The sequence below is a fragment of the Prinia subflava genome, unplaced genomic scaffold (assembly GCF_021018805.1).
Source record: "Prinia subflava isolate CZ2003 ecotype Zambia unplaced genomic scaffold, Cam_Psub_1.2 scaffold_53_NEW, whole genome shotgun sequence".
NCBI classification, from domain to species: Eukaryota; Metazoa; Chordata; class Aves; order Passeriformes; family Cisticolidae; genus Prinia; species Prinia subflava.
In genome coordinates, this window is record NW_026961063.1 from 364,272 (window position 1) to 607,912 (window position 243,641).

A 243,641-nucleotide genomic window follows, 5' to 3' on the forward strand; every position below is an offset into this window, starting at 1 on the left:
AACCCAGCCTGCTCCGCCTGCAATCCCCCGCACGCCAGGCCCCGGGATGGATGTTGGGGAAGGGGGATGTGAGGGGGGGTCCCAGCCCGTCTCCTAGCAACCGGTCTCCTAGCAACCCCACCAGTTGCCTGGCAGCAGTGGGTGCAGGACATGTGGCCGTCCATACCCGAGGAGATGGGAGGGGGCTGGGGGGCACCAGTGGGACTGCAGCACCCAGTGCCCCTCACCCCACACCCCACATCACCCACTGGGGCTGAGCCACCCCTGCCCTGTGAGGCACCTCCTGCCCACAGCTCAGGGCAATAGGATGGGTGTGGACCCTCCTTAGCTTGGAGAGTGGTCCCCTGGTCAGGGGGCTGCTGTGAGCCCCCAAAACCCCTGGGGACACAATGGGGACACCCTGACAGGCTGCACACTGGCATTGAACACTTGGGACTGCAGGGGGACAAAGGCAGGAGGAATTTCCCAGGCAGGGATAGATGTACAGTGGGGTCAGGGCTGGGGGCTGAGCTGCTTTGGGGTCAGGGTGCCCCAAAACACCCATTTGCCATGGGGATCAGCCTGGTGGGAGACAAATCTGGTTTTTCTCTACTTAGCAAAGCCTGATCCTTTGTTCTGGTGGGCGATGCCCAAATCCCATCCCCTCTTTGTCTGCAGCTCTGCAGCCCCGGCAGCACCCCCAAAACAGGGGCACCAGCAGGGGCATGGCGCTGACAGTGGGGACACGGGACTGGCAGCAGGGACATGGGGATAGTGGTGGGGACATGGGTTTGGCAGCAGGGACACGGGAACCTTGCATCTGCCCAAAAATCTGCATAATGTGGGAAACACCGGGGGAAAAAAAGGGATTTCTCAGCAGGGGGATGTCCTGGCAGCTCCACCTGCAGCAGCTGGGGCCATGCATGTGGTGTGGGGTCACTCCTCTGCAGGGACTGAGCCCTCCCAGCACCTCCTGGCTTGGGGAAACCAACCCCCAAAATCCCAAACCCCCAAATCCTGTAGGCTTTGCAAGAACAAAGGGAAGGGGAACCCCCGAAGGAGTGGGAAACCCTAGGGCTGTGGGGCTGGTGGTTCGGGGGGGGGCTGTGCAGGGGCTGGCAGCAGATGGAGGGGTGGCCAGGGGACGCGTGTCCCAGTGTCCCAGCTGTGTCCCCACCACCAGCTGCCGCACAGCAGCTGCTGCTCGGCTGGAGCCCCCAGCCCAAAACTGCCCTGGGGGCTTTTGTCCCCTGTGTCCCCCCGCTGTCCCTCACCCCCCCGCCGCCCCCGGCCGTGTCGTCCTCGGCTGCCCGGGGAGATGAGTCTTTGTCCCCGCGCCTGGGCCCCGCAGCGCCGGTTCCCTCTGCCCGAGCAGACAAAGAGGCACTGGAAGGGCTGGGCACGGCAGGGAAAGGGCCGGGACAGGCACGGGGCCACGGCAGGGACGTGGCTGAGAACCAGGGCACTGTGACACGGCCAGAGACTGGGACAGTGTCCCTGGGGATGGGGACAGGGATGAGAACATTGTCCCTGAGGACAGGGACCAGGGCGTGGCTGGCTGGGAATGGGGACCAGAGTGTGACAAGGGATGGGAACAACGGGATGGGAACAAGGGGATGGCTGGGGACAGGGACCAGGGTGTGCCCGAGGATAACCGGGAGCTCGGGCAGTGGCCAGACAAGGGGGAGGGCTGCAGCCCCGGGGATGGGGACCGGGGCGTGGACCCACCCCGTGTAACGGGAGCCCCGGGACCAGGAGACTCATTCCGGGAGAACGGGATCGGGGAGAACGGCGGGACTTGGGGGCGTGGGGGGATGGGGACAGTGGGATGGGGACCCGAGCGTGACCGCTAGCTCAGCCAAGACCGGGGGACCGGGGCGTGGCAGGGACGGTGCCAAGGACACAGCCGGGGCCCCTCCGGCGGCGGGGCCGGGCCGTGGCCGCCGCAGCCCCCGGGCCCCCCCGTCCCGCACCGCCCGGCCTTTGTCTGCGGCTGCGGGGGGGCATTACCTCATCCCGGGCTACCAATGGCCGCCGCCGCCGCCGGCCCCGCCGCCCCCCCGGCCCCGCCGCCCGCCCCGCCCCGCCGCCGCTATAAAGCCTCGCACCGAGCCCCGCGCTCCGCCGCGCCTCTTACATCGACCGCCTCAGCGTCGGGCTGTGAGACCGCCCCGGACCGACCGCCGCCATGGTGAGGGGGTGCGGGGGGTCGGGACCTCCCTTGTCCCTATTCCCACGGTCCCTTGGTCCCTTTGTCCCCCATTCCCGCCGGGCCCATCCTCCCACCCCGGTTTTCCCCGGTCTCAGTCCCCACCCTCCCTCCCAGGGTATTCTCCGGTTTTCATCCCCCACCCCGGCCCCCTTCTCGCCGTTGTTTCTGGTCCCCAACCCCCCTGATCTCCATTCCCGAGGGTTTAGCGTCCCCCCCTTCCCGGGATGAGCCCTCGGCGCCGGGGCTCCTCCCGCACCGGGCGTGGCTCCCGTTACACCGAGGAAAATGCGTCGCCCGGGCCCCAGCCCCGAGTGTATCTCCTGGGAGGGTCTTTCTGCCACCCCCGAGCCCGCAGCGGGCGTGGCTCCCGTTAAACCGGGCAGGATGGGACCCCGAGGACTTAGCACTAAGCTTCCATAGGGCGTGGCTCCCGTTAAACCGGGCAGGATGAGACCCCCGGGACTCAGGACTGGGCTTCCATAGGGTGTGGCCGCCGTTAAACCGGGCAGGATGAGACCCCCGGGACTCAGGACTGGGCTTCCATAGGGTGTGGCTCCCGTTAAACCGGGCAGGATGAGACCCCCGGGACTCAGGACTGGGCTTCCATAGGGTGTGGCTCCCGTTAAACCGGGCAGGATGGATCCCTAGCGCTGATCCACGGTACCGCACCGGGCGTGGTTCCAATCAAACCGGGCAAGATGGGACCCCCGGGACCGAGCCCCGAGCCTGCCCCGGGCGTGGCTCCCGTTAAACCGGGCAGGATGGGACCCCGAAACGCAGTCCTGAGCTGCTGTCGGGGGTGGCCGTGGTTAAACCCGACCGGATGGCTCCCGGGGACCGAACCCCGAGCCTGAACCAGACATGGCTCCCGTTAAACCGGGCAGGACGGGTCCCTGGAGCTAAGCCCGTACTGGGCGTGGCACCGGTTGAAAGGGACAGGATCGGGCACCTCATCCTACGGTCCCGAGCCACCATCCGTCACTGGGCGTGGCTCCCGTTAAACCGGGCAGGATAGACCCCCTTTCCCCCCGCCCCCCCGCCTCGGTGCTGAGCCCTCCGCCTGCGCTGGGCGTGGCCCCGGTTTACCGAGGCAGAAATTGTCCCCGGGGTGGGGAGGGTGGAATGGGACCCCCCGTGCTGAGTACCCCATCCCACACCAGAGGTCAAACACGGCAGGATGGGACCCCCCAGTCCCGCACTGGGCGTAGCCTTGCTTGGACTGGGACTCAGGAGGAGTCCCCGGTGCTGAGCCCCCGGGGCTTTGTTGGGTCTCATCAGGGCAGGGTGGGGCAGGATGGAACCCCCGGGGCTCCCGAATCACCATGGGCGCCGTCCCGGTCGCTGAGGGAAGGATGAGCCACGAGTGCTGAGCTCCCCATCCTCCACAGGCAGGGTGCCAGTGCTGATGGGGACAGGATGGGACCCCCTGCACTGGGTGCACCTCCAGTGTGTGACCAGGCAGGATCTGACCCCAGCCAACCTTTGTGAGGGTCCCTTCCCAGCTCTGTGGGTGCTGGGGTGGGACAGAGAGGTGACAAAAGGGGTGAGCGTGTGCCGTGTGCCCCCGCAGCGCGAGTGCATCTCCATCCACGTGGGCCAAGCGGGCGTGCAGATCGGCAATGCGTGCTGGGAGCTGTACTGCCTGGAGCACGGCATCCAGCCCGACGGGCAGATGCCCAGTGACAAGACCATCGGCGGGGGGGACGACTCCTTCAACACCTTCTTCAGCGAGACGGGCGCCGGCAAGCACGTGCCCCGGGCCGTGTTCGTGGACCTGGAGCCCACCGTGATCGGTGAGCGGTGTGTGGGGGGCGGCCGGCGGGGCGGGGGCGCTAAGGGGGCACCGGGCGCTAGCGGGGGCAGCGGGCGCTAACGGGGCCCGGGGCTGTCCCCGCAGACGAGGTGCGCACCGGGACGTACCGGCAGCTCTTCCACCCCGAGCAGCTGATCACGGGCAAGGAGGATGCGGCCAACAACTACGCCCGCGGGCACTACACCATCGGCAAGGAGATCATCGACCTGGTCCTTGACCGCATCCGCAAGCTGGTAGGGGCACGGGGGGTGCAGGTGGCGAGCGAGGACAAAGCCTCCATTCTGTCTCGCTCTCCCCTCCAGACTGGCTGGGTTGGGTTTAGATTTAATTTATTAATTAATGGTAATCCTGTTGTGCAGTGGCTGCCATTGGCCGGCAGCGGGACGCGGCGCAGCTGGAGCTGGAGCCGCTCCACAGCGCCGCAGCCCCCGGGCGCCGCCGGTGCTGAGCTCGGCAATTCCCTCTTTGTTCCCTCTTGGCTCCTGACGTGGCTGAGTCCAGCTGCGTGCGCCAGGGACAGGCAGCCCCGAGCCGGTCCCACCCAGAGCTGTGTGGCTGTGACAGTCCCCGGCGGTCAAACTTGTCCCCTCCGTGCTGCTGAGCCGGTGGCGTTTCTGCACTTCGAGGCGCCCCTGACCACTGTCTCACCCCAGAGGCCAAGCGGCTTCCCTGGGTGATTCACCATGAGTCAGTGGGTAATAGATGGAGTCAGTGCCACCCTGTCCCCATCTGCTGACTCCAGTTCTGCTGCTGGAAAGCCCCCAAATGTCCTTGTGAGGCCACACAGAGGAAGGAGCAGTTTCTGTTGCCTGGAGTAAACATGGCTCCCCACCTTGTCTCTCCCTGCAGGCTGACCAGTGCACAGGGCTGCAGGGCTTCCTGGTGTTCCACAGCTTTGGCGGTGGCACCGGCTCTGGCTTCACCTCCCTGCTGATGGAGCGGCTCTCTGTGGACTACGGCAAGAAGTCCAAGCTGGAGTTCTCCATCTACCCAGCCCCCCAGGTGTCCACGGCCGTGGTGGAGCCCTACAACTCCATCCTGACCACGCACACCACCCTGGAGCACTCCGACTGTGCCTTCATGGTGGACAACGAGGCCATCTACGACATCTGCCGCCGCAACCTGGACATCGAGCGCCCCACCTACACCAACCTCAACAGGTTGATAGGCCAGATTGTGTCGTCCATCACGGCCTCTCTGCGCTTTGATGGAGCCCTGAACGTCGACCTGACAGAATTCCAGACCAACCTGGTGCCGTACCCGCGCATCCACTTCCCTCTGGCCACCTATGCCCCGGTGATCTCTGCGGAGAAGGCTTATCACGAGCAGCTCTCGGTGGCCGAGATCACCAACGCCTGCTTCGAGCCGGCCAACCAGATGGTGAAGTGTGACCCTCGCCACGGCAAGTACATGGCGTGCTGCCTGCTGTACCGCGGGGACGTGGTGCCCAAGGATGTCAACGCCGCCATCGCCACCATCAAGACCAAGCGCACCATCCAGTTTGTGGACTGGTGCCCCACTGGTTTCAAGGTGGGCATCAACTACCAGCCGCCCACGGTGGTGCCCGGGGGCGACCTGGCCAAGGTGCAGCGCGCCGTGTGCATGCTGAGCAACACCACGGCCATCGCCGAGGCCTGGGCCCGCCTGGACCACAAGTTTGACCTGATGTACGCCAAGAGGGCGTTTGTGCACTGGTACGTGGGGGAGGGCATGGAGGAGGGGGAGTTCTCAGAGGCCCGTGAGGATATGGCTGCCCTGGAGAAGGATTACGAGGAGGTGGGGGTGGATTCTGTGGAAGGGGAGGGAGAGGAGGAAGGGGAGGAATACTAAACTCCCAAGGGTGCTGCTGGAACAGGGAACATAAACTAGTTGAAGACCCCGCGGGGTCTGTAGCAGTGTGTGCGCCGCGCTCTGTCCTGTCAATGGTCTGTGCTTCAATGGAAAAGTCTGTGACGGACTCACCCGTCCTCTCCTGTGGGTCTGAATAAAAAGCATTCCCTGTCTTACCCTGGCTCTGCTGTCTTCACTCCCTGTGGCAATGTCCCTGCCTGGCTTTGACACTGTCCCCACCAGCACATGGCCCTGCAGTCCCTGCCTGTACCCAGGGTCTCCACATATCCCTGAGCGTGTGCTGGGGGTCGTGGTGGGCTCAGCACGGCTCAGGCCCCCCCAGACTGTTTCTCCCAAACCCGTGCTCGTTCCTCATCCTGCTGGGGTTGGTGTTGTGCCCCCACCCAAAGGCTGGAAAAGTGGAGAGGGTTGGATTTTCTTAGTACCATGAGTCAAGTGAGCCCCACATGAGCACACTGGGGGCCTTAACTCCTCTGGGTGGGCTGGAGATGGTTGAAGCCCCTCTGTTTAGCCCAAATCTTTGGTATTTCTGCTGCCTCCTCTTCCTGGGCAGGGGAGGGGCTGCATTGCCCTGGGGGTGGGGTGGGGATGCTCTGTTCCCATGGGTGGGAGTGCTGGGGGTGAGAGGGCTCCCTTCATCCAGCTCGGTGTCTGGGGATACACGAGCTTCCCCCAACACCAACCACAGCCTGTCCTGAAGTTCCTCTGGCTCTTTCAGGGGTCAGGAATTTGCCCTGCTGCTCCAGACACTGGAGGAGGAGGGGGAAATGCAGCTTAAGCCCCCCTTGAATGGGGGGAGCCTCTTTACCCTCCCTTTCCCCGTTCCCTCACGGCTCCACGCAGGGATAAATAATGAAGGGGAAGTTGAACACAGAGTGAAACTCGAGCAGCTGCTGCAGCTGGGGGGGCACCCCTGGGACCCCCATTTGTGTGGTGCACCCCTCCCTCCTTTGCACTGTGAGCTCAGGCCAGGCCTTGGTGAGCCAGGCCAAGCTCCTCCAGTTCATCAACAACACTGGCGGCTCCCACGGACTTGTGTTGTCAAACCAACTCCCTGATTATAAGGAACAGCCTTGGGAATTCGTTTTTTTTCTGAAGAACAACCCAAGGGTGATAAAGTGTTTGTTATCGAAGTTTCAAAGGAAAGTTCCAAACTGTAGCCAGCATAGAAAATTAGGATGACTAAAAAGCCAACATTTTATATAACCAGCAGGTCCTGAGTGAGACCCCCTGAGTTCAACTGGACCACAGAGAATCCCAAACTCACAAGTTCATTTATTTATTTATTTATTATTAGTCTATTTTATTACTTGTGAGTTTGGGATTCTCAGAGGATAAACAACAGAGTTTGGGCTGATCCCTCAGATCTTGGGGCTCAACCCTTGGCCTGTCGATCCCCAAAGGCACTGATGTCAATACTGAACTCAAGGTGGGTTTTTCACAGGTATTTACACCTGTACATGCTCTTCAGGTATGTGTGTGTGCAAGGGTGAATATTCTGTAGCAAACGTGCTAGGAATGTTGCTCTCAGATTCTTAAGCACTTTAGACTCATAAATAAAATAGGCCTGCAAGTTACTATTGTGCCTATTGTAATTTCTATATGATTCTGTGAGTAAATTATTTAAATTGAGATCTGGATTAAGTGCTCTTAAACATTTAGGCTTAAACTGTTGGTCAAGCCCAGGAAGTTTGACAATGGGGCAGGGAGCCCACTCTGCCCCTTCTGACTCAGAGGGAGGATCTCAATTATTGTTACATTTTATCCTTATCATTCTTTTCCCATCCCCAGCCTTCCCTTAAGGTCATTTTTTTGCCCGATTCTAGTTTTACATTGACCTATTTTAAATTCGAGCCCCATTTCCCTCTGTCAGGTTTCACAACCGAGTGAGTCACGAAGTGAATTTCGTCGCACTTTCACTGTAACATTAAACCTCCTTTTTCCCGGTGATTCTTTGAGCGACCCAAAACACAATCTAACCCTTCCAGGGGTGACGCGATGCTCCGGGAATCTGGAGGGAGGGGTTGTAACGACCCCCACCCCCGCCCTAGAACACCCATTCCATAAACAATTCTATTAAAAATTCCATGAACAGCAGCGCACCGCGCTGGCATCGCTCAGAGCCGAGCTGACCCCCGGGACCCCCGCACTGAGAGCGGGGTGGGAGCCCGCAGAGGGCGGGTTAAGGGGGGTGTGGGGAGCAGCCCGTTCCTCCCCGGTGGCAACGGGGAACGGAGCGGCCATGCGGCCGCCGAGGCAAATGGCGGGGGAGCCACGTCACCGCTGCAGTGCTGCAGCTGCAGCGGATGCAGCCGCGCCGGCCCCGCCAGCCCGGGCTGGGCTGCGCTGCCCGGTGACCCCGGAGCGGGGTGGCTCCGGTGGGGCGGGGGGCGGCGGGGGGGTCCTGGCAGGGTGCGCTGCCGAAGGGAGCGCTGGGTTTTCCGCAAAGCTCTTGGCAAAACAGGAAGGCGGATTATTGGGTGCAAATAGCTCCGGGGATTAGGTGGGGGCTGGGGATGGGCCCCCCCTCCGCTCCGCGCTTGGCTCCACCCGGTGCTCTCGCAGCTCCACGTTGGGGGGCACCGAGGGACCCCCAGCGCGTCCCCCGCTTTATGGAGCTCACGGTGGTGTCCCCACCTCGTGCTGCGGACGTGGCTGAGACAAACCCCACCCTGCAAAGCGGGGTGCGACCCCCGCAGGGGGAGCCCGGACCCCCCCACCCATCGCAGCGGGACCCAGGGGTGCAGATGGGCTGGGAGGGGCCGGGGGGTGCAGATGGACTTGGGGGGTGCTGGGTGGGGGCTGCGCAGGCTGCAGATGGTCTGGGAGGGACCCCCGGGGTGCAAATAAGCCGGGGGGGGGGGGGGAGCGGTGCAGATGGGGCGGGGGAGGGGGGTCCGTCCGGAGAAGCCGATTAACAACCTGGGGACGGCGGAGGACGACACCGGGCGCGGCAGCACGTGCCGCACCCCCCCCTCCATGTCGCAGTTTTCCTCCGCAGCGGAGCCGCACCGGGCGGGAGGGGCGGTGGAGGGCGGGAGGGAACGGCTGTGCCCCCCCATCCTACGCGACAAACGCATTCCCGGGGGGCAGAGAACCACAGCAAGGTCAGACCCCCCCTGTACCCCGCACTCCCCGTGCTGGGGTCCCTTCGCAAGCCGGGGGAGGGGGAGGGGGCTGCACCCCTCGTGGGGAGGGTCCCCGTCCCTTCCCCCCCTCCCCACCGAGCCCCGCAGCGCGGAGGGCGGAGGAGGCGGAGCACGCCACCCGCCTCAGCCAATCCGCGGTGCCAGCGCGTTGATGGACGGGCGCTGCGGCCAATAGGAGCGCGGGGCGGGGGCGCTGGGCCCGCCCCCCGGGCCGGTATATAGGGGGACGCCCGGGGGCGGCGGTAGTTGGTACTTGCGTCGATTCCTTGCTTGTCGGGACGAGTAACCAAGCCGCAGCCATGGTGAGGGGAGGGGGCTGCAGAAATGGGGGGGGACGGGCCCGGGGCATGGCCGGGTAAAGGAGGAGAAGGGTTGGATCTGGATCTGGATCTGGATCTGGATCCGGATCCGGAGGGTGCGGGGGTTTGGGGGGGAATGGGTGCGTAAGAGAGGAGGGGGAAGGAGCCGCGTGGGGGAGACTTCGGGGGGCGGGAAATGGGGCTGGGGGATATAAGGATGGGGGGGGACCGAGTCAGAAATTTGGGAGGGGATGGAGGAACGGTAGGAGCCGTGGGTGGGGAGAACCGGGGCTGGGAATGTTGAGCAGACATAGAGAGGTGAGGCCTTTAATGAAGGGAGCACCCCTGGAAGGGGTCGCAGCACTCCCGGGGTGGTCGCACGTGGTCTCCGGTAGCCCACCGGCGGGGGCGGGGCCAGCCCGACCGTTACCGTTCCCGCGCGCGGGAAGGCGCGCGCCGGGGGCGCGGCCCCGCCCCTCGCCAGGGGCACAGCCCCGCCCCTCCCGCATTCTCACCCTTCCCCCCCAAATCAAACCCAAGCCCCCCCAAATCCAGCCCTGGATCCCCCCAGCCTCACCCCTCCCCGGAACACGACATTCCCTGTGTTCTGCCCACCCCCGTGCCCATGAGGCTGCTCCCGGAGCCGCATGCGGGCCGCCCTCCGCTCCGGATGTCCCCCGAGCCCCGGGCTGCCCCCACCGCGGGTGACAGGAACGCGCGGAGCAGGTGGCACCGGGCAGGGAACGGCCGGGAATGTGCGCGACCCCCCGGCGGTGACGCCATCCGCCCATCCCCGCGGTTTCGGGTCAGCTGCTGCAGCCTCGGCCCTGCTGCTGCTGCTGCGCTTCCTCTTCCTCCTCCTCCTCCTCCTCCAAGCGACCTCGCCCTGCCCAGGCTGCCCGGCTGGAAAATGTCCTCCCCGGGCGCCATTTGGCAGCAGATGGTGGCAGCTGCGGGGTGGGGGGACCCTCGGAGCGCTGCCCACAGGTGGCTGCCGTCTGTTCCCAAGCACGGATGTCACCCCACGCCTCCCTCCTCGGATCCTGCGTGGCTCTAGTGAAGTTCAGCCCTAGCTGGGTGGCACTAGGGCACAACTGGGGTTTGGGGGTGCTGAGCTTGAACCACCGTGAGGTCTCTTCATCCCTCAAAGGGCAGAGTCGTAGCTCGCAGGAGGGGCAGGATGGGACCCTCGGAGCTGAGCACACTCTGCAATGGGGAAAAAGGATGTTCCCTGGAATATAGGGGTGACCCTAAACTGGGAAAGGAGGGGGTTGGGCTGCCATCTGCAGAGGGGGTTTAAGTGTTCCTGTCTACATGAGAGGCAGGAAAGGAAGGGGCTGGGAATAGTCAGGACCAGCAATAACACTGGGAAACCCGAATTCCTGGTTCTGTGGGGTGTGTAGGGTGAAGGACACCAATGGGTGCAGGGTCTCATCTCCTGGGGAGGGGGAGCAGCATGAGTGCACCAAAGCTGAGCACAGTGAATGAACCCCCAGAAACAGCACAAGGGGTGCATCTGGGCAGGATCTGACCCCATCCAGCCTTTGTGAGGGTCCCTTCCCAGCTCAGTGAGTGCTGGGGTGGGACAGAGAGGTGACAAAAGGGGTGAGCGTGTGGCGTGTGCCCCCGCAGCGCGAGTGCATCTCCATCCACGTGGGCCAAGCGGGCGTGCAGATCGGCAATGCGTGCTGGGAGCTGTACTGCCTGGAGCACGGCATCCAGCCCGACGGGCAGATGCCCAGCGACAAGACCATCGGCGGGGGGGACGACTCCTTCAACACCTTCTTCAGCGAGACGGGCGCCGGCAAGCACGTGCCCCGGGCCGTGTTCGTGGACCTGGAGCCCACCGTGATCGGTGAGCGGCGGGCAGGGGGTGGCCGGCGGGGCGGGGGCATAAGGGGGGCACCGGGCGCTAACGGGGCACCGGGTGCTAAGGGGGGCACCGGGCACTAACGGGCACCGGGCGCTGAGGGGGCACCGGGCACTAAGGGGGCACCAGGCGCTAACGGGGCCCGGGGCTGTCCCCGCAGACGAGGTGCGCACCGGGACGTACCGGCAGCTCTTCCACCCCGAGCAGCTGATCACGGGCAAGGAGGATGCGGCCAACAACTACGCCCGCGGGCACTACACCATCGGCAAGGAGATCATCGACCTGGTCCTTGACCGCATCCGCAAGCTGGTGGGTGTCCTGTGGGGGTCTCACGGGGTGGGTCCATCCCTGCGGGGGATGTGGGGACAAAGGGAAGCTCCAGGTGTCCCTGGGCAGGTCCTTCTCAGCCCATCAGCACTTTGGGGCTGTCCCAGGAGAGACCTCCTGCCTTCCTTGTGGCACCTGCATGACCCCTGTTGTGTCTCCAGGATGTGGATGGATTTCTTTTGAGTCATGTGTCAACTTGCAGAACATCCTGGCTCCCTATGGGATCTGGATCCTCTAAGTGATCAGGATCAGGCCCTTCCCCTCCCCTTGACCTGAATCCCTTTACTCGGGGCTCTGCAACCCCACCACGCCAGGATGTGCACCCTGAGCATGGCAGTTCCATGGGTGCAATGGAGTTGTAGGATTCTGTGTCATTTCTGGCCCTGGGAAAACCTTATTTCATCCCTTTTTTGAGGTCATGTGAGGTTTCTCCTTGATCTGGACTCTGATCCTGCATGACCAGCTGCTTATGAGCAGCTGTGCCAAGTATTTAACTCTTGCTGGGGCAAGCTCTGGTGGATTCCCCCTTCCCTCAAGCAGCTTGCCAGGGTTGTAGGAGGAAGCAGCTGAAGGGAGGGGGCAGGAAGGGGTCTCTTCCTAAAGGACAGGTCATGCTGAATGACAGGGTGCTATGTCTGGAAGTGGAGCTGGCAGAGGTGCCCCAAAAGTCTGAGATCGTTGGGGAAAGATGTCTCTTCCTGGGCAAGTCAGTAGCAGCTGAAGTTCAGATTCTCTGACAGTTTGGTTTTGTTTTCCTCTCGCCACCCTGCAGGCTGACCAGTGCACAGGGCTGCAGGGCTTCCTGGTGTTCCACAGCTTTGGCGGTGGCACCGGCTCTGGCTTCACCTCCCTGCTGATGGAGCGGCTCTCGGTGGACTACGGCAAGAAGTCCAAGCTGGAGTTCTCCATCTACCCAGCCCCCCAGGTGTCCACGGCCGTGGTGGAGCCCTACAACTCCATCCTGACCACGCACACCACCCTGGAGCACTCCGACTGTGCCTTCATGGTGGACAACGAGGCCATCTACGACATCTGCCGCCGCAACCTGGACATCGAGCGCCCCACCTACACCAACCTGAACCGCCTCATCAGCCAGATCGTGTCGTCCATCACGGCCTCTCTGCGCTTTGACGGAGCCCTGAATGTCGACCTGACAGAATTCCAGACCAACCTGGTGCCGTACCCGCGCATCCACTTCCCTCTGGCCACCTATGCCCCGGTGATCTCTGCGGAGAAGGCTTATCACGAGCAGCTCTCGGTGGCCGAGATCACCAACGCCTGCTTCGAGCCGGCCAACCAGATGGTGAAGTGTGACCCTCGCCACGGCAAGTACATGGCGTGCTGCCTGCTGTACCGCGGGGACGTGGTGCCCAAGGATGTCAACGCCGCCATCGCCACCATCAAGACCAAGCGTAGCATCCAGTTTGTGGACTGGTGCCCGACCGGTTTCAAGGTGGGCATCAACTACCAGCCACCCACGGTGGTGCCCGGGGGCGACCTGGCCAAGGTGCAGCGCGCCGTGTGCATGCTGAGCAACACCACGGCCATCGCCGAGGCCTGGGCCCGCCTGGACCACAAGTTTGACCTGATGTACGCCAAGAGGGCGTTTGTGCACTGGTACGTGGGGGAGGGCATGGAGGAGGGGGAGTTCTCGGAGGCCCGTGAGGATATGGCTGCCCTGGAGAAGGATTACGAGGAGGTGGGGGTGGATTCTGTGGAAGGAGAGGGAGAGGAGGAAGGGGAGGAATACTAAACGCTGGGTTCCTTCTGTCACTGTCGCATGTCCATGAAATGTCTGCTTCAAACACTTGAGCTTCCTTGTGCACTGCGTGGGGTTTGGCCCCGTGGAGCTGACCAGGGGTGTGCTGTGCCCTCTCGGATGTGATCATGCAGATTTTCCATGTGTCTGTACCGTGTCTGTGAATAAAAGGCTTTAAGAGAAGCTACGCTGTGTCGGATACAAACCCTCTGTGTCAGCGCCTGCTCTCGCCGGGGCCGCCTGGCCCCATCCCATGGGAACAGACTGTCCCTATTGTCTGTGCCCAGTGAGGCAGCTGGCATGGTGCTGCTGCTACCCGAGCTGCCCAGCCCTTCTTGCCCTGCCAGCCGGGGGTGGTGAAACCCCCACATCCCCGGGTTCCACAGGGTGGAGCCTCACCCTGGGTGCTGCTGGGCTCCTTCCTGAGCTGTGATCCCCACCAGGAGGGCCATGCCCTGCCCGCTGCCCCCGCGGCTCTCCGGGATTAACGCGCCCGGGATTAGCCGTGTCCCGGGATTTGTTCCATCCCCGCTCCTAATCCGGGGGGCTGCGCTGGGGCCCCGTGGGAGCCGCGGGCGGGCTCAGCCAATCAGCGCGCGGCGCGCCGCGCTCCGACCAATGAGCTTCGCCTCATTCACTCCCCGCAGCCAATGGGCGGTAGGGGGCGGGGCTTGCCGGGACCGGGCGCGGGGGCGGGGCCACGGGAGGGGGCGTGGCCATCGGCGGCGGCGCTGGGCTGGACCCGGCGGGCTCGGAGCGGCGAATCCCGGCGGTACCGGAGAGGCTGGACCGGGCTGGCGGTACCGGCCCTGCCGTCCTGCCCCTGCCCGCAGCAGCCCCGCCCGGCTCTGCCATGCTGACCGCGGGATGGCCCCTGTGGAGCAGGACGCGCTGGCCGTGCGGGAGCAGCTCTTCCACGAGAGGGTCCGCGAGTGCATTGTGAGCGCCCGGGGGCGGCGGGGAGGGACGGCGGGCGGGGGAAGGGGCCTGATGCGGCGGTGGGAGCGGGGCTGGGAGCTCGGGACCCTCCGTGGTACCGTCGGGATCGCCGGTGGCCGCTCTACGCCGCGGCTGTGGCGGTGCTCCACACCCCGCGCTTATCGGGGCCGGAGCAGCTGCGTGTGCCCAGCAGATAGCGGGGTCCCGGGGCTGGACCCCGCCGAGCCCCCGCTGCCGGCTCCAGCAGCCCCAGCTGTGGTCCCGTCGTGCTGGGAGGGCTAGGGGTGCTGGGCTGTTGCGGTGTCAGAACCGGGCCAGCCTCATGCCAGGCTCCTGGCTCTGCCCTTGTCTCCAGGCCAGCAGGAAGGGACCCTACAGAGCCCCCTAAAAATCGGGTAGTGAGGAGGGAGCCAGCTGGGTCCCGCTGTGACAGGGGCAGGGCTGGGGGTGACCTGGATGTCCTGGTCTTGGTGACCTGGATGTTTTGGTCCTGGCATCTCCTCAGGGATGCTGCGTGAGCGGGCTGTGACCGGCAGTGCCGAGGCTGCCTCGCTGCGGCCCCGGTGCCACATTCGGTGCCCACAGGGGGGACCTGGTGGCCACAGCCTGGCACCTCTGCCCTGGAGCCCCCCAGACCTCCTCCCTGGGGAGCTGCATCTCACCCAGGAGCCCCTGGCTTGGGATGAGCAGCAAAAAACCTGCTTGGCTCGACTTCACTGAGTACAGGTGGTATTGGGGGTCCCCCCACGAGGCAGAGCATTGGTCTGTGGGGTGCAGCCCATGGCAGGAGGGAACCTGTGGGCTGAGACCCCTCACTGGGTGGGAGCAGGAGCAGAAGGACCTGCTGGGCACTGCCTTTCTGGGAATTCAGCCCTGGGGGCTCCCTGCCACCCACTGGCAGATCCTGGGGACCCTCAGCCAGGGTCAGAGCACCCCCAGCCAGGCAGAAGGGAGGTGCCACGGCTGCTCCCCACTGCACCTGTGCCTAGGTGGAGGATTGGAGCGACCTTTCCTCATCCTGACGCGTATCCAGCGGGATGAAAGGTCGCCGTGTTCCCTGAACATCGCCTGCTCTGGCTTGACCTCGGTGTTCCAGCGGGGGCAGGAGGGACACCACAGATGTCCTTGGCGCCTGATTCAAGGCTGTTCCCGTGGCTCTGCTGGGTGCTGGTGCCAGCGAGGCCAGGGCTGTGGGATCGGGCAGCTCAGGGATGTCCCACGGGGTCACAGATTTGCCAGCACGGGCTTATCCAGACCTTCCTGGGTGGGCACTCAGGCCCCTGGCCTGGGTGCTGTGCCAGCTTGTGGGCACCCATGTGTGAACCCTGTGTGCAGCCCCCGTTGAGCAGATACCTCTGAGCAAACGAGTGGGGTGTAACCAAGGCCAGGAGTGGAAAAACAAATAAGGTGGAGCTGACAAGCCCCAGGGCTGGCAGCATCACCTGGGGTAGGAGCCGGGGTAGGACTGGTGCCCTCAGGGCATGCCCACACTGCCCACACTCCTCTGCCCGCAGATCTGTGCCCTGCTCTTCGCCAGCCTCTACATCCTCTGCCACTTCATCATAACCCACTTTAAGAAGCACACGGATTTCACAGCAGGTAAGAAGAGCAGGAGCTGCCAGAGCCAGGCACATTCAGCCTCCCAAGGGTTCCTCCTGTTCCCCTGTTGCTTTCGGCCTCCCCCGGGACCCCTGGTCCTGCCACAGCCTGGTTGCTGTGACCCCAATCTCTGCCTGGTACCCACCAGCTGCCCTAAGTGGGAGCAAAGCCCAAATTCCCCGGGAGGATTTCTGCAGCATTTGGAGTGGGGAGAACTTGGGCAGGGGGCAGGGAGCGATGCTCTGGGCAGCCCTGCCTCCCCCAGCCCTTCAGTTTGGGATTTTGTCCCCGCAGTTCACGATGACGAGGATGCTGCTGTCAACAAGATTGCGTAAGTTCCTGCTTGTCCCATGCCTCTTCCTCGGCCGGGACACCGTGTCCTGTGGGCGCTGGTGACGCTGGGGGGCAGAGCCGGGCTGTGGCACCCAGAGGAACCCTGACCCACAGGAGATGCTTGTCCCTCCGGCAGGCTGGAGCTTTGCACCTTCACCCTGGCTGTGGCACTGGGTGCCGTCCTCCTCCTGCCCTTCTCCATCATCAGCAACGAGGTGCTGCTCTCCTTCCCTCAGAACTACTACATCCAGTGGCTGAACGGGTCCCTCATCCATGGTAGGTGCACGGGGTGACCCTGGGGTGTCCCCAAAATCTGCGGGTCAGTGTTGCCCTGCCTGGGAGCTCACCCCATGCTGTTCCCCCTCTTCCAGGCCTCTGGAATTTGGTATTCCTCTTCTCCAACGTGTCCCTGGTCTTCCTCATGCCCTTTGCCTACTTCTTCACCGAGTCAGAGGGGTTTGCAGGATGCAAGAAGGTGGGTGGTCCTCCACAGACCCCCCTGTCCCCCATTCTGTGGCTCCCTGCTAACCCAGCTCCTGCAGGGCATCATGGCCAGGGTGTACGAGACGTCGGTGGTGCTGCTGCTGCTGACCCTGCTGGTGCTGGGCATGGTCTGGGTGGCCTCTGCCATCGTGGGCAACGACGCTGCCAGTCGCCAGTCGCTCTATGGTGGGTGCTTTGGGGTGTGCTGGGCTCTCCCTGCTCCAGGATCAGACCCTGGCACTGCATGGGACAAGGGATCTCTGGTGGCACTGGCATGATCCCGCTGTCTCTGCAGATCTCTGGGAATATTATCTGCCCTACCTCTACTCCTGCATCTCTCTTTTCGGCGTCCTGCTTCTGCTGTGTAAGTGGTGTCCCCGTGAAGCCCTGGTGGTGCTCTGTGCAAACGGGATCTGGAGGGGCCGTGGTTCATGGCTGGAGCCTCCAGGATCTTTCTGGGGGTGTGAGGAGGGGTAGGATGGCAGAGCACCTCCTATTCAGCCTCTCCTCCCACCACAGTGTGCACCCCCTTCGGCCTCTCCACCATGTTCACTGTCACTGGGAAGCTCCTGGTGAAACCCCGGGTAAGGTGTCCCCCCCTCAAGTCCCTCTGCCCCAGATTTGGGGGTGACTGCCCCCAGGGCTGCCTGGTTTCGCACCTTGGGCACGGGGAGCCATTCAAAACACCCCAGCAGCCACTCAGGCTCCCCACTCATCCCCAGCTCCTGGAAGACCTGGACGAGCAGCTGAGCTGCACAAGGTTTGAGGAAGCCGCTGTGTCCCACAGGATCCGCTCTGGTGGGTGCTGCTGCTTGGGAAAGGGGGGCGGGGGGGGATTGAGGGCCCCTCTACCCCACCACATCCCCCCTGAGCCCCTTGGGTCTCTCCCCTGGCAGGCAAAGCTTCCTGCTGGCTGAACCTGGACATGGAGGTGCTGCGGGAGCGATTCTTCGCCATCCGGAGCCAGAGGCGGAAGCTGGGTGAGGAGCCTGGCAGGGGGAGGTCCTGGCAGGGACACTGGGTTCCCTCCAGCTTGGCACTGGGAGCACTGGGTCCCTGACAGTCCGTGTTCTATGGAGGGGCTGTTCTGCCCCATCCTGGCACTTTGGGGCCCCCCCTCAGTCTCCTGTCCTGGGGTGGGGACTGTGCTCCCCTCTCACCTGGGCACGACCTCCCCACAGAGCTGCGGCACCGAGCATCGCCCTGGCAGAGGAACCTGGGCTACCCCCTGGCCATGCTGGGCCTCCTGGCACTGACGGTGAGTGGCCCTGGGCTCCTGGGGGAGCTGGGGGTTGTCCCTGCCCTCACCACTGCCCTCCCTGCTCCTCCCAGGGCATCTCCGTGCTCATCGTCTGCTTCCACGTCCTGGAGCTGCTGCTGGATGATGCTGCGATGCCACGGGGCATGCAGGTACCCGGGTGAGGGGATGGGACAGCTCAGGGTCATGTCCCTCCTTGGTCTGGGGACAATTCCTCCCCAACCTGCTCCCTCCTCTTCCTGCAGGACGCGTCCTTGGGCCAGGTTTCCTTCTCCATCTTTGGTTCCTTTGGGTCTGCGCTGCAGGTTGTCCTCATTTTGTATCCTTCAGGCGGGCACTTGTGTCCCCGGTGGCGTGTCCCCAACGCTGTTCCCAGCTCCATCCCATCCTATTTTCCTCCTTAACACTCCTTGCAGCTACCTAATGGTCTCCTCTGTTGTGGGCTTCTACAGCTCCCCCCTGTTCACTCGGCTGCTGCCGGAGCGGCAGGACACCCCCCTCACCAAGGTGGGAGCAGCAGGACGGGGCTGGGGGGGCTCCTGTGGGGGTGCAAGACCCTGTTCCCCACCGTGTGTCCCCTGTGCGCTGCTTGTGGTGTCCCCACAAGGGAGGAAAATTGAAATAAAACCCCCTGTAGCCCCTCCAATGTTCCTAGGCTGGCTCAGACCTTAGAGGGCTTTGGAGGAATATTTCAGGGACAGGACAAGGGACTCCAAAAGAGGCTCTGACCCCCAGTTGCAGTTCAAGATGTTTATTCCAGGTGGTGTCCACAGGGAAAAGAGAGCAAGTGCAGAGGAAGAGGGTCTTTTCTAGCTTCTGCCAGGGAGGGATAATTGGGACACAATAGGGTCAGAAAGAGGAGGAAGGATTAAACTACAAGGTTACAGGCTCCAGGGGTCCCTGAGGGGGGAGAAACCATCCCCCAAGGGAATGGAACAGACAGGGACCCCCAGTGGTTCCCTGGCTTTCCCTTCCCCAGCCTGGGGGTTCCCTGCAGCAGCACCATCCCCCCAAACCTCCTCCTTCTCCCCAGATCATCGGGAACTGCGTCTCCTTGCTGGTGCTCAGCTCAGCGCTGCCCGTCTTCTCCAGAACCCTGGGTGAGCCTCCCAGAGGGACCTGGGTGATGCCTGGCATGGGGGTGACCCCAGAATCGGGGTGCCCTGACCAGTGTACCCCAACCCTGTGCAGGGATCACCCGTTTTGACCTCCTGGGGGATTTCGGCCGCTTCAACTGGTTGGGGAACTTCTACATCGTCTTCCTCTACAACATGGGCTTTGCGGGGCTCACCACGCTGTGCCTGGTGAAAAAAGTCTCCTGGGCAGTCCAGGCCGAGCTCATCCGTGCCTTTGGTGAGGAGAGGGACACGGGGACATTGGGATGGGTGCTGGGGTGTCCCCCTGTCCCCCACCCTGGCTCTCACCCTCTCCCTGTCTCCAGGTCTGCACAAGCTGCCGCTGCCCGTGACGCGCTGCCGGATCCGCAGCAAGCCCCGCTAGGGCTGGGGGACAGGGATGTGTCCCCACCACTGTGGTGGCCCTCAGGGTGGCTGCCAGCCACAGAGCTGGCCCTGATAGCGCCTGGTACCTCAGGGACACCAGAGACCCTCAGGGAAAGCCGAGACACCTTTGGGGGTTGCCCCCCTTGCTCTGTCTCAGGACATTGTGCTACTGAGCCTTGGCTTCGAGCCACACTCCCGTCACATGTCCCCAAGGGGCACAGGGTGCCCCCGAGGCTGCGCTGGCTGCAGCCCCCCCCCCCCACCGTGTTTACAGACCTCGTGCAAGAACAGCCAGGCCCCCCCTGACCCCCCCTGGCTGCTCCCTGGGGTCTGGTTGAGTTTTAAATGTCACCCCCCCTGGGGACTGTCCTGACATTATGGGAGGGGGTCCTGAGCTCCCTCGCCCAGATCACTCCACACTCCATCCCCGTGTCACCCTGGGGGTGCAGGGGGACACTGGTGGTCTCCTGCCCACCCCGAGGCTTTTGGGGTCCCTAACAGGGGGGTCTGGGGTGCAGAGGACAAGCCCCATCCTCTCCAGCAGCTTGATGTGATGAGTATGTCGGGTCTCTGTTACCATGGAACTTGTTTGGAGTAATAAATAGTGAATGTTTTTTATATAAAAATACTCGAATCTAGGGGGTTTATTCCTCCCGAGGGCAGGGCCGAGTAGGAAAGGGGCAGGGGCGGGGTGTCCTCACCTTGGGGGGGTCACAGTCCTGCCCCTCCTTATGGTCCCTATGGGACCATAATTAACCCTTTTCCTGTTGGGGTTAATGAGCTTCTTCCACAGCGAGGGCAGCTCCCTGCCCGCTGCCCGGGCTGAGGGACCCCGGGGGTGTTGAGGGGCTCTGGGAGGCTTCGGGGTACGGGCTGAGCTACCCCAAGTGAGGGGCAGAGCAGAGGCTTCACCTGCTGGGATGGAGCGGAACCTGCCCCGGGCACCGGCCCCCCACCCATCCTGCCTGGGCTGGGGCCGGGCCAGGCCGCCCCCCGCCCCCCCATGGCGGGATGGGGGGCCCAGGCCCCCCCTCGCTCCCCCCCCGGGCTGGGGCCGAGCAGGAAGCGCAGGAAATCTGGTTTATATTGCAGGAAATGAGGCCATCGGTGCCCGCGATTTCCCCGCGACCTGCTCCCCTCCCAGTCACCCCGGGCTGGCACCGGGGCTGCGGGGGAGCTGTGGGGGGGCCGCGGCGGCCGGGACCCCCCCCGACCCGCTCCCAACCCCTCACTACCCCGCTGCTGCCTCCTGCCCTCGCCGGGGCCCGCAGCACCCCGGGGTGCTTCGCCGGGAGCTCTGGGGTGCTCCGTCGGGGGACACGGTCCCGGTACCGGGGGTGCCCCGCTCCTGGAGGCGCCCGTATCCCTGGGGGAGGCCCGTGCCAGTCCCGGAGCAGCCCGGCTCCATCCTCGGCGGTACCCGGGTCCCTGGCGGGGTCCGGTCCCGGTCCGGGGGTGCCCCGGTGCCGGGGCGCGGAGGGGCCGGCCGGGGCAGGGCGGCCCGGCGGGGGCGGCCCCGGGGGATGTGGCCGCCGCTGTCGCCGCTCCCGGGGGCCGGGTCCGAGGCGGGGCTGCCCAGCGCCGGAGCCGAGCGGCCGCGGTGGGGGCAGCCCGGCCCGGGCGGCTGAGGGGGGCGAGCGGTGCCGACCAGCACCCGAGGCAGCCGGTACCGGGGGCTGGGCCAGGAACGGGCACCGGGACCGTGGATCGGACCGAGCAGAGGGGACCGGGGTAGTGCCAGGGAGCGGGTCCCGGGAGCGGGGCTGTGCCGAGGGGACGGAGCAGGTGCGGGGACCGGCGGCACAGCCTTAGAATAACGAGGGTCCTCGGTGCAAGGGACAGCGAGAGAGAAACGAGACCGGGACTGCGAGAGAGGCGTCCCCGATCCCAGCAGGAGGTGACAGGAGAGATCCCGGGACCAGAATCACGGATGGGATAAGGGGGGGTTCCGGTACCGGAGCGCAGTGCGGGGACCGAGGAGAGGAGGCGGCATCAGAGTGCGGGATTCAGACAGGAAGGGGGAGCAAGACTGGGACGCGGGATAAGATCCCGGTGCCGGTCCCGGGGCAGCCTCAGCAGCCGGGTGCCCGGTGCCGGTGCCAGGGCAGTGCCCGGAGCCGGGTGCCGGTGACCCGTGCTGGGACGCAGCTCTGCGAGGGCTTTACCAAAGGCTCGGGCTGTGTCGGGGACTGCCCGGGACCGGGGTGCAGCGCCAGGCGAGGGGGTGCCGATACCGTGGGCGTGCAACCGGCGGCGCTCCGAGTGGGTGGCGGCACCGGCGGGGGGGGGTACGGGGGGGTGGTCAGTCCCGGGCGGCCGCGGATCCCGCAGCAGCGACGGGACCGTGGGTGTGAGAAGGAAACGGCGCCGACCCGCCCCTGGCACCGCGACCATCTAAAAGCCCCGGGGCCGCCACACCGGGACCATGCCCGCCCCAGCCGCCCGTGCCCCCGGCGACTGAGCGGGACCCGCGGAGGCAGCGGGGCCCGGCGGGCGGGATGCCCCGGTGGAGGCCGCTCGCCTTCGTCCTGCTCGGGCTCGCCGCCTGCCTGCTGGCCGCGCCGGTGCTGGGCTGCGGCCCGGGTCGGGGCCCGGTGGGGCGGCGGCGGCTGGGGCGGCGGCAGCTTTCGCCTCTGCTCTACAAGCAGTTCGTGCCCAACGTGCCCGAGCAGACGCTGGGGGCGAGCGGGAAGGCGGAGGGCAAAGTGCTGCGGGGCTCGGAGCGCTTCAGGGACTTGGTGCCCAACTACAACCCCGACATCATCTTCAAGGACGAGGAGAACACGGGGGCGGACCGGCTCATGACCGAGGTGGGGGCTGCGCCCGGCCCGGCGGGGGCGCGGGGGAACGGGCGGGATCAACAGCGACCCTCGACAGGGCTCATGGACCTTTCTCAGTCGGCACCGACCCTCTCAGGGGCTCACGGAGTTTTCCCAGCAGCCACCGATCCTCTCCAGAGCTCACCGGTCATCCCGGGGCTCAGGAATCCTCCCGAGTGGCACCGAGCCTCCCCGGGAGCACGGAGCCTCCCGGGGCGCAGTGTCCCTGCCCGGTCCGCACGGTACCTCGCTCCCGCCCCCCCCTCCCTCCCACGGCCCTTGGCAGCGGCGGGGCAGCACCGGAGCCCCGGCACGGGGAGGTCCCGTCGCGTTGTGCATCCGGGACCGTCGGGGATTAACGGGATGGCACCAGAGGCACGAGGTAGCGGTGGCTCCGCTCCCCCAGCGCCGCCGCGCCTCGGCCCCGAGATCAGCGCGGAGGGGGAGCCCCCGGTACCGCTCTGCTCGGGGGGATCCGGGGCGGCGGGAGCCCGGGACGAGCCGCGCGCCCGTCGGGATGCTCACTGTTGCCATGGCGAGGGGCGGCCCCGCGGTCTCCATGGCGACGGGGGATGCTGAGAGTGGTCCAGGCGGCGCCGGCAGTTCCCGCTAGCCGGGACGGCGGAGGCGGCCGGGCTGGGGCGGCGGAGCCCGGCGGGGCCGCGAGCGCGGAGCCGGCCCGGGGTGCGGGTGGCTGAAAGGGCCCTTTGTGGCAACCGCGGCATTCCCGGGGCCTGAGGTCAGCTCCGGGTTGGAAAGCGCCTATTGTGGCCGGGCCGGGCCGGGCCGAGCGCATTCCTGCCCCCCCGCCGCTGCCGCCCCCCCCGGCACGGCCGCCCCGGGCCCGCGCCCCGCGCTCCCGCCCCCCGCGGCCGCGCGCTCCCGGGAGCCGATTGTTGAACGGGGGAGGGGGCGGCACTGGGGCACCGAGGGACGCTGTGACCTCAGCGGCTGCGGGGGGGGACGGGGACAGCTCCGACCCCTGCACCCCATGGCAGTGCTGCCACTGCTGATGGGGAGAACGACCCTGGAACCGCCTGGGACGCTCTGCTCTCCCCAGACCCGGGGCTGGTTCAGGGTCAGCCCCCAGCTCTGCTTCACAGCCCCCTCACCGGGTTAATCAGTCATGGCCGTGGCCGCGGGGAAGGTGACACCGTCCCGGTGCCCGTCCCGGTCCCTTGCCTGTTCTGCCCGGCTGCCCCTGGAGCAGCTCCAGCACGGGACCCCGGGGCACGTTAACGTTCAACCCGCACCCAGGCAGGGCGGCAGCGTGGCCGTGACCCTCTCTGCACCCTGAGGGGCACCACATCTGCCCCTGCAGCAGCCTCTTTGCAGGCCTGGTGTCCGTCTGTCCCCGTGGGGTCCCTGTCTGTCATGGGGACAGTGACACCGGCGCTGGCGTGTCCCCACAGCGCTGCAAGGAGCGTGTGAACTCGCTGGCCATCGCGGTGATGAACATGTGGCCAGGGGTGAGGCTGCGGGTGACAGAGGGCTGGGACGAGGACGGGCACCACCTCCCCGGCTCCCTGCACTACGAGGGCCGGGCGCTGGACATCACCACGTCCGACCGCGACCGCCACAAGTACGGCATGCTGGCACGCCTGGCCGTGGAGGCCGGCTTCGACTGGGTCTACTACGAGTCCAGGGCGCACATTCACGTCTCCGTCAGAGCAGGTACCACACAGAAGGGGCTGCCAGCAGGGCAAGGGGGCTGCCAGCCCCACAAATATCCCAACTCTCAGCCCCTGCTGCTCCCCCTTGGTGTGCTGGATCCATGAGGGATTATTGCTCCGGTTGGTTTCTGGCCCCCCAATAGGCAAAAACATCACTTTCCCCCCCAAATTTTGGCCAGGTGGAGACAACTTGGTGGTTCAGCTCCTGGTGAGGGGAGCAGCAATGCAGCCCCACAGGCCCCAGCCCCACAGTTGCTCCAGCCAGCAGTTCCCATCCAGTCCAGTAGTGACAATTGACAGAAAGTGAAAATGGCCATAAATGTCACCGTTCCAGCCCGGAACAAAGGGCGTCAGTGCAGGGCGGACAAAAGGGCCCTGCAGCGTTCAGGAGCTGCACGAAGGAACTGGAGGAGCTTTGGAAAATACCCGCTTTGTTCCGGGGGTGCTTTGGGGGTCTGGGGGTTGCCGTTTCCCCTCTGGAGGTGGTGGCCCGGTGGAGGTGGCAGCTGGGGACCCCGCTAACTTTCTCCATCCTCCCAGATAACTCGCTGGCCGTCCGCACCGGTGGCTGCTTTCCCGGCCACGCCACCGTGACGCTGGAGAGCGGCGAGCGCCGGGGCCTGGCCGACCTCCGCCAGGGCGACTGGGTGCTGGGCGCCGAGCCGGGCGGGCGCCTGGTGCCCACCGAGGTGCTGCTCTTCCTCGACCGGGACCTGGGCCAGCGCGCCAGCTTCGTGGCCATCGAGACGGCCAGCCCAGCGCGCCGCCTGCTCCTCACCCCGTCCCACCTGGTGTTCGCCGCCCGTGGGGACGCCAACGGCTCTGCCACCTTCCTGCCCATCTTTGCCCGCCGCGTGCGCCCGGGCGACGCCGTGCTGGCCCACGGGGCGGGTGGGCAGGGCCTGCGCCCCACGCGGGTGTTGAGGGTCTCTCGGGAGGACGGCGTGGGGGTCTTTGCGCCCCTCACCTCGCACGGCACCTTGCTGGTCAATGGGGTGCTGGCGTCCTGCTACGCCGTCCTGGAGAGCCACCGCTGGGCCCACCGGGCTTTCGCCCCCCTGCGCCTCTTCCACGGGCTCCTCTCGCTGCTGCCGGCCCACCCCGAGGTGGGCAACGGGACGGTGCCCGAGGTGGGCATGCACTGGTACTCCCGCCTGCTCTACTGGCTGGCCGGGGGCGTGCTGGGCCATGAGACCCTGCAGGTGTAGGGGTCCCTGTCCCCCCAGTTACCGCTTGCAGGTGATGCTGCACACTGGAAGAAGGGGGCTGCACCCCTGGGCACCCTTGGGACCTGGGGGAGGAGGGACAGGGGGGCCCCTGGTGCTGTGGGAAGGTTGGGGGTCAGCACTGCTCTAGGGCATGGGGTGGTGGGCATGGGTGGAGTATCATGGGATGGCCTAAGGGCCTGGGACTTGTCACACAGCCCTGTCCTGTGTCCTAGAGCCCCCCACGGCTGGGTCTCCATGCCTGGACCCCCACATGTTCTCCTGGTATTTATTGCTTTATTAACCACGGCGCTGCCAGGGCACAGCCGGGCATCACCAGACCCTGCCCTGGGGCCAAATCCAGCTGGGGGGATGCCAAAAACACCCCACACTGAGCACTTGGCAGCAGTTCCTGCCCGTGTCCCTGCTCTGGGTCTGTCCCTGTCACCCACAGTGTCCCTGTCCCTGCACCACAGGGTGTCTGGCATGGGCAGCGGGTGTCTGCCAGGGAATGGGCACCCCGTGCCAGGTCCAACTCTAACCATGCTAACTGCTAACCTACCCTGCTTGAGAGTTTTATTTTTCTATTTATAAATGGTAATATAAATGTCCCCCATGCCTGCCTGCCCCAGCAGCGGGCCTCACCCCACGGGGCAAGGGGGAGCCTGCTTTTAACCACTTCAGTTTAAAAAAAAACCAAAAGAAATACTACTATTTAATTGTTTGGGAAAATAAAGGAAGTCTATGGCCCAGTTGGAGCTGTGGCTGGTGGTGGGGGAGATGTGAGGCTGGGTTGGGGAGTCTGGAGGGGCTGGAATTGAGCATCCCATGGGGGTGGGGGTCCCTGGGACTGGGCATCCTGAGGGGTTGGAGTATCCCAGGGTCTGGGGGTCGCTGGGGTGGGGGTCAGGCATCCTGAGCAGCTGGGGTATCTCAGAACCGGGTGGGGCATTGCAGGGGGCTGGGGTATCCCTGGGGGTTTCATATCCTGGGGCTCTGGGGGTCCCAGGTGCTGGAGTAGGGAGCCCAGTTCCCCCTGGCCTTTCTGACCCCCAGATGGGCAAAAAATTCACTTTCCCCTCCAAATTTTGGGCAAATGGAGACAACCTCGGGACTCAGCTTTTGGTGAGGGGAACAGCAGTGCAGCCCCCAGAGGCTGGGGTATCCCCAGGGGGCTGCGGGTCCCTGAGACTGAGCACTGCAGGAAATTGGGGTATTCCCCGACTGGGGGTACCTGAGTCGGGCATCGCGAGAGGCTGGGGATCCCTGGGCCAGGGGTCAATCCTGAATTATCCCTGGGGGCCTGAGGGTCCTAGTGTGGGGGGAGGCCGCGCTGGGGATCCCGGGGAGCGGCAGTGTTTGTGTTCCCGGGTGTCTCCGGACCGGGACATATTGGGGGGGATGGGGAGGGGGCAGGACCAGGCCCCTCCCCCCCCTCCCCCCCCAATTCCCGCTCAGATGCGCGCCCACCACGTGGCCACGGCCCTTCCCTCCGTTTTCATGAATGGAGCGCCCCTCCGGCCAGCGCGCCTGCGCGGCCGCTGAGCCCCGCCCCCTTCGCCCAGCGCAGCCAATGGGAGCGGGCGGGCGGTGTTGTGGTCACGTGCGGCCGCCGGTGTAGTGGCGGTGGCCACGCCCCCCGGCACGGCGGGCGGTTTATTGCGGCGTTTGCCGCGCCCGCCCGCCCGGTATCGCGGGGTTCCCATCCTCGGCTGCCCCGCCGCGGGTCAGAGCGGGGGGACTCGGCCTGGGGGTGTCCTGCCCTCCGCAGAGGGGTGCTGCCCTCTGGGGAGGGCGGCTCTGCCCTCCGGGGGTCCCTGCCCGGGGTGTGCGTGGGAACGGGGCTGCTCCTCTGGGGATTACCGGGGACGGCGGGTGCACCGGTGGGGTTTGGTGCGGTGGGTTCCCGCCCCATGTGGGGTTTGGGGTCGTGTTCAGCCTGGGCAGCCTCCCCGGGGCCCCCTCTGTCCCGGGTGATGCCAGGACCACCCAGCCTTGTTCTTACCCCCCACCCAGGTAAAACCTCCATGGCCACCAATTAGTGAAGGGAAAGTTCATGGAGTGCTATGAGAGAGCAGTAGGTCCCACGCGGGACGGTGGGTGGGGAGCTGCTACTCGGGGTCCCTCTTCCTGATGCCCCTGTGGAGCCCCGAATCATAAGGGCAGACGTGCCCCCACTTCTGTGGGGGGTGGGTTGTGCCCCCAAAACCTCGTGCAGGGGGCTGAGGTGCCCCTGGAATGAGGTGGAAGTGGGTTTGAGCCTTGAGGGGAGGATTCGGGGGTGCCCCTGACCTGGTGTCACCCGTGCAGCTACAACAGGGGGGGGGTGGTGGGCACGGATGGCTTCCAGCTGCAGCTGGGGGACACAGCCAGGCAGGTAATGCTGGGGCATTTTGGGGGGTCTGGGGGTGTTGTGGGGCTGCTGCACTCCCTGCCATCCCTCCCACCGGTTTTGTCCCCCCATTCCCCCCAGGATGAGGACACCATCCTGCCACACTCCTTCATCACTGGCATCCATGGCTACGTCCTGATCTGCTCAGTGACATCCCTGCAGAGGTGAGGATCCCCCAAAACTCAGGGATGAGACACCTGGGACACGGGGAACCCCTCAGGGGGAAGCAGTGCCTGGATGTCCCTTTGTCCCCACAGCTTCCAGGTGGTCAAGACCCTCCACAAAAAGCTGTATGAGCCGGGGGAGACACAGGAGGTGCTGTCCCCTGCAAGGAGGGGGCTCAGGGTGGTCTGGGCCCTGGTCCTGGAGCATGCCCATGGTGCTGGTGGGGAACAAGGCAGACCTGGCCCTGCAGAGGTAAGGGGGGTTCATGTGTGTGTGTGTGTGACCCGGTGGCACATCCTGCCTGTCCCCTGCTGTTCTGCTGTGTCCTTAGCTGGGAAGTGAGGACAGATGAAGGAAAGGAGTCATGGGAGTCCATTTTCCTCGAGTCCTCAGCCAAGGAGAGCCAGGTCTGGGGGACAGAGCCCACCCGGGGTTGGGAGGGGGTTCCCAATGTGCTGGCACTGACGTCCCCTCGTCCTCAGGTGACCACGGGGATCTCCATGAAGTCACTGAGGAGATCCACCAGGTGGACAATTCCTATGGCAGATCCACCAGCTGCTGCCTGATGTGACCCCTGGGATGGGACAGGACCCCCGGAGGCACCGGACCCTTCCCCAAAACCTTCACCCAAACCACAGCAGTGGCTTTTAGGAAGCCACGGGGTCCTGCTGCGGTTTGGAACCCCTCACTGTACACAGGGGGCTGGGAGCGGGCTGGGGGGTTCTGTCCCAGCCAGGAGCCCCCCAGCTCATCACCGCTGTCCCCCACATGCACAAGGACAGGTCTGGGCCGTTCGTGCTGTGGCAGCCAGGGCTGAATGCGGGTGTTGTTCCCAGCGTGGGGCCGGACCCGTGGGAGTCAGGGCTCAAACAATTAAACGTTGTTTTGTCCGTAAACCCCTGGACTGGGGGGGCTGTTCCTTGCTGGGGGGAGGCAGCACATGAGGCCCCCTCCAACACCCCAGCACGGGGGTCTGTCCAACCCTGGATGTGTTTTGGGGCTGAGCCCCCCTCCTCATGGAGCTGAGCACCCCAAGGGCCTCACTGGGACCTTTGGGGGGTTCTCCAGCCCTGTCCCCCCTGTTTCTCTCCCTAAGAACTTCAGCTTCTGCTTCGTGAGTGTGGGGAGGGTGTTCTGGCTGCAGTTCCCCTTGTGGCTTATCTCCACCCAGTCGGGCTAATTATTGCTAATTACCCAATTATGGTGGCAAAGAGGAACAGGAGCTGGGGGGGGGGGGGGGGGGGGTGAAGTGGGGGATTGGGGTGCTGGGGCCAGGGTAGTGCAGCCTGGGGGCTCAGGGGGGCTGCACCCCCTCAATAGCCCCCCAGATCTCTGGGTCTGGGGGTTTGGGCTCCTGGGGGCCCTGGGTCTGAGCCCCCTACCCATCCCCGGGGCTGGAGGGGGTTCAGGGTCCGAGGGGGCTGATGTGGCCCCACACGGGGGGGACCGGCCCCAGGTACTCCTTAGGGTCTGGGGTCCGTGGGGTCGAGGGGTGTGCGGGGCTGGCCGTGACCGTGCAGAGGGGAGCAGGACCGGCTGCTCCGGGGATACAGGAACCGCAGTGCAGGACCATGGCTCAGCAGCAGCACGCGGTGGCTGTGAGCGGGGACCCCAGGGCCGGGCTCGGCGGCTGCTACCGGGGAGTCCAGGACCGGGCTCGGCGGCTGCTACCGGGGACCCCAGGACCGGTACAGCGGCTACTCCAGGAACACCGGGACCGGGGACACCAGCACTGGACCCAGCAGCTATTCCGGATACACCGGCACCGGCGGCTGCTACGAGGAATCCTGGGACCGGACACAGCGGCTGATAACGGAGACACCGGCCCGGGGCACCGCGGGCGATCCCGCTCCCACCGGCTCCTCGGGGAACTCCATCCCGGAGCCCATCCCGGAGCCCACCCTCCCTTCCTCTAACCCCATGGCCACGGCGGTCCCGGAAGGCTCCCTCCGTCCACCCTCGGGGCCGCCCCGGTGCCGGTCCCGGGAAGGGGCGTGGCTTGGCGCCGCCGGCCACGCCCCCTCGGTGCCCACGTGCGCTCCCGCCCCGGCGCCGCCGGGGTTAAGCGCGGCGGCGGAGGGATCTCCCCCCGCCCCGCCCGGCAGCGTGCGCTGCGGCCGCGCGCGCGCCGTCACACCCCCCGCGCCCCCCCCCCCCGCGGCCGCAGCGCCCGCCCGCCGCGCACCGTCTCCCTCCGCCCGCAGCCCCCGCCGCCCAAAGTAGTGCGGGAGCGGCGGCGCCCCCCGGTCCGCGGCTCCCCCCTAGGACCCAGCGCGGCGGCGGCCCCGGCGGGGCGGGCGGGGCGGGGCGGGGGCGGGCGGCGGGACCTACTTTCCTCTGGAAATGGCCGCGCCGGGGAGCACCGAACGCCCCGCGCCCCGAGACCCGTCGGCGTAGGGCGGCCGCGGGGGTGAGCACCGGGCGGGGGGCGCGGGGGTGAAAACGGCCCCGCCGTGGGGCCCGCGCGGGCGGGACGGGCCCCGGCGGCCCCGGAAGGAGCGGCCCCGCGGTCGTGCGGGCTCGGGCCGCGCCGCCTCCGCCGCTCCCGGTAAGGCCTGACCGGGGCCGGGCGCAGAGCGCGGCTCCCACGCCTTTGTGTCCGGTACCGGGGGGGCCCGGGCGGCTGCAGCGCAGGTACGGCCGGGCCCGTCGCTCGGGGCCCGCTGCCGGTGCCAGCGTAGGCCGCGGTGGGCCGGGGATCGGGGCCTGGCCGGCGCGACCCCCCGGTTGTACCGGGGAGCGGGGGAAGCGCGGTCCGGGCGCCCCGGGGAGGGGGTGCGGGGAGGGTCCCCGCGTGGTCGTTCGGCCCAGCCGGGGCCGCGGGCCCCGGCCCCGGAGCCTTTCCCGGGAGGCCCCGAATCCCCCCGGCCCCGGAGCCTTTCCGGGAAGGGCCCGAATCCCCCCGGGCCCACCGGGGCTTGGGGCGGGGGGTGCTGGGTGGGACACGGGACCCCGCCGGGGGCTCTCTCCGCCCTCCCCGCGCCCTCTCGGGTTTTGGGGGGGTTGGCGCTGCCCCAGCGCGTTCCCCCCTCCGTGGTGCCCCGGACTCTGCGTTGAGCCCCCCCCGTGCCCGCGGGTCCCCTCCGGATCTCCCCCCTCACCCCGTGTGTGGTTCGTGGTCAGGTTTGGGGTCCCCTTCACCCCCTCCGTGGCTCCGGAGCCCTCTCGGGGTTTTGGGGTGCCCATGAGGCGGCGTTGGGAGGGGGCGGCTGCAGATCAGGCCATGCCCCCCCCAGGTTTGTGTGTTGTGTTTTGGGGTGAGTCTTTCCCCCGTGCCTGTCCCGGGACCCCCTGTGCTGCCAGGGCTGGTGCTGGGCCGGAGGAAACGGGCACAGGCAGGTGCTGGTGGTGGGGACGCCGTTTTCTGCTGCATCCCCAGCTCCTCCTGAAGATCCCCCACGTGGGAGGGAGGCATGGGGGGGTCCCAGCTTTGCTGTGAGCACTGCGTGTGCTCCTGGGGGGTTCCTGAGGGTTCCTCAGGGGTCTTGGTGTCTCCCTGGGGTGCTGGTGTGTGGAAGAGTCGGGGTCACTGATCCCTTTTCCCCCACTGTTAAATCGAGGTCACTTGGGGGTTTGGTTGCCCCAGATATGTTGGGGTGTCAGTGCCTGGACTCGGGCAGGACCTGGGGGGCAGAGGGTGATGGGTGAGGCCAGGGGGTCTCCTGGACCCCCGGGGAGCAGAGAGCCACCCCCTGCTCCTGGGGGACATTCCCAGTCCCACAGCCTGCAAATCGCCTTGGGGACAGTGATGGGAAGATGCTGCCCTGTCCCTTGGATAGAGGGTCATGGGGGGCTGCCAGGGTGCTGGGGAAGGTGTCACCACCCCTGGTGCTGACACATGTCCCCCCTACAGCTGTGGCCCCCCAGGAACGCCGGAGGCAGGATGGACGAACAGAAGGTGCCCAGTGAGGAGAAGGATGCAGCCGCGCCAGGTGAGCCAGGGCAGGATTTTGGGGACCTGTCCCTGTTTCCCCTGCGGTGGTGACACCCCCTCTCCCCACAGCCGATGGGGTCATGGCCTCGGAGGAGATGGGCAGCGCTGAGGGGGACCCCCTGAAACCCCCCGAAGGAGCCTCTGCGGGGCCAGAGCCGGACAGCGCGGGCATGGAGGGACCTCCCGAGGCTGCCAGGTGAGGGTGGGAGGATTTGGGAGTGGAGTGGAGCTATTAGGGGGGTCCTAAATATCCCTGACCCCCTCTGTCACCCTCTCCCAGCCCGCTGGGCCGCCGCTGTGCCCTCTGCAACTGTGGGGACTGGAGCCTACACGGGCAGCGGGAGCTGCAGCGCTTCGAGCCGGTGCCCGACTGGCCCGAGCGGCTGGTGGGCCACGAGCCCCCCGATGGGCCTGGCCAGCCTCCCCCAGGGCCCAGCCAGCTCCCCCCAGAGCCAGAGCTGGCGGGTGACCTGGCACAGATCGGCTTCTCCGAGGGGGTGACCCCAGCGCAGCTCTTCGAGCCGACAGGTGAGTGTGCTCACAGCACGGGGGTCCCCATCCTGCCACCTGGGTGTCCCCAGGCTGTCCCTGACGCCCCCTCCCCACAGGGCACTGCTGGGTGCACCACTGGTGCGCGGCCTGGGCAGCTGGAGCGGGGCCAGAGGCGGGCGGCGTGGCCAGAGCTGTTTTCTCAGGGATCTCACAGGTGAGCGCACCCCGAGGGGTCCGGGGGGATGGCAGGGGCTCGTTTGGCTGCCCCTCAGCAGCACTGACCCCCTGGACCCCTCTGTCCCTCAGAAATGTGAATGCTGCGGGCGGGCGGGGGCCACCATCCCGTGCCGGGCGGCCGCCGGCTGCTCCCGCCTCTACCACTTCCCCTGCGCCGCCGCCAGCGGCTGCTTCCAGTCCATGAAGACCCTGCGGCTGCTCTGCCCCGAGCACGTGGCTGAGGCCGTGGACACGGGTACGTGGGGCTGGGGGCACCACCCTTGGGTGCTGGGACCCTCCCGCCCTGGCGAGGCGTCCCTGGAGCGGGGAGCAGGCAGCCCTGACCCCCTTCTCTGGTGGCTGACAGAGGACGCGCGGTGCTCGGCGTGCGGTGGGCTGGGCGACCTGCGGGACCTGGTGTTGTGCACCAGCTGCGGGCAGCACTTCCACGGGGCCTGCTTGGACATCTCCCTGACGCCCCGCAAGCGCTCGGGCTGGCAGTGCCCCCAGTGCAAAGTGTGCCAAACCTGCAGGTGAGGCCCCGGCCCCGCGGTGGGGAGCGGGGTGTGTGCCCAAGGAGGGGTCCCAGCCCTCACTCGCCCCTGTGCCCCACAGGCAGCCCGGCCGGGACTCGGCCATGCTGGTGTGCGAGGCGTGTGACAAGGGCTACCACACCTCCTGCATGGAGCCAGCCACCCCGGGCCTCCCCGGCGGCTCCTGGAAATGCAAGGTACGTCCTGCTGTCACTCGGGGGTACGGGGTGCCAGCCCCTCACTGCAACCCCTGACACATTTCTGCTTCCCCCTCCAGAACTGCTGGGTCTGCTCAGACTGTGGCCAGCACCCCGTGGGGTTTGACTCCAGCTGCCAGTGGTCCCCGGGGTCTGCAGTGTGCGGGGACTGCCAGCGGCGCCGTGCCACGGCCGATGTCACCACGGCGCCACAGCACTCACCACAGCCCAGCCCGCCCGCCCAGACGTGAGTGGGGATGGGGGTGCTGGTTTAGAGTGGGGGGATCAGGCCCTTTGTGGGTGGGGGGATTTGTCCCACAGCGCTGGGGATGGCGTGGCCTGAGCGCTGTCCCCTCACCCAGGTTCCCCCACCCCAGGTCAGAGTCGCCTGTCCCCAGTGAGCCGATGGATGCGCCTGTGCCCCCGCCTGAGCTGGAGCCTGTGCGGGGCGATGAGGAGACACAACCACTCGTGGAACCCACCGAAGCACCCCCAGACCCCAAAGAGGCACCTCCAGACCCCAAAGAGGCACCTCCAGACCCCGAGGAGGCTCCCCCAGGCAATGCTGAGTCTCCTCCTGGCGAGCTGGCCTCTGTGGAGGTGCCCCCCAGTGAGGAAACCCCTGAAGAACTGCCCACTGATGAACTGCCCCTTGATCAGCCTCCCCCCGACACGCAGCCCTCTGACGTTCATCCTCCTGATGTGCAGCCCCCTGAGGAGCCCCTTCCTCTCATGCAGCCCCCCGAGGAGGAGCCCCCCTCCGAGGAGCTGCCCCTCGAGACACCCTCCCTTGCTGATGTCACCATCCCTGACAGACCCTGCCCTGAAGAGTTGCCCCCCAGTGAACCACCCCATAACGAGCTGCCCCTCGACATCGCTCCCCTCACCGAGCTGCCCCCTGAGAAACCAGCGTTTGAAAAGTCACCCCCCCACGAGCTGCCCCCTGAAGTACAGCCCATTGACAAATCACCCCCTCATGAGCTGCCCCACAACAGGTCACCCCCAAAACCTCCCCTGGAGGTGCCACCCCTGGAGGAGCCACCCCTGGAGGTGCCACCCCTTGAGGAACCCTCCCTGGAGGAGCCACCCCTGGAGGAGCCACCCCTCGGGGAAACACCCCTTGAGGAGCCACTCCTTGAGGAGCTGCCCCTCGAGGAGCTTCCCCTTGAGGAGCTGCCCCTCAACAAGCCACCCCTTGAGGAGCTGCCCCTTGAGGAGCTGCCCCTTGAGGAGCCACCCCTCAACGAGCCACCACCCGAGGAGCTGCCTCTTGAGGAACCACCCCTTGAGGAGTTGCCCCCCGAGGAGCTGCCCCCCAGTGAACAACCCCCCAATGAGCTGCTCCCCAAGGAACCTCCTCCCGAAGCTCTGTCCCCCGAGAAGCTGAGCCCTGAAGAGCCCCCCCTTGTTGAGTTGCCCCCTGAAGAGCCAGTCCCCAGCGAGCTGCTCCCCGAGGAGGACCTGAAGCCACCAGGTAATTTGGGGACTCTTAACTGTGCTCTTTTCCCTCCTGTTGTCTCCAGTGGGTGTGGGGGTCCTGCACCAGGGGTTCCTCCCAGCACTGGCTTTGCCTGATCCTGTATTCCTCCTCTTTTCATGTGCTGGTGCCCTGTTTTGGGGTGTATGGGGAGCTAGGAGAGGGTCCTGCCTCTCAGTTCCAGGCTGGGTGGCACAGGGGAGTGGAGGGGACCCCCATACCCCCTCACCTCATCCCCATCCCCCCAGGTCTCCTCCCCGAGGTGACAGTGGCAGAGGAAGCACCAGCCCTGGCTCCAGAGGTGCTCCCCGAGGAGGAGATGGAGCTGGAGCCAGAGCCCTCCCTGCCCCCTGAGATGACACCCCCACCCTCAGCTCCCCCAGGTGAGTCTGGGGAAACACCAGGATTGAGTCTGGGGGCGGTGGGTATCTCTGGGTGGGCTGTGATTTCACTCTTCCCTTCTCTCTACCCTCAGCTCTCCGTGCCATCTCACCCGCACGGACCCCAGCCCCCTCCCCTGATGCCAAGGAGGACGAGGTGCTCGAGCCCCCCACCCCAGCCCTGCCTGAGCCCCCTGGCAGCCCTGGCACCGCCATGGACACCGACCCCCCTGGCTCTCCACCGCCACCCCTGGGCTCCCCTGCTGTCACCCTGGCCCCCACTGAGCCACCTGAGGATGAGGAGATGGAGATGGCCGGTGGCGAGGGGGAGTCCCCAGCCAGCCCCCCTGGAGACGCCCCCCACGGCAGCCCAGCCCCTGAGCTGGGGCCCTTCCCAGGCCTGCCTGAGGAGGAGGAGGAGGAGGAAGAAGAGGCGCCGAGGCTGGAGAGGGAGGGCACCAGCGGAAGCTCCCCGCCCCTCAGCGAGGAGGATGCGCTGGAAGAAAGCCGGGCTGGGGGGGACCCCGAAGTCAAGGGGTCGCCTTCGGGGTCCCCCCTGCTCCTGGAGCAGGAGGAGCTGGGCCCTGAGACCCCCATGGAGGTTTGCACTACCGGCGAGAAGCTGCTGGGCCACGGGGACGAGGTGTGCCCCGAGCCCCCCGCACTGCGCCCGCGCCCCGACATCCTCAACGAGATCTCCAACCTGAGCCAGGGGGACACCAGCAGCAGCTTCCCGGGCTCGGAGCCGCTGCTGGGGTCCCCAGACCCTGAGGGTGGGGGATCGCTGTCCCCTGAGCTGGGCCCGGCCTCGGCTGACGCCAGCCTGCAGAAGGAGGACGCCGGGTCGCTGCCTCTGGGCGCCGAGACCGATGACTCGCTGCTCTTTGAGCCAGCAGCCAAGGGTGACGGGGACAAGAGCCGGCGCCGCAGCTCCCCGGGGCGCTCCCGTGTCAAGCAGGTACGGGAAACGCTGCTCAATCCGATTTTGGGGACACCCCTCACCCTGAGCACCCTGCTGGGGTCATATCCCCTTCCTGGGCTGTCCCTGCAGCAAGTAGGCGAAGGCTGAGCGCGTGGTGGGGTGGGATGGGGGCAGTGCCCCTCTGCTGCCCTGGCGTGGGGGTCCCACTGGGCCCCCTGGTGCTGTAACTCCCCTCTCCCCTTGGCCACAGGGTCGCAGCAGCAGCTTCCCCGGGCGGAGACGCCCCCGAGGTGGGTCCCATGGGGGCCGAGGCCGGGGCCGTGCGCGCCTGAAGTCGACAACGTCATCTGTTGACACCTCAGCAGTAAGGCTGGGCTGGGGCAGAGGTGGGGTGCAGGGAATCCTTGAGGTTTTAGGCTGAGAGTTTCCCCCGTTCCCCCTCATCTATCCCTTGGAAAGAGCCCTTAGTGTGGGGTGGATTGGGGTCTCAAGGGAGGTGGAACTGGGCCTTTGCCGAGTCTGGGGGCTTCACCACAAAAGCATAGGGCAGGTATGGAGCTTCCCCCCAGGGAGGGGTTCTGCTGCCCCTGGGTCTTCCTGGTGCCCCCCACACTGCACAGAGAGGTGTCCTCAGTGCTGAGCCTCCCCCTCTGTCCTCAGCTCGCTGACGTGGAGAGCTCGCCCAGCAAGGAGGAGGATGAGGATGATGACGACACAATGCAGAACACGGTTGTCCTCTTCTCCAACACTGACAAGTTTGTGCTCATGCAGGTAACCAGGGCATGGCAGGATGGACAGACAGGGTGGGACAGACTCTGTCTCTCCTGTACCAGCCGCTGTCCCCTCACTCACGACCTCTCCCCCCTCCAGGACATGTGCGTGGTGTGTGGCAGCTTCGGGCGTGGGGCCGAGGGGCACCTCCTTGCCTGCTCCCAGTGCTCCCAGTGCTACCACCCTTACTGCGTCAACAGCAAGGTGAGGAGGGGGCCCAGGACCCCAGGATTGTGCTGTGCCCCCCAGGGACACACAACAGGTCCTGCCTGGCGTGTCTGCGCGTTGAGCTGTGCTCTGCTGTGTCCGTGCCAAGCCCTGGCGTGTCACCCACAGCCACACCGAGCCTGGGGTCACCCAGGTCTCACGTGGCCGCCGTCCCGTGTCCCCAGATCACCAAGGTGATGCTGCTGAAGGGCTGGCGCTGCGTGGAGTGCATCGTGTGCGAGGTGTGCGGCAAAGCCTCCGACCCCTCGCGCCTGCTGCTCTGCGACGACTGCGACATCAGCTACCACACCTACTGCCTGGACCCGCCGCTGCAGACCGTGCCCAAGGGCGGCTGGAAGTGCAAATGGTGCGTGGAGGGGACACAAAGGGAGCCACGGGAGGAGCCGGGCGCTGGTGCTGACCCCTCAGGTGCCCTTCTGCAGGTGCGTGTGCTGTGTGCAGTGCGGGGCCGCGTCCCCTGGCTTCCACTGCGAGTGGCAGAACAACTACACTCACTGCGCGCCCTGCGCCAGCCTCGTGGTGTGCCCCTTCTGCCGCGAGAAGTACGTGGAGGACGATCTGCTCATCCAGTGCCGGCACTGCGATCGGTGAGCACCGCGCCCTGGGCTTGAGGGGCTCTCAGGGTTGTTGATTCCCTGAGATTCTTCTTGGGGTTGCTGTTCCCCATGGTACTAAGGGTTCCCCCAAGGTTGCTGTTCCCTGGGAGTTTCCTCTGGGTTGCTGTTCCCAGAGGTAATCAGGTTTTCAGTCTTCTCTTTGCTCTAAGTGTTACACACCAGAGGTAGAGACGACAAGCTGAGTCCGCCAGTGCACATTTCCAAGGTTGTTTATTCTTCATTATCTCAGTTCTTTCTCAGCTCTGCAGGGCGTCCCCAGCAGAGCAGGACTGGGTGGATCAGAGAGCCCCACACCTTATGTACCCCTGACCCAACCACCATCCAAAATGAACTTTTTATTTCCAAAATTGTACCAATACCTACTACCTATGCTAACATGTCATTTCTACTCTAAACCAATCTCTAAAATCCAACTCAGCAGAAAATGGGGGATGAGAACAAGAACAAGGAGCACAGGGGCCACTCCCCAATTCCTCCATCTTGCCTCTTCAACCCCATACACTGAGAATCCTAAATTCTACATTTACATTCTATGATAAACTAAATACTGCTTATTTTGAATTCTCTCAGCTTGTGATTCTTCACACACTGTGGGCATTCACTGCCATGGCAGGGATCAGAGGCAGTGCCCTCCTGGGCTCTGTGTGAGGCTGCCTGAGCCCCTTGGACAGACCCCAGACCCCCTGTCCGGTCTCCAAACCCTCCAGGGTGGCCAGAGGGATGTTCTAGACTCCAACAAGGGGCTCCAATTTGGGCTCCTCCAGGGGAGGCTGTGGGGTGTGATGGCTCTGCTGTCTGCAGGTGGCTGCACGCCGCGTGCGACAGCCTCTTCACTGAGGAGGAGGTGGAGCAGGCTGCGGATGAAGGCTTCGACTGCAGCGCCTGCCAGCCCTACGTGGTCAAACCTGGTGAGCTCACGGGGCTGGGGAAACTCTGGTGGCACCTGGGGGGGATTTGAGTGATCTGGGGATTCACCTGCCCCTCTGCTTTCCTGCCAGCGCCCGCGCCTTCCGCAGAGATGATCAAAGCCAAGGATCCAGGTATGTGTGGGGCCTCCGTGGGGTTCCCCAGGGCTGTGCCCTCTTCTGGCCACACACCCAGTGCTGACATTTGTCCCCATGGCTGTTGTTTGTCCCCTCAGAGCCCCAGTATTTCCGCTTCGAGGGCGTGTGGCTGACGGAGACGGGCATGGCCGTGCTGCGCAACCTGACCCTGTCGCCCCTGCACAAGCGGCGGCAGCGCAAGGGCCGCCCGGGCACCCTCAACGGGGATGGGGGGCTGGAGGGGGGCGACCCCCTGGGCCCTGAGGACAAGAAGGACGGTGACCTGGACACCGACGAGCTGCTCAAAGCCGAGGGTGGGTGTTCCTGGCGGCAGAGCTGGGGTGGTTGCAGTGTGGGGGTGTCAGGGGACCCCACTAAGGTGCTGTGCTCCCCCCGGCAGTGGGTGTGGAGCACATGGAGTGTGAGATCAAGCTCGAGGCTCCGGCCAGCCCTGACCGCGACGCTGGAGCCGACGGGGACTCAGGGAAGGGGCTGGAGGACCCTGAGGAGTGCAAGAAGAGGAAGCGCAAACCGTACCGGCCTGGTGAGTGTCCTGCAGGCCCTGAACCCTGCCGGGCTCTTCTGTGACCCCTCAGGCCCCGCTGAGATCCCCCCTCCCTCCCTGTCCCCCCAGGCATCGGCGGGTTCATGGTGCGGCAGCGCAAGTCCCACACGCGGCTCAAGAAGGTCTCAGCGGTGCTGCCGGACGTGGGGCGCGAGGGGCAGGGCACCGAGGGACACCCTGAGGATGGTAGGGCCCAGGGGCACCCTTTTCCTCCCTTTTCTTCCCTTCTTTTCCTCTTTTTTTTCCTCTTTCTTTTTCCTCCCCTCTTTTCCTCCCCTCCTTTCCTCCCCTCCTTTCCTCCCTCCTTTCCTCCCTCCTTTCCTCCCTCCTTTCCTCCCCTCCTTTCCTCCCCTCCTTTCCTCCCCTCCTTTCCTCCCTCCTTTGCTCCCTCCTTTCCTCCCTCCTTTCCTCCCTCCTTTCCTCCCTCTTTTCCTCCCTTCTTTTCCTCCCTTCTTTTCCTCCCTTCTTTTCCTCCCTTCTTTTCCTCCCTTCTTTTCCTCCCCTCTTTTCCTCCCCTCTTTTCCTCCCCTCTTTTCCTCCCCTCTTTTCCTCCCCTCTTTTCCTCCCCTCTTTTCCTCCCCTCTTTTCCCCCCTTCTCCTTTCCCCCCTTCTCCTTTCCCCCCTTCTCCTTTCCCCCCTTCTCCTTTCCCCCCTTCTCCTTTCCCCCCTTCTCCTTTCCCCCCTTCTCCTTTCCCCCCTTCTCCTTTCCCCCCTTCTCCTTTCCCCCCTTCTCCTTTCCCCCCTTCTCCTTTCCCCCCTTCTCCTTTCCCCCCTTCTCCTTTCCCCCCTTCTCCTTTCCCCCCTTCTCCTTTCCCCCCTTCTCCTTTCCCCCCTTCTCCTTTCCCCCCTTCTCCTTTCCCCCCTTCTCCTTTCCCCCCTTCTCCTTTGCCCCCTTCTTCTTTGCCCCTTCCTTCCTTCCTCCCTCCCTTTTTTCATTTTCCTTCTCAGCACCATTCTCTTTCTTCATTTCCCATTCCCTTCTCACCCCCGGGGTGAAAAGGGCCCCTCAGGCTGCCCCCCAGTGCTGCACCAGTGGCACAGGAGCAGCCCCAGCCCCTTTTTGGGGGGTGTCTGTTCATTCCTGGGGGGCTCTTGCAGGGACTCCCGGTGATGTCCCAGCCGAGGCTGGCCTGGATCCAGGCTCAGGAGAGGGGGACGAGAAGAAAAAGCGCCGGGGACGGAAGAAGAGCAAGTTGGAGGACATGTTCCCCCCGTACCTGCAGGTGGGATGGGTGAGGGGGCTGGAGGTGGATGGGGGGGATGGATGGGGGGCACCCCTCGATGCTGACCCCCCTCCATTCCAGGAGGCGTTTTTTGGGAAGGCACTGATGGACCTGAGCCGGAAGGCGCTGCTGGCAGCAGGAGGGGTGGGGGACGGGGCTGCCCGCCCCTCCTTGGGCCAGGGTGCCCCAAGGCCCAAGGGGGACCCCAACCTCACTGGGGCACTGCACGGGGGCACCGCGGACAGGAGGGAGACCCCCACCCACCCCCGAGGTGAGTGTGGCCAGGGGTGGGTCTGCAACCCAAAACCAAGGAGGGGGTTACAGGGGGTAGTGGGGGGTTGTTGTGGGTCCCTAGTGTGGTTGGAGGTCCCTGGACTTGGCTGGGGGATCCCGGGGCTTGTTGGGGGCTGTCTTGGGGTCTTTGCGGGTTTGTTGGAAGTTGTTGGGGTCCCCAGGATGGCTGGGGATGGCTCAGGGGTTGTTCAGGGTCCCTGGGGGTTTTGGGAGGGTATTGGAGGTCGCTGGGGTTGTTGGGACCCCCATTGTGAGCAGCTGCTGTGGACTCTGAGACTCCTTGGTAGAACCTCGAGGACTGTGGGGGGCTGCCATCACCACTGAGGGGTGTAGGGGGACGCTGGGGGGTCTCTGGGGGTCCTCACCGTGCTCACCAAATCCCGGGGTACCCTGCAGGCGACGACAGCACTGACGGCAGCGCCGCCGCTCCCGATGACGATGGCAAGGACGACGCCAAGGCCGAGGACCTTGGTGAGGCCCGGGGACCCCTGTGGGACCCCCAACAGCCGAGTCCTCCACGGGGCGCCCACAACCATCGAGACGGAACTCTATGGTTGAGGGGTCCGCTCTAGGCCGGGCTGAACTCTATGGTTCCCCCGTGATGTTGGCGACCATAGAGTGGCGCTGAGAGCGCCCCCGCGTGGCGCGGCGCCGCTGGAGGACCGAGGGACTCGTGTCCCTTGTTGGGTGATGGCGGCTGCCCCGTGGGGGTCCCCAGGGGGCTGAGGACCCTTCCTGATTCTTCCTCACAGGGGCAGACGAGCCAAAGGATTCCCCAGACCGCGGGGACAGTGAAAAACCAGCCACGCCGGGCGAGGGAGCGCTGAGCTCTGACCTCGACAAGATCCCCACGGAAGGTGAGACCATCCTGCTTCCATCCCCTCTTCTGCTGAAGCAATGGTGGTCCCAACACCATGACCCCGGGGTTTCTGCCCTTCCCATCAGTGTGGTGTTTGCAGCCAGCTCCTGCTTTTGCCCCTGCAGAGCTGCCCAAGATGGAGAGCAAAGACGTGCAGCAGCTCTTCAAGGACGTGCTGGGCTCGGCGGAGCGCGGGGAGCAGCCCCTGAACTGCGTGGCTGCGGGGATGGAGGCCGGGCAGGACCCCAGCCGAGCACAGCGGCCATTCCTGCAAGGAGACCTGCAGCTCTCCGGGCAGGGTGGGTGGAACTGGCAGAGCCTTTGTCATCTAGGAGGTCCCTGGAGAATGTGGTGAAGGGCAGGGCTTGTAACCAGCCCCAAGAAACCCAAACTCTTGGGAGTGACCTGCTTGGAGAGCAGTGCTGCCTGTGGTATCTGAGAGCCCAGGCTCCAGGGGTGAACATGAGCAGCATTTTGGGGGTTGTGCTGGTTGTTTGGCCCCCCCCAGCCTTGTGCCCCAGCTTTGCTTTCCCTGCAACCCACCTCCTTTCCTTCACAGGGAGCGCTTCCCTGGGCTCACTCTCTGGATCCGTCTCCTTGGACTCATACTCGGGGGTCTGCCAGTCCCCATTCCTTGATAACAGGTACTTAGAGGAGCTGGGGGTCCCATCCCTGGAGGAATTGAACTGCAGGGTGCCCTGGGACCCACTCTTCCCTCACAACCTGACAATCTGTGCCACTCCTCTCCACTCAGGGAGCGGAGCGGCTTCTTCAGCCCAGACCACTGCGAGCCTGAAAGCCCCTGGGCCAGCAGCTCAGCTGCCACCACCCCCTCGACCCCCACGACGCCCACGACGGAGGGCGAGGGCGATGGGCTGTCCTACAACCAGCGCAGTTTGCAGCGCTGGGAGAAGGACGAGGAGCTGGGTGAGCTCTCCACCATCTCCCCCGTCCTCTACGCCAACATGAACTTCCCCAACCTCAAGCAGGATTATCCAGGTAGGGCTCTGGGGGGGCTGCAGCCGCCCTGTTGGGGTGAGGGATGGGGTAATGGGTGGAGTGTGACTGCCCTGGTCCCTTTTTCAAAGGGATAAACTGGCTGTTCTAGCACTGAAGTGTTCTCTGCAGTGGGCAGGGGGTCTCAGCTCCATTTTCTGGCTGTCCCTTCACATGTTAGGGACACAGTGACCCACTGAGGATACGAGTGGGCTCTCAGGTCCGGGCTAATGTTGCTTTTCTCCCCGTTATCTGCTCGTACTGGACTCCCAGACTGGTCGAGCCGCTGCAAACAGATCATGAAGCTCTGGAGGAAAGTCCCTGCCACGGACAAAGCCCCGTATTTGGTGAGTGCTGGGAGGTCAGTGTGGTGGGGGGCCGGGGCGCCGGGGGGCTGCAAGTCAGCTGGCTTCGTGTCTTTGTTAGCAAAAGGCCAAAGATAACCGGGCGGCTCATCGCATCAACAAGGTGCAGAAGGTACGTGAGGCGCGGGGAGGTGCCCGGCGGCCCCGGCCCAGCCCTGGGGGGACATGGTGTGCCCACCCCCAAGCCACGGGGAGAACAGGAGGGCGCTGACGGCCTGGCTCTCTCTGCAGCAGGCCGAGAGCCAGATCAACAAGCAGACCAAAGGGGAGGGACTGCGCAAGCCTGAGAGGCCCTCGCTGCACCTGCGGATCCCCGTGCCGCCAGGGGCACAGCCCGTCTACATCAGCAGCCCCCCCGCCACCGGCGAGGGCTTCCTGAAGCCCCCCGCGGGTGCCGGAGGGGGCCCGGAGTCTCCCAGCGAGCTCTTCCTCAAGCTCCCACCCCAGTCCCCTGCCCAAGTGCCTTCGCACGATCCCTACGGCGCGGCCCCCGCCTACGCGCTGGAGCCGCGCTTCCCCTCGCCCCTGGGCCAGAGCCCCACGTCGGCTGCTGCCTTCCAGCCCTTCCCTGGCCAGCCCCAGCCCCTCACAGCCCCCCGTGCTCCCCCCGATTTCCACCCAACCCCACCTGGCACCCCCCGGCACCAACCTGGCACTCCTGACCCCTTCCTGAAGCCCCGGTGCCCTTCCTTGGACAACCTCTCAGTGCCAGGGAGTCCTGGGGCACGGCCTCCCGAGGCCCTGCTCTCTCCCCTGCCTTTCGGGGAGCAGAAGAAGGGTCTGGAAGTGAAGAAAGAGGATGGGGGAAGCCTGGGGGTCTGCTCGCCCGGCTACACTTCTGCCATGGGCTACGGGGACTCCCCAGGTGGCCCCCACCTCTCGGCTGCGGAGCTGAAGGCGGCCGACGTCTTCAAAGCCCCCATGACCCCACGGGTCTCTCAGGTAGAGCCGCAGAGCCCGGGGCTGGGGCACCGGCCCCCCGACCCCCATCCTCTGGCCCCCTCGCCCCCCGGCCACCCTGATCTCTACCGTCAGTCTCCCTACCTAGACCCCTACTCGCAGCCCCCGCTGACGCCCCGGCTGCAGCCCCCCGAGGCCTGCTGCGCCCTCCCACCCCGCTCTCTGCCCTCCGAACCCTTCTCCCGCATCCCCGCCAGCCCCCAGTCCCAATCCAGCTCCCAGTCCCCTCTGACCCCCCGCCCTCTCTCCAACGAAGCCTTCTGCCAGTCCCCCGTCACCCCTCGCTTCCAGTCCCCGGATCCCTACTCCCAACCGCCCTCCCGGCCGCAATCCCGGGACCCCTTCACCCCCCTGCACAAACCCCCCCGTCCGCAGATGCCGGAGCCGGGGTTCAAATCAGTGGGGGCTGCTGGCGGAGGTTTCGGGGGCACCCCAGCAGGTGACCCCCACCCCAAGGCGCCGGTGGGGCCGCAGCCGCCCTTCGCCCGCTCGCCCGGTGCCAGCGTGTTCGCAGGGAGCCAGCCCCCCATGCGCTTCACCTTCCCCCCGGCCGTCTCGGAGCCGCTCAAGGGCTCCCCGTCCCACCAGCCCCACGGGATCAACAGCCATTACAGCTCTGGCAAGCCCCAGAGCTCGGCCTACGCCTCGTCGCCCAGCTTCCACCAGGCCAGCAGCCCGCTGGGGCCTGGCACTGCCACCCCGGACTCGTACAGCCTCTCGCCCCTGCGGCCACCATCGGTGCTGCCGCCGCAGCCCCCGGCACCCCCGCAGCAGCAGGACCCTTCTGGAACCTTCCTGCCCCGCGCTGCGCTGGGGCTGACGGCTGACAAGAGGGAGGAGGTGGCTGCGGGGCTCTCTGCACCCCCAAACCGGGACCTGGCAGAGCTGCCGGGGGGCCAGGACGGGGCTCTGGGCACCATGAGCCAGTCGGAGCTGGAGAAGCAGCGGCAGGTGAGGTCTCTCCTGGGGTCTGGCTGTGTCCATTCGGGTTTGGGAGAGGATGAAAGGGGAAAACTGGGACTGTGGAGGCCTCAATGGCCACTTTATATGTGGATTTTTTTGCTGGTTTTGGTCCTGTTGCCACTCTGGGCCCTAACACTGAATTCTTCTCAGCGCCAGCGGCTCCGGGAGCTGCTCATCCGCCAGCAGATCCAGCGGAACAGCCTTCGGCAGGAGAAGGAGAGCGCGGCTGCTGCCGCCTCCTCCTCACCAGCTGGCTGGGCCCCTGAGGCTGGCGGGCAGAGCTTCGAGCTGAGCCGGGGCATGGCCCCGTATCAACCAGCACAGGTGGGAGAGCTGGGGCACGGTGTGGCTGATGAAGGGGCAAGGTGTGTCCAGGTTGGATGTGGCTGATGGAGGGGCACGGTGTGCCCGGGGTGGATGTGGCTGATGGAGGGGCACGGTGTGCCCAGGGTGGATGTGGCTGATGTAGGGGCACAGGGTGGATGTGGCTGATGGAGGTGCACAGTGTGGATGTGGCTGATGGAGGTGCACAGTGTGGATGTGGCTGATGGAGGGGCACGGTGTGGATGTGGCTGATGGAGGGGCACAGGGTGGATGTGGCTGATGGAGGAGCACAATGTGCATGGAGGAAGATGCTGCTGATGGAGGGCTGACTCTTTTTTCCTTCTTCCAGGACAAGGCTCTCCTCGGGACTCTGGCCACAGCAGCCGGCGCTGGGAAGCTGCCCGGCTCCGTCATGGTGCAGGCGGCGTTCGCGCAGGACGAGCGGCTCTCCCGGCCCCCGCCGGCGGCCACGCCAGCCATGCTGGACATCAGCGGGCGGTGGGTGCCCCCTGGCAGGGCGATGGGTGGGAGGCAGCAGATATCACCACCCTGGGAGCACCCGCAGCTTGTGGGGATCGCTCCAGAGGGAGGGGATGGCTGTGGGTTTTTGGGTGCTTGGCACGGCGTGAGGGGGATGGAGCACAGCGCGTCGGGGCTGTACCGAGCTGGTGCCAACACCACGGTGTCTTCCAGGGCGGCGGTGGGGCCCCCCCCAGGCCTTCTACCCCCGTGGGGTCTTCCCGTCGCCATCCGCGCAGCAGCAGCAGCAGCAGCAGCACCTCTGGCAGCAGCAGCAGCAGCAGCAGCAGCAACAAGCAGCCGTGGCGGCCCTGCGGCTCCCTGTCACCTCCCGCTTCGCCCCCCCGGCCGCTGCCACCCCCATGGGCAGCCTGGGCACCCGCCTGCCCACCCCTGCTGAGGCCGTGCCCCCGTCACCGGCTGCCCTGGGCGCTCCCTTCATCGAGCTGCGACACAACGTGCAGAAGGGACCCGGGGGTGTCGTGGGCTCTCCCTTTGCCCCCCAGCCACCCCGGCCTCGCTTCTTCATGCCCGGGGAGGAGGGCACCCCGCAGGCCCTGTGCACTCCTGTCATGCCCATGCAGGCGCTGCCATCTCAGAAGGTTCCAGCACCGCTGCCGCCTGCGTCCCCGCAGGGAGCTGAGATGGGCAACAGCCACCAGCAGCCCCACGCCAAGGCAGCGCCGCCGCTGCCGGCGCCCACCCTGGAGCTGCAGCAGCACATCCCCCCGCGCCCGCTGCCCTCCGGGGCCGCCCTCCGCCCCGAGGCTCCCAAGGACGGCCCCGCTGCAGACCCTGCACCGGCCCCAGGGAAAAGCCACCTGAGCCTGGAGGGCGGGCGGCTGCCCTGCGAGGTGCCCGTGGAGCCCGATTTGGATGATGATTTCGGCTCCCACAAGGACTTGGAAGATGATGATGATTTGGCCAACCTTAGCCTGGATCCAGATGTGGCCAAAGGGGATGATGACTTGGACAACTTGGACAACCTGGAGACAGCAGATCCCCACCTTGATGACCTGCTGAATGGTGATGAGTTCGACCTGCTGGCCTACACTGACCCCGAGCTGGACACGGGTGACAAGAAGGACATCTTCAACGAGCACCTGCGCCTGGTCGAGTCGGCCAACGAGAAGGCTGAGCGGGAGGCCCAGCTCAAAACAGAACCAGCAGCGCCCACACTGAAGCTCCCTGACCCTGGGGACAGCAAAGATGTGACCCCATCTGCGGAGGATCAGGAGGTGCCCAAGGAAGGACTGGTGTCTGGGATGGCCTTGGGACTCTCTGCCTGCCCCACAGGTGCTGTGCTGGGCCCCGACCAGGCTTTCAAGGCACAGGGTACGGAGGTGAAGTCCAGCTCGCTGCCCACTGATGTCAAGCCCAAGCTGGAGGACGGCTGCCTGAAGACCTCCCCCTGCCAGTTCACCACCCCTGGCCCCGAGCGCCTCCCGGTGCCGGTCAAGTCAGAAGCGCTGCAGGGCACGGATAAAATCTCTGCCTCCCTGGGGCTGAGCGTCAAACCTGGCCAGACCCTCCTGAGCTCCAGCGCCGGTCCCACTCGCCTTGGCCTGACTCAATTCTCCAACAGTGGCCACGCTGGTGTCCCCGTGCTGGAGAAGGACCCCTACACCGGCCCTGGCCGTGGCCTTGCAACCACCCAGCTGGGTGGCCAGAGCAACCCCTTGCTGGAGAAATTCGAGCTGGACAGCGGAGCCTTGGGGCTGGGCAGTGCCCGACACTCGCCAGCGGACGACTTGGACAAGATGGAGAGCTCCTTGGTGGCCAGCGAGCTGCCCCTGCTCATCGAGGACCTCCTGGAGCACGAGAAGAAGGAGCTGCAGAAGAAGCAGCAGATGTCAGCCCACCTGCCCCGTGGCACCCCCCACCTCCCAGCCCCGGGGCACCCCATGCTGCACACAGGAGCATCCGGGCAGCCTCCCGAGGGGCAGCCACCCCGTCTGGGCACCCCACAGACACCCCTCCAGCTGGGGATGGTGGCCCGGCCACCGCTGCTGCCACCACAGCCCCCCCGGCTCAACGCACCCCAGCAGGGCCCAGCTCTGGCCCCCCACATGGGCATGGGCTCTGGGCAGCCCCACGTGCTGTCGTCCCCCCACGGGGTGCAGGTGGCCCTGGGGCAGCCCCAGCAGAGCCAGCAGCAGGTGCTGGTGCAGAAACCGATGGCCGGGGTGCAGCCCCCCAGCCTGGGCCTGAAGCCCCCCCAGCTCGTCATGCAACAGCAGTTGGCCAACAGCTTCTTCCCAGACACAGGTAGGGGCTGCAGGTGATTGTTTTGGGGGAGCACGGGGTCCTTTGGGGTTGGGGACACAGAGCTGAACGTGCTGTGGTCTCTGTCACAGCAGATCTGGACAAGTTTGCGGCCGAGGACATCATGGACCCCATAGCCAAGGCCAAGATGGTGGCACTGAAGGGCATCAAGAAGGTGATGGCTCAGGGCAGCATTGGAGTGGCCCCAGGCATGAACAGGTAACAGACAGGGGGATCTGGGGGGCACAGGGTGGGGCAGGAGGGTTGCTTTGGCTCTGCCTCACACCCCATCTTTGTGTGTGTCTCCCAAAGGCAACAGGTTTCCCTGCTGGCCCAGCGGCTCTCGGGGGGCCCGGCTGTCTCTGACATGCAGAACCACTTGCTGGCAGGGGGTGGGCAGGTGAGTGGGGAATCCAAAGGGCCTACAGGGGTTTCTCGGGGCTGCCAGGCCAGAACTGGTGGTTTTATGTATCTCTGAGTGGGTGGAGACTGTGGGGAGAGGACAGAAATCCATCATGTGTCCCCAACACTCCCCTTTCTGCCAGGAGCGGAGCGGCACAGACCCAACCCAGGCTCGCCCCAACCCACCCACCTTTGCACAGGGCGTCATCAGTGAGTACTGACATGGCAGGGCTGGGGTGGTGCGGGACAGGCTTCACCCTGCCCTGGGAGCGGGGTCTCCCCTGACCCAGGGTCTCCCCTGACCCAGGGTCTCCCCTGACCCAGGGTCTCCACCGACCCAGGGTCTCCCCTGACCCAGGGTCTCCCCTGACCCAGGGTCTCCACCAGCCCACGGTCCCTGCTTTCCTGAGCTCCCCACTGATCTGAGCCCTCTCCCCGTCCCACAGACGAGGCTGACCAGCGGCAGTACGAGGAGTGGCTGTTCCACACGCAGCAGCTGCTGCAGATGCAGCTGAAGGTGCTGGAGGAGCAGATCGGGGCGCACCGCAAGTCCCGCAAGGCGCTGTGTGCCAAGCAGCGCACGGCCAAGAAAGCCGGCCGGGAGTTCCCCGAGGCTGACGCCGAGAAGCTGAAGCTGGTGACGGAGCAGCAGAGCAAGATCCAAAAGCAGCTGGACCAGGTAGGACCCTGCGTGTGGGTGGGCAACTCGTCCCCGGTGCAAACGTGATGTCCCCAGTGCTTCACTGGTCCCAGTGCCAGCCTTGCTATTGCCAACTTCAGCACTGTGCCATCCCCAGTGCAAATGTGGTGTCCTCAGAGTAAATGTGCCATTTCTGGCTCTACTGCCCTGCTGTCCCCAGCACCAGTGCTGTGCCAGTGCTGGTATTAATTCCCTGCTGTTCCTGGCACTAGCACTCTGCCATTCCTGGCACCAATGTCCCACTGTTCCTGGTGCTAGTGCCCTGCTATTCTGGCACTGATGCCCTGCTGTTCTGGCACTGATGCCCCGCTGTCCCCAGCATTTATCCTGTGCCATTCCTAGTGCTGATGCCGTACTGTCCCTGTCAGCAAAGCCGTGCTGTTTCCAGTGGTGGTGTTGTGCCATTTCTAGCACTGTTACTGTGCCATTCCTGGCTCTGGGCACTAAAGCTGTGCCATTCCCGGTGCTGGTGCCCCACCATCCCCAGTGCTAAGGCTGTGTTGTCCCCTACCCCTGGCATTAATGCCATGCCATTCCTGGCACCAAACCCATGCCATTCCTGGCACCAAACCCATGCCATTCCTGGCACCAAACCCCTGCCATTCCTGGCACCAAACCCCTGCCATTCCTGGCACTAAACCCCTGCCATTCCTGGCACCAAACCCCTGCCATTCCTGGCACCAAACCCCTGCCATTCCTGGCACTAAACCCCTGCCATTCCTGGCGCTGACACCCCGCTGTCCCCGCCAGGTGCGGAAGCAGCAGAAGGAGCACACCAACCTCATGGCCGAGTACCGCAACAAGCAGCAGCAGCACCAGCACCAGGCCTCGGCCGTGATGGCGCTGAGCCCCTCGCAGAGCCCCCGCCTCATGTCCAAGCTGCCGGGACAGCTCCTGTCGGCACACGGCGTGCAGCAGCCCGGTGGAGCCCTGGTGGGAGCCCAGGGCCTCGGGCAGCAGCCGGGGCAGCCCGGGGGGCTGCGCCTGCCCCAGGGTGGCGTGTCCATGCAGGGCCTGTCCTTCATGGGGCAGCAGCCCGTGGGGAACGCCCCGGGACCCGGCTCCTCTGGTGCTTTCTTCAGCGGGAACCCCGCGCTGCGCGGGCTGGCCGCTGACAGCCGCCTGATGCAGGAGAGGCAGCTCCAGAGGATGCAGCTGGCGCAGAAATTGCAGCAGCAGAACATGCTGGGACAGGTGGCACTGCAGCAGCAGCCAGGTGTGATGGGACAGGCGTCAATGCAACAGCCAGGTGTGATGGGACAGGTGTCGCTGCAGCAGCCGGGTGTGATGGGACAGGCACCCATGCAGCAGCAGGGCGTGATGGGACAGACATCAATGCAGCAGCCGGGTGTGATGGGACAGGCAGCCATGCAGCAATCAGGTGTGATGGGACAGGCACCCATGCAGCAATCAGGTGTGATGGGACAGACGTCGCTGCAGCAATCAGGTGTGATGGCACAAGCATCGATGCAGCAACAGGGCGTGATGGGTCAATCCTCCATGCAGCAGCCGGGTGTGATGGGGCAGGCGTCGCTGCAGCAGCCAGGTGTGATGGCACAAGCATCCATGCAGCAGCCAGGTGTGATGGGACAGACGTCGATGCAGCAACAGGGTGTGATGGGGCAGGCGTCCATGCAACAGCCGGGTGTGATGGGACAGAGCTCGATGCAGCCACAGAGCATCATGGCACAGACGTCCATGCAGCAGCCAGGTGTGATGGGACAAGCTCCAATGCAACAGGCAGGTGTGCTGGCCCAGACATCGCTGCAGCAGCCAGGCATGATGGGCCAGGCATCCATGCAGCAGCCAGGCGTGCTGGGCCAGGCCCCAGTGCAGCAAACAACCGTGCCAGGGCAGCCAGGCCTGCTGGGGCAGCAGCAGCAGCAGCAGCAGCCCCCAGCCCCACCGCCCGGCGCAGGGGCTCAGCCCATGGTGCCGAAGCAGCCGGGGCTGCTGGGCAGCCAGCAGAGCCTCCTGGTGCAGCAGCTCTCACCCCAGCAGCAGCCAGGCGTGCTGGGCCACGCACCAGGGCTGCAGCACCAGCCTGTGCTGGGCCACCCCCCACCCCAGCGCCAGGTTGTCCTGGCCCCCCACCAGCAGCGGGTGCTGGGCTCGCCCCAGCTGGCGCCGCAGACTCCGGGGATGCTGAGCCACCGGCTCGTGCTATCCCAGCAGCTGGGGCAGTCCCGGGCACTGCTGACCCCGCAGCAGCAGCAGCAGCAGCAGCAGAACTCAGCGGCTGCCCAGCCAGGTCTCCTGGGGCTGGGCCAGGGGCAGCCCTCGATCCAGCACTTTCCGCAGCACGGGGCGGGGGGCCAGGCCCCCTCTGTGCTGCACCTGAGTCAGGGAATGCAGCCGGCCCCGGCCGTCCTGGCTGCCAAGGACCAGCCCGCGGGGATGGACGGCAGCGCCCTGCACGCCGAGGGCGGCGACAGCGGGGCGCAGCTGCACGGGGAGCAGCAGGGAGCCCTCAACCCCCCGGGGCTGGGGGAGCCCCCGGCCCCCAAACACCAGGCTGAGCTGGGGCAGGGCCAGCAGCTCCTCTTGACCTCCCCACAGCCGGGTGTGATGCGGGCAGCCCCCGGGCAGGCAGGTGCCCTTCTTGCCCCATCGCTGCAGAGCACTGGGGCTGTGCACCCCGAGCTGTCCCAGCAGCATGGGGACACGGCCGGGGTGGCAGAGACAGCGCTGGGCTGTGGGACAGGCCCAGCACAGGCCATGGTGCCGGCACTGCGGCCCCCAGAGCAGCCAGGCAAGGGGGTGGCAGGGGCCCTGCCAGGGCAGCCACAGCCCCCACGGCTCCAGAGCCCCGTTCAGCACAAAGTGGGGCCGGCGTCAGGCACGGCCACTCTCCCCCCGGCTCTCCTGGGGCAGGTGCCAGGGCCGGTGATGGGCCAGATCCGGGCACAGCTCCAGGGTGTCCTGGCCAAGAACCCGCAGCTGCGGCATCTGACGCCGCAGCAGCAGCAGCAGCTCCAGGCGCTCCTGGTGCAGCGGCACCAGCAGAGCCTGCTGCAGCAGAACCAGGCACTACGGACCCCTGGCCCCTTCCCCGGGCAGGCCCCGGACTACAGCCTGCCTGCTACCCGCCAGCCCCCTCGTCCCATGGGGCCCCTTTTCCAGCCCCGGCCGGGTGCCCCAGCAGAGGCACAGAGCAGCTCTGCCACCGAGCCGGGCCGGGTTCTGCCAGGGCAGCCCCCCCAGCAGCCCCTGGCTGAGCTGGTTCAGGCAGCTCTGGCTGCCCGTGGCCCCCAGCCCGGCCTCATTCGCCTCCCCACGCCACCAGCCCCCTCGCCCCTGGGCTGTGCCCCCCAGCACCTGGCCAGCCCTGAGCAGAGCCCCCAAGAGCCAAAGAAGACGTCACCGGGGATCCCGGCCTTGGCCCCCAGCCCTGCGGCACCCACGGAGCCGGGGCTGGCACCCACGCCAGGCACTGCCCTCCCTGACCCAGCACACGGCCCCTGGGACCCCGAGGTGCCTGGGGTGGACCCAGCTGACCCTGGTGAGACCCACATCAACGGGGCTGTGCCAGAGGGGGCCCCTGCGGCGGGTGAAGCCCCCCAGGTGCTGGTGAAGCAGGAGCCGAAGGAGGAGGCAGCGGCAGTGGTGCAGTGTGAGGTGGATGGAGACGAGACAGCAAAACCAGAGGCCAACGGGGACCCTGGGGACAGCCAAGCCAACAACCTGCTGGCCCCAGGTGGGCGCTCCGAGGCTGGGCACCTGCTGCTGCAGAAGCTGCTGCGGGCCAAGAATGTGCAGCTCTCAGCGCAGAGCCCGGGCGAGCTCAATGGGCACCTGGAGAACCGGAGCACCGGGACGGAGCCACGGCCGCAGTCACTGCTGCTGGGCCGGGAGGTGAGCAGGATGGGCTGGGCTGGGGGTGTAATGGGTGAGGGGCTGCGCTGGCACTGCTCATGCCCCCTTCTCATGCCCCCTTCTCCCTCCTCAGGACCCCTCCATCGCCAGGAAGCCAGCGCCCACCAAGCCTAAGCGGGTACAGAAAGGCAACGAGCGCATGCCAGCGTCCCGCAAGAAGCTGCGGAAGGATGAGGGGCTGCGTCCTGGTGAGGCCCTCATGAAGCAGCTGAAGCAGGTAAGGCCACGGGCCAGGGCGTGGCAGGGGACTCCCTTTGTCCCTGTCCCCAGGAGCTGGGCCAGGGCGTGGCAGGGGACTCCCTTTGTCCTTGTCCCCCCCTCACTGCTCTGTCCCCAGGAGCTGTCGCTGCTGCCGCTGACGGAGCCGACCATCATGGCCAACTTCAGCCTCTTCGCACCGTTTGGCAGCAGCCCCATCAACGGCAAGAGCCAACTCCGGGGCGCCTTCGGCAGCGCCGTGCTCGACAGCGTCCCCGACTACTACTCCCAGCTGCTCACTAAGGTGAGAGGAGGGGTTGTTCCCTGGTGTCCCCCTTATCCGGGGGTCCTGGACCATCCTGCTGTTCTCACCCCACCGTCTGCCCCCCCAGAACAACCTCAGCAACCCACCCACGCCACCCTCCTCGCTGCCCCCCACACCCCCTCCCTCCGTGCAGCAGAAGATGGTGAACGGTGTCACGGCCCCTGAAGAACTGGGGGAGCAGCCCAAGGACGCCGACCCAGCCCGCGAGCCCCACGGCCAGAAAGGTGAGCCTGGCTGGCACAGGGGTGGCACAGAGTCCCCGCTGCCACCTGTGGCTCCCCACAATGACACCAATTGCTTCTCTGGAGATGCACCAGCTGTAGAGGTGAAGAGCCTGGACCTGCTGGCAGCGCTGCCCACCCCTCCACACAACCAGACTGAGGACGTCAGGTGAGACCCCCCTTTGTGGTGACCCCCCACCAGTGACATCTCCTCTGTGGGTGACACCAGGCCCTGTGGCCCCTGACACCTCCGTCCCCACAGGATGGAGAGCGACGACGAGAGCGACTCCCCCGACAGCATCGTCCCTGCTTCATCCCCCGAGAGCGTCCTGGGCGAGGAGCTGCTCCGCTTCCCGCTCCTCAGCGAGGCCAAGCCAGAGCTGGAGGAGCGTGTGCTGTCCCCCATCATCCCCATCATCCCCCGGGCCAGTATCCCAGGTAGGATGCACTGGAGGGGTGTGTGGTCCATGTGGGCTGGGCACGAGGGGTCTGTGGGATGTGCAACACAGGGAAGGGCTGTGGAGCTTGTGTTGGGAGGGATATGGATGGGGCAGGATGCGGTTCCTGGTTTAGGAGGGGTTTAATGGAGCCACGGGAAGTGTAGGATGTGAAGGAAAGGGATTTGCAGGGTGGTGGATCCCCTGCAGGGATCTGGGGCGGCTGGGTGGGCTCGTGGGTGGCTGTTGGTGGGGCTGGGTCTGCACAGTTCTGACCCTGCCTCTCATCCCCTGCTCCCCACGGCTCTGACCCCCCTCTCCCCACACCAGTGTTCCCCGACACTAAACCCTACGAGGTCACAGAGCCCTTTGGGGCTCCACCAGGGAAGGTGGGGGCAGCAGGCCCTGGAACCCCATGGGAGAAGGGCAAGAGCAGCGAGGTCTCTGTCATGCTGACGGTGTCTGCAGCAGCTGCCAAGGTAAGTGAGGGAATGGGGGGATTTGAGACCCTTGGGGTCCCAGCAGTGACCAAACACAGCGTCACCTGTGGCACCCTGGACCCATCCTGCCTTGCTGTCACCTAGAACCTCAACGGGGTGATGGTGGCCATGGCCGAGCTGCTGAGCATGAAGATCCCCAGCTCCTACGAGGTGCTGTTCCCCGACGGCCCCGTGCGAGCGGCTGTGGTTGAGGCCAAGAAGGTGGAGACTGACATGGCCGGTGAGTGTTCCCCTTGTCCCCGTGTCCCCCTGTGTCCCCGGGCTGGGACCCCCGTGATGGGATGTCCATCCCTCCCCCAGGAATGCTCGGAGGGAAGGAGAAGGCGCTGGCTGGGAAGGTTCCGGACAGCAGCTCGGAGTGGCTGAAGCAGTTCGATGCGGTGCTGCCAGGGTACAGCCTCAAGGGCGAGCTGGACCTCCTGACACTGCTCAGACAGGTCAGTGGCACACAGGGGTCCCTGTGGGGCTACGGGACTGGGAGGGGGCTGTTGGGGTACCCATAGGGCTGGGCTAGGAGGGGTACAGGAGCAGGGGCTCTTTGGTAGAGGTGTGTGGTGGTCCCTGTAGGTCACCCCATGATTTTAGGGAATTTCCTGAGGGCTTGGGTCTCCCAGGAAGGAGTCCAGGAGGTCCTTGTAGGGTTGGGGGCATGTGGGATGCTGATGGGCCCCTGCAGGACCAAGGAGCCCTCCCTGCAGTGCACAGGGAGGTTGGGTGTGGAGTCCAGGACGTCCCTCTGGCTGCCCTGGAGGGTTTGGAGACCAGACAGGGGGTCTGGGATCTGTCCAAGGGGTCACACAGAGCCCAAGAGGACACTGCCTCTGATCCCTGGCCATGTATTGGAGTCCAGGACATTCCTCTGGCCATCCTGGAGGGTTTGGAGACCGGACAGGGGGTCTGGGGTCTGTCCAAGGGGCTCAGGCAGCCTCACACAGAGCCCAGGAGGACACTGCCTCTGATCCCTGCCATGGCAGTGAATGCCCACAGTGTGTGAACAATCACAAGCTGAGAGAATTCAAAATAAGTAGTAGTTGATTAGAGCGCAAATGTAGAATTTAGGATTTTTAGTGTATGGGGCTGAAGAGGCAAGATGGAGGAATTGGGGAGTGGTCCTGTCCTCATTGTTCTTGCTCTTGTCCCCCATTTTCTGCTGAGTTGGATCACAAGGATTGGTTTAGAGTAGAAATTACATGTTAATATAGGTAGTGAGTATTGGTAAGATTTTGTAAATAAAAAATTTGTTGTGAATGGTGGTTGGGTCAAGGGGACCGTACATAAAGTCTGGGACCCTCTGATCTGCCCAGTCTCTGCTGGGGACGCCCTGCAGAGCTGAGACAGAACTGAGAGATAACAAAAGAATAAACAACCCTGAGAGTTGGGGGTCTCCACCCCTTCAATGCTCTGACCCCTATCCCCCCTCCCCACACCACAGGAGAGCCCTGCTCCCGAGAAGACCCTTCACCACTGCTACGTCAACAATGTCTCCAACCTGGACGTGCGGCAGCTCTCTGTGCTGCCCCAGGAGCCCTCGCCCCCGCTGTCCCCTTCTGTCCCCTCCCCATCCAGCCCCGCTGAGCCCACCAGGGTCCCTGACCCTGAGGCGTCCCACGAGGCAGCCGCAGCTCCGTTGTCACCGCTGCCACCAGCCCCCTCGCCAGCCCCGCAGGAGGAAGGGGCCGCGGCCGCCCACTCCCCGCCCCGGTTCAAGCCGCGCTCGCGGCCGCCGGAGGACGGGGACGAGGCGAGGCCGCGGCTGAAGAAGTGGAAGGGGGTGCGCTGGAAACGGCTGCGCTTCCTCGTCACCATCCAGAAAGGGGGGGCCAAGCACGACGGCGACAAGGAGATCGCCGAGTTCATCGACAAGCTGGGCACCACGCTGCGCCCCGAGAAGGTGCCGCAGGACCTGCGCAAGTGCTGCTTCTGTCACGAGGAGGGAGACGGCGCCACGGACGGGCCGGCCCGCCTGCTCAACCTTGACCTCGATCTCTGGGTCCACCTGAACTGCGCCCTGTGGTCCACGGAGGTGTACGAGACTCAGGGAGGGGCCCTGATCAACGTGGAGGTGGCGCTGCACCGCGGGCTCCTCACCAAGTGCTCCCTGTGCCAGAAAACCGGTGCCACCAACAGCTGCAACCGCATCCGCTGCCCCAGCGTGTACCACTTCGCCTGCGCCATCCGCGCCAAGTGCATGTTCTTCAAGGACAAGACCATGCTGTGTCCCCTGCACAAGCTCAAGGGGCCCTGCGAGCAGGAGCTCAGCAGCTTCACCGTGTTCCGCCGCGTCTACATCGAGCGGGACGAGGTGAAGCAGATCGCCAGCATCATCCAGCGCGGCGAGCGGCTCCACATGTTCCGCGTGGGCGGCTTGGTCTTCCACGCCATCGGGCAGCTGCTGCCACATCAGATGGCCGATTTCCACAGCGTCACTGCCCTCTACCCCGTGGGCTACGAGGCCACGCGCATCTACTGGAGCCTGCGGACCAACAACCGCCGCTGCTGCTACCGCTGCACCATCTGCGAGAACAACGGGCGCCCCGAGTTCGTCGTGCAGGTCATCGAGCAGGGCCTGGAGGATCTTGTCTTCTCCGACTCGTCGCCACAAGGTAAGGGGTTGGGAGATGCCAGTGCTCAATGGCTGAGCCACACCAGAGGGTGGGGTGGTGGAAGGCAGCTTGAGGTCCCCGCTGAGTCCACATCTTCAACCTGTGGCATTCAATGCGCTGCTCTGTTGAGGTGTTGATTGGTCATTTGGACTTGATGATCTTGGAGGTCTCTTCCTGTCTGATTAATTCTCTGGTTCTGCCTTGTAGCTGTCTGGAACCGGATCATCGAGCCGGTGGCGATGATGAGGAAGGAGGCCGACATGCTGCGGCTCTTCCCCGAGTACCTGAAGGGCGAGGAGCTCTTCGGCCTCACGGTGCACGCGGTGCTGCGCATCGCCGAGTCGGTAAGTCCCAGGGTGGCCATGGGGGTCTCTCCTCCATCCTGGGGGTCCACCCTGCTGGGGAAGGACCCGGTGGGTTTTTTTTGCTGCTTCCTCTTGACTTCTGGTCCTTCTGTGTCCCCCTCTGCAGCTGCCAGGCGTTGAGAGCTGCCAGAATTATCTGTTCCGCTACGGGCGCCACCCCCTGATGGAGCTGCCGCTGATGATCAACCCCACCGGCTGCGCCCGCTCCGAGCCCAAGATCCTCACCCACTACAAGCGGTGAGCGTGGCTGGAATTCACTGGGAGAACTGGGATCCACCAGCTGGGGATCCCTGGAGATCCCTCAGCTCTAACCCTTCTCATCCCCCTCCCCTGAAAGGCCCCACACCCTGAACAGCACAAGCATGTCCAAGGCCTACCAGAGCACGTTCACCGGCGAGACCAACACGCCCTACAGCAAACAGTTTGTGCACTCCAAATCCTCCCAGTACCGGCGCCTGAAGACGGAGTGGAAGAACAACGTGTACCTGGCACGGTCCCGCATCCAAGGGCTGGGGCTCTACGCGGCCAAGGACATCGAGAAGCACACGATGGTCATCGAGTACATCGGCACCATCATCCGAAATGAGGTGGCCAACAGGCGGGAGAAGATCTACGAGGAGCAGGTGAGGCTCTGGTGGGCCGCTGGGGGCTGCTGTGGGCACCTGGGCAAGGTGTGGAGGGACTTGGGTGGTATCTCGGGGGCTCTGGTGGAACGTGGAGGGAATTTGAGAAGGAAATGGGAGTCAGATGGGATGTTGGGGGCTCAGGTGGGATGTGGGTGGGATGTTGGAGGCTCTGGCAGGACGTGGGGGGCTGAGGTGGGATGTGGGTGGTCTTGGGTGGGATTTGGAGACTCTGGCAGGACATGGGGGACTCAGGTGGGATGTTGGAGGCTCTGGCAGGACGTGGGGGGCTCAGGTGGGATGTGGAGGGATATGGGTGGCATCTTGGGGGCTCTGGTGGAACGTGGAGGGACTTTGAGAAGGAAATGGGAGTCAGATGGGATGTTGGGGGTTCAGGTGGGATGTGGGTGGTCTTGGGTGGGATTTGGAGGCTCTGGTGGGACGTGGGGGGCTCAGGTGGGATGTTGGAGGCTCTGGCAGGACGTGGAGGGACTGAGGTGGGATGTGGATGATCTTGGGTGGGATGTTGGAGGCTCTGGCGGGACGTGGGGGACTCAGGTGGGATGTGGAGGGACTTGAGAGGGATATTGAGAGTTCTGATGGGACGTGGAGGGTCTTAGGTGGGGTGCTGGGAGCTCTGCTGGGACAGGCGGGATTTGAGGGTCTCAGGAGGGATTTTGAGGGTCTCAGGTGGGATTTGAGGGTCTCAGGAGGGATTTGAGGGTCTCAGGAGGGATTTTGAGGGTCTCAGGCGGGATTTGAGGGTCTCAGGCGGGATTTGAGGGTCTCAGGAGGGATTTGAGGGTCTCAGGAGGGATTTTGAGGGTCTCAGGAGGGATTTGAGGGTCTCCCGTGGGATGTGGGGTGGTGGACACCAACTCAGGTGGGAATGTGGACATCAGAGCACCCCTCAAGCCCCTCTTCTCCATGGCAGAACCGCGGCATTTACATGTTCCGCATCAACAACGAGCACGTCATTGACGCCACGCTGACGGGGGGCCCGGCCAGGTGAGCACGGGGGGCTTTGGGGTGCTGGGAGACCCCCACAGGGAGCTGTGATGTCCGTCTGTCCTGTCCCTGGCTTGGTGCTGACCCCCCCGGCCCCACAGGTACATCAACCACTCGTGTGCCCCGAACTGCGTGGCCGAAGTCGTGACCTTCGACAAGGAGGACAAGATCATCATCATCTCCAGCCGGCGCATCCCCAAGGGGGAGGAGGTCAGTGAGGGACTGAGGGGGTCCTGGGGGGTCCTGGTGGGTTCAGTGGGGTCCTGAGGGGTCCTGGGGGGGTCCTGGGGGGTGTCCTGGGGGGTCCTGAGGGTGTCGTGGGGGGTCCTGAGGGGTCCTGGTGGGTTCTGGGGGGTCCTGGGGGGTTCTGAGGGGGTCCTGGGGAGTTCTGGGGGGTTCTGAGGGGTCCTGGGGGGTTCTGAGGGGGTTCTGGGGGGGTCCTGGGGAGGTCCTGGGGGGTCCTGTAGGGTTCTGGTGGGTCCTGCGGGGTCCGAGGAGGGTCCTGGTGGGTTCTGGGGGGTTACTGGTGGGGTCCTGAGGGGGTTCTGGGGGGTCCTGGTGGGTTTTGTGGGGTCCTGTGGGGTCCTGGTGGGTTCTGTGGGGTTCTGGGGGGTCCTGGAGGGGTCCTGGGGGGGTCCTGGTGGGTCCTGGGGGGTCCTGAGGGGTCCTGGGGGGGTCCTGGGGGGTCCTGGTGGGTTCTGGGGGGTCCTGGGGGGTCCTGGGGATCCAGGGGAGGGGGCTGGAGGTGGCAGGGCTGAGCTCTGCCCTTTGGGTGACTCCCCGCTCCCTCCCAGCTCACCTACGACTACCAGTTCGACTTCGAGGACGATCAGCACAAGATCCCCTGCCACTGTGGAGCTTGGAACTGCAGGAAGTGGATGAATTAACTGGGAAAAAGGGGCTGGGGGCTGCCACCCCCTCCTCAGAGACCTCGCCGAGCCCCCCAGGGCTGCAGGAGGTGCCAGGGGCTGCCGGGCGCTGAGGGAGAGCAGCGGCTGCGGCGCTGCCGGCCCTGCCCGAGCGGGACGGACGGACAGATGAACTGGCAACTCAGGGTTTTCTTTGCTTCGTCCTGCGAGGAAAAAAGAAAAAAACAAAACAAAAAAAGGAGTGAGGGGGCTCAGAAACGCCCCCTTCACCACCCCCTGCCTGCCTCCCTCGTGGGGGAGTCACGGGGGAGCAGCGCCGGGCCCAGCGCGGCCGGAGCGATTGTGCGGAGCCGGTCTGGATATAACGATTATTTTATTTTATTTTATTTTTTTGTTTCCTTTTTTTGTTGTTGTTGTTTTATGTTTCTTTTTTTTTTTTTCTTTTTTTTTTTTTTTTTTAGAAACTAATAATATTTGCTCGCTAATTACCAAGGTAACACAGACTCCTTGAGCTCGACAATCCGGGCTCTGCCCCGCCCGGCGTGGCGGCCAGAGCTCGCTCGGTTCCTTTGATCTCTTTTTTGTTTGTGCGTGTGGACGAGACCCCGGAGCGGCGGCGGGATGCAGCCAAGACCCCGACAGACACAAGGAGCTTCTGCACCCAAACCTACCTCATTTTAAGTGTTAGATTTGTTTCTTTTTATTTGTTGTTGTTTTTAAATGTGAGCCCCCCTCCATCCCAACCTTTCCCCTCCCTCTGAGAAGGGGGGGGGTCTTTCCTTCTCCCTCGGGCTCCAGAGGATGCAGCTTCCCTGTGTCCCCCCTCCTTCAAGGTGTCCTGAGGAGGGGGACACGGGGACACCCCCTCCTTGTCCCCCCCCTCAGGAGGTCCCAGCCGTGCCAAGGTGTGAGGTGGGGATGGGGGTGGGGGGACCCCAGACCCTCTCCCCCAGCTCTGGTGGGGGGCTGGGGGCGCTGGGTGGGGACCCCTCCTTCTCACACGAGGCCCCCACGGCTGGAGGGGCTGGGTGGAGCCCCCCCCTCCCCGCTCCCCCTTGGCCCTCCCAGCCGGGGCTGCACTGGAGGGGGAAGGTTATTTATCTATTTATACCTTATATTGTATATACTAGACGGGGCTGGGGGGGGGGCTCTTTGTGCTCTGCTGGGCTGAGATTTGGGGGTGCAGGGGCGAAACGGGGGGGGGTTGGTTTCAAACCCAGTCTCCGAGGGTGGTGCAGGGGGTGTGGGGAGAGGGGGTCTCCTCTCTCTGAAACCCCCCTGCCAGGCAGGGGCGGCCTCGGAGAGCGAAGCAGCGAGTGGGCATTAACACCCCCGGCCCCCCAACCCACCCCGGGGTCCCTGCCCGCCCCCTCCCCACTCCGGGGGAGGACCCCGGGGGGCGCCGGGATCTCTTAACGCACAAACACGGCGCAAGGGAGGGATGGAGGGAGGGAAGGAGGGACCCTCCTGCTCCTGGAGGATGGAGGGGAGAGGGGGTCTGACGGGGGGTGCTGCCCCCTCCCCGCCCCGGTGCAGTGGGGGCCGGGGCCGATCTTGAAAAGCTGCTTCCGCAAACTCGTCAAAGCTGCAAAAAAAAAAAAAATTAAAAAAAAAAAAAAAAAAAAATCCCGACAAAAACAAAAAAGGTTTAAGGTAAAAAGGTTTAAAAAAAAGAAAATAATAAAATTAAAAAAAAAAAAAAAAGGAAAAGCGCGAGTGGGGGGGATGAGAAAGTTTTAACAGAAAATATACGAGAAATTTAACTTTCAGAGGTGTACATAGGCCGGGGCGTGTAGAAATCCCGTTTTTACCAATACCGGAACCACTGGATGTTATTTTAAATAAAGCGCGTGAGAAGCCGAGGCCGCCTGGTCCCTCCTGGGGGGGAGCTCGGGGAGGGTCTGGGGAGGGCAGGGGGTGACAGCGGGTTCAGCTGAGGACAGCTCGGTCCTGTCCCGGTCCTTGGTGTCCCCACATGTCCCCCCAGGGAGGGTCTGTCCCACCCCAGGCTGTGTCACCCCCCAAAATCAGAGACCCTCCCTGGGTTATCCTGGGACCCCCTGTCCGTGTTCCCCCCAAAATCAGAGACCCTCCCCGGGACCCCCTGTCCGTGTTACCCCCAAAATCAGAGACCCCCCCCCGGGACCCCCTGTCCGTGTTACCCCCAAAATCAGAGACCCTCCCCTATCACCCCCTGTCCGTGTTCCCCCAAAATCAGAGACCCCCCCTGGGACCCCCTGTCCGTGTTCCCCCAAAATCAGAGACCAACCCCGGACCCCCTGTCCGTGTTACCCCCAAAATCAGAGACCCTTCCCTGGGTTATCCCAGACCCCCTGTCCGTGTTCCCCCAAAATCAGAGACCCTCCCCTATCACCCCCTGTCCGTGTTCCCCAAAATCAGAGACCCCCCCCGGGTTACCCCGGCCCCGGGACCCCCTGTCCGTGTTCCCCCAAAATCAGAGACCCCCCCCCCGGGACCCCCTGTCCGTGTTCCCCCTGTCCCGAGCCGGCTCCCGTTGTGTCCCTGAACCCCAAAAATCTTTCCCCGGCGGGAGGCAGAGGGCTCCTGGCGGCCGTGAGGGACGGGGAGTGCTGGAGGGACCGGGACCGGGACAAGGAGAGGGACCGGGACAGGGACTGGGACCGGGACCGGGACCGGGACCGGGACAGGGACTGGGACTGGGACAGGGACAGGGACCGGGACCGGGACCGGGACCGGGACAGGGACCGGGACAGGGACCGGGACAGGGACAGGGACTGGGACTGGGACAGGGACCGGGACAGGGACAGGGACTGGGACTGGGACTGGGACTGGGACAGGGACAGGGACCGGGACAGGGACCGGGACAGGGACAGGGACTGGGACAGGGACCGGGACAGGGACAGGGACTGGGACTGGGACAGGGACAGGGACAGGGACCGGGACCGGGACAGGGACAGGGACAGGGACAGGGACCGGGACCGGGACCGGGACTGGGACTGGGACCGGGACCGGGACCGGGACAGGGGCCCGAGCGGTTCCGAGAACCGGGAGGAACCGAGAGAGGAACCGGGCGGAATCGGGGCAGAAACCGGGCGGAATCGGGGCAGGAACCGGGCGGAACCGAGAGAGGAACCGGGCGGAATCGGGGCAGAAACCGGGCGGAAGCGGGGCAGGAACCGGGCGGAATCGGGGCAGGAACTGCGCGAAAGAGGGACGGGAACCGGGCGGAACGGAGAGAGGAAACCGGCGGAAGCGGGGCAGGAACCGGGCGGAATCGGGGCAGGAACTGCGCGAAAGAGGGACGGGAACCGGGCGAAGTGGAGCCGGAAGCCGCGAAGAAGCGGGACCGGGAACCGGGCAGAAGTGGGGCAAGAACCGGGACAGGAACCGGGCGGAAGCGGGGCAAGAACCGGGACAGGAACCGAGCGGAAGCGGGACCGGGAACCGGGCGGAAGTGGAGGCGGAAGCCGCGGAGCAGCGGGACCGGGCACCGGGCGAACGCGGAGCCAGAGCCGGGCGGACGCGGGGCAGCGGCGCCTCGGGACGGAGCGGGACCCATGGAGGTTGTGGGAGGGACGGCGGGGCTGAGGGGGGACACGGGGGGACACGGGGGGACACCGGGGCTCGGGGACCGGCGGCCGCGGCCACGTCTGACCCGACTCGTGTCCGTCCCCAGGATCCCGAGCCTGACCCCGGCCCCGGCCCGGGCCCGGCCGCCGAGAGCCCGGCGGAGCTGAGCCCCGCGGGGCTGGAAGGTGATTCCGGGGGGTCCCGCCGTGCGGGGGGGTCCCGGTACCGGAGGGGACGCCTTGGTTTGGGTGTCCCAAGGGCTGCAGCTGCCGGGGGTTCCTGTCCCGGAGCCCGGGGGATCCCCGAGCCCTGGGCTGGGTGTGACAGCGCTTGGGATGCCCCGTGATTGAGGATATCTCAGATTTGGGGGTGTCACAGAGCTTTGAGCTGCGTGTCCTGGAATTGGGGGTGAAACGGGACCTGGGGCGTTCGAGGGTTTGCAGCGTCCCGGGATTTGGGTTATCCCAGGTATTGATGTATCCCGGGATTTGGGTTATCCCAGGTGTTGGTGTATCCCGGGATTTGGGTTATCCCAGGTATTGATGCATCCCGGGATTTGGGTTATCCCAGGTGTTGGTGTATCCCGGGATTTGGGTTATCCCAGGTATTGATGCATCCCGGGATTTGGGTTATCCCTGGTGTTGGTGTATCCCGGGATTTGGGGTATCCCAGGTGTTGGTGTGTCCCTGGGTTATCCCAGGTGTTGGTGTATCCCGGGATTTGGGCTATCCCATGTGTTGGTGTATCCCGGGATTTGGGTTATCCCGGTATTGATGTATCCCGGGATTTGGGTTATCCCGGTATTGGTGTGTCCTGGGATTTGGGTTATCCCGGTATTGGTGTGTCCTGGGATTTGGGTTATCCCAGGTGTTGGTGTGTCCCGGGATTTGGGTTATCCCAGGTATTGATGTATCCCGGGATTCGGGTTATCCCAGGTATTGATGTATCCCGGGATTTGGGTTATCCTGGTATTGGTGTATCCCGGGATTTGGGTTATCCCTGGTATTGGTGTGTCCCTGGGTTATCCCGGTATTGGTGTGTCCCGGGATTTGGAGCATCAGAGAATTTTGGGGTGTCTGGGATTGGGGGTGCCACAGGATTTGGGGTGTCTGGGATCGGGGGTGTCCCGGGTTCTGGGGTTCTCCAGGTCTTGGGGTGCCCCTGACGCTGCCCCCCCAGGGGACGCCCACCGGGGTGCCTACACCGCCTTCATGAAATCCCATCGCTGCTACGACCTGATCCCCACCAGCTCCAAACTGGTCGTCTTCGACACGTCCCTGCAGGTGTGCCAGGGCCGGGGGGGCACTTTGGGGGCCGGGGAGGCACTTTTGGGGCTCCCTGACCCCCGTGCCTGCAGGTGAAGAAGGCGTTCTTCGCACTGGTCACCAACGGTGTCCGGGCAGCCCCGCTCTGGGACAGCAAAAAGCAAAGTTTTGTAGGTGAGTGAAGGGGCTGGGGGTCTGTGGGGGCTGAGGGGGGCTGGCAGGACCCTCCTCACCCTGCCTGCCCCCCAGGAATGCTGACCATCACCGACTTCATCAACATCCTGCACCGCTACTACAAATCACCCATGGTGAGGGCTGGGGTGTGGCAGGGGCACAGGTTGGGCTCTGCCTGCCCCACCTGGCCCGGGGTGGGTGAGCTGGGTGTCTTCTCCTCACAGGTGCAGATCTATGAGCTGGAGGAACATAAAATAGAGACGTGGAGAGGTGAGAGGAGTCACTGCTGGCTGCCTCCAGCCCTGCCCGGAGCCCCCCAGCGCCGTGTCCCACCCACCCCTCCCCTCACACCCCCCTCTCCCCACAGAGGTTTATCTGCAAGACTCCTTCAAGCCGCTGGTCTGCATTTCCCCCAATGCCAGGTACCCCGGGGGGCAGGGAGAGGGGCACAGCTGGTGGGGGCACCCCCAGGAACACCCCAAATCCTCCCTCCCTTCCCTCCCGCAGCCTCTTCGACGCCGTCTCCTCCCTGATCCGGAACAAGATCCATCGCCTGCCCGTCATCGACCCCGACTCGGGCAACACGCTCTACATCCTCACCCACAAACGCATCCTCAAGTTCCTCAAGCTCTTTGTGAGTCTCTGCCCCTCTGATGGTGGGGGCCAGACCAGGACCCTCGGCCTGGGCTGTGCCAGGGGCCACCCTGAGACCCCCAGCCCGGGCTGTGCCACAGGTTGCTTTAGGACCCCCATCTCTCAAGGTTATCTTTCCCTGAGATTCTCCTTGGGGTTGCTGTTCCCCGAGGTAATCAGGTTTTCCGTCTTCTCTTTGCCCTGAGTGTTTCACACCAGAGGTAGAGACAAGCTGAGTCCTCCAGTGCACATTTCCAAGGTTGTTTATTCTTCATTATCTCAGTTCTTTCCCAGCTCTGCAGGGCGTCCCCAGCAGAGCAGGACTGGGTGGGTCAGAGAGCCCCACACCTTATGTACCCCTGACCCAACCACCATCCAAAATGAACTTTTTATTTACAGAATTGTACCAATGCCTACTACCTATGCTAACAGGTCATTTCTACTCTAAACCAATCTCTAAAACCCAACTCAGCAGAAAATGGGGGACGAGAGCAAGAACAAGGAGCACAGGGGCCACTCCCCAATTCCTCCATCTTGTCTCTTCAGCCCCATATACTGAGAATCCTAAATTCTACATTTACATTCTGTGATAAACTAAATACTGCTTATTTTGAATTCTCTCAGCTTGTGATTCTTCACACACTGTGGGCATTCACTGCCATGGCAGGGATCAGAGGCAGTGCCCTCCTGGGCTCTGTGTGAGGCTGCCTGAGCCCCTTGGACAGACCCCAGACACCCGTCCGGTCTCCAAATCCTCCAGGGTGGCCAGAGGGATGTTCTAGACTCCAACACCCATCCTGGGCTGTGCCAGGTCCCTGTGCCAGGGGGCTGCCCTGAGACCCCCATCTCAAAAGCTGCCCCAGAACCCTTGGCCCAGGCTGCTCCAGGGCTCACTGAGACCCCCCAGCCTGGGCTGTGCCAGGTACCTGCACACCAGGTGCCACCAGCTCTGGGTGGGCACAGCTCTGGTACCACTGCAGTGCCAGAGGACCCCCAGCACGCTGTGAGACCCTCCCCACCACCCCTGCCTGGGGGTCCCACAACCCCTGTTCCATTCCCCTGTGGGAATGGTTTCTCCCCCCTCAGGGACCCTTAGAGCTTGTACCATGTAGTTTGACCCTTCCTTCCCTTTCTGACCCCATTGGCTGTGTCCCAAATTGCCTCTGAGAAAAGCTGAGAAAAGACCCTGTCCCTCTGTGCACGCCCTCCTTCCCTCTGGAGACCACCTGGAATAAACATCTCACTGCAGCTGAGGGTCAGAGCCTCTTTTGGGTCCTTTTTCCTGTCTATAAAATATTCCTCCAAAGCCTGAGCTAGCTTGGAACTTGGGAGGGGTTAAAAAAGAGAATTTATTTCCGCCCTCCTTCCCTCTGGAGACCACCTGGAATAAACATCTTGATCTGCAGCTGAGGGTCAGAGCCTCTTTTAGGTCCTTTTTCCTGTCTATGAAATATTCCTCCAAAGCCTCTCAAGGCCTGAGCTAGCTTGGAACTTCGGAGGGGTTAAAAAGGAAGATTTATTTCAAACCCCACCCTGCTCTGCACCCCGGCTCTCTGTGCTTTCACCCCCAGGCTCAGCACTGTCCCTTCACTGTCCCCCACAGATCGCAGAGGTCCCCAAGCCCGAGTTCATGGCGAGGACGTTGGAGGAGCTGCAGATTGGCACCTACAGCAACATCGCCGTGGTTGGCACCAGCACCCCCATTTACGTGGCCCTGGGCATCTTCGTGCAGCACCGCGTCTCCGCGCTGCCCGTGGTCGATGACTCGGGTGAGGATGTCACCCTGTCCTCGCCTTGGCTGTCCCCACGTCACCTCCGTGGGGGCTGTGTCCCCTCTGGGGGCTTGGCTGAGCTGTTCCCTTCCCTCCCCAGGGCGGGTGGTGGACATCTACTCCAAATTCGATGTTATTGTGAGTACGGGTGGGGTAAAACCTGGGCTGGGAGGACGCTGTGGGGTGGTGGGGGGCTCTCCCAATCCCAGCTGTGTCCCCAATGATTGTCCCTGCCCCAGAACCTGGCGGCTGAGAAGACCTACAACAACTTGGACGTGACGGTGACGCGGGCGCTGCAGCACCGCTCCCACTACTTCGAGGGCGTCCTCAAGTGTTACAAGCACGAGACGCTGGAAACCATCATCAACCGCCTGGTTGAGGCCGAGGTAACTGTCCCGAGGTGCTGGGGGGGTCGTGAGGGGGGAGCCGGGGGTCCCTGCACCCCCTCAGCCCCTCCCTGTGTCCCCCCTCCCCAGGTCCACCGGCTGGTGGTGGTGGATGAGAGCGATGTGGTGAAAGGGATCATCTCCCTCTCGGACATCCTGCAAGCCCTGGTCCTCCCGCAGGGCCCCTGAGGGGCGGTGGTGGGAGGGGGGTCAGTCCTCCCAAGCCCCCCACTCTCTTCTCGTGCAGCACTGTGACCCAGCCTGGGCTGCTGGGGACACCCGGGTGTGTCCCCACTCACCAGCAGCATCCAGCAATAACCCCCAGCCCTGGGGCAGGGGGAGCCTGCAGCCCCCCCGTGCCGTGCCCTGCACCCCAAAACCGTGCGGGGTGATGGGGGCAGCCCTTAACCCTCCTGGGTCACTCATATCCATGCCAGGGCTGTTCCTGTGTGGCCTCCCTGGCACCCTGCACCTTCTCCCTGGGTTTGGTGAAACCCACTGGGCTCCACCCGGCCCGGAACGCCCCCCATGCCCCTGGGGGTTTCCCCCCAGGTTCCCCCGGCTGTGCCCACACCCGCCACTGCTTGGTGTGTGAAGAGAAACCACGAATAAACACAGACCTGGCACCACCCTGGCTCGGTGCAGGGCACGGGGGGCACTGGCCGGGGAGGGGGGGTGTGGGGAGGGGTGGTGGCACCCCCGTGGGAAGGGGGAATCTGCTGAGCTCGCCCAGACCCTAAATCCCTGTTTGTTCCGCCCGTGGCTTTTCTAAAAGGCCAGGATTGGGGATGGGACAGACACAGGGACCTGGCGGGACATGGGGACCCTCTGGCGGGCACCGCGGTGAGCGGGGGCAGTCGGGCAGGGCCTGGGGGAGGTTGAGGGGGGAGCTGGATTTTGGGGACCCGTGGGGGGCTGGCGGGGGTCGCGGACAGCCGGGACACCGGGGATTGCAGCCGGCGTCCACAGGGGAGGCGCGAGGCCCGGCCGTGCTGAGCGAGGCACATTCCTGGCAGGGAGGGACCGGCCGGGCCCGGGCCCCTGTCCCTGCCAGTCCCGGGGTCCGGCAGAGGCTGCGGAGCGCGGTGAGCGCCGGGCAGGTCCCGGGGGGCCCGGGGGACTCGGGGAGGGGGGCCGTGCCGGTTGCCATGCCGCCGCCGGAGGGTTGCTAAGCTCCGCTCGGAGCCCGCGTGGGCTGCAGCGCTTGGTGCCAAACCCGCCATCGCCTGCTTGTCGCAGGGGGGGAAGGGATCCCGCGGGGGGGAGCGTGGGGGGGACACAACACAGGCACGCGACACGACACCCCTGGGACGGCCGGTGGGGTCCCCGCGGTGCGCCGGGCTCCCGGGGGTCAGCGTGCCCCGAGGTGGCACCGGGCGGGACACGGGGACCCCGGGGGCGCACGTGCGGCCGGTGGGCGCGCGTGGCTCCGCCGAGGCTCCGGTGAGCCCCCCGCGGCAGGGACCCCCCTCCCCGGCGGGGCCATGCTGGGGGGTCCGGAGCGGGGTGCGGGGCGCCTGCGGATCTGCGAGCGGACCAAGCTGGTGCTGGTGGAGATCGACACGGTGGCGTGTTGCAGCACGGGGACCGGCATGGCTGCGGGGTGCTGGCCCGAGCCCCCCTGGACCTACCGCCGCATCGCCGGGGAGTACGCGTGAGTGGGGACGGCGGGGTGGGGGGCCCGCCCGGCCCGCGCTCCCCTCACTCCCCGTCTCTGTCTTGCAGGTACCTGGAGAAGCGCTTTGTGGCCGAGCTGGCCCCCCCCTGGCCCCCGGTGCCCTCCAACCCCCCTTGTCGCCTGCAGGACTTCACCACCCGGCCCCGGGTGCCCCCCACCCCCTGCCCCCCGCGACAGCTTGAGGGGCCGGGGGGCAGCGGGTCCTGGGGGAGCCACCCTGTGCCCGCGCCTCGGCCCCCGGTGTCGGGCGACAAGCTGGGCCCCCCCACCTACGAGGTGCACATGCAGCGGGTGCAGGCAGCCCACGCCCGCCGGGGGGGACCCCCCCCTTACATCTCCCCCCCCGCCTATGACGGTCCCCACCGCACCCTGCAGCTCCGCCCGCTGCGGGGACCCCGCAGCCCCCCGCCCGCGCCCCGGGCCCGCGGGGCTGTGCCGGCGGGCTGGAGCCACACGCTGCCCCGGGCGGCCACCGAGGCCAAGCACCGGTGGCCCCGTGGCAGGCAGCTGTCCCCAGGAGGGCCTGGCAGCCCCCGGCAATGCCAGACGCTGCCACGGGCAGCAGCCGGCCGGGAGCGGGCTCCGGGGCGCGGGAGGGGGCGGCGGGGGACGGGGGGACACGTCCTCATCGACGCCACCCGCGTGGTCGTCCGCGCCCAGTACGTGCCACCTCCTCAGCGACAGCAGGTCCGCTATGCCAGGGGGTCCCTGGGGTCTGGTACCCCTCCTCGCAGCCCTTCCGTGCCCGCTGGGGTTGCCAGCCCCTCCGCCGCGCCCTCACCCCCCCGGGAGCCCTCCGACAGCCCCCGCAGCCCGTGGCAGAGCCCGGGGGGCTGCAGGGGTGCCCGCGGGCCGCCCCCGCCGCGGCGGCCGGTGCTGTACGCCCAGGCGCTGCGAGAGGCCGTGTCCCGCATCCGGCGGCACACGGCGCCCGACTCGGACTCGGATGCCGAGGGGAGCGTGGGGGGCTCCCGGCAGCGCCTCTGCCGAGACCCCCGCGCCTACAGCAGCAGCAGCAGCAGCCTGGAGAGCACCGGGGCCCCCCCGGGCCGCGCCAGCCCCACCCCGGCATGAGGAGAGGGGCTCGCCGGGGTGTGGCACCTCGGGGGCGGGGCTTGGAGGGGTGTGGCTCTCGGGGGCGGGGCTTGGCGGGTGGTCTCGGGGCTCAGGGCTGCGGGTCCCAAGGGTTGACCCCAATAAAAGCTCCGCGATCTCGGTGTGCTGCCTCTGCCTCTGTTTTTGGGAGGTCGGGGTGGGGCCGTCACCCCCTCAGGCCTGTCTGTGCCCCCCAGCAGGGACACAGGTGTGTGGGCACGCCCCCATGAGATTCCCGTGTCCGGACCCCTCCCCCGTTATGGTGGCGGGGTCACTCGGAGGTCCCGGGTGTCCTGGCGGCCACCACGGTGCGTCACAACCCGGGTGGGACGTGCCAGCTCCCCCCGTATCCCCCGTAATGAGTAGGTGAGCACAGCAGGGCTGGCCCCGGGCCAGCGGCCCCACGTCACGGCCGGGGGGGGACCCCGAGTGAGTCACCCGGGGGAAATTGTCCCCCCCAAACAGCCGCCACCTCTTAGTCATTCTGCGGGGGGGGGGAGGATCCCCGCGGCCCCAGGAAACCGCACAAATATCGTGTCCAATTTGCACGTTATTTAAAACCGGCTCCTCCCCCGCCCCCCTGCGCGACCCTGTCATTATCCCGGTGACACCAGCGCGGAGGTCACGGCACGGGGCAGCTGCAGCAGCGAGGCCACCCGGTAGGCTGGGGGGGCACCCCCAGGGCCACGTCACCCCCAAGTGTCCCCTGTCCTGGCACGTGGCCAGGATGGCATTGAAGTGCCACACCTGGGTCTGGCCTGAGCCACAATGGCAACTGCAGCCCACTGTGGTCCTGCACCTGGAGTGGTGGCACCTGGCACGGTTTGGCACGGCCTGGCACGGCATAGGATGGTTGGCGAGGTGTGGTGTGATCCACGTGCCTTGTCACAGATTGTCACGGCAGTCTGCCGCAGCCTGGCACGGTTTGGCACAGCTTGGCACAGCAGCCTGGCACGGTTTGGAACATGGCTTGGTGTGACCCAGCACAGCTTGGCACAGCTTGGCACAGGTCAGCTTGGCACAGCAGCCTGGCACGGTTTGGCAAAGCCCAGAGGAGCCAAGCACAACTCAGCAGCCTTGGCACAGTTTCGCATGGCAAGGGACAGCTCAGCAAAGCCCAGAACAGCTCAGTGCAGCCTAGCAGAGCTTGGCAAAGCCTGGTACCACCTGACATGGCTCAGCACGGCTCAGCACGGCCCGGCAAAGCCCAGAACACTGGGCACAGCCTGTTTGGCACAGCTCATCACAGCCGGGCACAACTTGGCACACCTTAGCACAACCTGATACAGCCTGGCACGGCTCAGCTTGGCACAGCACGGCCAGCACAGCTCCACAAAGCCCAGAGCAGCTCTTGGCACAGGCTGGTATAGCCCGGCACGGCTCAGCACAGCCTGGCACAGCCCAGCACAGCACGTCATGCCCGGGCTCGGCGCGGTGCCCGGCGTGGCGCGGGGTGTCCCAGACGCGGGGGCAGCGGCGCTGCCCTTCCCGTGGGATCCGCTGCTGCCCAAACCCGCTCCCCGCCGGGAAAATCACCTTCTAATTCGGGCTGCGCCGGCGCCAGCGCCTTCCCCCGGCACCCCCGGGCCACCCGCCGACTCCCCCGAAACTCGCCGCAGCCTGGGGACCCCCGGGGCCGGGGGGGCTCAGCCCATGGGGGCGCCAACCCCCGGGACCGGGGGAGGGGGGTGGTCCCGCCCGGTACCGGAGCCTCCGGACAGGGACGCGTTGTCGCCTGTGGCCGCCAGATGTCGCCGCGCAGCCGGTGACCGATCACACCGGGGGGCACCGGGGGGCACCGAGGGTCCTGCCTGTCCCGGGATCGGCGCGGGGAGCGGTACCGGTGTCCCCAAGGAACCGCCAGCCACGTGTGACATCCGGTGCTGTCTGAGAGTCACGGCAGTCCTGTGTGTGTCACTGGGGCTGGCGATGTCCCCCGGGAGCTGTGACCCTCGTGTGTCACTGGTGACGGCGGTGTCCCCGCAGGGCTGTGTCCCTGGATGTGCCAGCTCTGGCTGTGTTCCCAGAGAGCCGAGACCCACATGTGTCACCCTCGTGTGTCACTTGTGACAGTGACATCGCCGGAGACCTGTACCCATGGGTGTGCTGATGCTGGTGCTGGGTGGCATCAGTGGTGGCATCAGTGCTGGGTGACGGTCTGGGGACATCCCAGACAGCCGCCACCTGTGTGTGTCACCGGTGGTAACCGGCGTCCCCAGAGAGCCGTGACTCTCTTGTGTCACTGACGTTGGCAATGTCCCAAAAGAGCCGTGTCCGTGTCTGTGCCAGTGCTGGCGATGTCCCCAGCGAGCTGTGACCTCCGTGTGCTGCTGGTGACAGTGGTGTCCCCAGAGATTCGTGTCCATGTACGTGCTGGCGTTGGCAGTGTCCCCGCAGAGTCGCGCCGCTGGCACTGGCCGTGTCACAACCCACGCGTGCCAGCAGCACTGTCCGTGTCCCCACAGCCCGGTGTCACCTGTGCCAGCCACGCCACGCTCCCGACCGTCCCCGTCCCACCGTCCCCGGCTCTCCCAGGCCGCGCGAGGAGCCGGTGGGAAGGGTCCGCTGAATGCGGCATTGTTGCGCGGGGTTGGAGTCACAGATAATTACCTCAATTAGTTACAATGGCAGAGTAATAAATACAGGCTTAGCGGCTCCTTCCCCACTGCGGCTTCTCAGATTAATCCAGCCCGGGCGAGCGAAGCTGAAAGGATTGATGGACAATTCATTAAACCCGCCGAATGCCGCACAAGGCACCCGTGAAGGCCGGCGTTAGCCCCCGGCGGCTCCGCTTTGTCCCTAATTGTTCGTCTCGGGCATTGGTCACCTATCAGGGAGTGGGTGACGGCGACGGTCCCCCCGGGGCTGGCATGCCCGGGGATTAGAGGCCAGCGCTGCCACCGTTGCTGGGCGCGTTGGCCCCGCGCCGGAGGAATGCGGCGGATGGGAGGGGGCGGCCGGACAAGCCGGGAGCTGGCGGGACGCGGGTCCGCATCCACCGGAGGCGAGGGGAGCCGGGACGGAGCTGTGCCGCTGGCGGTGGTGACAGGGGATGGGATGGGGATGGTGCCGCAGGTGGAATGGGGTCACCTGAGGATCTGGGCAGGTGGGCACAGCTCGGTCTGTCTGTCCTGCACCTCTGGGTATTGTCCTGTCCTTCTGTCCTGCATTTCTGGGAAGGGCACAGTCCTCCTGCCACACACTTCTGGGCACTGTCCTGTCCTGCACCTCTGGGAATGACACAATTCCTCTGTCCTGCACCTCTGGACACTGTCCTGTCCCTCTGTCTGGGAATGACACCATCCCTCTGTCCCACATCCCCATCCCTCCAGGCATGGCTCTGTCCTGCATCTGTCTGTGTCGTCCAGAAAAGAAACTTTGGGCACTGTCCTGTTTCTGTCCTGCACTTAGGGGAATGTCACCATGCCACTGTCCTGCACCTGGGCATGGCTCTGTCCCTCTGTCCTGGGCACTGTCCTGTCCTTCTGTCCCACACCTCTGGATACTCTCCTGTCCCACTGTCCCACATTTCTGGGAATGACAATTTTCCTCTGTCCTGGAAGCACCTCTGTCCCTCTGTCCTGCACTTCTGTCTCTCCATCCCACACCCCCAGGCAGAGCCCCCCTGCACCCCATCCCTGAACGAGGCTGTCCCAGCCCTCCTCAGGCCCAGCTTGTGGCCACCATCCAGCTGTTACTCAGCTTCCCAGATGTGACAGGCTGGTGCAGGATGGGACCGCCCTCTCCCTGTCCCTGTTGCCGGCCCTGGCCCTGCTCTGGCCCACAGCAGCTATTTCCAGCACCCAGGAATATTTGTCCAAGCCGGGGAGGTCTGTGCCCCGTGCCCGGGTGCCCCTGCCCACCCGGGGGTCGCGGCTGCCCGAGGTGCCCGGCAGGACAGGCAGGAAAAGCTGAGTAACAGAGGTGACTTATAAGAATGTCATTATCTATATTCCTGACTCCTACCGCAGCAAAACAGGCTATTTTCATGCTGAAGCAGGAGCAGAATTTAGCAGGCAGATAACCCGGCAGGCGGGAGATGCTCGGAGGGTTATTTCGGGCTGTGTTCCTTTCCAGGCGTTTTCCTTGCATTTTGGTGTTTTACTCTCCACGCCGGGCTGTGTTTTGACCTTGGCGCGGGCAGCGGGGGCCCCCAGGGTGTTTTTCCCCCCCCTCCTCGGAGTCTAAACATCAACTTTTCCACTATCGGCTCCGCGGGATATTTCGGGTGGCGGCAGCGTCATCCCGCAGCCTTTGATGCGGCACAGCCTCAGGGGCCCCGAGAGGTTCCCGGCTCTGGGGGGGAGCCCAGGCTGTGGGCACAGGTGGGCACCAGGCTGGGGGTCCCCCAGGCGCAGAGAGGGAGGTTTTGATGTCCCCAAGTGTGAAGTCACAGTGCAGGGGGGATGTGTGGACCCTGTGCCCACCCTAGGGGTGCCCATCACAGGGGGATGCCCATCTCTGTGGGATACCTGTCCTAGAGGATGCTTCTCCCATGGATGTCCATCCTGGGGATATTCTCACCCCTTTGGGATGCTTATTCCAGGGAAAAACCCATCTCAGGGCACGTCCTGCATGGTGAATTCCCATCCTGGTGGTGTGCCCACGCCAGTGGGAGGACTGTCCCAAGAGGACGTCTGTTCTGATGGGATGCCCATTCCAGAGGGAAACCCATTCCAGAGGGATGCCCATTGGAAGGGATGCCCATTCCAGAGGGATGCCCATTCCAGAGGGATGCCCATCCAGAGGGAAGCCCATCCGGAGGGATGCCCATTCCAGAGGGATGCCCATCCGGAGGGAAGCCCATCCGGAGGAAAGCCCATCCCGGAGAGATGCCCATCCCAGGAACACAGTCATGCCAGCAGAACACCTGCCAGCCACAGAGCCGCACCCCACCTTTGCCACAGCCTCTCCCGTGCTGTGGTCAGACCCCACGCATGGCTGTGGGGCCGTCTGTGGGGCCAGCGGCCACCTCTGTCCCCTCTGGCCCCTGCCCCGGTAACCCCGGTGCCCTCCCCGGCCCTCCTTTCCCCCCGGAGCCGAGGGGAGCCGTCAGCCCCGGCCGGGAGCGGTGATGGACGATGCTCATTCCCTGTCTGTCGTCTCGTGCCTCCCGGGGCCGCTCCCAACTCCCGGCCTCGGCGGCTCCAGCCCCACCGCCCCGGCGAATTCCAGCCTCGGGGATGCTGCAGCCGAGGTGCCATGGTGATGGGCGCCGCGGGGATGGACGCCCCGGCCGGGAGCGGCGGCAGGGACGGCTGGGATGGAGACGGGCACAGCGGGAGAAAGAACGGGGTCTGTGGGGAGGGGATGGAGGGAAGGAGGAGAAAGATGGACAGACAGCAGCCAGAGGGGTTGATGGATGTGGAATAGGGAGGTGAGGGGATGGAGGAGTGATGGATGGACAGATGGATGCGGGCAGCACATCCCACAGTTTGGGATACATTGGTGTCCCCCCATAGCTCATCCCCTCTTCCCCAGCCCCCCAGACACAAATCGGGGCAGGAATGATAAAAATATATTCTTTATTCTTCTCTAAAGGCTGTCAATGACACCTGTAACAAAGCATCATTATTATTAATTATTATTAATTATTATTCTCTTTAATTATAAAAAACAGGGCCTGGGGCCAGCAAAGCAGGGTGAGGGTAGCGGCACCAAACTGTCCACAATAAATATTTTATGTACAGCAAGAAGGGAGCCCGTGGAGCTGGGGGGTGGCCGGGAAAGTGAGCCCACCCATGGCAGGATGGAGGGTCCCTAGGACACATCCACACCCCCACCCATGGGTGCCTTCAATCCAGCCGGGTACCCGTCATGGGGGGTGTGTGGCGCAGACCCCCTCCGGGGCTGGGCAGGATGGTCCCGGGGCGGGTCACAGGCACTCGTGCAGCACCTGTGTGTTGGTGCAGTTGAGGCAGCTGACGTGGCAGCACCAGTGGAAGGTGCAGTTGCAGCGCTCGGTGACGCGCTGGGTGCGCGTGCGGTACCCGCGCCCGCAGCACAGCAGCTCACACCCGTCCAGCCCTGGCGAGGAGCTGTTGCAGAACCTCCCGGCCGTGCCCGCCGTGCCCGTCTTCCCGCTGTAGGTGCAGAAATTGGGGGATTTCTCGAAGTACACGAGGTCATGAGGCGAGGGCGGCTTGTGGGCCGGGTTCTCGGGCTCCAGGTGATGCAGCTCCACCCGCGACGCGCGGTTGCTGCCCTTGTTGCCGTAGATGACGCGGGAGGCGCCGTCGAAGCGATCCTTGAGGACGTCGCCCACGGCGCGGAAGGTGGGCAGCCGCATCCAGCAGGTGCGCACGGTGCACGAGCCCGACATGCCGTGGCACTTGCACTCCTGGCGCATCTCCGAGAACACCGTCTGGGAGGAAGGGGGAGTTTGGGGGGCCCTGTGAGCAGCCTGGGACCGCCCTGGGGATCCCCGTGCTGCCACGTCCCTCATTTCTGCGGTGTCACGTCATGCTTGGACATCCCTCGTCCCAAAGATGAGTGCAAAACCCATCTCTAGCTGTTCCCAACACGCACACGGGAACAGGCTGAAGATCTTGGTGGCTGTGCTCGTCTCCATGCCCAGTGCTGCCCACAGCCCCCAGTGCTCCCACCATTCCCCCAGTGCCCCCACCATTCCCCAAGTGCCCTCACCATTCCCTCAGTGCCCCCACCATTCCCCCAGTGCCCCCACCATTCCCCAAGTGCCCTCACCATTCCCTCAGTGCCCCCACCATTCCCTCAGTGCCATCACCATTCCCCCAGTGCCCTCACCAAGCCCCCAGCGCCCTCATCATTCTCTCAGCACCATCACCGTTCCCCCAGTACCCTCACCATGCCCCCAGTGCCCTCACCATTCCCCCAGTGCCCTCACCATTCCCCCAGTGCCCTCACAATGCCCCCAGTGCCCTCACCAAGCCCCCAGTGCCCCCACCATTCCCCCAGTGCCATCACCAAGCCACCAGTGCCCTCACCAAGCCCCCAGTGCCCCCACCATTCCCCCAGTGCCATCACCAAGCCCCCAGTGCCATCACCATTCCCCCAGTACCCTCACCATTCCCCCAGTGCCCTCCCCATTCCCCCAGTACCACCACTAACCCCCCAGTGCCACCACCATTCCCCCAGTGCCCTCACCATTCCCCCAGTGCCCTCGCCATTCCCCCAGTGCCCTCACCATTCACCCAGTGCCCTCCCCATTCCCCCAGTACCATCACTAACCCCCCAGTGCCCCCACCATTCCTCCAGTGACCCCACCATTCCCCCAGTGCCATCACCATTCCCCCAGTGCCCTCACCAAGTCCCCAGTACCCTCACCAAGCCCCCAGTGCCCTCACCAAGCCCCCAGTGCCCTCACCAAGCCTCCAGGACCCTCACCATTCCCCCAGTGCCCTCCCCATTCCCCCAGTGCCCTCCCCATTCCCCCAGTGCCCTCACCATTCCCCCAGTGCCCTCACCATTCCCCCAGTACCCTCACCATTCCCCCAGTGCCCTCACCAAGCCACCAGTGCCATCACCAAGCCCCCAGTGCCCTCACCATGCCCCCAGTGCCCTCACCAAGCCCCCAGTGCCCCCACCATTCCCCCAGTGCCCTCACCATGCGCCCGGCCTCGTTGTTGTGCAGGTTCATGAGGAAACGCAGGTCTCGGCCCTTCTCACTGGAGTCCACAAACTCCCTCCCGAAGAGGCGACCAAAGTCGATGTTGTCACTGCAGCCCCCCCAGTGCCAGTCAGGCCCCCCGGGGCCACGGCGCCGGTAGTCACAGGTGCAGGACTCGATGGACCCCTCCGAGCACGACCGGGCCACCGAGTGTGTCACGCCGGCACTGGTGATGGCAAAGATGAACGCTGTCTCCCGGCAGCCTGTGGAGGGAGCGGGGCCTCAGGATGCTGCCAGGACGGGGAGGGGGTACCCACAGCACCCCCAACCCTCCATCACTAAGGGCTGGTGATGCCCCACGGCAAACCAGGGGCGCTTTGATGAACATCCCAACTTGGGGGTGCATGGAGGAAATCTGGGGACCCCTGTGCCGACCCCCGGGCTCACCCCTGTTGACGATTTTGCCGAAGATGTTGGGGCCCTGCGAGGTGGGGCAGTTCCAGCGGCGGTTGCGGAACTGCCACTTGCACTCCTTGATGGCTGTCTGGAGGCCGGAGCTGACGCTGTGCAGGATGCCGGGGTTCTGCCGGATCAGCTTGCGCTGCTTTCGGCTCAGCAGCTGCAGGCTGGGGTCCAGCACCAGCTGCACGTTCTTGGAGTCCGTCAGCAGGTTGGTGGACGAGGCCACGTTGATGATGCCCCTGTGGCACAGGTGGGGACGGTGACAACCAGCGGGGGGTCCCCGGCGCCTCCCACCTCACCTCGAGCACCCTGCAGGCTCCTGGATGTGACTCCAGCACCTTCCTGCCCGGTACCCCGGCAGCGATCCCGAACGGGGGTGGCAGCCCTGTGTCCCCCCACACGTCCCATCCCTGGGCACGGGGCAGCCTCTGCCGTGCCCGTGCCAGCCCCGCCCTCCCGCCTCACCACCCCGGTGCCGGTACCGGTGCCGGTGCTGTCCAACTCACCACCACCGCCCGCTGTTGTTCACTGCCAGCGTGTTGGAGAGGGAGGAGAGGGCCAGAGCCCAGAGTGCCCGGAGCGCCAGCCCCAGCGCGGCGGCGCGCATGGCTCCGGCCCCGGGAGCCCCGGCAGAGTGCGCGGGCGAGCGGCCGTCCCGGTATTTATGGTGCCGCAGAGCCCCCGGCCCGGCCGCTACATCCACGCGTGTTTCCGGACGCGCGGGGCGGCTCCGAGATGAGCACGGCCACGGGGGGACGCGGGGAGCGCCGGGCGGGCGGGCGGGCCGGCACCGCCGCCGCCACCGGGCTGCAGCCGGTGGCCGGGGCGCGGCGTCGGGGGTGCGGTGCCCAGCGCACACCGACCGGGCCCCGGAGCGCGGCGTCGGGGGCTCCGTTCGCGGTGCCGGTGCTGAGGACCCGGTGCTCTGTGCCCGGTGCTCGGCACTCTGTGCGCGGTACCCGGCGTCGGTACCGGTGCTGGCTCTCGGCGGTCCGTGAGCGGTAACCGGTGCCGGTGGTCGGTACCGGCAGCTCCCCGGGGAGCCGGCACGGCTGGACTCGGCTCTGCGCGGCGGGTGCACGGCGTTCAGCACCCGGGAGCATCTTCCAGCCCCTTCCCTCTTATAGGGGCGGCGCGGAGGGTCCCCGTGGGCCGGTCCCGCCGCGCGGGGCCTCCCCGCGTCCTCGCCCTAACAATGGGGAGCGGCGGAGCTGCGGCATCTCTTACGGGGCGGCGGGAGCGGCGGCGCCGGGGCTGTCCGTCACGGCCCGGATTAGCCCGGCGGGTGGCTGCGCCCCGGCCCCGTGCCCAGAGCCGCCCCCCGCCTTCCCCGCAGCCCCGCGCACACGTTCTACCGGCACCGGCACCGGCGGGGGGAGCCCGGCACGGCCCCGCCACAGCTCCCGGTGCAAGGAGGTCCCGGGATAACCTGGGACGGCCCCGGATGGCTCGGGGCGCTCGAAGGGAGCGGGGATAGCCCGGGATGTCCCGGGACAGCCCGGGTTGCACAGGGGCAGGAGTGACGGGATCTCCCGGGACAGTCCCAGGAGCACGGGGGAGGCAGAGTTCCGTGACAAGCCAGGGCGCACGGGGACCACAGTCCCGGGGAAGCCCGGGGACACCGTGCTGGGACCATCGGCTTTCCGGGACGGGCAGTCCCCGGGGACGCGGCTGTCGAGGCTGCGCCGCCGCCCCTCCGGAGCCCACGGAACCCTGTCCCGTCACGGTCCGTGCCCGGCGGGACGGGGCCGCAGCCTCTCCCAGCCGCTCCGGCCCGGGTTGTCCCGGGCTGTCCCGGTGGCACCCCGGACCCCCGTGAAGGTGCCCGTGGACACCCACGGTGTTTACACCCCGCGTGGGCGCGGCACGGCCCCGCACGGCTCCCGCTGCCCCGGTACCAGGTGTCGCAGGTAGGGAGGGACCGATGGGTGGAGGGATCGAGGGATGGGCATAGAAGGAAGGGCAGGGGGTGCTCGGATGCCCTCGGGGGGCGGCCTGAGGTGCCCACGGCCAGAACACGGGCACGCAGGGCTGGTGCTGGCCCGGTGTCGGCTGGGACAGGACTGTCCCCATCATCCCCCACCCGGGCCGATTGTGGGTGGGTGTGAAGTCCCCCGTGCGGGGCCCGACGGGCCGGGGGGCCTGAGCTGAGTCCCCCGTTGGGGCGGGAACCGGGGGGGGTAATCCCCCCGCCGCGGTTTCCCCGGACCAGTCATGCGGGGCCGGATTAGCCCCGCTCGCCCGTCACGGCCCGGGGCCGCCGCTCACCAATTTAATTCAAGCACGGACAAAGCCGGGGACGGTGGCGGGGGTGGGGGGCTCGCACCGGCACCCACCCGCACCCCTTCCCCCGGCCCGGGAGGAGCCCAGGGCCGACCCGGGGTTTTCTCCAGCACGGCGCTCCCGCCTCCCCCGCCCCGGTTCCCGGCCGGGCCGGGCCGTGTCCACGCCCTCGGGCCTCCGCCCCGTCGGGGCTCCCGGGGCTGAGGTCAGCGGCCGCGGGGAGGCCCCGGGGCGCGGCTGGGAGGGCCCTGCCCGGGGCTGTGCCACCAGCGGCGGGGCGCAGCCACGGCCCTCGCCTCCCCCGCTCCATCCCGGGGCCCTCCGACCCTCTCACTCGCTGCCCACTGCCCCGAGCCCCCGTTCCCCCGACCCCCTCTGCTGCAGCCCACGGCGGCCCGGGGCCCGATGCTCGGGATCCCCCCAGTCCTGGGGTGCCGCTGGAACCGTTCCCGCAGCCGTCGGGGCGGCCGGTGCTGCCCGGCGCCCCCGGGGTGGCCGTCGGTACCTGCCTGGGAGCGGGGGGCATCCGTCCCGTCCCGTGGCACCGAGTAGGGACGGACAGGCGGACAACGGGGACAGACGGACACGGGAAACACCCGCGGGTCCCCAGCGCCCCGTCCCGGCCCCTGCCCTGCCCTGCGAGCACCGGGGCGCCTCGGTACCGCCGGTACCGGCGCCGTGCGGGGGTGCTCAGCCTGTGACGGTGTTGGGGTCCCCGTCCCCCGGGAAGCACAGGGACCCCCCCCCTCCCCGGTCGGGATTCAGCCTCTCCGGTGCTCACGGCACGGGGGGAATACCCGGTGCTCACGGCAGGGGGGAATACCCGGGACTCCGCTCTGCCCGTATCCCGCCCCGCCGGTGCAGCCCCCGTTCGGCCGAGGCTGTGTGCCCCCGGTGCGGGTCCCGGTGTCCCCGGAACGGGCTGATGGCGGGGGCGGGGGGGGACGACACACGGGGACACCCCCTGACAGCGCCCCCCCGCTCTGCTGCAGCCGTTGCCATGGTAACGCCTCGTGGCTCCCGCGCCCCCCGCTCCCCGCGCGCGCCCCCGGTCCCGGGGGGGGTTGCGGGAAGCGGTGCGGGGCGGCGGGGGGGGCACCGGGCGCTCTCGCGAGATCGGCGCGATCGGGGCCTCCGCTTCCGGCGGCGGGAGCGGTGCAGAGTCAGCGGCGGCGGGGGCGGAACCGGCACCGGCACCAGGTGCGGGGGGCCGCACCGCTCGGGGGTGCGGGGCGCGGGCATCGCCGTGGGGCGTGCGGGGGGACCCGGGGGGGGTCGGCACCGCACCGGTGCCGGGGGGGCTGCAGCGCGTTCCGCGGTGCCCGGTGCGGCGGGGGCGCGGAGCCCCGGCGGGCAGGGGGTCGTACCGGGGGCGGGGGGAGATGCGGTGCGGTGCGGCGGCCGGGGGCGGGGGGCGATGCGCAAGGGGGGGGCGGCGCAGTGCGGGGTGGGGAGAGGCGGAGGTTTGGGGGCGCGCTGCCTTGGGGGGGTGCTAAAGGGGGGGAGCGGTGAATTCGGGGGTCCCGGGGGCGCGGGGGCTGCACACGCTGCGGGAGAAGGGGCGCGCTGCGGTGCGGGGGGGGCGATGGGGGCCGCCCCCTCTGGCGAGGCTGCGGTGATGGGGGCATCGTGCAGAGGCTGGGGGTGCAGAGGAGGGGTCGGGTCCGGGGGGGGCTCTGCTCCTCTCGAGGAGGGCGCCAGCCCTGCCTCAGTTTCCCCCCAGTGTAGCGCCCTGGGCTGTCCTTTTGCAGGGTGCAGCGGGAGGGAGCTCGGGGTCCTCATCTTTGCAGCCCCCCCATATCGAGCTGCACACACAGACACCCCCGTGCAGTGCGCAGCCCCCTCCCCAGCCCCTTGCCTGGGGTCCCCCAAGCACTGCATCCCCCCAGGACATGAGGATCCCCCATCCCTGCAGCGCCCCCCGAGCACGGGGGACCCCTCAGCCCCATCCCTGCAGATTTCAGGACCTCCCCCAGCCTGCCCCATGCCCCCGCAGGATCCGGCCTCGGAGCCAGCGCCGCCGTCACCATGGGCAACATCTTCGGGAACCTGCTGAAGAGCCTGATTGGGAAGAAGGAGATGCGGATCCTGATGGTGGGGCTGGACGCTGCTGGCAAGACCACCATCCTCTACAAGCTCAAACTGGGGGAGATCGTCACCACCATCCCCACCATCGGTGCGTGGGGTTGGGGGGCCACTGAGCAGACACCGCTCCCCGTCAGGGCTCCTTGGAAGGGGCTGGCGGCTTCCCGTGCCTCAGTTTCCCTCCGCTGTCGCTCCCCGCAGGGTTCAACGTTGAGACGGTGGAGTACAAGAACATCAGCTTCACCGTGTGGGATGTGGGTGGGCAGGACAAGATCCGGCCCCTCTGGAGGCATTACTTCCAAAACACCCAGGGTAGGCGTCTCAGGAGGCACCGTGGGGGGACAGGGGGAGCAGGGTGGCCACAGAGACCCCCGTAAGTGCCCCCTCCTCCCTCCCAGGGCTGATCTTCGTGGTGGACAGCAACGACCGGGAGCGGGTGAACGAGGCGCGGGAGGAGCTGATGCGGATGCTGGCGGAGGATGAGCTGCGGGACGCCGTCCTCCTCGTCTTCGCCAACAAGCAGGTGGGGCTGGGGGCGGGGAGGGCCCTGTGGTGGGGCTGAGATGTCCCCAGGGTGTCAGGGCAGCTGTCCGGTGTAGGGACTCCCTGTGGCATCGAGGCTGGTGTCAAAGAGGCTGGGTGACAGCACCACGCAGGGATGGTGGTGGCACCTGGGGCCATCCCCGTGGCACCAGGGGTGGTCTCTAACACGTCCTCTGGCCATCCTTGTGGTCTCAGGCCTGGTGTCTCCCATCCCCGTGGCAGATTCCTGCTCCTTGTGGCATCAGGGCTGACAATGGTGCCCTGTGGTGGAGTTGTGCCCATCCCCATGGCATCAGGGCTGGTGCCAGGCCCCGTGGAGGGGTCGTATCCGTTCCTGCAGCTTCAGGCCCCTGTGTGACCTCCTTTTTTCTGCTCCAGGACCTGCCCAACGCCATGAACGCAGCAGAGATCACGGACAAGCTGGGGCTGCACTCCCTGCGCCACCGTAACTGGTACATCCAGGCCACCTGTGCCACCAGCGGGGACGGGCTCTACGAGGGCCTCGACTGGCTCGCCAACCAGCTCAAGAACAAGAAGTGAGGGGGGGTCCCCCTGTGCCCCCCCGGCCCCCCTGGGCCGCGCCAGGGCCCCCCCCGGCCGCCCCCTCCCCGCCCCGGTTGGGTTTTGCTTTCTTCTGGCACCGGTTGCTGTGGGGTTTTTTCGCCTTTTTTGGGGTCCCCCTGGTTCCCCTCGGATCTCGTGTGTGCGTGCGTGGAATTAGAGCTCTATCTAACGCCCAGGGGGGCAGGGCAGAGCCCCGGGAGGGTGGCAGGGGGGCTGGGGGCACCACCTCGGCACTGCCCTGCCCGGGGGGGGCCGGGGACACCCCGTCCCCATGCATGTCCCTGCACCCCTCGCCTTCCTGTGGACCAAATGTGGGGGCAGCAGGGCCATGGGGGAGGGGGATTTGGGACTCTACACCTCCCCCTCCCTCCCAGCACCCCCTCCCGGCCCCACGTGCCCCCCTGGGCATCCCACACGTCCCCGGCCCCCCCATGTCACTTCGAGGCAGGTCTCCTCCCCGCAGCGTGACCCCCGCAGAGGAGGGGGCACGGGGCTGCCAGGACCGCCCCCCCAACCCCTGAGGTCCCCCTGGCCATGCCCCCCACCCTCGTCCTGGCCCCCCGCCCCATGCCAGCATAGTGATTGTATGTCCCTGCCCCTCACGGACGGACGGTGTCCTCCCCCTCCCCAAACTGTGCCCCCTTCCCCAGCACCGTATTTATACCCCTGGTCTGTGCTTGGTGTGACGTGTCGCTGCGGCTCTGCCCTGTCCAGGGACGTGTGTTCTCAGCCCCCCCTACCCCAGCCCCCTGCGCCTGAGACGGTGGGTGACCTCCCCTGACCCCCCCCTTGGATATTAAACATGTTTTATGTAGCTCTGCCCCTCGTCTCTTCTTCCGCAGCCCCCCCCCAGCGTGGGGGTCTTGTGGAGGGGACGGTGATGGACAGCCCTGGGCTGGCTTTAATTAGAAAGAGCTTAACGGGGCAGGGGGGGTGAGGTGGGGCTGGCAGGGGGCAAGGACTTCCCCCCCCTCTTCCCAGGCTCATCTTTAGGGGAATATTGGATGAAATGGTAAATCCCATTAGTGCTAATCCCAGCTGGGGCGTGGGGACGGTGCCAGCGCTGGGATGGGCGCGAGTGGGGCTTGGCCCTCCCCCACCGCCCCTACCCCATGTCACCCCCCCGCATGGGTTAAGGGGAACTGAGTCACGTTTGGGGCTGGCGCTGCCATCCCATCCCCGTGTCCCCTCTGGATTGGTGGCTGTGGGGCTGTTGGCTGTGTTGGTGACACCAGGGGGTTGTGGTGGGGGTTCCCTGGTGGGTAGGGGGCTGCAGGGCCAGCACTGGGGCCTGGGATGGGGGTGACCGGGGCTCCTCAGTGGACTGGGGGCCATGGAAATGACATGGGGGGACCCCAGTGCGGGTGACCGGTGCCCCACAGTGGGCTGGGGGCCATGGTTGTGACACTGGGGGAACTCCAGTGCGGGTGACCGGTGCCCCACAGTGGGCTGGGGGCCGTGGCTGTGACACTGGGGGAACCCCAGTGCAGGTGACCGATGTCCCACAGTGGTCTGGGGGCCATGGAAATGACATGGGGGGACCCCAGTGTGGGTGACCAGTGCCCCACACTGGGCTGGGGGCCGTGGCTGTGACAAGGGGGAACTCCAGTGCGGGTGACCGATGTCCCACAGTGGGCTGGGAGCCATGGTTGTGACACTGGGGAGCCCGGTGGGGACAGCCGGGGCTCTGGGAGCTGCACCGGGGGCTGCAGTGTGGATGACCGGCGTTCCCCGGTGGGCGGGAGCAGCGGAGCCGGCACCGTTCCCACCGGCTGGACCGACGGCTTTGTGTGGCGAGGGCTGACCCGGCGCCCCTAATCCCATTAGCGCCCCGGGCCCAGCCGCCAGCCCGGCTTCCCCACCTCTCGGCAACCGAGCCTGGTATGTGGGTGCGCCGGTGGGGCCGGCGTGCCGATGCCGTCGTCCGGGAGCTGCACCCGGCGTCAGCGCCGTCACCGTCCTGGAGCTGCACCGGGGCCGGTGACACCGGCAATGAGGCCATCCCCGGGCGGGCGGGACATCCCTGCTGCCCGCCGTGTGCCGGTGTGACTCCTCCGGACCGGGGAATTTCGCTGTGTTCCCAGCTCTGCCCTAGGGGCTGGGTATCCCCAGGGACAGGACGGGGGTTCTGGGGCAGGTTCCGTCCCACCGGGCTCCAGCCGGGCCCAGCAGCCCGGGCTCGGCTTCTCTCGTCCTGCACGGCCGGGGCTGGAAGAGCTGCAGAAGTGCCGGGAGAAGGAATGACCCGCACCCGTGGGGTGCTGGAGAAGCGTTCTGGAGCCGGGCAGGGGTCCTGGGCTCCGATGGGTGCCGGTTTCCCCGGGCTGTGCTGCCGCCTGCTGGCACCGGCGGCGCCAGGACACCGGGGGCTGCACCCAACCGGTGTCTGGGACGCGGCCCCCGGCCCCGACCCCCGCTCGGACCCTCCGCCTTGACCCCCGCCCTGACCCTCACCGGGAGCCCCCGCTCGGTGTCACCGGGCAGGGCCGCACCCAAGTGCCCGCCGGGGTCCCCACCGAGGTGGCACCGGGCAGCGAGGCAGCGGCGGGTCCTGAGCATCCTCCTGCCCCCCAACTCCGCTGGGGCCCGGAGCAGCTGCGGGAACCCGTCCCGGGGCCGGTCTCGGTGTGGGGGCGGTCCCGGAGGCGGGGCCCGAGGTGGGGGGCGGTCCCGGTGCCGGTGCCCGTTCCTCCGCCGCCAGCCCGGCCATGCCGTTCCCCGCCGCGCTGCTGTTCCTGGCACTGCTGCTGCCTCCGCCGCCGCTCTCCTGCGCCGCCGAGAGCGAAACCGAAACGGGAGCCCGGGAGCTACGGCTGGAAACGATCGTGAGCGCGGGGGGGGGGGGACGGACGGGGGAACCGGGGCTGCGAGGGAGGCACCGGGCACCGGGGACCCACGCGGCCGCTTTGGGCAGGGAGCTGAGACCGGGGCTGGACCGGCAGGGAACGGCGGCACCGGCGGGACACGGGGAAGCAGCGGGATGGGGATGCTCGGGGAGCCCCGGAGAGCCCGGCCCGGGCACGGGGCGGGGGAGGAGGCAGCGGGAGGCCCGGGCTGTGGAGGGGGGGCAGCTACGGGGCACCGGGAGGACCGGGCTGCGATGGGAGGGCACCGGGAGGAGCGGGCGGTGGCGGGGGAACGCGGCGCAGCGAGAACGGGGAGCCCGGGTGGGAGTTGGGCTCTCGGAGCGCTCGGGGGTCCCGTGGGCACTGGGGCTGTGCGGACCCCGCGGCGCGGGGACCCCGGCCCGGCTCTCGGTGAGCTCCCGGTTGCAGGTGCCCCCGCCCGAGGGCTGCACGGAGCTGTCGGCGCCGGGGGACACGCTGCACATCCACTACACGGTGCGGGCGGCAGGAACACGTCAGCACTGCGCTCCGGCGGGCGGGGCTCGGGGCACCGGCACCGGCACCGGCGGGGGGACCTCGGCCGGCACCGGGGCGGCACCGGGGCGGTACCGGGGGTGGTACCGGGGTGGGCAATGGGGCGGTGCCGGGGTGGGCAATGCGATGGTACCGTGGTGGAACCGGAGTGAGCGTAGGGGTGGTATCGGGGTGGGCATGAGGACGGCGCTGGGCTGGGCAAGGGGGTGGTGCCATGGTGCCACTGAGAGTGGCGTGGGGACAGCCCCAGGATGGGCTCTGGGTGGCACCTGGAGTGGCACAAGGGTGACACTGGGGCTGGCAAGGGAAAGCCCCGGTATGGGCATGGCTGGCACTGGGATCAGCCCGAGGACTACCTTGGGATGGCACTGGGAGTGGTGAGGATGTCCCCGAGTGACACGGAGAGTGCCAGGACTGGGATCTGCACAGGGATGGCACAAGGGGGCCAAAGGGACTGGGATCAGCACAGGGATGGCACAAGGGGGCCACAGGGACTGGGATCAGCACAGGGATGGCACAAGGATGCCACAGGGACTGGGATCAGCACCAGAGCAGCCCTGCCAACACTCTGGCAGCCACACAAAGTGCCAGGGCTGTGTCACCAGGGGTGGCCCTGGCGGTGACCGTGGCCGTGCCCCCCACAGGGCAGCCTGGAGGATGGCCGGATCATCGACTCCTCACTGAGCCGGGACCCCCTCCAGGTGGAGCTGGGCAAGCACCAGGTCATTCCTGGTGAGTGAGGGGTTCGGGGGGCAACCAGGGTAATCCCGACCAGCCCCACTCACCCTCACCCCACTCTGTTACAGGTCTGGAGCAGAGTCTGCTGGACATGTGTGTGGGGTAAGCACGGGTGGGGGACACGGGGGTGGGCAATGTCCCCCCCTGCAGTGTCCCCACCACGATTTGTGACACCAACGCTCTCACTGTGGCAGGGAGAAGCGCAGAGCCATCATCCCCCCTCACTTAGGCTATGGCAAGCGGGGCTCCCCCCCGACCATCCCAGGTGAGCACAACCCTCAGGGTGCCCGTGGGGTCTCTGTGGGGCCCCCGCTCAGGCCGTGCCCCCCTTGCAGGTGACGCGGTGCTGCGGTTCGAGGTGGAGCTGGTGGGGTTGTCCCGGGCCAGTTACTGGCAGAAGGTGGTGAACGAGGTGGTGCCACTGCTGTGCCTGGCGCTGGTGCCGGCACTGCTGGGGCTCATTGGGTTCCACCTGTACCGCAAGGCCAGCAGCCCCAAGGTCTCCAAGAAAAAGCAGAAGGAGGAGAAGAGGAACAAAGCCAAAAAGAAATAAAAGCTTCCCCTCGGCATCTGCGCCTGCTCCGTGGCTGCTCTTCCTGAAACGGTGATGGGCACGGAGCAGTGGGAAGGGGCTGTGCACCCATCAGCTCCCTGCCTGCTCCAGGGCCTGGGACAGGTTGTGTCACACCTGAGCGAGAGGTGACAGTCTCAAGGAATCCCAGAAATAAGACCTGGAGCACATTTTCAGGCAGTTTTGCTCTTTTAAGGCATATCCAGGCAGTGACAGTCCCTGGAGTCCCCAAACATCAGGTCCAGGTCCCTGGTCTGCAGCTGGTGGAGCCAGGAATGGGGTCCTGGTGGTTGACCCCTCCCCAGAGGCTCCTGGAGTGCCCCGTGTCCCTGAGTGTGGCTCCCCCTCGACGTGGGGCTCATTTTTGGGGATGCAGCTTTTGTTTGGCAGCGAGGAGGGAGAGGGGGTCTCAAGGCACCTTCAGGTTGATTGCAGCCCCTGCCAGGTACTGCTGGAGCAGCCCACGCAGCTTCTGGTTCCTGCTTGCCAGGGCTGCCCGCGCCTGCTCCAGCGCCTTCTCCTCCAGCTTGGCCTTGTTGAACCGCTTCCAGAACCGCTCCAGCCCCACATAATCCTGCATGGCCTGGGGGGAGGCAGAGGGGAGAGTTTGGGGTCTCCAGCCTGGCTCAAGCCCCAGCTGGGTGAACACCAGGGCTGAATCACAGCCCTTGTTCCCCTGTGGACTGCGGCGGTGCCTCCTCACCTGTGCCAGGGGCTCACTGGGGGGCTCCTCCAGCACCTCGCGGGCGTTTTGCTGCTCTGACTCGGCCAGTGAGGAGGGGTAGAAGGGCAGCACCTTCTCCTCCTCTGTCTCCAGCCTGCGGCACATCTCAGCCAGGCGCAGGATGCGCCGGGCCTGGGAGAGAGGGGGGAAAAGCCAGGAAATGCAGGTGGGAAGGGACAGCAGGACACCGGGCACGGGGACATCCCCACCCAGCACTGCCCAACTCACCTTCTCCACCACCTGCTGCAGCGCCTTGAGGGTGGCACTGCACTGGCAGGTGAGCGTGACCAGGTGAGCGTGAGCCGTGGCCTGGGCCTGGCTGCTCTGAGCACGGAGCTTGTGGAGCTTGTGCACGGCGTGATCTTTGTCCTCCCGGATGCGCTGGTTCCGCTGCTCGCTCTCCTGCAGCTGAGCCGTGATCTGGCCCCTGGTGGCGGTGACCATGTCCTGGTGAAACAGCCACACGTCGGGTGTCGGGGGAAATTCCTTCTTGGAAAGGGTGGCCCAGCGTTGGAATGGGCTGTTGAGGGCAGTGGTGGAGGTGCTGGAGTGCTCAAAAACCACGAGGATGTGGCGCCTGGGGACATGGCTTAGTGGTGGCCTTGGCAGTGCTGAGAGAACAGTTGGACTTGATGGTCTTAGAGACTTTTCCAACCTCAATAATTCCATGATTCCATGGCTCAGGCACTGCTCCATGAACTCTTGGGGGGCCCCTGCTTAGCCCAGCCTCTTTGCCAGTTCCGGGTTGGACTTAATGGGTCTCAATAGGCTTTTCCAGACCAAACAATTCCATGATTCCATGGAAAATGAGGGGGGAATGCAGGTGACCCCACTCCCAGCACCACCCAGCACCCTGCCAGAACCTGGAGACTCTGCAGCTTCATGGCCTGTGCGTTAATCTCCCAGGAACTCTTCTCACACTTCCTCTTCAGCGCCTCGAACTCCACCTTCTTCTTCTCCGTGGCCTGGGTGTAGCTCTGTCGGGCCTTCTGGATCTGGTCCCACAGCCTCTCCAGCCTGGTGCCGAGCTGCAGCCGGCTGTACTGCTGCTCCTGCCAGCACTGGGGACGCACAGGTTACACCCCAACCTCCTCTGCCAGCCCTAAAAGCCCCCCCTGATGCTCCTCTGTGCTCCCTGCCTTGTTTTTGATGTCGTCCCGGGCGCTCTGGAAGTTCAGCATGGCCTCGTGGTCGTTCCTGGCGTGGTCCTGCTCCGTGGCCAGCGCCAGGTCCTGCAGGCAGCGGCTTTCCTGCTCCTGCTGCTCCAGAATGGTCTTTCTGCAGGGACATGTGGCAGGGCAAAAAGATTTTCCTCCCTGAGAGGTGTCCCAATGGGGCCAGAGGAGGCTCAACTCCATCCAGGAGAGCCCATGAGTGCCACTCCTGCCCCATTCCCCTTTTCCTCCTGAAATTCCACACCTTTCAGCCTCAAAATCGGCCTTCAGGGCGCCCACCTGGGCATTAAACCCCTCCTCCAGGCAGCGCAGGCGGCGGTGCTGGAGGTCCAGCAGTTGGTCCATGAGGTGCAGGTGGCTGCGCAGGGCTCGGTTCTGCTGCTCCTCCGCTTGCTCCAGGTCCCTGACCAGCGTCTGGGGAGTTTTTGGGGGGTCACGTGTGTCCCCTGGCATTGTCCCCCGCCCTGCCAGCCCCGCAGCCACCTCAATGACGCCGTCCTTGCAGTCCATGACCCGTGCAAAGGTCTGGCTGAGGACCTCGATGTCCTGGCGCAGCTCCTGGTCCTTGGCCTTGCGCTGGGCCGAGCGCCAGACCGTGCGGACCTCGTGGAGACCACGCATGCTGCTCTGCTCCTCTCGGGATAATTTCTCCTGTGGAAGGGCCGGGGGAGGTGGGGAAGGGGCAGGAGTGGGGTTGAGGCTGCCTCTGGTACCAGGGGGTGCAGCAGAACAGGGGCAGCCCCAGCCCCAGGGGGGATGAGGGAGGGATTCGCTGGGGAAAAGTGGTTTGGGGGTTTATGGGGGTGGAGTTTGGAGGCTGCAGTGGGGTTCCCAACCTGCAGGAAGCGAGTGAGCAGCTCCCGCTTGGTTTTGGCCGCCTCCTCCTCAGCCAGCGCTTGTTTCTGCAGCAGCAGCAGCTCAGCCTCGGCCGAAGTGGGGGCAGCGAGACGAGGCCACGCCATGGCTGGAGAAAGGGGACACGGCAGGAGGGCTCGGGGGTGCCCGGGGGCTGCGTTGTGGCCCCTCCATGGCCTCCCCAGGCCTTATTCCCCCTGCCCATCTCCCCCTCCCGCTGCAGCCCCCCGGCACTATGGGGTACCCCCAGACACCACGACCTTCTGCCCACCCTCATGGGCTTCCCCAGGCCTGTTTCCCCTTGCTCACCCATAACTCCCCCTCCACTTGGGAGTACCCCAGACCCCACCATGCTCACCCCCATCTCCCTTCCAGTGACCCCCCGCAGACCTGTTCCCCATCCCCTCCCCAGGCCTTCCCCAAGGCTCCACTCCCCGCTGCCCATCCTCATCTCCAGAGCCCTCCTAGGCTCACCCCGCTCCCTCGCAAGCTCACCGCCCCTTGCCCAACCCCTACCTCCGCCTTTGGGGCCTCCCCGCCCGTTCTGGGGTCCCGTCCCCGGTACCGGCGCCGCTCCCGCGTCCCGCCCGTCTCCTAGCAACGGCCGCGGGGGGCGGGGCCTCCGCCGCACTTCCGCCCTGACCCGCGCGCGCGCCCCCTGGCGGCCAACAGCGCGCTCGCACCCCCAAGGGGCGGGTCCTGTTGGTTCCGCTTCCCCGCTATTGGCCGGCGCTCCGGGATTCCCAGCTGTGATTGGCGGAATGGCTCCGCCGTGGGCGGGCCCTGCAGCCGGCGGGGTATATAAGGGCGCTGCGGCGGCGGGGCGCAGGGCGGTGGGTGGGTGACAGTGGGGGGGTTCCGTGTCGCCTGCCGCCATGCGGGAGCGGAGGCCAGCACCGGCCGCTCCGGCCCGGTGCAAGCTGGTGCTGGTGGGCGACGTGCAGTGCGGCAAGACGGCCATGCTGCAGGTGCTGGCTAAGGATTGCTACCCCGAGGTGAGCCCAGATCGGTACCGGGAACCGGCAGCGGGCACCGGCGGAGCGGGACCGGGCGCTGACGCTCTTGGTGCCGTTGCAGACGTACGTGCCCACCGTGTTTGAGAACTACACGGCGTGTCTGGCCAGCGAGGAGCAGCGGGTGGAACTGAGCCTCTGGGACACCTCCGGTACCGGCGGGAGACACACGCGGTGCATGTTTAGGGGGCTGGCGGGGGGTTCTGGTACCGGGGGACTGCGGCGGGGGCTGCCCCGGCCATCGGGGCTGTTTGCTGGGGAAGGTGGTTTGGGGTTTCGGGGGGATGATGGTTGGGATGGCGAGGCTGCGGTGAGCGGGGGGTGGCTGCAGTGGGGTGTTTTGGGGTCCCGAGGGTGTTTTGGGGACCTGCAGCGCGGGGGGGGGATTGGTGTTTGTGGCCGTACTGAGGTCTCGGTGTTTTGGGAACCCGGGGGTGTCTCGTGGTCCCTGCGGCGGCGGAGGGAGCGTGGTGACCGCGCTGGGGGGGGCTTCAGGTCTAGGGTCATATCCCTGGGTGTGGGGGGCGCAGGTACTCCCCAGGGACCAACCTCACTGTGGGGGGATCACAGAGGGCTGAACCCCTTCCTTGGGGGGGTCCCCACACCCCTGAGCCTCCCCCGGGTGGGGTCCAGGATGCTCCCAGCCCCCTGCCTGTGAATTGGGAGGATTATGGGAGATCCCGGTTGTTGCCCTTCCCTGGGCACCCCAAAGAGTTGGGGGGGGTCGGGGCAGCCCTGCCCGGTGCTGCAGTGTCCCCCCCGGCGGGGGGGTCCCCGCCGGTCCCCGGTTGCCATGGCGATGCGCTGGCGCAGCCTCTTTGCTATTCTGTGCACGGAGCGTCTGGGCTGCGAAACCCCTCCGAGGCCTTTTGGGGGGTCAGGGGGTTTGGGGGGTGGTCGAAGAGTGACATCCCGGACCCCCCCCCTCACCCCACTGACCCCCTCTCTCACCCCCCCGCGCCGCGTCCCCCGCGGTCCCGGGTGCGGTGCTGGTGGCTCCGTGTCCCCGAGGTCCCCGAGGGGGTGGCAGCGTGTCCCACCCCCTCCCCCAGCTTCCCCCCAACCCCGACGCCTCTCGGTGCTGCCGGGGCTCCCCGGAATGGGGGGCGGGGGGGGCTGTTACATAAACACCGCGGGATCCATTTCCCGCTGCCTCGCCAAGGCGCGATGCGACGCTGATGGGCTGCGGGGACGGAGGTGGCGTTTTTGGGGGGGTTCCAGAGCTGTGCCCCTCTCTCCGGCACGAGGGGGGCCGTGTCCCTTTTGGGGGGCCTCTAGAGCCGTGTGTCCGTCTGTCCTTTCTGGGGAGCTGTGTCTGCTTTGGGGGGCTCTGTGCCTTTTTGGAGGTTCTAGAGCTCGGTGCACCCGCCTCAGGCACAAATAGGGTTTATGCTTTTTGAGGGGGTCTAGAAGTCTGTGTCCCCCTGTCCCTTTTGAGGTGCTGAGTCTGTTTTAGAGGAGTCTACAGCTGTGCTCCCCTCTCCCTTTTGGGGTTCACCGTTCTGGAGAACTGGGCAGGAGTGGGGCTGTGTCTGTTTTTGGGAGCTCTGTCCTTTCTGGGGGGCTCCAAGGCAGTGCACCCCACCCCAGGCAGGAGGTGGCTTTGTGTCTTTTGGGGGGCTGTGTCTCTTTTGAGGGGCTCTAGAGCTGTGTCCCTATGTCCTTTTTGGGGTTTTCTGGAGCTGTGAGCCACCACTCTGAGCAGGAGGGAAGCTGTGTCTCTTTTAGGGGCTGTGTCTGTTTTGGGGGTCCCTAGAGCTGTGCCCCCACCGTTGGCAGGAATGGGGCTGTGTCTGTTTTGGGGGGCTCTAGAGCTGTGCCCCCACCCCAGACAGGAACGGGGCTGTGTCTGTTTTGGGGGGCTCAAGAGCTGTGCCCCCACCCCAGGCAGGAATGGGGCTGTGTCTGTTTTGGGGGTCCCTAGAGCTGTGCCCTCAGTCCAAGCAGGAATGGGGCTGTGTCTGTTTTGGGGGGCTCTGGGGCTGTGTCTGTTTTGGGGGGCTCCAGAGCTGTGCCCCCACCCCGGGCAGAAATGGGGCTGTGCCTGTTTTGAGGGGCTGTAGAGCTGTGCCCCCACTCTTGGCAGGAATGGGGCTGTGTCTGTTTTGGGGGTCCCTAGAGCTGTGTTCCCACCTAAAACAGGAATGGGGCTGTGTCTGTTTTGGGGGGCCCTAGAGCTGTGCCCCCATCCTGGGCATAGATGGGGCTGTGTCTGTTTTGGGGGGGCTCTGGGGCTGTGTCTGTTTTGGGGGTCCCTAGAGCTGTGCCCCCACCCTGGGTAGGAATGGGGCTGTGTTTGTTTTGGGGGGTCTTTTGAGCTGTACCTCCACCCTGGGCATAGATGGGGCCGTGTCTGTTTTGGGGGGGCTCTGGGGCTGTGTCTGTTTTGGGGGTCCCTAGAGCTGTGCCCCCACCCCAGGCAGGAATGGGGCTGTGCCTGTTTTGGGGGGCTCCAGAGCTGTGCCCCCACTCTTGGCAGGAATGGGGCTGTGTCTGTTTTGGGGGGCTCTAGAACTGTGCCCCCACTCTTGGCAGGAATGGGGCTGTGTCTGTTTTGGGGGTCTCTAGAGCTGTGCCCCCACCCCGGGCAGAAATGGGGCTGTGTCTTTTTTGGGGTCCCTAGAGCTGCGCCCCCATCCTTGGCAGGAATGGGGCTGTGTCTGTTTTGGGGGGCTCTAGAGCTGTGCCCCCATCCTAGGCAGGAATGGGGCTGTGTCTGTTTTGGGGGGTCTCTAGAGCTGTGCCCCCACCCCGGACAGGAACGGGGCTGTGTCCCTCTGCCAGACCCCCTTTCCTGTGTCCCTGGGGTTGGGGGCTGAGCGGTGACACCCCCTTTTCTCCCAGGCTCCCCCTACTATGACAACGTGCGTCCCCTGTGCTACAGTGACTCGGACGCCGTCCTGCTCTGCTTCGACGTCAGCCGCCCCGAGACCCTCGACAGCGCAGCCAAGAAGGTGGGGAGGGGGCTCAGGCCCCAGGACAGTGTCCCTGTGGGGTTTAGGGGGGCTCAAGGATGAGGGGACACCGATGCAGGGGGATCCCTGTGAGGTTTGGGGGGCTCACAGACACAGGGACACTGATGCTGTGGGGTTTGGGGGGGTCAGAGATGTGGGGACACCAACCTGGGGGATCCCTGTGAGGTTTGGAGGATTCAGGGACATGAGGAGACTGACCCAGGTGAGCCCCGTGGGGTTTGGGGGGCTCAGAGATGTGAGGATACCACCCCATGGGAGTCCATGTGAGGTTTGGGGGACTCACTGACACTGACCCTGCAGGATTTTGGGGTCTCAGAGATGTGGAGACACCAGCCCAGGGGTCCCTGTGGGGTTGGGGGCTGCAAGGACAGGGGAACAGTGACCTGGGGTGATCCCTGCAGGGTTTAGAGTGCACAGAGATGTTATCCAAGGAGATCCCTATGGAATTTGGGGTCTCAGGGGTGCAGGCAGGGTTCCTGTGAGGTTTGGGGGACTCACTGACACTGACCCTGCAGGATTTGGGGGGCTCAGAGATGTGGAGACACCAGCCCAGGGGTCCCTGTGGGGTTTGAGGGCTGCAGGAACAGGGGAACAGTGACCTGGGGTGATCCCTGCAGGGTTTGGAATGCAGAGATGTTGTCCTAGGAGATCCCTATGGAATTTGGGGTCTCAGGGGTGCAGGCAGGGTTCCTGTGAGGTTTGGGGGACTCACTGACACTGACCCTGCAGGATTTGGGGGTCTCAGAGATGTGGGGACACCACACCCTGGCCTCTGTGGGGCTTGAGGGCTGCAGGGACAGGGGAACAATGATCTATGTGATCCCTGCAGGGTTTGGAATGCAGAGATGTTGTCCTAGGAGGTCCCCATGGGGTTTGGGGTCTCAGGGGGTCCAGGCAGGGTTCCTGTGAGGTTTGGGGGGCACAGGGACATTGATCTGGGGTGCCCTGTCAGGATTTTGGGGGTTCAGGGCTGTCAGGGCACTGTCCTGGGAAGTCCCTGTGGAGTTTGTGGTGCCCAGGGAGACTGAGCCAGGGGGTTCCTGTGGGATTTGGGGATGCAGGGCTGGGGCTCACTCCCTGTGAGGATCCCTTTGGGGGGCTCAGGGACGTGGGGACACTGTCCTGGGGGGTCTCTGTGGGGTTTGGGGGGGTCTCAGGGACATGGGGACACTGTCCTGGGGGTATCTCTGTGGGGTTTGGGGTGTCTCAGGGACATGGGGACACTGTCCTGGGGGGTCTCAGGGACATGGGGACACTGTCCTGGGGAGTCTCTGTGGGGTTTGTGGTGGTCAGGGACGTGGGGACACTGTCCTGGGGGGTCTCAGGGACATGGGGACACTGTCCTGGGGGTATCTCTGTGGGGTTTGGGGGGGGTCTCAGGGATTTGGGGACACTGTCCTGGGGGGGTCTCAGGACATGGGGACACTGTCCTGGGGGGTCTCAGGGACATGGGGACACTGTCCTTGGGGGTCTCTGTGGGGTTTGGGTTGTGCTGGCACACAGAGACTCCAACCCTTTGGGGTGACCTTCTGGAAGAGGGTTTTGGGGTCCCCTGTCCCTGAGAGCATCTCCGTGCCCTCACCCCTCAGTGGAAGACAGAAATCCTGGATTATTGCCCCAACACACGGGTGCTGCTCATCGGCTGCAAGACGGACCTTCGGACAGACCTGAGCACCCTCCTGGAGCTCTCACACCAGAAACAGGCACCCATCTCCTACGAGCAGGTCTGGGGGGACCCAGGGTGGATTTGGGGGGGTCCTGATGGTCGTGGTGGGGGTGATTTTGGGGTGTCACGGTGGTCTGGTGTGGGGTGGGTTTGGGGGGGTCCTGGTGTTTTCAGGGGGGTGGGTTTGGGGTGTCCCGGTGGTCTGACATGGGGGTGGGTTTTGGAGGACCCTGGTGTTTTTGGGAGTGGGTTTGGGGTGTTCCTGTGTTTGTGTGGATGAGTTTGGGGGTCTCCTGCTGTTTGCAGGGGGGTGGGCTTGGGGTGTCCCAGTGGTCTGACATGGGGGTGGGTTTTGGAGGACCCTGGTGTTTTTGGGAGTGGGTTTGGGGTGTCCTGGTGTTTGTGGGGATGATTTTGGGGGTCTCCTGCTGTTTGCAGGGGGGTGGGTTTGGGGTGTTTCAGTGTTTGTGGGGATGAGTTTGGGGGCCTCTGTGTTTGCAGGGGGGTGATTTTGGGGTGTCACAGTGGTCTGGTGTGGGGTGGGTTTGGGGGGGTCCTGGTGTTTTCAGGGGAGTGGGTTTGGGGTGTTCCAGTGTTTGTGGGGATGAGTTTGGGGGCCCTGCTGTTTGCAGGGGTGGGTTTTGGGGGGATCCTGGTGTTTTTGGGGGTGAGTTTGGGGTGTCCCACTATTTCTGGGTGTTGGTTTTGGGGGATCCCGATGTTTGTAGGGGTGGGTTTGGGGTGTCCCACTGTTCCTGGGTGTGGTTTTTGGGGGATCCTGGTGTTTCTGGGGGTGGATTTGGGGTGTCCCCCTGTTTCAGGGGTGGGTTTGGGGTGTCCCACTGTTTGTGGGGGTGGGTTTGGGGTGTCCCAGTGTTTGTGGGGGGTTCAGTTTGGGGTGTCCCCATGGTCTGACCCCGGGGCTGTCCCCAGGGCTGCGCGGCCGCCAGGCAGCTGGGAGCCGAGGGGTACCTGGAGTGCTCGGCCTTCACCTCGGAGAAAAGCGTCCACAGCATCTTCCGGACCGTGTCCGGCATCTGCCTGAGCAGAGCCCCCCCTCAGCCGCCCCGCAGCCCCCCCCGAAGCCTCTCCAAGAGACTCCTGCACCTCCCCAGCCGCTCCGAGCTCATCTCCTCCACCTTCAAGAAGGAAAAAGCAAAAAGCTGCTCCGTCATGTGAAGGGAGAAGGGAATGACCCCACACACACACACATCCCTTTGGGCCCCCTCCTCAAGCCCTCGGAATGGGGTGGGGGGGCTGGACAGGGCCGTGGAGCAGCCCCCCAAAAAGGAGGATGGGGGGGATGCTGCCCTCCCCTCACACCATTGCCCTGCCAGCCCCACAGCCTGGGGGGCTGCCCCCGTGGGAGGGGGTGCCTGGGGGTGTCTTCATCTGATCCCCAACCCTGAGGGGTCCCTGTGGGGTTTGGGGTGCCCAGACCCTCAGGGACATCAACCCCGGGGGGTCCCTGTGGGGTTTGGGGTGCCCAGACCCTCAGGGACATCAACCCTGGGGGGTCCCTGTGGGGTTTGGGGTGCCCAGACCCTGAGGGACATCAACCTGGGGTGGTCCCTGTGGGGTTTGGGGTGCCCAGACCCTGAGGGACATCAACCCCGGGGGGTCCCTGTGGGGTTTGGGGTGCCCAGACCCTCGGGGACATCAACCCTGGGGGGTCCCTGGGGGGTTTGGGGTGCCCAGACCCTCAGGGACATCAACCCTGGAGGGTCCCTGTGGGGTTTGGGGTGCCCAGACCCTCAGGACATCAACCTGGGGTGGTCCCTGTGGGGTTTGGGGTGCCCAGACCCTCAGGGACATCAACCTGGGGTGGTCACCGGGGGTTTGGGGGACACAGGGACGCCGCCCCGGGGATCCCTGTGGGGTTTGGGGTGCACATCATGGGACTCATCCATGGGCTCATCCTGTTTTCTCCCCCTTTACCCCATCCCTCATCTGCTGCTTGGCCCTGGGGGACCCTGGTGGGTTGGGGAGGAGGGAGGGGGGCTGTTTTATGGACTGTCTTGGGGGGGGGTGTCTCTGTTCCATGTCAGTGTTATTAAAAAGCTTATTTATTATCAGAAATATAACACCTACCTACGTGCAGCCCTGCCTGGCCCTGTGTTTTGGGGAGGGATCCTGGTTTTTGGAGGATGGTGGGAGTTTCGGGGTGTGTTGGTGTCACTGGTGATGGTGACACCGATGTCAGGTTGTGCTGTCACCCCTGGGTGACAAAAGGAAGCAAAATCCCCGAGGTGGGGGTGTCTTTGGGGGTGCCAAAAGGGTCCCCCCACCTCTTCTGCTGCCCCCAGACTCCGCCTGAGAGGGAATGGGGGTGAAGTGGGGGTCTGGGGCTCCTGCAGGGACACTGATCCGGGGGTCCCTAGCGAGTCCGGGGTGCACGGGACTGTGGGGACACTGACCTTGGGGGGTCCCCGTGGGATTTGGGGTGCGCAGCGACATGGGGGACACTGACTCGGGAGGGCCCCTCCAGGATTTGCGGTGCTCTGGGCCGCGGGGACACGGCCCAGGGGCCTCATTTGGGTACGCAGGAGGTCCCTGCGGGATGTGGGAGGCTCAGGGACACGGGGACACCGTTCCGGGGGACTCTTTGCGGCGGGGAGGGGGAGGCGGAAGGATCGCGGGGCGCGGCGGTGCTGCGGTCGCGCCGGGGCCGCGCGGGGGATGCTGGGAGCTGTAGTCCAGTGGCGCAAGGGCTGCCGGGAGCTGTAGTCCCTCGCCGTCCCGGCGTGCCCTGCGGGCCCGGCAGACATGGCGGCGGCGGCGGAGCGGCGGCGCTGAACCCGGGGCTGCGGCGGTGAGCGGCGACCGGCGGGAGCGAGCGGGGGGCAGGGCGGGAACACACAGGGGAGCTCCTCGGGGCCCAGGGGCTGGAGAGCCCTGGTGCCGTGGCACCGGGCAGAGCCCCGGTACTGGGCACCGGGGCAGGGCCTGGAGCGCCGCTGCGCCGCTTCCCCCGGGCCTCCCGGGGCGCTTTCGGGGTCCCCCGGGCCTCCCGCGCCCACCCCCCGGGCCTCCCTGTGCCCGCTCGGGGTCCTCCCTTCCCTCTTCGTTCTCTCCTCGAGGCTCCCCAGCCGTTCCCGCTCTTTCCTGGGGCTCCTCAGTGCCCTCTTGGGGCTCCCCCAGCCCTCCCCGCTCCCTCCTGAGGGTCCCTTTGCGCTCTCCCCGGGTTCCCCAGCCCTCCCCGCTCCCTCCTGAGGGTCCCTTTGCGCTCTCCCCGGGTTCCCCTGCCCTCCCCGCTCCCTCCCGAGGGTCCCTTTGCGCTCTCCCCGGGTTCCCCTGCTCTCCCTGCTGCTCTCTGGCCTCTGTCTGTTCCCTCCCCGACTCCTTCACCGTCTCCCCGTTTCCTCCCGGGGGTCCTTCAGACCTCCCCACTCCTTCTTGGGGGTCCTGCGTGGCTCTGTGGGGGTCTCACCACCCTTTTCTCTCGCTCCTGGGTCTCCACTGCTGCCCCGTACCCTCCCTGGGTCCCAGCCCTGCACCCCGAGTCCCCTCCCCGCCCTCCGGGGTCCCCCCCGGGCCCCGCTCTGACCGCTCCCCGCAGATGGCCGGAGAACTGGCGGACAAGAAGGAGCGGGATGCGTCCCCCGTGAAGGAGGAGAGGAAACGCTCCCGCTCCCCTGAGCGGGAGAGGGAGCGGGACCGGGACCGCAAGGGCTCCCCGGCCAAGGAGCGGAAGCGGCACCGATCGCGGGACCGGAGGCGGAGCCGCTCTCGCTCCCGGTCCCGCTCCAAGTCCACAGAGAGGTGAGGCGGCTCCGGGGCGTGCTGGGTTTTTTGGAAGAGCTTTGCCGGCCCCACAGAGGGCGGGTGAGGGCGCTGGGGTCATGGTGTGATCCCCTCGTTCCCCAGGGATCGGCGGCACAAGGAGCGGGACCGTGAGCGCGGCAAGAAGGAGCGGGACAGGGACAAGGATGGGCACCGGCGGGACAAGGACCGCAAGCGATCCAGGTGGGTCCTGGGGATTTTGGGAGGGGTTCCTGCCCTCCCCTGAAGCCCCTGGAGGGTGGGGATCCCCCGGGGCTGTGGCCAGTGTCTGATTCCACGCTGTTTTCCTTGCAAGCTTGTCCCCGGGCAGGGGGAAGGACTCCAAGTCTCGGAAGGACCGGGATGCACGGAAAGCAGAGGAAGAGGAGGAGAACGCCCTGAAGAAGGAGAAGGTGAGGAGGGGATGGATGAGGCTTGGCTGGGAGTGGCTCCAGGGGGATTCAGGTCCCTGGGAGTGGTGCTGACATCTGGCTTCATTTCCAGGCACAGCCGCTGTCCTTGGAGGAGCTGCTGGCAAAGAAGAAGGCAGAAGAGGAGGCAGAAGCCAAGGTGGGAGCAGGGGCAGGAGCTTCTTCCCTCTGCTGGGGGTGTGGGGGGACCCCAGGAGGGAACAGGGAGGGTTGAGAAACCTGGGGATGCAGAGGGACCCCAGAAAGAATCAGAGAGTGCCACGGGACACCGGGAGGGATCACGGGATGGAGCAGGGAGGGCTGAGGGACTTGGGAGGGTACAGGGCAGGTGGGGCTCATGGGGGGCTGTAGAGACACAGGAGGGAGAGGAGAGGCCTGGTGGACCCGCAGGAGGGAGCAGAAGGACCTTGGGAAGGAACAGGGAAGGTTGAGAGGCACAGAGGGACCCTAAGAGAGAAAAGAGGGCTGGGGGACACAGAGCAGAGAGACCTCTGGGAGGGAGTGGAGAGTTCTGGGGGATCCAGGGAGGGCAAGGGGGTCCTCAGGGCCTCAGGAAGGAGCAGAGAAGGCTGAGGGGACCTCCAGCAGCACGAGGGTGGCATCCAGGCCTGGTATGACGCTGCCTCTGTCCCACCCCAGCCCAAGTTCCTGTCCAAGGCGGAGCGGGAGGCCGAGGCTCTGCGGCGGCGGCAGCAGGAGGTGGAGGAGCGGCAGCGGCTGCTGGAGGAGGAGAGGAAGAAGAGGAAACAATTCCAGGAGATGGGCAGGAAGATGCTGGGTAAGGGCTCATCCCTGGAGCCCCCCAGCCAGCCAGCCCTCGGGGTGGGAGCTGGCTCTGAGCCCCTTCCCCTGCTCCCCAGAAGACCCCCAGGAGCGCGAGCGCCGCGAACGCCGCGAGCGAATGGAGCGGGAGACCAACGGCACCGAGGACGAGGAGGGCAGGCAGAAGATCCGGGAGGAGAAGGACAAGAGCAAAGAGCTCCACGCCATCAAGGTGAGGCTGGGGACTGGTTTGGGGGGTCCCACTGAGGATGGAGGGGTCCCACTGAGCCTGGGGTGCTGCAGGAGCGGTATCTGGGCGGGGTGAAGAAGCGCCGGCGCACGCGGCACCTCAACGACCGCAAGTTCGTGTTCGAGTGGGACGCGTCCGAGGACACGTCCATCGACTACAACCCCCTGTGAGTGCTGGGGTGCCCTCGGGGTGTCCCTGGGGGGTGTGAGGCAGCCCCCAGCCCCGCTCCTGACGCTCCCACCCTGCTCCAGGTACAAGGAGAGGCACCAGGTGCAGCTGCTGGGCCGCGGCTTCATCGCCGGCATCGACCTGAAGCAGCAGAAGCGGGAGCAGTCGCGGTTCTACGGGGACCTGATGGAGAAGAGGCGGACGCTGGAGGAGAAGGAGCAGGAGGAGTGAGGCTTTGGGGAAGCTGGGAGGGTGCTGAGGGGTGTGTGGGGTCCTGGCTGGCTTAGCTTGGCTGGGATGTGGAGCTGGGCTGCAGCGGGAAAGGCAGAAGGGTTTTAGAGGCACAGGGTGAGCCCTATCTGCTTTCTCCTTCCCCTTCCTTACCTTCTTCCCTCCCTTTTGTCATCTTTTTTCTCACCTTGCCCTCGTTCCCCGTCCTCATCACCATTTCTCCCATCCCTTTTCCTTCTTCCATTTCCTCCATTCCCCTTTCCTTTATTGTTTTTTCTCCGTGCTGTTTTTCCCATCCTGCTTTCCCCCATTGCTTTTTCCCTCATCCGTCTTTTCCTATTACTTTTTCCCTATCATGCTTTCCCAATCCCTCTCCCCTTTCCTTCTCCCTTTTCCCCATTTCCTTTTCCCTCATCCCCCTTTTCCTCTCCCATTTCCCCCATTGTCTTTTCCTTTATTCTCCTTTCCCTATCGCCTTTTCCTTATCCTGCTTTCCCTGTCCCTCTCCCTTTTCCCTCATCCCTCTTTCCCTATGTTCTTTTCCCCATGCCACTTTCCCCTTTTCCCCATGCCCTTGTCCCCATGCCCTTGTCCCCATGCCCTTGTCCCCATGCCCTTTTCCCCATGCCCTTTTCCCCCATCCTCTTTTCCTTTATTCTCCTTTCCCTATCGCCTTTTCCCTATCCTGCTTTCCCTGTCCCTCTCCCTTTTCCCTCATCCCTCTTTCCCTGTGTTCTTTTCCCCCTCTCCCCCTCATCCCTCTCCCCCTCATCCCTCTCCCCCTCATCCCTCTCCCCCTCATCCCTCTCCCCCTCATCCCTCTCCCCCTCATCCCTCTCCCCCTCATCCCTCTCCCCCTCATCCCTCTCCCCCTCATCCCTCTCCCCCTCATCCCTCTCCCCCTCATCCCTCTCCCCCTCATCCCTCTCCCCTCATCCCTCATCCCCTTTCCCCTTTCCCTCTCCCCTCTCCCTCTCCCCCACCGTTCCCTCGCTGCGGGCAGGGCGCGGCTGCGGAAGCTGCGGAAGAAGGAGGCCAAGCAGCGCTGGGATGACCGGCACTGGTCGCAGAAGAAGCTGGACGAGATGACGGACAGGGACTGGCGCATCTTCCGCGAGGATTACAGCATCACCACCAAGGGGGGCAAGATCCCCAACCCCATCCGCTCCTGGAAGGACTCCTCCCTGCCGCCCCACATCCTCGAGGTCATCGACAAGTGTGGATACAAGGTGGGCACGGAGAGCGGGGAGCAGGAAAAAGGGGTCGTGAGGGGTTTGGAGAGGGGGAACAGGGGAAGTTCTGCTCCCAACCCGCTCCCCCCTGGCAGGAACCGACCCCGATCCAGCGCCAGGCCATCCCCATCGGGCTGCAGAACCGGGACATCATCGGCGTGGCTGAGACCGGCAGCGGCAAGACGGCGGCGTTCCTGATCCCGCTGCTCGTGTGGATCACCACCCTGCCCAAAATCGACCGGTGCGGGGCGGGGACACCGCCCGTGGGACAGGGGGAGGGCTGGGGTGACACTGCAGAGGGGCCAGCACAGGGTGGCGCTGTGGAGGTCGCAGAATGAGGTGACAAGTGACACCATCAGGGGATTGAGGCAGGGTTACAGGGTGACGTGGTGGAGGGAATAGGGTCACACTGTAGGGCACACCTTGGGTGACACAACCCTACCCTGCCATGCTGCAGCATCGAGGAGTCAGACCAGGGCCCTTACGCCATCATCCTGGCCCCCACCCGCGAGCTGGCGCAGCAGATTGAGGAGGAAACCATCAAATTTGGGAAACCCCTGGGCATCCGCACCGTGGCCGTGATCGGCGGCATCTCCCGCGAGGACCAGGGCTTCCGCCTCCGCATGGGCTGCGAGGTGAGCGAGGGCGTGGGGGGCCCTTGGGGGGTCCCAGGGTCTCAGGGTTGTTGATTCCCTGAGATTCTCCTTGGGGTTGGTGTTCCCCAAGGTGCTCAGGGTTCCCCCAAGGTTGCTGTTCCCTGGGAGTTTCCCCTGGGTTGCTGTTCCCAGAGGTAAATCAGGTTTTCAGTCTTCTCTTTGCCCTGAGTGTTTCACACCAGAGGTAGAGACGACAAGCTGAGTCCCCAGTGCACATTTCCAAGGTTGTTTATTCTTCATTATCTCAGTTCTTTCTCAGCTCTGCAGGGCGTCCCCAGCAGAGCAGGACTGGGTGGGTCAGAGAGCCCCACACCTTATGTACCCCTGACCCAACCACCATCCAAAATGAACTTTTTATTTACAAAATTGTACCAATACCTACTACCTATGCTAACATGTCATTTCTACTCTAAACCAATCTCTAAAATCCAACTCGGCAGAAAATGGGGGACGAGAGCAAGAACAAGGAGCACAGGGGCCACTCCCCAGTTCCTCTTGCCTCTTCAACCCCATATACTAAAAATCCTAGATTCTACATTTACATTCTATGATAAACTAAATACTGCTTATTTTGAATTCTCTCAGCTTGTGATTCTTCACACACTGTGGGCATTCACTGCCATGGCAGGGATCAGAGGCAGTGCCCTCCTGGGCTCTGTGTGAGGCTGCCTGAGCCCCTTGGACAGACCCCAGACCCCCTGTCCGGTCTCCAAACCCTCCAGGGTGACCAGAGGGATGTCCTAGACTCCAACACCAGAGGGGGGCAGCTCAGCCCGGGGCCGCTCCCCACAACCCCCCTGGTCCCCCCAGATCGTCATCGCCACTCCGGGCCGCCTCATCGACGTGCTGGAGAACCGGTACCTGGTGCTGAGCCGCTGCACCTACGTGGTGCTGGACGAGGCCGACCGCATGATCGACATGGGCTTCGAGCCCGACGTGCAGAAGATCCTGGAGCACATGCCCGTCACCAACCAGAAACCAGACACCGACGAGGCCGAGGACCCCGAGAAGATGTTGGCCAACTTCGAGTCTGGGAAGCACAAGTACAGACAGGTGGGTGTGGGCAAGGAGGGGGGGACTAGGAGGGTTCCTGTGGAGCTGGGAGGGGATTCATGGGGTAGGGAGGGACAATTGGGGCTTTTGGGGAAGGGGTTGAGGGAATGAGACTCATGTTTCTGTTCTATGGAGGAACATTCCTGCCCCACAGTGGATGTTCCTGTCCCATGAGGGGTCATTTCTGCCCCACAAGGGGACATTTTTGCCCCATGGTGGGGACAATCCTGCCCCTCAGGAGAAGGGTCCTGCCCCACAGGAAGATGTCACTGCTCCGTGGGCAATGTTCCTGCTCCATGAGGGATCATTCCTGCCCTCCTGTGGTCATTCCGACCTCATTGGGGGTTGCTTCTGCTCCATGGGGGATGTTCCTGCCCCACCGGGGTTGTTCCTGCTTCATCATGCAACGTTCCTGCTCCATGGGAGCACATCCCTGCCCCACTGGGATTGTTCTGTTTCACTGAGGGATGTTCCTGCCCCACTGAGGTGTTTCTATTTCATTGAGGGATGTTTCTGCTCCATGGAGGGAGACATTCCTGCCCCCCTGGGGTTGTTCTATTTTGCTGAGGGATGTTCCTGCCCCACTGAGGTATTTCTGTTTCATTCTGAGATGTTCCTGCTCCATGGAGGGAGACATTCCTGCCCCACTGGGGCTGTTCTCTTTTGTTGAGGGAAGTTCCTGTCCTGATGGGGTTGTTTTATTCCATTGAGGGATGTTCCTGCTCCATGGGAACACATTCCTGCCCCACTGGGGATTGTTCTGTTTCACTGAGGGATGTTCCTGCCCCACTGAGGTGTTTATTTCATTGTGAGATGTTCCTGCTCCATGGAGAGGGACATTCCTGCCTCACTGGGGTGTTTCTGTTTCATTGTGAGATGTTCCTGCTCCATGGACAGGGATGTTCCTGCCCCGCTGGGGTTGTTTTATTCCACTGAGGGATGTTCCTGCTCCATGGGAACACATTCCTGCCCCACCGGGGTTATTTTATTTCATTGAGGGATGTTCCTGCCCCACTGGAGTGTTTTTATTCCATTGAGGGATGTTCCTGCTCCATGGAGAGGGACATTGCTGCCCCACTGGGGCTGTTCTATTTTGTTGAGGGATGTTCCTGCTCCATGGGAACACATTCCTGCCCCACTGGGGTTATTTTATTTCACTGAGGGATGTTCCTGCCCCGCTGGGGTTGTTTTATTCCGTGTAGGGATGTTCCTGCTCCATGGTGGGAGACATTCCTGCCCCATCAGAGTCGTTCCTGCCCCACGGGGGACGATGCCAGCCCCACGGGGGACGATCCCAGCCCCACGGGGGACGATCCCAGCCCCACGGGGGATGATCCCAGCCCCACAGGGGGACATTCCCACCTCACACCTCACCCCTGTCCCCTTCCCTTGCAGACTGTCATGTTCACGGCCACCATGCCGCCGGCAGTGGAGCGCCTGGCCCGCAGTTACCTGCGGCGCCCGGCCGTGGTCTACATCGGCTCGGCCGGCAAACCCCACGAGAGGGTGGAGCAGAAGGTTTTCCTCATGTCCGAGTCCGAGAAGAGGTGGGGAGCACAGGGTTTGGGGCTTGGAGGGTGAAGGGGGCTCCACAGGCCCTTCAGCATCTCTTTGCCCAACTCTCCTCTGCAGGAAGAAGCTCTTGGCCATCCTGGAGCAGGGCTTCGACCCGCCCATCATCATCTTCGTCAACCAGAAGAAAGGCTGCGATGTGCTGGCCAAGTCCCTGGAGAAGATGGGGGTGAGCGGGCTGGGGGGGTCACCCTGAGCCCTGTCCCCTCCTCATCCCCACGTGGGGACCCCCTGATGTGCCCCCCATTGACCCCCTGCTCTTCCCACAGTACAACGCCTGCACCCTGCACGGTGGGAAGGGCCAGGAGCAGCGGGAGTTCGCCCTCTCCAACCTCAAGGCCGGGGCCAAGGACATCCTGGTGGCCACGGATGTGGCCGGACGTGGCATCGACATCCACGACGTCTCCATGGTGGTCAACTACGACATGGCCAAGAACATCGAGGGTGAGGCTGGGGCCACTGAGGGGAGTGCCCAGCTCTGGGGCTGGCTGTGCCAGTGGGGCTGCCCATGCTGGGGGTGGTTGGCACTGGAGGGGCTTTGGAGGGTTGCCCAGGCTTGGTGCTGGGTGTTCAGGGCGTGCCTGGCGCTAGTGCTGCCCTCGCCAAGGGGGTTGCAGAGGTGCCCAGCTCTGGTTCTGGGGGTGCAGGGAGTGCCCAGCCCCAGTGCTGGGGGCATGGGGGGTGCCCAGCCCCAATGCTGAGGGTGTGGGGGGTGCCCAGCCCCAGTGCTGAGGGCGTGGGGGGTACCCAGCTCTGGTTCTGGGGGTGCAGGGAGTGCCCAGCCCCAGTGCTGGGGGCATGGGGAGTGCCCAGCCCCGGTGCTGAGGGCATGGGGGGTGCCCAGCCCTGGTGCTGGGGGTGTGGGGGGTGCCCAGCCCCAGTGATGAGGGCATGGGGGGTGCCCAGCCCCGGTGCTGAGGGTATGGGGGGTGCCCAGCCCCAGTGCTGAGGGCATGGGGGTGCCAGGGGCTGTGTCAGGGGCATGAGGGGGGTTCCTGGCATTGGTTCTTGGGGCTGTGGGGTGCCCACCCTGGTACTGGGGGTGCAGGGAGTGTCTGGCCCTGGTGCTGGGGTGCACTGTGGATGCCCAGCCCCGGTACTGGCAGTGCATGGTGTGCTCTGCCCCAGTCCTGCCACACCCAGGGGGCTTTGGGGTGCCCACCCTGGTACTGGGGGTGCAGGGATGGCTGCAGGGAGTGCCCAGCCCTGGCACTGCCCACACTGAGCCCTTCACCTCCTCCCCCAGATTACATCCACCGCATTGGGCGGACGGGCCGAGCGGGGAAGAGCGGCGTGGCCATCACCTTCCTCACCAAGGAGGACTCCACGGTGTTCTACGACCTCAAACAGGCCATCCTGGAGAGCCCCGTGTCCTCGTGCCCCCCCGAGCTGGCCAACCACCCCGATGCCCAGCACAAGCCGGGCACCATCCTCACCAAGAAGCGGCGGGAGGAGACCATCTTCGCCTGAGGCCCCTCCTCGTCACCCCTCTGGGGACAACAGGACCAGCAAGGCTGCCAGGACTGATCTGGCTGTTCTTTTCCCTGTTCCTTGTGCAACCCAAGGACTGCCCACATGCAGAGATTGGGTCTGGGATTATCCCAAAATCTCCCCCCTGTTCTCCCAGTCCCCCTCCCCACTTTCCCCATGGCACAGAGGAGCTGCTGGAGGCTGTTTGAGGGCCGGTCCTGCCCTGCAGCCAGGGCGGGGCTGTTTTTTGGGCTGTCCTGGGAACTGTCTGCACTTCATCCTTTGGGTTTTTGGGGGTTTTTTTGTAGCTGAAGCTCCAGGCTGCAGGAATAAACCGGCAGCGGCGTTAACAGCGTCGCCTCCTCGTCATCTCCCGTCCCTGGGTGCCATTGCCCAGCCCCTGGGTGCCACCTCCCACGGAGAAGAAGCCAGCAGTGCCCAAAAGGAGCACCTTGAGGTGCTCAGCACCCACCAGCACCACCCCTCTCCTCCCCCAGACCAGGTCCCTCCATGTCCCCTCCACAGACACGGACACCGACACCTCTGAGCACTCGTGTGTTTCTGAAACCAATCACAGGGAAATCAGTGCTTTCTACAAAAGAAATTATAACAAATCTGTGGCCCCCTCCACATCCCCCCCCTCCCCACCAGTCATGGCCCCGGGGGGGGCTCAGCCCACGCCAGGACCCCCGGCCGAGGGCAGTGGGCGCTGTATTTACAGGACTGTGGTGACGTGCGGTGACAGCATGGCCAGGGGACAGCGGGTTGGGGGCAGTGGGTGCAAGCGTGGAGCAGCCCCCACACCCCGGGCAGGACCCCCCACTCCGTCCTCCCCGTCCCGGGGGCGGGAGTGGCGCGGCTGCAGTGACCGGGGCGGGGGAATCGGTGCAGAGCGAAGCGAGTGGTGAGAGCCGCTCCTCCCGGGGGTCCCATGCAGGGGTGGGGAGGGGGCAGGCCAGGTCCCGGGGCGGGGAGCAGGCACCTTCCCTTTCTTCCTCGGGTCTATGCGGGGTGGGAGATGCTGCTACAACTTCCCCACCTCCTTCCCTCCCCTTTCTAGGGCGGGGGGCACCCACTCTCCATGGCAGCTGCCCTGCAGAGAATGAGCCAGCCTGTGATGCAGGGCCCGGGGCGGGGACACTGAGGCAGGGCGAAGGCGTGTGTCAGTCCCCGGCTTCCCCACACCTTCGGCGGGGAGTCCCGGGGCATCTTGGCCCCCGCCCCGCTGTGCTTTTATGGCTGAAGACGTGCCCGGGGGCCCGGGCCAGAGGAAGCTGCCGGTGCGGAGTTCGATTGTCTGAGCACCCCCAGCGCGGGGCTGGGGCGAGGCGGGAGCGCCCGGGGTTTGGGGAGGGGCCGGTTCCCAGCCGTGCCCCCCCTTCCCCACCCCTAATAGCTGTCCTTGGCCCAGGGCCGGCTGCGCTGCCAGTTCCTGTCATGGTTGCGCTCGCCCGGGCGCTCCGGCGTGCCGGGACCGCTGCCGTGGTGCCGGTGGGGCTGGTACAGGTCGGGGTAGGGGTCCCCGTACTCCTCCTCCTCCTCCAGGTGCCGCGAGCTGCGCTGGGATGTGGCCCCCCAAGGCTGGGGCGAGGTGTCCCCCGCCTCATCCGACGGCATCAGGCTGTCGTGCTCCAGCGGCGAGTGCTCGCCCCGCTCGCCCAGCAGCTGCTGGCTCTGCGGGCACGGAGGGGCTGCGGTGGGGGCTGCGTGTGCCCCCCTCCCCCGGCCCTGGCACCCTGTGCTGGGTCCCCGTGGGGAGCGGGGAGGGGGCTGTGTGTCCCCCTGCCCGTCTGTGCCCCCTGTGCCCGCTGTCCAGAGGGGGCAGGGAGGGCGCTGGGGGGCTGCACGTCCCCTCCAGCCTGTGCTGGGTCCCCATGAGGAGCACGGAACGGGGCTGTGCCCCCGTTTCTGACCTGTGCACCCCCTCCCTGCTCTGTGGGGCCGTGGGAGCGGGGAGGGGGCTGTGGGGACAGTGTGGGGACACTGTGGGGACACTGTGGGGACAGTGTGGGGGCTGTGTGCCCCCATTTCTGACCTGTGCACCCCCTCCCTGCTCTGTGGGGCTGTGGGAGCAGGGAGGGGGCTGTGGGGACAGTGTGGGGACAGTGTGGGGGCTGTGTGGCCTCCCCAGCCCCAGCACCCTTGTGCTGGGTCCCCGTGGGGACAGTGGGGGATTGTGTGTCCCCCTCATGCCCTCCCCTGTGTGGCAGCTGCCACTGGGGAGCAGGGAGGGGCCCGTGGGGTTACCTGCAGGCCTGGGAGGCCGGTGGGCGAGGGGACGGCGTGGGGGGCGTGGGGCGGGTGGTGCGTGGCACGCCAGTAAACCTCCAGGTACTCAGCCAGGTGCTCACAGGCATCCTCCAGCTGGTTCTCATCCAGGATCACATCGAAGAGCTCCTGGGGGGCAGGTGAGAGGGGTCAGGGAGGGCTCTGTGTTCCCCCCAGACACCCCCAGGATGGGGGGACTGGTGGCTCACCGGGGGACACTGGGACAGGTGAGAGGGGTCAGGGAGGGTTCTGGGTTCCCCCCAGGCAGCCCCAGGGCGGGGGACAGCCGGCTCACCGGGGGACACTGGGACAGGTGAGAGGGGTCAGGGAGGGCTCTGGGTTCCCCCCAGACACCCCCAGGATGGGGGGACCGGTGGCTCACCGGGGGACACTGCACCAGCTTGTCGGCTGCCATCATCTGCACGTTGAGGTGCTTCACCTGGGACTTGCCCCTGGACTTGATGAGCCGCTGCAAGACCTGGGGAGGGGACAGGGGAGTGACAGCACCACGGGGGACAGCCAGGACCCCTCCCCAGAGCCGTGGTCACCCCTCACCTTGGGGGAGGACACCTTGACGTAGACGATGATGGGTGCCAGCGAGGTCTTGGCCAGCTGGGCTGGGTGGTTGATGGTGTCAGCATCCAGCACCACCAGCTGCAGGGACTTGGCCAGCTCAAAGATGCGCTCGATCTCACTCTGCACCTCAGCTAGGGGGACATGAGGGGGGCCGTGTCAGGCTGGGCTGGCCCTGGGAGGGGGTCCCTGTGCCCCCAGGGTGAGCCCGGCCCCTCACCAATGCTGGAGCGGGTGGTGGAGCGCTCCAGGATCGCCTGCTTGCCCAGGTTGTTGAGGATGGAGCGCTTGGCCAGGGACAGGTCAGCGGTGATGTGGGTGATGGAGATCCTGGGGAGCACAGGGACACAGTGGGCACCCACAGGCTGTGGAAGGAGGGGGGGTTCTGTGCGGGGTGAGGGTCTCACCTGCCATCGAATCTGTGCTTGAGGAAGTCAAAGAGCGCTTTCTGCATCATGTCGGTGACCTGCCGTGGGGCCGCCAGCCCGGTGAGCCACGGCAGATGGCACCGGCGGGGAGGTGGCAGCTGCTCAGCACCCTGCCAGCCGCCCTCGGCCCTGCCATCTGCCCGCTGCCACCACACAGGGGGCAGGGAAGGGACAAGGGGCACAGGCCACCACCCCGAGGGCACAACGAGGCCACCCTGAGTCCCCCTCATACCTCGTATCCTTTCAGTGAAGGCCCCACCAGCACCACGGGCCGCATGGAGGGGACCACGTCGTAGGGTGGGATGTGCTGCGTCTGCAGGGGTACACGGGGGGGTGTCAGTGCCCACCCCAGCCAGGAAGGGGTTAATGAGCCCATTCCAGACAGTCACAGCCTCCTGGAGCCCTCCCAGCCCCATAACCCAGGAAGGGAGCGGGGGTCTCTGCTTCCAGCCCACCCCAGAATCAGCAACCATTGGCCCTGCCTGCAGCCCCCTCCCCACACCCCCTGCCCAGGGCACAGCCCTGCACCTGGGACTCACCTGCTTCTGCTTCTGCTTGGCTTGGGGAGAGAAGAGACAGAGGTTGGTGACAGTAAAGTGGGGACCCCCTCAGGACGCCCACGATTCCCCCGGGCCAAGATCTGCCCTTACCTAAGGAGGGGGGAGGCGATCGCCGGCTCCCGCTGTCGCCGAGGCCCGAGGCATTGCCAGCTCTCCTAGGGGAGGAGGGGGTGAGCGAGTGTTGGGGGTCCCAGAGGGGGACCAGGGGGTCCCAGAGTGGGGCCAGGGGGTCCCATCCCTACCTGGCTTTCTGCTCCTGCTTGAGCCTCATGGCTTCCAGGCGCTGGGGGCTGGGGATGAAGGCGATGTCCCCCCCCTCCTTCACTAGGCGCCCGATCCACCAGTCATTGCTGTATTTCTGGGTGAGGACAGGGCAGAGGTGAGGCCAGGGGAGGTTCCTGGCGCTGAACAGACCCCCCAAGCACCCCAGCTGACCTCCTTGATGTGCAGGAAATCTTTGGCTTCAAAGTTGATGGCGGCTCCCTGCACTGGGCACTCCTCGTCCAGAGCCCCGCAGTAGCTGACATTGGTGCGCACAGCGAAGGCGACCGGCTTGTGCTGGGGGGTTTTGGGGGGTGATCAGCACCCCCGAGCCCTGGCAGCAACCCCGGGCCGTGCCCTGGGGGTCTCCCCATCCATACCTTGGCCCTCTCGAGCTGCTGCTGAGCCTGGTTCTCCACCTCGCGCCGGGCGCCCTCACGGTCCTCTTCCAGGGACACGTCGGAGTCCAGGGATGGGCGGCTGGTGTAGGAGTCCGCCGAGCCCTGGGGGAAGGGGGCTGAGTGCCGGGGGGCTGGGACGGGAACCCCCACAGGGAGGGATCTCGTGCTGAGCCTCGGGAGGGGACCCTCTGACCCCCCTCCGGCTCTCGGGGGTCCAGGGTGGCATCGAGCCGGGTGTGTTGTGGCATCACCCAGCACAGCTGCCCTAGGGGGAAGCCCCCACGTGCTGGGGGAGTTACAGGGGAGACCCCCGCAGCCCCAGGGATGGGGAGATGACCCTTGTCCCCCTGGGATGTGGATGGGCCCCTGCCGCCCCCCACCCTGGGGTGCTCAGCCCAGCACCCCCGGCTCCCCCTCCCCGCCGCGCCGGTATTTACCCACCGCCCGCTGCGCCTGGAACAGGCGCAGAAGCTGCGGTGAAATATTTATAGGTCCCTGGATGTGGCTGAGCCCCCCCCGCCCCGCCTGGAGGCCCCCCGGGCCCTGCCGGGCTGAGCTCAGCGCCGCTGCCCGGCACCGCCCCCGGCGAACCGGCACATCCCGCACCGGGGGGAGCCCGGCACCCCCTCCAGCCCCCTCCAGCCTCCTCCAACCCCCTCCAGCACAGCCCCCCCCAACATGGCCTCCCCAGCACGGTCCCCCCAGCGCCGTCACCGCGCCCCGAGCATCCCCCACCCCTCAGCATCCCCGGGATGGCTCCGCAGCGTTCCCGTGCGGCCCCTCAGCGCGGCACCTTCATCATCCCCATCATCCCCATCATCCCCAGTGAGGCCTCCAGTGCAGCATCTCCAGCCCCCCCTCATGCACGACCCCCCCCACGCAACCCCTCCGGCCCGGAGCATCGCCCCCCGCGGGGTCCGCGGCCGTGGGTACCGGGATTCTCTTCCCACCTCATCCCGGCGGTACCGGGGGGGCCGAGAGCGGCGGCGGTGGCGGCAGCGAGGAACAAAGGGCCGGGGGGCTGCACAGCACCCCCCGCGCCGGGCACGGATCCCCCTGAGGCGCAGCCCCCTCGTGCGCCATCACCACCCCGGGGGACGCAGCTCCCCCCCAAACCCATCGCGGCCCCCCTCGCACGGTCCCCCCGATACCGCGGCCGGTACCGGAGCCGGTACCTCGTTGAGCAGGAAGGTAGCGCTGGAGTCAGAAAACGACATAGACGGGGCGAGCCGAGCCGAGCCGCCCGCGCCCCCCCCGCCCCGCTCCACCGGCACCGGCTCCGGTTCCGGCTGCGGCTCGGGCTCCGGCTGGCCCTGCCCGCTCCGCCGCCACCGCCCCTCCCCGCCCCTCCCCGCCCCCGCCTCCCACCGCTCCCCCCGGGGCGCACGGAGCCGCCCCCGCCGCTCAGCCCGGGGGTGTGTGTGTGTTTGTTGGGGGTCGCCGTTCCCGGTGCTGACGGGGGGTGCCGGCCCCTCTCTCCGGTGGGGGCCGCGGGGGGGCTGGGCTGGCAGCCGGGAGTCCCGAACGGTCCCGGTGAGCTGCACCGGACGGGTCACCGGCGCAGCTCCCGGCGGCCCGGAGGGGGGGGAGAGTTTGCTAAGAGAGCTCTGGGTGAGCGGGGAGTCCCGGGGCAGCGGCGGAGGGGCTGTCAGCCTCCCCCGGCCAGCAGCTCGGGGCTCCGGGGCGGCGGCGGGGGAGTCCCGGTGGGTACCTCCATGCTCCGGTGCAGCGGCTCCGGTCCTGCCCCGAGCCGGCAGCAGCCCCGTCTGCAGGGCGAGCCCTGCGGCGGGGCCGGAGCCGCTCCCGCCCCCCCGCCGCGCCCCCCCCCCGCCCCCGAGGAGGGGGGCAGCCACGGGCCCCGGGGGACCGGGCCGGCCCGCCCCGTTACCGTGCAGCGGGACGGGCCCCGGCGGGCCCGGCCCGGGACAGCTCACGGCCGGCGCGGGGACATCGAGGCAGCGCTCGGCGGGGTGGGGGCTTAGGACAGCGGCGGGACCGGCCGCGGACACCTGCACCGGGCACCGGGCGTTAAAGCACCGGCCCCGGTACCGGGCACATGGCGGGACCCAGCCGGGCCCTCTCCGAGGTGCTGAAGGGGCCGCGCCGGGTGCTGGGCCGGGTCGCGGGGTCCCGGGGGGTCCCGGGGAGTACCGGAACAGCAGGTGCCACCCCACGAGGGATGCTCGGGCCGCTCGGAGGCCGCCCCGACAGAAACCCCCCGCCCTCCGCGGGGCCTCCCCGGTCCCCGCTCTCCCGCCGGCGGCCGGGGAGGGGGGCGCAGCTCGGGGCCGGAGGAAACCGAAGCAGCGGAGGGGAGGCGGCGGGAGGTCCGTGCCTCTCCCTGGCAGCGCGAGGAGGCGGCCCAGCGCCGCTTGAGGGAGCGGGACGGGAGCCCCGCGGTCCCTTCTCCAGCCCCCCCGGCCTCGTTCCCCTCCCGCTGCCTCAGTTTCCCGGGGCCGCCCCCCGCGCCGCAGTGCCGGTGCCCGCCGCCGGCCCGGCCCTGACGCAGCACTCGCTATTTTTAGCCGCGGGGAGCGGCTGTTGCGATGCCACCGGCGCCCGGTGCCGGCGCCCAGCCCCGGTCCCGGGGGAGCGGCGGGGCGGAGGCGGGCCCCCAGCTCCCTCCAGTGCGGAGGTTGAGGTGGGAGATGCTCGGCCGCTCCCCGCTCCCCACCCCAGGTCCGTGCTTTAATGCGGAGCCGCAGCAGCGGCGGGCCCGGGGCTGGCGTGGCTGCCCCGCCCCAGTGCCGGTGCTGGTGTCGGTGCCGGTGTAGGTGCCGGTGCCGGCCCGCTCACCTGCCTGCGGAGGATGCTGGAGGTGGTGTCGGACGAGGTGCTGCCGTCCGAGCGCTTGAAGCGGCTCTTGCGCTTCGGGAGCCTCCGGGGGCTCTGCGGCGAGAGCGGGCGGTGAGCACCGGGCAGCCCCGGGCGGCTCGGCCCCGCCGCGGCGCTGCCACCGGCGGCCCCCGGCTCTGCGGGCAGAACCGAACCGGGCCGCACGGGCTCCGCGGCGGCCGGGAATGCTCCGGTGTGCTCACCTGGAAGGAGCCGGAAGCGTCAGGCTGCGCCGGGGCGGACATCCCCGGCGGCACCCACCGGAGCCCCGGGCACGCCGGCGGGGCAGCCCCACACCGGACCGCGGCGCTCCGCGGGGAAGGGCCGCGCTGCCGCCACCGCCGCGCTCCGCATCACACGGGGCCGCCAGGGCGTCCCGGCCGTCCCCGCCCCCGCCTGCCCGCCCCCGCGCCCATCCCCGTGGCGACCGGTCCGCGCCCCCGCAGCTGGGCAGCCACCGGCAGGCACCGGGAACGGACCCTGCCCACAACCCGCAGTGCTGCGGCGACCGGCCGCGCGGTACCGGGGAAAAGCAGCCCCCCGGGGGCCGCCGCGGCCCTGCCCACGCGTGTGCGGGGATGCGGGAGCCCGAGCCCCTCCGCCCGCATCCCCCCGGGATCGCTCCCGCGGCCGCCGCGCCGCTCCCACAGGGTTTTTTTGCCACCCCCACGCCGGGGTATCACCCCCTACCCCCCACGGGGTTACCCCCCAAAGACCCCCGCGTGGGGCAGGCGGGGCCGTGGGGAGACGCAGCCCACCCGCCCCACGCGTGTCCCCACGGTGGCCGCCGGTTCCGGTGCTGCGGCATCACTGGACCGGAGGGGCAGAACGGGACCGCGGGTGGAGCGGGAGCCCCACGGAGCCCCCCGCGTGGGCCCCCCCATCCCCCGCGCGGCGGGACTTCCGCGTGGGGCCGCAGGGACACGGCCCCGCCGGCGGCTCCTAATTAATGATTAATCAGCGCTCCCCGGGGCCCGGCGCCGCCGCTGCGGGGGAGGGAAGGGGGGCACGGGAGGATCTGCCGGGGGGGCAGGGCCGGTCCCGGGCTCGCTCGGGGGGTACGGGGGGGGTGGGACCGCAGTGAGGGGGTGCCCTGTGCCAGGCTGGGCACGGGGGTGCGAGGAAATGGGGGGGCATCTGTGCAAGGGGCGTGTGTGTGTGTGTGTGCATACAGCGGGGGCTGTGAGGGTGCAAAGGGTGTGTAAGGGTGAGAGTGCGTGCAAGGGGGCTGTGAGTGTGCAAGGGATGTGTAAGGTGAGAGTGTGTGCAAGGGGGCTGTGAGTGTGTAAGGGTGAGAGTGCGTGCAAGGGGGGCTGTGAGTGTGCAAGGGGTGTGTAAGGGTGAGAGTGTGTGCAAGGGGGCTGTGAGTGTGTACGGGGTGTGTAAGGGTGAGAGTGCATGCAAGGGGGCTGTGATTGTGTAAGGGGTGTGTAAGGCGTGTGTGCAAGGACTGTGTGCATGAAGGTGGGGGCGGTGTGTGTAAGGGCTGTGTATGTGTGAAGGTGTGTGTGCAAGGAGTGAGTGCACGTGTGTGTGCAAGGGAGTGTGCATGAAGCGTGTGGGGTGTGGATAAGGGGGGTGCGTGCCCCTGTGAGCGCCTATGTGTGTGCAAAGTGTGTGTGCAAAGTGTGCGTGCACCTGCACACGCATGCACACCCGCGATACCTAAGAGGGGCACAGGTGTGTGAACACGGGGATTCATTTGCACACGGATATAGAGGGGCTTATGTGTGAGTGTGTAACAGGGCTGAGTGTGCAAGGGTGTGTGGATGTGCAAGGGCGTGTAAGTGTGAAAGGAGGGTGTGTACGTCCAAAACCTGTGTGCAGCATAGAAAACGCGTGTGCAAGGGTTTGTGTTCTCGCGTGTGTGCGTGTGCAAGGAGATGTGTGTGCGTGCAGGGGTGTGGGCGCGCGCCACGGGTGTGCAGGGGGATTCATGCACGTGTGAACACATATGTGCGTGCAACACGCGTGTGCCAGGGAGTGCGACGTGTGCAAGGGGGGCACGGGGATGTGAGCGAGGCGGGTGTGCAAGGGGAAGGCACGGGGGGCACTGGGGTGGGCGTGCAAGTGACACACTCGGGGGGCTGTGCGGGCACGGGGGGCCCCGCCGCGCGTGTCCCCGCCATGTCGGTGCGTGTGTCCGTGTCCGTGTCCGTGTCCGCGCGTGTGTGCGCAGCCCCGGGGGTGCGAGTCCGCCCCCAGCGCTCCGGGCCGTACCGGGCCGTTCCCGCCGCCGCCGCTGCGCCTTTAAGGCCCCGGCCGGGAGCGCCCGGGAGCGGATCCGGGCGGGGGGGGGGGGAGGGGGGGCGGGCACCGGCCGGGGCGGGCCGGGGCTGCGCGGCCGCGACCGGGACCGGGGCCGCCACCGCCACCGGGGGCCCGGCCTGGGCGCGGGATGGGGCGGCGGGGACGCGGCGCGGCCGCCGTGTAGAAGCGGGCGGCGGCGGGGCCGTGGCGGGGCGCGGGGCCCCGCGGGCGGCAGCGCCGGAGGCGGAGGTGAGCGGGGCCGCTCGGGCGCACCGGGAGCGGCGGGAGACGCGGGGGAGGGTGGATCGGGGCGGCGGCGTCGTTGGGGATCGGGAGCGGGACCGGAACCGGGATCGGGACTGGGATCAGGGCTGGGGGGGCGACACCGGGCTGGGCCCCCGGGCGGCGGGAGCGGTGCGGCCCCGGGGAGCTGCGCGGTGCTCGGGGGGGTCCGGTGCGGCGGGAGCTGCCGGTGCGGTGGGAGCGTCCGGTGCGGCGGCCGGAGGGCGCTGGTGGGTCTCGGCGTACGGGCCGGGCTCGGCGGGGCTCCCGTGCCCGGAGAGGGGAGGGAGGGAAGGGAGGAGGGAGGCGGCCGCCGCCACCGGGGCCGGCCCTTCTCGGTGGCCATTCTCCACCGCTGCTCGCCCGGGGCAGGGACCGGCTGCCACGTCCCGGCTGGTTCCCGGTGCCCCGGGGCGGCCGTGCCCGGTACAGCCCGCTGGCCGCCGTTCAAGACAAACAGGGCCGGGACGCCCGGGTCGGTCCCAGCTTTGTCGCAGGTCGCTGCACCGGGAAGGGCGGGCTCGGGGCGGCCTCGGCAGGGCCACGCACCGGGCACCAGGACATTGGGCACCGGGACAACGGGAACCCAACACCGGGAGCCCAGCGCCCTGCACCAGGATTCGGGCACCGGGCACCCGGGACGCTGGGGCACCGGGAACCCAGCACGGGCCGTTCCCACGGGGGCCATGGGTGCAGTGGCAGAACTGGGACTTGTGCTCTGCATTCCCCAGGGTGGTGCAGGGGACATCAGGACCCCCCACTCCTTGTTCACCCCCGTGGACACCAGGGCCCCTCTGGGGGTGTCGGGGTGGGTGACCAAGCGCTGACCCCTCCTCGGTGCCCACAGCATGTCGTGGTTCAGCGGCATCCTGGTGCCCAAGGTGGACGAGCGGAAGACGGCATGGGGGGAGCGCAATGGCAAGAAGGGCCCCCGGCCCCGAGCCGGCCTCTGTGGGCCCCGCTACATGAGCTGCCTGCAGGACCCTGAGATGGAGCGGGGCGCGGGACCCCCCCGGGGGCTGCGCTGCACTTGGCAGGAGGATCACTATGGCAAGAAGGGCCCTGCGGGCGACCTGGGACTCAAATCAGTGGACGCGAGCTTGGAGGACGGCGAGGCCAAGGGGCCGAAGGGAGCCGGGGGACACGGCGGGGCGGCCGTCGGCCGGCGAGTGCTGGCGGCGCCTGCTGCAGGTTTTCCGCTCCAAACGCTTCCAGTCGGCCAAACTGGAGCGGCTTTACCAGCGCTACTTCTTCCAGATGAACCAGAGCAGCCTGACGGTGCTGATGGGGGTGCTGGTGCTGGTTTGCGGGGTGATGCTGCTCTTCCTCTGCCTGCCCGGTGCCCCGCACGTGCCGGCGGCCGCCGCGCTGGCCGGTGCCACGGGCCTGTTCCTGCTCCTCATGGTGCTGTGCAGCCGCAGCGCCTTCCCCCAGGACTACATGTGGGTGGTGAGCTACGTGGTGCTGGGGCTGCTGGCCGGCGTGCAGGCGCTGGGGACGGTGGCCGTGGCTCCCCGGAGCGCGGCCGAGGGCGTTTGGTGGAGCGTCTTCTTCATCTACATCACCTACACGCTGCTGCCCGTGCGGATGCGGGCGGCCGTGCTGGCCGGGGTGCTGCTCTCCGCCCTGCACCTCGCCATCGCCTGGCACCGCAACGCCGCCGACCCTTTCCTCTGGAAGCAGGTAGGGACACACCTGGGAGGGGCTGAGGTGGCACCTCCCGGCCCTGAATCCCCGCTCTGCAGATTTGGGGGTTTTGTTTTTCTTGCGCTTGATGTTTCTGCTGCTGGAAAGTTCTAGATGCAAGAGAGGCCCCTTGGCTACTCGGGGATAGGGGGCCCCAGGGGAGGTCCTGTGCTGGTGTCCCCTGGTGGGGTCGGGGGTCTCTACAGTGCCAGAGCCCCCGGGAGCCTGGATGGGCCCCTCATCCCGGCACAGACCCCCCATTGTGGGCTGCACCAGGACGAAGGGGCACCCACAAAGCCCCCGTTGTAGGGCTGGCGGAAACCCCCGGGGAAGGACGCAAGTCCAGGGCAGCAGGGCAGGGGAGGGCTGTCACCCAGGGGGGCTGGGACACTGCCAGGGTCCCCTGTCCTGCCCCTCGGAGGTGGTGGGTGCTCCTGCTTGCACAGGGGGTGCAGAAGGGTCCCCCATCCCTAGGGCTGGGTGCTCCCAGCTCCGGCAGCTCCCCCTCCTTGAGCAGAGCCACTCAGCAGCCGTCACCCTCGCCCTGCCTGGCCAGGGCTGGGGCCACCACGTGCCGTCCCTGCGGGGCACAGGGCGAGGAACACAATGACATCCGAGGCCAGCGGGGTCACGGGAGGGGCCGCCCCCCTGGGTAGGGTTCACCCCTTCAGGGTAGGAGTGATGGGGCTCCAGGGGGATGCAGAGGGGCCGGGGAGGGGATGCGAGGCCTCTGTTCCCAGTGTCCCAGTGTGCTGGAGAGCTATAAATAGCCCTGGCCCCGGTCCCGGGGGATGGGGACGGAGGGAAACCACAGCTCCCTCCGCAGTCATCTCCGCTTTCCGACTTCCTCTGCTTCCCGAGGGCGTCCCCATGACCCCCATGCTCCAGGCCCCCGTGTAGCCCCGGCCTCGGGCTCCTGTATCCTCATATCCCCCCTGCTCTGGTTTTCCACATCCCCACACACCCATGTTCTCCCTGCCCTGCATCTCCAGGTCCTCCACATTCACCCTACCCATGTCCCCTGTGTCCCCAAGTCCCTCTGCCACCCTACCCTGTGTCCCCAGGCTCCTGTGATCCCCCTAGCCTGTGTCCCCTTTGCCCCCCCTACCCTGTGTCCCCATGTCCCCTTTGACCCTTCACCCTGTGTCCCCAGGTCCCTGCATCCCCTGTTCCCTGGTTTCCCACAGCCCCAAGTCCCTCATGTCCCTGCAGCCCCCTTGTCCTGTTTTCCCACGTCCTTGTGTGCCCCACATCCCCTCTCTCCATGTCCCTGCATCCTCCCTGCCCTGCGTCCCAGACCCCCCATGTCCCCCTGCCTTGAGCCCCCGTGTTCCCTTTGCAGCCCCCTCTTCTCCCCTTAGCAGCACCCACTGTACCAAAGCCCAGGTTCTGTGGTGCAGAGGAGGGTGGCAGAGCTGGCTGGGGGTCCCCAGGTGGTCACACCGAGCCCACCTCTCCCCCCAGCTCAGCGCCAACGCCCTGATCTTCCTCTGCACCAACGTGGTGGGGGTCTGCACCCACTACCCGGCCGAGGTGTCGCAGCGCCAGGCCTTCCAGGAGACCCGCGGCTACATCCAGGCACGCCTGCACCTCCAGCGGGAGAACCGTCAGCAGGTGGGACAGGGGGTCCCGGGGGTCCCTGTGCCGGCCTGGGGGTCCTCCAGCACCCCAGCCCTGCTGACGGGACCGCTCTGGCTGCAGGAACGGCTGCTGCTGTCAGTGCTGCCGCAGCACGTGGCCATGGAGATGAAGGAGGACATCAACACCAAGAAGGAGGACATGATGTTCCACAAGATCTACATCCAGAAGCACGACAACGTCAGGTACTGTGAGGACGGGGGTGCAGGCGGGTCCTGGGGGAGGCATCACCAAGGGAGAGTGTCTGGGGCAGTGTGTGGGCCACCCCCAGCCCGTGCTCTTCCTCCTTGCAGCATCCTCTTTGCGGACATCGAGGGCTTCACCAGCCTGGCCTCGCAGTGCACGGCCCAGGAGCTGGTGATGACACTCAACGAGCTCTTTGCCCGCTTTGACAAGCTGGCTGCGGTGAGTGGAGGGGCTGGGGGGGACTTTGGGGGGTCCTGGAGCCCCCCTAACCTGCTGGTGCCCCCCAGGAGAACCACTGCCTGCGCATCAAGATCCTGGGGGACTGCTACTACTGCGTGTCGGGGCTGCCGGAGGCGCGCGGGGACCACGCTCACTGCTGTGTGGAGATGGGCGTTGACATGATCGAGGCCATCTCGTGAGTGGGGCAGAGCTGTGTGCCCGTCCCCAGTGCCACCACAGCTTGGAGGGCTGCACTTGATCCTGCTGTGCCCATCCCATGGGCTGGCACATCTCTCGTGCCACCACAATTTGGGGGGCTGTGCCCATCCCCTGGGCTGGCACATCCCCGGTGCCACCACAATTTAGGGGGCTGTACCCATCCCCCCACATCTCCAGTACCACCACAATTTGGGGGGCTGTGCTCATCCCCTGGGCTGGCACATCTATGGTGCCACCACAATTTGGGGGGCTGTGCCCATCTCCTGGGCTGGCACATCTCCAGTGCCACCACAATTTGGGGGGCTGTGCCCATCTCCTGGGCTGGCACATCTCCAGTGCCACCACAATTTGGGGGCCTGTGCCCATCCTTTGGGCTGGCATGTCCTAAGTGCTGCCACAACCCTGAGGAGCTGTGCCTGGTACTGGTGTGTCTGTCCGTGGTGTCACTGCAGCTTGGGGGGGCTGCAATTTCCCCAGTTTTGGCAAATCCCAGGGGCTGCCACAGCTATTCCTAGTGCTGGCTCATCCCCAGTACTCGCCAGTCTGGGTCACAGTGCCTAGGGGTGCCTCAGGGTGCCATGGGGGGTGCCATGGGGTGCTTGGGGGTGCCACAATGCCTGGGGGTGCCATGGGGTGCTGTGGTGTCTCAGCTGCCTGTGAATCCAGTGCTGCTTTGGGGCACCTCAGGGTGCTGTGGTGCCTGGAAATCCCGAAAGGGTTGCTTGGGGACACCTGAAGGCACCCTGGGGTGCCATGGCGTGCCCGGGGGTAACACGGTGCCCATCCCACCCGCAGGCTGGTGCGTGAGGTGACGGGGGTGAACGTGAACATGCGTGTGGGCATCCACAGCGGGCGGGTTCACTGCGGCGTCCTGGGGCTGCGCAAGTGGCAGTTCGACGTCTGGTCCAACGACGTCACCCTCGCCAACCACATGGAAGCGGGTGGCAAAGCTGGGTGAGCCGGGACTGGGGGGCTGGGCTGGGCTCTGGGGTGGGGGGCGCTGGGCAGGGAGGGCTCAGCACCTTCATCCCCCCATCCCCAGGCGCATCCACATCACCTGGGCAACGCTGCAGTACCTGAACGGCGACTATGAGGTGGAGCCGGGCCACGGCGGCGAGCGCAACGCCTACCTCAAGGAGCACAACATCGAGACCTTCCTCATTGTTGGCTGCAGCCAGAAGCGCGTGAGTTGGGGGGGTCGTCTGGGGGGCAGAGGGAAGGCTGGGGTCACCCCCTCATGGCCGTGCCACCCTGCAGAAGGAGGAGAAAGCCATCCTGGCCAAGCTGCAGCGCACTCGTGCCAACTCCACCGAGGGGCTGGTGCCACGCTGGGTGCCCGAGCGCTCCTTCTCCCGCACCAAGGACTCCAAGGCCTTCCGGCAGATGGTGAGCAGCCCCGGGGAGGGCATCGGGCACGGGGCAGCCTCACCATGGTGCTATCAGCCACTCCCTGCCCTTCCGTGCTTGTCAGTGGTTTCCCCAACCCTGCCCACAGCCCTTATGGCTTCCTGCTGCTGCCTACGGGCCTCGGGGAGTTCCTGGGTGACCCCTGGTGCTCAGCAGATCTTGGAGATCCTCCCTGTTCTCACCAGTCCCATGCTGGGTGTCCCATCCTCACTGGGGTTGGACATCTTCCCTAGACCCCTCCCTCCTTCCTTTGCAGACCCCTGGGATTCTCTTGTCCTTGCCAAGAACCCTTGGGGACACTCCTGCCCCATTTACCCTTGGAACTCTGTTCCCCATCCTGGGTGACTCTTGGGGACGTCCCATGTCCTTGTCATTCATGAGGGTTGTCCCCACCCATGCCAGTGTCTCTGACACCTCTTCCTTGTGTCTCCCAGGGCATTGATGACTCCAGCAAGGACAAGTAAGTGTTCCCATGCTGGGCTGCTGGGGCTGTCGTGCCCAGCCCCTCCCTGGGGCAGACCTGGGGGGCTGGGAGGGTCCTGACCCCTTCATTCCACAGCCGTGGTGCCCAGGAGGCCCTCAACCCCGAGGATGAGGTGGATGAGTTCCTGAGCCGGGCCATTGATGCCCGCAGCATCGACCAGCTCCGCAAGGACCACGTCAAGAAGTTCCTACTCACCTTCCAGACCCCTGAGCTGGAGAAGAAGGTTGGGGGGCCCTCTGTTCCCTTTGTTCTGGACCCACTGTTCCGTCTGTCTCTTGAAGTCCCCTCTGCCCTGGCCCCATCAGCATCTTTGTCCTTCCATCTCCCTCCATGCCTTGGGGTGGGGCTTCTTTGTGCTGGTTTCATGGTCCTTCCACCTTCTCTCTTCACCCCCTCCATTCCATCTTCTGGGGTCCTTTCTGTCCCCTCCCATCCCCTGGGGTCTTCTCGTCTCCCACCATTCCATCCTCTGGGGTCCCTTCCCTGCATCTCTGGATGCATCTCTGCATCCCCCTCCATCCCATCCCCCCCTCTCCCTCTCTCCCATTCCTTGCATCCCCTGGGGTTCCCCATTCCCCTCTATCCCACCCTTTGGGGTTGTCCCTGTCCCCCTGTATCCCATCTTCTGGCATGTCCCCAGTCCCTCTTCATCTGCATCCCTTGGGGTCCTCTCATTTCCCTCCATCCTGTCCCCCAGGTTCCCCCCGTTCCCCTGCACCCCCTTCACTGGTGTCCCCTCAGTTCTGCCTCCATTCTTCCCCTGGGATCCCCCTGGGGTTCCTGGGGTCCCCCCTCCATCCACCAACCATTCCCCTCCCCCTGTCTCCTCAGTACTCCAAGAAGGTTGATGACCGTTTTGGTGGCTACGTGGCCTGTACCCTCCTTGTCTTCTGCTTCATCTGCTGCCTCCAGATCCTGGTGTTCCCCCAGTAAGTGCCACAGCCCCCCGAAATACCAGCTCTGATCCATCAACCCCATCCCTCACCTCCCACCTCTCCTCAGCTCCTCGCTGATGCTCGGGGTCTACGTCAGCATCTTCATCCTCCTTGCTGCCATCCTCTTCATCTGTGCCATCTACTCCTGCGTCACTGTGAGTACCTGAGGGCTGGCAGGGTTTTTGGGGGGCTGGGCCGTGCCTTACAGGCTTCTTGGTGCCCCCCCAGCTCTTCCCCGCCGCCCTGCAGCAGCTCTCCCGCAGCATCGTCCAGTCCCGTGCCCGCAGCACCGGCATCGCCGTCTTCACCATCCTCCTCGTCTTCATCGCCGCCTTCGTCAACATGGTAGGGTCACGGGGGATTGTGGGGGGAGATTTTGGGGGTTTTTGGGGAGCTGTGCTCACCCCTCTGGCCCCCCAGTTCTCCTGCAGCCGCGTGGCCCTGCGGGACTGCGCCGCCCGCGAGCTCAACGTCACCCCCGGGGCCGTGGGGCCGTGCCAGCTCCGCGCCCTCAACTTCACCCTGGGCGCCGCCGCGGGCTCCTGCCACGGGGACGGGCTGGCCTGCGACTTCCCCGAGGTGAGCGGCCGTGGGCACCGCCAGGGCACGGGGACAGGGGTCACTGATGGTGCCAGGGGCTCCCTGGGTGCTGGCAGAGGGTTCCCATGGGGTCAGCGTCCCCCGGGGGTCACTGATGGTGCCAGGGGTCCCTGGGGTCAGCGTCCCCCAGGGGTCACTGATGGTGCCAGGGGCTCCCTGGGTGCTGGCAGAGGGTCCCCCCATGGGGTCAGTGTCCCCCCAGGGGTCACTGATGGTGCCAGGGGCTCCCTGGGTGCTGGCAGAGGGTCCCCATGGGAGTAGAGTCCCCAGGAATGCTGGCATGGATCTCTGTAGGTGTGTCCCCAAGGGTGCTGGCACGGGGTCCCCATGGGTGCCGTGTGCCCCATGGTGTTGGCACAGTGTTCCCAAACATGCTGGCACAGGGTTCCAGAGGGTTCAGTGTCCCCCAGAGTGCTGGCACTGGGTCCCCAGGGGTGCAGGGTGCCAGCACAGGGTCCCCACACACACGGGGTGCTGGCACAGGTCGCTTGGGTCCAAGGTCCTCAGTGGGTGCTGGCACTGAGCCCTTGAGGTTGCTGGGTGCTGCCACAGTGTCCCCAGGGGTGCAAGGTCCCTGTGGGCATGGGGAGGTGCTGCGATTCTGGGGTGCTGCAGGGTTCCCAAGGGTGCCGTTCAGTGTTCCCAAGGTGCTGCAGGGGTTCCTGGAATGCTGTCTGGCATCCCTGGGGTGTTGCAGGAGCTCCTGGGGTCCCAGCTGGTGTTCCCAAGGTGGCAGAGGGATCCCCAGGGTGCCATTCAGGGTTCCTGGGGTGCCATCCATGATTCCTGCATGCCATCCGGGGTTCTTGGGGTGCTTCAGGAGTCCTGTGGTGCTGGCTGGTGTTCCCAGGGGTGCCATGGGGGGTTCCCAGTGTGCTGCAGAGTTACTGGGGTGCTGCAGAGTTCTCATGGGTGCTGTCCAGGGTTCCCCAGAAGTTCCATCCTGGATTCCTGGGGTGAGGGCTGGGGTTCCTGGGGTGCTATCTGGGGTTCCCAGGGTGCTGCAGAGGTTACTGGGGTGCCATCAGGAGTTCCCAGGGTGCCATCCAGCATTCCAGGGGTGCTATCCAGCATTTCCAGGGTGCCATCCAGCATTCCAGGGGTGCTATCCACTTTTTCCAGGGTGCTACAGGGGTTTCCAGGGTGCCATCCAGCATTCCAGGGGTGCTATCCAGGGTTCCCAAGGTTCCTGGAATGCCAGTCCTGGCTCCTGGGGTATCATCTGGGGTTCCCAGGGTGCTGCAGAGATCCCAGGGGTGCCATCCAGTGTCCCTGGGTACCATCTGGTGCTCCTGGGGTGCCGCTGCATCCCACCATGTCCCCCCCAGTACTTCAGCTACAGCGTGGTGCTCAGCCTGCTGGCCTGCTCCGTCTTCCTGCACATCAGCAGCATCGGGAAGCTGCTGCTCATGGTGGGCATCGAGGCCACGTTCCTGCTGCTGGTGGAGGGGCCTCACGCAGCCCTGTTTGACAACGCCGACCTGCTGGTCGTGGCCAACGCCCTGTGAGTGCCCCCGGTCCCCCAGGGGTCCCCACCTCGGGGCTGTGTCCCCACCCCACTGACCCCTGGCTCTTGTCCCCACAGGCCTTCCTTCAACGTGACCCAGGGAGAGTGGTGAGTGGGCAACTGGAACCAGTGGGGACCTGGGCGAAGGGGGGTGAGGGTGGGCAGAAGCAGGAGGGTCCCTTGGGGGTCTGTGCTGCAGTGTTGAGGGGGTGGGTACACCCTAGGGGGTCTCTTCTTGTGTGGGTTCAGCTTTGGGGTCTGGGTGCAGATTTGGGGCTCCTTTGGGGGGTTGAGTGGATCTTTGAGGTTACTGTGCAGATTTAAGGTCCCTGGGATGGGAAGGTGAATGTTTGGGGTCTGGATTCAGGTTTGGGGTCACTGAGGAGGGTGAATGCATGTTGGGGGTCTGGGTGGATCTTTGGGGTCTGGGTGCAGGTTTTGGGTCTCTTGGGTGAGTGGGTCAATCTTTGGGTTTGGGTGCACATTTGGGGTTCCCCTGGGTGGGTGGGTGGATCTTTGGGGTCTGGGTGCAGATTTGGTGTCCCTGGAATGGGTGGGTGAATCTTTGGGCTCTGGGTGCAGATTTGGTGTCCCTGGAGTGGGTGGGTGGATCTTTGGGCTCTGGGTGCAGATTTGGTGTCCCTGGAGTGGGTGAGTGGAACTTTGGGCTCTGGGTGCAGATTTGGTGTCCCTGGAGTGGGTGGGTGGATCTTTGGGGTCTGGGTGCAGATTTGGTGTCCCTGGAGTGGGTGGGTGGATCTTTGGGATCTGGGCGCAGTCTGGGATCTCTGGGTGGGCAGGGATGGGTCCCTCAGCCTGCCTCAGGGGTCCTGGGGGTCCTGCAGCCCTGCGGAGGGGAAGGTGGCCCTGCGCTACGTGACCCCCGTGGTCCTGGCCGTGTTCGCGCTCGCCCTGTACCTGCACGCGCAGCAGGTCGAGTCCACCGCCCGCCTCGACTTCCTCTGGAAGCTCCAGGTACAGCCAAGGGCTGGGGGGCTGGGAATGACCCTTTTCCTGCATCCTGGGACTGGGACTGACCCCCTCCCTGCACCCCGGAACTGGGACTGAGCCCCTCCCTGCACCCCGGGACTGGGACTGACCCCCTCCCTGCACCCCGGAACTGGGACTGAGCCCCTCCCTGCACCCCAGGACTGGGACTGACCATGGGGTCACTACTGACCCCTCCCCATACTCTAGGACAAGACTGAACCCTCTCAGTACCCCAGAACCAAGGAGTTTGTGGGACCAGGGCTGACCCTGCTCCCTGGGATTGGGGTGACCATGGAATGGGAACTGACTCTTCCCCTGCTCCTTGGGATTAGGATGACTGTGGGGCTGGAACCAACCCCTTCCTTACACCTTGGCACCAGCACCGACCCTTCTCTGCAGCCCAAAACCCGGGCAGTCATGGGACAGGGACCAATCCAGGGCCAGGACCAACCCCCTCCCCACACCCTGATGCTGGGGTGGCCACAGGGCTGGGAGTGACCCTGCACCCAGGACCGGGGTGACCGTGGGGCAGGGACCAATCCCCTCCCCACACCCTGATGCTGGGGTGGCCACAGGGCTGGGAGTGACCCTGCACCCAGGACTGGGGTGACCGTGGGGCAGGGACCAATCCCATCCCCACACCCTGATGCCGGGGTGGCCATGGGGTCCTGTGGCAGCTCCCCCCTGGGTCTGTGCCCACAGGCTACGGGAGAGAAGGAGGAGATGGAGGAGCTGCAGGCCTACAACCGGCGGCTGCTGCACAACATCCTGCCCAAGGACGTGGCTGCGCATTTTCTGGCACGGGAGCGGCGCAATGATGAGCTCTACTACCAGTCCTGCGAGTGTGTGGCCGTCATGTTCGCCTCCATCAGCAACTTCTCTGAGTTCTACGTGGAGCTGGAGGCCAACAACGAGGGCGTGGAGTGCCTGCGGCTGCTCAACGAGATCATCGCCGACTTCGATGAGGTGCTGGGGTGGAGAAGGGTAGAGAGGATGGGGTGCACAGGGGTGAAGTGCACAGGGATGGGGTTCATGGGGTGCTGGAGAGGCTGTGGAGCAGCGTGGGTGAGGTTGTGGTCCAGGGAATGTGGTCACGAGGTACTGGGAGGGCAGTGGAGCAGTGGGGTGAGTACATCCTGTGCTCCATCCTCGGAGAAGCCGTGGAGCAGCTTTCATGGAGCCACAGGGATGGTGCAGGGCATGCTGGAGAGGCTGAGGAGCAGCGTGGATAAGGGGCACAGGAATGGGGTGCAGGAAGATGGGGTGCAGGAAGATGGGGTGTTGGGGAGGGTGTGGAACACCAGGTTTGGGGACAGGGTGCGGGAGATGGTGTGCATGAGGTGCTGGAGAGGCTGTGGAGCACCATGGATGAGCTACAAGAAGATGGGATGCACAAGGTATAGAGAGCCTGCAGAGCACCATGTGTGGGGACCAGGTGTAGAAAAAGGTGTGCAGGGGGTGTTGGAGAGATTGTGGAATGCTATGGAGGAGTTTGGGGTTCAGGGGATATGGTCATGGGGTGCTGGAGAGGCTGTGGAGCAGCGTGGATAAGGGGCACAGGAATGGGGTGCAGGAAGATGGGGTGTTGGGGAGGCTGTGGAACACCAGGTTTGGGGACAGGGTGCAGGAGATGGTGTCCATGGGGTGTTGGAGAGGTTGTGGAACACCATGGAGGAGCTTGGGGTGCAGGGGATATGGTCATGGACTGCTGGAGAGGCTGTGGAGCAGCATTTGAGGAGCCACAGTGCAGGAGGTGCTGGAAAAGCCACGGAACAGCATTCCCAGAGCCACAGGACGGGGTGCAGGATTTGGGGTACCCCATGCCCTGCCGAGGTGCTGTGGGGGTGAGCCCACCCTGTCCCCCCAGATCATCAGCGAGCAGAAGTACCGGCAGCTGGAGAAGATCAAGACCATTGGCAGCACCTACATGGCGGCGTCGGGGCTCAACGCGGCCACCTACGACCGCGAGGGCCGGAGCCACATCGCGGCGCTGGCCGACTACGCCATGCACCTCATGGAGCAGATGAAGTACATCAACGAGCACTCCTTCAACAACTTCCAGATGAAGATCGGTGAGCCCTTGCACGCCCCTTGCACGCCCCTTGCACGCCCCTTGCACGCCCCTTGCATGCCCCGCTGCACCTCCAGCCATCCCACGCTGTTGTTCGTGGCTTTGTGCCTGGCGGCTCTTGCACCCCTTTTTCCTCTCTCACCCCCCCTTTTCCTTTTGCAATCCCTTTTCTCTTCTTCTGCCCTATTTTCCCTCTTGCACCCCCTTTTTCCCCCCTCACCCCTTCCTTTTCCCTCCTCACTCCTTCCTTTTCTCCTCTCATGTCCCCTTTTTCCCCCTTCACACCCCTCTTTTCCCTGTCACTCCTTCCTTTTCCAATTTCACCCCTCCACTCCTTCCTTTCCCCCCTCACTCCTCTTTCCCATTTTCCCCACCACCTTTTCCCCCTCTCACCTTCTCTTTTTTTCCCTTCACACCCCTCTTTTCCCTGTCGCTCTTTCCTTTTCCAATTTCACCCCTCCACCCCTTCTTTTTCCCCCTCACCCCTCTTTTCCCTTTTCCCCATCCCCTTTTCCCCCTCTCACCTTCTCTTTTTCCCCCTTCACACTCCTCTTTTCCCTGTCACTCTTTCCTTTTCCAATTCCACCCCCTCGACTCCTTCTTTTTCCCCCTCACCCCTCACCTCTTTCCCCTTTTCCCCACCTGCTTTTCCCCCTCTCACCTCCTCCTTTTCCCCCTTCGCACCCCTCTTTTCCCTATCACTCCCTCCTTTTCCAATTCCAACCCCTCACTCCTCTTTCCCCTTTTTCCCCTTCCTTCCCTCCATTTCCCCGAGTGTGTGGGGGTCGTCCCTGACTCTCAGCCGTGTCCCCCCAGGCCTGAACATGGGCCCAGTGGTCGCAGGGGTCATCGGGGCTCGCAAGCCCCAGTACGACATTTGGGGCAACACCGTCAACGTCTCGAGCCGCATGGACAGCACCGGGGTCCCCGACCGCATCCAGGTCAGCCGGGAGTGGGAGGGGCACAGGACACCCCCCAGAGACCCCCAAGGACCCCCCCCCTTACCTCTGTGTCCCCCCTCCAGGTGACAACGGACCTGTACCAGGTGCTGGCAGCCAAGGGCTACGTGTTGGAGTGCCGGGGGCTGGTCAAGGTCAAGGGCAAGGGGGAGATGACCACCTACTTCCTCAATGCGGGCCCTGGGGGCAGTTAGGGGGGGTCCCCATGGTGTCCCCTCACGCCAGGGACTCCCCCAGCCTGTGCCAAGCTCAGGCTGAAAAAAAAAAGGAAAAATCCCCAAATCCACATATTTAAAAATAAAAGGGAGAAATGGACACAAGGGAGGTGGTTGGGGGGTGTGGGGAGGTAACCCTGTGCCCCCCCTCTATGGGTGTTTTAGGGGGTGTTTCCCAGCCCTGCACCGGGGTGTTTTTTGGGGGGGTGGTTCATGGTAACCCCCATCCCTTTGCTGAAACCCCCCATGTGCCAAAGAGGGGAGATGGGCCCCCCCCAGGAAAGGGACTGCAGGGGGTTTTGGGGGTCCCCAGCCCCTTCCATGTGCCAAATTGAAGTGCCGCCTGCGGGGGGTGGGGAGGCGCAGGCCCAGCATCTCCGCAGCCCCCTCACCCCCCGGGGGTCCCAGCTCCCTCCGGGGGGGCTGTGGCGGGGAGAGGGGGGGGCAGACCCTCCCCCTTTTAAATGCAAAAAAAACCTAATGAAGTGACTTTTTTTTTTCTTTTCTTTTTTTTTTTTTTTGAAGCAGTTTTTGGGCGGGGGGTGGGCTCAGCCCGGGGGGAGTGTGGGAGGCACTGGCCCCCTCACCCCAGCGCAGACCTGAGGTACTTTGTCCTTCGTGTGTACAGATAAATTATATATAAAACACTTTGGATACGAGCTGTGGCCTGGCCTGTGGGGCAGAGGGTGGCTGGGAGGGGATCCCGGGATCCCAGGGGGGAAGAACACCGGAATCCCGGTGAGGAGGGGTCCCGGTGCGAGGGGCTCCGGGTGAGGAGGGGTCCCGGTACGGGAAGGGGGCTCAGAAGTCGGTTCGGGGATCCAGGCAACGTCTTGAGGTGCGGGGGGCTGCGGGACCCCGGTAAAACCGGATCTTGGAGCGGTTGGGGGATCTCACAGACCTGGCGTGAGGGGGAAACATACCGGAGTCCCGAGTGGAGAGAAACACCGAGATCCCGGTGAGGAAGGGCTCTCGGAGTGGAGAGACACAGTGGTATCCTGGGCGTCCCCGGGTGTCAGTGCGTAGAAGTGCCGGTAAGGGGGAGCTGACAACCCGGTGGTGGGGCCACAGGGAGCACCCCGAGGTGCGGGGGTGTTGCGGGCCCCGCTGGAATGAGAGCCCCTCACGGTGTGAGGGGTGGGGGTGAGAGACACAGTGGTATCCTGGGCGTCCTCGGGTGTCAGTGCGTAGAAGTGCCGGTAAGGGGGGGCTGAGAAGCCGGTTGTGGGGCCACAGGGAGCACCCCGAGGTGCGGGGGTGTTGCGGGCCCCGCTGAAATGAGAGCCCCTCACGGTGTGAGGGGTGGGGGGGGCGCGGGCGGCACCGGGCCGGGCGGGGCTTTTATAAGGGGCGTGGCTTTCTACGAGGGGCGTGGCCTGCCCAGTCCCCGCCCACTCAATGGTCCCTCCCTGCTTTGGAACGCTCGCGCCTCCAACGGCGCCCCCCGCGCCCGCCCACCCGACGCATGACGTCAGCACGCCGCCGCGCTGCGTGCGCACGCCGCGTCCCCCGCGCGGGCGCAGAGCCGCCATGGAGGCCTCGGCGGGCGGCGGCGGAGCCGGGCCCGGGCGTCGCTGGTACTTCAGCCGCGAGCAGCTGGAGCGGAGCCCATCCCGCCGCGCCGGTCTTGACCCCGACAAGGAGCTCTCGTACCGGCAGCAGGCGGCTAACTTGCTACAGGACATGGGGCAGCGCCTCAACGTGTATCCGGCCGGGCTAGGCCGCGCTAGGCCGCGGGTGGGAGTGGGGCGGGGCGGGGAGAGCCGGGAGGGGAGAGCCGGGAGCGGCTGAGGGGAGAGCCGGGAGCTGGTACGGGGAGAGCCGGGAGCGAGGGCGGCGAGAACCGAGTGGTTTGGGGATCGGGGAGAACCCGGGACGGGGAGAGCAGTGCCGGGCTGTCGGGAAGGCCCGGCCCGGCTGTCGGAGCGGGGAAAGCTGAGCCCGGTTTTGTTCGGGAATTGCCATTTCGGGCGTAGGGAAAGCTGTGCTGGCGTGTTGGGAAGGCTTGGGAAGGCTTAGCCGGCCCGGGAGCGGGGAGAGAGCTGTGCCGAGTGCTTGGAAGGGAGCGCAGGCCCGCCCCGGGTGCGCCGAGCCCGGTCGGGGATCGAGGAGGTTTCGGGAGTGCGGAAGGCAGGGCCGGGATGCGGGGAAGGGAAGACGCGGCCAAACCGGGAGCAGGGACAGCCGAACCCATTTGGAGATCGCGGAAATGCCGTTTCACGAGCAGGGAAACCTGTGCTGGTGTGTGGAGAGGGCCCGGCCTGCGAGTGGGGAGAGCCGAGCTCGTTTTTGGACTGAGGAAATCGGGTTAGAGGAGTGGGAAAAGCTGAACTGGGGTGTTGTGAAGCTTCGGTAAGGCTCTGCCCATGAGTTCCTGGGAAAGCTGAGCCCGTTTTAGGTCCAGGGAGATCCCAGAAAGGATTTTGGGAGCAGCGAGAGCTGTACCAGGTTGTCAGAAAGGACTCCAGAGAGCAGGGAGAGCTGAGCCTGTTTGGGATCGAGGAGACCCCAGTTTGGGAGCAGGGAGTGCTCTCCTGAGGTGTTGGGAAGGCTCAGCTTGGGAATGGGGAGTGCTGAGCCTGTTTTGGGACTGAGGAAATCGGGTTAGAGGAGTGGGAAAAGCTGTACTGGGCTGTTGTGAAGGTTCAGTAAGGCTCTACCCATGAGTTTCCGAAAAAGCTGAGCGTGTTTTAGGTCCAGGGAGATCCCAGAAAGGATTTTGGGAGCAGCGAGAGCTGACAGAGAGGTTGTCAGGAAGGACTCCAGGGAGCAGGGAGAGCTGAGCCTGTTTGGGATCGAGGAGACCCCAGTTTGGGAGCAGGGCTCTCCTGAGGTGTTGGGAAGGCTCAGCTTGGGAATGGGGAGTGCTGAGCCCGTTTTGGGATTGAGGAAATCGGGTTAAGAGGAGTGGGAAAAGCTGTACTGGGCTGTTGTGAAGGTTCAGTAAGGCTCTGCCTATGAGTTCCCAAAAAAGCTGAGTGTGTTTTAGGTCCAGGGAGATCCCAGGAAGGATTTTGGGAGCAGCGAGAGCTGTGCCAGGTTGTCAGGAAGGACTCCAGGGAGCAGAGAGAGCTGAGCCTGTTTGGGAGCAGGGCTCTCCTGAGGTGTTGGGAAGGCTCAGCTTGGGAATGGGGAGTGCTGAGCCCGTTTTGGGATTGAGGAGTGGGGAGAGCTGTGCTGGGCTGCAGGGAACTTCTGCCCTGGGAATGAGGAAAGCCTGTCCTGCTGCTTTGGTGTGTGGGGTCTGTTCCAGTGGCTCCCCTGGGCCTGCCCGGGGGTCTCTGCGCTTTTCCTTAACCCCGTTCCCAGCTCCCAGCTCACCATCAACACAGCCATCGTGTACATGCATCGCTTCTACATGGTGCAGTCCTTCACCCAGTTCCACAGGAACGTAAGTGCTGCAATCTGGGGGCTGTGGGGTGCTGGGAGCCCCCCAAATTCCCTCCTGCTGCTGTCTGGGTGCTGGGAGCCCCCCAAATCCCCTCCTGCTGCTGTCTGGGTGCTGGGAGTACCCCCAAATCCCCTCCTGCTGCTCTCTGGGTGCTGGGAGCCCCCCAAATCCCCTCCTGCTGCTCTCTGGGTGCTGGGAGCCCCCCAAATCCCCTCCTGCTGCTGTCTGGGTGCTGGGAGCCCCCAAAATCCCCTCCTGCTGCTGTCTGGGTGCTGGGAGCCCCCAAATCCCCTCCTGCTGCTCTCTGGGTGCTGGGAGCCCCCCAAATCCCCTCCTGCTGCTCTCTGGGTGCTGGGAGCCCCCCAAATCCCCTCCTGCTGCTGTCTGGGTGCTGGGAGCCCCCCAAATTCCCTCCTGCTGCTCTCTGGGTGCTGGGAGCCCCCAAAATCCCCTCCTGCTGCTCTCTGGGTGCTGGGAGCCCCCCAAATCCCCTCCTGCTGCTCTCTGGGTGCTGGGAGCCCCCCAAATCCCCTCCTGCTGCTCTCTGGGTGCTGGGAGCCCCCCAAATCCCCTCCTGCTGCTGTCTGGGTGGGTGTGGGTGCTGAGAGCCCCCCAAATCCCCCCCTGCTGCTCTCTGGGTGCTGGGAGCCCCCCAAATCCCCTCCTGCTGCTCTCTGGGTGCTGGGAGCCCCCAAATCCCCTCCTGCTGCTGTCTGGGTGCTGGGAGCCCCCCAAATCCCCTCCTGCTGCTGTCTGGGTGCTGGGAGCCCCCAAATCCCCTCCTGCTGCTGTCTGTGTGGGAGACCCACCTTGTGAGGAGGTTTGGGAAGGGACAGGGACTCTTCTCTCTGTCCTGGTGGTGGCCACACTTGAACAGCCTTCATTCCCTGAAGAAACACTGAGAACCCACCCGATTTATTTGCTTTAATATTGAATTTAGTGGCGTTTTTAAGCAAACAGAGCCTTTCCCTCCACAGTCGGTGGTGCCAGCAGCGCTTTTCCTGGCAGCCAAGGTGGAGGAGCAGCCCAGGAAGCTGGAGCATGTCATCAAGGTGGCACACGCTTGTCTGCACCCCCAGGAGCCTCTGCTCGACACCAAGAGTGAGGTGAGTGTGGGGCTGGAGCCTTGGGATGTGCTGTGAGCCCCAAGGAGTGGGAATTCCATCCAGAATCCTCCTTGACCCTCCTGAAGGGCTCAGGGGCAGCTTTTCAATCCAACCTCTCCTGCTGCAGAGAGATTTGGGCTTCCCTGCTCTGCACAAAACCATTTCTCCTCTGCTGCACACCTGGATCCAGGTGTGCTGCGTGCCCCTGGAACGCTGCTGAGGAGGGTGTGGATCAGAGGAGCTCAGCTGTGTGAGCAGTTTGTCTCAGTTAAAATGTTAAAAATGTTAAAAAATGTTGCTGATCCCTCATCTCTCCAGACAGCCCCTTTCACCTGGAGCTGAGCGAGTCCCTGGTACAGAAAATGAAAATAAAAATCCAAAAAAAGCAGGAAAAGCTGATTCCTGCACTGCTCGTGTGCCACCCCAGGAGTTTGGGGGACCAGCACCCTCCTAAACACTCTGATCCCTCTTTCTTAGAATCTCCACATGGTTTGGGTTAGAAGGACCTTAAATCCTTAATTTAAGGACATTAAATCCCATTCCACCCCCTGCCATGGGCAGGGTTGTTTTCCACTAGCCCAGCTTGCTCTGAGCTCCATCCAGCCTGGCCTCAAACACTTCCAGGGAATCTCCAGTTCCCCCATGCAGGGAAATTCCCATTTTTACCCAGGACAGAAGGGTGTTAGCAATGTGCAGGCTTGATCCGAGTGCCTCTCCGTGAGTAACCTGCCTGTCCTCTCAACCCCAGGCTTACCTGCAACAAGCCCAAGACCTGGTCATTCTAGAGAGCATAATCCTCCAGACCCTGGGTAAGTTCCTTGGAGCGGCCGGGCTGCCACACGAATCCCAGAGCCAGGAGAATTCCACAGGCTGGAGAGCCTCGGCCCTTCCACAGAGTCCACACAACAAACCCTGTTTTTCAGCCTGACTCCTGTTTTAATGTCAATTTTTCAGGTGTAACTTGTGCCAGGCTCAAAGCCTAGAGATCTAAGTGTGGTTTGTCTGTTTGTGGGTGTTTTTTTCTCTAAAAAAAATCAGGATTTGTGCTGCTTGGACACTGATCCTTGCCCTGGGTTGTGCTTTCACAGAATCATGGAATGCTTTGGGTTTGAAGGGACCTTAAAGACCATCCAATTCCAGGCCATAATGTTCCAGTTCTGTTGCAGGAAGCAGTTTGTACTGAGAGATGTTTTAAAAATCAGTTAAAAGTGAATATTTTGATCAAATAATTAAATGGGGGGGGAAAAATCCCCAAAGCTCAACAAACCAGGAACAGTTGCTGGGTTTTTTTGGAAGTGGGAATCTTCATGTAGGGCTGTGGCTGGTGGAGCTGGTGTACATTTTCTTTATCAAAGGTACTAAATGTTAAAAGTTGTGTTCACTAACAAATGTTCTGTTTCAGAGGCAGTTTGTAGGTAGATTTTTTTCCCTCCAAAAGCAGGATTTGTTAGTCCTGACTGGATTCAGAGCAGATGCCCTCCTTCAGTAGGGGCAGAGGTGTCGTGGGCCACAAGCCTGTGGCTAAACCAAGCCCAGTTCTGCAACCTCTCAATTCTCCAGAGGCCTTTTTAAACATCCCAGTTCTCCCAGAATAATCTGCAGATCTGCTGAGCACATGAACCAATTGGAATTCATTTTTTTTCCCCTTTCAAACATAATTCCCAAACTGAGGAGGAAGCGGGAGCGAGGATTAAACTCAGTTGTCCTCAACGCTTTAGGCCCATTCAAAGGGAAAACAATCTGCTTCCTCTCAGCTTTTTGGGTGAGAGAAATTCCTTGGAGCAGATGCCATTGTCTTTGCCTTCCTCCCAGCTGCTTCCAGAGGCTTTGTCCTGCTATTTTTAAAATCCTTAATAGTTGTTTTTTTCCCAATGAGGCCTTTCAGAAGCTGGGAGGTCTGGCAGCACCAGAGACTTTCTGGGTTTGTAGCTGGAGAATTTAAAGCTTCTGGATATAGGAAAAACTCCTAATTTATCAGGCTCCCCTATTCCTGCCTGGCTCCAAGCAGGGCTGTAGGAGGGAAGGGGTGCAGGAAATGTGGATCCAGGGCTGTGCTGCTGGTTCTGATGGTGCTTTCCCTGTGTCCTTGCAGGCTTTGAGATCACTATTGACCACCCTCACACCCACGTGGTGAAGTGCACTCAGCTTGTCCGAGGTGAGAGGGAACTGGGAGGGAAATACGGGAACTGGGATTGCTCCAGAGCTTCCCAGAACCCTGGAATGGGTTGGGTTGGGTGGGCAAGGACAAATTCCACTTGCCCAGGTTGTTCCAACCTGGCCTTGGACACTTGCAGGGATGGGGCAGCCCTAGTTTCTCTGGACAATCAGGGCCTCCCCACCCTCACAGGGAGGAATTTCTTCCCAATATCCCATCTTAATCTCACTTTTTCCAAGTAAAAAACCATTTCTGCTTGTCCTGCTGCTCCAGCTCCCATCCAGAGTCCCACTTCAGCTCTCTTGGAACCTGAAAGGCCACAAGAGTCACCCTAAAGCCTTCTCCAGGCTGAACAATCCCAGTTCTCCCAGCTTTTCCTCCAAGGAGAGCTGATCCATCCTCTGATTCTCAAAACAGAGGCAGTTTTAGATGGTTCTGGCTTTTGTGAACCACACAAAGCTCTCAGTGAGCAGCAGTTCTCAAAATCCTTGTGGCTGTGGCTGTGGCTTGCTGGTGGCCACACAGTCCTTGCACTAAAATATGAGAATATAAAAATATGCAAATCACACCCTGACCTTTCATTTTTTTTTCTTGCAGCCAGCAAGGACTTGGCACAAACTTCCTATTTCATGGCTACAAACAGGTAATTATTTTCTAATTTTTTAATTGATTCAGAATTTATCTGCTGCCTGTGGCCCCAGAGGCATCGCTCAGCCTGGGAGCAGCTGGGAATCCCACAGGAAGAGCTTTAAGAAAGGGTTCCAACCATTTTTCCTGCCAGCTGCTGGGTAAAATGAGCTGGAAAATAAAGCAGATGGAGTATTCAGGAGCTTCAGTGCTTATTTGATATGAATTTAGTTGTGAAAATTTGAAAAAAAAAAAAAAAAGATGGAGGGGAAAATAATACATTAATTTTTCCTTGGTTATTCCTTGGTGTTGGAAAGTTTTCACCCAACAAGGTGCTGTGGAAATTGTCCATGAATATGGTTTGTACCCCAAAAAAGGCTGATTTGGGACATACATGAAGAAAAATCAACTCCAATTTTTTTGTATGGGTTGTTTTGCTCTTAAGTTTTCCCTGGAAAGGAAAATCAGTCCCAGGTTCTTCATTTGGGTGGTTTTGTCCCTACATTTTCCCTGGAAAGGAAAATCAATCCCAAATTCTTAGTTTGGCTTGTTTTGAGCTTAAATTTTCCCTGGAAACAAAAATCAGCCTCGGATTCTTTCTCTGTTTCGTTTTGTCCCTAAATTTTTGCTGCCAGCCTGATGCCAGCACTTTTGCTGGGAGTATTTCTAAATTTAATTTCCTAATCAGCTTCAGACAAACCATGGGGTTAATGCTTGGAACAGATAAAATTGTGGACATGGAAAACATTGAGTTTTTGGGAAATTATGGAGGGAAAGGTGCCAAAACAGGTGAAGCCCTGGCTGGGGATGTCTGGGTTTCCCTTTTCCACCTGGGAGGTGTTCCCTGCTCACCTTCCCTGTTTGCTGAGGGTGTTCCAAAGGGCAGCCCGTGGATTTCCAGCCTTGGGAACGTGGTGTTGGTGATGTTTGGGTAAACACAACCCTCAAACCTGTTTTATCCCTGCAGCAAGAATTTCAAAGCCGTGGGATTAGGAGTTAAGGCTGTAATTGAGGGAAATGCAGGCAGAAAGTGTGAAGGAAAGGCTCAGTTTTGGCTGAGAGAGGCAGTTCTGGGATGAACTGGATTTATCCTTGTGTTCCCTTTGTTATGGGGCAGAGTTGAGGCTCTTTGTTTTCCTCGAGTTTGCTCTGCCAAGGCTCTGAATTTCCTGGGTTTGACTTCTCTGGATAAACCCAGTATCCATGAAACTTAAAGATTTTTGTAGATGCCAAACTTCAGCTTTGTCTACTTTTCACTGATGAAAAAATGTTGAAATGGGTGATGAGGAGATGGTGCCATGTAGAATTCCCAAAGGGCCCATTCAGGAGTGGACAAATCCCACACATTCAAGACTTGCTCCTGTGTTTCCTTCAGCTCTGGTGTTCCTGCAGGATCCTCGCAGTCCCTCAGTTCTCCTGGTGCTGCCCACACCTCCCAGCACTCATGGCCACGTGGAAAATCAATTTATTAATGAAAATATTCAATAGGTCATCTGGCTCAGGTTCTCCTGAGTCACTCCAGCATAAAGTGTGTTCCTAAAAATCCTTTGGGAGAGATCAGACCCTTCCTAAAGCTGAAAAGGGCAGGTTTGCTCCTTGAATGCCATCCAGGAGTTGTGCTTGGAAGTTTCTCCCCAGAGCAGAGGTGGGGCTGTCAGGTAACCCCAGGACTGATTTTTGTCCCTGGAGATCCCAATTTTTTTGTAGCAAAACAGGGATGAACAAGGAAACTGATGGAGGAGATCTCAAATCTCCTGTAGCACACCAAGAATGAACAGAGATGGAGGAAATCCCAATTTCCCTGTAGCAAAACAGGGATGAGAAAAAACCAGACAAGTTTCTCTTCAGGAGCAGAAGTGGGGCTGGTCCCCAGTGACTTTTCCCCTTGGAGGGGAATCCCAAATTTCCTGCATCAAAAGAGGGAGATTGGTGCAGGAGATCCTGAATTTCCTGTAGTAAAACAAGGATGAGTTTCTCCTCAAAGCAGAGGCTGGCAGGTGACCTCAGCACCGATTTTCCTCCTTTGGAGGACATCCCGAATTTCCTGTAGCAAAACAGGGATGAGCAAAAAACCAGACAAGTTTCTCTTCAAGAGCAGAGGTGGGGCTGGTCCCCAGTGACTTTTCCCCTTGGAGGGGAATCCCAAATTTCCTGCATCAAAAGAGGGAGATTGGTGCAGGAGATCCCTAATTTCCTGTAGTAAAACAAGGATGAGTTTCTCCTCAAAGCAGAGGCTGGCAGGTGACCTCAGCACTGATTTTCCTCCTTTGGAGGACATCCCGAATTTCCTGTAGCAAAACAGGGATGAGAAAAAACCAGACAAGTTTCTCTTCAAGAGCAGAAGTGGGGCTGGTCCCCAGTGACTTTTTTCCTTGGAGGGGAATCCCAAATTTCCTGCATCAAAAGAGGGAGATTGGTGCAGGAGATCCCGAATTTGCTGTAGTAAAACAAGGATGAGTTTCTCCTCAAAGCAGAGGCTGGCAGGTGACCTCAGCACCGATTTTCCTCCTTTGGAGGACATCCCGAATTTCCTGTAGCCAAACAGGGATGAGTTCCTCCTCAGAGCACAGGTGGAGCTGGCAGGCCCCCAGTGCCTTTCACTTTTAGAGAAGCTCCCAAATCACCTTTACAAAAACCACAAACAAACTGGTGGAGGAGAACACAAATCCCCCGTAGCAAAACCAGGCCCGAAGGAGCGAAGCAATTGCAAATCCCCGCTGTGCTGGAGCAGGATGGAGCTGGCTGTGCCCCAGGCTCGTTGTGGGGACATCCAGAGGGCCACATTCCCCCCGTGTCCCGCGTGGATCCGCAGCTCAGGCGTGGGAGTTGATGGCTTTTTGTTTTCTCTCCCGGTGACGTCAGCCTGCACCTGACCACCTTCAGCCTGCAGTACACCCCGCCCGTTGTGGCCTGCGTCTGTATCCACCTGGCCTGTAAGTGGTCCAACTGGGAGATCCCAGTCTCCACGGACGGGAAGCACTGGTGGGAATACGTTGATGGCACTGTAACTCTGGAGCTCTTAGATGGTAAGTTTGGGAGCGAGATTTTTTTTCCCTGCGAAAGGCTCTTAAATTATTTTGGCATCGCTGGTCCTGGGGCTGATGTTCCAACACCACCTCACGGGCTCCAGGAGTTCAGGGCTTGCTGAGGTTTTTCCAGGGCAGCAACAGCAGCAGTTTTCTCTAGAGAAATGAGTTTGAATGGGTCAGTAATTCAGAATTTCCCTCCTGGCGCAGCTCCATCCCACCAGTAGCTCCATCTGTCAGGTGAGGGGGTTGTCCTGATGGACTGGGGCTGCTCTGACTCTCCTGCTTGCGTTTGTGTCTCCTCTGCAGAACTGACTCATGAATTCCTGCAAATCCTTGAGAAAACTCCCAGCCGGCTCAAACGGATCCGGAATTGGCGGGTAAGGACCTTGGACATGGGCTGTGATTTCTTTGGGGAATCACAATGCAGGACAGCAAGGAAGGGAGGTGTGTGTGGAATTGGGGTGCTTGTGGTGCTCGAGTTCATCTGTTGTGAATTAACTCGTGCAGAACTTTGGTTTGCATTAGCAGCCCTGCTTCCAGGGGTTGGGAATTTTCCCACAAGGAGGGATGGGAGCAGAGTGGATCTGTCTTTAAAGAAGATTCTGCTGAGCTGCTTGGATTAAACCAGCGACACCCCAATTAAATCCCCACCTCTTTGTTTAATTCCAGGCCTCTCAAGCAGCCAGGAAATCCAAACCCGACGACCACGGAGACGACGAGAGCCTGTCAGAGCAGACGATCCTCAACATGATCTCCAGGAACAACAGCTCGGACATGAACATCGCCGGGCTCATGAGCATGTCCACGTCCTCCACCGCCGGAGCGGGGCCGGCGCTGCCGCCCGCCGCCGATTCCCCCGGGGAGCCGAGCGCCGCGGATCCGTCCCAGGCCGATCACTGGCATCCCCCAGCCAAGCTGGACATCCACAGGACAGGCGAGAGCGCGTCGGCCGCCGAGCACCCGCAGCAGGACGGCGCTGCCTACCCCAAGCAGAGCACCAAGAACGCGCCCTCGGCCAAGGTGTCCCTCAAGGAGTACCGGGCCAAGCACGCCGAGGAGTTGGCGGCGCAGAAGCGGCAGCTGGAGAACATGGAAGCCAACGTGCGCTCCCAGTACGCCTACGCCGCGCAGAACCTCCTGGTGCAGCAGCAGCGCGAGAGGGAAGGGCAGCAGGACAGCAACCCCTCGCCAATCGTCCTGAAAATCCCCATGGGAGGGCCAGAGAACCCCGAGCGCCCGCCCGGCGCCGACAAGGGTGACAAAGCCCTCAAGATGAGGATCCCGGCGGCGGGGGCAGGCGGGGAGAGGCCGATCCCCTCCAAGCAGGAGGAGATCAAGATGAGGATTAAAGTGCCGGGTCCCGGAGACAGACACGGCTCCGCGGATGAGAGCGGCGGGAAGAGCCGGGAGTACAAAGAGAAGCACAAGGGCCACTCATCCAATCACCACCACCACCACCACAACCACCACTCGCACAAACACTTGCACGCCCAGCTAGGCGCCGGCCCCAGCACCGCGGCCAAGCGCCCGGGGGACTCCAAACACAGCGCCCAACCCGGCGCCACTGCCGCCCCCCACAAGGGCTACGGGCCTCTTGCCCCCACCCGCAAAAGACCCGTGCCCGAGGAGCCCCCGGCCATGCCCCACGAGCACCAGCCCAAGGTGGGCAAAGTCTCCAAAGGCCCCGGAGTGCCGTTCCCGTACGCCCACCTCCCCGGGGCCGCCCATCTCCCCGGGCACAGCTCGGATTTATCCCAGCCCAGCAAAGCCCGGGGCACCCACAAATCGGACAAGGGGCCTTCGGGGGCCAATGGGCACAACGTCAGCCAGGCCAGTGACTATCAGGACACGGTGAACATGCTGCACTCGCTGCTGAGCGCGCAGGGCATGCAGCCCACCCAGCCCCCTGCCTTTGAATTCCCCTCCTACGAGCTCCTGAACCCCCGGGCTTCCAGCGGCTCCAGAGCTGCCACCAACACGGACAAGCCCCGACCGCCCCCCCTGCCCTCGGAACCGCCACCCCCGCTGCCTCCCCTCCCCAAATAACCCCCTTTTTACTACTGAGTCCAGAGCCCGAGCCCGAACGTGTGGGGCTTTTCTAAGGGCTTTTTGTTCTCCACTGCCTCACGAAGAACTTATTTTATTATAATATAACTTTTATTATTGATATTTAGTTGTTAAAGCTGTGAAAGGATAAGGAACCCTTTCTCTATTCCTCCCTTTTCCCCCATAGGCTCCCAGTTAGTGTTGGGCTTTGACCCCCCCTCTGGGGAATATGGGGGATATTTAAAATATGTCACAGAAAATTTAAGATGTTTTACAAATAATTTAAGCATTAACTTATATCTTAGTGGCTTGGTTCCTTTTAATTGCGAGGGGCTGTGGCAGATCCCAGGGAGGTGTTGATATTCAGGAGTTTTGGGGGGGATGGAGGGATGTGGGGGGCTGAGGGAATCCCAGGTGATGGGAGCTGTTCTCCCTCCCATGGGTGCTGTTTCCTTGCCCCCGCACCTGTTCAGGTTTGGGATCTGATCTCCATCCCTTGCTCCCTTCCTGCAGATCCCGGGACTTCCACTGGAAACCCTGGGGGCACAGGGGATTTCAGGGGCCACATTCCCTGTGGGATATGGGATGAGAAAGCGCCAGGCTGGTCCTGTAGGCACCATGCCCAGGGCAGCTCTTCAGGGAATCACACTGGCACAAGGCTGTTCTCAGCTGAGCTGGAAGCAGCTTCTCCTGGAGCCTCAGCCCAGGGCCAGGGGACCTGCCAGGGTTTGGGTTAAATATTTGGGAAAGCCCTATTTCCTTTCTTTTTAGACTTGACTTTTCTGACCTTCAATAAAAGGGTGGTCTCTGGATGGTTTTGGGAAACTCTTGTTCCACGTCGAGCTTGCTTTTAGGAGGAATTGCTGCTGCCAAACCCCCTCCAACAATCTGGGGACCAATTTGGTCCAGTTTTGGGATCAATTCTTAGATTTCAGGCTCTGGGCAAGGCCCATCCCTTGGTTCCCTTCCCTCTTTTGGAGCCCCTCTTGGAGGCGGCTCCTCCCGGGATGTCGAGGCTCTGCCCTTCCCAGTGGGGAGCAGTGTCGGCTCATGGCCGGCTTGGGAAACCCGGAGAGGACCGAGTGATGCCGGGGAAGCTCACGGTGCTGCTCTGGCACCAAGCCAGGCCTACCACGAACGTCTCCTGACCCGGAGCCAAATCCCGTGCCCGGTCCCAGCTCGCCCCCCACCGCTTTCGGGGCTAACGAACCCCTGGGACCCCCCGGTGTTCTGGCCCGCGACTCTCCGTTCCCCATAGTGTCCCAGCCCGGGACCACCGCCCCTTTCCCCCCGAACCGGGTCCTGGCCCGGGAACCGGCCCCGGTCCCGCCGCCCCCACGTGTCGCGTTCCCGCCGCGCCGCCCCCATGTGACTGCAGGAGGGTGTGGCCGCTCCCTGCGTGAGTGACTGCGTGCTCAGCCAATCGCAAACGGGAACGCCCCCGTGCTCGCCGCTGATTGGCGGACGGGCGGGCCAGTGAGGCGGCGGGGTGGGTTCACGGCGCGGCAGCGCGGAGGCCGCGGCGGCAGAGAGGTAAGATGGCGGCGGCTCCTCCTGCTCGCGATGGGGCCCGGTTTGCCTCTCAGCGCGGCCCCCGAGTGCTTCTCCGGGGCTCCTCCGTCCTGCACCGTCCCGGGGGCGGGTTTCCTCCCGCTCTCCGCTCCGGCAGCGCTGCCTGGGCGCCCCTCAGGGGTGCCCCTCACGCCCGCCGCCCGCGGACAAAATGGCGGCGCCGGGGCGGCGGGAGCGCGCATGCGCGGGAGCGCGGCGGCAGAGCACGTGCGCGGGCGGGGGCGCCGGGACGGACCGGGATGGGCACCGGGATAGAGGCTGGGATAGACCGGGATATACCGGGATAGAGGCTGGGATAGACCGGGATATACCGGGAGAGAGGCTGGGATAGACCGGGATATACCGGGATAGAGGCTGGGATAGACCGGGATATACCGGGATATACCGGGATAGAGGCTGGGATAGACCGGGATATACCGGGATAGAGGCTGGGACGGACCGGGATGGGCACCGGGAGAGAGGCTGGGATAGACCGCGATATACCGGGATAGAGGCTGGGATAGACCGGGATATACCGGGACATACCAGGATAGAGGCTGGGATGGACCGGGACATACGGAGATAGAGACGGGGATAGATCAGAATGGGCACCGAGATAAACCCGGGGATAGACCGGGACACGCACTGGGGGGCACCGGGATAGAGGCGGGAATAGACCGCGATGAGCACCGGAAAAGACCGGGATAGGCCGTGGTTGAGGCTGGATGGACAGCGGGGATGCACCGGTGTGGAGGCGTGGATGGACACCGGGATATGTCGGGATAGAGGCGACAATAGGCACTGAGAGCACCGAGGAGATGCACTGGGGGTGCACTGAGAGAAGAAAATCCTCCCCCAGATTCCTGCAGGGCTAAAAGTTCCCTCGAACATTATTGGGAATTACCTCCATAGGAGCAGCCTCATTTTCTGCTGAAGGGGTCAGACTTTGATCCAAATTCTTTCCCGCTGCTACTTTTCATTTTATCAGCGTTTTATTCCACTCCCTTTGCTTGCTCTGCATCCCTCCTGCAGCGTGGGCATGAACAGGATCCGGATTCACGTGTTGCCGACGAGCCGAGGCCGCCTGACCCCGGTGCCGCGGCCGCAGGAGCCCCTGGCCTGCGCCTTCGCCCCTCGGCCCTGCTCCCAGCCCCGCCTGGAGGGGCAGGAATTCTGCATCAAGCACATCCTCGAGGACAGGAATGCTCCCTTCAAACAGTGCAGCTATGTGTCCACAAAGAACGGGAAGCGTTGTCCCAACGCTGCTCCCAAACCCGAGAAGAAGGATGGGTGAGTGGCTTTGCATCTTGATTTTCCAGTTCCAAACTCTGTGGAATTAAAACAGGCAGGGGAAGGTTTTTTTCTTTGCCTTCCCTGTTGAAGGAAAAGCTTTAACTGTGTCAGGAGAGATTTCTGTTGGATTTTGGGGAAAGGTTCTTCCCCCAGCTGAGCACTTGAACAGCTCCTCGGGGCAGTGGTTGCATTCACAGCTCTGCCAGAGCCCAGGGAGTGTTTGGATAATGCACCCAGGAACGTGGTGGGATTTTGGATGTCCTGTTTAAGGCCAGGAGTTGGACTTGGTCATCCTTGTGAGTCCCTTTCAGAATATTCCATAATTCTCCTCTTTCAGCTGCTGCATTTGGGTTACCTCTGAGAAACATTTCCCTTTTTTCAAAGTATTTTTGAGCTGGGGAAAGACTCCACGGAGTTATTTTGGGCCCGTGGGCTGTGCCCTGGCCCAGCAGAAGGTGGCTGCAGTGCTCCAGGCCCCGCACTGGATCCGTGTGTGCTGTCCCTCCCTCATCCCAGCACATCCCACTGCCTGAGCCAGTGGATAATCCCCAGAGCAGCCACTCACATCCCTGTGGAGCTTTGACCTGGCTGTGCTGCTGCTTCCCTAAGGCCTTTAAAATGCTGAAGTGGCAGGGATGGAATGGATGGAACAGTTATGGGTGATAGAGCAGATTCCTCATGGGAATGCTGCTTCCAAGGATTTACTGGGATGTGGACAGTGTTGTCTCCACCCTGATCCCTGTGCCATAAAATGTAGGGAAGGTAGAATCCAGTGAGAATGTTTGGAAGCAGAAGAGCTCAAAAACTCCCCCACCTCACTGGCTTTAACTAAAAGCTCTTTCCATTCCCTGCTGCTGGTGCCAGAGGTGATGTTCCTGCAGCGGTGGGTGGGCTCTCAGCACGCCCAAGCTGGACCTGCAGGCAGCTCCCTGTGAGAGATTCCAGGTGCCAGGGGTTGTTCCCTGCCCTCCTGCCCTGCTCAGGTGAATCCCTGCGTCCAGAGCTGCCTCCAGCCCTGCCCCCAGCACAGGAAAAACATGGAGCAGTTCAGAGAGGTGCTGAGCAGAGGGATGGAGCAGCTCTCCTAGAAGGAAAGGCTGAGAGAACTGGGGTTGTTCTGGAGAAGAGAAGATCAGAGATGACCTAATTGTGGCTTTAAAGGGCCTGAAGGAGCTGCAGGAAAAATGGAGAGACAATTTACAAGGGATGGACAAGGAGGGTGTGGCTTCCCAGTGCCAGAGGGCAGGGTTGGGTGGGATATTTGGAGCAAATTTCTCTCTGTGAGGGTGGGGAGACACTGGAATGGTTTTCCCTGAGAAGCTGTGGCTGTTCCATCCCTGCTCCATGCCCAAGGCCAGGTTGGACAGGATTTGGAGCAACCTGGGATAGTGGAAGGTGTCCTTGCCCATGGCAGGGGTGGAACTGGGTGATCCTTACATTATCCTGGCATTCTGTGAAAAAGCAGGAATGTGGAAGGTTTGGGAGCTACTGCAGGGTTGGTGGCTGCTCCTTTGGAGTGGCTGTGCTCCTTTAAATCCCTTCAGGGGCCTCTTCAAAAGAGGATTTTCCCCCTCTCTCCCATTTTCTCTTGCGTGGGGAAAACACAAAGATTTTAATCCCCAGATTATTGTGGCATCGTGCATTTAAACCAACACACTTGAAAGGCTCAGGAATGAGTTGAGGCAAAACCAAATCCAGGATCTGTGGGAGCTGCTGGTGTGAGCCAGGTGTCCCCTCAGTGTTTGGCTGCTCCTGGGATTGCTGGGTGCTGCTGTTGGAAGGAAACGTTGGATTTGTTTTGGAGTTTGTGGAGGAGGGATTCCAGCAGCAGGAGCTGGGAAAGCAAACGTGGTCAGGCTGGGAGGGGGCTCAGATCAGCTTTTAGCTCTTCCTCCCCAAATTATTCCATGATTCCTTGCCTGGCTGGGTGTTGTACCTGTGGTCTGTCCCGCAGCACCTCGTTCTGCGCGGAGCACGCGCGACGCAACGCGCTGGCGCTGCAGGCCCAGCTGAAGAAATCCAACCCCGGGCCCGTGGGCGAGACCCTCCTGTGCCAGCTGAGCTCCTATGCCCGGGCAGAGCTGGGCTCCCAGAGCACCGAGAGCAGCCGCAGCGAGGCCAGCCGCATCCTGGGTAAGGGTTCAACAGGATACCTTAAGATTTTAGCATTTATATCTTTCAAATCCTGCACTGCATAACTCTAAACTCCAGTAGAGTGTTGGCTGCTGTCTTTGAGGCCAGCCGTATCCTGGGTAAGGACTGGACCTGGTACCTTGGGATTTTAGCCTTTATATTTTTCAAATCCTGCACTGCATTAGTGCATAACTCTAAACTCCAGCAGAGTAATGGTTACTGTCTTTGAGGCCAGCCGCATCCTGGGTAAGGACTGGACATGATGTCTCAGGATTTTAATATTTCTATTTTCCAAATCCTGCACTGCATTAGTGCATAACTCTAAACTGCAATGGAGTGTTGGCTGCTCTCTTTGAGGCCAGCCATATCCTGGGTAAGGACTGGACATCATGCCTCGGGATTTTAATATTTATATTTTTCAAATCCTGCACTGCATTAGTGCATAACTCTAATTGCAGTGGAGTGTTGGCTGCTGTCTTTGAGGCCAGCCATATCCTGGGTAAGGACTGGACATCATGCCTCGGGATTTTAATATTTATATTTTTCAAATCCTGCACTGCGTTAGTGCATAACTCTAAACTGCAATAGAGTAATGGCTGCTGTCTTTGAGGCCATCCTGGGTAAGGACTGGACATCATGCCTCGGTATTTTAGCCTTTATAATAAATTTTACAAATCCTTCACTGCATTAGTGCATAACTCTAAACTCCAGCAGAGTAATGGTTACTGTCTTTGAGGCCAGCCACATCCTGGTTAAGGACTGGACATGATGTCTCAGGATTTTAATATTTCTATTTTCCAAATTCTGCACTGTGTTAGTGCATAACTCTAAACTGCAGTGGAGTAATGGCTGCTGTCTTTGAGGCCAGTCACATCCTGGGTAAGGACTGGACATCATGCCTCGGGATTTTAATATTTATATTTTTCAAATCCTGCACTGCGTTAGTGCATAACTCTAATTGCAATGGAGTGTTGGCTGCTGTCTTTGAGGCCAGCCATATCCTAGGTAAGGACTGGACATGATGTCTCAGGATTTTAGCCTTTATATTTTTCAAATCCTGCACTGCATTAGTGCATAACTCTAAACTGCAATGGAGTGTTGGCTGCTCTCTTTGAGGCCAGCCATATCCTGGGTGAGGACTGGACATCATGCCTTAGGATTTTAATATTTATATTTTTCAAGTCCTGCACTGTATTAGTGCAGAACTCTAAACTGCAATAGAGTAATGGCTGCTGTCTTTGAAGCCATCCTGGGTAAGGACTGGACATCATGCCTCGGGATTTTAGCCTTTATAATAAATTTTACAAATCCTTCACTGTATTAGTGCATTACTCTAAACTGCAATGGAGTAATGGCTGCTGTCTTTGAGGCCAGCTGTATCCTGGGTAAGGACTGGACATCATGCCTTAGGATTTTAATATTTATATTTTTCAAGTCCTGCACTGTATTAGTGCATAACTCTAAACTGCAATAGAGTGTTGGCTGCTCTCTTTGAGGCCAGCCGCATCCCGGGTAAGGATTCAACAGGATACCTTAAGATTTTAGCATTTATATTTTTCAAATCCTGCACTGTGTTAGTGCATAACTCTAAACTGCAATAGAGTAATGGCTGCTGTCGTTGAGGCCATCCTGGGTAAGGACTGGACATTGTGCCTCGGGATTTTAGCCTTTTTCAGATATTTTTCAGATCCTGCACTGCATTAGTACATTACTCTAAACTCCAATAGAGTGTTGGCTACTGTCTTTGCATTTTGGTCAGACAAAACAATTCCTCTAGGCCTGATATTGAAGGACACCCTGCAGCCTCAGGCCTAAAAGTGTGAACAAAAGTGGGGAGGCAAAATGGGGGAATATGACTTCATTACTTGAAGCTGTATTGGAAGATTAACCCTTGATATGTAAATGGATCAAACTTATTTCTGTCTGAAAAACTCGTGTCCATCTTGTGTGTAGCCTCTGGAAGGCTTCTGACTGCCCAAGATGTACCTATTGAAGGCCTTTAATAAATACCCACTTTATTCTTTTAACCTTGGCTAGCTTCTGTTCTAGATAGCCACTCCAAGGCATCAAACCCAAAGGCAGTGCTGGGCTGCTCTGGTCTTGTGGGGGCAAACCAGCAATATCCCTTCTTCAGTCCAGTGGGAAAAAGATCCCGTGGTCTGGGAGTAAAAGCTGGATTTTGTAAAGCCTGGTGTGTCTCTCCTGCAGAGAAATCACCCTGCCAGACCCAGATCCTGTGGGTTTAGCATGGAAATGTTAGTAGGTAAATAATACCACTGGAATTCCGTGGTTCCTGGGAGGGCTGAAGCATCATTCCCAGTGTGTCCTGGCTGTTCCAAGCTGGGAGGTTTCCTGGGATGGAGAGTTCCCTCTTGGCATGAGGCAGAGCCTGCTCAGCTCCATGGGGCTGAGCTCCAGGGTGTCCCTGGCCATCCTGGGATGTGGCACAGTGTCCTGGGCTGTGTCTTGCAGACGAGGACAGCTGGAGTGACGGCGAGCAGGACCCTGTCACCGTGGAGCAGACGTGGCGTGGGGACCCTGACAGCGAAGCCGACAGCATCGACAGCGACCAGGAGGATCCCCTCAAGTAGGTTGGGAAGTTAAATCCGTGTTACATTTTGGGGAACTCAGCCTGGATGAAAGGCTCAGGGTGGAACCTTCTGGTTCTCCACAACTCCCTGATAGGAGGCTGCAGCCAAGTGGGGGTCAGGCTCTGCTCCCAGGAAACAAGGGAGAGGAAGAGGGGAAACAGCCTCAATCTGTGCCAGGGAGGTTCAGGTTGGCCATCAGGAGGAATTTCTTCATGGAAGGAGTAGTCAGGCATTGGAACTATCCAGGAAAGTGATGGAGTCCCTGAAAGTGTCCCAAGGATTGACTGGATGTGGCACTCGGGACTCTAATGGGGCTTGGTCACAATCCTGAAGAGCTTTTCCAACCTCTGGGATTCCACACATGCTTGCCACACACATGTTCCCTGTTCTGGGCTCACTGTGCCTCCAGGGGACAGTGGTTGTGTTACAAACGTGACACTGTCAGTGATTTCTCATGGATTTATGCCCACGTGGTTTGTTGGCTGTGGATACTCTCAGCTCCTGGAGCTGGGTGTTTATGGGAAGCACTTGCTGCTCATCTTTTTTCAGAATGGAAGCTCAACAGCTTCTCTGGGTGAATCCTGTCTCTTAAAGAAAGCCTGAAATTGAGTATTTCAGCTCATCACTTGTTGATGGTGTAACCCAGAGTGTTCCCAATAACGTCAGTGTTGTTTATGGCGGGGAACAGCCCATAGGGGCCCCCACATAATAATAATCTTGAGAGAGCCCCACAGATTCAGAGATTCGAGCCTTGAGGGTCTCCCAGATCCTTTGAGGCATCAGCCCTGAGGCACCCCCAAACCATTTGAAAGAGTAATCCTGAGAGTTCCCCCCAACCTTTGGGGGTTCAGCCTTGAGAGAGCCTTCAGGAGAACAGCCCCGTGGGACCCCTCAACGTCATTTGGGGTTTAGCCCTGAAGGACCTGCACACCCTCTGTGGCAACACCCCCGGGGGACCTCCACATTCTGAGGGGGATTGATCCTGAGGGATCCCCACATCCTGAGAGGGATTGATCCTGAGAGGGATTGATCCTGAGGGATCCCCACAGCCTGAGGAGGATTGATCCTGAGGGATCCCCACATCCTGAGAGGGATTGATCCTGAGAGGGATTGATCCTGAGGGATCCCCACATCCTGAGGGGGATTGATCCTGAGGGATCCCCACACCCTGAGGGGGATTTAGCCTGAGGGATCCCCACACTCTAAGGAGGATTGATCCTGAGGGATCCCCACATCCTGAGAGGGATTGATCCTGAGGGGGATTGATCCTGAGGGATCCCCACACCCTGAGGGGGATTGATCCTGAGGGATCCCCACACCCTGAGGGGGATTGATCCTGAGGAACCCCACACCCTGAGGAAGATTGGTCCTGAAGGAACCCCATACCCTGAAGGGGATTGATCCTGAGGAGGATTGATCCTGAGGGGGATTCATCCTGAGGGATCCCCATATCCTGAGGGGGATTGATCCTGAGGAGGATTGGTCCTGACGAGGATTGATCCTGAGGGATCCCCACACCCTGAGGGGGATTGATCTTGAGGGATCCCCACACTCTAAGGAGGATTGATCCTGAGGGGGATTGATCCTGAGGAGGATTGGTCCTGACGAGGATTGATCCTGAGGGATCCCCACACTCTAAGGAGGATTGATCCTGAGAGATCCCCACATCCTGAGGGGGATTGACCCTGAGGGATCCCCACACCCTGAGGAGGATTGATCCTGAGGGATCCCCACATCTTTAGGGGTTCAGCCTTGAGACACCCCCACGCCCTTTTGCAGAACAGCCCTGAGGGACCCCATACCCTTTGAGAGTTCATCCCTGAGGGACCCCCAGACTCTTCAGCAGAAAAAACCCATGGGATCCCCAGACCCTTGAGGGATCAACCCCGAGGAGCCCCCCACACCCTTTTGGGGGGGATCAGTCTCCAGGGACCCTCCCAAGCAGAGCCTGTTCCGGGGTTTCCAGGCACGCCGGCGTGTACACGGCCGAGGAGGTGGCTCTGATCATGCGGGAGAAGCTGATCCGCCTCCAGTCCCTCTACATCGACCAGTTCAAGCGGCTGCAGCACCTGCTGAAGGAGAAGAAACGCCGGTTCCTGCACAGCAGGAAGGCAGAGCACGAGGCCATCGGTGAGCCCACACCTCCTGCCTGAGGGTGTGCACAGAAATCTGCTGAAAAAATGGGGCTTTGGGCCTTTGTAGAGGTAAATTTCAGAGCAGGGTAAGGGGAGGGTTCCACACTCAGAGCGGGTGTTTCAGTGAGGGGCTGGAGCATGTCTGGAGCTGGGGAAGTGGAGCAAAAGGAGAAGGGTCTGGAGAGCTCAGGGAGCTGGGAAAGGGCTGAGCCTGCAGAAAAGGGAGCTCAGGTGGGATCATTTCATTCTCTATAACTCCCTGACAGGAGGGTGCAGCCAGGTGGGGGTCAGGATCTGCTCCTAGAGGAAAACACAAGAGGAAATGGCCTCAAACTGTGCCAGGGGAAGTTTGGGTTGGACATCAAGAGGATTTCTTTATGGAAAAGGTGGTCAGGCATTGGAACTGCTCAGGGAGGTGGAGTCTCCATCCTGGGAAATGTTCAGTGAACAACTGGGCGTTGTACTCAGTGCTGTGGTGTGGTTGACAAGGTAGGGATCAGTCACAGGTTGGACTCTGATCCTGGAGAGCTCTTCCAGGCTGAGGGATTCCATGATCCTGTGCTGGTCCTGTGCCCAGAGATCCCTATCACTGGAGTTCCAAGGCTTGTGCATTTCTTTGCTCTTCAGAGCTTGCAGCATTGGCAGGAAATGAGCTATAATGTTAATTCTGAGACAAAAGTGCTTATTTTGTACTGGGATTTCCTGTTTTTTCCTTTTACGAACAAAAAATATTCATCCGTAAGGCCCTTGGTGTGTGGACAGGAGTTGATTCCAGTAACAGCAGTGCTGCTGTACTGGTGTATTCCTCCTTAGCAGCAATGCAGCTTTCCCTCTGCCTCTGCTGGCGTTCTCCCTGTGCAGAATATGCTCTTGGAAGCAGGAATTCCCAGTTCAGCAGAGGCAAAACCGAGTTGTGTAACTGAACCCAAGCATTGCAGAGCAAAGGACTCTTTTTTCCAGCATCATCCTTTAATAGCTCATCCTGGAAAACGCCATAATTCAGCTCAGGCTCAAGTAAAAATAACCAGGAGTTTGGTACATACCAATTTTGCAGAACTCTTTTTAGCAAACGAGTCAGAGAAAAGCAGATCCTGAGCGTTGCCCTGTAATTACACCAGGAATGCTGGCGGGAAGCTTCCAGAACTCACACAGGAGTGACCTGGAATTTGACAAGTTTCTATTCTGCTGCTGAAATCACAATGGACGGGAGCGGCTGAATTATTTTTGAAGGAGGTTTTAAAAATACTCAGTGGGCCCAAGTGTTCCTGGGGCGTGCAGAGAGGTCAGGATAAATTTTGGGATGAAACCTGCACCACCAAAGCTGCGCTTCTCTTGGTCCTGTGGATGGAGCTCTCAAAGCCTTTAATGGCTGATTTTGATGCCCAAAAAATGAGTGGGTGTGTGGAGATTTCCTGACTCTTCCTTTATTCCTGCAGGGAGCAGCCTCCTGACAGGGCCAGAGGGGCTGATGGCCAAGGAGAGGGAGAATCTGAAGCGCCTCAAGTGCCTGCGGCGCTACCGGCAGCGCTACGGGGTGGAAGCTCTGCTGCACCGGCAGCTCCGCGAGCGCAGGGTCCTGGCCACCGACGGCGCGGCCCAGCAGGTCCGTGGGGACGTCCTGGATGGGCCTCTCCTCTTGTGTCCCTCTGGGTGTGACCCCAGGTCCTGGCAGATGTCACACCCTGGCTGCCACCCTCCTGGGTTTGGAGGAGCTCCTGGGTTTGTTGAGGCTTGTGGGAGCTTCTGGGTCTGTGGGAGCTTCTGGGTCTGTGGGAGCTTCTGGGTCTGCGGGAGCTCTTGGGTCTACAGGAGCTCTTGAGTCTGTGGGAGCTCCTGTGTCTGCAGGAGCTCTTGGGTCTGCAGGAGCTCTTGGGTCTGTGGGAGCTCCTGTGTCTGCAGGAGCTCTTGGGTCTGCAGGACCTCTTGGGTCTGCGGGAGCCCTTGGGTCTGCAGGAGCTCTTGGGTCTGTGGGAGCTCTTGGGTCTGTGGGAGCTTCTGGATCTGTGGGAGCTCCTGTGTCTAAGGAGCTCTTGGGTCTGTGGGAGCTTCTGCGTCTGTGGGAGCTTCTGGATCTGCAGGAGCTCTTGGGTCTGTGGGAGCTTCTGCGTCTGTGGGAGCTTCTGGATCTGCAGGAGCTCTTGGGTCTGTGGGAGCTCTTGGGTCTGCGGGAGCTCTTGGGTCTGTGGGAGCTTCTGGATCTGTGGGAGCTCCTGTGTTTGCAGGAGCTCTTGGGTCTGCAGGAGCTCTTGGGTCTGTGGGAGCTTCAGATCTGCGGGAGCTCCTGTGTCTGCAGGAGCTCTTGAATCTGTGGGAGCTCTTGGGTCTGTGGGAGCTTCTGGATCTGTGGGAGCTCCTGTGTCTGCAGGAGCTCTTGGGTCTCTGAGAGCTCTCGGGTCTCTGGGAGCTCTTGGTGTCCACACCTTGAATGCTGGAGTCAGTTTTGGGCTCCTTGCAGCAAGAAAGGCACTGAGGGTGAAGTGCAGAGAAGGGAATGGAGCTGGGGAAGGGACTGGAGCACAAAAGGAGTCTGGAAAACTCCTGAGGAGATGAGGGAGCTGAGGGGGCTCAGCCTGGAGAAAAGGAGGCTCAGGGCATTTGGAGGCTTGAGGAGTTTTGGGAGCTCCTGGGTCTCATGAGTTGTGGAAGCTCGTGAGTTTGTCAAGGCTCTCAGATTTTTGGGAGCTCTTGGGTCTGTGAGAGCTCCTGGGTCTGAGTGAGTCCATTCCAATGCCTGAAGAAGACTTAATAAAAAAAGGGAGAGGGAGTTCTAAATAGACAGTGACAGGACAAGAGGGAATGGTTTTAAACTAGGAGATGAGAGGTTTAGGTGGGATTTTGAGAACAAATTCCTCCCTGTGAGGGTGGGGAGGCACTGGCACAGAGTGCCCAGAGAATCTGTGCCTGCCCCATCCCTGGAAGTGCCCAAGGCCAGGTCAGATGTGGCTTAGAGCAGCCTAGGGTAGTAAAAGGTGTCCCTGCCCATGGGATCAGGAGATTGAAGAGCTTTAAGGTCTCTCCCAACCCAAACCATTCCGTGATTTCAGGCACACACCACCCGCTCCAGCCAGCGCTGCTTGGCCTTCGTCGATGACGTGCGATGCTCCAACCCGTCCCTGCCGCTGACCCGGCACTGCCTCACTCGTATCCTTTCATCCTCCACAAGGGTTCCTGCCTGTTTGCACTTTGCCCCGTGGCTGTGCCTCCTTTTCCCCTGCCTGGCCCTGAATCAAGGCCATCGGTTTGCTGTAGCCTTTGGTTTCAAGCAGGAGCCCAGAGGAAATGTCTCCCTGTCTGTTGGTGCTCCCATCCCGTGGAACAGCCAATTCGTATGGGAGCAACAAAGGGCTGGGCTGGGCCCAGGGGTGCTCCTGCTGTGGTCTGCTGGGTCCAGAGAATCCAAACAAGGTGGGGATTTGGACTCAGAGAACCCAGGCAGGCCTGAGCTGTGAGGGGTGTGCATGGATCCCCTCCAGGGATGGGGGTTCCATCACCTCCCTGCGCAGCCCTTCCAGTGTCTGACCACCCTTTCCATGGAAGAAATTCCTCCTGATGGGATTCAGAAATTCCTGAACCTCCCCTGACAAAGCTTGAGGCTCTTCCCTCTTGTCCTGTCCCTGGTTCCCTGGGAGCAGAGCCTACCCCCCAACTGAGGACACAAACACCAGAGCACGGCCTTGGGGATTTTTGGGAGGATCTGGAGGAGTAGTTTGAGCCTGTTCAGAGCTGCTATGGCCCAGCTCAATCTCTGTGACCTTCAAAAAGGTTCTCGTGTGTGTGAACAACCTTGAGCTGTTCCACTTCCCAAATCAGCCTCAGCTATTGGAGAGCCAGCACTGAAAGTTCCACTGGGATTCCCCGGCTCAGGGGTGACTCCCAGTATGGGATCCATGACCCCAGCATTGCCCTGGGTGCATCTGTTCCATCCACTCTTGTGGTTTGGACTGGGCTGGAGCTGCAGGAGGGAGCAGTGGGGTGAGTCAGAACGAGTTCTGGCGCTGGGTCCAAAGGCTGGGTGAGGAGGAGCTTCTGGATCTCTGGGAGATTTTGTATTTCTAGGAGGTGCTGGGTTTGTGTGAGTTATTTGGTTTATCAGAATTCCTGGGTTTGTGGGAACTTCTGGATTTGTGGGAGCTCTTGGATCTGCAGGAGCTCCTGAGTTTTTGGGAGCTCTTGGGTCTTGAGGAGCTTTCAGATTTCTTGGAATATTCTGTATTTCTGAGAGCCCCAGGGTTTGCTTTGTCCCTGGAGTCGCCAGTCTCCCCCAGCCCTGCGCAGGGAGCAGGAGCTGCAAGCTGCCTTTGTTTCCCTCTAACCACCACAGACCTCAAAATAAAGACAGGAGAAATCCCATAAAACAGCCAGAGAAGCTGCTGTTGGCAGCTGGCGCTCCCGGGAGGGAGGGGAAGAGCTGGGTCTGGCGGGAGCTCTCAGCTGACTCTCCCTGACACAAACAAGCTTTTCCTCGGGCAGCAGATAACATCTGATAACATCTGTGGCTTTTCGGGAGGCTCTTGGGCTCTGTTTGTTTCCAGGAGCTGGATTGTTTGTGACAGGGCACTAAAGGGATGGGGAAAGGCTGGGAGACTCCAGATGGAGCCTTGGATTTTTGTCCTCTTGGCAATATGTGCTTTTGGCTACCAGCAGAGTTGGTGCTGGAGCTGGGATTTGCTCCAGGAGATGAAAATCTGAATTCCCTACCCCTTGTTCCCTCACCACATCTTCCCTTGGGTGTCCCAGGTCCTTCTCTCTCGGGCTGGGCTCTGACATTGCTGATTTTGGCTCCCCACAGCCCCCTGGGAAGTGGATTAGAAATCCTTGGAGTAGGGAGGAGAGGAGGGAAAGGTGAATCTCAAACCTGGATAGCTTAAGAAATTGGCTTAAACTTGATGTCTTTTCCCACTTTTATGTGGGTTTGGGATTTTTCCCCCTCCCACACTGGTGTGTGTGAGGAAATTGCTGTTGAGACGATCCTGGTTGGGAGGGGATGGAAGAGGGGAAAGGTGGGAAGAGGAGGAAGGGGTTGAAGAAAAGGATGGGAATCAGAAGAGGAGAAAGAGGGATGGAAGAGGAAGAAGGGGCTGGAAGAAGTGAGTGGGGGTTGGAAAAGGAAGGGGTGGGAAGAAGAGAAAAATTGAAAGAGGATGAAAAGGAGGAGTGTAGTCAGAAGAGGATGGAGTTGGAAAAGGAGGATGGGATCAGAATGGGGCTTGGAAGATGTGAATGGGTGTGGGAAGAGGAAGAAGGAGTGGGAAGAGGAGGAAAAGGGTTGGGAGGTGATGGGATCAGAGCAGGCTGAGTTTTGATCTGTAGCTCCTCTGCCTCTGGATTGAGCTGCAAGTGTGATGCAATTGAAGCAGAGTTTCTGTTTGGGATTAAAGGCAGGAAATCCCATTTACACCTCTGGCAGGAACAGGTTTTCCATTGGGAAGGAAAATGCAGTGGGAAGATCGAAATACCATAACTAAAACTCCTGGCTGTGGAAAAGGCATTGTGTGTGCTGGGATCTCCCTGCCTGTGGGGCTGGAGCTGATCATTTTCCACGGATGTCTGCAAACAAAAGTTAATCCTGTGCCTTTGTGAAATCCAGCTGAGTATCTGTGAGTGGTTTCCAGGGATCCAGCCACATCTCCCAGCCCCCACGGGGGGGCTCTGGCTGGTGTCCCAGTTTTCCAGCATGGAAATTATGTCACCCACATCCCTGGGCAGTTGGGGTGCAGCTCTATCCTCTGGATTCCTGATCTGGGAGAAACGGGGGTGACTTTAACACCTTTTGTGGGGGAATTGGGAGCATTTCTCACCGTTTATCCCTCTGCATGCGTCTCTGGCTGTTTCCTTGACCTCCTCTTGCCAGATATCTGCCAGGACACAAACCAGACGCTGTTCAAGCCGTGCCAGGGCTCGGAGGAAGTCCCCTGCAACAAACCCGTGCCCGTGAGCCTGTCAGAGGAGCCGTGCTGCCCCCTGCACCTCCGCCTGCCCCCCCAGATGTACGTCCCCGAGCAGGTCCTGGCCGTGCCCCAGGAGCTGGGGGCTGCCCCCACGGAGCTGTACCTGAGCGCGGCCGAGCTCCAGCCCACCGAGAGTTTGCCCCTGGAGTTCAGCGATGTAAGTGGGAAAGCTGCTCCCCTCTGCCCACCTGAGAGCCCACCTGGAACGCTGAACCCAGGTCTGGGGTCCTCAGCACAGGAGGAGCTGCTGGAGCGAGGCCGTGGAGATGCTCCAAGGGCTGGAAATGCTCTGGGAGAGCTGGGGATGTCCAAACTGGAGAAGAGAAGGATCTAGGGACACTTTAGAGCCCCTTCCAAGTGTCTGCAGAGAGCTGGAGAGGCACTTGGGACAAAGGATGGAGTGCCAGGATAAGGGGGAATGGCTTCCCACTAGCAGAGGCAGGGTTAGGTGGGAGATTGGGGAGGAATTCCTGTGAGGGTGGGGAGGTGTGCCAGAGAAGCTGTGGGTGCTCCATCCCTGGAAGTGCCCAAGGCCAGGTTGGACAGGATTTGGAGCAATCTGGGATAGTGGAAAGTGTCCCTGCCCATGGCAGGGGTGGAACGGGGTGATCCTTACATTCCCTCCAATCCAAAGCATCCTGAGATTCTGAAAAAGCAGGAATGTGGAAGGTTTGGAAGCTACTGCAGGGTTGGTGGCTGCTCCTTTGGAATGGCTGTGCTCCTTTAAATCCCTTTAGGGGCCTCTTCAAAAGAGGATTTTCCCCCTCTCTCCCATTTTCTCTTGCATGGGGAAAACACAAAGATTTTAATCCCCAGATTATTGTGGCATCGTGCATTTAAACCAACACACTTGAAAGGCTCAGGAATGAGTTGAGGCAAAACCAAATCCAGGATCTGTGGGAGCTGCTGGTGTGAGCGAGGTGTCCCCTCAGTGTTTGGCTGCTCCTGGGATTGCTGGGCGCTGCTGTTGGAAGGAAATGCTGGATCTGCTTTGGAGTTTGGTGATGGAGGAGGAATTCCAGCAGCAGGAGCTGGGAGAGCAAACAGGGTCAGGCTGGGAGGGGGCTCAGATCAGATCCCAGCCCCTTTCTGTGCCAACAGGGGGTGGATTTTTTGGGGTTAGAAAGGAAAAACGGGACTGTTTTCCCTCATCCTGTCCTTTGAGAGGGATCCAGGCTCCCTCTGGAACGCTGCGGATTCGTGGAAGCTGCCGGGGGCATCTGTGTTGTGTCTCACATGGCACCAGGCTGGGGAAGTGCCACTCGTGAGTCACAGGAATGTCACCCTCGTGTCAAACCCCCTTTGGAGCCAAAACAAATCCCAGCCTCTCCTGAATCCCAGCCTCTCCCCTCGTCAGGGAGGGCAGATGGAGGAGTCCTCGGAGCCTGTCCATCCCCATCTGTGGTGTCAGGGCAGGCGGAGGAGGTGACATCCCAGGAGAGGGTGGCGTTGTTCCAGGTATCCCCTGGGACATGTGTGACATCCTGGAGAGCAGGGATTGCTCCAGGAGTCCCCAGGAATGGGGTGAAAACCTGGAGATAGGGGGCTGCTCTGGGGGTCCCCAGAAGGCTGTGACTGGACCCTGTCAAAGCCGTTTCACGTGCTGGAGGGACACTTTGGGGACAGCACATCACGCTGGGCTGCAGGTGGTGTGTCCCACACCTTGTCCTCAGCAGGGCCAGCAGGGATCATGACATTCCAGGAGGAGGAGGAGGTTCCTGGGTTGTGTTCCTGCCTGCTGGCCAGGGATCTTCCTCCTCCTCCTCCTCCTGCCTTTTCTCCCTTTCCTGCTGCTTCAGAGCATTGGAGTCTCCTCAGACCCCTCCTGATGAGGCGCTCTGCCATTTTCCCTGCCAGGACCTGGACGTGGTGGGCGATGGGATGCAGTGCCCCCCATCCCCTCTGCTCTTTGACCCTTCGGTGACCCTCGATCCGTCCCTGCGGGACATGGCCGAGGCTCCCATCGACATCCTGGCACTGGAGGAGCCGGACAGGGGCAGCTCCTCCGTCCCTCCGGCCGAGGGGCCCGCGCAGGTACGGCCGGAGGGGCTGCCCCAAACCCCCCTGGTGGGTTTTTCTCAGCAGGAACCCCCCCCTCTTCTCCCTCCAGCCCTGGAGGGCTCCTCTGCCACCATTCCCACACAGCAGAGCTTGGGTGTGCCCGAGGTCTGGATGGCATTAGGAGTGCCAGGGTGGGGGTGGCAGCCCCCGAGGTGGCTCTGTGGGTGGCTCAGTGCCACCCTTGCCCTGGGGATGGATGTCCTGGGAATGTCTGGGACACTGGGGATGGCTGCCTGCTGTTGGAACCTCTTAACCCCAGCTGGGGGTTCTTGGGGGAGTTGTTTCCCAGGCCAGGGGTTCTCCTTTCTTCCTTGGGAGTCTTTTTACTGGAGTAACTGGAATTTGCTTCTGTTGACCTGCCTGGAGCCTGGGGCTTCTCTGGGGTGTCCCCACAGGGACAGGTGATGTCACCCACCCCCTGTCCTGCCTCTCCTGTCATGCCTCCTGGGGTGAAAGCCAAATTTTGGGGCCAGGCTCTGACTGAAGACCCCCGGTTTGCTGTAGCCGCTGGTTTCAAGCAGGAGCCCAGAGGAAATGGCTCCCGGTCTGTTGGTGCTCCCATCCCATGGAGTGACCAATTCGTGTGGGAGTGACACTGTCCCAAGCTGTGTCCCACCACGGCCAACACCCCGTCCCTGTCCTGTCCCCAGCAGAGTCACCTCCCGTACCAGCCGGGACCCAGGGATGAGCAGCAGCCGGAGGGAACAGCCCCGTCCACCCCGGCCCGGGGAGCAGCTGCCAACGGGAGCCTGGAGCCGGGGGCCGTGAGCTGAGCCCGGCAGCACCGGGGTCTCCCCACCCGGGGGACCCCCAGCGTGGGATTTGGGGGTTCCTGGGACCCCTGAAACCTCGGGATGGGGTCTCCAGCCTCTCTCGTCCTCTGTGGGGGTGGAGAAGCCACAGAAGATGGGGAAGGGAAATCTCCGGAGTTCTACAATCCTTCTCCACGCCCTGCTGTGCCCTGCCGGGGGGGATAACGTGGCCCTGTGATGTTTTTTGGGGGGCAGAGGTTCCATCCAGGGGGGTCCCCCACAATAAAGTGCTGGAGGCGGCTGCTCGGTGTCCCTGTGTCGTGTGGGTGAACCGAAGGATTGGGGGGAGCCCTGGGGGTCCCGGGTGTCCTCCCGGGGAGGGGGGACCCCGCTGCTGCAGACCCCGGCTCCTGTACCGGGGGTCACCCGTTATTTCGGTCTCGGTGCCGTGGCGGAGGGGACGCGCTCGGGGGGGGGTCCGGTTGGGGCGGTCCCATCCCGGGGCAGCCGCGATCCGGGGCTCGGTACCGATTCCCGCCGGGAGCAAAGAGGGGCGGGGGGACCGGCCCGGTCTCGGGCGGCTCCGGGGATCACGGGAAGGGGGGATTCGGGGGGGGCGCCCGGGGCGCGGATTGGCGGCGGCGGGGGCGCAGGGCGGGGCCGGCCCGGTGGAGCCATGACGTCACCGCCGCCGCCGGTCCCGCCCCGGTCCCGGTCCCAGCCCCGGCCATGCCGTCCCGGCCCCGCCGTAGCCCCCGGTGAGTCCGGTCGCTCCGCGGCGGGGGGACCGGGGGGTCGGGGCGCTCCTCGGGGGCACCGGAGGCGGGGGGGCATCCGTGGCCTCCGGGCACCGGATCGTGCCGTGGGAGGGTGGGGGTTGAGCCCCGGGGAACGGCGGGGGTGGGCCGGTCGGGGGTATTCCGCATGTCCCCGGTGCCCCCCGTTGTGTCCTCGGCTCTCCCCGCTGTCCCCGGTGCGTCCTGGGGTGTCCCCGCTGTCCCCAGAGCATCCCGGCAGTCTCTGAGGTGTCCCCACTGCATCCTGGCTGTCCCTGGGGTGTCCCCAGTGTCTTCTGGCTGTCCCCAGTGTCACCAGTGCATCCTGAGTATCCCTGGTGTGTCCCCAGTGTCCCCTCGCACCCCGGCTGTCCCTGAGGTGTCCCCGGTGTCCCCATTGCACCCTGGCTGTCCCCAGTGCATCCTGACTGTCCCTGGGGTATTCCTGATGTCCCCTCTGCATCCTGACTGCTCCTGGTGTGTTCCCACTGCATCCTGACTGTCCCTGCGGTGTCCTCAGTGTCCCCACTGCCTCCCAGGTGTCCCTGGGGTGTCCCCCACTGCCTTTCATCCCACCCGCCAGTCCCCAGTGTCTCCAGTACACCCCAGCTGTCCCCTGCGTGTGTCTCTGTTGTCCCCACCACATCCTGACTGTCCCCAGTGTCCCCACCGCATCCCTGGCTGTCCCTGCGTGTCCCTGCGAGTCCCAGCTGTCCTCGATGTGTCCCTGCACCCCGAGGCTGTTTCTCTAGCACATCCCACTTGTCCCCGGTGTCTCCCGGCTGTCCCCAGGGTGTCCTTGGTGTCCCTGGTGCATCCTGGCTGTCCCTGGACTGTCCCCAGTGTGTCCTGGCTGTCCCCAGAACAGCTCAGCAGGGCTGGGGACACTCGGGGCTGTCATCCCCTGTCCCTGGGCTCGGCATGGGGACCCTGGTGTGGGGCAGGCCAGGGCCAGCCTGTCACAGCCACGCTGGCACGTCCTGGGCTGCGGTTTGGGCACGTGCCGTGTCCCCACGCCGTGTCCCCACGCCGTGTCCCCACGCCGTGTCCCCACGCCGTGTCCCCACGCCGTGTCCCCACAGTGCCCAGGGCAGCAGGCACCGAGCGACTGGGGGGTACTGGGGAGGGGACACGGGCTCTGGGTGGGTGTCCCCCTCCCCACAGGGACCCTCGCGCTGCCCCCGCGGGGCCCCACGCTGGGGGAGGGGATGGCCGCGCTGTCCATCTGTCGGGGCCCCCCCGGCTGTCCCCGCCGGGGGCTTGGGGGGGCCGCGGGCTCCTCTTCCCCTCCAGACAGAGCCTCACTTCCCCCCGTGACGCAGCCGGAGCCGCCGGCCCCGGGGCCGCTTCCTGCGCGGGGGGCAGGCGAGGGGCCCGCGGGCACCTCGGGGACAATGGGGACCACAGGGACCCGCGTGGGTTCACCCCACGGGCTGCAGGGGACGGGGATAGCACGTGCGAGGTCTGCCCGTGGCCCCCAGCCCTTCCCCTTGTCCCTCCATCACCCCCAGACCCTCTTCTTGCTCCCCGCATCGCCCCCAGACCCTCCTCTCATCCCCTCCGGTCTCGCCCGTCCTGCCGAGCCCCCCCATCCCCGCCGGGGTCCGGGTGAACCGGGGACGCGTGGCCCCGTGTGAACCCCAAAACTCCAAACCTCACCCTCGAGGGGCGGGGGGCGGAGGCCGCGGCCGGGGGGTCCCGGCTCGACTGCAGCCCCGGGGGGCTCCCCGAGGGGTCCCGGGGCTCCGGGAAATGAACCCACAGGGTGCGGGATGCCCTGTGGGGACCCCTCTGTGCTCTGCCCTGTCCCTCCGGGGGTCCCGCCCGGTGCCGGGGGGGGGATTCCCGGTGCTTCCTCTCCCGGGATGATTCCCGATGTGCCGGTGCCGCCGCTCCCGGGGGCCCCAGCGGAGCCGGGGCTGGCGCTGGCGGAGCCGCGCACCGGGGGAGGCGGTGGCTCCATCCCGGCTCCTCCCCGGCCGCGGCGGGAAGGCGGAGCCGCCGCCGCCGCCTCCCAACAATAGCGCGGCCGGGCCGGGCCGGGATGGAAACGCCGCCGTCGCCGGGACCGGCCCCGGGGCCGCTCTGAACCGAGCCTGGCGGAGCCGCCGGGAGCCCCGGGCGTGAGTACGGGCCGGGGCCAGGGCTCAGCGCAGGGACGCGGCGGCACCGGCGGCGGGGGGAGCCCGGGGTGGAGCGGGGGGTGTGCGGCGCTGGGGGGGCCCGTGTGGACGCCGGGGATCCTGTGCACCGGGGCTGCGCATCTCGGTGCCCCGGGGCCGCTGTCAGCCACGAGGGTGCTGCATATCCCGGTACCCCGGCGCTGCTGCACGTCCCGGTGCCCCGGGGCTGGTGCCGATTCCGGTCCCAGTGGTCCTGCGCATCCTCGTGACCCCGTGCCGGTGGCGGTCCCGGTCCTTGGGGCACACCGGTGCCCCGGGGCTGATGCCGGTGCCGGTCCCAGCGGTGCTGCACATCCCGGTGCCCCAGGGCTGGTCCCGGTCCCGGTCCCGGGCGTGCTGTGCATCCCTGGGCCGATCCTGCAGCTTCCCCCGTACCGCGGGAAGGAGGGGGGCAGCAGGAGGGGTCCCTGCGGCTCCTGCTGCCGGTGGGGTCAGCACTCGGCCCTCGGGGGCTTTCGAGGCTCCATCCCCCTCCTCAGCCCGGTTCTCCCTGGCAGGTGACACCGCACAGGGACGGGGCTGGGGACATCAGAAGCCAGGTAAGAGAGGGCCGGGCTGTGCAGGGCCTGCGGGTGCCTCAGGCCGGGTGGCACGGCCAGGGGCCGGCAGGGACCCCGCGGTGATGCGTGTCCCCTGCAGCAGGGATGTCGGAGAGCGTGGCCGAGGCGCCTGGAGCCGGGAGCCCAGCGGTGCTGGGTGAGACGGGCACCAGCCATGAGCTGCTGCAGCGCCTGCGGGAGCTGGAGGTACGCAGGGACCACCAGGACACGGCACCACCGGGCAGCTGTGGCTGGTGCCAAGAGCCAGCCGTGGCCAGTGCCATGGAGCCCACCGTGGTCATGGGTTACGCTTTCCAGCTTTCCATGGCCCTCGTGTGCCTCTGCTCCTGCCGTGTGTCCCACCAGGAGACAGAGGGTCTGCTTGGTGCCACGGGGATGTCCCCTGAGCTGTCCCTGCTCTGTTCTAGGCAGAAAACTCAGCCCTGGCCCAGGCCAATGAGAGCCAGCGGGAGACCTATGAACGCTGCCTGGACGAGGTACTGGAGAGCTCCCACACACGTGGTACACGCGTGTACACGTGTGTGCTGGGGCGTGAGGTTGTGTGTGCCCCGTGCCCCACCCCAGACCTCCCCTCTCCTCCCCAGGTTGCCAACCACGTGGTGCAGGCGCTGCTCAACCAGAAGGTGGGTGTCAGGGGGGCAGGGGGGTGCCAGGGGGCTGGGAGGATGCTGAGGGGCTCCAGGGGTCCTGGCTGACCCCCCACACCCCTGCCAGGACCTGCGTGAGGAGTGCATCAAGCTGAAGAAACGTGTCTACGAGCTGGAGCGGCAGAACCAGGTGCTGAGCGACCTGTTCCAGCAGAAGCTGCAGCTCTCCACTGGGTCCCTCCCCAAGGTGTGCCTGGGGCTGCATCGGGGCTGGGGGGCGGGCATGGGGCAGAGCCCCCCCCCCAGAGCTTAACCCAGCATCTCTCTCCTCTCCAGCTGCCACTGCCCGCGGTGCCAGTGCCCCTAGAAGTCCCAGTCACCCCCCAGCCAGGCTCTGCTGAGCCCCCGCTGCTCCCCAGCCTCTGTCTGTCCCTGCCCGAGGTGGGTACAGTGTCCCCAACCCCTTCCTGTCCTGGTGTCCCCCTCTCTGGGCTGTGACCCCCTTCCCCATGGTCTTTTCCCAGTATGTGGTGTCACCTGTGACATGTGGCTTCCCAAGCCCACAGTGTCCTATCCTGTCCCCCTCCCTGGATCTGTGGTGTCCCCATCCATGTGCCTGTGGCATCATACTTTCAACAGGATCCCTGTCCCTGTGGTCCCTGTGGTGTCACCTCTCCAGGTCCATGGTGTCCACCTTCCCAAGCCCCTCCATCTGTGATGTGTCTACCTCCAAACCCCATTGCCCCAGATGTCCCTGTCCCCATTGTGTCCCCACCCCAAAGCCTGTTATGTCCTTCTCTGTGTTTCCAGAGTGTCCCTCTCTGGTACCAGGGGGCTCAGTGCCAGGTCCTCACAGGGTGATGGTGTCCGGTCCCCACAGGTGCTGCCGCCAGTGCCATCGGCCAGCCCCGGGCTCAGCCCTGGCGCCCCACCCCTGGATGCCCTGTCCCCCTTCTTCAAAAAGAAAGCCCAAATCCTGGAGGTGCTGCGCAAGCTGGAGGAGACAGACCCGCTCTTGGGGCCCCCTCCGGCCTCCCCCGGCTCCCCCGAGCCCTGCGCAGCCCTGGCTTGGCCCCCGTGCCCGCTGCGGGGGCCGGGGGCTGCGGGGGGCTGGCGGGGCCCCGAGGGCAGCCCCTGCTCCTCGCCAGAGGAAGGGGGGCCGCCCCGGGGGGCTCTGCTCAGCGCCCTGGCCGAGCGGCTGCTGCGAGGTGAGGGCGGGGGCTGCTGCCGGCGCAACGGCGAAGCCCCGGGGGGACCCCCGCGGCAGCGGCGGGGGGAGCACCCCGCCTTCCTGGGACTCTACACGCCGGGCGAGGAGAGCCCGGAGGGGGGCTTCACCCCGCTCTCACCCGGGGGGGTCCCCAACGCCCTGCCCTCCCCCACCAAGGTGCTCAAACTGCCGCCACCCCCTCCCGGGGGGCTGCGCCTCAGCCCCCAGCTCGCCCACCCCTCCAAGATCCCCTGCCGCGGCGCCCACCCCGAGGCCTCACCGGCGCTCAGCCGCCGCCCGTCCCCTGATGCCGCCCCCGAGCCCGGCTCCGCCGAGCCCCCCGCCTTCCCCCGCACCTTCGAGGCGGTCGAGCAGCCCCCTGGGCCACCGGGACCCGCGGCCGGTGGGGAGCGGGCGGCCGCCTCCCCCCCCAGCTCTCGCCGTGGCACGGGGGGCTCGGCCCCCTGCCGCCGCCCTGGCAAGAAGCCCCCCGAGCCGGGCTACCTGCCCTTCAAGGAGCGCCTGGCCGCCCTGGGCAAGCTGCGGGGGGCTGAGGGCCGGGAACAGCCCGGCCCGGGGCGGCCCGAGCGGGGCCACGGGGCCGAGCTACGCCCCCCGCCCCGGGGGGGTTTGGGGGGCAGCCTGAAGCACCCCGAGCCAGCGCACGGCGCGGAGCCCCTGGCCCGCTGCTACTCCTCCGGCTCCATGGGCGACCCCGGCAAGGCAGGGGCCAAGGGGCGCCCCGGCGCCGGCCGGACCCCCTCACGGACCCCCCCCACGCCCCCCGCCAAGGCCTCCCGCAGCCCTCACGGCAGCCCCACCAAGCTGCCCACCAAGGCGGGCAAAGCCGGGGCACCGCGGGGCGAGGAGCCCGCGGGCGCCAAGGCCGGCGGGGGCAAAACCCCGGCAGAGCCCGAGCCCGCGGGGCCGGCACCGAGCCCGGCGGGGCACTCGGCCATCGAGGAGAAGGTGATGAAGGGCATCGAGGAGAACGTGCTGCGGCTGCAGGGGCAGGAGCGGGCGCCGGGCGCTGAGGCCAAGGGCAAGGCGGCCGGGCTGGCGAGCTGGTTCGGGCTGAGGCGCAGCAAATTGCCGGCGCTGAGCCGGCGCGGGGGACGGCGGGCGCGGGCGAGAGTGGGCCGGGACCCCCGCTCCCCTCCGCCGAGAGGTGAAATTGGCTGCCCGCAAGCTGGAAGCTGAGAGCCTCAACATCTCGAAGCTGATGGAGAAGGCGGAGGATCTGCGGAAGGCGCTGCGGGAGGAGCACGCGTTCCTGCAGGGACTGGCGCTGGAGAAGGGGCGGCCCCGAGGGCCCCCGAGAGGCCCCGGCCCCCTCCCCGTCATGTACCAGGAGGTGACGGCCGAGACCTTCATGCAGCAGCTGCTGGACAGGTCAGCTCCCACCTGGGTCCCCTCGGGGTAGGGGTGAGGGTGGGGTGACCCCCCCCTGATCGTTGCCTCCCCCCAGGGTGGACGGGAAGGACGTCCCCTACGAGACCCGCCTGGAGCACAAGCGGGAGCTTTGTGACCTCCGGAGGGTCCCCCCCGACGCCAAAGAACCCCGGCTCTGCCGCCCGCCCCGCAACGGCATCGTGGGGCACCTGCGGGAGCCCTCGGACAAGGTGAGGACCCCCCTGCAGCCCCCCAGGCCTCGGCTCCGGGGGGACCCCGCAGCCATCCAGCCTCTGCATCCCCGCAGGTGCCCGACGTGGGGCTCCGGGACGAGCTGCCGTCCGACGAGAGCTTGTCCGAGTCGGGGACGTCGCAGCATTTCGCTGGTGAGGGGGCGATGGGGAGGTTGGGGCACAGAGGGGGCACCACAGCGAACTCCCCGGCGCTGACCCCTCCCTTGTGCCGCAGCCTGCGGGTCTCTGACGCGGACGCTGGACAGCGGCATCGGCACCTTCCCACCCCCCGACTACGGCGGGGTCCCCGCCAAGAGCACCCCCAAACCGCGGGGCCGCCCCGAGCCGCTGCCCGGGGCCGCGCCGGCCGCTGTCACCAAAGTGCCGCGCAAGGCCCGGACGCTGGAGCGGGAGGTGCCCAGCGCCGAGGAGCTGCTGGTGCCCGGGAAACACCGGGGAGCTCCGGGCTGCCGCCTCCCGGCGCCCCCCAGCTCGCACGGCCACCGCGCTGCACCCCAAGGTGGGTGTCCCCCCCTCCGTGCCGGGTGTGCTCCCACCCTCGTTAGGGTGCAAGGGGGGCTCGGTGGGGAGCTGGGGGACCGTGGGGGCCCTGCAGGTCAGCGCTGCCCCCCGTTGTTGCCACAGACACCGGGGATGACTCCAGGAAGCCGCGGCGCGTCCAGCAGAGCAAGAACTGGACCTTCCCCAACGCCAAAGCCTGCGGTGCTGCTGACCCCTTCGTGTGCCCCCCCGAGGGGCTGGAGGGGCTGCATCAGGCTGTGCAGGTAAGGGCCGGTTATAGGACCCCCAAAATATAGGGGGCAGGTTACAGGACCCCAAAACCTTGGTGGGGTCCTCAAAATTCCAGAGTAAGGACACTGAAACTCTGGAGCAGGACCCCAAAACTCTGGCAGGGGGACCCCAGACCCTCCTGCCCGTGCTGTGGGGATGGAGAAGCCACGGGGAGAGGATGTGGGGGGAGTTCTGTGATCACTTCCCACATGTCCCCCGCGGTGGGGGGGGATTTAAATAGACCCCCTAACATTTTGGTGGGGGGGCACAGAGCGATGGCTGTGGGTTCATTAGCACAGGCATCGCCCCCTGCCCACGCTGTCCCTCCCCAGGCCCCCGTGTGCAGCCCGGCGGGGCACCGGGGGGCATCCCCGGAGGCGCCCCCGCCCCTGCCCCCCGCGCTGAGCGCTAGCAGCAGCCGCACCCCCAGCGCCTCGGACGTGGGGGACGAGGGCAGCACGGAGGCGCGCTCCCGGGACGGCGGGCACGGCCCCGCCGGGCTGGAACACTCCGAGTCCCTCAGCGATTCTCTCTACGACAGCCTCTCCTCCTGCGGCAGCCAGGGCTGAGCGGCCCCGGCGCTGCTCCCGCGTCTTCCACCCCCCCGTCCCCGCTGCTCCCCGCTCCCGCTCTGAGGGTGCTGCCCGGCTCGGGGGCGTCCCGCCGCTCCCTCTCCCGGCTCTCTCCGATGGTGCTATGGCCCTGTACAGCCCCCGCCGATGGGTTTTTAACTCAATAAAGCCGCCCCCCCAGCCTGGGTTATTTATAGACGTGATGGTGCAGCCGCTGTGTCCCCTGCTGCGCCCTGGGGAGGGTGGGACGGACAGACAGACGGACACGGGGGATGGAAAGAGGGGCACGAAGAGTTGGGAGTCTGAGCGATTTATTGAATCATCCCGGTGTACAAAGAGCGGAGATGGCGGGGCTGGGAGCGCTGGGAACGCCGTGTCCCCACGGCCCCCTCCCAGCACACCTTCGGTTCTTGGCACTGGTGCTCAAGGGGAGGCTCCACCAAAGAGTTTGGCTCAGGGGGGGTCCCACCAACAACCCCCCCGGGGGTTGGGTTTGGGGCCTCACAGCCTCCCGGGGAAGGGTGACACCCCGGGTGGGGCTGGGGACAAACCTCCAAGGAGAGACGACACGTGGGTGACCACTCTGAGGGCCACGGGCCGGGGGTAACCAGGGGGAGCCAAATTCCAGCGGGATCCACGAATTGGCTGGTTTTTAATCAAAAAAAAAAAAAAAAGAAAAAAAAAAAGCTGAACAAGAGAAAAATCCACGAGGTGCGAAAGCTTCTGGCTGCTTCCTCGGCAGCAAAGCGCAGCCCCTTTAATGACAGAGGGACAGGAGAGGACATGGGGACACAGGGGTGGCTCCGCCTCGGCCCAGAGCTGCTTCACTTCTTCTCCTTCTTCTTGTTCTGCAAGAGGAAAAGTGGCCACGGTCACCCTGAGCTCTGTCCCTGTGTCCCCCCCACACCATGGGGCAGCTCTGCCCCCCTGCTCTGCCCTCCTCACCCACCTCGGACATGCCCAGGATCATCAGGAGCTCCCGGAAAATGTTGACAAAGTCCAGGAAGAGATCAACGCAGTGCCTGGGGGAGAAAGGGAGGGAGGGATGCTCAGAGGGGCCACCCTGCCCCCCGTGTCACCCCCCGCCGTGTCCCCAGCACCCACCAGATGTAATCCTTGTCCCCGCTCTCCGCCTTCTCGATGATGAGCTGCGTGTCGAAGAGCACGAAGGCGCACATGATCATCAGCGCCACGTACAGGTTGGCCTGCGGGGGAGAGAGGGGCGTCAGGTGGGGACAGTCCCCTGCCCGTGTCACCTGTCTGTCTGTCTGTCTGTCCGTCCTCAGCAGGCAGCAGGGCACTCACCGTGAAGAGCCAGGTGGATCTCACGAAGGCGTTGATCAGGGAGGAGAGAAACATCAGGGAGCAGCCGGAGAGAAGGAAACCTGTGGGGTGAGGGCAGGGAGTCAGGGGCAGGTCTGGGGAGCCCCCAGCACCCAGAGGGAGCCCCCAGCCCCTCAGGAGTCCCCCCCAAAGCCCCTCTCACCTCCCAGGTAGAGGTAGCTGCGGCGCCGGGCGTACAGGGCGCTCAGGGAGAAGCAGGCGAAGATGGTGGCAGTGCCCAGGAAGGCGGTGGGGATGATGCTGGGGGGCACAGAGAAGGGGTCAGAGGGTTTTGGGGCCAGCTGAGGGGGGCAATCAGGGGGGGACAGGATCTGTGTGGCAGCTGGAGGTCCCCACAGGACCCTCTGTGGGGGTGTCTCCTACCTGGGGTTGATGGCAATGCACATTTGCAGGAGAGGTCCCAGATTGATGCCTGGAAGGACAGAACTGGGTGTCACCAGAGCCACTCTGGGGGGCTTCACCCGGCCCCTCTGCAGGATTTGGGGTCCCAAGGGATGTGGGGGATATTCCCAGTGCCCACCTACCTGTGAGGAAGGCGAAGCCAACCAGCATCCCCAGCCGCTTGTGCTCGGTCTCACGGCTGTGTGGGGTGGCCGTGAGCCAAAGCATCAGCCCCAGTGAGCCCAGGCCAGTCAGGAGCCCAAACTGGGAGAGGGAAAGACACATGAGGGCTGGGCATTGCCTCGCCTGGGCACTGCCCGGGTGCTGCAGGGCTGGGGGTGCCACCTGCAGCCCCTCACCTGGAGCAGGTGGGTCACCACATTGATGTAGGCGCCCGCAGCTGCCACGAACATGCAGATGGCAAAGCTGCCATAGACCCTCTTCAGGTGCTCCTGGGTGGAGGCCGAGCTGTGGGGGAGGAGGGAGGGGGTGGTGAGGGGGGCAGGCAGGGCTGGCACTGCCCCCCGAGCCCCCTGCCCTGCCCGTGTGTCACTCACATGTGGGAGAACTTGAAGAGGGCGTCGAAGTTGATGCTGCGGTCGAAGACGTTCATGGTGCCGGGCTGGGATGGGCCCACGGCCGCTCCACAGGGCTGCAAACTGCCAGGGGAAGAGCGGTCAGGACGGATCCTGAGCCCACCCAAAGCTCCCAAACCTCCCCCAGGAGCCGAGTGGGTGCCCAGGAGCTGCGGAGTGAGCGGCAGGAGCCGCCGGGGTTCCGGAGCCTTTTTTGTCCAGCTGGTGCAAGCACCGCCGGCTGTTGCAAGGCTTGGGGGGGCCCGGGGTGTTGCAGGGCTGTTGCAAGGCCGGGGAAGCGCTCGGGGATGCAGCAGTGGGGCTGTGGTGAGGCCAGGGGAGCCCCTGAGGAGCGCCCGGTGCCGCGGGAGCGCTGCTGGCAGCTGGAAATGTCTTTGTGCCAGGTGACTATTAGTGCCCGTAATGACGTCCCCAGAGGTGGCTCTGGCAGCGGGAGGCTCCCGGCAGGGCCTCCTCCTCCTCTTCCTCCTCCTCCTCCTCGTCCAGCCGGCTCGGCCGGCTCTGTCCCCTCTGGCACCTGCCGGAGCCCGACCTGCCCGGCCGGTGGCACGAGCCAGGTGTCCCCAAGGGACAGAGGGGACCGAGCAGGGCCCGATGGGGACAGGATGGGGGCTTCAAACAGCCCCCCTGGCGGAGGGGAGGCTCCAGGAGAGGAACCCGCTCCTGCCACACCAGGGGGGCACAGGTTACAGCCCAGCCCTGGGACAGCGACACGGGTGACACTGGACCGCTGCCACCCCTGGGCTGGTGCCACCAGAGGTCAGAGGGCAAAGCAAAGGAGGAGGGGCGGCCATGGGGACAGTCCCCGGCGGGGTGTGGCGGCCGCGGGGGTGTGTGACAGAGGTCTGACAGCCCCCACGGGGGTGCCACCCCTCCGGCCCCAGTGACAGCCGGGTCGGTACAGCGGGACCGGCGGAGCGCGGGGCCCGGGCCGGCGGCAGGACCCGGGCCCGGGGCCCTCCCCGCCCCCAGCGCCGCTTTCGCTTTCGCCGCTGCCGCCCCTGGCCAGCTCCGAGCGACCTTTACCCGCTGCTTCCTGCACCCCCAACGGCGCTGCCCCGGCGCTCCCCCCGCCCGCCACCGCCCCGATCCCCCCTGATCCCGCCCCATCCTCCCGTTAGAACCGGGCGGAGACCCCCGGGGCCGAACCCGTGCGATCCCCCCCCCCCCCCGCACCGGGCACGGGGCCTGCTGGGGGCGGGACCCCCCGGGCCGCTCGGGGCGAGCTCTGGGGGGTGCCGTGGGGATCGCCCGGGGTCCGCAGCCGCCCGGGGACCCCCGGGGCCGCCCCGGGGCCGCTCCGGGCCCGCCCCGCCCGCGCCCCCCGCCCGCACCTGCGCCGCGTCCGCCGTCCGTGCCAGGCCGCGAGCTCTGCGCCACGCCCCCGGCGCTCATTGGCTGAAACCCCGCGTAGTCCCGCCTCCCACCTCGTTCCATTGGCTGTCGTCAGCGCCAGAGGCGGGGCTCGTCACAGCGTCCGTCACGGCCCGGGCCGCGCCCGAGCGCCGCCGTTGGACCAGCAGCGCCCGCCCCCGCGCGCGAGCGCGGCGCTGATTAGTCAGCGTGGGCGCGGCCCGGCCAATCAGAGCGCCTCGCTGGCCTCCGGCCTTAGGGCGCCCTCCGGTGGCGCCGCTGCCCTGAAGGGCGCCCCCTGGCGGCGCCGCCGCCGCCGTGCAGCGCCGGGGCGGGACCGGGCGGGGCGGGCGGGGCGGGACCGGGAGGCGGCGGCAGCGCCGGACACGACGGGCTGAACCTCCCCCACCGCCCCCCGGTGCCTGGGCCGGGGATGGGGAACGTGGAGAGCGCGGACGGGGAGGCGCTGCCCCGGGGCCCGGGAACGCCGTCGGTCCCGGGGGGAGCCGGGCTGTTCGCCCCGGGCAAGATGCCGATGCCGGAGCCCTGCGAGCTGGAGGAGCGTTTCGCCCTGGTGCTGGTGAGAGGCCGCGCTCCCCAGTTCCCGGGGCTCACCCTCCGTTCCCGGTGTGCCCCCTCGGTGGGCTTCGCCGGTTCGCTACGCCGGTGCTCCCGCCGCGCGCGCCCCGGTTCATCCCTTCCCGGGACTCCTCCCGATGCGCTCTCCCGGACCAGTTGGCGGGCATCGGGCACCACCGGGACGGCACCGCCGCCCGGAGCCACCATGGGCGGGCGGGGAGCGCCGGTGCCCGCGGGGATGGGCAGTGGCCGCGGGGCCGCGGGGCGCACCCCACCCGGGACAGCCCCGGGGGTGACGCCGCTCCCGGTGCCACCGCGGGGGCCCCTGAGGCCCGGGGACTTTGTAAACCGGGAAAGTCCCGTCGGGGCGGCGGGGACTGGAATTGGGTTTCTCCGTGGGTGCGCGGGACCGCCGGGCTGGGATTCCCCGCTGCCTGGGAGGGTTCCCGGTTTCCCGGTGGATGCAGTGGTCCCCGGTGGGCGCGGGTGCCCTGCGCGATCTCCGGTCCGCTGTCACAGCCGGGGCGGTGGCCACGGCGGTGCCACCGCGGCCCCGGGACGTGGCTCGGCAGTGCCCCCGGTGCCACCGGGACCACCAACACCGCGGCCGTCCCACCGGCGCTTGGGTCGCCCACGAGCCGTTCCCCCCTCGGCGCCGGCTTTGTTTTGAGGGGGAACACGGCGGGGACAGCACGGCTGGGTGACACCGGTGCCCCCCGGCAACCGGCCCCGCCATCCCGGTGGGAGCCACCGCCAGCGGAAGCCGCAGCCGGGCAGGAAATGCCGAGTGTGGTCCCACGGGGCTCTGAGAGACGAAATCGGGGGCAACGCGGGGCAGCGGCACCCCCGGCGGGGGCGCGTCCCGCCGGTGACGAGCGGCTCCCGCCCGCGGCGGCGCTGCCCGTCCCGCATCCCACGCGGGGCGGATGCGGCCGCCGGTCCCCGCGGGGCCTCTGGCGGGGGGGACACGACTTGTCGGGCGACACCGGTGCCGGGGGGGGCTCAGTTTGCCGGGTGGTGGCAGCAGCCTCCCCCCGAAATGTCCCCGGGGCCGTCGGCAGCGCCCGGTGCCGTCCCGGCTGCTGCCGGGGGTGGAAAATATTCCATCATGTGATAAAGCTCCGGCGGCCCCGGGGGCGAGGATCCGCCCCGGAGCCCCCCAGCCCCGGGGCGGCCTCCAGCCCCGGTACCGCGGTTTCCCGGTGGGATTCAGCCCCGGGATAGCCGTGGGGGCTCCCGGTGGGGCGGACGGCGGAGGAAGTGCCCGGCCGGGAGCGGCCGCGCTCCCACCACAAAGGCAGGAAACGAAGCGGCGGGAACGGGGACGGGCGGCTGCGCTTCAAAGCCCCCCGCGAGTGCCCCTCGGCCCCACCCGGGGTCTCTGCGCGTCCTTTCCGCCTCTGTTCCCAGGGAGGCCCGGGATGTTCCCGGTGGCCACGGGGGAACCACCGCAGCCCTCTGGGTGCCCCTTTGGGGGCAGTTTTGGCTGCTCCGTGCTGGTGTCAGTCTCGTGGGAGTCTGAGTGGCCCTCGGGTGCCCAGGGGTGCTTGGCCTGGGCCAGGCTCTGTCCCGGTTTCCTGCGGCTCTGTGGGATCGGGATGAGCAGGGGAGGGCTGAGTTTAGCTGGCATGGGGTGGGTGGAGCAGCCGTGGGGATGGCTCCTGATAATGGAGCTGCCCGGAGCTGCGTCACTGTGGTGGCATCTCCCACCAGGGTGGCATCTCCCACCAGGGTGGCATCACCCAGAGCAATGGCATCTCCCACCAGGGTGACGTCACCCACCTGGGTTGGCATCTGTCCCTGGGGGTGGCATTGCCCACCAGGGCAGTCCCCACGGCCCTCTGGCATCCCTGGTGCCCACAGTGGCACCCCATTTGTCCTGTGCCACATCCCGCACTGAGGATCCTGGGGTCCCCCCATGGGCCAGCACCAGAGCCTGGCCTTGTCCCTGGTGTCCAAGTGAGCCAACACCTGTGCTGGCACCTGTGCCCAGTGTCCCAGTGAGGAGCCACCAGTGCCAGGCCTCATGTCCAGTGTCCTGGGGAGCTGGCACCGATGCCAGGCCTCATGTCGGGTGTCCTGGGGAGCTGGCACCGGTGCCAGGCCTCATGTCCAGTGTCCTGGGGAGCTGGCACCGGTGCCTGGCCTTGTGCCATGGCCGGGAGCGGAGGCTGCGGTTTGTCACTCGGAAGCGGGTGCAGACAGGAAGGATGCGTCAGGGATGGCGAGATTTGGTGCTGCTTGTGGCTGGCGTTGTGGCTGCAGTGGCACTGCCATCCCCGTGCCACATCTGTGCCTGCTGGTGCATCCTCATGCCAGGACTCTGGCTATGTCAGGGGGCAGGGTGCCCTTAGAAGGGACCCTGGCTGTGCTGTGGGTGCTTTTTGGGGGGACCCAGGCTGTGCCATGGGTCTGGGTGCCCCTTGGGGGGGCACTGTCCCCACGTCCCACAGGGTGACACCCCGCACTCTGTCCCTAGAGCTCCATGAACCTGCCCCCAGACAAAGCCCGGCTCCTGCGCCAGTACGACAACGAGAAGAAGTGGGACCTCATCTGTGACCAGGTGGGGGCTGCGTGGCCCATGGGGGCTCTGGGGAGGGGACAGTGCTGCTGTCTCGGTGTCACCAACACCCTCCTGTCCCCGCCAGGAGCGGTTCCAGGTGAAGAGCCCACCCCACGCCTACATCCAGAAGCTGCGCAGCTTCCTGGAGCCGGGTGTCACACGGAAGGTGAGGGGCTGGGGGGTTTGGGGGAGCCTTGGGGGGGTTTGGGGGAGCCTTGGGGGGTTTGGGAGAGCCTTAGGGGGTTTGGGGAGTCTGGGGGAGCTCGGCTCAGCCTTGCTCTGCTCCCAGAAGTTCAGGAGGAGAGTGCAGGAGTCGACCAAGGTGCTGCGTGAGCTGGAGATCAGCCTGAGGACGAACCACATCGGGTGAGTCTGGGGTCCTGGGGAGGGGTCCTGGGCTCTCGGGGAGGGGTTGTGGAGCCCAGGCTGGGGCTGCGGGGTTCCGGATGGGGTGTGGGATCCCAGGGAGACCTCGGGCTCCTGTCACCAGCCCCGCACAGCTGCAGGGGAAGCCGGAGGCGCTGCAGGAACTGGGCCGGTTCCTGCCCCGGCCCGCGGGCAGCTCCCGGGGGCGGATGCCGGGGCGGATGGGCCGGCGATGACGCCCTGAACGAGGCAGCGCGGCCAGATCCTGGCCGGCTCCTCCCGACCGACCGGAGGGCTCTGTCGGCACCATCCCCGAGCCGGTGACACCCCGGGATGCCCCGGAGCTGCGCGGGGGTCGGGCGGGACGGGGCCGGCCCGGGGCTGTTGGGGACATCAGCGGCGGGTCCCCGGTGGCACGGCTGTGCCCGGGATGGCACGGCTGTGCCCGGGCCGGCTCGGTTGTACCCGGTGCGGCTCGTGCACGTGCCGGCTGTTCCCCGCCGCCGGCCCCGCTCGTCCCTGCCCACGGACTCAAAATAGCAGCAGCCGGAGACAGGAAACGGGCTGAGGCGAGGGGCTGGCGGCGGCAGGAAAGGGGCGGCCGCGGCCCCCGTGGCTCCCTGACGCAAGGGCTGTGGGCTGGTCTGGGGACCCCCAGTGCTCCTGGGGGAATCCCCCACTCAGTGCACCCACACCCCACTTGTCCCCCTCCTTGCCCTTGGGCGCAGCACCTCAAAAGTGCACCCCAAAACCCTCCCAAGGGTCGGGGCATCGTGAATCCTCTCCTTTCCCTGCGTGGTTCCATGGGTGGAGATGCAGCACCCACCTCCGTTTCCCGCCTGCACCAAGCCCTCCCTGCCCTGCACTCCTCAGATAACCCCGCGCTGGCGCTGGCACCAGTGATAGTGGAGGGGCTGCAACCACCACTGCAGCCTGGGGTTGTCCCCTCTGTCCCCTCCCCGTCCCTGTGCTGGGGTCTCCGGGGTGGAGGGGGTTGTGCCGGGGGGATCCCCGAGTCCTGCAGGCTCTGATGGGTACCTGGTGCCGCAGGTGGGTGCGGGAGTTCCTCAACGATGAGAACAAGGGGCTGGACGTGCTGGTGAACTACCTGTCCTTCGCCCAGTGGGCCGTCATGTGAGTGGGCTCGGGGGGTCCCTGGGGTGAGGGGGAACTCGGGGGGGTCCTCGGGGAGTGTGGAGGTCCCTGGTGGCTGTGGCAGCTCCCTGCTGCCAACGCCTGATACTGCTCGGTCCCTTATCACCCCTAAGGCGGGGACCTGTCTGCACCGGGGTTCTGAGGGACGCGGGATTTTCCGACCCTCCCTGCCTGCTCTGGGCATTCCAGAGCTGCCCTCCTGCCTCTTCCCACCCTGCAGCCAACCTGCCTCAGTGCTTGCATCTGTGCTGGAACCGTGTGCCCCTGCCAGAGCCATGTGCCCCTTGCCAAAGCAGCTGTGTGCCCCTGCCAGAGCCATGTGCCCCTTGCCAAAGCAGCAGTGTGCCCCTGCCAAAGCAGCGTGCCCCTGCCAAAGCAGCCGTGTGCCCCCTGCCAAAGCAGCCGTGTGCCCCTGCCAAAGCAGCAGCGTGCCCCTGCCAAAGCAGTGTGCCCCTCGCCAAAGCAGCGTGCCCCTGCCAAAGCAGCGTGCCCCCCGCCCCACGCGTGTCCCCCCGTCAGGTTGGATTTTGAGGGCCTGGAAGGCGGCGAGGACAGCGCCCTGGAGAAGCTGCGTGCCTGGAGCAGGTCCATCGAGGATCTGCAGCACCCCAGCGCCCTGCCCGCCCCCTTCACCAGCAGCCTGGCCCGCTCTGCCCGCCAGACCGCCCTACGGTACGTGCCCGGGGGGATGTCCCACCGTGGGGGGATGTCCTGCCATGGGGGTACGTCCTGCTTCAGGGCTCTGGCTGCCCACGGCGCTGCCGCTTGCTGCCCGCTGCGCTGTGTGCCGTGCTGTGTGCCATGCTGTGTGCCACGGTGTGTGCCACGGTGTGTGCCGTGCTGTGTGCCGCGGTGTGTGCCGCGGTGTGTGCCACGGTGTGTGCCGTGCTGTGTGCCGTGGTGTGTGCCGCGGTGTGTGCCACGGTGTGTGCCACGGTGTGTGCCGCGGTGTGTGCCGCGGTGTGTGCCACGGTGTGTGCCGTGCTGTGTGCCATGCAGTGTGCCATGCTGTGTGCCGTGCTGTGTGCCGCGGTGTGTGCTGTGCTGTGTGCCATGCTGTGTGCCATGCTGTGTGCCATGCTGTGTGCCATGCTGGGTACCACGGTGTGTGCTGGTGTGCCATGCTCTGTGCCATGCTGTGTGCCGCGGTGTGTGCCATGCTGTGTGCCGTGCTGTGTGCTGCGGTGTGTGCCGGTGTGCCATGCTGTGTGCCGCGGTGTGTGCCATGCAGTGTGCCATGCAGTGTGCCATGCTGTGTGCCGTGCTGTGTGCTGCGGTGTGTGCCGGTGTGCCATGCTGTGTGCCGCGGTGTGTGCCATGCAGTGTGCCATGCTGTGTGCCGTGCTGGGTGCCATGGTGTGTGCTGGTGTGCCATGCTGTGTGCCCCGGTGTGTGCCATGTTCTGTGCCGTGGTGTGTGCCAGTGTGCCATGCTGTGTGCCATGCTGTGTGCCATGCTGTGTGCTGCGGTGTGTGCCGGTGTGCCGTGCTGTGTGCCGTGCTGTGTGCCGTGCTGTGTGCCATGCAGTGTGCCATGCTGTGTGCCGTGCTATGTGCCATGCTGTGTGCCGCGGTGTGTGCCGGTGTGCCATGCTGTGTGCCGAGCCAAACCCTGTCCTGCCGTGGCTTGTGCCGTCATGCCCGGTGCCACTCACCGCCCTGTCCTGTGCCACGCACATCACCCGCACGGCACAGACGCGGTGCCTGGAGCTCGGGCTGTGCCTCGCCCTCGGCGTGGCTGTGCCGTGGCGCGTGCCACGTGTGCCGTGCCCCGTTGTGCCTCGCGTGCCGTGCCCGCCCTGCCGGCCCTGGCGCTGCCGGTGCTGCCGTGTCCTGCCTGTCCTCCGCTCACCCTGCTCTGGCTCTGTCCCCGCGCCCCGGGGTAATGCACCCCCTCTCTGCTTCCAGGCCCGGGGTGCCCCTCTCTGGCTGTGCTCTCTCTCTCTCCCCTCCGTGCCCACCTCGCCGCCCGCCGGGTAAGTACCGGGGCCAGCCCAGTGCTCGCCATGGCTTCGCTCCGTGTCTGCAGACTCTGTCCCTGTCGCCCTTCTCTCTGCCTTTGCCCCTCCTGGCTGTCCCCACGCTGTCCCCACGCTGTCCCCACGCTGTCCCTCGGTTCCCCACCCATCGGTGCAGCGCTGGTGGGCGATGGCCCCGCTCACTGCGTGCCCTGCCCTGCAGCTATGGGACACTGCCCAGCCGCAGGGCACTGAAGAACTCGCGCCTGGTGAGCCAGAAGGATGACGTCCACCTCTGTATCATGTGTCTTCGGGCCATCATGAACTACCAGGTACTGTCACCCCGCAGTGGGGACACCGCTGTCACCACTGCCACCACAGCTGACACTTTTTTTTGTCCCTCACAGTACGGCTTCAACCTGGTCATGTCTCACCCACACGCTGTCAATGAGATCGCCCTGAGCCTCAATAACAAGAACCCGAGGTGAGGGAGGCTCTGGCAGGGTGGGACAGGGGTCCTGGGGCTGCCGGGGGGTGGTGCTGGTGCTGCTGCTGCTGGTGCTGCTGCTGCTGATGGTGATGGTGATGGTGATGCTGTGCCCAGGATGAAGGCGCTGGTGCTGGAGCTGCTGGCGGCTGTCTGCCTGGTGAGGGGCGGCCATGAGATCATCCTCGCCGCCTTCGACAACTTCAAGGAGGTACGAGGGGAGTGGGAACAGCAGGTCTGGGCTGGCACGGGGGGAATGGGGGGAGACAGGGCCAGGCTGGGATGGGGGATGGACATGGGGGGGACAGGAACAGCCTCAGATGAGGGGAGTGGGGCACCAGAATCGGGCTGGGACTGGGGAACAGGACCCTGGGAATGGAGGAACTGAGGACCCCAGGACCAGGCTGGGATAAGGGAAACCCCAAGAGAAGGCTCGATGGGGGCACCACGATTCCCAGGACCAGGCTGGGATGAGGAGTCTGGAGTGCAGGGGATGGAGGGATCAGGGAAGATGAGGAATGTGGGGTCTGGGAGCACCAGACTGGGATTAGGGAAATGGAAATCCAGGAGATGAGGAGGGGGATCAGTGGCTGGAGGGCCCACGCCAGGTTAACCCTGTTCCTGCCTGCTCAGGTGTGCAAGGAGAAGCACCGCTTCGAGCGGCTGATGGAATATTTCCGCAACGAGGACAGCAGCATCGACTTCATGGTGGGACACCCCGTCCCGGGCGAGGGGGAGGCTCTTTTGGGGGGCAGGAGAACTCCTGGTGACGCCAGCCCTGCCTGCAGGTGGCCTGCATGCAGTTCATCAACATCGTGGTGCACTCGGTGGAGGACATGAACTTCCGCGTCCATCTCCAGTATGAGTTCACCAAACTGGGGCTGGAGGAGTTCCTGCAGGTACGGGGGGCTCGAGGGTCAGGGGAGCTGTGCCGGGGGCCCCCCATCCTTGACGCTGCCTTGGTGCCCACAGAAGTCGAGGCACACGGAGAGTGAGAAGCTGCAGGTGCAGATCCAGGCCTACCTGGACAACGTCTTCGACGTGGGGGGGCTGCTGGAGGATGCCGAGACCAAGAACGTGGCCCTGGAGAAGGTGGAGGAGCTGGAGGAGCACCTGTCCCACGTATGTGAGCACGAGGGGATGCAGGGACGTTCCTTGCTGGGTCCCAGGGAGATCAGCGGTGACACCAGGGGGTTCCCTGAGCCGCTGTCACAGCTGTGTCCCCCTCCCCAGCTAACAGAGAAGCTGCTGGACCTGGAGAACGAGAACATGATGCGGGTGGCAGAGCTGGAGAAGCAGCTGCTGCAGCGAGAGAAGGAGCTGGAGGTGGTCAAGGTGTGCTGGGGGGGCTGTAGGGAGCGGGGAAGGGTCCCCGAGACCCCCGGGCTGACGCTGGCTGTCCCCAGGAGACCTACGAGCACACGAGCCACCAGGTGCACACGCTGCGCAGGATGATCAAGGAGAAGGACGAGGCTTTCCGGCGGCACTACGGCTCCGAGCCGCCGCCGCTCCCACCCAGCGCCGAGCCCCCGCCTCCCCCGCCGGAGCCCTCGGAGGAGACCCTGCGACCCCCGGTGCCGCCCCCCGTGGAGGCTGCGCCCCCCCCGCCGCCCCCGCCTCCCCCTCTGCCGCCCCCCGCGCCCCCGCTCCCAGGTGAGGAGGGGCACCCAAAGGTGGGGACCCTCAGAGCTGGGTGTCCCCAGGGGTGGGGGGCTCCCAGACTGGGGGTTCCTGGGCCACTCCCGAGGCTGGGCAGTGCCCAGAACTGGGGTGTCACCCTCTGATGGCTTCGCAGGGAAGTGTCCCCCGGCCCCGCCGCTGCCCGGGGCTTCGCCCTCCATCGCCCTCACCGTGGGGCTCTCAGGTACGTGGGGATGAGGGGGGACCACGGGACGGGGACAGGGGACAGGGGACAGGGGACAGGGGACAGGAGGAAGTGGGGACTGGGACAGTGCAGGGACAATGGGGACAGGGACAGGGGACAGGGGACATGGGACAGGGAGGTGTGGGCACTGTAAGGACAGGGAACAGGGAGGATGTGGGGACTGGGGCAGTGCAGGGACAATGGGGACAGGGACAGGGGACACGAGGAAGTGGGGACTGGGACGGTGCAGGGACAATGGGGACAGGGGACAGGAGGAAGTGGGGACCATGGGGACAGGGATGATGCAGGGACTGTGCAGACAGGGAGGACACAGAACTGTGGGGACAGGGGACAGGGGACAGGGGACAGGGAGGGTGTGGGCACCATGGGGACAGGGAGGACACAGAAACTGTGGGGACAGGGAGTTGTGCACTTTAAGGACAGGGAACAGGGAGGACATGGGGACTGGGACAGTGCAGGGACAATGGGGACAGGGACAGGGGACAGAAGGATGTGGGCACCATGGGGACAGGGAGGACACAGGAACTGTGGGGACAGGGAGTTGTGGTTGCAATCCTCAAGGAACACCCACTCAGGGACCCCAGCAAGGGGAGGGGTGGCTCAGGGCTTGGTGACACCAGGCTCAGGTGGCTCAGGGTGGGCACAGGACATGTCCCCGTGCCCCGAGGGCGCTGAGCTGGCCCCCACCCTGCCGGCAGCCATCCGGATCAAGAAGCCCATCAAGACCAAATTCCGGCTGCCCGTGTTCAACTGGACAGCGCTGAAGCCCAGCCAGATCAGCGGGACGGTGTTCAGCGAGCTGGACGACGAGCGCGTGCTGGAGGTGAGCCCGGGACCCCTCCCCACTTTGGGCACCCCCATCCCCACTCCTGACCCCCCTCGTCCTGCCAGGACCTGGACCTGGAGCGCTTCGAGGAGCTGTTCAAGACCAAGGCGCAGGGCCCGGCGCTGGACCTGGTGTGTGCCAAGAGCAAGGCGGCGCAGAAAGTGGCCACCAAGGTGACACTGCTAGAGGCCAACCGTGCCAAGAACTTGGCCATCACCCTGCGCAAGGCCGGGCGCAGCGCCGACGAGATCTGCCGGGCCATCCACACGTACGGCCCCGCGCTGGGGGAGACGGGGGACAGGGCTGGAGGGGGGCCAGGAATGGGGCAGGGAGGGTCAGGAATGGGATGTATGGGGTGGGCAGGGTTCAAGGGGGCTGGTTGGGCTGCAGGAGGGTTGGTTGGGGTACAGGGAGGGTCAGGAATGGGGTGCATGGGGTGGGCAGGGTTCAAGGGGGCTGGTTGGGGTGCAGGAGGGTTGGTTGGGGTGCAGGGGGGCCAGGCAAGGTGTAGAGGGGCTATTTGGGGTGCAGAGGGCTTGGGCAGGGTGGTCTGGCTGAGGTTCAAGTGACTCAGAGTGCAGGGGGGGGTCTGGATGGGGTGCAGGGGGACCAGGCAGGGTTCCAGGGGACTGGCTGGGTCGCAGAGGGTTTGGCTGAGGGATGAATGGTCTGGTTGGGGTTCAGGGGGGCCAGGCATGGTACAGGGGCACTGGTTGGGGTGCAGGGGGGCTTGTTTGGGTCCAGAGGGTGCAGGCAGGGTGCAGCAGGCCTGGCTGGGATGCAGGAGGGACAGGCAGGGCTCAGAGGTCCAGGCAGGGTTCAGAGGTCCTGGCAGGGTTCAGGAGGTCCAGGCAGGGTTCAGAGGTCCAAGCAGGGTTCAGAGGTTCAGGCAGGGTTCAGAGGTCCAGGCAGGGTTCAGGAGGTCCAGGCAGGGTTCAGAGGTCCTGGCAGGGTTCAGGAGGTCCAGGCAGGGTTCAGAGGTCCTGGCAGGGTTCAGGAGGTCCAGGCAGGGTTCAGGAGGTCCAGGCAGGGTTCAGAGGTCCTGGCAGGGTTCAGGAGGTGCAGGCAGGGTTCAGGAGGTCCAGGCAGGGTTCAGAGGTCCAGGCAGGGTTCAGGAGGTCCTGGCAGGGTTCAGAGGTCCAGGCAGGGTTCAGAGGTCCAGGCAGGGTTCAGGAGGTCCAGGCAGGGTTCAGGAGGTCCAGGCAGGGTTCAGAGGTCCAGGCAGGGTTCAGGAGGTCCAGACAGGGTTCAGAGGTCCAGGCAGGGTTCAGGAGGTCCAGGCAGGGTTCAGGAGGTCCAGGCAGGGTTCAGGAGGTCCAGACAGGGTTCAGAGGTCCAGGCAGGGTTCAGAGGTCCAGGCAGGGTTCAGGAGGTCCAGGCAGGGTTTAGGAGGTCCAGGCAGGGTTCAGAGGTGCAGGCAGGGTTCAGAGGTCGAGGCAGGGTTCAGGAGGTCCTGGCAGGGTTCAGAGGTCCTGGCAGGGTTCAGAGGTCGAGGCAGGGTTCAGGAGGTCCAGGCAGGGTTCAGAGGTCCAGGCAGGGTTCAGGAGGTCCAGGCAGGGTTCAGAGGTCCAGGCAGGGTTCAGGAGGTCCAGACAGGGTTCAGAGGTCCTGGCAGGGTTCAGAGGTCCAGGCAGGGTTCAGAGGTCCTGGCAGGGCGCAGGGGCTCTGGCAGTGGTTCAGGGTGGCCGAGCAGAGCGCCAGGGCAGGATCCAGCTGGGACCCTCTCCCTGACACCACGACACGGGGCAGGTTCGACCTGGCGACGCTGCCGGTGGATTTCGTGGAGTGCCTGATGCGGTTCCTGCCCACGGAGGCGGAGGCGAAGGCGCTGCGCCAGTACGAGCGCGAGCGGAAGCCGCTGGAGGAGCTGGCGGACGAGGACAGGTTCATGCTGCAGTTCAGCAAGGTGGAGCGGCTGCCGCAGCGCATGGCCATCATGGCCTTCCTCGGCAACTTCGCCGAGAACGTGCAGATGCTGACACCGGTACGGAGCTGGGGAGGGGATGCCAGGCCCACCGTGGTGGTCTCTACAAAAACCCGGCTGAGCCCCCCCTGTTCTGTCCCCCTGCAGCAGCTCAATGCCATCATTGCAGCCTCGGCCTCTGTCAAGTCGTCCCAGAAGCTGAAGCACATGTTGGAGGTGGGGATGTGAGGATGGGCTGGGTGAGGGGGGTCTTGTGGGGGTCTCAATCCCTCCTGACCCTCCAATCCCGCTGCTTCGCCCCTGCAGATCATCTTGGCGTTGGGCAACTACATGAACAGCAGCAAACGCGGAGCAGTCTACGGCTTCAAACTGCAGAGCCTGGACCTGGTGGGCAGCCCCTCCCCAGCTCCCTGGGACCCCGGGGTTCTCACCCCACAGCCCTGACCCCCTCCCCAAATCCTCCCGCAGCTCCTGGACACCAAATCAACCGACAGGAAGATGACGCTGCTGCACTTCATCGCGCTGACGGTGCGGGAGAAGTACCCAGAGCTGGCGACCTTCTGGCAGGAGCTGCACTTTGTGGAGAAGGCCGCGGCAGGTGCCCCTCAACCTGTGCCCACGGCCCTGCCACGCTGTGCCGGCCCCACGCAGCCACTGACCCGTCCCGTGTCCCCGCAGTGTCCCTGGAGAACGTGCTGCTGGATGTGAAGGAGCTGGGCCGGGGCATGGAGCTGCTGCGGCGGGAGTGCGGGCAGCACGAGAGCGCGGTGCTGCGCAGCTTCCTGGGCGCCAGCGAGGGGCAGCTGGAGCGGCTGCAGCGCGACGCGCGCACGGCCGAGGTGAGGGCGGCTCGCACCCGGCCTGGCGCCCAGCGCGGGCACACTTGGCCATCCACACCTCACTCTGCATGCTCCTCGTGCACACCTGGCCATCCACACCTTGCTTTGCACACTGCTGGTGCACACCTGGCCATCCACACTGCTCTGCACACTCCTTGTGCACACCTGGCCATCCACACCTGGCTGTGCACACTCCTGGTGCACACCTGGTCATCTATACCTCACTCTGCGTGCTCCTCTTGTACTCCTGCTTTCCTTTGCATGCTCTTTTTTCATTCTTCGTCATTCACACTGCTCTGCACACTCCTTGTGCACACCTGGTCATCCACACCTGGCTGTGCACACTCCTGGTGCACACCTGGTCATTCACACTGCTCTGCATGCTCCTTGTGCACACCTGGCCATCCACACCTCACTCTGCATGCTCCTCTTGCACTCCTGCTTTCCTTTGCATGCTCTTTTTTCATTCTTCGTCATTCACACTGCTCTGCATGCTCCTTGTGCACACCTGGCCATCCACACCTCACTCTGCATGCTCCTCTTGCACTCCTGCTTTCCTTTGCGTGCTCTTTTGTCATTCCTCATCATCCACACCTTGCTCTGCACAATTTTTGTGCACATCTGCTCATCCACACCTTTCCTTGCATGCTCCTCGTGCACATCTGGTTCCACTCCTGGCTCTGCATGCTCCCTTTCCCTTTCCTTTCCCAAAGGAAAGCAGTTGTGCTTTCCTTTGCATGTTCCTTTTGAATCTCTTGTCATCCATACCTTGCTCTGCACACTTTTTGTGCACATCTGCTCATCCACACCTTGCTCTGCACGCTCCTTGTGCACACCTGATCATCCACACTGCTCTGCATGCTCCTCATGCACACCTGGCCATCCACAGTGCTCTGCACACTTCTGGTGCACACCTGGCCATCCACACCTCACTCTGCAAGCTCCTCTTGCACTCCTGCTTTCCTTTGTGTGCTCATTCCTCGTCATCCACACTTGGCTCTGCACGCTCCTCATGCACACCTCATCATCCACACCTGGCTGTGCACATTTCTCGTGCACAATTGCTCATCCACATTTTGCTCTGCATGCTCCTGGTGCACACCTGCTCATCCACACCTGTCTGTGCATAGTCCTGGGGCACACCTGGTCATCCACACCTTGCTCTGCACACTCCTTATGCACACCTGATCATCTACACCTTGTCCTGCATTGTCCTCGTGCACACCTGGTCATCCACACCTGGCTGTGCACACTCCTCGTGCACACCTGGTCATCCACACCTTGTCTTGCATGGTCCTCATGCACACCTGGCCATCCACACTGCTCTGCACACTCCTGGTGCACATCTGGCCATCCACACCTCACTCTGCACGCTCCTTGTGCACACATCATCCACACCTTGCTCTGCACACTTTTTGTGCACACCTTGCCTTGCATGCTCCTTGTGCACATCTGGTTCCACTCCTGGCTCTGCATGCTGCCATGCACTACTGCTTTCCTTTGCATGTTCTTTTGGAATATCTTGTCATCCATACCTTGCTCTGCACACTTTTTGTGCACATCTGCTCATCCACACCCTGCCTTGCATGCTCCTTGTGCACATCTGGTTCCACTCCTGGCTCTGCATGCTGCCATGCACTACTGCTTTCCTTTGCATGTTCTTTTGGAATATCTTGTCATCCATACCTTGCTCTGCACACTTTTTGTGCACATCTGCTCATCCACACCCTGCCTTGCATGCTCCTTGTGCACATCTGGTTCCACTCCTGGCTCTGCATGCTCCCTTTCCCTTTCCTTTCCCAAAGGAAAGCAGTTGTGCTTTCCTTTGCATGTTCCTTTTGAATCTCTTGTCATCCATACCTTGCTCTGCACACTTTTTGTGCACATCTGCTCATCCACACCTTGCTCTGCACGCTCCTTGTGCACACCTGATCATCCACACTTTGCTCTGCACACTCCTTGTGCACACCTGGCCACCAACACCTGGCTGTGCACGCTCCTTGTGCCCCCCTGCCCTGCTCTGCCCACACGCGGTGCCCGCCGTGCCCTGCACTCCCCCGTGCCGGGCACTGCCCGTCCCTGACCGCCGCTCCCGTGCCAGGACGCCTACAACACCGTGGTGCGGTATTTCGGCGAGAGCCCCAAGACCACCCCCCCGTCCGTCTTCTTCCCGGTCTTTGTCCGGTTCATCCACTCCTACAAGGTGAGGTGGGGCCGGGACACGCTGCAGGTGAGTCACACCGTGGTGGGGGACAGGTGACACGGGTGACACCTCCCACCTGTGCGGCCCGGCAGGACGCGGAGCAGGAAAACGAGACACGCAAGAAGCAGGAGGAGGTGATGCGGGAGAAGCTGCTGGCACAGGAGGCTAAAAAGCAGGAGAAGGTTAGAGGAGGCAGGCTGGGGAGCAGGGGGCACCGAGGGGTCTCCGTGTCCCTAACCTGGACCCCCCCGTGCCTCCCTCGCAGCGGAACAAGTGGCAGCAGCAGGAGCTGATCGCGGAGCTGCGGCGGCGCCAGGCCAAGGACCACCGGCCCATGTACGAGGGCAAGGACGGCACCATCGAGGACATCATCACCGGTACGGCCCCCCCGGCCCCCGGCCCCTGCCCCGGCCCCGCCGGCCGCGGGGGCTGACGTGTCCCTGTCGCCCCCGTCCCCTGCCCGTCCCCCCGCAGCGCTGAAGAGCGTCCCCTTCACTGCCCGCACGGCCAAGCGGGGCTCCCGCTTCTTCTGCGACCCGTCCCACCACGACGAGTCCAGCTGTTAGGACCCAGGTACACCTGCATGCCTGGACCCCCTCGGATCCCACCTGGATCCCCCTGGATCCCCCTGGCCCCGCATGCCCCCCTCTGCACGCTCCCTCCCTGCATGTTGTCACCCCAGGGTGTCTGGTGTGGCCCGGTCCTTTGGATTGGGGCAGGCAAGGCTGGATCCCAGCACAGGATCCCGGCACAGGATCCCGGCAAAGGATCCCAGTGCAAGGCTGGATTCCAGCACAGGATCCCAGCACAGGGTCCTGGTGCAAGGCTGGATCCCAGCACAGGATCCCAGTACAGGATCCCAGTGCAAGGCTGGATTCCAGCACAGGATCCCAGCACAGGATCCCAGTGCAAGGCTGGATTCCAGCACAGGATCCCAACACAGGATCCCAGCACAGGATCCCAGCACAGGGTCCTGGTGCAAGGCTGGATCCCAGCACAGAATCCCAGCACAGGGTCCTGCTGCAAGGCTGGATCCCAGCACAGGATCCCAGCACAGGATCCCAGTGCAAGGCTGGATTCCAGCACAGGATCCCAACACAGGATCCCAGCACAGGATCCCAGCACAGGATCCCAGTGCAAGGCTGGATCCCAGCACAGGATCTCAACACAGAGCTGGATCCTGGCACAGGATCCTACTGCAAGGCTGAGTCTCAGCACTGGATCCTAGTTCAAGGCTGGATCCCAGCACAGGATCCTGGTGCAAGCCTGGATCCCAGCACAGGATCCCAGCACAAGGCTGGATCCAGGTGCAAGACCAGGTTCTGGCACTGGATTCCAGTCCAGGATGGTGCAAGGCTGGGTCCCGGCACAAGATCCCAGCACTGGATCCTGGAGCAAGGCTGGATTCCAGCACAGGATCCCGGCACAGGATCCCAGCACAGGGTCCTGCTGCAAGGCTGGATCCCAGAATGGGGCCTTAGTGCATCACTGGATCCCAGGGCAGGATGCCAGTGCACTACTGGGTCTCAAGAGGGGATCCCAGCACAATACTGGATCCCAGGCTGGTATCCCAGTGCACTACTGGGTCCCAGTACAAGGTCCCAGTACATTACTGGGTTCTGTGCAGGATCCCAGGGCACAACTGGATCCCAGTGTGGGGTCCCAGTGCAAAACTGGATGCCAGGGTATGGTCCCAGTGCCTTACTGGGGCCCAGAGTGCGAATCCCAGTGCATTACTGGGTCCCAGCCCAGCGCCTGGAGGACTCCCCCTGTGCTGCCTGTGCTCTGGGGGAGTCACCTGGGCACCCCCTCGGGCCAGGCCAGGTGTCCCTGGCTCTGTCCCTGACTGTCCCTTCCACCCCACAGCCCGAAGGTGGATCCGCCTGTAGCCAAGCAAGGAGGAGCCCGACGGGGGGGCAGGAGAGGACTGGGGCTGCCTCAGTTTCCTCTCCTCACCCCCCTCTGCCCCCAGAGAGGCTCCGTCCTGCCCTGACACCATGTGGGAACAGGGCCAAAATGTCCTTGTGCCACCATCCTCACGGGTGACATCCCTGTGCCCAGGGAGACCCTGCACCCAGACCACCCCCTGCCCACCCAAGCAGAGGCCAAATCCATCTGTGGTGGGGCCCCAGCACCAGGAGCTGACCCGTGGGGTGTCCCAGCTCTGTCCTGGGGGGGCTCGCTGCCTCAGAGCCCCCACCCCCACTCCAGGGACCAGAGGGACCCCCACACCCCGCGCTCGACACTTTGACCACTGATGTGAACACTAAGTGCCAAAACAAAGGGACCAAAGCCAGGCTGGGGGGGGGCACTGGGAGAGGGGCAGGATGGTGCCCCCCACCCCAGGACCCCCCTGCCCACCCCCCCGTAGTGACTTTTTGTACATGTGAAATATATGGAGTCTTTTACACGGCCAGTGCCTGATTTGGGGAACGTGGTGGGGGCACAGGGGCAGCCCAGGAGTCTGGGGGGGCAGGGAGGGGGCACAGAGATGTGCAGGGAGCAGACATTTGGCAGAGCTTTGCAGTGCTGTTATTAAAGCTGTGGGATTAAGGAGAGGGAGGACCCCATTTGGGGAGGAATTGGGAGCCCCCCTTACATCCCCAGCCCCACTCCAGTGTGGGGTGGTCCCAGCTCACCCCACTTTTGGTGGCTATGAGGGACTGGGAACAGATTCAAGGCTGAGAGGGGCTGCAGGGGGAGCAGGATGAGGTCCCAAAGGAGCAGGATGGGGCCAGGAGGGCAGAAAGGACTTGAGGGGTGGAATGTGGCGTGAGGGGCTGGGAGGGGCAGGATGCGAGCCCAGACCCCCAGCAGCAGCAGCACAAGGGCCTGGCCTCCCTCACTGAGCCCCACCAGCCCAGGGATTAGTCCTGAAACAGGGAATAAAAGTTTCCCCTAATCCTCTTGGGGGGATTACCAGCCCTGCCGCGCCCAGGGTGGGATCCGGCCCGGCCCCAGCTCCCCCAGCGCCGCCGCTGACCTGGGACCTTTTAATCCACCCACACCGGCCCCTACTCCGTCCAGGGGGACACTTGGAGATGCTGTGAGCAAAGATGCTGCAGTCCAGCTGTGTCCATCCATATCCAGCCACGTCCGTCCATCCGTCTGTCTGTCTGTCTGCTGGGTTTAGGCAGGTCCCTCCTGCCCTCAGTGACGTCCAGCCACGAGTCCCCAGTGCTCAGGGCAGGATCCCAGTGCCCATCCCGCTCCCTTCCCGAGGCTCACTGGGGATGCTGCAGGCAGGGACGCTGCTGCTCGGCCGTGTCCATCCACGTCCGTCCGTCTGTCCATCCGTTGGGCTGTGCCTGCCCAGTCCCTGCATGCGCTCGGTGACATCTGCCCACACAAGCCCCCAGTGCTGTCCCACTCCCTCAGAGACGCTACAGGCCAAGGGCACTGCTGTGTCCGGCCGTCCCCCTGTCCGTCTGTCCATGGGCGAGGCTCCGGCCGCTCCCTACGTGCCCTCGGTGCCCCCGTCGGGCTCGGACGGGCGCCGCTCGCCCTGGGCCGCGGGCGCTGCCAGGCTCTCGGCCTGCAGCAGGAGGTTGCAGCCGAGGAAGAGGATGGCCAAGGTGACGGCGAGGCAGAGCACCAGGACCACGGCGATCTGGGCGGCCTCGCTCACCCCCGTGTCCTCGCGGGTAGTGTTCATGTCCCCCTCCTCCTCCTCCTCCTCCTCCTCCTCTTCCTCCTCCCGGGAGCTGAGTGTGGCGGCGACAGACGGGGAGGGTTTAAGTGATGTCAGGGACTGTCTTATCCCTCCCTCCCGTGCCCCCCTCACGCTGGCTGGCACTGGGTGCCCCCCCGGGCAAGGGGCACAGCTTTGCTCTGGCCTGGAGCCCCCCTGGAGGGCTGCAGAGTCGTGTGAGGAGGGGGGAGTCACCCCAGCTCCTCCCTAGGTGCCTTGGGGGGCAGCTGGGGCTGCCCAACTGCCCATTCTGCCCCTCCCCACTGCAGTGGGGTGCAATGGGGACCCCCCAGCTCAGCCCCATGGTACGAGTGTGCCATGGGGACTCCCAGCTCAGCTCCATTACACTGGGGTCCCCCAGCTCAGCTCCTCAGCACGGGGGTGCAATGGGGACCCCCAGCTCAGCCCCATGGCTCAGGGGACCCCCAACTCAGCCCCACAGAACTGCAGTCCCCCAGCTCAGCCCCATGGTACGAGTGTGCCATGGGGACCCCCAGCTCAGCTCCACTGCACAGGGGTGCAATGGGGACCCCCAGCTCAGCCCCATGGCTCAGGGGACCCCCAGCTCAGCCCCATGGTACGAGTGTGCCATGGGGACCCCTAGCTCAGCTCCATTACACTGGGGTCCCCCAGCTCAGCTCCTCAGCACGGGGTGCAGTGGGGACCCCCAGCTCAGCCCCATGGCTCAGGGGACCCCCAGCTCAGCCCCATGGTATGAGTGTGCCATGGGGACCCCCAGCTCAGCTCCTCAGCACGGGGTGCAGTGGGGACCCCCAGCTCAGCCCCTTGATTTTGGATGTCATGGGGACCACCAGCTCAGCCTCAGCATCCACTTCCCCCCTCCCACAGCCCCCACAAGCCAGGATGTGAGCAGGCTCCATGTGAAAGCAGAAACATTTTATTTTTGGGGCAGCTCTGGCCCCCCAGGGACAAGGGTGACACTGGGGGACAGGTGGTGATAAGGGACACGGCCAGCACTGGCTGTGTGGCACCAAGTTTGCTGCAGAGGGGTGGGGTTCAGGTGTCACCCTGACCCCCAGCACCCCCTGCCAGGCCCCAGCACCACTCAGAGCTGGTGCCACACGTGCCCTGAGGACTCACCCCGGCCATCAGCCAGGCCGGAGCCGCTGAGCCGGTTCTCCAGGATGGACAAAACCCCGTGGCATAAACCAAGGAGCACCAACCCTCAAATTACCGGCTAGGCCAAGCCAACCTCCTCCCAGAAGCTTTCTGGAGGTGAAGGAGGGGAGATCCAAGCAGAGTCACAGTCCCAGAAGTGCCACAGCCCACGGTGACCCTGCCTGGGTGACACCAGCCCTACAGCGCCAGCGTGTCTTTGATGAGCCGGCGCATGGTGGTGGTGACAGAGGTGCCCAGGGAGTCTGTGATCTGGTAGGAGATCTTGTACAGGTAGGGCTGCACGTCCTTGAGGCTGGTGTCGAAGACGTTGTCCACCTCGGACTGGGTGGGCATCTTGGGCAGGTACTCGTGGCGGTTCATCACCTCCACGATGTTGATGATCTTCTCACAGAGCTTCTCGCCCACCTTCTCGCGGCAGATCTGCCGCTCCTGCTCGTTGGCCAGGTTCACCACGTTCACCTTGATGGTCCAGAGCTCCCAGGGGATGCACTCGTCCGAGAAGGGCCACCGGGATTTCTTCTTCTGGTAGAACTCCAGGGAGATCTGCCCCATCCCGTCGGAGCCGGAGCCGCGCAGCGCGTCCTGCGTGGACGGCACGTGGCTCGTGGGGGGACAGGCACTGCCTGACCCCTCCTCGGGCACACCCGAGGGGTTTTACAGAACCACAGGACATCCTCGGTTGGAAGAGATGCCCGAGGATCACCCAGTCAAACTCCTGGCCCCGCACAGGGCACCCCAACAATCCCACCCTGTGCCTGAGGGTGTTGTCCAAACACTCCTTGAGCCCTGGCAGTGTTGGGGCCGTGACCTGGGGAGCTGTTCCAGTGCCCAGCCACCCTCTGGGGAAGAACCTTTCCCCAATACCCAGCCTGACCCAGTTCCCTCAGGTCCTGTCCCTCTACTTGGGACCAGAGATCAGAGCTGCTCTAGGGATGAAGCTGATGAGTCTCCTCCCAGTCTCCTCCAGCTGAACAGATCTAACTCTGCTCCCTATGTGGCTCCCCCTCAACACCTTTACGCCCCCATTTCCACCCCGTTACCTTGAACTCCCCCACAGCCTTGCGCAGGGCCCTGTCGAGCTCCTCGGAGGAGACGCGGACGTAGGCGAAGTCGATGAAGTCGCAGTCCACGTCCTGGGTGCCCACGGTGCCGATGGAGTAGGTGCCCTCCTTCTTGTAGTGGAACTTGCCGGTGCTGCGGTGCAGCAGGACGGTGTGGAGCACGGCCAGCATGGCCTCCTCCACCTGCCGCCCCTCCACCGACACCTCCAGCACCTCGGCGCGGCAGTTCATGGCAGGGGCGGCGCCGGAGGGGGCACAGCAGCGGCTGCTGAGGGCACAGGAGGGTGGGCACGGGGCGTTGGCTGCAGCCCGGCTTGGGTGGCAGCCCCTCTGCCAACCCCCTGCACTCCTGGTAATCCACAGGACCCAGCTGTCCTGATTTGAGTCTCCCACACGCCACAAGGATCCAGGCACTCTAGGTATAGCCCCCCCATATCCCCACAGAGACACAGATGTCTCGGTTTAAGTCCCTCACATCCCACTGATGTGGAGCCTCCCGCACATCTCAGGCTCAGACGGGTCCAGGTCTGGATGCCCCACAGGGATCCGGGTGTGCCAGGATGTGCGGAAGGTGCCAAAAATCCCGGTCAGGTCTCCTCACACCCCAGGGCGGTGCCCCCAGTGCTGCCCACCTCACAAGGGCCCTGTGGTGCCAGTACAGGCCCCTCAATATCCCATAGGGACACAGAAGTCCTGGCCTGAGCCTCTAACAACCCAGAGGAGCACAGATATCCTGGCCTGAGCCTCTAACAGCCCAGAGGAGCGCAAATGTCCCAGCCTGAGCCTCTAACAACCCAGAGGAGTGCAGATATCCTGGCTTGAGCCTCTAACAACCCAGAGGAGCGCAAATGTCCCAGCCTGAGCCTCTAACAACCCAGAGGAGAGCAGATATCCCAGCCTGAGCCTCTAACAGCCCAGAGGAGCACAGATATCCCAGCCTGAGCCTCTAACAGCCCAGAGGAGCACAGATATCCCAGCCTGAGCCTCTAACAGCCCAGAGGAGCGCAGATATCCTGGCTTGAGCCTCTAACAACCCAGAGGAGCCCAAATGTCCTGGCCTGGTCCCCTCACACCCCAGGGCAGTGTCCCAGCCTGGCTCCCCCGCCAGCACACAGGGACGCCAGGAGTCCTGGCTGGACTCTGCAATACCCCAGGGGGTCCGGGTGTCCTGGTCAGGTCCCCTCAGGGATCAAATACCCCCGAGGGACCCGGGGGTCTCGGTACGGGCCCATCTCCACCTCACAGGGGCCCGGGGGGTCCCGGTTGGGCCCCCCAATACCCCACACAGGCCCAGACGTCCCGGCCCGAGCCCACCTCAGTCTCCCGCGGAGCGCCTGAGGTCCCCTCCAGGCTCGAGGCCCCAGATGCCCCTCGGTCCCTGCGCCCCTCACCCCCGGTCCCGGTCCCTGTCCCGGCCCCAGCCCCGGTCCCCACTCACCGCCCGGGCCCGACCATCTGACGGCACGGAGGGAAGTGGATCATCCCATCTGCGCGGGGGGGTCAGAGCACACCACAGGCCATCGTAGCGGCACTTCCGACCATGACCACTGTGTTTCGTCACTCTAAACTCGATTTCGCGATTATTTTTCCCATTTGGAGTCGTTTCCGGCCGCGGGGCGGCGCCCAGGGTGGAATCGCCGTTCCGAGTCCGGGGGTTCCCCTCTCCCCAGCTTGGTTCGTTCCCAGACCATAGAGCTGCAGTGCCGCAGCCCAGAGCGGCTCAGGGGCTCCATTGCGCCCCCCCCCGCGCTGGAGGCTCCCGGCGGTACCGCAGGGGGCGGGTCCGTGTCCCCCGCTGACCCCCGCGGGGACAAGGCGACAACGCGGGGGACACGCGTGGGGACACGGCCACAGCGGTACGGACGGGGGCACCACAGGGGCAGGGGGGACACCTGTATGAGGGACAGAAGGGACACAAGGATATGGGACAGCAGGGCAATGGGGGAAATAAGGAAGGGGGACACAGGGACAGATGGACACAAGGGACAGAGTGGCACAGGGATGTGGGGACACGGGACGCAGGGGATACTGGATAAAAGGACATGAAGGCTAGGGGGACAAAGGGACAGTGAGATGGCTGGGTATGGGGATAGGGATGGACAGGGGGACACGTGGATATGGGGACACAGGGCACAGGGGATACTGGAAACAGAGACCTGGGGACATGAGGGATATGGGGGCAGAGGGATGGATGGACAGACGGACGGATGGACGAATGGATGGATGGATGGATGGACGGATGGACATGAGAGACACAGGGACAGCGGGATGGATGGACATGAGGACAGAGGAATGCATGGATGGACAGACATGGGGGACACAGGGAACAGGGACATGGAGATTTGGGGCACCGATCGGCCACGCTGCCGTGGGGACACATGGCTCGGTGTAAGCAGCAGCAGGAATGCGGCCGTGGCGTGTCACCGTGCGGGGACAGCCGTGTCTGAGCCGTGCAGCTCCGGGACCGCCGGCGAGACCTGAGCTCTCCGCGGAGCTGCTTTTACTTTGCAGCAGCCCCTGCCAAGGGAACGGGGACAGAGACAGGACAAGGTGGGCAGAGGGCAGCCCTGAGCTGTGGGGAGGGGACGGAGACCTGCGGCACGACCGGAGCGGAGCCGTGCCGAGCTGTGCCGTGCCGATCTGTGCCGTGCCGAGCTGTGCCGTGCGGAGCTGTGCCGTGCCGAGCTGTGCCGTGCCGAGCTGTGCCGTGCCGAGCTGTGCCGTGCCGGCTGCCAACTCCCGTGCCCACTGTGTGCGGCTCCGCTGTTCCCCACCCCGATTCCCGTTGGCGGCCCCGCCGTGCGTCAGCGCTGTCCCCGCGGCGGGGGCGGCGGCGGGGGGACAGAGGGACCCTTGTTTTGTGTCACTGCGGGGCGCCCCCGGCCCCGCGCCTCAATGTGGCCCTTGTTCCGCACCGGGCCTGGGCATATCCCCGTTAACTTCTGCTCCGGGGCCAGGCTGTCCCCGGCAGGAGGAAGGGGACAAGCCGGGGGACACACCAGCCGTGCGTGTCACCCTTGGAACCTTGGAACTCCTGGCTCTGTCCCCAGATCCTGGGATCGGGACCCCGAACGCCATCACCCCCCCGCCCCGCCGGGGCGGGCCCTGCCAGCGGCCGCGTCCCCAGGAACACGAGCGGGGGACACGGTCACGCTTCCCGGTTATTTTGGGGAGGATAAATCAGGCAGGCGACAGGTGCGGGGCAGCGGCAGCCACCGCCGCGGGGTGAGTGACGGTTCAAGGGCAGCGGCGTGGGCAACGTGCGGCTCCGGCGTCCCGGCTGTCCCCGGCTCCTGTCCCCGGTCCCGGCTGTCCCCGGCCCCGGCTGTCCCCGGCCCCGGCTGTCCCCGGCTCCTGTCCCCGGCCCCGGCTGTCCCCGGCCCCGGCTGTCCCCGGCCCCGGCTGTCCCCGGCTCCGGCTGTCCCCGGCCCCGGCTGTCCCCGGCTCTGCAGCCTCGGCTGTCCCTGGCTTTGGCATCCCGGCTGTCCCTGGCTTTGGCATCCCGGCTGTCGCTGGCTCCGGTGCCTCAGCTGTCCCCGGAGCCACCGGCCCGGCTGTGCACGGCTCTGGCATCCCGGCTCCGGAGCTCCAGCTGTCCCCGGCTCCATCGCCCCGGCTGTCCCAGCTCCGGCGCGCTGATTTTTTTCCCCCAGCTCCAGGTCCTGTTTTTATCCAGCCCGTGTCGCAGCTGCCCCCAGCTCTGACATCTGCACTGTCCTAGCCCCGGCTGTCACCAGCTCTGATCTCCAGGACTGTCCCCAGGTCTAGCTGTCCCCAGCTCCGGCTGTCCAAGCTCCAGTGTCCTGTTTGTTCCCAGCTCCAACATCCCCCAGGAGTTCTGGCTGCCCCCAGCTCCAGTATCCCCACTCTCCCCAGCTCTGGCATCCCGTTTTCCTCCGTCTCCAGCGTCCCAGCTGTCCCCGTTGCTCTGTCCCCCCTTCCCAATCCCTGAATATTAATTAAAGGGGAATATTAACAAGGTCCCACCCAGTGGCTCTCACTGTACGTACAAGTTTATATACAGAAAATGGCCAAAAAGAGGGAAACCCAGAAAAATATATATAAAGGGGAAGGGGTTGAGGCTGAGGGGGTCGGATCCACCCCTCGCCCCGCGCCCCCCGCTCTGTACAGGACCCGGCCGGCGCTATTTACATCAGGGGCTTTTTACAGGGGAGGGCGGCACCGTGCTGGCGATGCCCCCGGGGAAGGCGGCACCGGGGCTGTGCCCTGGGCCGCGAAGGCACGTGGGGCACCCCCAAGGGTGCCCCCAAGAAGACTCAGGCATCTGAGGGGGGATCCAGACACCCTGGGAGTGATCCAGAGGGGATCCCAGGCATCCCTGGAGTGACGCAGGGGTGGTCCCAGGCATCCCAGGAGCCATCTAGGGGTGACCAGAGGGCCCCAGGCATCCTGTGGGTGACCCAGGGGGGATTCCAGGCATTCTGGGAGGGATCCAGAGGGGGTTCCAGGGGTTCTGGTGGTGATCCAGGGGTGTACACAGTCTTGGGGATGGCCCAGGGGGGTCCCTGGTGTCCCAGAGGTCATTCAGGAGTCCACAGGGAGGTCCTGGGCATCCCAGGATTGATCCAGGAGTGACCAGGGCAGGTTCCAGGCATCCTGGGAGTGATCCAGGGGTGCCCAGGTGGTTTCTGGGCATTCTGGGGGTCACCCAGGGGGGGTCCCAAACATCCCAAGGTTGATCTAGGGGTACCCAGTGGATGTTCCAGGCATCCCAGGAGTGACCCAGGGGTACCCAGGGGGTTTCCAGGAATCCTCGGACTGAACCAGGGTTGCCCAGGGTGGGTCCCAGATGTGCCCAGGTGGGCCAGGGGCTCACGGCAGCCCCTTGCCCGGGACTCAGAAAGGCAGAGTGTCCATGAAGATCTTGTCGACGATGGGTGGCGGCGGCACCAGGTCCTCCAGCTTGAGGTAGAAAATGCGCTGGAGGCCCTGGGTGCAGAGGCTGCGCAGCTCCGGCAGCTTCCCCAGCAGCTTGGAGAGGCAGCTGGAGCGCCCTGGCTCGGCCCCTGCTGCTGCCACGTGGTCCTTGAGGCAGCCCACGATGCGGTTCTGCAGCTCCTCCACCCGCTTCGGCTCCTTCAGCCCGTGCCGGTCTGGGGTTACACACAGGGTGTGGGACCGCGGTGACACACACAGGATGGGGACGGGGACAGGGACAGGCCTGGAGCTGGGGGGGCTCACCTGTGATGATGACGAGGGCGGCGAGGCAGGAGAAGGAGGGGACATCGACGCTCATGCGGTGCAGGCTCTGGGAGAACTCGAGGATGGCGTCGATCCACTCCCCGAAGCCACGCACGCACTGCTGCCGGTGCAGCACCACCCCGTTGCAGAAGATGAGTTTCCCCTCCTCTGGCTTCGAGCTGCCGGCAGAAATCCGGGTGTCACCCCCGGGCACGCCCCGGGCTCCCCCGGCTCCGCTCTGCCCCAGGGCTCACCGGTACGCCAGGCGCAGGATGAAGAGCTCCAGGAAGGCTGACTCCAGCAGGAGGTCCTGGTCCTCCTTGGGCAGCTCGGTGAATCCCTGGATCTTCTCAGCCCACTTGCGGATGACGTCCATGGAGCCGGTGAGGAGGTCGTAGAACTGCTGCACGTCCACCGAGTCCTCCTTCTCAAACGGGCACGGCGCTGACTCCTGGAACTGGGATGGGGATGGGTCAGGACTGGGATGGGAATGGGTGAAGAACTGGGATGGGAATGGGTCAGGAACTGGGATGGGAATGGGTCAGGACTGGGATGGGAATGGGTCAGGAACTGGGATGGGAATGGGTCAGGAACTGGGATGGGAATGGGTCAGGATTGGGATGGGGATGGATGAGGAACTGGGATGGGAATCAGTCAGGAACAGGAATGGGTCAGGAACTGGGATGGGGATGGGTCAGGAACTGGGATGGGAATGGGTCAGGAACTGGGATGGGAATCAGTCAGGAACAGGAATGGGTCAGGAACAGGAAGGGGTCAGGAACAGGAAGGGGTCGGGAACTGGAAAGGGGATGGATCAGGATTGGGATGGGAATGGGTCAGGACTGGGATGGGAATGGGTGAAGAACTGGGATGGGGATGGGTCAGGAACTGGGATGGGTCAGGATTGGAATGGGAATGAGTCAGGAACTGGGACAGGGGTGGATCAGGAACTGGGATGAGGATAGGATCTGGATCTGGATCTGGGATGGACACAGGTCAGGAACTGACAAAAGGCTGGGTCAGGAACAGGGACAAGGTTGGATCAGGAACAGCGATGGGACAGGATCAGGATCTGGGATGGGGATGGGTGAGGAATTGGAATGGGAACGGGTCAGGACCCAGACCCAGCCCCGGCATGGCCCTGGGCAGGGCTTGGAGTGGCACCAGCCCTACCTTGGAGTAGTCGAGCTTGGTGGCACTGGGGATGGAGTCGATGTGTGCCCGCACCAGCGAGGTGATGAGGCTGACCGGGGACGCATCTGGCGGCTGTTTGGGCTTGGAGGGGAGACGGCCCCGCCGCCCCTTCAGGCTGTCAGTCCGGACCACTGCGGGTGGGACTTGCAGTGAGTTTCTGTCCTCAGTGCAGCCAAAAAAGCTGCGGAGCGGGGACTCCCCGCTCCTGCTGGGTACCCCCCACCCGCCGTGGGACCCTGGTACCTTCTTTGACCATGCCGACGGCCAGGCACTTCTGGAAGCGGCAGAACTGGCAGCGGTTCCTGCGCCGCTTGTCCACAGGGCAATCCTTGTTGGCCAGGCAGATGTACTTGGCATTCTTCTGCACTGTGCGCTGCGGGTGGGGAAGGAGCGGCCGAGCTCAGCCCGGGGCGCCGAGCTCCGAACAAAAGCCCTTCTGTCCTCCCCTGCCTCCCGCTCCAGCCCAGCATCCGGCTCCGTGTCCGTGGGGAGGGCTCCGTGTCCCCGCTCCCTGCCCTGCCCCTCCCCGGGGCACCCCGCAGCATCCTCCTGCTGCCGCAAAGCACTGTGGGAATATCCCTGCGGTCCCCTTACCTTGAAGAAGCCCTTGCAGCCCTCGCAGGTGCGCACGCCATAGTGCTGGCACGACGCGTTGTCCCCGCAGACGGCGCAGCGTCCCTCGCCTGCGCCGGGGCTGCGCACCTTGGCGGGCGCCAGCGCCGGCCCCTCCAGCAGCGAGGGCGAGGTGGGCACCAGGGGCAGCCCCGCAAAACCCCTGGGGGCTCCTTGGCTCGGGGGGAAGGCGTCCGTGTCCAGCAGCCGCGGGTCCACGCGGGGCGAGGGGCCCGGCTGCCCCTTCAGGGCGGCAGGGGACCCACCGGGGCTGGGGGCCGGGGGGCCGAAGGCGAAGAAGGGGGGCTGTGACCCCCCGCCCTTGGCTGGCTCAGCCCAGGGCTGCCCACCCTCGTAGTTTGGCAGCGGCGAGTACGCCCCGAAGGAGCCATCCCAGCCTGGTGCCTGCGGGGGCTGGAAGCCCGGCGTGGCGGGCGAGGGGATGGAGCAGGGGCTCCCGTAGCAGTCCGAGCCGCTGGAGGAGAGGGTCTCGTCCGGCTGCCCGCCGAAGGCGCTGGGGTAGCAGCCGTACACCTGGAAGTCCTCCAGCTTGAAGGCGGTGGCGGCGCTGGCCTGGCCGCTGGCCGGCAGCTGGTAGAGGAAGGCGTCGAACTCGCCGGCGTAGCCCTCCATGAAGGTGCTGAAGCTGGGCAGGGCGGGGGCGGTCGCCAGATCGGCCCCGGCCACTTCCATGGGGAATCGGCCGCCCTCGGGGCAGAGCAGCTCGGCCGGGCAGCGCTCGCAGGGGCCGGTGCCCGTGGTGCTGCACTGGGCCTGGATGCAGGGCATCTCTGCGGGGAGAGAGCGGCGTCAGCATCCCTCCGTCATCCGGGCAGGGGATGGAGACAGGGTGGGAACCGTGGGAATTGCCCCAGGGCTCCCCTCGTGCTGGAACTGGACCCCCACGGCCACTGGCTGGCTGGTGGCGGCCACCACTGTCCCTGGGAAAGGTCACGGCACAGCCAATGGGTGCAAAGGACAGTCCCCAAAACGCTGGCTTAGCAAAAGCCCCCGAAAGGGAAGGAGGGAGGAATGTGGCCAGCAGATTCCCAAGCCCTCGGGCTGGCCAAGGGAAGCCAGAGCTGGGGCTGAATGAGGGGTTTGAGGGTCCCACTTTCCCCATAACCCCTTTTGGGGCTTTTTGGGAATGTCAGTGCAGGCAGCCCCCCAGGTGAGGGGAAGAGGAGCCCACCCTCTGCCCCTGGAGCCCCCCGGGGCTGTGCATGGGTCTGGTGAGACACAGGACAAGCGTGGTCCCGTGTCCAGCTGAAAGCCAAGCCAGAAGTGACCCCAATGGCAAGATGATAATGTAATTCATCTCGCAGACCTTTAAAGGTCACGTTGCACTGGCCCCCGGCCACGACCTGGCACGGCCCTGCTGCCAGAGCCCCCGGATTCCCCCAGCCAAATCTGGGCAGCTCTCTCGGGCACCAAGAAAGCCGACACCCGCCAGGAGCCGGGTTTAAAAATACCCAGCGTGGGTCCAGCTCTGGCACCCACGGGATGGCACCAGCCCCCAGCCTCCCGCTGGTGTCCCTGTGGAGTCTGTGCATGTCCAGCCGGGTTCAGAGGGGACAGTGACCTCCCACACCTCCTGTCCCCAAATGAAGCCGAGAGGACCTGAGGCTGTGCTGGGGACACGGTCCCGGGGGCCACTGTCTCTGCCAGTGGGAGTTTGCCTTGCCTACGTGAAAATCCTGCAATGCCTCGAGCCCTCCTGGGGTTGTTCCACTGCTTTTGCTCTCACCCACTCGCTGACAGCACTTGGGGTCCCCTCTGCCCTGTCCCCCCCGGGGAGCGGGCACAGATTCCCTTGGCAGCCTCCGCGCTGCCCACGGCCGGGCTCTATTTGCGGATTCCTGGCTGGGCAGCGCAGGCAGCTGCCGGTGCCCAGCCCCGAGGCTGCCGCCTGCACGGGCGGGTGGCAGCCGCTGGCACCGGGCCCCGGGGCCGCGGGCGGGCGAGAGCAGCCGGTGGCACCGGGGGTGGCTCACGCTGCCCACATCCCTGCCGGCACCTGCTGCCCGGTAATGCCGTGGCGGCGGCTGCCAGGCCCGCGTGGGCAGCGGGGGGGTTTGGCTGCCTGCACATCCCCACTGCCAGCTCCCGGTGCTGCCCGCACAGCCCTGCTCGCTATGCCAGGTCCCGGCGCTGCCCGCACAGCCCTGCTCGCTATGCCAGGTCCCAGCGCTGCCCGCACAGCCCTGGTCGCGATGCCAGGTCCCAGCGCTGCCCGCACAGCCCTGCTCGCGATGCCAGGTCCCAGCGCTGCCCGCACAGCCCTGCTCGCGATGCCAGGTCCCAGCGCTGCCCGCACAGCCCTGCTCGCTATGCCAGGTCCCGGCGCTGCCCGCACAGCCCTGGTCGCGATGCCAGGTCCCGGCGCTGCCCACACAGCCCTGCTCACGATGCCAGGTCCCGGCGCTGCCCGCACAGCCCTGGTCGCGATGCCAGGTCCCAGTGCTGCCCGCACGCTCCTGCCTGCCCCGGTGCTGCCCGCTGCAGCTCCGTGACCGCTCTGCTCAGGGATCCCGGGGGGGATGCCCGGTATGGGGCGACTCTGCCCCCCGCAATCCCCAGACACGGGGATTCTCTGCATGTGCAGCTGCCCCCGGTTGGGGACCGTGATGGGGGAACCAGCCCGGTCCCCCGTGGCACAAGTAGCGGCTCCCGGTCCCGCGCAGCTCCTCACAGAGGAGCGAGTGGTGTCGGGCTCTTCCCGGGACCCCCGGGGCCGGGACCTCTGGCTCTGCCAACTCCTGCCGGCTGCACGATCCCCGGCTCTTCCCGGTGCTACCGGGAGTCCTGACCCAGCTCCTCCCGGTGCCACTGGGACGCCGATCCCGTGCACCTCCCAGCGCCACGCGGGACGCCCGGCTCGGTCCACCCGGTGCCACCGGATACCCACAAGGGGCAGTCCCGCACAGCGCGCACAGCCCGGTCCCTTCCACCGGGACCCCCGACTCTCGCCGGTGGCACCGAGGGTTCCTCCCACAGCGTCCCTCGGACACGCGAGCCCCGGTTCCACCGGGACGCGCGGTGCTACTGGGACACCGGACCACATCCACCCTGCAGGACGCTCACCGCCCTGAGCCCCCGGTGCCACCGGGATGCCGGACCCAGATCCCCTTGGTGCCACCTGACACGCGCTCTCCGAATCCCTCCGGTGCCGCCCGCGACAGCGGCTCCCGTTCCCCCGGTGCCACCGGGACACCCGGTGCGCGCAGCCCACCCCCGCTGCCAGCACGACCCCGTGCCCCCGGTGCCCTCGGTGCCCCCGGTGCGCGCAGCCCGCCCCCGCTGCCAGCACGACCCCGTGCCCCCGGTGCCCCCCGCCCGGTGCCCGCATCCCGGTGCCGCCCGTACCCGGGTGCCGGCGCGGCGGCGCTCCGGTTCCCGCTGCTGCCACCGCCGCTCCGCGGGCTCCGCCGGGCTCCGGCCCCGCCACTACTTTCTCTTAAGCGCTCGGTGACGCGCGGGGCGGTGCGGGACGGTGACGCACGGGGGGGGCGGCCCCGGCGGGGGCGCGGCCGTGACGCACGCGGGGTTCCATTGACGCACCCGCGGCCCCGGCTAAAAATACCCCCGCGGCCCCGGCTAAAAATAGCTCGGGCGCCCCTCGCTTCCCCACATCTCCCCCCGGGGCTCCGGGGGCCGCCGGCGGGGGGAGGGAGGCCCCGGTGTCAGGGGTATCCCCGGTGTCCCCGGGGCCGGTGCCCCTTCGGTGTCCTCGGTGTCTCCTCGCTGCTGGTTCCCCCGGGGTGGCGTCCCTCGGTGCCTCCATCCGCGGTGCTCTCTTGCTGCCGTTATTTCCGGTGTCCCCTCGTTGCCGGTACTCCGGTGCGCCCACCCCCGGTGCCCCCTCGGAGCTGGCATCACTTCAGTCCCCACCCCCGGTCGCCTCTCGGTGGGGGCATCCCCGGTGTCCCCTCGTTGCCGGTACCCTGGTGCCCCCGTTCTCCGTGCCCTCTCGGTACCGGTATCTCCGGTACCACTATCCCCGGTGTCCCCTCAGTGTTGGCATCCCCGGAGCCCTCCGCTGTCGGTATCTCCAGTGCCCCCATTCCCGGTGTCCCCCTGGTGCCGCTGTGCCCGGTGGTCTCCCGTACCCCCGGTGCCGCTGTGCCCGGTGCCTGTTTGGGTATCTCCGGCGCTCAGCGGAGCCGGTACCGCCGGTGTCCTCCCGCTCGGTGCCGGGTGCGGGGGGAGTGACGCGGGGTCCCGCCCCCGCCCGGTCCCCGCGGGGAGCCCCTGGCCGGGGCCATGGAAAGAGCGGCGGCTGCTGGCGGGCGCCGGCGCCGGGAACAGCGCCCGCGGGCTGGAAAGATGAGCTCAGCCCGTGCGGAGCCGGCCCGGGCCCGCGGGAGGGCGAAGGGTGAGCGGAAGCGACCCCGAACTCCTCAGAACCCTTCGGTGCCACTCCGGTACCCCCGCAACAGCCTCCGGTACCATCCCGGTACCCTTCGGTACGACTCCAGTGCCTCCCGCGATACCCCCCGGTAGCACCGCAAGGCTTCCCAGCCTCCGGTACTGCCCCGGTACTCCCTTGGGATCTTCTGGTACCAACTCGATAAACTTCGGTACCGGGTCGGTACCGTCCCTTGCTGCACCCGCCGGTATCGACCCCCGGGGACAAACCGGGGGTCTCTGTGCCCGGGCTGGCAGCGCCGTTAGTGGTCCCCGTTAGTGCCTCTGCAGCGGCAGAGCCCCGGCACGGTCCCACCGCGGGGCTGGAGCCACCCTGGGGCCGGTGTCCCGGTGTCCCGGTGCCCCGGGAGCCGCAGCCAGAGCGGGTGCTGCTGCCGGGACCTCCGGTACCGGGACCCTGCCTGGTTTCACGAACCCCCCGGCCCCGTGAGGAGCAGCCCGGCACCAGAGGGGTCCGGAGGGCGCACGGCGGTACCGGAGGTGCTGCCCGGGGCCGGGCGCTGTCGCCGCCTCCTCCCGTTGCCCGTTACCTCGCTCCGGCCCCGCTTCTCGCCGCCGCCCGCCCCCGACGGGGTTCCGTGACATCACACCTGCCCGATGACGTCACACCTGCTCGCTGACGTCGTGGGGATCCCGCGGCACCACCGGGGCCGCCCCCAAAGGGATCCCCCGGGCCCGACGGGGTCCCTGCAACACGCGAGGGGCGCGGCCGGTGCCAGCCCGGGAATGCGGCCGGGAGTCCCCGGCACAGGTCGGGCAGGGGGGTCCCAGAGCTGCCGGGGGTCTCAAAGCCCCCGGGGCGCGGAGCGTGGCGGGTGCAGCCCCCGCATCCCTCGCTTGGTGGCGGCGACACCGGAGGCAGGAGGGTGACACCGGCAGCCCCCGCACCCGGCATTAGCTGTACCCCGGGAGAGGTCGCGGGGACTGCGATGGCTCCGGGGGAGGAAACCCGAGCCCAACCACCCTGGCAAGGCCACGGGGCTGCAGGGGAGGGACCCCTGCTCACGGCAGCCGCAGGGATCCACCAGGCAGCCCTTCCCCACCCCGGGGTGGGCGCTGGGGCTTGCGGGGTGCCCGTGACCGGGCAGAGATTAGCACGGCTGATGCCCACGGCTGCCGCTGGCTCCGTGCCCCGGGCCTATCTATATTTATCGGTAGTGACAGGCTGCTCCGGGGCGTGCCCGGCCCGGACCCCGCAGCCTCGGGCCGCCGGCCCTGCCCGGCTCAGCCGGTGCCACGCGTGACCCCGGTGTCCCACGGCCACCACCTGCCCATTTCCGGGCACACGCAGCCCCGCTCGGGGCTATAAAAAGCTCAGCGTGGGGCGGCAGCTGCGGCGGGGGGGTCCCGTGATGGCTTTGACAGGAACGGGGTGCTCCTGTCCTGGCAGCACGCGGGAGGACGCCGGGAGCCGCCGGGGCTGCGGGAGCCAGGCCATAAATGTCCAGCACGGAGCGGTCCTGGAACGGGGACAAAGCAGGAGAGCGTGGGGGGGCAGCTGAGCCCCCCACCCGCGGCACACGCAGACACTTGCAGTTCTCACCCCCAGATCTCCAGCAGGCTCCCCTGGGGTTCTGGAGGGGACAGGGAGAGCTGGGGTCCCCAGACATGCAACAGCCCCGCCAGAGGGGAAACCGGGACACAGAGCAGAGGGCTGGAGGCTCCCAGTGCTCCACAGGGCACCGAGCAAGGGAATCCTCGAGAAAGGAAACCCGCGGACAGACGCTGCTGCTGCAGCAGTCCCCCAGCTCTTGGGGGTGCCTTGTGTCCCCCAACTCCCCTGGGGGACACTGAGGCAGAGCTCGGGGACACCCCAGTGCCCGTCCTGCGTGGGCACCCCGTCCCCCGCAGGAGGAAGGGCTCGGGGTGGGACCCACTTCCCGCCGGCTGCCGGAGGAAACGGGGCAGGAAGGGCCTGGCCGGGGCCCCGCAGTGCCGGGACGTGGCCCGCGGCATCGGGAGCTGCAGCAGGCACAGGGACACGGGGACCGCGGGAGCTCCCTCATGACCGAGGTGACATCGGTTGGTCACCCCAAGGCCGCCCTGCCCAGCCCCCAGCCCCCCATCCTGGTCCCCACGGGGCTCTGTCCCCCCTCAGTCACAGCCACGCATCGCTGCAAATCGTCTCTGTATTGGCGAGCACTGACGTGGTACAACAGCCCGGGGGGCACGGGGGTGGCACCCCCACAGCCCCCCCTAACCTGGGGAATGCGGGGCTCCCCCGGTGCCCCCCTCCAGGGAGGAAGGCCCCCGTTCCCCAGAGCAGCGACAGCTCCGTGAGACGCCTCAGGAGGGTCCTCACGTCTGTCCCTCGGTGTTGTGTCCGTCCCTCAGTGTCCCCACGGCCCGGGGGATCGCAAATCGGAACCTCCTGGGGCCAACCCAAACCTTCCCGCAGCCCCCAAGGGTGGGCGCCAGGGAGTGAAGCCCCTCGCAATAAATAAATAAATAGTCCTGGCGGGCCGGGGGCCGCCGGCTAGAGGTGACTCTCCTCCTCCTCCAGCGCCCGGTTCAGCCCCGGGATGAACTTGAGCAGGCGCCGGCGGAAGCTGCTGTGGCGGCTCTTACGGGGGGCGGCCGCGCCCTCCACGGGGTCCCCGGCGCGGGCCCAGAGCCGCCCCGCAGCCCCCGGGCCCCCCCCGCACTTGAGGCTGGCGCTGCGGGCCAGGGCAGGTCGGGGCCGCGGTGGAGGGGGCGCGGGACCCCCGCTGTCCTCATCCTTGTCCTTGTCCCCATCCTTGTCCCCATCCAGGGAGCTGGAAGAGGCGAAGACGCAGGTCTGGTACAGGGAGTCATCGCTGCCGCTGGCGCGGGAGGAGCCCCCCGGCAGCCCCTCCCCCTGCAGGCACCAGCGGATGGACTCCAGCGTGTCGTAGATGCTGGGGTCCTTGGCCACCACACCTGGCGGGAGACACGGGGGTGTCAGGGGGGGTGGCTGGTCCCCAAACCCCTCCCGCCAGCCCTCCCCGGCCCCCACTCACCCCGCAGCAGCCGCTGCTCCTGCACCATCAGTGAGCGGAACTCCCCCCACTTCTCGTAGAGGGTTTGCTGGGGGGGGAGGGTGAGGAGGTGAGGACCCTGGGGAGGGGTCCCCAGCCCCCCCCGGGACCCCTCTGCCAGCCCCTGCTCACCTTCAGGTACTGCAGCCGCGCCTCCAGCTCGGCCCTGCGGATGGAGGTCCCGTAGAGCGTGTCGAGCCTGTGGGTCAGCAGCTGTCAGCAGTGGGGGGCTGCAGCCCCCCGGGCCCCCCCTGCGCCCCCCAGCTCACCGGAGGACGTTTCCTGAGCTCTTGATGATCTCCACGATCTCCCGGTGCCGGACGCCCTCCACGTTCAGCCCGTTCACCCCCGTGATGGTGTCCCCTGGAGCACAGGGTGAACGGGGGGTTCAGGGGGGCTGGTCCCCACCCCTGGGACCCCCCCAGGCTCCCCCCAGGATGTGCTCACCAGCCTTGAGCCCCGCGGCCTCGGCCGGGCTCCCATCGTGCACGCGGCACACGAAGGTGAACATCTCCACGCTGTTCCTGTCCTGGTGGTGCAGCCCGTAGGTCTGGAATGGGGGGCTCTGCTGAGGGGACACCCCGACCCCCAGAAACCCCCCAGCAGCAGCCACGGGGCAGCAATTGCTGTTTTAATTGTGTTTAATCACTGCTGGGTGATGTGGGGCAGCACAGCAGCCCTCGGGAGGGGGGTCCTGCCCTGATGGCTGCACCCCGGGGTGCCCCCCTGGCTGCCCCCAGCGGCACAGCCGGGGGAGGTTCGGTAACACGGCTAAAAATAACCCCCAGCTCAGAGACAACTTAAAAATACCCTGGATGCAAAGCGAGGTGCGGGCTGGAAGGGTGGGGAGCAGGGCAGTGGCACGGCCGGGCTCAGCTCGGCTCAGCACCCACCTGGATCTCGAAGCCAAAGGACTCCTCTGCCTTCTTCTCCAGCGTCACCACCCTCCTGGGGGACACAGGGATCAGGGACAAGGCAGAGCCCCCGGCACATCCAAACCCACCCGTGCAAACCTCGGGCTCTTCTCTAAGCGCTGCTTCGGGGTCCCCAAGGGCAGGACAGCTCTCCCTGAGATGGGATTTGCTCTCCCACTCCCAGGGATGAGACCCCTCCCCAAGTTTGCCCTGTCACTTAATCCTGTGGGTGCCAGGCAGGATCCCCACAGGGTCTGGGGTGTCTGAGCCCACCAGGGAGCTGTGACCTCATCACTGCCACAGTTCCCCCATGAAATCCCCCTCATTTCCAGCCCTCTCGGAGTATCCAGAGTGGAACAGGGCCCAGCTCCAACCCCCTGGGACAGCCCCACTGTCCCTACCTGTGCTCCTCCGGGGACTGGCTCGGGGATGCCCACTTGAACCCCGCGTCCTGCGGCAGAGGAAGAGCCATCAGCCGGGGACACGCGAGGGGACATCCCCCCACCTCCTCCAGGGACAGCCAAAACACCGGACAGCACCAAACCCCGGGGCAGCGCCGTGCCAGGCCGGCACCGAACCAGCACCCGGCTGCCCCCCGGGCATAACAGGGCTTTGATGGGTGCTCAAAGGCACCCTCAGAGCTGCCCAGGGCTCGCCCCACGCTTTGACGTCAACCGCGCCGCACCCACCCCACGCCGCGCTCCAAGGGGCCCCGGCACAGAGGGGCCCTGTTGTGGTCACAAAGTCGGGTTTTTTCATGCATTTCATGCAAAATCCACCCCCCCCCGGCGCACACAATGTCCCTGTTGTGGCGGGCACAGAGGCGTGGGCGGGCGGAGGGACTGGCCGGGCGAGGCAGGACCCTCACCGCAGGGCAGGAGGTGACAGCGCTGTCCCCAAATGCCCCTCTGTGGCTCTGGCAGCCCCAGCACAGGGCAGGCAGTGCCACCATAAGGTGCTCGTTGAGAGCGGCACGTGGCACGTCTGGGTGCCCTCTGTGCTGGGTGCTCTGGGTGCTCTGGGTGCCCTGGGTGCTCTGCCACATGGGTGCCACCAGCCCCGCAGGTGTCACCAGATCATGACTGACCATCCCAAAAACACCAGAGCTGGGTGTGTTCACCTAAGGGAAAGCTGCCGCCTGTCACGCTGGGCCCCACGTCACCACAGCGACGGGAAGGTGACGTGGGACGTCCTGGACCCCTCAGAGACGTGTCTGGTGGTGGCCTTGGCTCTGGAGAGCGGCAGCCAGGCCACCGTGCACGTCTGGGCTGTGGCAGTGCAGCCGTGAGGGAACTTCTGCTCCGGATGTCGGCTCTGCTGTCGCTTCCCCACCACGCTCAGGAAGCACCGCGGGGCCGGGGCAGCGCCAGGGCGGTGTCGGTCCCGGCGCCACCATGGAGGGGCTTTTCCAGGGGTGCTGTGTTCCACCAGACCAGACCTGGGGTACTTTGTGACCTGTCCCCCCTCTTCCCTAAACCAGAGCTGGGGTCCGGGGGTCCCCTGTGGCCGATCCCCCCGAGTCCAGGGGGGCTGTGGGGTCACGGCTGCCCCAGTGACAGAGCCACGCACAGTGGGGTGGGGGGCTGGCCCAGCACCCCCAAACTGCAGGGCAGGACATGGAGAGGGACCAGGACAGGTTGTGGGGGACACTGGGAGGGGCACAGGGACACGGGCACCTGAGGGAACGTGGGGAGGGACCTGAACATGACCTGGGGCTTGGGGGGAAAACCAGGATGGGGGTACAGGGATAATCCCGCGGCAGGATTCGGGCAGGATCTGGGACAGGATGTGACGCCTGGGGGGACAACATGGAGCGGGACGGGGACACCGGGAAGATGCTGCGGAGGGATGGGACCGGGGAGAGGAGATGCTGGGGCAGGACAAGAGACGGGGGGCGGTCACCGGGGCAGGGTCGGGACACCAAGGCGCGATGGGGACACGAGGAAAGCTTGGGCGGGCCCCCGGGGCAGGATCAGAGCCCAGGAGGAGACGCCGGAGCGGCCCCGCAGGGCGCGGGCACCAGCGGCTGGGCGGGACGGGGACACGGCGCAGCCCCGCTCCCCCCGCAGCCCGGTACCGCTGGCGGCGCCGGTTCCCGCTCCGGCCCCGCTGCACAACCGGGGCACCGGGGCGGCTCCCGCACTCCCCCCGCGACCCTACCTTGCGTACGCGGGGCAGGGTCCCGCCGGCCGCCGCCAGCGCTCGGTAGAGCTCGGCGGGGCCGGGGCTCTCCGGTGCCACCGCCGGTGCCGCATCGTCCTTCGGCCGGAGCCGCCGCCGCCGCCGCCGCCGCAGGGTCATGGCCGGGCCGGGCCGTCCCGTGCGCCGCTATATGGACCCCGGGGGCGGGGACCGGGCGGGGCGCGCCCCTTTCGGACCCGAACCGCGCCCACGGGGGCGTTAAACGGCGGGCGGTGTGTGCAGAGACCACGCCCCGTGTCCGGCGGTGTCCGGGGGTGTCTGGGGGTGTCCGGCGGTGTCCGGGGGGTGTCCGGCGGTGTCCGGGGGGTGTCCGGGGGTGTCCGGCGGTGTCCGGCGGTGTCCGGCGGTGTCCGGGGGGTGTCCGGGGGTGTCCGGCGGTGTCCGGCCCCTCTCCGGCCCCGGGCCCGGAGCCGGGACCACGTGGGAGTCCGGTGGGGGGGTCCGGTGGGGGGGTCCGGTGGGGGGGTTCGGTGGGGGGGGTCCTGCTCGGGGACCCCATGGGGGGCCAGCGGGGTCCGGTGGGTGGGGTCCAGCAGGACTCCCCGGGTCCTGCTTTGGGATCCCGTGGGGGTCCAGGGGGGAGGTTCTGCCTGGGGTCCTGCTCGGTGACGCTCGGGGGGCCCAGCAGGGGGGTCCAGCGCAGGGGGTCCTGCTCGGTGACGCTCGGGGGGCCCAGCAGGGGGGTCCAGCGCAGGGGGTCCTGCTCGGTGACCCTTTGGGGGTCCAGCAGGGGGGTCCAGCGCAGGGGGTTCTGCCCAGGGACCTTTTGGGGGTCCAGCGGGGGGGTCCAGCACAGAGGGTTCTGCCCAGGGACCCTCTGAGGGTGCAGCGGGGGGTTCTGCCCAGGGACCCCCAGAGGGGTGGGATCCGGCGTGGGGGTCCAGTGGGAGGCCCCTTCATGAAGTTTTGCCCAGGGATCCCACGGGAGTCCAGCGTGGGGGTCTAGAGGGGGGTCCTGCGTGGGCACATCCTCAGGGACACCACGGGGCTCAGCGTGGAGCTCTGGGGGCTTCTGTGGGGCAGCAGGAACCTGGGGAGGGGTGTGGGGCGGTATCCTGAGGGTGCAGGGTGGGATGCGGCTGGGAATGTCACAGGAGGCACCCAGGGGTGCCAAGGAGGGTCCCCAGGGGTCACCTCAGGGATGGTTTGGGGAGAACCCGGTGGGTTCCCGGGAGCAGAAGCGATGCCGGGCTCTGCTGTCCCCCGACAGCTGCCACCCGCAGGCCACCACCCGCCACCAAAGCCGCATTTGGGATTTAACGGGAGGCAGGAGCCGGGGCAGGGGTGGCCGCAGCCCCAGGCGGGGGCAGCCGGAGGGATTTGAGCTGCTCCTGCAGATCTGAGCTGTGGGACACGGAGGGAAGAACAATTCCCGGAGGCGGCCGCGGACACGTCGAGTGGCTCCGGCAGCTCCTCGCTGCGCCCCGGCGGGAGGCAGTGGGAATTTTCCAGCTGGAGTTGAGAGCTTTGCCCAAATGTTTTGCTTAAAATTTGCCAAAAAAAATGAAGATCGTAACAATCCCGCTGGCGTTCCACCCAAACCTCCCGCCCACAGCCTGGCCTGGGGTTACCAGGAGGCAAATTTGCTGCAGGAGCAGAGCTGCTGAGGGCTGGAAACGCTGGGGGAAGGATGGGGCTGAGCCCACCGCCGATCCTGAGTCACCAAACCACTGGAATGAAGAGGAACTCTCCATCTTATTCCCAAAATCTGGCAATGCCTTGGCCCCTCGGCTGCAGCCACCTCAGGACTGGTTTCCCATCCCATTTCCTAGAGGAGCAGACAGGTTTTGTTTAAAAATCTCCCTGCTGCCAGGACGGGGCTGGATTTTCCTGGGGACCACAGCAGGAGCTTCAGACAAAGCTGGGCGTGAGGAAGGACCAGCCCAGATGGTGCCTCCCCCTCCCCACCTTGTCTGAGCCCGGGGGGACCCCAGGCCTCGGCAGATTTTCCCCTTGATCCGCTCACAACAGGCTCGTTTGCAGGAGGCTCTAATTAAGGAATTAGTAGCAGCACCATTTACCCTCGCAGCAAACAGGGTTTTAGAGGGCCTCGGGGTGGTTTGCAGCAAGATTTATCTGTCCTTGAAGCTGTGGGGCCATGTGGAGATTTGGGGATACCCCCTGTGCCCACCACAGCCCCAGGGATGCTCTGAGGGCATCTCCAGGGTATTTATTCTCTGTAACCCCTCCTGCTCTGTGCCTGTCCCCAGAGTGGGAGCCCCAAGTTGAGCTGCTCATCCCTGCATGGGTGGAAAATCCCACCCATGAGTGGAGTCTCAACTCCACTGTGCTGGCGGCACCTCCCGAGTGCCTGGTGGGTGTTGGAAGCTGCATCTTCACTAAAAATGGGAATATTCTCCATTTAAATGTTTTGACCAGGATTTCTAAAGAGATTATTTTAGCTGTGAGGGATGAGGCCCCCCACTCCGACCCCTCTGAGGGACTGAGCTGTGCCCTGCAATTCCCACCCCTCCCAGTGAACTGAGACTGCAACACCTCAGATGAATAAAACAAACTTTTAATAATGTACAGCAGAAATCGACAGCCTGGTTTTATATTAAACAAAAGATTTCCTATCTTACACCGTATGTACATTTGCATACTGAAGAGGTAAAGTGGCTAAGTGGCTATTTTCTTACAGTCCTTTGCTAAGAAAATGTACAAAACCAAACAAATCAAAGGGGCAGAGAAGTACCAAGAGTTCTGTCCTGCAGCCACGTACCGCTGATGAACCCCCTCCCTGTCCTGCACCGGGCTCCCCTGGAAACTGCCTGGAATTCTGCTGCTTTTTCCCCAGAGCTGCTGCAGGTTTTGGAGCCAGGCAGAGATTCCCACGTGCTCCGTCAGCTCTGCAAGCACCGGCACCCCCGGGCACCAGTTTGGGTGAAAGTGCTGTGTAAATGCTACATGGCCAGCGCTCCTGCCGCGGACCCCGCGCGCTTTTCCCACCTCTCTGGGACAAAACTTCTCCTAAAACGCTGCCCGTGGGGAGGTTGCCCTCCCCTGCTCCCCTCCAGCCCGGCCCTGCTCGCTGGCGCTGTTTGGTTTTTGCTGAGGCAGGTGCAGTGTGGCTACAGTAGGACGGGGAGAGCTCGGTGCGAGTTGCGGAGCCGGCGGCACCCATGGGTGCGCTGGGAGGGCAGAGCCAAGGGAGAGCCTGTGGTGCCCACAGAGGGGTGATGTCCCCTCCTGTCCTTCCCCCAGGGCCTGTTCCAGTGGCCTGGGAGTCCTTTTAGGGTTTAAATCCCCCTTGGTTTAAGGGGCACTGCAGAAACCTCTGGCTGAGATGTGACTCAGGACAAGCCGGGAGGGGACGGGGGAGCCCCATCCCTGCTCCCACAGCAGATCCACGCTGCCAAAAACTCCTTGGGGGATGCAAAACGGCTCCTAACATGATTCAAAAACCCAAAATCCACACTCCTCACTCTGTACAAGGTCATGGACACACAGGGAATCGGGGGAGAGGGACACACGGACAGGGACACAGACGGCAAGAACAGAGGGACTGAAATAAAGATTTAACCCTGGCGGCCGGAGCAGAGATGAAACCTCACCTTAGAGAGCAGGAGCAAGGTCAGAGTAGAAACAGTTCCAGTGTAAATCAAGCTGTGCATTTGGTTTTCTTCTTCTTTTTTTTTTTTTTTTTCAGTGATTTCTTTACAAACCAACAGGTCAAGAGGTAATAATTAGAGATTGTTTTTCTGCTCTTAGAAAGAATTAACAAGATTCAAAAAAGTTAAAATCCAGACCCTCCCAGAAAACAATAATAATAATAATAATAACAACAACAATAATAATTAAAAAAATAATAATCCAAACCACTCCAGTTAAAAGTTATGGCTTCAGAGTTCTCTGCTGCAGACACTGACACACCACGGCTCCTCCCGACTGCCGAGGTCACCCCGGCAGCCACAGCCCTCACTCCACGTTTGCTGTGGTCACCCCACCTCTCCCTCACCTGGCATTGAATCAAAAGAAACCCACGCAGATCCCCCCACCCCACACGGAGACACAGCCACTTGCACATTAGGGGATATTTATACACCTATATTCAAAGGATGGATGTTGAATTCCCAACCCACACCTGCTGTCAGATCCTGCCCCGCACCTCTGGGAGGTGCAGAGCATCCCCAGAACTCAGATCACACAATCACAGAGTGAGCCAGGTTGGAGAAGACCTCTGAGACCACCAGGTCCAACCTGTGACCTAACCCAACCCCTCCTCATCAACCAAACCGTGGCCCTGAGTGCCACGTCCAGTCTTTTTTCCACCATGCCCAGGGATGGTGACTCCACCACCTCCCTGGGCAGGCGATTCCAGTGCCCAGTCACTCTTCCAGTGAAGAATTTTTTTCTGATGTCCAACCTGAACCTCCCCTGGTGCAGCTTAAGGCTCTGTCCTCTCCTTCTGTCAGTAGTTTGCCTGGGAGCAGAGACTGATCCCCACCTGGCTACAGCCACCTTTCAGGGAGCTGTGGAGAGCGATAAGGTCACCCCTGAGCCTCCTTTTCTCCAGATCAAACAACCCCAGCTCCCTCAACCACACAGGGCTTCTGTTCCAAGCCCCTCTCCAGCCTCTCTGCCCTCCCCTCAATGTCTTTCCTAAACTGAGGGGCCAGAACTGGACACAGCACTCGAGGTGTGGCCTCACCAGTGCTGAGCACAGGGGCAGAGTGACCTCCCTGCTCCTGCTGGCCACACCATTCCTGACACAGGCCAGGGTGCCACCAGGGCACACTGCTGGCTCATGTTTAATGGGCTGTCACCAGTGTCCCCAGGTCCCTTTCTGCCTGGGCACTGTGCAGCCACTCTGTCCCCAACCTGCAGCAGCACCAGGCCCCCAGAAACCTGCCTGGGTGGTGGAGCTGGGAATTGCATTCCCAGGAGAACCCAGTCCTGCTTTCCCCACGTGCCTGCTCCACCTCTGACACATCTCAGCTCCCCGCTGCCGAGAATTACAAACCCCAGGGGCTCGAGACAAAAAAAACCTGGATTCCAGGAGCCATTCTCAGTTCCTTATTTGTCTTAAAAAAAAGGGAAGGGGGTGGCAGTGAGGCAACCTGACGGGACACTGCGGCAGCCGGCGGCGGAGAGCCGGGGATCCGCTCTGCAGCAGCCTGTCCAAGCTCCACGACGCTCACGACTCAGCACGGAGAGCACCAGCGCAAACAGCTCACGGAACGGGACACTCGAGATTTGCACATGCACAGGAAGCACGGACAGAGATGAGCCACCCACGGGCAGACACCGCACGGCTACGGGGAGGAGATGACCGGGCAGGGCACGGGGACACGCGCGCCTCGCGCATGCAGACACCGGGGTGCCCCGACGGCCGTCAGGGCGCTGAGTTGGACTTTTTGTTTCAAGCTTAAGAAAAGGAGGGGGAACGGTTTTTGTGAAGCTGATCAACTGTTCCGGCTCAGCCTCTTGGAAGAGAGCACCATTTGTTTTGCTTTTTCTGTGTGAACGTGCCAGTCCCTGGAAAAATCCTCGAGAGTATGGCAAAGAAAAACCTTCCCTTTCCCTTCCCGCTCCCGCACCGAGCACCCGGGGCTGGCTCCGACCCCGCCGGTGGGTGCTCAACTTTACAGGGATTTCCTTGAAAGGAACAAAGAGTTACGATCATGGCTGAGATCCCTCGGGTGAAGTCCCTCTCAAGTCTCCACGCTCTCAGGAGGTGATCACAAAAAGGTTTCGGATTGTTTCATACCCGAGCAGGGAAGAGAGCGTCTCTGTAGGCTCCGTCCCCCTGCCTAGCAGCCTGCAGGTCCCGCTGTCTGGTTGTAGCAGTAGGTTGGGCTGAAACACGAGGTAGGCCTCCATCACACGTCTACTCTAGCACAGCAGCTCCTGTGCAGTTTCCTCCTGCTGAGGCTCAGAGCCTAAATTTTCACATCTTCCTGGACACTGAGCTGGGAGAGGGTTTTCTTGATGCGGAGGGCGGTGAGCCGAGCCGCTCCGTTGGCGTACCAGCACTCCCGCATCATCTTGCCCATCACCCGGAGTGCCTGGGCAAGAAACAACAGCAAACGTCACTGCTCTGCTCTAACCCTGACCCCACGCTGGTGTGCCAGGCTGCTGCTCTGCCTGGGCATTGACACAGCCTTCACATCCCCCAAAATCGGGGTGCACTCTCAAGGTTGCTGTTTCCCTGGGATTCTCCTTGGGGTTGCTGTTCCCCAAGGTGCTCAGGGTTCCCCCAGGGTTGCTGTTCCCTGGGAGTTTCCTCTGGGTTGCTGTTCCCAGAGGTAATCAGGTTTTCAGTCTTCTCTTTGCCCTGAGTGTTTCACACCAGAGGTAGAGACGACAAGCTGAGTCCCCAGTGCACATTTCCAAGGTTGTTTATTCTTCATTATCTCAGTTCTTTCTCAGCTCTGCAGGGCATCCCCAGCAGAGCAGGACTGGGTGGATCAGAGAGCCCCACACCTTATGTACCCCTGACCCAACCACCATCCAAAATGAACTTTTTATTTACAAAATTGTACCAATGCCTACCACCTATGCTAACAGGTCATTTCTACTCTAAACCAATCTCTAAAATCCAACTCAGCACAAGATGGGGGACGAGAGCAAGAACAAGGAGCACAGGGGCCACTCCCCAATTCCTCCATCTTGTCTCTTCAGCCCCATCTACTAAGAATCCTAATTTCTATATTTATATTCTATAATAAACCATCCACTACTTATTTTAAATTCTTAGGATTTGTGATTCTTCCTGCATGTGAGTGTTCACTGCCATGGACAGGGATCAGAGTCAGTGTCCTCCTGGGATCTGTGTGGGTCTAACTGACCCCCCTGGACAGACCCCAGACCCCCTGTCCGGTCTCCAAACCCTCCAGGGTGGCCAGAGGGATGTTCTAGACTCCGACAGTGCACCTTTCAGTAATTGTTATCTCATCATGGAATGGTTTGAGTTGGAAGAGATCCTAAAGCCCAACTCATTCCATGCCCTGCCATGGGCAGGGACACCTTCCACTAGCCCAGGTGGCTCCAGGCCCTGGGCTTGGACACTTCCAGGGATCCAGGGGCAGCCAGAGCTGCTCTGGGCACCCTGTGCCAGGGCCTCAGCAGCCTCACAGGGAAGGATTTCTTCCCAATATCTAACCCTGCCCCTCTGCTAGATTAAAGCCATTCCCCCTTGTTCTGGCACTTCTCCTAAATACTCTCCCTCCCTCTTTCTTGCAGACTCCCTTCAAGTGTTGGAAGGCCACAATCAGCTTCTGTTCCCCAAGCTGGACAATCCCAGTTCTCTCAGCCTTTCCTCACAGGAGATGAAAGCAGACCTTACCTCGTAGCTCTGCCACCAGTTTGGGATGTTTGGCCGTAATTTCTGGTCACACACGACCTTGCGCATCTCCTCAATGGAAGGATCAGAGGGTACAAGGTCGTAGTAGGGAAGCTGATACTCCTCATGGATACCTGAAAGGCAGAGCAGGGAAAATGAAACTCCTGGGAAGGGGGAGCAGGGCCACTGTGCTCGCTAAAGGCAGACCGATGGAGGTTTGAGCTCCATGACTCACTGCTGAGATGCGTCAACACTTTGCAGTTATTTAGAACAGAAATGAAGAATCTGGAATTGGAGTTAACAAGAAAAATTCAGGGAAATAAAACGCAGCTGCCTAAACTGGAACGGAGTCAGCAGGCTGGGATCAACACCTCCCAGCAAGGCGCCAGGGTCACTGAACCTCCACAGCACTGGGGCTGTCACACGTGGGATGATGCTGCAGCTGCACGTGCCAAGACATTTATACTGATCTGGGGGAGTTCCCCAGCAATCTCCACTTCCTGAAAATCCACCCAAAAAAACACATCAGCCACCACTGGGAGCACCAACGCCCTTGACCCAACGCTGGTTGGGCTTAGCAGCAGCCACGGGTCACTTGTGTCACCTCCCTCGGTGACAACACACAGGGACACATCCTCCCACAGCCCTGTTCTCCCTCAAACACCTGATCAAAAGGAAGCCCAAGGTTGGGAGACCCAGGAGGCAGCACACAAAGTTTGTTACCTCCTGCATTGCACCTTCGGGCAATCTCCCAGTACACCAAGCCCAAGGCGTAGATATCGGCACATTTAAATGAATCAAAATGTTTCATGTTGATGGTTTCATCCAAGACTTCTGGGGCCATGTATCTGCACAGAGAAAGGAAAAGCATTTTCATTCTGAGAGGGAATTCTCTGCAAGACAGTAAATGATTCCCACACAGCATTTCCCAGCAGAAAAAGCTCTGCTTGGCACAGCCACCATCAGAACAGAACTGGGTGATATAAGAGAGTGAAGAAAACAACTCAAGAACAACAGCAAGCTGGGAAAAGAGGTAAAAATGTCCCAAAACTAATCAGGCTCCAAACAGAACGTCCCAAAGGCTTCAGTGAGCCAAGCTTGTTGTCATGTATTACATGAGCTCCTGGTGCCAGGTTTATGTGGCTGTCACCTCCCAGTGTGGTGACACCTGGAACATCCCTTTGACATCAACTCAGGCACAAACCTGACCCTGCAGGACACTGGGAGACGCTGAATTCAGAGAATCCCCCAGTGCTCAAGGGGGATTCAGAGATTCCCCTGCAGCTCAGGCATTTCCAGTCACTCAAACACCTCCAAAGGTGTTCTCCTACCGTTTGGTGCCGACCCTTTGGTTCGGCGCGATGTCGATGGTGTCGGTGACGGAGTCGTGCCGCACGGCCAGGCCCAGGTCAGCGATGGCACACGTGCCGTTCTTCTTCACCAAGATGTTCTTGGATTTCAGGTCCCTGTGAGCGATCCCAGGTTTTCCTAGCAGAGCAAAATTAAAAGGAGCGAGGGTCAAGCTGGGGAAATCAATTTGTTGAACTGGCGCAGAGGCAGCAGCGGATTTCAGGGCGTTAAACCCGCTGTTGCGACACTTTTTCCTGTTCAGATTCATCAGGGATGGAGCAGGGAAAGGCTCCAATTGTGTTTTGGAGGCGCCTCTGATGCAGTGGCGCTCAGAGGCCTCAAGAGGGACGTAAACTCCACATCCCAGCACAGGCACAGACGTCAGGAGTTTGTGATTCTGCTCCTGCCTGTGCTCACAACCCACCCAGGCAGCGCCAATTTTAGGATGGGATGTGAAATGGTGATATAACTCCTGGGAGAGAGCGCCAGGTTAACCCACTTCACAGCCAGCCAAAGCATCGCTCTATTTCTGCTCAATAACCACCAGATGAAGCCGGGCTGACTCAGGCTGGCTTTGCTGCACAGCACATCAGCTCCCTTCAGCAATCCTGAATTTTATCCTCCCCTCAAGAATTCCCACTGCTTTTTCCGACTCGGCTTTTACCCTGAGTGCCCACGATCTCCATGTGCAGGTGGGCCAGCCCGCTGGCAGCAGACAGGGCCAGCTTGATCATGCCCTCGATGGTCACTGTGTAGCGGTTCAGGTAGTCAAAGAGAGAGCCGTGCTCGTGGTAGTCAGAGACCAGCCACAGCTGAGTCCACGTCCCGTTATCTGCAACGGGAAAGAGATGCAGCTCAGGCAGGGACAGCCACTGAGCATCCCACACATTTTTGGGACACACAGAGCTGCTGTGTAAGGCTGCAGATCAACAGGGGCAAGGGAGAAATGGCTCAAATCTGTTGGAGTCTAGAACATTCCTCTGGCTGCCCTGGAGGGTTTGGAGACCGGACAGGGGGTCTGGGGTCTGTCCAAGGGGCTCAGGCAGCCTCACACAGAGCCCAGGAGGGCACTGCCTCTGATCCCTGCCATGGCAGTGAATGCCCACAGTGTGTGAAGAATCACAAGCTGGGAGAATTCAAAATAAGCAGTATTTAGTTTATCATAGAATGTAAATGTAGAATTTAGGATTCTCAGTATATGGGGTTGAAGAGACAAGATGGGGGAATTGGGGAGTGGCCCCTGTGCTCCTTGTTCCTGCTCTTGTCCCCCATCTTGTGCTGAGTAGAGTTTTAGAGATTGGTTTAGAGTAGAAATGACATGTTAGCATAGGTAGTAGGCATTGGTACAATTTTGTAAATAAAAAGTTCATTTTGGATGGTGGTTGGGTCAGGGGTACATAAGATGTGGGGCTCTCTGACCCACCCAGTCCTGCTCTGCTGGGGACGCCCTGCAGAACTGAGAAAGAACTGAGATAATGAAGAATAAACAACCTTGGAAATGTGCACTGGGGACTCAGCTTGTCGTCTCTACCTCTGGTGTGAAACACTCAGGGCAAAGAGAAGACTGAAAACCTGATTACCCCTGGGAACAGCAACCCAGGGGAAACTCCCAGGGAACAGCAACCTTGGGGGAATCCTTATTACCATGGGGAACAGCAACCCCACGGAGAATCTCAGGGAATCAACAACCCTGAGAAAATCAGCCACAGCGTGGCCAGCAGGACCAGAGCAGTGACCTCCCCCCTGTGCCAGGCACTGGTGAGGCAGCAGCTCGAATCCTGGAGTCAGTTCTGGGCAGTGCAAAGGCCCAGAGGAGTTAATGTCAGTCAGCTTCAGTCCCCCATGACAAGAAAGATGTGGAGGTGCTGGAGTGTGAGCAGAGATGGGCAATGGAACTGGGGAAGGGGCTGGAGAATTCCAGAAGAGCAGCTGGGGGAGCTGGGGGGCTTAAACTGAAGGAAAGGAGGCTCAGGGGCGACCTTCTCATTCTGTTTAAATCCTCAGAAGGATCGAGCCAGGGGGATTGAGCCAGGTGGGGAAACAAGAGACAGGACCAGAGGAAACAGCCTGAAGTTGCACCAGGGAAGGTTTAGATTGGGTATGAGAGAAAACTTCTTGGAAAGGGTGGTCAGGCACTGGGACTGGGGGTCAGGCACTGGAACTGGGGGTCAGGCACTGGAACTGGGGGTCAGGCACTGGAACTGGGGTCAGGCACGGGAACTGGGAGTCAAGTACTGGAACTGGGGGTCAGGCACTGGAACTGGGGGTCAGGCACTGGAACTGGGGGTCAGGCACGGGAACTGGGGGTCATGCACTGGAACTGGGGGTCAGGCACTGGAACTGGGGGTCAGGCACTGGAACTGGGGGCCAGGCACTGGAACTGGTGGTCAGACACGGGAACTGGGGGTCAGACACTGGAACTGGGGGTCAGGCACTGGAACTGGGGGTCAGGCACTGGAACTGGGGGCCAGGCACTGGAACTGGTGGTCAGACACGGGAACTGGGGGTCAGACACTGGAACTGGGGGTCAGGCACTGGAACTGGGGGTCAGGCACTGGAACTGGGGGTCAGGCACTGGAACTGGGTGTCAGGCACTGGAACTGGGGGTCAGGCACTGGAACTGGGGGTCAGGCACTGGAACTGGGAGTCAGGTATGGGAACTGGGGGTCAGACACTGGAACTGGGGGTCAGGCACTGGAACTGGGGGTCAGGCACTGGAACTGGGAGTCAGGTATGGGAACTGGGGGTCAGGCAGTGGAACTGGGGGTCAGGTATGGGAACTGGGGGTCAGGCAGTGGAACTGGGGGTCAGGTATGGGAACTGGGGGTCAGGCAGTGGAACTGGGGGTCAGGTATGGGAACTGGGGGTCAGGCAGTGGAACTGGTGGTCAGGCAATGGAACTGGTGGCCAGGCAATGGAACTGGGGGTCAGGCACTGGAACTGGGAGTCAGGCACTGGAACTGGTGGCCAGGCACGGGAACTGGTGGTCAGACACGGGAACTGGTGGTCAGACACGGGAACTGGGAGTCAGGCAATGGAACTGGTGGCCAGGCAATGGAACTGGGGGTCAGGCAATGGAACTGGGGGTCAGGCACTGGAACTGGGAGTCAGGCATGGGAACTGGGGGTCAGACACGGGAACTGGTGGTCACACACTGGAACTGGTGGTCAGACACGGGAACTGGCTGCACAGTGATGAAGCCTCTGCTCTCCTGCCCCTGCTGTCTCACCTTTGTTGTCCGCAGCGATGAAGCCCAGGATGTTCTCGTGCCGCAGCATCACGGTCTGATAGATCTCTGCCTCCCTGAACCACGAGCGCTCCTCACGGGAGGAGAAGATCTTCACGGCCACGTCCCCTCCGCGCCACCTGCCCCGCCACACCTCCCCGAAGCGGCCCTTGCCGATGATCTCCTGGAGCACGATCGTCCGAGCCACGGTGCGCTGGACAAACAGAGGCAAGCCTGGACAGGGAATGGGAGAAATGAATCCCTGGGGCAGCAGAAAACCTCCTGAAAGCCCAGAGGCTGCAGGATGGCCTCAAACCCAGCAGGTTCTGCATTTGATAACAACTGGGAGCCTGAGCAAGACCCAAAGCAGGGAATGGTGGCAGATCCTGCGTGGGATGTGCCACTGCTCGGGCAGCATCTGCATTTTGCTTTGAAGCAGAGATCTGGCATGGAGGAGTTGGGGAACTTCAAAAGAACTGCAGCCTCAATATGCAAAGAATGGAACCTGGTGAAATCAGTTTCTGCTAAAAAGTAGAAAATCCCCCCAAATTTCTCTAAAGAAAGGAGTCCCAACATAATTGCTGCCATTGTTTACAGAAAGCACGGAGCTCACCTGCCCACAGTATGCACAGAAGAGATCCCAAATATTTTATATATAGCAGCAGATGTGCTGCTGAAGGTTTATTCCCTGGTCAAATATCAGATTGTGACATTCTCTGCCTCTGTGGATTTTCCTACAGTTTCCATCTGCTGCAAAATTCCTTATATTCTATAACCCAACTACATTCCTAGTTTAAAGCCACCACTAAACAGTGACTTTCAGTTCTGGGGATTCCTTTGAAGGGCTACAGAAGCAAACACTGCACATCATCCACTGGGAAGACCCAAGGGTTCTTTGGGATGAAATGGGCTGTGCACATGCACTATTTGCACTGTAAAATGTTGATCTGCTGGGATGCTCCCCATTTTCCTGCAGCTTTGATGACATCTGCATTCTCCTCTGAATGCCAACAATGCACAGGTTAGCAGCTAATGGCTGTTTCCAACCTAAATCCCATTCCAAGGCTAAACTGGGAACAGATGCAGCTGTTTGAGGTATCCTCTTGCAGTTAAAGAGGAGTTTAATTATTGCTCTTACCTGAAAAGACACAAGGCCACAGCATGACTGAATTTAAACAGCCCTTCAAGTTCCTCATGACAGACCCCCTGAATAAACTCAGGACAGACCCCCTAAACAAACTCAGAACAGACCCCCCTGAACAAACTCAGGACAGACCCCCTGAATAAACTCAGGACCCCCTGAACAAACTCAGGACAGACCCCCTGAATAAACTCAGGACAGACCCCCTGAATAAACTCAGGACCCCCTGAATAAACTCAGGACAGACTCCCTGAATAAACTCAGGATAGATCCCCCTGAATAAATTCAGGACAGACCCCCTGAATAAATTCAGGACAGACCCCCTGAATAAGCTCATGACCCTCTGAATAAAATCAAGACAGACCCCCTGAATAAACTCAGGACAGATCCCCCTGAATAAATTCAGGACAGACCCTGAATAAACTCAGGACAGACCCCCTGAATAAACTCAGGACAGACCCCCTGAATAAACTCAGGACAGACCCCCTGAATAAACTCAGGACCCCCTGAATAAACTCAGGACAGACCCTGAACAAACTCAGGACAGACCCCCTGAACAAACTCATGACCCCCTGAATAAACTCAGGACAGACCCCCTGAATAAACTCAGGACAGACCCTGAACAAACTCAGGACAGACCCCCTGAATAAACTCAGGACCCCCTGAATAAACTCAGGACAGACCCCCCTGAAAAAACTCAGGACAGACCCCCTGATCAAAATCAGGACAGACCCCCTGAATAAACTCAGGACCCTCTGAATAAACTCAGGAGAGACCCTGAATAAACTCAGGACAGACCCTGAATAAACTCAGGATAGATCCCCCTGAATAAATTCAGGGCAGACCCCCTGAATAAGCTCATGACCCTCTGAATAAAATCAAGACAGACCCCCTGAATAAACTCAGGACAGACCCTGAATAAACTCAGGACAGACCCCCTGAATAAACTCATGACAGACCCCCTGAATAAACTCAGGACAGACCCCCCTGAATAAACTCAGGACAGACCCTGAATAAACTCAGGACAGACCCCCTGAATAAACTCATGACAGACCCCCTGAATAAACTCAGGACAGACCTTGAATAAACTCAGGACAGACCCCCTGAATAAACTCAGGACAGAGCCCCTGAACAAACTCAGGACAGACCCTGAATAAACTCAGGACCCCCTGAACAAACTCAGGACAGACCCTGAATAAACTCATGACTCTCTGAATAAACTCAGGACAGACCCCCTGAACAGGCTCTGAGGCAGCAGCCTCTGCCTTGGCAAAGCTGTGGCAACCTCTAGCCCACAGAGACAACTGCAAGCTCTCACTGGCCACCCCATCTCGCAATACCTGAGCCGGAGCCGGAGGTGGAGAGATCATAGACCAGATCTTGCAAGGTCTTGTCCTTGGAAAGGCACATTTCACAAGAAGGGTCCTCCATGTCGAGCCGCTGGCGGTTGTGATAGACCCGTTGGTGGTGGTGGAACACGAACACCACGATGATCATGACAACAAACACGAGGAACACGGGCCCGGCGATCACCGCCACCAGCTCCACGGGACCCCAGCTTGAGGGGGGCTCGTTGTCTTTCAGGTGTCCTTGGGAGGAAAGGAGGAAAAAAACAGATATTTTGAGAAATGTTCCTTTGAGGGCTTCCTTGTGTTTTGCTGCTCTCTTAGAGTCTGGATAATTTTAGCCTAGAGACACATAGAATAACAGTGTTAAGGTGGGGCTGATCATCAGGCAGGGAAAATGCAGGTGGAACCCCAAAAAGAAGATGGAGATCAGCATCACGTGTTTGTGGGATTGTGGGATCAGGGATTATGGGCTGTTCTTTCACTCTTTTAGACAGGAGCATGTTCTGGGCTGATTTTCCAGAACAGTCTGCAGTTCACCTTCCATTTGAACTCAACTAGAGCTCCCTGCTCTCCCTTTCACCCTGCAACAAGCAGTGAACTTGAACCTGAAGACAATTATTTGTTGTGCTGAGAACAAATGAGACCTCCCCACTGCTCCCAAGGAAAACGACTCTGCAGCCTTCCCAGCACCCACTAAAAACCAGCCCAAACCAGCAAGTAGGAGGTGTGAGGAGGCACCACATGCCCTCTCCACGCCAGGGATGAGAAGCAGAAGTTTCCCACACCCTCACTCAGAGGCAGGGCTGCTTCCCCTGCGTGTGTTCTGAACCCAGGCACCTTCCTCCCCACACACTGAAGCTGCTGCAATGCTCCTCTACTTGTGCTCAGCACTGAGAAGATTTGGAGGCTTGGAAGGGAAGTAACACCAGCTGATAAAGGCAGGGCCAGCTCAGTGACAAAGGGAACGCACGCATTCTCATCTGAATTTGAAGTAGTTTGTTATTTCTACTTTACAGATGAAGGAAATAAACCCAGCGCTCAAGTTCATGCAGCAACTGAAGGGAAGAAGTGAAAACAGGACCGAGAACTCCAAATTCCCAATCCCAAACAGACAGCTCTTCTCCTCCCACTTCAAACACATGATTTTTCTGACTCTCTACTTACCACTGGGAACCATTAAATCAATTTTGTTGCAAAAATCGGAGTAGCAGCAGTGAGTATTACGCAGATCCTCTGAGCTCAGACAATAGAAGGGTTTCCCAGCAGGGATCAGTTTTGCCTCAGGGATGCAGGTCCGAACGTGGTGTTTGACTCCATCCAGGTTGAACACCGAGACCATGCAGGCGCCGTCCGTCTCACACGTGGAGTTGGCTTGTTTGCAGTCAGAGCACAGACATGTCAAAGCTGAAATCAAAACAAGATCAACTCCTTAAAACCCACGGAGAGCAAAAGCTCAAATGAGAGGAAACCTTCTTTTAAATTCTCCATTTCAGGAGGGCTGTTCACAAGCTCTGGAAGAACCGGCTCTGCGAACGGCACAAGTCATACTCAGTATTCCAGACCTGGAATCATACTCATACTCAGTATTCCAAACCTGGAATCATACTCATACTCAGTATTCCAGACCTGGAATCATACTCAGTATTCCAGACCTGGAATCATACTCATACTCAGTATTCCAGACCTGGAATCATACTCAGTATTCCAGACCTGGAATCATACTCAGTATTCCAGACCTGCAGGAATCCAATTCCAGCACGAAACAGGCTGTGGAGGCAGAGGAGCCTTTCCAGGAGGTGCCTGTGCAGGCAGCCCTTGGCCTGCCCCTGTTGCAATCACCACCAGCCATGACCCGAGTCATCCCTGCAAACCGGGCGAGATCCGACCGAGATCCAAGCTCGGGTCAGACTCAACCCAAACCCAAGAATTACTCACACTGACTGCCCTAATTCCACCTGGCCTGACTGTCCAGGCTCCCTGGAGCTGCCTGATCTGGTAAGGGACCACCACCCCTGCTCACAGAGACAAAGATCCAAACCCGATCCCAACCCACTGCACGAGCCAAGCGTGCTACGCCTGGCTGGATCAGCCACTTATTTAATAACTGCTTTCCTGGTCCCAGACACCACCTTGGGTCAAATCAAATCCTGGCCTTTTGCCTGCTCTCCACGAAGATTATTTGGATAAAGAGAAGGAGAAACTCTGAGGCAGGTTCCCACATTTTTTTGCACCTCCCAGCACGTCATTGTACTTTTCTCAAGCTGCCTGAAAATCTGTAAGCAAATCGCCAGGCCTTGCCATCCTTGGGAACAAAGAGGAATCCAACAATGTCAAGAAGAAGGGTGGGGCTTGTTTAGCAGCACGCAGGGTTTTCAGCAGCTTTCATCAGCTCTCCCAGCCTTCCCAGAGGGAATCCAAAACAAGTCCTTACCCGCTGCAGAAATGGGCTTTCAGGTAGGGAGGGTGTGAAGAAGGCTTTGAAAAGATCCAGGCTCTGCCCAGGCTGATCTAAATCCTCTCAGTGTAAAGTCACACACAAAGTCACCCTCAACACTCCTGAGTGGGGCCATGTCACCCTAAGCTTCATGAAAAACAAGCTGCTGCTGATTTACTCAAGGTTTGTTTAGGAGGAAGACACCCATTAGCCCTTATCCCAGAGCCGTGGGTAAATCAATCAAGGTAATTGTATTACTATTCACTTAATTCTCTCCGGACTGCTGCTCCTCCTTTTGCAGCTGTTGTTGGGAGCTGTTTCAGACGGGCTGGATGTGGGGGCTGCTCAGTTTGGAACCAACAGATTCAAATCTGCAGCGAAAAGGGCAGTGAGAAGAGCCAGGAATGGCTGGAGCTGTGTCAGGAGAGGCATCAGGGAAAGGTTCAGGGTCCCCAGGGAATGGGCAGAGCCCTGAGGCTGCCACAGCTCCAGGAGAGCTTGGCCACTGCTCCCAGGGATGCACAGGGTGGGTTTGGTGAGGTGTTTGTACAAAAGTTGGACTGGATGATCCTGGTGGGCCCTTTCCAGCTCAGGGAATTTCATGATTCTGGAACTCTGTGATTAAAAACTGAAGAGCTGTTGAGTGAGACACTTTTAAAAAGCATCACCAGCAAATGGAGATTTTTATCAGGTGCCAGTGAGAAGGGACACACAGAAAACGGACAGAAAAACCCTCTCAAACTCATCTGAGAAGGGTGGAGAACATCCACAGATCCTGAAGATTTTGAGAAAATGTTATAATGAAAGGAAGAAAACCCCTCGGTTAACATTCACTTCAAACAGCTCCAAGATCAGTGTTTTCCCATGGTCAGCAGAGCGCAGAAAAGACAATTCTGAAAAATACATACACTTGGGGGAATAAAGGTTGATGATAAAGGAGATTTCATGAAAATTTGAGATGGCAAAGAGCACCCAAGGCACATTCCTGCCTTCATGCCTACTTAAAAGGAAATGGTCTTTTAAAGCATCTCCCTTATTACTTATCAAAAGCTCAAGGTACAAATTAAAAACATTTAACCCACACACATTTCACTGTGTAGGTTCTTTTCAGTTTGATTTAGATACAACAAAACTGAACTTTGTTCCTGTTCGACTCATTTTTGAGGTCTCAATCCCAAGATTTAGGCTGTGGCAGTTTTGCTTCCAGAAGCTCCAAAGCAAACAAAACACTTCAATGCACTAATAAAACTGGTTTTGTAAACTTCTGGGTGAAGTATCTGGCCTGAAAGTGAGCATGCCTTTGAGAGGGAAAGCAGAGAAGCAGGTCGTGTCTGCTCAGTCTCATTTGCAGGATTAAAAAACAACAACAAAAAAATCAGTTTACCTGCAAGGTATGATACCAGAGCCCCAGCGTGGAGACAGAAAGATCTTTATCTGCTCTGTGCAGAAAGCCAAAAGTTCCTGCTAAGGAGGGGGATGCCCCACGGCTTCACCTCACCCTGTTCCCCCCTCTGACACAACTGCTCTTTTTTAACTTGAATTGTCACGTTTACACCTCAAAAATCCCCGTGGTCAGACAGAAGTTAGAACAAAGAGAAAGGAGCCTTCAGCACATGGCTGTCCTTCTCTCCACCTCTCATCAGAGACCCTCGAGGGGTTTTCCAGGTAGTGTTGGCCAGAACCTCCAGGTTCCAGGCAGGAACTCTCCAATTTTCTGTGTGTGCCAGGGAGGAAAGGCCTGTCTGCACCGGGGCTCACTGCGAAGCTCCTGGCAAAGAGGAGAATTACAGAGCAACTCATGCAGGTCCAGTAACTCCAGTCTGGTTAACCAGAAAGGCAAATTCTTCTCTCAGAAACTTAACACAAGCCAGGAAAAAGCAACTGTTGTTTGCCCTTGGGTGGGGGACAGTAGGTGGCCAGGGAAGCAGAGCTGGTGTCTCTTGGGTGCTCTCAGGAGCAAAGCAGGAGGCAGGAGTGGATAAAAGGATTTTTCATGCCAACAGCATTCTTTTTCCTTCAGGAAGAAAAGCTCCTATTGAGCCAAACGTATAATCTACTTAATAAAAGAAACCACCCGGGCTGAAGGAAATAGATGGGGTGAAGGGAAACAAAGAGCAGCTCCCAGAGGCGGGGCGGGCGCATTCCCCCCTCTCGGGATGCGTCTGCGTGGAGGGAGCCTGGAGCTGGATCTGCTCCCCACAGCGGCACCAGAGCCCTGCCCAGCCCTCAGACAGAGCCTGAGCAAGCCCCAGGGTGAACTGGAGACCCTGAACAAGCCCAAGGGTGAACTGGAGACCCTGAACAAGCCCAAGGGTGAACTGGAGACCCTGAACAAGCCCAAGGGTGAGCTGCAGAGCCTGAACAAGCCCAAGGGTGAGCTGGAGACCCTCAACAAGCCCAAGGGTGAACTGGAGACCCTGAGCAAGCCCAAGGGTGAACTGGAGACCCTGAGCAAGCCCAAGGGTGAGCTGGAGACCCTGAACAAGCCCCAGGGTGAGCTGCAGAGCCTGAACAAGCCCAAGGGTGAGCTGGAGAGCCTGAACAAGCTCAAGGGTGAGCACAGACCCTGAACAAGCCCAAGGGTGAGCTGCAGAGCCTGTGGGAGCCCAAGGGTGAACTGGAGAGCCTGAACAAGCCCAAGGGTGAGCTGCAGAGCCTGTGCAAGCCCAAGGGTGAGCTGCAGAGCCTGTGCAAGCCCAAGGGTGAGCACAGAGCCTGAACAAGCCCCAGGGTGAGCTGGAGACCCTGAACAAGCCCAAGGGTGAGCTGCAGAGCCTGAACAAGCCCAAGGGTGAACTGGAGACCCTGAACAAGCCCAAGGGTGAGCTGCAGAGCCCGTGCAAGCCCAAGGGTGAGCTGGAGAGCCTGAACAAGCCCAAGGGTGAGCTGCAGAGCCTGTGAGTGAAGCTTTGTTCTCTCTGGAGGGATGCAGCAGGTTGAGCAAAGCTGGTGATTCCATCCGAGGCCAGGCCTCGCTGCTGTTTCCCAAAAGCTGAGAGGTCACTGAGCACTGCCCATGAACAAATTCTCCTCCATCCTCGACTATCCCAGCCCAGGGTTTGATTCCTTCAAGCACAGGAGCTGTTTCTGCTCCCCTCGAGGTTCCTGGGTTACAGGATCCCAGGGCACACAGGTATCCACATCCCCCTGCATCAACCACAGAAAAGAGGAAAACAAAAGCTGCCTCCCTCCCTCCAAATCCCCCCGTTAAAAGCAACCTGTAATTCCCAAAATGGATCCAAACAAACAGGTGGGGGGCTGCAGATTCGAGCTCTGTGCTCCAGGGAGGCTCAAACACTGAGCTCTGACAGGCAAAGAACATTTCTCCTCCTTTCCCAGCGACTCTCCCAGCTCATTTTGCACATATTTATTCTCACACGGAGTTGCATGTGTCAAGATGTCTCTGCAGCTAGACAGGGGAAAGTTTCACAGCAGAATCCCCTGCAATGGTGCTAACCACCTTTTGGAATATATTTTCCAGTATCTCCTGAAGCTGTGCCTAAGAAAGATTCTTAGGGCTGAACTCTACCTGATCAATATGGACGAGGATAATTAACCTGAAGCCGATCATTGGTAAAATTGCCAATAACCACCCACGTATTTACCAGATAAACAGATTTTTGCAGGGATTGTAGCTGCTGTTCTTTTTCAACAGTTTGAATCGAGGCTGGAGGAACGATTCCCCTGACTTTGAGCCTTTCCAAGGCTCTGAAACAGGAGCTGCAATGGATTTTTGCCTTTGTGTAGCACCAAACTTAACGAGCCCACTGTGGGAGCACCAGTTTCACGCTGCAGCAGAATAATGTCAGCAACAAAAACGGGGAACAATTGGCTTTGGAGCTCTGCTGCTTCTTCGGATGCTTTAATGAAGAGGGACGTGTGTAAACACGCTTGGAAGAAAATTACCTGTCGGTGTCTGGCTGTGTGCTGTGCCAAAATAAAGAGCAATGTGTATCACACAGGGTTAGGAATAATACCCACCCCTCGTGCTGAGGGGGCAGAGGTGTGTCCAGAGCCCCTGGGAGCTCCTTGCTCAGCTGGAGAAAGGAGCAGAGCTCCAAGGAATAACCAGCTCCCTTCCCTGAAGGCAATGATGCAGGGACACTGAGCCGCCTGAGGAAGGCTTTAAAGAAACAAGATTTACTTTGCTTTATATTATCATGGAATCCTGGAATGGCTTGGGTTGGAAGGGACCTTAAAGCTCATCTTGTTTCACCCTACTGCCATGGGACACCTTGAGTAGCCCAGGTGGCTCCAAGGCCCCTCCAGCCTGGCCTTGGACACTTCCAGGGATCCAGGGGCAGCCACAGCTTCTCTGGGAAATCCATTCCAGGGCCTCCCCACCCTCACAGGGAGGAATTTCTTCCCAATATCCCTCCTAACCCTGCCCTCTGGCAGTGGGAAGTCATTCCCTCTTATCCTGTCATTCCAGGCCCTTCTAAAGATTCTCCCTCCCTCTTTCTTGCAGACTCCCTTCAGGTACTGCAAGGCCACAATGAGGTGATCCCAAAGCTTCTTCCCAATCCCAATTCTCCCATCCTTTCCTTCCAGGAGAGGTGCTCCCTCCCTCTGATCATCTTGAGGTCCTTCATACTCACATGCCCCTTGACTGTTGTGCTGCTTGGGATCCACACCTGGGATCCCTCCAATCCTTTGGGATCCCTCCAATCCTTTGGGATCCCTCCATCCCTTTGGGATTCCCTCCATCCCTTTGGGATTCCCTCCATCCCTTTGGGATTCCCTCCATCCCTCTGGGATTCCTCCATCCCTTTGGGATTCCCTCCATCCCTTTGGGATTCCCTCCGTCCCTCTGGGATTCCTCCATCCCTTTGGGATCCCTCCATCCCTTTGGGATCCCTCCATCCCTTTGGGATTCCCTCCATCCCTTTGGGATCCCTCCATCCCTTTGGGATTCCTCTAACCCTTTGGGATTCCTCCATCCCTTTGGGGTTCCTCCATCCCTTTGGGATCCCTCCATCCCTTTGGGGTTCCTCCATCCCTCTGGGATCCCTTCATCCCTTTGGGATTCCCTCCATCCCTTTGGGATTCCTCCATCCCTTTGGGATTCCCTCCATCCCTTTGGGATTCCTCCATCCCTTTGGGATTCCTCCAACCCTTTGGGATTCCTCCAATCCTTTGGGATTCCTCCATCCCTTTGGGATTCCTCCATCCCTTTGGGATTCCCTCCATCCCTTTGGGATTCCTCCATCCCTTTGGGATCCCTCCATCCCTTTGGGATTCCTCCAATCCTTTGGGATTCTCTCCAACCCTTTGGGATTCCCTCCAACCCTTTGGGATTCCTCCAATCCTTTGGGATTCCCTCCAACCCTTTGGGATTCCTCCAATCCTTTGGGATTCCCTCCAACCCTTTGGGATTCCCTCCATCCCTCTGGGATTCCTCCATCCCTCTGGGATTCCCTCCAATCCTTTGGGATCCCTCCATCCCTTTGGGATTCCCTGAATCCCTTTGGGATTCCTCCATCCCTTTGGGATTCCTCCAACCCTCTGAGATTCCTCCATCCCTCTGGGATTCCTCCAATCTTTTGGGATTCCCTCCAACCCTTTGGGATTCTTCCATCCCTCTGGGATTCCTCCATCCCTTTGGGATTCCTTCAATCCTTTGGGATTCCTCCATCCCTTTGGGATTCCTCCAATCCTTTGGGATTCCTCCAATCCTTTGGGATTCCTCCATCCCTTTGGGATTCCTCCATCCCTTTGGGATTCCTCCATCCCTTTGGGATCCCCTCCATCTCTTTGGGATTCCCTCCATCCCTTTGGGATTCCCTCCATCCCTCTGGGATTCCTCCATCCCTCTGGGATTCCCTGGAGTCCAAAGTGACTCCTCTGGTGTCCCCTCCAAGCCCTCAGAGCCAGCTCAGCTGCACCCACTGCCTCCAAAATCAAATGTTAGGCCAGTTCTGGATGCTGTCACTGCCCATTTCCTTACTGGAAAAACAAGCACAGATCTGCCCCTCCACAGATACAGCACCACCCCCTCCAGCACCTTCCCTAAATCTCACTTCCTCTTCAATTTCTCCTCCTGTTTTGGATCAAAACATCTCTCTTCTGCTTCTTGCTGCTGCTTATGATTCTACTGACCCACTGCTGCTACACGAAATGGAGTTAAAATTAGCTGCGAAGCGCTGTGAAAAACAAAGCACTTTAAAAGCAACTCATCCAGAAACTCAACATTATCCTGGGATATTTTGAGTTGGAAGTAAAAGTCTCAACTTCTCTGAGCTGGCTGCGGTCCCCTGGCACAGGCTGGACCTGACGTGAAGGCAGCACGGCCGAGTAGAAAACACACGAAATGGAAACAAAAAAAAATAAAAGAAAAAAAAAAAGAAGGAGGAAGAATGTGCCTTTAAAGTGCAGAACTTTCCCTGCATCTACTCAGGGAACACAAAAGAGCTTCTAAGGGAATTGTAAATAAGGAATTGACAGGAGTCTCATCATTAAGAGGTTAATTAGAAGAAGCCTTGATGTTTCTGCTGTTGCTCTTCCACCATGGACACACAGCTCCTCATTCCCTCTGGTCTGACACCTATTTTGTGTTTTAACTTGTCAGGAAACCAGTTTAGGAGCCAACAGACCACACACACCCGTGGTGCTGTGGAAGAACATCCTGCACACCTGAAACCCAGGTTTATCCAGGTTCCAACAGTTCAGACCCAGCCTGGCTTCTCTGGAAATTGGCTTTTCCAGAGTGGAAATACAGTGTTTAACGTGTGGTCTACATTCCCACATCCAGCAATCCACAGGTACTTCCAGGAAGGCCACAACAGGCAGCAAAACTTTATCAAGGGGATTTAAAGTGCACAGAAAGCTCCTTTTCTGCTGAAAAGAAAGAAATAAATAGGGGTGCACCAGAGAAGCAAAGAGCAGCTGAGAGCCAGGGGTTTAAATAAGGAGGACAAAGGAGCTGCCACTTGGGGAAAGGAGAATTTCATCCCTGTAAAACCCTGAGGGAGAGAAGCAATTCCTGCCTGCTGTGCTCAGGACAGGACAAATTCCCCCTGGTCACCACCCAGTGAACTTTGCTTGCTGCTAAGAGAGCTGACGTTTGACTGGGCTCCTTTCGCAAGAGGCGTTTCCGGAGCATCCACTCCTGGCAGCGTCCAGGGGAAATGAAAAAACAACCCTGAGCTGTCTGGCCAAGGAGCTGGGCCACTTCAGGAATGCTTGTTGGACACTGTTTTTAATTTCCAGTCAGAGAAAGGCTTTCTTGGAAAGTTGTAGGGTATAACTTAGCGAGCATGCCTGATTTAACTGGGTAAATATTTAAAGCAGGTGGTAATAATAAAATCTGCTGCCCCCAAATTATTCCCCAGGGTGGGTTTTTGATTTATTTCAAGCAAGGCTGACCTGCAACACCCCCTTTGCAAAGGAGGTTTGATTATTTTCCTTTTTTTTGTTAAAGGAAGGGGCTGGAGGAGTGTTGTCTGACACACAGAGGTTCCTGGCTCCCCAGCACTGCAGAAATTCAGATGTTTTCCCAGCCTTTTCCCGAAATAAGCAGCTGTTAAATCTCTGGTATGAAGCACAATAGCGAGGGCACCCCCGGCATACCAAACTGGCTGCTAGAGCAGAGAACAATTCCCAGGGTGATTCCCTGCTCCCTGCCATGCTGCACCTCATTCCAGGAGTGCAAATCCCTCAAACTCAGCCTGAGCTCACACCTTGTACTGAATAAAACTGTTCTGCACACACTGAGCGGAAACAATAGTCACTCACAGGGCCCAAAATCAAAGGCACCGGGAGTCGCCAAGTTTCCAGGGGATTTGTACAGTCAATTGGTCCTTTCCTGTTTATTAATTATGATTTTTTTTTGTAAGGAACACCAGCTTTTACCTAAGTGAAAGCCTGAGAACAGCCGTGCCACGAGTCTCATCTGATCCTGCTCTGCCAGTTATCACAGAGGAGCTGGAACACCCCTGCAAGGCTGGGTTTTACCTGAGGGCACCCCAAAACGCAGCTACTCTCCTCCCAAAAGCACACTTCCATCCCCAAATTCCCAGAACTCACAGCTAAACCCTCACCTGCTGCCCAGGTGAGGTTTGGAGCAGTTTTCTGTGCTCTAACAAGCCCAGATCTGCACACACACAGAGTTATTACCCTCCAACAGTCAGGTGGGAATGCACAACACGAACGGCGGGAGGTTGGGGAGGAGAAAAATATTCCACAGAGGAACCTGTCAGAACAGGCACCCAAATTACACAACAGGGATCACCTCGATAGCCACAGAGCTGGACTGCACTGGGAGGCCTCGGACACCAGAGGCAGCGGCCACCAGCCCGTCCCTGTCCCCCTGAGAGCTGCTCACTCAGGTTTTTCCTCTGGGGAATAAAAGCTGAGTTCATCTCAAGCCAATTTGCCTCCTAAAACTGGAGCTGAGATGTGCTGCTCCTCCCAAAGGCAGAGCTGAGACCCCTCACTCTTCCCCCACCAGCAGCAGAACCGGGCCAGGTAAAGGAAACGGATCCACACAGAACAAACAACCAACACAAGGAGTTTTCCCTCCCTCCAAACAAATATTTACAGTTGTTCCAGTGTAGAAGCTCAGGGGATAGAAAGGTTTCCTTCAAAGCCCAGATTGGGCTGGATGTTACAGACACAGTGACATTCTCTGGGGCTGCCAAGCTCGCCCCAGGATGGGCCACAGGACAATGGGAAGAGGCCACAAACTCCAGAACGGTGGCAATTCCCACCTTGGGCTGACCCACGCCTCTGTGACAAGCCCAGAAAACACCTCTGAGACGCCCAAGTCCATCCTCTGTGAAAAGCCCATAAATCCCAATTTCCATCGTTATCCCCCAGGCTGGAGGCTCCCAGATCTCCTCCAAGGTGAGCACAGGCTGCTTCAGAGCATCCCCTGGCACTGGGAGCCAACCCCCAGCCCCAATTGCTGCTGCCTCTCCCCGGCAAATCCCCATCCCCTCCGCTTGGGGGGAAAGTGAGTGCCCCAAACCAGCTCTGGATTACACAAACCCCACATCCCGTGAGCCCCTGGCCAAGCTCGAACCTCCCAAAACCCCCAACACACGTCCTTGCTGCCTTCAGAGTCCCCTCTGCTTCCAGGACCCCTAACCCCATGGATCCCACCCCAAAATCCTTCTCTTCACCCTGAAACACCCACTCCTATGTCCACACCCCAAAGCCCTCGGGGGTCTCCTCACAGCCTTGGAGGTCTCCTCACAGCCTTGGGGTCTCCTCACAGCCTTGGGGTCTCCTCACAGCCTTGGGGACATCTCCAGGTCCCTCCAGCCCTCTCGCCTCCCCCACCCCACGATCCCCCCCCAGCCCAGTCCTTCTTGCAACCCTGCAACACCCACCCTGTGTCTCCCCGCCCCCAAACTCCTCAGGGCCTCCTCACACCCTCAGCTCCCCTAAATCCTCTCTCACCCCCTTTCCCCCGCCCCAAGCCCCTCTAAAATCTCCCCTCGGCCTCACCCCCCACCCGCCCGCCCCACAGCCGCCCCCTGCCCCACAGCCGCCCGCCAGCCCCGGGCCCGGGCAGGCCCCGGCTCTTTCCCCCGGCTGCCCTCAGCCTCCCGAATCGCCTCACTGCCGGTTCCCCGCGTCGTCCCCCGCTCCCCCTCACGACCCCTCCCCGGCCCTCCCCGTTCCCCTCACGGCGGGGGCGGGGGCGCCGCCATGTTATGCCCGGTGCGGGCCGGGTCCGGCGCCGCCGCTCACTCACCGCGGGCCCCGCCGAGCGGCCCGGCCAGGAGCAGGAGCAGGGCGAGCAGGAGGGCGGCGGGAGGCGGCGGGGAGCGGCGGGCGGCGGGAGGAGCCCGAGGGAAGCGGGGGGCCCGGGCGGCCATGGCGGGGACGCGCCGCGGCCTCGGAGCGGAGCGGCCGCAGCGCCGGCGGGAGGGGGAGCGGGGGCGGGGCGGGGGGCGGGGCCGAGGGGCGGGGCGGGGCCAGCCCGCGCATGCGCACACGGGACGGGAGGGGCGGGACAGGGGAGGGGACACCGGGCTGGGAGGGGATTGGGGTGTGACACATGTGTGATACATGTATGGTACATGCATGATAACGTATGTAATGTGTGTTATATATGTGTGTGATACATGTGTGTGATGTGTGTGTGTGACACCGGGCTGGGAGGGGATTGGGGTGTGATACATGTGTGATACATGTATGATACATGTGTGTGATATGTGTGTTATATGTGTGTGATACATGTGTTATATATGTGTGTGATACATGTGTGTGTGTGACACCGGGCTGGGAGGGGATTGGGGTGTGATACATGTGTGATACATGTATGATACATGTGTGTGATATGTGTGTTATATATGTGTGTGATACCGTGTGTGATACATGTGTGTGTGTGACACCGGGCTGGGAGGGGATTGGGGTGTGATACATGTGTGACAATGTGTGTGATACATGTGTTATATATGTGTTATATATGTGTGATACATGTGTGATACAGGTGTGATACATGTGTGATAAATGTATGATATATGTGTGGTACAGGTGCGATACGTGTGTGATACATGTGTGATACATGTATGATACACGTGTGATACATGTGTGATACATGTGTGATACACGTATGATACATGCGTGATACATGTGTGGTGCAGGTATGATACATGTGTGATACATGTGTGTGATATGTCTGTGTGACACCAGGCTGGGAGGGGATTGGTGTGTGATACATGTGTGATACACGTGTGATACATGTGTGATACACGTGTGGTACATGTGTGATACATGTGTGTGATATATGTGTGTAATGTGTGTGATGTGTGTGTGAGACACCGGACTGGGAGGGGATTGGGGTGTGATACATGTGTGATACATGTATGATACATGTATAATACATGTGTGATACATGTGTGATGTCTGTGTAATATGTGTGTGATATGTCTGTGTGACACCGGGCTGGGAGGTGGATTGGTGTGTGATACATGTGTGATACATATGTGATAACGTGTGTGATACATGTGTGTAATATGTGTCTGATATAGGTGTGATGTGTGTGTAATATGTGTGATACATGTGTGATATATGTGCATGATACGTACGTGATGTGTTTGATACGTGTGTGATATACGTGCATGATATGTGTGATATATATATCACGCATATCACACATATCACACATGTATCACGCACGTATCACGCACATATATATATGTGTGTGTGATACATGTGTGATATGTGTTTGATATGTGTGTGATATATGTATGTGATGTGTGTGTGATGTGTGCTATTTTTGTGTGTGTGATGTGTGGGTGTTATTTTTGTGTGTGTGATGTGTGCACACACATGACGAGTGTGTCCAGGCATCCCTGATCCATGTTTTCTAGTGTGATTTGTGTGTGTGCAATCGTGTGCTGTAAGCATGTACAGTGTATGTGTGCATTCATGGGGTGCTCGTGGCATCCGTGCCGTGTTTGTGCAAGCACATCTGATGCGTGTTCAGGTGTGAGCTGTGTGCACGTGTTCAGGAATGATCTGTGCATCTTCACGCCTGCATGGGTGTGAGCACACGCATTGTGTGTGCAAGCATGATGCCTGCTTATCAGCACATGAGGTGTGTGGTCATACGTGTATGATTTGTGTGTTCAGGCATGGTTTGTGTGTGCAGTTATGTCTGATGTGTGTGCACAATGTGTCATGTGTGCTTTTAAACATGACGTGTGTGCAGGCACACCTGATGTGTGTGTGCTCAGGCATGATGTGTGTGCGAGCATTCATGACACATGTTTAAGCATACCTGGGCCATGTGTCCAGGCATGATGCGTGTGTGTGTGTGCAGGTGTGCATGATGTGTGTGTGCAGGTGTGCATAATGTGTGTGCAAGCATGATTTGTGTGTGTGTGTGCTTGATGTGGCAGTGTGCGTGTGTGATCTTCTTGGGGCAGGTAGGGGCACCCCAAACCCGGGCAGGGCACTCCAGACCCCGGGTAGGGCACCCCAAACCACAGACTGAGCACCCCAAACTCTGGGTAAGCACCCCAAAACCAGGGCTGAGCATCCCAAACTCTGAGTAGGGCACCCCAAACCACAGACTGAGCACCCCAAACTCTGGGTAAGCACCCCAAACTCTGGGTAAGTCACCCCAAAACCAGGGCTGAGCATCCCAAATTCTGAATAGGGCACCCCAAACCACAGGCTGAGCACCCCAAACTCTGAGCAAGGCACCCCAAGCCCAGGGCTGAGCACCCCAAACTCTGGGTAGGGCACCCAACCCCAGGGCTGTTCATCCCAAACCCCGAGTAGGGCACCCCAAACCACAGGCAGAGCACCCCAAACTCTGAGCAGGGCACCCCAAACCACAGGCTGAGCACTCCAAGCCCCACGTAGGGCACCCCAAGCCGCAGGCTGAGCATCCCAAACCCCAGGTTGAGCACCCCAAACTCTGAGTAGGGCACCCCAAACCCCAGGCTGAGCACCCCAAACCACAGGCTGAGTACCCCAAACCCTGGGTAGGGCACCCCAAACCCCAGGCTGAGCACCCCAGACGCTGGGTAGGGCACCCAAGCTCAGGGCTGGGCACCCCAAATTCTGGGTAGGGCACCCAAGCCCAGGGCTGAGCATCCCAAACCCCAAGTAGGGCACCCCAAACCACAGGCAGAGCACCCCAAACCCTGGGTAGGGCACCCCAAACCCAGGGCTGAGCATCCCAAACCCCAAGTAGGGCACCCCAAACCACAGGCAGAGCACCCCAAACTCTGGGTAAGCACCCCAAACCAAAGGGTGAGCACCCCAAACTCTGAGCAGGGCACCCCAAACCACAGGCTGAGTACCCCAACCCCCACGTAGGGCACCCCAAACCCAGTGCTGAGCATCCCAAATTCTGAATAGGGCACCTCAAACCACAGACTGAGCACCCCAAACTCTGAGCAAGGCACCCCAAACCACAGACTGAGCACCCCAAACTCTGAGCAGGGCACCCCAAGCCCAGGGCTGAGCACCCCAAACTCTGGGTAGGGCACCCAACCCCAGGGCTGTTCATCCCAAACCCCGAGTAGGGCACCCCAAACCACAGACAGAGCACCCCAAACTCTGGGTAAGCACCCCAAGCCACAGGCTGAGCACCCCAAATTCTGAATAGGGCACCCCAAACCACAGGCTGAGCACCCCAAACCCCATGTAGGGCACCCCAAACCCCAGGCTGAGCACCCCAGACGCTGGGTAGGGCACCCAAGCTCAGGGCTGAGCACCCCAGACCCTGGGTAGGGCACCCCAAACCACAGACTGAACACCCCAAACTCTGAGTGAGGCACCCCAAGCCCAGGGCTGGGCACCCCAAATTCTGGGTAGGGCACCGAAGCCCAGGGCTGAGCATCCCAAACCCCAAGTAGGGCACCCCAAACCACAGACTGAGCACCCCAAACTCTGGGTAAGCACCCCAAACCAAAGGGTGAGCACCCCAAACTCTGAGCAGGGCACCCCAAACCACAGGCTGAGCACCCCAAACCACAGGCTGAGTACCCCAACCCCCACGTAGGGCACCCCAAACCCAGTGCTGAGCATCCCAAATTCTGAATAGGGCACCTCAAACCACAGACTGAGCACCCCAAACTCTGAGCAGGGCACCCCAAGCCCAGGGCTGAGCACCCCAAACTCTGGGTAGGGCACCCAACCCCAGGGCTGTTCATCCCAAACCCCGAGTAGAGCACCCCAAACTCTGGGTAAGCACCCCAAACCACAGGCTGAGCACCCCAAACTCTGAGTAGGGCACCCCAAACCCCACGTAGGGCACCCCAAGCTGCAGGCTGAGCACCCCAAACCCTGGGTAGGGCACCCCAAATCCCAGGCTGAGCACCCCAAACCCTGGGTAGGGCACCCCAAACCACAGACAGAGCACCCCAAACTCTGAGCAGGGCACCCCAAACCACAGGCTGAGCACTCCAAGCCCCACGTAGGGCACCCCAAGCCGCAGGCTGAACACCCCAAACTTTGAGTAGGGCACCCCAAACTCTGGGTAGGGCACCCCAAACCACAGGCTGAGCACCCCAAACTCTGGGTAGGGCACCCAACCCCAGGGCTGGTCATCCCAAACCCCGGGTAGGGCACCCCAAACCAAAGGGTGAGCATCCCAAACTCTGAGTAGGGCACCCCAAATCCCAGGCTGAGCACCCCAAACTCTGGGTAGGGCACCCCTACCCAGGGGTGCCACAGGCTGAGCACTCCAAGCCCAGACCAAGGCACCCAAGACCCTCCATAACCTCCT

The 243,641-nt window shown here is 63.4% G+C and overlaps 28 protein-coding genes and 2 non-coding genes across 41 annotated transcripts; 21 read left to right on the forward strand and 9 right to left on the reverse strand.

Moving 5' to 3' along the window:
- Positions 1-2,020: 2,020 nt before the first annotated feature.
- LOC134565517 (tubulin alpha-1A chain) lies at positions 2,021-6,010 on the forward strand. Its single transcript, XM_063425126.1, has 4 exons — positions 2,021-2,170; positions 3,762-3,984; positions 4,089-4,237; positions 4,854-6,010. Exons 1-4 carry the CDS (start codon positions 2,168-2,170, stop codon positions 5,832-5,834), a joined length of 1,356 nt encoding a protein of 451 aa, XP_063281196.1. The 5' UTR covers positions 2,021-2,167; the 3' UTR covers positions 5,835-6,010.
- A 3,140-nt stretch (positions 6,011-9,150) lies between these two features.
- Positions 9,151-13,442, forward strand: TUBA1B (tubulin alpha 1b). The gene is made up of 4 exons (XM_063425125.1): positions 9,151-9,306; positions 10,936-11,158; positions 11,334-11,482; positions 12,273-13,442. Exons 1-4 carry the CDS (start codon positions 9,304-9,306, stop codon positions 13,251-13,253), a joined length of 1,356 nt encoding a protein of 451 aa, XP_063281195.1. The 5' UTR covers positions 9,151-9,303; the 3' UTR covers positions 13,254-13,442.
- A 535-nt stretch (positions 13,443-13,977) lies between these two features.
- Positions 13,978-19,984, forward strand: LMBR1L (limb development membrane protein 1 like). The gene is made up of 17 exons (XM_063425120.1): positions 13,978-14,198; positions 15,713-15,797; positions 16,092-16,128; positions 16,267-16,406; positions 16,502-16,605; positions 16,673-16,799; positions 16,909-16,977; positions 17,133-17,197; positions 17,336-17,411; positions 17,510-17,593; positions 17,795-17,871; positions 17,946-18,023; positions 18,117-18,190; positions 18,288-18,378; positions 18,905-18,971; positions 19,063-19,224; positions 19,313-19,984. The coding sequence occupies exons 1-17, from the start codon at positions 14,127-14,129 to the stop codon at positions 19,369-19,371; spliced, it is 1,467 nt and encodes a 488-aa protein (XP_063281190.1). The 5' UTR covers positions 13,978-14,126; the 3' UTR covers positions 19,372-19,984.
- Positions 19,985-21,293: 1,309 nt separating this feature from the next.
- Positions 21,294-25,815, forward strand: DHH (desert hedgehog signaling molecule). The gene is made up of 3 exons (XM_063425132.1): positions 21,294-22,183; positions 23,605-23,866; positions 24,406-25,815. The coding sequence occupies exons 1-3, from the start codon at positions 21,872-21,874 to the stop codon at positions 25,071-25,073; spliced, it is 1,242 nt and encodes a 413-aa protein (XP_063281202.1). The 5' UTR covers positions 21,294-21,871; the 3' UTR covers positions 25,074-25,815.
- Positions 25,816-27,126: 1,311 nt separating this feature from the next.
- On the forward strand, positions 27,127-28,638 carry RHEBL1 (RHEB like 1). Its single transcript, XM_063425142.1, has 7 exons — positions 27,127-27,158; positions 27,381-27,447; positions 27,544-27,626; positions 27,720-27,782; positions 27,832-27,879; positions 27,959-28,034; positions 28,110-28,638. Exons 1-7 carry the CDS (start codon positions 27,127-27,129, stop codon positions 28,191-28,193), a joined length of 453 nt encoding a protein of 150 aa, XP_063281212.1. The 3' UTR covers positions 28,194-28,638.
- Positions 28,639-29,932: 1,294 nt separating this feature from the next.
- On the forward strand, positions 29,933-61,757 carry KMT2D (lysine methyltransferase 2D). Its single transcript, XM_063425144.1, is given in 56 exon segments — positions 29,933-30,037; positions 31,481-31,559; positions 31,631-31,757; positions 31,842-32,089; positions 32,170-32,267; positions 32,360-32,525; positions 32,637-32,802; positions 32,885-32,999; positions 33,080-33,246; positions 33,377-34,473; positions 34,725-34,859; positions 34,952-35,814; positions 36,029-36,142; positions 36,439-36,549; positions 36,649-36,753; positions 36,942-37,123; positions 37,200-37,364; positions 38,196-38,302; positions 38,393-38,434; positions 38,536-38,751; positions 38,838-38,981; positions 39,072-39,188; positions 40,101-40,225; positions 40,307-40,496; positions 40,916-40,990; positions 41,272-41,376; positions 41,504-41,677; positions 41,938-42,022; positions 42,133-42,377; positions 42,648-42,721; positions 42,801-42,851; positions 42,971-44,650; positions 44,813-44,986; positions 45,336-45,484; positions 45,680-45,689; positions 45,691-47,773; positions 47,866-47,989; positions 48,083-48,170; positions 48,316-48,382; positions 48,619-48,851; positions 49,623-52,727; positions 52,822-52,965; positions 53,086-53,250; positions 53,339-53,495; positions 53,580-53,661; positions 53,755-53,930; positions 54,260-54,408; positions 54,514-54,649; positions 54,730-54,866; positions 55,862-57,032; positions 57,240-57,376; positions 57,504-57,634; positions 57,735-58,020; positions 58,955-59,028; positions 59,130-59,238; positions 59,823-61,757. Coding segments are annotated over 55 exon segments (16,518 nt in total). The 5' UTR covers positions 29,933-30,037; positions 31,481-31,510; the 3' UTR covers positions 59,916-61,757.
- A 1,412-nt stretch (positions 61,758-63,169) lies between these two features.
- On the forward strand, positions 63,170-68,308 carry PRKAG1 (protein kinase AMP-activated non-catalytic subunit gamma 1). Its single transcript, XM_063425184.1, has 12 exons — positions 63,170-63,442; positions 63,556-63,634; positions 64,629-64,732; positions 64,807-64,888; positions 64,964-65,022; positions 65,113-65,158; positions 65,256-65,310; positions 65,396-65,522; positions 67,125-67,290; positions 67,394-67,431; positions 67,533-67,679; positions 67,770-68,308. The coding sequence occupies exons 1-12, from the start codon at positions 63,437-63,439 to the stop codon at positions 67,866-67,868; spliced, it is 1,008 nt and encodes a 335-aa protein (XP_063281254.1). The 5' UTR covers positions 63,170-63,436; the 3' UTR covers positions 67,869-68,308.
- A 61-nt stretch (positions 68,309-68,369) lies between these two features.
- DDN (dendrin) lies at positions 68,370-70,503 on the forward strand. 3 transcript variants are annotated; one of them, XM_063425182.1, is made up of 3 exons: positions 68,370-68,522; positions 69,259-69,333; positions 69,405-70,503. In XM_063425182.1, the coding sequence occupies exons 1-3, from the start codon at positions 68,497-68,499 to the stop codon at positions 70,429-70,431; spliced, it is 1,128 nt and encodes a 375-aa protein (XP_063281252.1). In that variant the 5' UTR covers positions 68,370-68,496; the 3' UTR covers positions 70,432-70,503. The 3 variants fall into 3 exon arrangements, with proteins under 3 accessions (XP_063281252.1, XP_063281253.1, XP_063281251.1); XM_063425183.1 differs by lacking the exon at positions 68,370-68,522 and adding an exon at positions 68,681-68,764 and having other exon boundaries at positions 69,405-70,502; XM_063425181.1 differs by lacking the exon at positions 68,370-68,522 and having other exon boundaries at positions 69,030-69,333; positions 69,405-70,500.
- Positions 70,504-76,045: 5,542 nt separating this feature from the next.
- WNT1 (Wnt family member 1) lies at positions 76,046-79,139 on the reverse strand. Its single transcript, XM_063425158.1, has 4 exons — positions 79,009-79,139; positions 78,488-78,741; positions 78,038-78,303; positions 76,046-76,816 (listed from the first exon to the last, which is right to left on the reverse strand). The coding sequence occupies exons 1-4, from the start codon at positions 79,107-79,109 to the stop codon at positions 76,328-76,330; spliced, it is 1,110 nt and encodes a 369-aa protein (XP_063281228.1). The 5' UTR covers positions 79,110-79,139; the 3' UTR covers positions 76,046-76,327.
- Positions 79,140-79,725: 586 nt separating this feature from the next.
- Positions 79,726-82,567, reverse strand: LOC134565539 (basic proline-rich protein-like). Its single transcript, XM_063425153.1, has 3 exons — positions 81,594-82,567; positions 81,291-81,480; positions 79,726-80,196 (listed from the first exon to the last, which is right to left on the reverse strand). The coding sequence occupies exons 1-3, from the start codon at positions 82,565-82,567 to the stop codon at positions 79,726-79,728; spliced, it is 1,635 nt and encodes a 544-aa protein (XP_063281223.1).
- ARF3 (ADP ribosylation factor 3) lies at positions 81,858-84,791 on the forward strand. The gene is made up of 5 exons (XM_063425159.1): positions 81,858-81,985; positions 82,782-82,961; positions 83,072-83,182; positions 83,269-83,393; positions 83,792-84,791. The coding sequence occupies exons 2-5, from the start codon at positions 82,814-82,816 to the stop codon at positions 83,951-83,953; spliced, it is 546 nt and encodes a 181-aa protein (XP_063281229.1). The 5' UTR covers positions 81,858-81,985; positions 82,782-82,813; the 3' UTR covers positions 83,954-84,791.
- Positions 84,792-86,610: 1,819 nt separating this feature from the next.
- Positions 86,611-88,664, forward strand: FKBP11 (FKBP prolyl isomerase 11). The gene is made up of 6 exons (XM_063425163.1): positions 86,611-86,802; positions 87,253-87,318; positions 88,002-88,089; positions 88,164-88,197; positions 88,290-88,360; positions 88,431-88,664. Exons 1-6 carry the CDS (start codon positions 86,686-86,688, stop codon positions 88,646-88,648), a joined length of 594 nt encoding a protein of 197 aa, XP_063281233.1. The 5' UTR covers positions 86,611-86,685; the 3' UTR covers positions 88,649-88,664.
- A 172-nt stretch (positions 88,665-88,836) lies between these two features.
- Positions 88,837-92,052, reverse strand: CCDC65 (coiled-coil domain containing 65). Its single transcript, XM_063425162.1, has 9 exons — positions 91,937-92,052; positions 91,402-91,529; positions 91,049-91,216; positions 90,810-90,979; positions 90,530-90,668; positions 90,254-90,451; positions 89,619-89,837; positions 89,370-89,522; positions 88,837-89,249 (listed from the first exon to the last, which is right to left on the reverse strand). The coding sequence occupies exons 2-9, from the start codon at positions 91,525-91,527 to the stop codon at positions 89,076-89,078; spliced, it is 1,347 nt and encodes a 448-aa protein (XP_063281232.1). The 5' UTR covers positions 91,528-91,529; positions 91,937-92,052; the 3' UTR covers positions 88,837-89,075.
- Positions 92,053-92,254: 202 nt separating this feature from the next.
- RND1 (Rho family GTPase 1) lies at positions 92,255-98,635 on the forward strand. Its single transcript, XM_063425185.1, has 5 exons — positions 92,255-92,415; positions 92,498-92,585; positions 95,278-95,387; positions 96,998-97,132; positions 98,008-98,635. Exons 1-5 carry the CDS (start codon positions 92,296-92,298, stop codon positions 98,251-98,253), a joined length of 699 nt encoding a protein of 232 aa, XP_063281255.1. The 5' UTR covers positions 92,255-92,295; the 3' UTR covers positions 98,254-98,635.
- A 1,138-nt stretch (positions 98,636-99,773) lies between these two features.
- Positions 99,774-109,011, forward strand: DDX23 (DEAD-box helicase 23). 2 transcript variants are annotated; one of them, XM_063425172.1, is made up of 17 exons: positions 99,774-99,886; positions 100,634-100,836; positions 100,942-101,040; positions 101,153-101,249; positions 101,341-101,406; positions 101,907-102,045; positions 102,128-102,261; positions 102,333-102,445; positions 102,531-102,674; positions 103,682-103,907; positions 104,006-104,151; positions 104,368-104,545; positions 105,377-105,619; positions 107,015-107,166; positions 107,252-107,360; positions 107,461-107,635; positions 108,438-109,011. In XM_063425172.1, the coding sequence occupies exons 2-17, from the start codon at positions 100,634-100,636 to the stop codon at positions 108,659-108,661; spliced, it is 2,448 nt and encodes an 815-aa protein (XP_063281242.1). In that variant the 5' UTR covers positions 99,774-99,886; the 3' UTR covers positions 108,662-109,011. The 2 variants fall into 2 exon arrangements, with proteins under 2 accessions (XP_063281242.1, XP_063281243.1); XM_063425173.1 differs by having other exon boundaries at positions 102,131-102,261.
- Positions 109,012-109,149: 138 nt separating this feature from the next.
- CACNB3 (calcium voltage-gated channel auxiliary subunit beta 3) lies at positions 109,150-116,698 on the reverse strand. Of its 2 annotated transcripts, XM_063425179.1 has the most exons (14): positions 116,191-116,698; positions 115,949-116,041; positions 113,132-113,254; positions 112,926-113,048; positions 112,733-112,848; positions 112,581-112,645; positions 112,470-112,489; positions 112,163-112,243; positions 111,910-111,968; positions 111,723-111,832; positions 111,485-111,636; positions 111,312-111,407; positions 110,909-111,058; positions 109,150-110,335 (listed from the first exon to the last, which is right to left on the reverse strand). In XM_063425179.1, the coding sequence occupies exons 1-14, from the start codon at positions 116,230-116,232 to the stop codon at positions 110,051-110,053; spliced, it is 1,515 nt and encodes a 504-aa protein (XP_063281249.1). In that variant the 5' UTR covers positions 116,233-116,698; the 3' UTR covers positions 109,150-110,050. The 2 variants fall into 2 exon arrangements, with proteins under 2 accessions (XP_063281249.1, XP_063281250.1); XM_063425180.1 differs by lacking the exons at positions 115,949-116,041; positions 116,191-116,698 and adding an exon at positions 114,328-114,482.
- Positions 116,699-118,114: 1,416 nt separating this feature from the next.
- On the forward strand, positions 118,115-119,360 carry LOC134565540 (spidroin-1-like). Its single transcript, XM_063425154.1, has 2 exons — positions 118,115-118,154; positions 118,517-119,360. Exons 1-2 carry the CDS (start codon positions 118,115-118,117, stop codon positions 119,344-119,346), a joined length of 870 nt encoding a protein of 289 aa, XP_063281224.1. The 3' UTR covers positions 119,347-119,360.
- Positions 118,305-132,086, forward strand: ADCY6 (adenylate cyclase 6). The gene is given in 23 exon segments (XM_063425171.1): positions 118,305-118,486; positions 119,367-119,639; positions 119,641-120,202; positions 121,670-121,819; positions 121,907-122,028; positions 122,137-122,248; positions 122,317-122,444; positions 123,263-123,421; positions 123,510-123,651; positions 123,725-123,853; positions 124,309-124,334; positions 124,434-124,581; positions 125,190-125,287; positions 125,361-125,448; positions 125,522-125,638; positions 125,714-125,872; positions 127,222-127,397; positions 127,479-127,508; positions 128,246-128,375; positions 129,093-129,356; positions 130,258-130,462; positions 131,278-131,402; positions 131,486-132,086. Coding segments are annotated over 22 exon segments (3,471 nt in total). The 5' UTR covers positions 118,305-118,486; position 119,367; the 3' UTR covers positions 131,615-132,086.
- Positions 132,087-133,018: 932 nt separating this feature from the next.
- CCNT1 (cyclin T1) lies at positions 133,019-144,286 on the forward strand. Its single transcript, XM_063425175.1, has 9 exons — positions 133,019-133,338; positions 134,945-135,026; positions 136,004-136,132; positions 136,881-136,941; positions 138,225-138,287; positions 138,885-138,930; positions 141,777-141,940; positions 142,250-142,320; positions 142,613-144,286. Exons 1-9 carry the CDS (start codon positions 133,034-133,036, stop codon positions 143,987-143,989), a joined length of 2,298 nt encoding a protein of 765 aa, XP_063281245.1. The 5' UTR covers positions 133,019-133,033; the 3' UTR covers positions 143,990-144,286.
- Positions 144,287-145,441: 1,155 nt separating this feature from the next.
- On the forward strand, positions 145,442-162,754 carry KANSL2 (KAT8 regulatory NSL complex subunit 2). Of its 3 annotated transcripts, none has more exons than XM_063425176.1 (10): positions 145,442-145,522; positions 146,573-146,830; positions 148,788-148,966; positions 151,439-151,553; positions 153,524-153,687; positions 155,129-155,295; positions 156,737-156,833; positions 159,544-159,797; positions 161,498-161,674; positions 162,352-162,754. In XM_063425176.1, the coding sequence occupies exons 2-10, from the start codon at positions 146,580-146,582 to the stop codon at positions 162,472-162,474; spliced, it is 1,527 nt and encodes a 508-aa protein (XP_063281246.1). In that variant the 5' UTR covers positions 145,442-145,522; positions 146,573-146,579; the 3' UTR covers positions 162,475-162,754. The 3 variants fall into 3 exon arrangements, with proteins under 3 accessions (XP_063281246.1, XP_063281248.1, XP_063281247.1); XM_063425178.1 differs by having other exon boundaries at positions 162,355-162,754; XM_063425177.1 differs by lacking the exon at positions 145,442-145,522 and adding an exon at positions 146,059-146,478.
- Positions 156,908-157,035, forward strand: LOC134565567 (small nucleolar RNA SNORA2/SNORA34 family). The gene has a single exon (XR_010083938.1). It is a non-coding gene; the product is annotated as a small nucleolar RNA SNORA2/SNORA34 family (small nucleolar RNA).
- LOC134565568 (small nucleolar RNA SNORA2/SNORA34 family) lies at positions 162,172-162,299 on the forward strand. The gene has a single exon (XR_010083939.1). It is a non-coding gene; the product is annotated as a small nucleolar RNA SNORA2/SNORA34 family (small nucleolar RNA).
- Positions 162,755-163,118: 364 nt separating the features above from the next.
- On the forward strand, positions 163,119-170,959 carry NCKAP5L (NCK associated protein 5 like). Its single transcript, XM_063425097.1, is given in 14 exon segments — positions 163,119-163,211; positions 165,910-165,951; positions 166,052-166,158; positions 166,380-166,448; positions 166,557-166,595; positions 166,687-166,806; positions 166,896-167,000; positions 167,440-168,879; positions 168,881-169,161; positions 169,238-169,391; positions 169,469-169,547; positions 169,630-169,914; positions 170,040-170,179; positions 170,519-170,959. Coding segments are annotated over 14 exon segments (3,180 nt in total). The 5' UTR covers positions 163,119-163,129; the 3' UTR covers positions 170,756-170,959.
- A 93-nt stretch (positions 170,960-171,052) lies between these two features.
- On the reverse strand, positions 171,053-174,564 carry TMBIM6 (transmembrane BAX inhibitor motif containing 6). Of its 2 annotated transcripts, none has more exons than XM_063425102.1 (10): positions 174,414-174,564; positions 173,041-173,142; positions 172,843-172,951; positions 172,627-172,747; positions 172,466-172,514; positions 172,245-172,342; positions 172,064-172,143; positions 171,863-171,963; positions 171,708-171,780; positions 171,053-171,606 (listed from the first exon to the last, which is right to left on the reverse strand). In XM_063425102.1, exons 2-10 carry the CDS (start codon positions 173,094-173,096, stop codon positions 171,583-171,585), a joined length of 711 nt encoding a protein of 236 aa, XP_063281172.1. In that variant the 5' UTR covers positions 173,097-173,142; positions 174,414-174,564; the 3' UTR covers positions 171,053-171,582. The 2 variants fall into 2 exon arrangements, with proteins under 2 accessions (XP_063281172.1, XP_063281174.1); XM_063425104.1 differs by lacking the exon at positions 174,414-174,564 and adding an exon at positions 174,256-174,280.
- A 206-nt stretch (positions 174,565-174,770) lies between these two features.
- Positions 174,771-191,574, forward strand: FMNL3 (formin like 3). Of its 4 annotated transcripts, none has more exons than XM_063425099.1 (27): positions 174,771-175,012; positions 177,491-177,574; positions 177,660-177,740; positions 177,864-177,940; positions 178,991-179,074; positions 179,615-179,767; positions 181,276-181,384; positions 181,460-181,536; positions 181,657-181,750; positions 182,173-182,247; positions 182,328-182,438; positions 182,515-182,661; positions 182,773-182,874; positions 182,946-183,192; positions 183,335-183,403; positions 184,123-184,247; positions 184,316-184,518; positions 186,000-186,234; positions 186,322-186,390; positions 186,481-186,561; positions 186,643-186,772; positions 186,853-187,013; positions 189,115-189,216; positions 189,309-189,398; positions 189,482-189,593; positions 189,691-189,789; positions 191,083-191,574. In XM_063425099.1, the coding sequence occupies exons 1-26, from the start codon at positions 174,866-174,868 to the stop codon at positions 189,780-189,782; spliced, it is 3,057 nt and encodes a 1,018-aa protein (XP_063281169.1). In that variant the 5' UTR covers positions 174,771-174,865; the 3' UTR covers positions 189,783-189,789; positions 191,083-191,574. The 4 variants fall into 4 exon arrangements, with proteins under 4 accessions (XP_063281169.1, XP_063281170.1, XP_063281168.1 ...); XM_063425100.1 differs by having other exon boundaries at positions 177,867-177,940; positions 182,512-182,661; XM_063425098.1 differs by having other exon boundaries at positions 174,772-175,012; positions 182,512-182,661.
- Positions 191,575-193,789: 2,215 nt separating this feature from the next.
- On the reverse strand, positions 193,790-196,705 carry ATG101 (autophagy related 101). 2 transcript variants are annotated; one of them, XM_063425169.1, is made up of 3 exons: positions 196,547-196,705; positions 195,088-195,376; positions 193,790-194,629 (listed from the first exon to the last, which is right to left on the reverse strand). In XM_063425169.1, the coding sequence occupies exons 1-3, from the start codon at positions 196,588-196,590 to the stop codon at positions 194,225-194,227; spliced, it is 738 nt and encodes a 245-aa protein (XP_063281239.1). In that variant the 5' UTR covers positions 196,591-196,705; the 3' UTR covers positions 193,790-194,224. The 2 variants fall into 2 exon arrangements, with proteins under 2 accessions (XP_063281239.1, XP_063281240.1); XM_063425170.1 differs by having other exon boundaries at positions 195,088-195,373; positions 196,547-196,700.
- A 2,398-nt stretch (positions 196,706-199,103) lies between these two features.
- On the reverse strand, positions 199,104-212,557 carry NR4A1 (nuclear receptor subfamily 4 group A member 1). Its single transcript, XM_063425167.1, has 8 exons — positions 212,546-212,557; positions 205,483-205,512; positions 202,099-202,907; positions 201,748-201,877; positions 201,484-201,635; positions 200,565-200,767; positions 200,311-200,489; positions 199,104-200,222 (listed from the first exon to the last, which is right to left on the reverse strand). The coding sequence occupies exons 3-8, from the start codon at positions 202,903-202,905 to the stop codon at positions 199,966-199,968; spliced, it is 1,728 nt and encodes a 575-aa protein (XP_063281237.1). The 5' UTR covers positions 202,906-202,907; positions 205,483-205,512; positions 212,546-212,557; the 3' UTR covers positions 199,104-199,965.
- Positions 203,819-206,328, forward strand: LOC134565541 (uncharacterized). Its single transcript, XM_063425155.1, has 3 exons — positions 203,819-204,663; positions 204,801-205,609; positions 206,132-206,328. The coding sequence occupies exons 1-3, from the start codon at positions 203,819-203,821 to the stop codon at positions 206,326-206,328; spliced, it is 1,851 nt and encodes a 616-aa protein (XP_063281225.1).
- Positions 208,670-212,779, reverse strand: TAMALIN (trafficking regulator and scaffold protein tamalin). The gene is made up of 8 exons (XM_063425168.1): positions 212,618-212,779; positions 210,859-210,908; positions 210,437-210,491; positions 209,991-210,093; positions 209,813-209,906; positions 209,676-209,742; positions 209,526-209,592; positions 208,670-209,445 (listed from the first exon to the last, which is right to left on the reverse strand). Exons 1-8 carry the CDS (start codon positions 212,756-212,758, stop codon positions 209,021-209,023), a joined length of 1,002 nt encoding a protein of 333 aa, XP_063281238.1. The 5' UTR covers positions 212,759-212,779; the 3' UTR covers positions 208,670-209,020.
- Positions 212,780-215,161: 2,382 nt separating this feature from the next.
- ACVR1B (activin A receptor type 1B) lies at positions 215,162-239,327 on the reverse strand. Its single transcript, XM_063425146.1, has 9 exons — positions 239,145-239,327; positions 228,175-228,414; positions 227,002-227,250; positions 224,524-224,754; positions 221,959-222,126; positions 221,276-221,432; positions 220,668-220,792; positions 219,948-220,078; positions 215,162-218,667 (listed from the first exon to the last, which is right to left on the reverse strand). The coding sequence occupies exons 1-9, from the start codon at positions 239,266-239,268 to the stop codon at positions 218,542-218,544; spliced, it is 1,551 nt and encodes a 516-aa protein (XP_063281216.1). The 5' UTR covers positions 239,269-239,327; the 3' UTR covers positions 215,162-218,541.
- Between the last annotated feature and the right edge of the window lie 4,314 nt (positions 239,328-243,641).

Coding starts and splice junctions, on each gene's coding strand:
- LMBR1L (XM_063425120.1), top strand. CDS start 14,127: ATGGCCCCTGTGGAGCAGGACGCGCTGGCCGTGCGGGAGCAGCTCTTC. Junction 18,379..18,904: donor AGGACACCCCCCTCACCAAG/GTGGGAGCAGCA, acceptor CCTTCTCCCCAG/ATCATCGGGAACTGCGTCTC. Junction 18,972..19,062: donor CGTCTTCTCCAGAACCCTGG/GTGAGCCTCCCA, acceptor AACCCTGTGCAG/GGATCACCCGTTTTGACCTC.
- CCDC65 (XM_063425162.1), bottom strand. CDS start 91,527: ATGGCGTGGCCTCGTCTCGCTGCCCCCACTTCGGCCGAGGCTGAGCTG. Junction 90,452..90,529: donor GGGACGACATCAAAAACAAG/GCAGGGAGCACA, acceptor GTGCGTCCCCAG/TGCTGGCAGGAGCAGCAGTA. Junction 89,523..89,618: donor TGCAGCAGGTGGTGGAGAAG/GTGAGTTGGGCA, acceptor CCTCTCTCCCAG/GCCCGGCGCATCCTGCGCCT.
- TAMALIN (XM_063425168.1), bottom strand. CDS start 212,758: ATGACCCTGCGGCGGCGGCGGCGGCGGCGGCTCCGGCCGAAGGACGAT. Junction 210,909..212,617: donor CCCTGCCCCGCGTACGCAAG/GTAGGGTCGCGG, acceptor CCTCTGCCGCAG/GACGCGGGGTTCAAGTGGGC. Junction 209,743..209,812: donor AGCTCAGGAAACGTCCTCCG/GTGAGCTGGGGG, acceptor GCTGACCCACAG/GCTCGACACGCTCTACGGGA.
- KANSL2 (XM_063425176.1), top strand. CDS start 146,580: ATGAACAGGATCCGGATTCACGTGTTGCCGACGAGCCGAGGCCGCCTG. Junction 148,967..151,438: donor CGAGGCCAGCCGCATCCTGG/GTAAGGGTTCAA, acceptor TGTGTCTTGCAG/ACGAGGACAGCTGGAGTGAC. Junction 159,798..161,497: donor TGCCCCTGGAGTTCAGCGAT/GTAAGTGGGAAA, acceptor TTTCCCTGCCAG/GACCTGGACGTGGTGGGCGA.
- FMNL3 (XM_063425098.1), top strand. CDS start 174,866: ATGGGGAACGTGGAGAGCGCGGACGGGGAGGCGCTGCCCCGGGGCCCG. Junction 182,248..182,327: donor ACAGCAGCATCGACTTCATG/GTGGGACACCCC, acceptor CCCTGCCTGCAG/GTGGCCTGCATGCAGTTCAT. Junction 183,193..183,334: donor CCCCGCGCCCCCGCTCCCAG/GTGAGGAGGGGC, acceptor ATGGCTTCGCAG/GGAAGTGTCCCCCGGCCCCG.
- ARF3 (XM_063425159.1), top strand. CDS start 82,814: ATGGGCAACATCTTCGGGAACCTGCTGAAGAGCCTGATTGGGAAGAAG. Junction 82,962..83,071: donor CACCACCATCCCCACCATCG/GTGCGTGGGGTT, acceptor CGCTCCCCGCAG/GGTTCAACGTTGAGACGGTG. Junction 83,183..83,268: donor TTACTTCCAAAACACCCAGG/GTAGGCGTCTCA, acceptor CCTCCCTCCCAG/GGCTGATCTTCGTGGTGGAC.
- LOC134565517 (XM_063425126.1), top strand. Junction 3,985..4,088: donor CCTGGAGCCCACCGTGATCG/GTGAGCGGTGTG, acceptor CTGTCCCCGCAG/ACGAGGTGCGCACCGGGACG. Junction 4,238..4,853: donor TTGACCGCATCCGCAAGCTG/GTAGGGGCACGG, acceptor CTCTCCCTGCAG/GCTGACCAGTGCACAGGGCT.
- ACVR1B (XM_063425146.1), bottom strand. CDS start 239,268: ATGGCCGCCCGGGCCCCCCGCTTCCCTCGGGCTCCTCCCGCCGCCCGC. Junction 224,755..227,001: donor CACCTCCGGCTCCGGCTCAG/GTATTGCGAGAT, acceptor TTCCCTGTCCAG/GCTTGCCTCTGTTTGTCCAG. Junction 222,127..224,523: donor CATCGCTGCGGACAACAAAG/GTGAGACAGCAG, acceptor TTCCCGTTGCAG/ATAACGGGACGTGGACTCAG.
- DHH (XM_063425132.1), top strand. CDS start 21,872: ATGCCCCGGTGGAGGCCGCTCGCCTTCGTCCTGCTCGGGCTCGCCGCC. Junction 22,184..23,604: donor CGGACCGGCTCATGACCGAG/GTGGGGGCTGCG, acceptor GTGTCCCCACAG/CGCTGCAAGGAGCGTGTGAA. Junction 23,867..24,405: donor TCACGTCTCCGTCAGAGCAG/GTACCACACAGA, acceptor CCATCCTCCCAG/ATAACTCGCTGGCCGTCCGC.
- TMBIM6 (XM_063425102.1), bottom strand. CDS start 173,096: ATGAACGTCTTCGACCGCAGCATCAACTTCGACGCCCTCTTCAAGTTC. Junction 172,952..173,040: donor CTCTTCAAGTTCTCCCACAT/GTGAGTGACACA, acceptor CCTCCCCCACAG/CTCGGCCTCCACCCAGGAGC. Junction 171,607..171,707: donor TGATCCTGGGCATGTCCGAG/GTGGGTGAGGAG, acceptor TTCCTCTTGCAG/AACAAGAAGAAGGAGAAGAA.
- DDX23 (XM_063425172.1), top strand. CDS start 100,634: ATGGCCGGAGAACTGGCGGACAAGAAGGAGCGGGATGCGTCCCCCGTG. Junction 105,620..107,014: donor GGAAGCACAAGTACAGACAG/GTGGGTGTGGGC, acceptor CTTCCCTTGCAG/ACTGTCATGTTCACGGCCAC. Junction 107,167..107,251: donor ATGTCCGAGTCCGAGAAGAG/GTGGGGAGCACA, acceptor TCTCCTCTGCAG/GAAGAAGCTCTTGGCCATCC.
- LOC134565539 (XM_063425153.1), bottom strand. CDS start 82,567: ATGAGGACCCCGAGCTCCCTCCCGCTGCACCCTGCAAAAGGACAGCCC. Junction 81,481..81,593: donor CCCGGGTATTCCCCCCTGCC/GTGAGCACCGGG, acceptor ACACCGTCACAG/GCTGAGCACCCCCGCACGGC. Junction 80,197..81,290: donor TGCCCCCCGCTCCCAGGCAG/GTACCGACGGCC, acceptor TGGGCTCCGGAG/GGGCGGCGGCGCAGCCTCGA.
- LOC134565540 (XM_063425154.1), top strand. CDS start 118,115: ATGTCGGTGCGTGTGTCCGTGTCCGTGTCCGTGTCCGCGC. Junction 118,155..118,516: donor GTCCGTGTCCGTGTCCGCGC/GTGTGTGCGCAG, acceptor GCGCACCGGGAG/CGGCGGGAGACGCGGGGGAG.
- LOC134565541 (XM_063425155.1), top strand. CDS start 203,819: ATGCCTCGAGCCCTCCTGGGGTTGTTCCACTGCTTTTGCTCTCACCCA. Junction 204,664..204,800: donor GATCCCGGGGGGGATGCCCG/GTATGGGGCGAC, acceptor GGTCCCGCGCAG/CTCCTCACAGAGGAGCGAGT. Junction 205,610..206,131: donor GCGCGGGGCGGTGCGGGACG/GTGACGCACGGG, acceptor GTGTCCCCTCAG/TGTTGGCATCCCCGGAGCCC.
- ATG101 (XM_063425169.1), bottom strand. CDS start 196,590: ATGATCCACTTCCCTCCGTGCCGTCAGATGGTCGGGCCCGGGCG. Junction 195,377..196,546: donor CAGATGGTCGGGCCCGGGCG/GTGAGTGGGGAC, acceptor CTGTGCCCTCAG/CAGCCGCTGCTGTGCCCCCT. Junction 194,630..195,087: donor AGGCTGTGGGGGAGTTCAAG/GTAACGGGGTGG, acceptor CCGTCCACGCAG/GACGCGCTGCGCGGCTCCGG.
- TUBA1B (XM_063425125.1), top strand. Junction 11,159..11,333: donor CCTGGAGCCCACCGTGATCG/GTGAGCGGCGGG, acceptor CTGTCCCCGCAG/ACGAGGTGCGCACCGGGACG. Junction 11,483..12,272: donor TTGACCGCATCCGCAAGCTG/GTGGGTGTCCTG, acceptor GCCACCCTGCAG/GCTGACCAGTGCACAGGGCT.
- CACNB3 (XM_063425179.1), bottom strand. CDS start 116,232: ATGTCCGCCCCGGCGCAGCCTGACGCTTCCGGCTCCTTCCAG. Junction 116,042..116,190: donor ACGCTTCCGGCTCCTTCCAG/GTGAGCACACCG, acceptor CTCTCGCCGCAG/AGCCCCCGGAGGCTCCCGAA. Junction 111,833..111,909: donor AAGCACAGATTCGATGGCAG/GTGAGACCCTCA, acceptor TGTGCTCCCCAG/GATCTCCATCACCCACATCA.
- RHEBL1 (XM_063425142.1), top strand. CDS start 27,127: ATGGAGTGCTATGAGAGAGCAGTAGGTCCCAC. Junction 27,159..27,380: donor GAGAGAGCAGTAGGTCCCAC/GCGGGACGGTGG, acceptor TCACCCGTGCAG/CTACAACAGGGGGGGGGTGG. Junction 28,035..28,109: donor CCTCAGCCAAGGAGAGCCAG/GTCTGGGGGACA, acceptor CCTCGTCCTCAG/GTGACCACGGGGATCTCCAT.
- CCNT1 (XM_063425175.1), top strand. CDS start 133,034: ATGGTCCCTCCCTGCTTTGGAACGCTCGCGCCTCCAACGGCGCCCCCC. Junction 136,942..138,224: donor CATAATCCTCCAGACCCTGG/GTAAGTTCCTTG, acceptor GTGTCCTTGCAG/GCTTTGAGATCACTATTGAC. Junction 142,321..142,612: donor AACGGATCCGGAATTGGCGG/GTAAGGACCTTG, acceptor GTTTAATTCCAG/GCCTCTCAAGCAGCCAGGAA.
- RND1 (XM_063425185.1), top strand. CDS start 92,296: ATGCGGGAGCGGAGGCCAGCACCGGCCGCTCCGGCCCGGTGCAAGCTG. Junction 92,416..92,497: donor CTAAGGATTGCTACCCCGAG/GTGAGCCCAGAT, acceptor GTGCCGTTGCAG/ACGTACGTGCCCACCGTGTT. Junction 95,388..96,997: donor TCGACAGCGCAGCCAAGAAG/GTGGGGAGGGGG, acceptor CTCACCCCTCAG/TGGAAGACAGAAATCCTGGA.
- DDN (XM_063425181.1), top strand. CDS start 69,164: ATGCTGGGGGGTCCGGAGCGGGGTGCGGGGCGCCTGCGGATCTGCGAG. Junction 69,334..69,404: donor CGCATCGCCGGGGAGTACGC/GTGAGTGGGGAC, acceptor TCTGTCTTGCAG/GTACCTGGAGAAGCGCTTTG.
- PRKAG1 (XM_063425184.1), top strand. Junction 65,523..67,124: donor TCAAGTTCCTCAAGCTCTTT/GTGAGTCTCTGC, acceptor TGTCCCCCACAG/ATCGCAGAGGTCCCCAAGCC. Junction 67,680..67,769: donor ACCGCCTGGTTGAGGCCGAG/GTAACTGTCCCG, acceptor CCCCCTCCCCAG/GTCCACCGGCTGGTGGTGGT.
- NR4A1 (XM_063425167.1), bottom strand. CDS start 202,905: ATGCCCTGCATCCAGGCCCAGTGCAGCACCACGGGCACCGGCCCCTGC. Junction 201,878..202,098: donor GCTGCAAGGGCTTCTTCAAG/GTAAGGGGACCG, acceptor CCCCACCCGCAG/CGCACAGTGCAGAAGAATGC. Junction 200,223..200,310: donor CGCCCTCGTCATCATCACAG/GTGAGCCCCCCC, acceptor GTGTAACCCCAG/ACCGGCACGGGCTGAAGGAG.
- WNT1 (XM_063425158.1), bottom strand. CDS start 79,109: ATGCGCGCCGCCGCGCTGGGGCTGGCGCTCCGGGCACTCTGGGCTCTG. Junction 78,742..79,008: donor AACAACAGCGGGCGGTGGTG/GTGAGTTGGACA, acceptor CCTGTGCCACAG/GGGCATCATCAACGTGGCCT. Junction 76,817..78,037: donor ACAACGAGGCCGGGCGCATG/GTGAGGGCACTG, acceptor CCTTCCTCCCAG/ACGGTGTTCTCGGAGATGCG.
- FKBP11 (XM_063425163.1), top strand. CDS start 86,686: ATGCCGTTCCCCGCCGCGCTGCTGTTCCTGGCACTGCTGCTGCCTCCG. Junction 87,319..88,001: donor CGCTGCACATCCACTACACG/GTGCGGGCGGCA, acceptor TGCCCCCCACAG/GGCAGCCTGGAGGATGGCCG. Junction 88,090..88,163: donor CAAGCACCAGGTCATTCCTG/GTGAGTGAGGGG, acceptor ACTCTGTTACAG/GTCTGGAGCAGAGTCTGCTG.